General features: G+C 40.5%; 4 protein-coding genes and 1 long non-coding RNA gene across 8 annotated transcripts; 3 read left to right on the forward strand and 2 right to left on the reverse strand.

Moving 5' to 3' along the window:
- Nucleotides 1–22,822: 22,822 nt before the first annotated feature.
- Nucleotides 22,823–24,686, forward strand: LOC309711522. The gene is made up of 3 exons (XR_014277995.1): nucleotides 22,823–23,557; nucleotides 23,726–23,789; nucleotides 24,185–24,686. It is a non-coding gene; the product is annotated as an uncharacterized lncRNA (long non-coding RNA).
- A 6,689-nt stretch (nucleotides 24,687–31,375) lies between these two features.
- Nucleotides 31,376–34,617, reverse strand: rep15 (RAB15 effector protein; the record flags this gene model as incomplete). Its single annotated transcript, XM_082541131.1, has 3 exons — nucleotides 33,370–34,617; nucleotides 32,004–32,327; nucleotides 31,376–31,915 (listed from the first exon to the last, which is right to left on the reverse strand). The coding sequence occupies exons 2-3, from the start codon at nucleotides 32,277–32,279 to the stop codon at nucleotides 31,376–31,378; spliced, it is 816 nt and encodes a 271-aa protein (XP_082397257.1). The 5' UTR covers nucleotides 32,280–32,327; nucleotides 33,370–34,617.
- A 105-nt stretch (nucleotides 34,618–34,722) lies between these two features.
- On the reverse strand, nucleotides 34,723–126,803 carry ppfibp2b (PPFIA binding protein 2b). Its single transcript, XM_082541130.1, is given in 32 exon segments — nucleotides 34,723–35,287; nucleotides 35,290–35,340; nucleotides 36,234–36,299; nucleotides 38,123–38,323; nucleotides 39,761–39,949; nucleotides 40,035–40,160; nucleotides 40,668–40,790; nucleotides 40,929–41,017; nucleotides 41,103–41,214; nucleotides 43,456–43,606; nucleotides 43,697–43,816; nucleotides 43,913–44,048; nucleotides 45,174–45,206; nucleotides 46,331–46,363; nucleotides 46,824–46,980; nucleotides 49,591–49,638; nucleotides 49,860–49,920; nucleotides 50,002–50,067; nucleotides 50,148–50,215; nucleotides 50,314–50,427; nucleotides 50,430–50,483; nucleotides 50,485–50,571; nucleotides 50,666–50,727; nucleotides 51,996–52,107; nucleotides 57,293–57,385; nucleotides 58,291–58,518; nucleotides 65,206–65,355; nucleotides 75,481–75,594; nucleotides 77,559–77,645; nucleotides 94,210–94,418; nucleotides 98,951–99,055; nucleotides 126,615–126,803. Coding segments are annotated over 31 exon segments (3,255 nt in total). The 5' UTR covers nucleotides 99,033–99,055; nucleotides 126,615–126,803; the 3' UTR covers nucleotides 34,723–35,254.
- Nucleotides 126,804–131,576: 4,773 nt separating this feature from the next.
- mical2b (microtubule associated monooxygenase, calponin and LIM domain containing 2b) lies at nucleotides 131,577–193,164 on the forward strand. 4 transcript variants are annotated; one of them, XM_082540088.1, is made up of 37 exons: nucleotides 131,577–131,824; nucleotides 150,518–150,908; nucleotides 153,468–153,675; nucleotides 156,370–156,486; nucleotides 157,082–157,183; nucleotides 159,443–159,598; nucleotides 159,710–159,810; nucleotides 160,804–161,061; nucleotides 161,870–161,985; nucleotides 162,147–162,273; nucleotides 163,620–163,710; nucleotides 165,922–166,069; nucleotides 166,740–166,936; nucleotides 169,446–169,540; nucleotides 169,967–170,035; nucleotides 170,143–170,271; nucleotides 170,888–171,070; nucleotides 171,169–171,441; nucleotides 171,523–171,651; nucleotides 172,025–172,495; nucleotides 173,184–173,285; nucleotides 173,472–173,564; nucleotides 174,327–174,513; nucleotides 174,598–174,671; nucleotides 175,763–175,850; nucleotides 180,472–180,624; nucleotides 182,272–182,325; nucleotides 184,590–184,711; nucleotides 184,852–185,076; nucleotides 185,258–185,433; nucleotides 185,548–185,915; nucleotides 186,818–186,891; nucleotides 187,013–187,102; nucleotides 189,945–190,038; nucleotides 190,528–190,636; nucleotides 190,710–190,783; nucleotides 190,864–193,164. In XM_082540088.1, the coding sequence occupies exons 2-37, from the start codon at nucleotides 150,603–150,605 to the stop codon at nucleotides 191,082–191,084; spliced, it is 5,580 nt and encodes a 1,859-aa protein (XP_082396214.1). In that variant the 5' UTR covers nucleotides 131,577–131,824; nucleotides 150,518–150,602; the 3' UTR covers nucleotides 191,085–193,164. The 4 variants fall into 4 exon arrangements, with proteins under 4 accessions (XP_082396214.1, XP_082396215.1, XP_082396216.1 ...); XM_082540089.1 differs by lacking the exons at nucleotides 171,169–171,441; nucleotides 171,523–171,651; nucleotides 172,025–172,495; nucleotides 173,184–173,285; XM_082540090.1 differs by lacking the exons at nucleotides 170,888–171,070; nucleotides 171,169–171,441; nucleotides 171,523–171,651; ... (1 more) ...; nucleotides 173,184–173,285; nucleotides 173,472–173,564.
- A 1,131-nt stretch (nucleotides 193,165–194,295) lies between these two features.
- On the forward strand, nucleotides 194,296–220,786 carry parvaa (parvin, alpha a). Its single transcript, XM_082540092.1, has 13 exons — nucleotides 194,296–194,634; nucleotides 204,231–204,320; nucleotides 204,586–204,656; nucleotides 204,887–204,989; nucleotides 206,836–206,976; nucleotides 211,100–211,215; nucleotides 213,521–213,579; nucleotides 214,918–214,937; nucleotides 215,020–215,081; nucleotides 216,300–216,368; nucleotides 216,659–216,760; nucleotides 218,617–218,689; nucleotides 219,948–220,786. The coding sequence occupies exons 1-13, from the start codon at nucleotides 194,499–194,501 to the stop codon at nucleotides 220,022–220,024; spliced, it is 1,119 nt and encodes a 372-aa protein (XP_082396218.1). The 5' UTR covers nucleotides 194,296–194,498; the 3' UTR covers nucleotides 220,025–220,786.
- The last annotated feature ends 16,042 nt before the right edge of the window (nucleotides 220,787–236,828 follow it).

Genomic DNA, 236,828 nt, shown 5'->3' on the forward strand with positions numbered 1-236,828 from the left:
ATATTCTTCCGTAATAAATAAATATACACTATCATTGCAATCTACACTACAGCTCAAAAGTTTGAAGTCAATTTTCACCTGGTTTATAACCATGTGATCAGTCCACACAGCAGTGATTGTTACTAAGATTTGGCGCACGTATAAGTGTGTAGACATTTCCTAATGCATCATGGGTGATTCAACATAAATGATTCATTAAACACACATCTGTGAAAACATTTCTGATCATTTTCATGTAATATTATGTTAAAGTAAATGTAAATTATTAATTAAAAGACAACTGTTTGAAACTGACCACAAACTTTTGAGCAGTAGTGTGTGTTGTATGCATGTGTCTGTCTGTATCTGACCAGGATTTTGTCATCAGTGTCAACAAAACGCTCATTTTTTTAGCTGTGTCCATCATCAAAATTGAGGTGGAGTGTTTTAACTCTGATGGCAATCTCTCCCTAACAAGTCCACTTTATTGCGTGCTCATTTTCTCCTATTAGTGGCTCATACGTATATAATTAGGAAACATGCATTAAGTCAGCGGTCCTCAACCTTTTTTGCGCCACAGACCGGTTTATGCCCGACAATATTTTCAAGGACCGACCTTTAAGGTGTCGCAGATAAATACAACAAAATAAAACTAGTACCGGTACCGAAAAAAAGAAGATTTATTCATAACACACTTGAAAAGGCCCAGGGACACCGAGTTAACGATAAAAACGATAACAAAATAACGCTGAAAACCGATAAAAACCCTGAAAGCCATACATTTCACACCTGAGCCTCAACTCTCGCGGCCCGGTACCAAACGACTCACGGACCGGTACCGGACCGAGGCCCGGGGGTTGGGGACCGCTGCATTAAGTGCACTAATTTCTCACACTTATCAGTGGCTCATGGTTGCTTAAGGCCTATGTCTGTACTTGACCACAGAGGCAGAGCATCATTCAACCTGCCAGCTGCCTATCTTGGGAGCTTTTCAAGGATGACAGACTCCACTTTCTCTGCAGCAAGACAGCTCATAACTTTTTTACAGTGTCTCCCTGTCCTCATACTTCTATATATTCTTCTGTAATAAATAAATATACACTATTATTGCAATCTACACTACAGCTCAAAAGTTTGAGGTCAATTTTCACCTGGTTTATAACCATGTGATTGGTCCACACAGCAGTGATTGTTTCTAAGATTTGGCGCACGTATAAGTGTGTAGACATTTCCTAATGCATCATGGGTGATTCAACATAAATGATTCATTAAATACACATCTGTGAAAACATTTCTGATCATTTTCATGTAATATTATGTTAAAGTAAATGTAAATTATTAATTAAAAGACAACTGTTTGAAACTGACCACAAACTTTTGAGCAGTAGTGTGTGTTGTATGCATGTGTCTGTCTGTATCTGACCAGGATTTTGTCATCAGTGTCAACAAAACGCTCATTTTTTTAGCTGTGTCCATCATCAAAATTGAGGTGGAGTGTTTTAACTCTGATGGCAATCTCTCCCTAACAAGTCCACTTTATTGCGTGCTCATTTTCTCCTATTAGTGGCTCATACGTATATAATTAGGAAACATGCATTAAGTCAGCGGTCCTCAACCTTTTTTGCGCCACGGACCGGTTTATGCCCAACAATATTTTCAAGGACCGGCCTTTAAGGTGTCGCGGATAAATACAACAAAATAAAACTAGTACCGGTACCGAAAAAAGAAGATTTATTCATAACACACTTGAAAAGGCCCAGGGACACCGAGTTAACGATAAAAACGATAACAAAATAACGCTGAAAACCGATAAAAACCCTGAAAGCCATACATTTCACACCTGAGCCTCAACTCTCGCGGCCCGGTACCAAACGACTCACGGACCGGTACCGGACCGAGGCCCGGGGGTTGGGGACCGCTGCATTAAGTGCACTAATTTCTCACACTTATCAGTGGCTCATGGTTGCTTAAGGCCTATGTCTGTACTTGACCACAGAGGCAGAGCATCATTCAACCTGCCAGCTGCCTATCTTGGGAGCTTTTCAAGGATGACAGACTCCACTTTCTCTGCAGCAAGACAGCTCATAACTTTTTTACAGTGTCTCCCTGTCCTCATACTTCTATATATTCTTCTGTAATAAATAAATATACACTATCATTGCAATCTACACTACAGCTCAAAAGTTTGAGGTCAATTTTCACCTGGTTTATAACCATGTGATTGGTCCACACAGCAGTGATTGTTTCTAAGATTTGGCGCACGTATAAGTGTGTAGACATTTCCTAATGCATCATGGGTGATTCAACATAAATGATTCATTAAACACACATCTGTGAAAACATTTCTGATCATTTTCCATGTAATATTATGTTAAAGTAAATGTAAATTATTAATTAAAAGACAACTGTTTGAATCTGACCACAAACTTTTGAGCAGTAGTGTGTGTTGTATGCATGTGTCTGTCTGTATCTGATCAGGATTTTGTCATCAGCGTCAACAAAACGCTCATTTTTTTAGCTGTGTCCATCATCAAAATTGAGGTGGAGTGTTTTAACTCTGATGGCAATCTCTCCCTAACAAGTCCACTTTATTGCGTGCTCATTTTCTCCTATTAGTGGCTCATACGTATATAATTAGGAAACATGCAGCGGTCCTCAACCTTTTTTGCGCCATGGACCGGTTTATGCCCGACAATATTTTAAAGGACCGGCCTTTAAGGTTTCGCAGATAAATACAACAAAATAAAACTAGTACCGGTACCGAAAAAAGAAGATTTATTCATAACACACTTGAAAAGGCCCAGGGACACCGAGTTAACAATAAAAACGATAACAAAATAACGCTGAAAACCGATAAAAACCCTGAAAACCATACATTTCACACCTGAGCCTCAACTCTCGCGGCCCGGTACCAAACGACTCACGGACCGGTACCGGACCGAGGCCCGGGGGTTGGGGACCGCTGCATTAAGTGCACTAATTTCTCACACTTATCAGTGGCTCATGGTTGCTTAAGGCCTATGTCTGTACTTGACCACAGAGGCAGAGCATCATTCAACCTGCCAGCTGCCTATCTTGGGAGCTTTTCAAGGATGACAGACTCCACTTTCTCTGCAGCAAGACAGCTCATAACTTTTTTACAGTGTCTCCCTGTCCTCATACTTCTATATATTCTTCTGTAATAGATAACTATACACTATCATTGCAATCTACACTACAGCTCAAAAGTTTGAAGTCAATTTTCACCTGGTTTATAACCATGTGATCAGTCCATACAGCAGTGATTGTTTCTAAGATTTGGCGCACGTATACGTGTGTAGACATTTCCTAATGCATCATGGGTGATTCAACATAAATGATTCATTAAACACACATCTGTGAAAACATTTCTGATCATTTTCATGTAATATTATGTTAAAGTAAATGTAAATTATTAATTAAAAGACAACTGTTTGAAACTGACCAAAAACTTTTGAGCAGTAGTGTGTGTTGTATGCATGTGTCTGTCTGTATCTGACCAGGATTTTGTCATCAGTGTCAACAAAACGCTCATTCTTTTAGCTGTGTCTATCATCAAAATTGAGGTGGAGTGTTTTAACTCTGATGGCAATCTCTCCCTAACAAGTCCACTTTATTGCGTGCTCATTTTCTCCTATTAGTGGCTCATACGTATATAATTAGGAAACATGCATTAAGTCAGCGGTCCTCAACCTTATTTGCGCCACAGACCGGATTATGCCCGACAATATTTTCAAGGACCGGCCTTTAAGGTGTCGCGGATAAATACAACAAAATCAAACTAGTACCGGTACCGAAAAAAGAAGATTTATTCATAACACACTTGAAAAGGCCCAGGGACACCGAGTTAACGATAAAAACGATAACAAAATAACGCTGAAAACCGATAAAAACCCTGAAAACCATACATTTCACACCTGAGCCTCAACTCTCGCGGCCCGGTACCAAACGACTCACGGACCGGTACCGGTCCGAGGCCCGGGGGATGGGGACCGCTGCATTAAGTGCACTAATTTCTCACACTTATCAGTGGCTCATGGTTGCTTAAGGCCTATGTCTGTACTTGACCACAGAGGCAGAGCATCATTCAACCTGCCAGCTGCCTATCTTGGGAGCTTTTCAAGGATGACAGACTCCACTTTCTCTGCAGCAAGACAGCTCATAACTTTTTTACAGTGTCTCCCTGTCCTCATACTTCTATATATTCTTCTGTAATAGATAACTATACACTATCATTGCAATCTACACTACAGCTCAAAAGTTTGAAGTCAATTTTCACCTGGTTTATAACCATGTGATCGGTCCACACAGCAGTGATTGTTACTAAAAATGGGCCCATGTATAAATGTGTAGACATTTCCTAATGCATCATGGGTGATTCAACATAAATGATTCATTAAACACACATTTGTGAAAACATTTCTAATAATTTTCATGTAATATTATGTTAAAGTAAATGTAAATTATTAATTAAAAGACAACTGTTTGAAACTGACCACAAACTTTTGAGCAGTAGTGTGTGTTGTATGCATGTGTCTGTCTGTATCTGACCAGGATTTTGTCATCAGTGTCAACAAAACGCTCATTTTTTTAGCTGTGTCCATCATCAAAATTGAGGTGGAGTGTTTTAACTCTGATGGCAATCTCTCCCTAACAAGTCCACTTTATTGCGTGCTCATTTTCTCCTATTAGTGGCTCATACGTATATAATTAGGAAACATGCATTAAGTCAGCGGTCCTCAACCTTATTTGCGCCATGGACCGGATTATGCCCGACAATATTTTCAAGGACTGGCCTTTAAGGTGTCGCGGATAAATACAACAAAATCAAACTAGTACCGGTACCGAAAAAGAAGATTTATTCATAACACACTTGAAAAGACCCAGGGACACCGAGTTAACGATAAAAACGATAACAAAATAACGCTGAAAACCGATAAAAACCCTGAAAACCATACATTTCACAACTGAGCCTCAACTCTCGCGGCCCGGTACCAAACGACTCACGGACCGGTACCGGACCGAGGCCCGGGGGATGGGGACCGCTGCATTAAGTGCACTAATTTCTCACACTTATCAGTGGCTCATGGTTGCTTAAGGCCTATGTCTGTACTTGACCACAGAGGCAGAGCATCATTCAACCTGCCAGCTGCCTATCTTGGGAGCTTTTCAAGGATGACAGACTCCACTTTCTCTGCAGCAAGACAGCTCATAACTTTTTTACAGTGTCTCCCTGTCCTCATACTTCTATATATTCTTCTGTAATAAATAAATATACACTATTATTGCAATCTACACTACAGCTCAAAAGTTTGAGGTCAATTTTCACCTGGTTTATAACCATGTGATTGGTCCACACAGCAGTGATTGTTTCTAAGATTTGGCGCACGTATAAGTGTGTAGACATTTCCTAATGCATCATGGGTGATTCAACATAAATGATTCATTAAATACACATCTGTGAAAACATTTCTGATCATTTTCATGTAATATTATGTTAAAGTAAATGTAAATTATTAATTAAAAGACAACTGTTTGAAACTGACCACAAACTTTTGAGCAGTAGTGTGTGTTGTATGCATGTGTCTGTCTGTATCTGACCAGGATTTTGTCATCAGTGTCAACAAAACGCTCATTTTTTTAGCTGTGTCCATCATCAAAATTGAGGTGGAGTGTTTTAACTCTGATGGCAATCTCTCCCTAACAAGTCCACTTTATTGCGTGCTCATTTTCTCCTATTAGTGGCTCATACGTATATAATTAGGAAACATGCATTAAGTCAGCGGTCCTCAACCTTTTTTGCGCCACGGACCGGTTTATGCCCAACAATATTTTCAAGGACCGGCCTTTAAGGTGTCGCGGATAAATACAACAAAATAAAACTAGTACCGGTACCGAAAAAAGAAGATTTATTCATAACACACTTGAAAAGGCCCAGGGACACCGAGTTAACGATAAAAACGATAACAAAATAACGCTGAAAACCGATAAAAACCCTGAAAACCATACATTTCACACCTGAGCCTCAACTCTCGCGGCCCGGTACCAAACGACTCACGGACCGGTACCGGACCGAGGCCCGGGGGTTGGGGACCGCTGCATTAAGTGCACTAATTTCTCACACTTATCAGTGGCTCATGGTTGCTTAAGGCCTATGTCTGTACTTGACCACAGAGGCAGAGCATCATTCAACCTGCCAGCTGCCTATCTTGGGAGCTTTTCAAGGATGACAGACTCCACTTTCTCTGCAGCAAGACAGCTCATAACTTTTTTACAGTGTCTCCCTGTCCTCATACTTCTATATATTCTTCTGTAATAAATAAATATACACTATTATTGCAATCTACACTACAGCTCAAAAGTTTGAGGTCAATTTTCACCTGGTTTATAACCATGTGATTGGTCCACACAGCAGTGATTGTTTCTAAGATTTGGCGCACGTATAAGTGTGTAGACATTTCCTAATGCATCATGGGTGATTCAACATAAATGATTCATTAAATACACATCTGTGAAAACATTTCTGATCATTTTCATGTAATATTATGTTAAAGTAAATGTAAATTATTAATTAAAAGACAACTGTTTGAAACTGACCACAAACTTTTGAGCAGTAGTGTGTGTTGTATGCATGTGTCTGTCTGTATCTGACCAGGATTTTGTCATCAGTGTCAACAAAACGCTCATTTTTTTAGCTGTGTCCATCATCAAAATTGAGGTGGAGTGTTTTAACTCTGATGGCAATCTCTCCCTAACAAGTCCACTTTATTGCGTGCTCATTTTCTCCTATTAGTGGCTCATACGTATATAATTAGGAAACATGCATTAAGTCAGCGGTCCTCAACCTTTTTTGCGCCACGGACCGGTTTATGCCCAACAATATTTTCAAGGACCGGCCTTTAAGGTGTCGCGGATAAATACAACAAAATAAAACTAGTACCGGTACCGAAAAAAGAAGATTTATTCATAACACACTTGAAAAGGCCCAGGGACACCGAGTTAACGATAAAAACGATAACAAAATAACGCTGAAAACCGATAAAAACCCTGAAAGCCATACATTTCACACCTGAGCCTCAACTCTCGCGGCCCGGTACCAAACGACTCACGGACCGGTACCGGACCGAGGCCCGGGGGTTGGGGACCGCTGCATTAAGTGCACTAATTTCTCACACTTATCAGTGGCTCATGGTTGCTTAAGGCCTATGTCTGTACTTGACCACAGAGGCAGAGCATCATTCAACCTGCCAGCTGCCTATCTTGGGAGCTTTTCAAGGATGACAGACTCCACTTTCTCTGCAGCAAGACAGCTCATAACTTTTTTACAGTGTCTCCCTGTCCTCATACTTCTATATATTCTTCTGTAATAAATAAATATACACTATCATTGCAATCTACACTACAGCTCAAAAGTTTGAGGTCAATTTTCACCTGGTTTATAACCATGTGATTGGTCCACACAGCAGTGATTGTTTCTAAGATTTGGCGCACGTATAAGTGTGTAGACATTTCCTAATGCATCATGGGTGATTCAACATAAATGATTCATTAAACACACATCTGTGAAAACATTTCTGATCATTTTCCATGTAATATTATGTTAAAGTAAATGTAAATTATTAATTAAAAGACAACTGTTTGAATCTGACCACAAACTTTTGAGCAGTAGTGTGTGTTGTATGCATGTGTCTGTCTGTATCTGATCAGGATTTTGTCATCAGCGTCAACAAAACGCTCATTTTTTTAGCTGTGTCCATCATCAAAATTGAGGTGGAGTGTTTTAACTCTGATGGCAATCTCTCCCTAACAAGTCCACTTTATTGCGTGCTCATTTTCTCCTATTAGTGGCTCATACGTATATAATTAGGAAACATGCAGCGGTCCTCAACCTTTTTTGCGCCATGGACCGGTTTATGCCCGACAATATTTTAAAGGACCGGCCTTTAAGGTTTCGCAGATAAATACAACAAAATAAAACTAGTACCGGTACCGAAAAAAGAAGATTTATTCATAACACACTTGAAAAGGCCCAGGGACACCGAGTTAACGATAAAAACGATAACAAAATAACGCTGAAAACCGATAAAAACCCTGAAAACCATACATTTCACACCTGAGCCTCAACTCTCGCGGCCCAGTACCAAACGACTCACGGACCGGTACCGGTCCGAGGCCCAGGGGTTGGGGACCGCTGCATTAAGTGCACTAATTTCTCACACTTATCAGTGGCTCATGGTTGCTTAAGGCCTATGTCTGTACTTGACCACAGAGGCAGAGCATCATTCAACCTGCCAGCTGCCTATCTTGGGAGCTTTTCAAGGATGACAGACTCCACTTTCTCTGCAGCAAGACAGCTCATAACTTTTTTACAGTGTCTCCCTGTCCTCATACTTCTATATATTCTTCTGTAATAGATAACTATACACTATCATTGCAATCTACAGTACAGCTCAAAAGTTTGAGGTCAATTTTCACCTGGTTTATAACCATGTGATTGGTCCACACAGCAGTGATTGTTTCTAAGATTTGGCGCACGTATAAGTGTGTAGACATTTCCTAATGCATCATGGGTGATTCAACATAAATGATTCATTAAACACACATCTGTGAAAACATTTCTGATAATTTTCATGTAATATTATGTTAAAGTAAATGTAAATTATTAATTAAAAGACAACTGTTTGAAACTGACCACAAACTTTTGAGCAGTAGTGTGTGTTGTATGCATGTGTCTGTCTGTATCTGACCAGGATTTTGTCATCAGTGTCAACAAAACGCTCATTTTTTAGCTGTGTCCATCATCAAAATTGAGGTGGAGTGTTTTAACTCTGATGGCAATCACTCCCTAACAAGTCCACTTTATTGCGTGCTCATTTTCTCCTATTAGTGGCTCATACGTATATAATTAGGAAACATGCATTAAGTCAGCGGTCCTCAACCTTTTTTGCGCCACGGACCGGTTTATGCCCGACAATATTTTCAAGGACCGGCCTTTAAGGTGTCGCAGATAAATACAACAAAATAAAACTAGTACCGGTACCGAAAAAAGAAGATTTATTCATAACACACTTGAAAAGGCCCAGGGACACCGAGTTAACGATAAAAACGATAACAAAATAAACCTGAAAACCGATAAAAACCCTGAAAACCATACATTTCACACCTGAGCCTCAACTCTCGCGGCCCGGTACCAAACGACTCACGGACCGGTACCGGTCCGAGGCCCGGGGGATGGGGACCGCTGCATTAAGTGCACTAATTTCTCACACTTATCAGTGGCTCATGGTTGCTTAAGGCCTATGTCTGTACTTGACCACAGAGGCAGAGCATCATTCAACCTGCCAGCTGCCTATCTTGGGAGCTTTTCAAGGATGACAGACTCCACTTTCTCTGCAGCAAGACAGCTCATAACCTTTTTACAGTGTCTCCCTGTCCTCATACTTCTATATATTCTTCTGTAATAAATAAATATACACTATCATTGCAATCTACACTACAGCTCAAAAGTTTGAGGTCAATTTTCACCTGGTTTATAACCATGTGATCGGTCCACACAGCAGTGATTGTTTCTAAGATTTGGCGCACGTATAAGTGTGTAGACATTTCCTAATGCATCATGGGTGATTCAACATAAATGATTCATTAAACACACATCTGTGAAAACATTTCTGATCATTTTCATGTAATATTATGTTAAAGTAAATGTAAATTATTAATTAAAAGACAACTGTTTGAAACTGACCACAAACTTTTGAGCAGTAGTGTGTGTTGTATGCATGTGTCTGTCTGTATCTGACCAGGATTTTGTCATCAGTGTCAACAAAACGCTCATTTTTTTAGCTGTGTGCATCATCAAAATTGAGGTGGAGTGTTTTAACTCTGATGGCAATCTCTCCCTAACAAGTCCACTTTATTGCGTGCTCATTTTCTCCTATTAGTGGCTCATACGTATATAATTAGGAAACATGCATTAAGTCAGCGGTCCTCAACCTTTTTTGCGCCACGGACCGGTTTATGCCCGACAATATTTTCAAGGACCGACCTTTAAGGTGTCGCAGATAAATACAACAAAAAAAAACTAGTACCGGTACCGAAAAAGAAGATTTATTCATAACACACTTGAAAAGACCCAGGGACACCGAGTTAACGATAAAAACGATAACAAAATAACGCTGAAAACCGATAAAAACCCTGAAAACCATACATTTCACACCTGAGCCTCAACTCTCGCGGCCCGGTACCAAACGACTCACGGACCGGTACCGGTCCGAGGCCCGGGGGATGGGGACCGCTGCATTAAGTGCACTAATTTCTCACACTTATCAGTGGCTCATGGTTGCTTAAGGCCTATGTCTGTACTTGACCACAGAGGCAGAGCATCATTCAACCTGCCAGCTGCCTATCTTGGGAGCTTTTCAAGGATGACAGACTCCACTTTCTCTGCAGCAAGACAGCTCATAACTTTTTTACAGTGTCTCCCTGTCCTCATACTTCTATATATTCTTCTGTAATAAATAAATATACACTATCATTGCAATCTACACTACAGCTCAAAAGTTTGAGGTCAATTTTCACCTGGTTTATAACCATGTGATCGGTCCATACAGCAGTGATTGTTTCTAAGATTTGGCGCACGTATAAGTGTGTAGACATTTCCTAATGCATCATGGGTGATTCAACATAAATGATTCATTAAACACACATCTGTGAAAACATTTCTGATCATTTTCATGTAATATTATGTTAAAGTAAATGTAAATTATTAATTAAAAGACAACTGTTTGAATCTGACCACAAACTTTTGAGCAGTAGTGTGTGTTGTATGCATGTGTCTGTCTGTATCTGACCAGGATTTTGTCATCAGTGTCAACAAAACGCTCATTTTTTTAGCTGTGTCCATCATCAAAATTGAGGTGGAGTGTTTTAACTCTGATGGCAATCTCTCCCTAACAAGTCCACTTTATTGCGTGCTCATTTTCTCCTATTAGTGGCTCATACGTATATAATTAGGAAACATGCATTAAGTCAGCGGTCCTCAACCTTATTTGCGCCACAGACCGGTTTATGCCTGACAATATTTTGAAGGACCGGCCTTTAAGGTGTCGCGGATAAATACAACAAAATAAAACTAGTACCGGTACCGAAAAAAAGATTTATTCATAACACACTTGAAAAGGCCCAGGGACACCGAGTTAACGATAAAAACGATAACAAAATAACGCTGAAAACCGATAAAAACCCTGAAAACCATACATTTCACACCTGAGCCTCAACTCTCGCGGCCCGGTACCAAACGACTCAAGGACCGGTACCGGTCCGAGGCCCGGGGGATGGGGACCGCTGCATTAAGTGCACTAATTTCTCACACTTATCAGTGGCTCATGGTTGCTTAAGGCCTATGTCTGTACTTGACCACAGAGGCAGAGCATCATTCAACCTGCCAGCTGCCTATCTTGGGAGCTTTTCAAGGATGACAGACTCCACTTTCTCTGCAGCAAGACAGCTCATAACTTTTTTACAGTGTCTCCCTGTCCTCATACTTCTATATATTCTTCTGTAATAGATAACTATACACTATCATTGCAATCTACACTACAGCTCAAAAGTTTGAGGTCAATTTTCACCTGGTTTATAACCATGTGATTGGTCCATACAGCAGTGATTGTTTCTAAGATTTGGCGCACGTATAAGTGTGTAGACATTTCCTAATGCATCATGGGTGATTCAACATAAATGATTCATTAAACACACATCTGTGAAAACATTTCTGATAATTTTCATGTAATATTATGTTAAAGTAAATGTAAATTATTAATTAAAAGACAACTGTTTGAAACTGAATACAAACTTTTGAGCAGTAGTGTGTGTTGTATGCATGTGTCTGTCTGTATCTGACCAGGATTTTGTCATCAGTGTCAACAAAACGCTCATTTTTTTAGCTGTGTCCATCATCAAAATTGAGGTGGAGTGTTTTAACTCTGATGGCAATCTCTCCCTAACAAGTCCACTTTATTGCGTGCTCATTTTCTCCTATTAGTGGCTCATACGTATATAATTAGGAAACATGCATTAAGTCAGCGGTCCTCAACCTTATTTGCGCCACGGACCGGTTTATGCCCGACAATATTTTCAAGGACCGGCCTTTAAGGTGTCGCGGATAAATACAACAAAATAAAACTAGTACCGGTACCGAAAAAAGAAGATTTATTCATAACACACTTGAAAAGGCCCAGGGACACCGAGTTAACGATAAAAACGATAACAAAATAACCCTGAAAACCGATAAAAACCCTGAAAACCATACATTTCACACCTGAGCCTCAACTCTCGCGGCCCGGTACCAAACGACTCACGGACCGGTACCGGTCCGAGGCCCGGGGGATGGGGACCGCTGCATTAAGTGCACTAATTTCTCACACTTATCAGTGGCTCATGGTTGCTTAAGGCCTATGTCTGTACTTGACCACAGAGGCAGAGCATCATTCAACCTGCCAGCTGCCTATCTTGGGAGCTTTTCAAGGATGACAGACTCCACTTTCTCTGCAGCAAGACAGCTCATAACTTTTTTACAGTGTCTCCCTGTCCTCATACTTCTATATATTCTTCTGTAATAGATAACTATACACTATCATTGCAATCTACACTACAGCTCAAAAGTTTGAGGTCAATTTTCACCTGGTTTATAACCATGTGATTGGTCCACACAGCAGTGATTGTTACTAAAAATGGGCCCATGTATAAGTGTGTAGACATTTCCTAATGCATCATGGGTGATTCAACATAAATGATTCATTAAACACACATCTGTGAAAACATTTCTGATCATTTTCATGTAATATTATGTTAAAGTAAATGTAAATTATTAATTAAAAGACAACTGTTTGAAACTGAATACAAACTTTTGAGCAGTAGTGTGTGTTGTATGCATGTGTCTGTCTGTATCTGACCAGGATTTTGTCATCAGTGTCAACAAAACGCTCATTTTTTTAGCTGTGTCCATCATCAAAATTGAGGTGGAGTGTTTTAACTCTGATGGCAATCTCTCCCTAACAAGTCCACTTTATTGCGTGCTCATTTTCTCCTATTAGTGGCTCATAGGAGTCTAACTAATGAACTGTATACATGTTTCCTAATCTTTCACACTTATCAGTGGCTCATGGTTGCTTAAGGCCTATGTCTGTACTTGACCACAGAGGCAGAGCATCATTCAACCTGCCAGCTGCCTATCTTGGGAGCTTTTCAAGGATGACAGACTCCACTTTCTCTGCAGCAAGACAGCTCATAACTTTTTTACAGTGTCTCCCTGTCCTTATACTTCTATTTATTCTTCTGTAATAAATAAATATACACTATCATTGCAATCTACACTACAGCTCAAAAGTTTGAGGTCAATTTTCACCTGGTTTATAACCATGTGATTGGTCCACACAGCAGTTTTCTAAGATTTGGCGCACGTATAAGTGTGTAGACATTTCCTAATGCATCATGGGTGATTCAACATAAATGATTCATTAAACACACATCTGTGAAAACATTTCTGATCATTTTCATGTAATATTATGTTAAAGTAAATGTAAATTATTAATTAAAAGACAACTGTTTGAATCTGACCACAAAGTTTTGAGCAGTAGTGTGTGTTGTATGCATGTGTCTGTCTGTATCTGACCAGGATTTTGTCATCAGTGTCAACAAAACGCTCATTTTTTTAGCTGTGTCCATCATCAAAATTGAGGTGGAGTGTTTTAACTCTGATGGCAATCTCTCCCTAACAAGTCCACTTTATTGCGTGCTCATTTTCTCCTATTAGTGGCTCATACGTATATAATTAGGAAACATGCATTAAGTCAGCGGTCCTCAACCTTATTTGCGCCACAGACCGGTTTATGCCTGACAATATTTTCAAGGACCGGCCTTTAAGGTGTCGCGGAAAAATACAACAAAATAAAACTAGTACCGGTACCGAAAAAAGAAGATTTATTCATAACACACTTGAAAAGGCCCAGGGACACCGAGTTAACGATAAAAACGATAACAAAATAAACCTGAAAACCGATAAAAACCCTGAAAACCATACATTTCACACCTGAGCCTCAACTCTCGCGGCCCGGTACCAAACGACTCACGGACCGGTACCAGTCCGAGGCCCGGGGGATGGGGACCGCTGCATTAAGTGCACTAATTTCTCACACTTATCAGTGGCTCATGGTTGCTTAAGGCCTATGTCTGTACTTGACCACAGAGGCAGAGCATCATTCAACCTGCCAGCTGCCTATCTTGGGAGCTTTTCAAGGATGACAGACTCCACTTTCTCTGCAGCAAGACAGCTCATAACTTTTTTACAGTGTCTCCCTGTCCTCATACTTCTATATATTCTTCTGTAATAGATAACTATACACTATCATTGCAATCTACACTACAGCTCAAAAGTTTGAAGTCAATTTTCACCTGGTTTATAACCATGTGATTGGTCCACACAGCAGTGATTGTTTCTAAGATTTGGCGCACGTATAAGTGTGTAGACATTTCCTAATGCATCATGGGTGATTCAACATAAATGATTCATTAAACACACATCTGTGAAAACATTTCTGATCATTTTCATGTAATATTATGTTAAAGTAAATGTAAATTATTAATTAAAAGACAACTGTTTGAATCTGACCACAAAGTTTTGAGCAGTAGTGTGTGTTGTATGCATGTGTCTGTCTGTATCTGACCAGGATTTTGTCATCAGTGTCAACAAAACGCTCATTTTTTTAGCTGTGTCCATCATCAAAATTGAGGTGGAGTGTTTTAACTCTGATGGCAATCTCTCCCTAACAAGTCCACTTTATTGCGTGCTCATTTTCTCCTATTAGTGGCTCATACGTATATAATTAGGAAACATGCATTAAGTCAGCGGTCCTCAACCTTATTTGCGCCACGGACCGGTTTATGACCGACAATATTTTCAAGGACCGGCCTTTAAGGTGTCGCGGATAAATACAACAAAATAAAACTAGTACCGGTACCGAAAAAAGAAGATTTATTCATAACACACTTGAAAAGGCCCAGGGACACCGAGTTAACGATAAAAACGATAACAAAATAAACCTGAAAACCGATAAAAACCCTGAAAACCATACATTTCACACCTGAGCCTCAACTCTCGCGGCCCGGTACCAAACGACTCACGGACCGGTACCGGTCCGAGGCCCGGGGGTTGGGGACCGCTGCATTAAGTGCACTAATTTCTCACACTTATCAGTGGCTCATGGTTGCTTAAGGCCTATGTCTGTACTTGACCACAGAGGCAGAGCATCATTCAACCTGCCAGCTGCCTATCTTGGGAGCTTTTCAAGGATGACAGACTCCACTTTCTCTGCAGCAAGACAGCTCATAACTTTTTTACAGTGTCTCCCTGTCCTCATACTTCTATATATTCTTCTGTAATAAATAAATATACACTATCATTGCAATCTACACTACAGCTCAAAAGTTTGAGGTCAATTTTCACCTGGTTTATAACCATGTGATTGGTCCACACAGCAGTGATTGTTTCTAAGATTTGGCGCACGTATAAGTGTGTAGACATTTCCTAATGCATCATGGGTGATTTAACATAAATGATTCATTAAACACACATCTGTGAAAACATTTCTGATCATTTTCATGTAATATTATGTTAAAGTAAATGTAAATTATTAATTAAAAGACAACTGATTGAAACTGACCACAAACTTTTGAGCAGTAGTGTGTGTTGTATGCATGTGTCTGTCTGTATCTGACCAGGATTTTGTCATCAGTGTCAACAAAACGCTCATTTTTTAGCTGTGTCCATCATCAGAATTGAGGTGGAGTGTTTTAACTCTGATGGCAATCTCTCCCTAACAAGTCCACTTTATTGCGTGCTCATTTTCTCCTATTAGTGGCTCATACGTATATAATTCGGAAACATGCATTAAGTCAGCGGTCCTCAACCTTTTTTGCGCCACGGACCCGTTTATGCCCGACAATATTTTCAAGGACCGACCTTTAAGGTGTCGCGGATAAATACAACAAAATAAAACTAGTACCGGTACCGAAAAAAGAAGATTTATTCATATAACACTTGAAAAGGCCCAGGGACACCGAGTTAACGATAAAAACGATAACAAAATAAGGCTGAAAACCGATAAAAACCCTGAAAACCACACATTTCACAACTGAGCCTCAACTCTCGCGGCCCGGTACCAAACGACTCACGGACCGGTACCGGACCGAGGCCCGGGGGATGGGGACCGCTGCATTAAGTGCACTAATTTCTCACACTTATCAGTGGCTCATGGTTGCTTAAGGCCTATGTCTGTACTTGACCACAGAGGCAGAGCATCATTCAACCTGCCAGCTGCCTATCTTGGGAGCTTTTCAAGGATGACAGACTCCACTTTCTCTGCAGCAAGACAGCTCATAACTTTTTTACAGTGTCTCTCTGTCCTCATACTTCTATATATTCTTCTGTAATAGATAACTATACACTATCATTGCAATCTACACTACAGCTCAAAAGTTTGAAGTCAATTTTCACCTGGTTTATAACCATGTGATCGGTCCACACAGCAGTGATTGTTTCTAAGATTTGGCGCACGTATAAATGTGTAGACATTTCCTAATGCATCATGGGTGATTCAACATAAATGATTCATTAAACACACATCTGTGAAAACATTTCTGATCATTTTCATGTAATATTATGTTAAAGTAAATGTAAATTATTAATTAAAAGACAACTGTTTGAATCTGACCACAAACTTTTGAGCAGTAGTGAGTGTTGTATGCATGTGTCTGTCTGTATCTGACCAGGATTTTGTCATCAGTGTCAACAAAACGCTCATTCTTTTAGCTGTGTCCATCATCAAAATTGAGGTGGAGTGTTTTAACTCTGATGGCAATCTCTCCCTAACAAGTCCACTTTATTGCGTGCTCATTTTCTCCTATTAGTGGCTCATATGTATATAATTAGGAAACATGCATTAAGTCAGCGGTCCTCAACCTTATTTTCGCCATGGACCGGTTTATGCCCGACAATATTTTAAAGGACCGGCCTTTAAGGTGTCGCGGATAAATACAACAAAATAAAACTAGTACCGGTACCGAAAAAAGAAGATTTATTCATAACACACTTGAAAAGGCCCAGGGACACCGAGTTAACGATAAAAAAGATAACAAAATAACGCTGAAAACCGATAAAAACCCTGAAAACCATACATTTCACACCTGAGCCTCAACTCTCGCGGCCCGGTACCAAACGACTCACGGACCGGTACCGGTCCGAGGCCCGGGGGTTGGGGACCGCTGCATTAAGTGCACTAATTTCTCACACTTATCAGTGGCTCATGGTTGCTTAAGGCCTATGTCTGTACTTGACCACAGAGGCAGAGCATCATTCAACCTGCCAGCTGCCTATCTTGGGAGCTTTTCAAGGATGACAGACTCCACTTTCTCTGCAGCAAGACAGCTCATAACTTTTTTACAGTGTCTCCCTGTCCTCATCCTTCTATATATTCTTCTGTAATAGATAACTATACACTATCATTGCAATCTACACTACAGCTCAAAAGTTTGAAGTCAATTTTCACCTGGTTTATAACCATGTGATTGGTCCATACAGCAGTGATTGTTTCTAAGATTTGGCGCACGTATAAGTGTGTAGACATTTCCTAATGCATCATGGGTGATTCAACATAAATGATTCATTAAACACACATCTGTGAAAACATTTCTGATCATTTTCATGTAATATTATGTTAAAGTAAATGTAAATTATTAATTAAAAGACAACTGTTTGAATCTGACCACAAACTTTTGAGCAGTAGTGTGTGTTGTATGCATGTGTCTGTCTGTATCTGACCAGGATTTTGTCATTAGTGTCAACAAAACGCTCATTTTTTAGCTGTGTCCATCATCAAAATTGAGGTGGAGTGTTTTAACTCTGATGGCAATCTCTCCCTAACAAGTCCACTTTATTGCGTGCTCATTTTCTCCTATTAGTGGCTCATACGTATATAATTAGGAAACATGCATTAAGTCAGCGGTCCTCAACCTTTTTTGCGCCACGGACCGGTTTATGCCCGACAATATTTTAAAGGACCGGCCTTTAAGGTTTCGCAGATAAATACAACAAAATAAAACTAGTACCGGTACCGAAAAAAGAAGATTTATTCATAACACACTTGAAAAGGCCCAGGGACACCGAGTTAACGATCAAAACGATAACAAAATAAACCTGAAAACCGATAAAAACCCTGAAAACCATACATTTCACACCTGAGCCTCAACTCTCGCGGCCCGGTACCAAACGACTCACGGACCGGTACCGGTCTGAGGCCCGGGGGATGGGGACCGCTGCATTAAGTGCACTAATTTCTCACACTTATCAGTGGCTCATGGTTGCTTAAGGCCTATGTCTGTACTTGACCACAGAGGCAGAGCATCATTCAACCTGCCAGCTGCCTATCTTGGGAGCTTTTCAAGGATGACAGACTCCACTTTCTCTGCAGCAAGACAGCTCATAACTTTTTTACAGTGTCTCCCTGTCCTCATACTTCTATATATTCTTCTGTAATAAATAAATATACACTATCATTGCAATCTACACTACAGCTCAAAAGTTTGAAGTCAATTTTCACCTGGTTTATAACCATGTGATTGGTCCACACAGCAGTGATTGTTTCTAAGATTTGGCGCACGTATAAGTGTGTAGACATTTCCTAATGCATCATGGGTGATTTAACATAAATGATTCATTAAACACACATCTGTGAAAACATTTCTGATCATTTTCATGTAATATTATGTTAAAGTAAATGTAAATTATTAATTAAAAGACAACTGTTTGAAACTGACCACAAACTTTTGAGCAGTAGTGTGTGTTGTATGCATGTGTCTGTCTGTATCTGACCAGGATTTTGTCATCAGTGTCAACAAAACGCTCATTTTTTTAGCTGTGTCCATCATCAAAATTGAGGTGGAGTGTTTTAACTCTGATGGCAATCTCTCCCTAACAAGTCCACTTTATTGCGTGCTCATTTTCTCCTATTAGTGGCTCATACGTATATAATTAGGAAACATGCATTAAGTCAGCGGTCCTCAACCGTATTTGCGCCACAGACCGGTTTATGCCCGACAATATTTTCAAGGACCGGCCTTTAAGGTGTCGCGGATAAATACAACAAAATAAAACTAGTACCGGTACCGAAAAAAAGAAGATTTATTCATAACACACTTGAAAAGGCCCAGGGACACCGAGTTAACGATAAAAACGATAACAAAATAACGCTGAAAACCGATAAAAACCCTGAAAACCATACATTTCACACCTGAGCCTCAACTCTCGCGGCCCGGTACCAAACGACTCACGGACCGGTACCGGTCCGAGGCCCGGGGGTTGGGGACCGCTGCATTAAGTGCACTAATTTCTCACACTTATCAGTGGCTCATGGTTGCTTAAGGCCTATGTCTGTACTTGACCACAGAGGCAGAGCATCATTCAACCTGCCAGCTGCCTATCTTGGGAGCTTTTCAAGGATGACAGACTCCGCTTTCTCTGCAGCAAGACAGCTCATAACTTTTTTACAGTGTCTCCCTGTCCTCATACTTCTATATATTCTTCTGTAATAGATAACTATACACTATCATTGCAATCTACACTACAGCTCAAAAGTTTGAAGTCAATTTTCACCTGGTTTATAACCATGTGATTGGTCCACACAGCAGTGATTGTTTCTAAGATTTGGCGCACGTATAAGTGTGTAGACATTTCCTAATGCATCATGGGTGATTCAACATAAATGATTCATTAAACACACATCTGTGAAAACATTTCTGATAATTTTCATGTAATATTATGTTAAAGTAAATGTAAATTATTAATTAAAAGACAACTGTTTGAATCTGACCACAAACTTTTGAGCAGTAGTGTGTGTTGTATGCATGTGTCTGTCTGTATCTGACCAGGATTTTGTCATCAGTGTCAACAAAACGCTCATTTTTTTAGCTGTGTCCATCATCAAAATTGAGGTGGAGTGTTTTAACTCTGATGGCAATCTCTCCCTAACAAGTCCACTTTATTGCGTGCTCATTTTCTCCTATTAGTGGCTCATACGTATATAATTAGGAAACATGCATTAAGTCAGCGGTCCTCAACCTTATTTGCGCCATGGACCGGATTATGCCCGACAATATTTTAAAGGACCGGCCTTTAAGGTTTCGCAGATAAATACAACAAAATAAAACTAGTACCGGTACCGAAAAAGAAGATTTATTCATAACACACTTGAAAAGACCCAGGGACACCGAGTTAACGATAAAAACGATAACAAAATAACGCTGAAAACCGATAAAAACCCTGAAAACCATACATTTCACACCTGAGCCTCAACTCTCGCGGCCCGGTACCAAACGACTCACGGACCGGTACCGGTCCGAGGCCCGGGGGATGGGGACCGCTGCATTAAGTGCACTAATTTCTCACACTTATCAGTGGCTCATGGTTGCTTAAGGCCTATGTCTGTACTTGACCACAGAGGCAGAGCATCATTCAACCTGCCAGCTGCCGATCTTGGGAGCTTTTCAAGGATGACAGACTCCACTTTCTCTGCAGCAAGACAGCTCATAACTTTTTTACAGTGTCTCCCTGTCCTCATACTTCTATATATTCTTCTGTAATAGATAACTATACACTATCATTGCAATCTACACTACAGCTCAAAAGTTTGAAGTCAATTTTCACCTGGTTTATAACCATGTGATCGGTCCACACAGCAGTGATTGTTTCTAAGATTTGGCGCACGTATAAGTGTGTAGACATTTCCTAATGCATCATGGGTGATTCAACATAAATGATTCATTAAACACACATCTGTGAAAACATTTCTGATCATTTTCATGTAATATTATGTTAAAGTAAATGTAAATTATTAATTAAAAGACAACTGTTTGAAACTGACCACAAACTTTTGAGCAGTAGTGTGTGTTGTATGCATGTGTCTGTCTGTATCTGACCAGGATTTTGTCATCAGTGTCAACAAAACGCTCATTCTTTTAGCTGTTTTTGTCATCAAAATTGAGTTCATGGCAATCTCTCCCTAGCATGTTCACTTTATTGTGTGCTCCTCAATTTACTCTACAGCTGAAAAAAGTTTCAAGTCAGTTAGAAACGTCTTTTTAAAAAAAAAAAAAAAAAACAACCAAGATCCGCTTTTAGATTTTGCAAATTAATTGGGAATGCAAATAAATATTATTCCTTAAAACTTGCATAGATCACCAATTATGAATGATGATTGATTAAATATTACCTGGTGTATGGATTACAATAATAATAGCAAGTGTGTAGATTATATTACCTTTCCTCAGTTTATCACATTAAATCTCAGCTTACTAGTGACCCAGCATTTTTCTAAGTACAGAAGCACTAACCAACATCATTTTTTCAAGTAATATAAAAATCATCTTTATATATTACCTTTTTAAACATCCCATTTTCTTTCTAATGTCATTAAAACAAGTTTGCACATTTGAATAACAGTAGTCAGACCTCCAGATCTTTTAAGCTTTCAGTTTTTTTCTCAGTGTCACACATGGATTAGTTTTCGTCTCTTTCAATAAGAAAGTCAAATCTTCAAACCCTAAAGCAATCTTTGTTTCTTTCAATCATTCCAATATTTTTCATCTCCTGTTATATAATTGCAGTTAACCAGGGCTTAGCTACTCTGATCCACAGCAATTTTGGGGGTGTGGATACCTATTTTCTTTTTTTCTCAGGTACGGAGCCTTTTTTTAAAAAATAACGAATAAACTGCATTTTTTAAAAGTACCTTTAACATAAATGTAGACTGACAAGTAACTCAACCTTTAACACGGTGATCATAGTGAAGTTTCTAGTTCAGATCAAAATTATTGTTCTGATTAAGGAAACAGTAAATCTGGCCACATTATTGTCCCGATCCTCCAATCTTCCCTTTCCAATGTGACTAAATAAAATGCAACTTTTTTTTAATAAAAGCAGTTAATAAACCCAGATATTTCTTACAGTAAGAATCCTCCAACAACCTTTCAAAGGAATTTTTTTTGTCTTTCCTCAATTTTGAGACCAACTGAACCCACAAACCTGAAGCTGCAGACCCCAAACTAACCAAATTTAATGTTTCCTTAATCAGCACAGTAATTTTTAAGTCTTTATGTGTTATGTTTACTCACAGTTTTGATGCTTGCTTCTTCGACTTGATCCACGATTAGCTCTGCACCATCGCTCTGCTGTTTTCTCTCTCCTCATGCTTCTCCTTCATGCGTCCTGTCCTCAGATATAATCCAACCTGCCTCCTTGTTTCCTCCTTGACTTGTATTCGCAAAATTTCCAGTTAAATTAAGAGTAATCCAGAAAAGTTTCCCTGCTTCAAAAGCTCTTCCAGTTGCCTGTCTTCTTGTCCTCCTTCAAATGTGCAGTTTATATATTTGTATTTATTTGACTTCATATTGCCATGGCAACATAACACAGAGCATCATGGTAGATTAAAGCAGGTGGTTCTGTCCTCTACAGAAATGCTGATAAACTCAATTTATTTGAGTTGTCTTAATTTAGAAAAACTAAGTAAGACAGAAGTTTTTCTTCTCAGTGCGGAGGGATGAAAGATGTGTTTTGAAAATGCCACTCACTACCGTCCTCCTCCCTAGCACGGATCAGTCCGCATGTTCATGGTGCCAGCATTTTTTATGGAATATGTTGAGCAAACCTAGGAAAGCGTCAGCTCAAGAGATTATTGTTGTCATTGCTGTGGATCTTTACCTGATACACTGACTTGGTGAGTAAATGTTTACTCTTATTCAAACTGATTTTGTGGCTTCTCTTAGTTTAGCACCGTGCTAGCTAGTTAGTGTTAGCCTAGCGTTGCTGCTGCGGCTGGGCTCATGTTACTTAGAAATGAACACCACAGCCTTAAAAACCTTATATAAAAATGTGTCTGTGAAATTTTCTGTTGATTGTTTGAAATAAAAAAGTGAGATAAGAGCCCAGACAAAATTCTTCGGGGGGGGTGAAAACAATAAGCCAGGAGTTAGCTGTGCTCGCGGACTCTTACCAAGCCTTGACCTCCCGGTCAGCTATAACAGAGCTCTCGTCGGAGCCTGTGCGTACTTGTAAGCGCAGCAATGGTGGAGGAGCGCGGCTAAAAAACCTATTACTTTTTCTGGGTCACAAAATCAACTTTTAAGATATTTTCAGGCGAGAATGTAGCTGTCGAAAGTTCAAATATCTGCTCGATTTATCAAGACGTCACATATTTGCAAAAATGCCCCGACGTTTTCCAAGACGTCCATTTTTTTCATGCTTTGTGGCACCTTGAACATCTGTGGCATCTATTAATGTCAAATCTAGCCTTTATTTAACAACATAAGCAAACTCTATGTTACAATGATTGCACAGCCATTAAGGATCAAATCGGTTTCTGAAAAATGTTCTGTTTTTTCTCCCTCTGCTTGCTTCATACTGTCTTTGAGGCTCGGGACCAGCACTCCTGCTGTTGGACAGAAAGACATCAACTCAGTGGTAAGTATTTTGGTTTTCCAATATATTAGCAACTGTCAGTGACATTTATATTAATCAGGCTGAACTTTAATCATACTTTAGATCAGCCTGTTTTACTTATTGTTTTACTTCTTTTTTGGTTTGGGGAAGTTGTTTCTTTACTGATCTTTTCCTGTCTTCTGTTATTAGACTTGAGATATGACTGCACTAGGCTGTTGCTGGTGACTCCAGTTAATTCTACAAGACATGCTGTGTAAGTAAACAAACAACAACAGTTTGGTCTGCATTTCTTGAAAGATCACATCCCCCAAACTTAGTTTAGAGGGTCTACACTGACTATAGTGAAGTCTGCAAGTTTAACAGCAAAATTTGTTTTGTGCCCAAATCATTTTGCACATCATTAGAATGAAAGTTATTGGCCATCTTTGCATAGCCCTTTTTAAAATGATGCTTTCATGACATTATTGTGTGTCGGGTGGGGGTCACGGCTATCCAGACTGACAATTTGGACATTGAATGTCACCTCTCCAGTGGGGAGGGAGCCTGAGATTGTCCAAATTGGAGTCTGTTTTATACCAAATGCAGAAAAAAATGTTTTAAGAAAGCAATTAAGTTCATGTTCCAAAAAATATGATTGTTTGCTTGCAGGACAACAGGAGAGATGAGTCCTCCGTCACAGATGGTGTGGTCAGTGAAGATGGTCGCCTGCAGGTTCAAGCTCATTGCATCTCCAACCCACATCCACTGCCACTGTACTTAAGGGAAGTTAAAGACTTTCTTCTGCACCTATATTTGGATCACCTCGATCCGTGATAGTCATTCAGGCAGTAATGCCTGGACTGGAAACAAGCCATCCTTAAAATATTACAACATTCCAGCTCATGTGTTGGAATGAAAAACAAATGTGTTGTTTAAATTAGAGACTACACTTGTGACAGAACAACAAATATTTTATTTTGATTATATAAGTAATTTAAGTACAAAACAAACTTGTGGTAGGCCTAAACTTATTTTTAGAATAACTAAATCTGAGACTTTGTTTCATTGTAAGATTATAACCGTGATGGCAATATAATTGTTTGTTGTTCAGCAGAACAGTGTCCAGTATGTTGGCTGTTATACTTTGTTGTGTTTGAAAATAAAAGTTGGTCTGATTTTAACATCATTACAAAAAGTGTTGTTAATTATTTTTAATCATATTCAGGTTACCACAAATTGTTTTTCATTTAGTTGAACTTGAAATGTTTGTCAGTAAGTAAACAATTAGTACTGTACAGTCAGAAATATCAAGTTATTCTTAATACTGCAGACTTGCAATATTAGTCATCTTAAGTAAGCTTTACTTAGTTTTTTTGAGGCAACGAGTTCTGGGAACTAACAAGGCTGTACAGTGTACTCAAAATGAGTAAGTTGCCCTAACTTGGTCATCTCACTTGATCCAATTTTTTTGAGTTCTGGGAACAAATGAGCTTGTACAGAGTACTCAAAATAAACAAGTTGTCCTAATTTAGTCATTTTAAGTTAAGCTTTACTCAATTCTTTTGAGGCAATGAGTTTCCTCAATTTTTTTGAGTTCTGGGAACTAATTAAATTTTACAGTGTATGTTAATAATCTTTAAACAGACACTCCCTGATCCTGTAAGAGCAGGAATTTAACTACAAACCCTCATAGTTCCCATCAGTATCATTCATTCTGCTCTGCCTCAATGGTCACAGTGGCTTGTTTAAGTACGTTTGCCCCATAGAAATCCACTGATGTTCAGTGAGTCCCTTTGATACATGTTTAGACCTTCATAATTTTCACGGTGCATGAGTGTTATATCTCCATCTCATCCTAAACATTTTACCAACATGTAAAAGGCACACGTCCACAAGATTTTGATTTGTTTAATTTTAATTGAAACTTGTTTTTTTTTTCTGAATAAATGTGTGAGATGGCCCTCAGGCCTCTAAATCCACGTCCAGGTTTGGGTGACTACTTGGATTAGGGGAGAATTATTTAGAGCAATGTTTGTCACTTTGGTTAATTGCTAAACTCAGGCCGTTTTTGTTCAGTCTTTTTCTAACTGAACTTTCACATTTAACATGCTAACTGAAGCCTGTAGAGTCTGAGATGTAGCTCTTTTATTTTCTGTATTGTACAGTCTGACTTAGGGGTGGATTTGCTGGGATTGGTGACTGTGTTGCATGTTTTGAATAATCTTCTTCAGCGTAGACTTTTGGTGTAAGATGATAGTGAATGAAGAAAACTATAAAAAGCTGCTGTGGTTTTAATTTTCCAAGAGAGGTAATGCACATAATACAGAGACGAGCGCACGGGGGATATCCAAATTCTAGGAAGGCAGCCTGCTGCTGTACACAGGCGGATTCTTCTCAGTCATAGTTCTTAACAACTTGACTGTTTTCTCCAACCACACAAAGAGTGCTGTTTCCATTCTGGGAAGTCTACTCATTGGTGTAGGTAGTTCTTCAAATTACCTATATATGAGCAGCTGTATTAGCTTTAACTTATCATATGTTAAATATTATACTTTCCTGGTTTAAAATTTATGATGGCTCAAAATTCAAACCTTACAAATTAAAACCCTGAATCATCACCACCTGTGTGAACTACAAGAGTGCCATCATTTTTCTTTTCAATCCATTAAGTACCAAATGTTTATTTTGTTTTATTTTCACTTGCTGAACATGGGACGGATTTGACTGGGGGAAAGAAAACCGAGAAAGAAAGAGGAAAAGAAAAACAGCGGGGAAGATGAACGTGATAAAGGACAAAAAAGAAAAACAAACAGACAAAAAAATACATATATCAATCACCTGGATCACCTGTCAGGAAAAAAAGAGAAAACGAGCAAAAAAGAGAGCAATTTAATAAATAACATCATCGCGATGATCTATGTGAATATAACAGTAAACACTAACTATTGAATATTATTGTGCAGCACGTAAGATCGACAGCGCACAGTGTGCTTTGAGGTAGGAGCCAGAGTGACGGGGGGGGTCACTGCTCGAGATCTCACAGTACAGTATAAGAGTCCCGCCACAAGGAGACACTAAAGGCTTTCAAACCAACAGTTTCTGCTTCCAAAGTGGCGCCAGCCGTCACCACTGATCATCATACTTATGTAACATAGACTGTGGATGCATGTTTAAGTTGATACATCACTTAAAGCCACCACTGTTCAGGCATCACATCTGTCCATTAGGTTTCCCTTTCATACTCAACATTTTTATCCCTGGGTACTAACTTTTTTGTTTTTGCTGACTGTTTATTTATTTGTTTGTTTGTCTAATGCTCTTGTTGCACTGCTAAATAGGCTGTAGCCAACATGATTTATAAAATGATTATAAAATCTAAGAAATTACTGCATTATTTTACCTACTCTTATTAAACTCACTTTCCTAAAAACTGATTGCAACTTCTAACTTGTGACGTAAATGTTATGCCTCAAATTTATTTCACATCATTCATGGGAGACATGTTTGATAAATGATAAGTTAACAAGTCACTGCTACCAGCCTAATCTATTCATTGGGGCGACCTGCGTGTTGTGTTGCATTGTCTGATTTGGTGGTAGTGTGTAAACACCTCTAGAGGCCACTGTTGTATAGCTGCTGCAAACTGAACGTGCCCGTACCAGAGGTTATACTCAAAATGGCAGCTGCCAGGAAGTCTCTTTGGACATTTGTGTTCACCCTTTATGAAATAGATATGTTGTATTACAAGGTACTAATGCACCCTTGCATTGGTAAAATAAATTCTACTAGAATAGCTGATACTCCCTTACAGAAGATTTATTTTGACCTTTCTAAAGCCTTCTTTAAAAATTAGAAAATAAAATGAAAACAGGCATATCAAAACAAGCCTACTAGAAATACTACTCTGCATTACATCCTAACACTTGGCTAAATCCTAATATGTAATTCTGGTTTAATAGTTTATTACACTAAATGTGATTATGCACTAAAAAAAACATGTTGGGTTTACTTAATTCAATAGTGGACACTGGTTGCACACTGATGTTTTGCTTTGGCAGGAGCTTAAACAACTGAGGTGAAGTTATTCATATTCAATAAACCTGTGCAATTTGTGTTGATAAAGTTTGATTGAAACAAAATATCCAATTTGAGCTCCTGGATATTTTAATCCTTCACAATTTTCACACTTTATTCCAACACTATTCAGTGACTTTTACCCAAATACTATTTGGTCACTGGAATACTATATGTTATCTTCAAATGACATGTTGGTATTATATTCCAAATACACAATTTTCCAGTGAAGGCCTTATAACAGATTGTATTGTTCTCTTCCAAGATTGTTGCCAGCATCCACTAGTAACCTTTCAAAACAAAAACGCTAATATCACTGCAGTGACAGTAGGTAAACCAGGGGTCTCAAACTCACGGCTCGGGGCCAACTTGCGTGAGGCCCGTGTCAGCCCTACTTGCCACCCTTACTGTTGACGTGAAGAAAGGAAATACAATTTGGCCCTTGAAGTTCGTTTTTGTTACGAGGGGTTTTGTTGTTGAGTGCAATTTGAAAATAAGTTGTTTTAAAAGCAAAAATGTTTTAAAATGAGGGCAATATGAGCAGAGTAAAAACATGTTGAGGGATTGGCTGTATTAGTTCAGTGAGAGAGTTATATGTGAAGAAAACAATTTTCACTAGCAGTCAAAAACTAATGTGTTCACTTATGTCTGCATTTTTATTTTGTTAAATATGGACAAAACTATTGTAGAAATGCTTCCACGTGTCTGGCCAGAAAGAGAGTATCTTTCCTTTTTATTTGTTAGTTCAATAAAAAGGTTTCAGTTAGTGAGAAGTTTTTTGCATTCACATTTGCAGTTTTGTTATACAATATTTGAAACAAACAAACAAAACACTACATTTTCTGAAAGATTTGTGGGTGTTTTCTTGTTTGTTTGTTTTTGTACTACTTGAACACTAAAGTGGCCCTCCAATGACATGACAGTACCAGCAGTGGCCCACAGCTCATTTAAGATTGACAACCCTGCTTTAAGGTGTTATTATGTGGATATGTTGGTTTTATTTAGTTGCTGTCAACAAGTGGAAGGTAACCTAATGAAGCCTGTTATTTCTTTCTGTGGCTCAGAAGTTGGAAATTTCAATAACAGTGCGTTATCCAATTACTCAGATTGTCAGAGGAGTTCACATTTCCCTATATACTCGATTAAAATACCCCATCTTCGATCCATCCCATACAGGTCACCCTGACAACACTGAGCAGTCCCTTCAGTGACAGGCTGCTGCTGCTGTCAGACTGTACACTGCACAACAGCAGTGAATGTACACCACATATGAACACACTGGGGTCTTTACATATATCAGTGTGCAATACTAAATACCTGCTACTATTAACACCCAAACACTGCACTATGTTTCATTCTTCTTCTATTAGTAATCTGTATAATTGCATCATATATGTGTATATATGTATGTCTGTATATGTATGTGTGTGTATTTGTGTGTGTGTACGTCTGTGTGTATGTGTAGATAGATAGACAGAGTGATTTACATATATAAGTACATATCTATTCATTGTACCTGCATAGTCCATATTTCTTCTATTTTTGCAAAGCATTATTGCTGTTAGGTATGCTGCATGTGTTCATTTGTTCCTGCCTTGTGTACTCTGCTGCAGTAACAATTTGAATTTCCCAACTTATCTGAACTGTATCTAAACCCAGCTGATATCTGGCTAAATTTTCTGGTGAGCATCCAAATCACACTGGACTGAAGTTTACACTGTATAATGCCTGATTTCTTGTAAATATTTAACGAAATATATATTGATAAAATGCTTAACAGGCCACAGTGAACAATGGAAAATAAAATTTAAATAAATAATTAAAAAACACCCAAAAACACTCAAATATATATATTTTTTAGAGATGTCTTAACCTGGTTATGCTGTACCATCCAGATGAAGTCGTGAGCCAAAGATCCTTTAAGTTTCATCTAATGAACTTACCTTTTCCTACATATGAGAAATGATCTGGTGTGAAGTAAATTGGGTTTGTATATATGTAGCCTCAGATGAGCATGAAACTTCATTTTTGACCTGCTTAATAGCAGTCTCAAATATTAAAGTCTATTAAATCAATTAACCAATGCAGCAGCTGAAATATGACACCAAAGGCCACTCTTAATACAGACAGAAGTCAGGTAGTCAAAAATCTCTTATTCTGCTTTTTGTATTCTGAACTCTGAATCTTGAGTGGACAGCCAACAATCCTACAAATAGACTAGAGGATGTGCCTGAAATGTTTGTTAAAACAAATAACTGGACCTTAGTTGTTAATAAGAATCAGAATACTTTATTAATCCCGTGGGAAATTAGGGTTACAGCAGGCAGCACGCCAATGGCACATGCGCACTTACAAAGGAACCTTCTGACCAACTTTACACAAACATCACATTGGGGAGACATGTAAGAAAGGTAGGCTGATAGGAAAAAACAACGAAAATACACTACATGAGGTAAGAGGAGGAGGGAAAAAAACTCCACTCAGACTGAGCTCCTAGTGGGAGAACAGTTTGATAACAGAAAAAACACCTCAGCACAAAAGCACATGACTATCAATACACCATAGAAACACAAGGCAAGCAACAGGGGCAGGTAAAGGGTAAGAGAGAGCCGGTGTAGACAGCGCATCCAGTCCTGCAGCATATCTGCGCTGGTCCAGTTGACTGCCATCTTCCCCGGTAGGGCACAATCATCGAAGGCGTATGGAAAGGGAGGGGGGATCAGTGTGTGCATATCAGAATCAGAATACTTTATTGATCCCTGGGGGAAATTATTTTTTGTTACAGTGCTCCATTATAAACCAACATTAAGACAAGACAGACAATACGCTAACTAAGAATAGTACAATATATACATATATATACATACATACATAAGTCACTCATAAATAAATAGCTGGAAAAGAAACATGTGTAGTTGTAGCAGTAAACAGTGTGTTAAGTGGATGCGTTGTACAGGGAGATGGCCACAGGCAGGAAAGATTTCCTGTGTCGTTCAGTGGTGCTTTTCGGTAATCTCAGACTCTCACTGAACGTGCTCCTGTGACTGACCAGCATGTCATGGAGTGGGTGGGAGGTGTTATCCAACATTGTCTTTATCTTGGACAGCATCCGCCTCTCCGACACCCCCTTGAGGGAGTCCAGCTCCATCCCCACAACATTGCTGGCCTTACGGATTAGTTTATTGAGTCTGTTGGCATCTGCGACCCTCAGCCTGCTCCCCCAGCATGCAACAGCATAGAGGATCGCACTGGCCACAACAGACTCATAGAAAATCCTCAGCATTTTCTGGCAGATGTTGAAGGACCTCAGTCGCCTCAAAAAATAGAGACGACTCTGGCCCTTCCTGTAAAGTGCTGTGGTGTTTTTAGCCCAGTCCAGTTTATTGTCAATGTGTACTCCAAGGTATTTATACTCCTCCACAATGTCAACACTGACCCCCTGGATTGAAACAGGGGTCAAGTGTTTCCTGGTCTTCCTGAAGTCCACGATCAGTTCCTTGGTCTTTGCCACGTTGAGCTGCAGATGATTCTGCTCACACCACGTGACAAAGGAGTCGACCACAGCCCGGTACTCTGTCTCATCATCCCTGCTGATGCATCCAACCACCGCAGAGTCATCAGAAAACTTCTGAAGATGGCATGTCTCTGTGCAGTGGCTGAAGTCTGTGGTGTAGAGGGTGAAGAGGAAGGGGGAGAGGACAGACAGAGAGGACCAGATTTTGTGTGACCTTTGACCTCTTCGATACAACATAACTACGTAGCTCAGCGTGCTCGTCTTACTGTGATTCAGCTGAATTTAATCATGACAGTGATGGGTTCGCCTTTATTTTTGGTCATAATCGCCTGCATCATTCCTAAAGGCGTATGGAGATACCTCAAACCTTTAAAGAAGTTCTCGATCAGAGGTCTGTCAATCCTGCATTTTCCTTTGGCCGCCTCAAAATTATTGCTGAGGACGCCATAGATATTCACCTTGTCGGTTTTTTTCCCAAAAAACAAGAAGAGAGCGTAGCAGTCCTTGCCGATGGAGGTGCAGAAGTTCACCATTCTCTCGTACATGTTATTGTTGCTGGACTCCATCTGGGCCATCTGGATGGATTCACTGCAGGTGTCCATAGAGACCTTCTGCTCAGCTTCCTCCCTTTCAGACAGGTGCAGGACCTGCACGACAATCTGGAACTTGGGGTTCTTGGTCGGCCTCTCCAGCACTGCCCAAACCCAGTCAGCACCCAGGAGGACGCGCTGCTCAGGAGTCATGACTGTGCAGTTAAGGGTATCCTGCAGGTTGACCTCAACACTCCGAGTGATGTAGGTCATCAGGAAGACCTGTTAAAGCGTGAGATATTTCAGTAACTTCTCTAAAGCAAAATGTCTTGGATATTGATGACGTATTTTGTTCAATAAGTGTTGCTACCTGAGTGAGCACATCAGGACTCGGGCGTAACTTGTCCTCTGGATCCTTGAAGGTGAGGTACTCTTGGGTTCTGGCTGTAGCAGCAGAGATGCAGTTGCTGAAAAGATGTATGAACTCGTTGGGCCTGGGGACATTGCGCCTCTTTAGTGTAGCAAAGATGCTCGGTTGGGGGGATATATTATGATAAAAGGATGGTTGCCTGGATTGGCCACATTTGAAACAGGAAAACACGTTTCTCAGTGGGTTAGATGTAGGTTTGCTGAATTTTGCACCCATGGTCGACGGATGATGGGCAGCAGATCACAAGCTGGTCTCCCTGATACACTGGAAAGATAATGGTCAGATTTTGGTGTAAAATTTAAGCTGAAATGCACATACTGGTGCTAAAACATACTCAGATTTTCACATTAGTTCTAAATATAGATGAAAACAAACCCAGTTAAAAAAATTAGAAATATCAGAGTTGGTCGTTTGAGAAAAAAAATGAGCCAACATTACATGTGGAAAATTCCAAAAACTGCAGTTCCTCCAATCCTCCAATGACCATTTGAGGCTGACTCCTAAAGCAAATCATCCCTCAGAGACTCTTCTATGGATAGTTTCCCTCAGATTTTTTTTTTTTAAATAAAATAAATATTTCACATGAATACTTGAGTTAGTGGCATGGTCACTCTGACCATTCACTCTGGTCATTCATTAGAATCATTAAAAACGACCTCACGACTGTGTCTGTCAGTGCCTTCTAGTTCATAACAAAGACTGCTAGTGTTAGCCAATAACTTAGCACTCTTCTCTCTTCCAAATATGGTCCTCAAACCAGTGAATGACATCACAGCAGCTACGTCCATCCATTACCTTTAGGACAGCGTTGGTTTTGTGAAAAACCAGCCCTGGAGAAAGTGCAGGCTTCCTAAGTTTAAACTTAGATTTAGTTGCATATTTTTTTCTAAACAGAGGTCAAATGTTAACCTTTTACAGATGTGTAACAATGGATGGTTTTCTCAGTAAACAGACAACCCATATTTTGGATCCATTTGCTTAAATGGGTTTTCTTTATCTACTTTTATTAATTCTGAGGTCATATATACAGAGAAATGAAGAAAATTTAAAGGCTTCACAACCGTTTAAGCACTGCTGTGTGACTGCTATCGCTTTAAATTTAAATCAGTTGCATTTTTGAGGAGCAAAAGAACCCACTGTCTGTTCTGCTTTTGTCCCAGCACATGGAATTAGTGTCACTGTTCATTTATTTGAGAGCATAATTGACTCTGACACTACTTTCCACATTAAATATTGATCAGTTTCTGGTCCACCAGCGCGTTGCACATAAACAGAAAGAGCATTGTCAATCAGTACAGATACTCACCAGGACTGGTCTGGGAGCTTCCACAGTTCCAAATACACTACATTTCCTTTCTTCTTCTCCCTCGTCCTGCTGAGATACACAGAGTCTGTGTGAGTGTTTTATGGTTGTTTGTGTCCTGATGTGTAGAGAACTTCCAGCAGAATACTGAGAATTTTCTGCTGAAGCAGAGTTTTCGCTGACAGTGGCAGCAAGGGTGTGGTGTTTGCATCTTGTCAAATTTTAGGTAAGTCAACAAAAGACTCATCTTACCAGTTAGCTTGGTGCAGCAGCTTGAGGACTGGGGTGAGCCTGAAGGGGTTGGCGGGTAAACAAAATGTGTAACTGTCTGCTTTTAGAAAGAAGCAGCAATGAGGACAGGTAGGCTGGGACAGCAACTTATAGTGTGGAGGCTCTCAAGGTCAGTTTAGGAAATGATAAAAGTTTCACAGGTGGAGAAATCCCAGATTTGACCAGTAGAGGTTAATGTAGGACTACAGTGAACTGTAATCCTACAAAACCGTTTAGAGGACCCAGTCTTATCATTTTTCTTTGATTTTTGTCAACCGAATATCACAAACTACTGTCCTACTGTTCCAGACTTCTACCATATATTTGGATGTGCTTTAAAAAGTTACTTGTAAAAGTAAATTTAGTAAAGTGTTCACATCACAGCTGGAGAGGGTTAAATGAACCATAGTAAATCCTGGTGTTAGTTTTGTGATCATGTTAAAATAGCTGAATAGCCATAGAAATTAAAGTCACAGAAACATAAATTTATATGATGTTTCAGAGCAAAGTCCAGGTTTTGGCCACTTTTAGTATGCTGAAAACACTGTGGGATTAAATTCTTTTACAAGCAACCAGACTTCTCTTTCCTGTGCACAATCTTTGATCTCTACCTGTAAACTTATTCCCTTGAGTTAGGGAATGAAATTAAATTCATGATGGGTGTCCTCTTTAGCCAAACTGCAAAGCTGGATGTAGTATCCAAATGTTCAGGATTAATGGAGTCAAACAACAATAATTTAATATTTTGTCCATCTAATTTATATTGTAGTAAATTAAAAAAGTTATGTTTCATGATTGAAATAATGCAGCTTGTTCATTTTCATTAAATTTGAATTATATAGCTCCTGTTCACAAAAGTATGGGTCTTCAGGTATTTAGCTTAACCCCACGATCAGACAACACACAACTCACTTAGAGCAAGCTCTGAGTGAAGGTGGGGAAAAAGAACTTCCTTTTAACAGGAAGAGACCTCCAGCAGGACCAAGCTCAGGGAGGGGTAGTGCTCTATCATGGCCAGTACTACTTTGAGGCAAAAGAGGAGTTTCAACAATTTTTTGTTCCATACAGTCATTTAGGAAGCATTGGTAGTTCTTGTAACTTCTTTATTTCAACATGTGATATGTAGCATCTTTCTCTGCAGAACAATAGAATGACAATGTCGAGGAACCAGCTCCTTCTTCTTTGGCTGCTCTGCTCTTAAAAATGGCTTCAACACCATTTTTGATGGAATGTCCAGTTTGTCCATTCTAAACTGCATGTTCACTGCTTTGCACAGTCCTCCCCAATGAAATACCAGCACAGTATTTACAGTACACAGTGGTCAGTATGCTCATTAAAAGCTACATTGCATAGGGAATTAAGGAAAGCAGTAACAAAAAAAGTGTATAAATAACTGTTCAATTCAGCACTCTAGAAAATAAAAATAAGACCTTTGATTGTTGTCAAAATGTGTAGGTCCGTTTGTGTTTCCCAGTCCTCTGTGCAGGAGTTAACTTGAGGTATCAGGGGCTAGTAGAAGTAAATACAAGGAGCTCCACGCTGCAGTGTTAGCTTGAGGGCTGAGGTACAATTCAGCTGTGAGACAGGTCGCTACAGGTCTTTGTGGTTGATTGACAGCCTACAGCTTAGGGTCATCGTCCTTCAAACTAGCGCCGTCTGTGAACGCCTCATCTCCTTCCGCAGCTCATCTCGGCTGAGCAGATACTGGGGGCAGAGCATCATGGGAGTGGCAATGGGTTAGAGAGATTAGAAGTTAGTGTTTGCTTCTGAGCTGGGGTCAGTATACTTTACTGAAATGAGAACATCAGATCCGATGTGAGATTGTTTTATGACATGTCACAAAGGAGAAGCATAGGTGGAATTTATAAAATGAAGATGCCCAACATGAAGATGAATCTGTAGGAAATCCTCAGACATGGCTACCTTGAATGTGTGACACTAACTCACCTTAGCAAATATGAACATTATTAATGTTTGTAAAAAGACTGTGCTTTTCATTCTATGACATCTTAAAAGGTCTGCTGTGATAAAAAGTATGCCTTGGTTATCGTCTCTCTGCTCTCTAGTGCAATGGAAGCTTGTTGATTCTAATTACTGTGATTATTTCAAATAATAAATCTGAGGTTTAAATTCGCCCTTCCTTGTTCTGATGTAACTCCTGCAGATTCTTGGACTTAAAATTTAACTTCAAATAATAAAAAGATATAAATAATGCTCAAATTTCTTTTTTTACCAAGATCTTCACTGATGTACTGACGCTGCAAACGTGTTATCAAACATCTCAGACTTCAGTTACTGTCATGATTTTCTTGACTTGAACGAACAGAACAAATGCTAAAGAACCAAGCCTGGCATCTGGATGATAGCCGCAAGTAATAAAGAAGCAAGTACCAGCGAGCAGGTTTCACACTAGCAGCATTGCTTTAATTTGTACACAAACACAAGACGTGGTGTTTTAATGGCATTTCCATCTGAGTATCTGCAGTTTTCCATCTGAGTGACTCAAACTTCTCTTACAGCAGACTACAAGCAGATTCCCAGTGAGCGAATCAGCTGCACAAGTCATTAGGCAGCAGCTTGTGTGTGTTGGCGCTTACTGTGAGGTTGTTGATGCTTTCAGAAAGAGCTTCTATTTGCAAAATGGTACCCTCTGTGGTCTCCATCTGCAACACACACGCACACACACAGATTCCTTATAAACTCATTACAACTCACAATTACAGGCTTACTATCATCAAAACAATATGTTTCTTAAACCTTTTAAAATTACCGTAGAAAGATATGAAAACGTGCAACAGATCACTGATAATGAGGATTGTACCTGCAGCTGAGTCATAGTCAAACATGCACTTCCCATGTCACCTTTAACAGGGTTACCATGGTGATGATCATCAGCCATCTTGGCTCAGACCGCTCAGCCGAAGGGGGGAAACGTGGCGTCATAAACAGCAATGACAGCCACTGTGATGGTGAGAATGGAGATGATGATGATGATGGAAGCAGGTTAGTGCTTGATGTAGGTTATTAAGGCATGCTGCTGCTCGTGGCTCCGCCCAGCAGCGTAGTCTGTTACGTTATCTTACAGAAATACAGAATATGCTTCCTGAGGAATTCAGTGTTTTCCACATGAAGTCACCTAACTCTTAGTTTGTGAGTTCAACCACATTAACAGGCAGCATGCTTTGACATTGGCAGGGTTACCGGGTCACTGTTGTTGCTGTCTTGATGTCACTGAGCTATTCTCCAGTCAGTCTCTTGTTCCCGCGGTGAACAGATTCCAACTCTACCACCTCGGACTGCTGGTAAAGGTAATCCCTGTTCTAAACTGGAAAACTGCTGTCAACTGGAAGTTGAAGCAGAGGGACAGCTGGTTCTGGTTACTAACCTGAACTTACTGCGGTTATATGCAGCAAGCCAGAAATGCCAAATATCACTTTGTGAACTGATGATGTTACAGAGCAGAACAAGAGCTGGAGTCGCTACATGCGGTAAATTTTGAGTCCTTACATAGAATGAGAAATTGACTTTAATGGCAACAATTTATGGCTCTTATAAGTTAAGACAGCATGGATGTTCCTCCTTTTGCACGTGCAATCTACCTCTGTGGGAAACACTGAAAATGTCCAGTACAGGCCCCTATACCGATGTACAACTAAAAACTAAATAAATAAAGGACATTGAACATTTTACACATCTGCTTCTACTCTGATCATCAGAAAGAATGAATCAACTTTGCTCATGTCGGATTTTGTTTATTAAATGATTTGATAAACCACACGTTAGCTTCCTTTCTTTGCTATAAAAATACTATTACAGTCAAATATGAAAAATAACGGTACAAAAATCACCACCTCAAGTTTCAAACAAAACATGCTATTTTATGATTTTCTCTGCAATGATATAAATAAAATCCCTCCATTATTTTATGTAAATATTGCACAAGTTCATCTCGACCATGTAACAGAACTGCATTCAACCTGGTTAGAAAAATCAAAGGTCACACATAAAAAATAATCTACTGGTGGTGCACACATGTTGGCTTAATACTGTACAAGAAGACATGTCTGTATATGCTGTATGGATTACAGGAAGTGATGTCACAGGAATCCAGAGAGAGGCTGTGTTCTCTCGTGATGAGTTAGAGTCATGGCACAGGTTTGAGGCTGAGGTTGGGTTAGTTAGGCATCTGACCGGAGCTGAAATCAAAATACTTGAATTGTGCTCGTCTCAGGACTCCCTGCAGCGTGACAAGCAGCTGACTGAGAAACAATCTCTAAATGTAAGGCACAGGGTCGGGCTGATGGGCGGGGCTTAAAGAAGCACATCAGGGGATGGACTGAGGTATTATGGGCTGCAAGCAAAGGAAGCAGAGTAGTAGCAGAGATAGCTGAATGGCTAATAGACAGGATGACAACAGTCATCCGTGTTGTTGGCGTTACAGTTGTTGCCATGGAGATGGGTCGGCTCTGCTATCTTCTAGCCCCACCTGGTCCCTGGAGCGGTCAGGCTCTCGGTCTAGGATGGGGCTCAGGCCTCTGAAGCCAGTGTAGGGCCGCATCTGCACCCCGTTCACTGCAGACTGTCCCGACTGAGGCGAGGAGGACTCGATGGGGCAGACATAGTCTGTAGATTCATCCGGCCGTCTCCTCCTGAGGTGAGTCAAGTTAGAGAAGCCCAACTTCTTCGGCTGCAGTGAAACAGGAACAAAAGCATCGTCATGCTGTCACGCTTCAACAAAGCAACAGTGACTGCTGAGAAGACTTTTAATGTTACAACAATGTGACTAATGATAGGCTCTACAACAAGAAGCAACACGTTTAAAGCGTGCCAATCACTACTCCTACATCAACAATGTCAATAAGAATGATTACCCAACTCACTGATGTGATTTTCTTTACTGATTTGCCATCATTAACAGCTGCAGGCAACTAAATCTTTGATAAAACTGCACGTCGCGTGTCAAGCATCAAACCACAAACAGATGTTGTGACTAGCAGCTGAACTTTATGGAAGATGCAGCCGCCTGTTGAGGACTATATGGAGACCAAAACAGAGCTAAAAGGAGATTCCTTAGATGTTGTAGATTAAATGTTATTGTTACAAGTTATTCAGATGCAAACTGGAGATCTTAACACCAACACTACAAAGGGGTGGACTCCCAGTCCTATGCACAAAAACTACAGCAAGGACAAACAACTCTGAGAGCTTCCTTGATCAGATTTAAATCAGGTAATGGGGTTTTTGGTTCCCTGGTTCTTTTGATCACGCCTTGGAAACTTGAGATGCACTGAATATCTTGAATACTTGTAATTCAACTGATACACTGCACTGGTATTACTGCCAAGTGAAAAGACCAGAGCAGCATGAAAGGGAAGCTGGCATTGCAGTGGGCTGCAAAGGAGCTTGCAGCTAAAACGCTATTTCTGAAATGCAGGCTGACACTGAGATCAAAACAATGCTGTGCTCAGTTTTGTTCCATTTCCTGTAATCACATCTGTATGGATTTCCCTAATATCTGCTCTTTTTTGTGTTTAGTAGATGTGAATGAGGGACACCGGGCAGCGACACACAACAACATTCATCAAATGTGTCCTCTAACATCTGTGATATCGTCACAAAGCACTGCTGGATTTTACTTCATAGCTGGCTCATCTTGAGGGGAAAATCTAACTTAACAATAACAATTTCGTTTTGGGATTTTTTTCCCATCCACAGTATTATATACCTCCACAAAAACATCCACATACATACTTCCTGCATTAGATGTCTAAGTGTCCAAGATCATAAGTGGATCAAATGCAAGCGTGAATTCTCTTATGATGAATTATTCTTCTATTATTACTTAATTATTTTCTTCAAGAGGCACTTTGAGCTGACGCTGTGGCTGATGGCTGAGTCTTAAAGATGTGAGGAGCAGCAGAGCAGTTCTCACTGGCTTAAACTTTTGGAAGAGCTCGGAGATTAAACCGAGCTGACACACTGAGGTCTCACCGTGGATTAAGGCGCTTTTCTCACACTTGCAGGGAGAGGGAAGGTGTTAACTGGTCTCTTATGATGCCTTATTTTACCTACTGCCTGTGCTACTCTGAGCTTTATAATTGAGTCTTTTCTTATATTTTCTTACCTTGACTTTAGCGGTGATGCTGAGTGGGGAGTATCCTGTCGCCTCAGTGTACTCCCTCTTCTCCTGCTGAGCCTGTGCTCCTACTAGGTTGTTGAAGTTGGTGGTTAAGTGGCGCCTCAGCAGAGTTTTCTGAGGAGGGATGTTCAGCAGCATGGCCATGCTATCAGAGTTAAACCGAGGCTCCAGCATCTATTTGAGGAGAAATGATGTCAGATGCTTTTTAAATTCTTGTTTTCCATTTTGCTCCAGATGCCGGCTGCTTTTATGTACTCACTATCAGCCCTCCATGCACGCCGCTGCCCCTCAGGTTTGGGGCATACTCTGCAAGGTCCACAGATCTCAACCACTCCATGACTCGGTGGTTAGACCACTGGACAACCTCACTGGGAGTGAACTGGCTCTGTAACACACACAAATGAATGTATTTTTTGTTCTAGTTTGACTTTTTAACAGTTTCCCAGCCTTACAAAGTGATGTTTTCTGGCAAATTTTGTTTGCACGAACTGATTAAAAAAATACAAACCAACATAGTTATATAAACTGTACTCAGTCTGCATGTGCAAATGTGGCACAAGTGGATGTCCCATTCTGACCACCAACATGTGCATCTGTGAGCAGGAATCTATGAACTTAGCTAACTCTGATGTGACACCATGTGATGCCACACACACATACAGGTAGTCAGAACAAGGACTTCCACAAGTGATGACCTTGAACGGGTGATCAAGTTTTTGACTTTCATGGATGGAGTCTTTATGAAAAATGCGTGAGATACAAATACAATGTACAAAAAGAACTTACAAAGAAGAAGACAGTGGATCTGATTTGAAGTTTTAATTTAAGAGTTCACTCACTAATGGCTCTTTTGCCATCTTTGTACTTTGCCGTATAAATGAGTTAACAATACCTCATTGCCGGGCCTGCGTTTGAGGCAGTTGGGATTGAATTTGTTGACATGGAGAACATGAATGGCACACTTGATGCTGAGGTGGTGCAGCTGGCTGGTCACTTTAAGGAATAATAAGTCGTTCTAACATGGAGAGCAGAGACAGATACAAGAAGGGAAACATGTCATACATCCCTTTTATTTTTGGGCAACTGTAAGCTCATTCCCCCCATATGGTAACGCTGATTTAACTTTACATGAATTGATTAGTTACAAACTCACCACAGTGAGATACTGCAGCATCTGCCCATCCACTCTTCCTTCATTAAACTGGTCTTTGTACTGAGGAAGGCCAATATCATCAAGCCAACCTGGAACAAAGAACATAACTGTTTTCTCGGAGATTTTCCCATATGTGTGTCTGTGCGTATGTGAGAGAAAGAATCCTTTACATACGGGTAACCCAGAGGTAATCGAGCTCTGCAGATTTTTCAGGCTGTTTGCTACTGATCGCTTTGATGGACAACTGAAGCTTCTTCCTGTGGAGTGGATTCTTCATGGCCATCTCCTGTGGACAAAGAGAAACGATTGGCTTTTTCCTCCTGTTACAGTTTAGTCAAGTCAACCAGATATAAAAGCAACATTGGTCAAAGTGCTGTACTACCAAAAAAGAACTCTTTAGAATATCAAAATTAATAAAATCTTACAAATAAATAAAAGCAAATGTTGAGGCTTAGTTTAAAAGCCAGTGTTTTGAATGGATTTTAAAACATTTCCAGTGTTGATTAGGTTCTGATGTGAACAGGTAAACCACAGTTTAAAAGCGACAGCAAGGGTCCTGTCGTAAAGGTTCTTCATGATTTTATGTGGCTAGGCAGCGATGTTCTGGAGCAGCTGCAGATGTGAAATCAAAGACTTGCTTACACTCAACTATTGCAGTAGTCGCCAAGTAGTATGTCAAAATGCTACAACTCCCATGCCATTAAGAGTGGGGAGAAGGTCTGAACAACAGAACCTCTGCTATCTCTTCGTAAAGTCTAATGACATCCATTTTTAGCGTGTACGATCAGCAAAGGTTGTAGCATTACTGTAGCATCAGTGCATCGTCTGCATAGTGAAGTGCTGTAATGAACGGCGGACCTTTTTTTTTAAAAATTGACCCTCATAGTCGAATGTGGAATGATGCTGAAATAACTCCAATAACAGGCAAAACATGAAAGAGTTTTCCAAATTCTCCAAAGTCTCCTATCTGTGAAATTATTGTTTAAAAATATTTTAGTGCTTTATACATTCATCGAACAAGTGAAAAATCCCTGGTCAGATCATGGGAGGAGACGCAAATCCCTTTAGGTTCGCGTCAGGAAAAGCATCCAACATAAAACAAATCTGCCAAATATAACTTGCAGAGCTGCTGCAACAGCAGCAACCATCCATTCGCTCATCCTTTTCAGGGTGGTGGGGGGGTGCTGGAGCCTATCCCAGCTGTCATAGGGCGAGATATACCCTGGTTGCCAGTCTGTCTCGGGGCTAGCACACAGGGACACCATTTGCTCTCACATTTACTCCTGTGTTTTGGACTGTGGGAGGAAACCACGCATGGGGAGAACATGCAAACTCCACACAGAAAGATGGTGGAATTGAACTCAGGACCTTCTTGCTGTGAGGCAACAGTGCCAATGACGTGCCACCGTGCTGCCCGTGCTGCAGCAACCCTTTGTGAATAAAGCAACAGGTTGAAGTAGCCTCTTCTACTGCAAAAGTGGTTAAATTGGCAGATAATGTGGAGCACCCATAAATTAGTAAACCTGCAAAATATTAATTCAATCATTGATAAAATGACTGACAATCTGACCATCCATCCATCTCCTTCCGCTTATCCGTGGCCGGATCACGGGGGCAGGAGCCTAAGCAGAGAAGCCCAGACCTTCCTCTCCCCAGCCATCTCCTCTAGCTTGCCTGGGGGAACATCAAGGCATTCCCAGTACACCCAAAAGGTGCCCAGGAGACATACTTGTCAGATGCCTGAACCACCTCAACTGGCTCCTTTGGATGTGGAGGAGCAGCAGCTCTACTCTGAGCCCCTCCCGGATGGCTGAACTTCTCACCCTATCTTTCAATCTGACTATCTGATGGTAATTTCATTGAATTTAAATGATTAAACTAACCTTTTAGTAATAAAAGCCATTCAAGTTCTGGTTGCACCTAAATTTAAAGAAATACTGCAAGCTGCATACCATAAAGGACAAATCTGAAAAGTATATTCAAAGACCCACTTTCTATTAAAAAGATGAAGAATTTAATGAAGAACAACTTAAAGAAAAATAACAAAATGGTCAAAAACCAAGGTAAACACAGTACATAAATAAACAAACAGTTGTGTACTCCTAGCAGAAGGATATATAAGGTGAGGTATTTAAAAAGAAAAACAGAAACTCCTGATACGGCGATCCAAGGTTTGACAGTTTCCATGGATCACAGTATTAATATAGATTAACCCGAAGAAAGAAACAGAACTGATCAAAATGATCTGGATGAGATGCAGAGAAAGGTTGGAGGTGGAGATGAGGTGTATGATGTGACAGTGTTGAAGGCGAAACTAAAGAGCTGGTTGAAAGGCAGAGGCAGGCGTTACTAAAGACCAAACAAACAGACAGACGGCAACAATGATCAGACAGGTAGAAATGGAAAATATGTGACACGCTGTATGGAAAACCAACACAGTGTGATTGTGTGTGCCGGTTGTCTTAGAAGCATCACTTTAGGAACCACACTCTATAAAGCAGTGATGTGTGCGTTTGAGTGTGTATACCTTCTCTAGGTCTTGTGGCGTGGCTGATAGCAGAGTCTGACCGCTGGTGACCCACTGGCGAGCGAGGATGCTGTACTGACCTAGTCCAATGTCTTCAATCCAGTCACACACCTGCTCTGTGTTCCACTTAGAAAATGGCGTCTTCAGATCTCTGCATAGGAACAAAACACCAAAAAGTGAACCGTGCACCTAATCACTACTATTCACTTTATTAATATAGATATTTTATTAATTAATATACTGTGTTTTCCCTGGACGGGCCAATCGAGGTCCAGCTGTAGCTCTGAATCCTCCCCTCTTGAAGTCTCCTAGCTCTGGGTCATGAACTTGGACAGGACTACCCGACTGACTGCGACGGATTCTTGCAGACAGAAATGAGAACATGAGTATAAATATAAAAAGTTTAGGACACCAAACATGCTGTTAAGTGTGTGCTCTGTATATCCTTAAAACATACTTCCCCCAGAGTTTCCTAATTCCTCTGTGACCCTTCCTGTTCTCTGGTGAGACAGGAGACTGCTGTCCAGAGTCCACTCCAGAGGACAGCGGGGACTGGTCTGATGGAAAGCACTCCTCCAGCTTCTCTGAATGCTCTGCCACAGGGAAAAAAACAATGAGGAGGGGAATCACTGCAGGAACCTGAGGGGAGCTCTGGGATCCAGAGTATCTGTGTTTCCTGCTATGGACAAGAACAACATGAACATCTGCTGCTCCAAATTAAATCACACGTACGGGAGATTGTTCTGTTTGGAAAATTGACCGTCTCACATTGAGATTTTTCATACATGCAATAATAAACCACTTTTTGTACAGCACTACACCTTTTATGTGCACCAAACCAACAGTTTGAAATTCCCAGTAAGGTCCTCTATTTCTGATCACAATATTAAAGCTCCTACTCATACCTATAGTCACTGTTCTGGAATTACTTTCCTGGCTACTTCTAGGTCATAGGCTTTGTGTTTAAGCAAATATTCAATACTAAAACCTACTACAAATAGTCAAAGGACAACTCAAAAAGAGATTTAGGATTACTCTAAAGAAATCCCAAAACACAGCACAAACACTACACATCCAAAGACAACACAAAAGTAACCAAGTGACCACAAAGACACAAGAGAACAATTGCAAAAAGAAGGCTCTATACACAAAAACAGAATTTCACTACAAAAGAGACACGAATTTGTGTCTGAGAGAGAGACAGGACTACCTTAGAGAACACAAATAACCATAAAGATATGCAAAAGACAAAACAAAATAACAAAAGAAACAAAGCTCCAAAGATTTGCATCCCACAGTGACCACAGAGATGCTAAATTGCTGCAAGAAAGGCCTTAGACAAGGCTAGAAACAAATCTGAAACGTCTGCAAAAAACATAAAAAAATATACCAAGTGACTTGGTACAACCAACAACACAAAGAAACAGGAAGATGCACAGAGCAGCTGGAAAAAAGACACCAAAGGAAAACAGCTACTAAGTGGAACAAAGACATAATTGTTAGAAAAAGACTCAAAACTACAGTTTGTGTGTCTTTCTCCTATGTTGGAGTGCTTACTGTGTCAGAATTCAAATGTGGCTGTTAAACTGTCCAATATTTGACAGTGCTACATAAAATGATGCAGATAACCTATTTAGCCCCAGAAACAGACAAGCTGGCAAATTCTTCTCAACAGGTTTGTAAGACTCCTACACTTAGGGGTGAAATGATATACCCACCAACATCATAGAGGTCATGTTTTCCAGGAGATCCTGATGCAGAAGAGGTTAGTTAAGTGAGAAGGATGCAAGCAGAAAAAAAGCAGAAGGCATTATTAGTCAAAGCGTCTTTATCTCCGAAATAAATGCTGAATACATGTTTGATTGTAAAGCAGAGCTGTTGACGGTTAAGTCTTTAGAAGTACTCTAAATTACTGCTTCAAGCCCATTACTCTAAATATCTGTCTCAGTTAATATGCGCTGACCTCTGAATATGCATGCTAGTCCATGCTACATCTATCCATCCTATCTGCCACTCAGTGGTAGGATGAAGAATATCTGCCCAAATATTCTAGAACCAGAAAACGATTTTCTAAGATAAGTGCAAAATATACAGGGTTTCTTAAAAGTCCTTGAATAAGAACAGTAATGTATTTTAAATAGTGCTCTCATAGACTGTATAGAAAGGATGGACACAGCCAACACAGTACCACAGACTGGTTAGTGCAGCCTTGTTGTGAAGGATCAAAATGAATGTTCTCCCCACAACAGTCTTCAGATTGTGAAACCTATTTGAAGCAGCTACCTTTTGATTTTGAACACTTGCTCCTTCAACAGGGAGCATCAACTGTGGACTGTGAGCGAGTGCAACCCCAGTGAGGCCACGAGAGCGAGTGGGAGCGGATGTCAGATTGCATCCTTCTTTGTTTACTTTGGGGTGTTTTAGCTAGTTGAACTTCATACATACTTAAGCTTGCACTCCTCGCCCTCTCGCAGTCCTCTGATTACCCTCCTGCCTTCTTAAGCTCTGGCTCTGTGTACGCAGATATACGGGTGGCCGTGTGCTTTTATGCCTATTAGCTTTAAAGCGTATGTTTAATTCAGCAAATGCTGATGCGAGAGAGGCGGGCATTATCTTCGACAGCTCTCTGAGTCGTGAGGGAGTCCTAATAATCCTGGGCTTTAAAGCTGCTTCATCCTCAGCGAAAACGGCTGCTCACCCTGACTCTGCTCACCTCTCAGAAAATCTTGTTTTGCTCACAAGATAGGTGATGCTTTTGTTTGCTCAAAGAGGCTTTCTCTCAGTGACTTCACAGTCACAGAAACACTGCGTTTCAGTTCTTCTGAAAGTGTATTTTCAGTTTTGACATTTGCGTTTCTGTGAGGGCATACAGTACCTAAAACCGGAGCACTGGCACTCCTGCAGCGAACTGCAGTCAGAGCACAAACAGGAGACAAGAGCAATCCGACAGCAGAGCAGGCATGAGGAGGAGGAGAAAGAAAAGGCACAGAAAGGAAGCAGTGGGCGAAGAGTTAGTTGACAAAGACAAAAAATATTTTTGTTTTGTTTTGCTTTGCAGTGCCAAATGATCTGTTCACTAAAATCACTTGCTTTTTATTCCAAGGAAAAGTTACACAAGAGGGGAAATATGCATGTTGGCTTTCTTGCAAAGCTAAATAAGATGTGTACGGTCACTATGAAGCTACAGCCAGAAGGCTGCTTGATTAGCTCAGCTGAATAAATGTATTCCCCAAAATATACAAACATTTAAATTTTTCCCTTGAGTGCAAGGTCATGCAGATTTTTTAGGTTTAAATTACAAAGAGCGAGAGACCTGCATTTGAGATTTCACAGATTAAAACATGGTGCTTAACAGATACAACACTAACTCAGACTGTAGTCCTGGCTGTGGCTGTGGACAGGCGAGAGCTGGACGGGAGATAAATACTCTCCGTCTCCGTCGCCGTTCAGCTCGGCCCGCGGCTCGTTCTTTTTACTCAGTTTCCCCGGCAGAGTTTGGTACTTGTTCAGCTCCATGTGGGGATTCTGTACAATATAAAAAGCAAACAGTGTGTTACTCTTTCAGCCAAGTCTGGCATCACATTCCAGATATAATCTTAAAATGTATACAATTCAATAAATTCACTGCAGCTTTGAATCTAAAATGATTTTCAGACACCTCTGACTCTAACAAAGTGGACACCTTAATCTCTGTAGTGTTGCTATGTGGCTCCGATTCTCTTTTTTTTACATTCTTCTTTAACTACACTGAAAGTTAGTGGCTTTACCCGATGGCTTTCATAAGATCACAGCGGGGCCGTGAGGTGATTTGTGTTTTTCCTCTGTTGCATAACCGTCTGTCCTTTAGACAGTGAATGTCTGATGATGCTGGAATATAACCGCACATTAAAGTCATCGGGGTCTGAGAGAATAACTGGAGAAAGGCCAGCAGAAAGAAACAGCTGGGAGGCAGCTGTGATGTCAAGTACTAGCGACAGCCACTTCAGGTGGGTCTTGGCCCTTTTGTGTGTGTGTGTGTGCGCGCGTTTGTGTGTGTGTTTGTTAGTGTAGACGCAGTATGATTATACGATTATATATTGACTAAAATGCACTGTGAACTTGTCATGCTGAGAACAAGAGGTCAGAGGGCACCAGGACAGTTACATCACTGTTTGCTATAAAGCACAACATTACTACACATTCTAGCAGTTTATAAGTGGCCTCACAGAAAAGACGACAACGCTGTGAGCTTGTTTTTGTCTATTATATCCCTCGAACATATCACTAGGTCATCAGTCATTACTTGTTGATGTAAGTGCATCGGGTATATTTAAGAGATGCTTTGCCTTGTGTGGATCTTTTTATGCAGCCATATAACTACTCACACAGAAACTACTCCATTACTTTTTGCTTTTCTGTTACATCTCTCAGTACTCTGCCTCTTTCTGTATGACGAACACTCTGTGTACTTTCAATGTATGATAATTAGTATGTTCAAGTCTTAATTCATATGGCTTGATACTAATTAGTATGTCCCCTTGCCCTTGATTGGCTCCTCCACTTGCCTGTCCTGCTGCTGCCTCCTTCCCCTGCACCTGATTGGTTCCACAGTAGAACGTTCTTTACTGCTTATTAAAAGATCATTTCACCCTCCTGCTAGAGAGCTGGGGTCCAATCTCTACTTAACCTTTATTTATTAAAATTACTTTTTTTAAAGTTAAAACTTAGTATTAAAGTGTTTCCTGTTATTTGTGAAACACGTATAATGAGGATGGATGACTTGCTGGCACAAACCAAATAATGCGAACCTGTTAGAAATCACTGAATAGGATAGAAGAAGGAGCGCATCATTCTAGACGTTTTAGACTATTTGTTTACTTATAATAACTACAAAATAACAGAAAATTTAGGAACTCTTAGAGGAAAGTTGCCCATTACCTGGACAAAAACAGTCACAATCACATTTTATAGCCAACAAATATTTTACCCTTTCATAAATAAATAGATTTTCTGCTTGAAAAATGTAAGCTGGTGGCCAAAAAGAGGTCAAAAATCATCAGGTGAATGACGTGATAGGTGAAAATTATGTTTGGCATTAAAAAAAACAGCAAAAGCAAGAATGTGGTCATGATCCAAATTTTAGAGGGATATATGTGAATATATCTTTAGATACAGTTTCTTATCATTGGGGGGGGGAGTTGGTCATGAAGATTAGTTAAGGAAGGAGAGAAGGAAAGTGGCCCTAATATATCCCTGTGGCCGCTGTAATAAGAACTGTCTGAATTCTCTTAATACTGAAGAAAAGGTGCTTCAGTGCTTCATTTATTGCCTCATTTAACAGAGGAAACCCTAATCCACCCTTTCTGAAAGGAAAGGTGATCATCTTGACAATTCAAAGCATCGCACGTCAGACCATTCACAACAATAAACGATCAAAGTAACTGACGTTTGGTGCAGATTATCACATAAATAAATCCTGCTTTCTTATTACATAACATGCAAATATGTGGATATGTTTTAGCCCAAAGCTGGACTATGAACCACTCTGTTAAAATTCTTGCTTTAATCAAGGCAACGACTACAAAGGATCATCTCTTTAGTCGAAAGAGAAAATACGAGTGGACAGCAGGGTGAGATTTCCTGCGGGGAGTCTACACAGGAGAAGATTAGTGATGTAGTAGAGACGAGAGACCACAGAACGTATGAACCTGTAGTTTCGCCAAGTAAGATAGCCAATGTGATATGAGCAGGTGGTGGCGACTACATTAAAGGGTTACCTCAGTAAGATTCACCGTGTTGTTCATTTTTATACAGCCTGCATAAAACAACAAGGTAAAAACAGACAAGGCAAAGTATCCAATATGTGTTTGAAGCTCTTTTTGTGCCACGCCAACATTTTAATGAGCAGTCGGATTCTCTTTTCCTTATGAAATTACATCTTCCCCTGACTTCATGGTGTTTTCCATACAGGTCATGGAAAAACTGATTAGGAGTCATTTTTTTTGACTATTTGGCCACAGCCCAAGTCTTGTTTATATTTTGATTTATTTCATCTTCTTTACAAAAAATATATACTAATCCTGCAATCTAAAGATGTATAATGAATACATGGGATTTGTGTAGCTAAATGTGTGACATCATGTTGCAGATCAGTACCTCGGCCCCTACATCTGATTCACTTTCAAGTGGCTGGATCTCTACAGCCTACAGCCAACAGAGAGACGGGAGAGACCAGAGAACACACACACACAAACCCAGAATTAGAAGGTTAGCAATCACACAGTCAGATTAACAGGACGTTAAAGATTAGCTAGAAAGGACTGATTTAAAGTACTTTTTAGTAAGCAGATGTGATAGGCTGGATTAGATAGAGATTAGTATGTTTATATTAAACAAGCGAATCGTGGAGGCAAACACTAACAGACCTTTTGTAAAGATCCACTCTGCAACTCTTCAAGACTGCTGGACATCAACCGGCGTCGATGCCTGCAGAAAAAATATTGTATCACTGACATCTGGTTAAGCAGACGTACACTTTGAATGTGCTTGTACTGTAGCAGGGCTTACCAAGACCCATTAAACAAACTTGGGTCAGCAGCGGACACCAGCGATGTCTCCACAGAGTTCTGGAAACTGCAACAGACACCGCACAGAGTTAACTCAGAGTCTGGCGTTCATTCATCGCGTACAGTACGTGCACTGCACGTTCATACCTGAAATCCAAATCCCTCTGATACGGCGATGAGGACAACATAAGCGGTGACGATTCTCTTGATGATAGCTATGAAGGAAAAAACATTTTTTCAAAGCATTTGTGGAAGTGAGATTATTAACCCAATAATTCTTTGACTTTTATTTAAAATTTCTTGTGAATCCTACCTCTGATCTGAGGATGTCAGAGTGTGCTTTGTGAGTGATGGCTTTGAGCTTTAAACTGCCGCTCAGCTCCTCTTCACTGCTTCCTGGTAGATAGAAACCAAAACAATTGGCGGCATAGTGACGTTAGAGAGAAAAGACAGGTTTCCAAGCAGAAACTCACAATACAGAAAAAGGAAGCTCACCCTGCGTGAGTGCCATGACCTCCCTCATCTTTCTGTATTGGCTGAGCAGAATGGTAAGCTCCTCTATACGCCGATCCTGTTATCACCAAGGCAGAAATGGTCATTCTCTTTTTATTTAATCTTGTTGTAAATTATATATATTGTAGCAGTGGCAAAAATTATTTCATTACCTTCTCGTCATTTGAAGCCAACAAAGACTCCATCCCCACCTTTAACCTCTGGTATTCCTGGTCTAACAAAGAAGACAAAGAAGTTAAAAAGGATCCTATTGTACCCTCACGCTAGCTAGTTAGATCAGGGCAGCTGATGGGTGCACGAAGCGGTGCTGGTGACAGACACGAGAGCCGTGCAAATAGGACTAATCAAGCAAAACAAATACATGCTGACAGCACAACTGCCCATGCAGCATCACCTGGGACACACGTGGAAACTGAGCATTGTCAACAGCACCATTACCGAGAGAAGAACTAATGAGGCTTGCATCAGTATCAGCCACACAAACACGAGCCGGCACCAGATTTCATTTAACATCCTTTCAAATGCAGAAACTTATCTAAATGGGATTTTTTTTGTTTATTCAAACGACTCAGCTTTGAAATGATATGCATGTCATCGGTGGCTTTAGAGCAGCATTTATAAGGCAACAAGAAAGCAATGAACTGCAATATGACAATGCCAGGAGGAAAAACAAAGCACAAAATGTCAGGATACTGCAACGCTCTCTGGTGACTCCTCCTGCAGGAATCAATAAACTAGTTGCATAGTTTTATCTACTACTTGTCCCACTCTCTTCTGAGATTTTCTTTAGATGACATGTTTATATTATAGTCCTCTCAATGTGCTTGTTATGTTCTATTTACTCAGATTTGAATCTATTTTTTTACATGCCTCACTGTGTGCATTTATCAGCGTGTTTGTGTGGTACTTTTATACTGTACTTTATATTCTATGTGTTCTTCCCAAACCGGAAGGCACTTTGGGTGAACTCCTGTTAAATAAAGATGATTCGATGTGGTATAAGAAGTTTGCACAGGACAGTGGACGCTGCATAGCCTGACACTCTTCTGAGTCTTTTTGATTTGAAAGGATGTACAGGCTCACATCACAGACACACACTGAAGCTTAGCTGTGGTCCACATTCCCGATGAAGAGACTACTTAGCCTCGACATTTAAAGTGTTTCCCTGTTTGGTTTTAAGTTTCACATTTGAGTCATAAATGACCAAAACAGAAAAATCCAGCTGTCCAGGAGGTTGCTTAGAAATTAGCCCCATTAGCAACATAAATGCCTTACATTTGTTAATCAGATGCTTGATATACACCTCCTCTACAGCAGAGGGCAGCAAAGAGTGGAAAAAACACGAGCCAAGTGGAGAACAGAGAAGAGAGGAACTGTTGATTAGATGTTACAGTAATCAGAGTTGACAGACGTGCACATCGCTGCCTCTCACACATATCTGCACTGACAGATTTGATTGGTCAGACTGTCAGCTGAGTGTACCTCTCTCTGCGTTGTCATTGGCGCTGCCGCCTCTGGCCAGCAGCTGGGTCTGTAGGCACACGATCTCAGCATCTTTGGAGGCCAGGAGCTGCTGCAGCTCTGAGATTTCTGCCTGTGGAGGAAGTCAGAGTAGATGTCTGTGAACTGGGTCGATCTTCCAGGTCAGTGGATGTCTGTGAGCTGTAAGTGTGAAGCAACTAAGCAAATCATTTTTCTTAAAAAGGAATCATTTCTAAAAACCAACCAGCCAACTGATGAGCCATCAGAGTAACACATAAAATGAGTTGTGAATTCTGAGATTATTCTATATTATCATCATTATTATTATTATTATTTGGCACTGAGCACCTTCTTTCAAATAAAAACTACACAATGGAAATATAAAACAAGCACTGAAAGCCACATGTAGCCACAAGTTATTTTGGTTTTCTGCTTTAAATCAACCCCACTATTTCACTTTTTTACAATACTTTGTTAAAACAAACTCTACCACAGCTTTCTCCACACGATCTAAGGAACCTGCATCACCACTCAAGCATCTATCCAATGGAAGTATTTCTGGCAAAAAAACACAATTTCTGACACGTACTACAGTCTCCACCCTCAGCTGTTAACTGTAACATGACTGACATTACTGCATTGTAGGGATGGGTATCGAAAACCGGTTCTTGTTGAGAACCGGTTCCCACTGTTTCAATTCCTTGGAATTGTTTGCCATTTTTGCAAACGATTCCCTTATCGATTCCAGTCACCCCGAATGACGTCACCATGTTCCGGAGCATCATTTACCTGGCAGGAAACACGGCGGCTCAAACGCTCAAAAGTTTGGTTATACTTTACGAGAACAGATGACAACAGGGCAACTTGCAATACTTGCAAAGTAGATATTTCATTTAAGGGAGGAAACACTACGAATATGCAAAAGCATTTGCTCACAAAACACACGATAACCTTAAATGAATGTCATGTTTTTAATCCCGCTCGACTCGTGAATCTCAACCCAGCAGCAGCGGTAACGTTTGCACGTCCTCTCCCGTTAATGCGGCAGGTAAATAATCAACTAACAGTGCATATTATGTTAGCGCGATCTGCCTTATTACAAACCTGCCATTACTGTGCATTTAGGTGATCATGATGAGAGAGACAGACAGAGTCTGGCTCAGATGCTGGCAGTTGTCGCTGCAGCGGTGTGTGTGTCCGGTAGCGTCTCCTTTCAGGCCGGGATAGACGAATGTCACCGAGCAGTGTCTGAGTTTGTGGTCAAAGGCTTGCACCCATTTGCCACAGCAGATGCCCCGATTTTTGGTAAGTGAATGTGTTTAATTGTAGGCAGGGACATTACTGGATATTCTTGTGTAATTGCTACAGAATAATTTATGTTATACTTTGTTATTGTTACAGAAGAATATTTATTTTATTATTTTGTATTTACAATTTTTTTTTCCTGGGGACTCTGTGACCCCATTGAAGAGCCGTAGGCTGGATCTCGTAAGATCTCACTGTTGGGTTTGTAAGGCCATGTTACTCCTAAATTTCTATCTTGTTCAAAGAGAAGATATAAAACAAAGTTCTAAGCTAATCGACCTCTGTGTACTCCTTTTTTTTTTTAAAGAATCGATAAGAGAATCTATAAAGAATCAAATCGTTAAACAGAATCGAAAATTGAATCGGAATCGTGAAAATCTTATCAATACCCATCCCTACTGCATTGTGCCCAAACAGCTGAAAATGAGGCCAGGACGATGTGCCATAAACTGCACTTGGCTGTGGGAAGACTTATTAACAAATTTATAGCATAGTACAAAAAGGTTTTGACAGATTGTTTCCTCTGAATAATTGGTTCAGTTTTGTTGAATGACATTCTGATATTTATTTGATCTATCACTAAGCAAATATGTGTGTTTCTGTGCACTGCATTCATACAGTTTACGTAACTTTAGCTTACTAGCATTATCTGATAGCATAGCATGCCACCTTCTCATGCTAATATAGTTCTTTTTGGCTCCAAAAACAACATGGCAATGGTCAAACAAACAAAATTTGAGGTCCAGGAAACAATAGGTGGCATCACTTTCATAATGTCCATCTTTTATATACAGATGGTGTAAAAACTACATTGTTTTTGTAGATTTGGGGCAGAGGACATATTTAAAGCCCCACACAACACAGAACACCCCCACATATGTGCGTTTGTTTTATGTGCATTTGTCCAGGTGAACTTTTGTTCTCCGGCCAGTAGTGACAACTTTCAAGAATAACCATTTCAAGATTATCAATCGCGTCCATCTTTTATATACAGTCTACAGCCTAGTGACTAAGAGCTAAGAGCTCAGTCAGACCTCTCATCACTTTAATTGAAGCCAACACAAACGGACAAATTAGGGTACCGATGCTTCCGTGTAGGGAAAATTCAAATACAACAGCAAAAGGGAATGTTAGCATCAAAGGAAGAAACATCTTCTGCAGTATCATTTTTTAAAAGAAACAATAATACTGATATTTTATACATATGCAAGCGTTAAGCCTCGGTCTTATTTTTCAGTATTGACCCTCTAATATAATAAAAACTGCTGTACTTCAGTCTGCCTTCAGTCACATGCAATCCACGTTTTCTTTATCCATTACAACTTTCCTATTCTCAGACATCAGATTAAATGACTAAAGTGCCAAAATAAGAATTAAACAGGAAAACATTTATCTCCAAAAAATCATAAAGTGGACCCTGTTATTTAAGCTATTTGCTTGTGTCTGCTCTGAGGCCTTGACATGTTATGACAACCTAATCTGAGTTAAGATGAAAAGAATAGTAAAAAAAAGTAATCACACATTATGCTAACAAATACAGTGGAGGCAACAGCTGAAGACAACAGGTGTGTGCACAGACTGTATGGTGGCATGCTATAAGTGCAAACTTAACAATGCCTGCAGCTGCTCTGCAATAAAACCCAGAAGCAAAAACCTACAATAGGGTAAGAAGCAGGGGAAGCCAGAGAATAACTCAGAGATGTGCAGGGTTTTGTTACTACCATCAGATCTGTGTTTGTCTCGAAGGCTCCAAATATTACAGAGCATATAAAATAAAATGAAAGGCACCAGCCAGGAAATCTGCTGAAGTGAGACTATGTGGAAGCCATCATTACCGTGTTATATCCTTAGTGCACAATATGAACACAGTAGGGTCGCACAAACACACAAAACTGATAGAATCAAATAAATTCACAAAATCCATGCAAACGCACACTAAAAATCACAACGACGGGAAAGAAAAAGCCACAAGTAAAAGGATGGAATCTACTGGTTTCTGCTTTTAAAAAATACAAACCTTGTCCTTATCAAAACCAGTGTAGGTTTTGATTTATTTATTTATTGTGTAGGTTTCTCTGTCCGGTCCCTTCCTGCTCAAAGGGACAGGACAGAGCTTCACAGCTATCGCAAGACCAACAAAAACAAATGCAACTAAGGAAACTAAGGAAAGAAAAGAAATGAGAAAAAAACACGAGAAGGGGAGGAGCAAGACGAGAAAAGTAGAAAAGAAGAGGCCAAACATAACACTAATCATAGGAAAGAAATCAACACGGGGAGATGACAAGCGGCAAGAGCAGGAGAGGAGGAAGAGGAGGCACCTGTGCGCTGCGCCAGCGCTCCTCCCAATGCTGCTTCTCCAGCTGTGTGTGCTCGACAGTCAGCTTGAGGCTGGACAGCTGGGTCATGAGCGACTGGTAACACACATGGAGAGAGTAAGAGATAGAGAGCTAGAGAGGGAGAGAGGACAGGAAGAGAGTAATGACGGGGAGAGATTTAGGGATGTGAAGAGAAAGGAGGAGCGGAAAAAAGTGAAGAGAGCAAGCCGCAGAGAGGGGTTAGTAGAGAAGAGGAGAGGAGGCGGATAGTGAAGGAGGGAGAGAGGAGGAAGGAAGCACTGTAAGCACAGAGAAACCAATGGCAGTTTGACCTCCTTCAGACAATATCCAACAATATGTTAGAGAGAGACTCTGTCATAACAAAGGAAATGAAGCTGCACGTCTCTGCTGCTGAGAAACACAAATGAGTGAAGCTCTGATTATTTCATCCTGATGAATGAAGGTTAAAGAAATTCACCTGGTGACAGTCTGATCAAATTATCGAACGTTTACGTATAACATCACAGTAAGACCAGCTGTTAATTTTATCTTCTGTTACAGTATCCAGCATCCATTCTTGTCTACATCTGCTCTATTTCCTTTTTCATATGTGCAATTATCAGATTAGGAAGTCCGTCCTTTACACAGGTTTGCTGGAGTGACTTCACAGGCCAGTTTCCACATTTTGAAAAGTCTTCTTCCAGTGAGTTTGATGAGAAGTATACACCACACTCACATCTATGATATGAAGTTAGTCAGATTAGTTTAGAGCAATGTTTGGATTCGTTTAATGTAAGTCTGGAAGAAAAGGGGAACAAGCCGCCTGGCTTTGTCCAAAGGAAACCCACCCTAATGAAAACTTCAGAGCTCATTAAGTCCCATTTTTTTATTCATTTTTTATTTATTCTATTGTATTCTACACAAAATAACTCTCGAAAAAAAAGCAAGAGCTGCATTTTATTAAAAATAGTGGAAAAACACAACAAATCTCAAAACTATATATGCGCTCCTTACAATTTCACATCAATAATGCAATTTAACTTAAATTTAAGAAACGCCAAGAAAATACCAGATGGAAGATCTCAGAGACTAATGAGCTCAATTAGTGATGTTGTTGGATATTAAAAAAAACATCTTAAAGAGGCCGAGCTGTTCAGAAGAAAAACTCGGAAGGGACTAACTGCTCCGTGAAAAACTATGTGGGCAAAGAGTTCAACAATTTAAGGGTAAAAGCTTTATAAAATAACAAAAGATTAGAGAAGTTCAAAGTATTGGGGCATTGCATCATAACATTTAAAGATCCAGAGATTCTGGAGACACCTCTAGACCAAGTACCAAGGCTAAAAACCAATGAAACGCTGCAATTTTGGGGCCCTACGACAAGTGAAATGGACATCTGTGAAGACACCACTAATACTAAATGATGTTTACAGATTTTGGAGTAACATTGAAAGAACTTCTTTCGCACAGAAGACAATGCCAAACCACAATTTACATGTTTTCCAGCAGTAGTGAAACACATTTTTAAGTCTTCATATTCAAAAATATAATAAGATTTCTCAGTTTCAACATTTGATATGCTTTTTGTATATGTTACACAGCATCCCAGCTTCTACAAACAGATTTTAAGTGCATGTAAAATGCATTTTACACTGCTCTGTGTGCTTTAGCGAGTACCTTGGTGGCTCTTAATTTCCTCTCATACTGGCTCTTCTCTCCCTCCAACTCATCCACTTTGCTCTTCAGCTGCTTAACTTCTTGTTGCAAATCCTGCAGAAAAGCCAAACCATAGCATTCTTCAGTTAGCCAGACCACTTTACATACATGTGCACAATTACGAAACTTTTCTGATGTTTCAAGCAATTCTCAAAAAAAGTTATACATTTCATCTACATGTCACAATCGGCACGAGGTTCATCTACATGAGTGGGCACGCATGCCAGCATATAAATGGGAGGGTATTCAAACACCAGGTTCACATTCAGTGCAGTTATAAAGGTCCCCGGGGCCAGACAGTGGTTAATAAAGGGAACAAGATCCTCCTGAAACAGACACCACAACGTGCAGTTAACAACCAGGAAACCCAGAACACTACTGAAAGCCTTCCGGGTCGCACATCTGCCAGCTGCGCACTGCCACCATCTGGGGGAAACTTTGGACAGCAGGGTTATAGGGACCGTAACATGACCCATCCACCTGGTCAGTGTATTAGGAAGCTGACAGATGTAAACTTTGTTAGTGGAGGAATCACTGTCATGCAAGGAAACCACATCGAATCTAATACAAAACACAATTCTGGTCCTAAAGGCAAGCTTGAAAGGATTTATAGAGACAACATCCTGATCGGTGCTGAAATACATTCCAAATGTTTCAAATACTTGAGGAGTTCACTCTACGTCATACTGCTGGAAGACTTTTTAGGTAAATAACTCCTCAAATGTATGGAAGCATTTAGAAAACCCAATCGAAAGCCTCAATCACTGCAAGAACCAGAGCAGAGTGTGACCCCAACATCCTGCAGTACACATACAGACACTACAAGAGAGGTTGTTAGCTTGATTCTGTGGAATATTCCAAATACCGGGTGGTGTGTGGACTGGTTAAAAGGGAAGAAGAGAAGAGAAGAAATGATGGGGAAGGAGGGTAAGATGAGTTCATCCATCAAGTCTCCCTACGTGAACAGTCTTTCCTCCATTGTGCTGCCGGGCATCAGAGCCAGACAGGCTCAGGTCCAAGCCGACCAACCCAACTTGAGGGCTGTAGCCCTGGGCTTGGCCGTCTCTTGGCTCCCCCTGCTGGGCCTCCTTCTCCTCCAGGGCCCGTTTCTCCTGAATGCGAGTGCTGATCTCCTCCTGAAACCTGCACATCTGCTCCTGGAGCTCACTGATGAGATTTACCACACACTGGGAGGGTTGGAAGACAAATGAAGGGTGGCAGAAGAGGTGAAATGGTGAGATGAGGAGAAGAAAAGAGGAATAAATGAAAGTCAGTTGAGAGGAGGAGAGGAGAATAAAACATGAACTTATTTGTTAATCAGTCAGTACAGGGAAAATGGTTGATGCCACATCTGGATCACTGTTGGCCATTTGTAGTAGAAACTCAGAAAACACATAAAAATCTTGTGAAACACACAAAGCACAAAGATTTACACAAACACTTGAAGCGGAAGAAAGAAATGCTTAAATTCAACTGGAGAAAATGTTAGAATCCTAGAAAAGAAGGAGCATTACACCTCAGCACATTGACAAACAACTGAAAACACAAGAGTAACTTTTACTCCTTTAAAAACTTTTGCATTATGCAATGCCCTCCTCTTGTATTAGTGCTGTAACGGTGAGATTGTGGGAGACAGATGCAGGCAAGGCATCATGCCTCACCGTCTTACATTGTTGAAATAGTGTGAAAAACAGATCTGTGCTCATCTACAGCGCGAGTGTTTCTGCGCCACCTCCCTGCTGGCTCAATGTGACCACTGACAGGAAAGGAGCGACCACTTTATTCTTAAGGTTAGTCTGGGGTCAGAGGAAAAAGCAGGAAGTCTAGTGGAGTTTGGAGAGCAGCGGTGAGCAGACAAACACCTCCTGACAGCCAGAATTAGAGTGGGGTGGTTAAGAATGGGTTGTATTGTTTGGGCGAACTGTGCTCCAACTGAGTGGATGAATCATTGTGTCCAATTAAATCAAGACAGTGGTCACAAATCACTAATTTGTCTCAGAGGGTTTTCCCAGTCGAACCAGCTTTTGTACAGGAATTAAAGATCGAAAGGTCAAACACAACGCGCCCCGTTGTGATACGACCACGACACTTTAGGCGTTCCAAAAGCCCTCAACCAACAAGTCTGTCATGCTGATGCACTTAGTGATTTTGCATTGTACTGGCTGTTAAGCTAATGTCGAGCGTATCCACTGAGGACAGATCAGGGCTAACATCTGTCTTCTGCTGACATTAGAATAGTTTCCATGGCAACTTCTGATGTTGCACAATATAAGTATGATACCATATTGTAAATATAAAAAATGGCAATAGGAACAAGCTGCCAAGATTTCAGTCTCTGTCATTGTGCTTCGTGGCCTATTTTACATTTTACATGAAAAGCAGCTCAGCAGGCAGGGCTGTTTTAAACTACATAAAATCCACATTTCAGGCATCTAAAGCATAATTTTGTATAAGTAATAACCCCATCTGGCGCACCAGGGTTATTATATCATGCCTGAGCTCCAGCCAAGTCTAGTCGCATGGGAAACAGAGCCGTAACCCAGAATTTAGACCAATAAAACAAAACAAGACAGGATGTAAAGACAGGAAAAAAACAGAGCATACAATAAAGAAGAGACATGAAGGTGCACAGAGCAAAGTCTCTAACTGTTCTTTTTGTTCACACACATTAAATGTTGAGCAAACTGTTGGTCTAAGAAAATGTCACAGCTCAGGGGAATCTTGTTCCTGAAAAGTGGTTGCTTTAGTACTTAAAGGTGTTCGTGAGACGGCAGCGAGCCTGTGTGTGGTGTTGGTGTGGTTTCCTGAGGTGAAAGTGTTTGGCCCCGAGGAATGCTCAGAGTGGATGCTTGCCATTCCTCCTGACAGCCTACCGGAGCCTCGCAGCTGTTACTAACCACACACACAGACACACGCACAGACACACACATCCTGACTTTACTGACAAAAATGCAGCCCCATCATAACGTAAACAAAGCAAAGCACCTCAGCTGCACACCGGACATGTTGGATTCTGGTGAGTACGTATGTGCATCTCAATACTGAATCAATACTAAACCAAGACAGCACCAACTTATAAAAACGGCTCATTGACAGGACTGATGTTAGATTTATGTGGTGGAGCCTCAAGCTGAGAGAATAGGCCTCATGATCCCTGAAGCAGCCTGAAAAACAGACTAGATAAAGTGAATAAGTGCCGCCCAATTCCTGTTGAAGTTTGTGCTGCTTTTTTACATTTTTTGCAATATAACCTATTAAAAAAGGACTGCTTGATAATATCCTGCACTATTTTGTTTAATCTGCCTGTTAGATTTAATGACTCATTAACTGAAGGTGCCGAAATGCTGTTCCGGATTGTTCCAGCTCATTGGCTACATGAACTCATGCATGTAACCTAAATGGATTTTTTGGATACATTTCAGCACCAAAACTACTGTGTTAGGTACAGGCATGATGCCTTGGATTAACAGTAGCCACATGCTAGAAAGTGACAAGATTGCATGTAAAAGATGGGAACATGCTGCAAATATATTTCTAGGAGCACACAAACGGATTTACTAACATCTGCGATATGCAGGTTACTGCTAATTGCACCAGTATTTAATGCTGAAAACAGGTATTGCATTTTTTGTGCTGGATATTAAAATGAACTGACCACCCGTACTAAGCAAACAGTGCAACTTTTGTAAATCACTATTTTAAACCAACATTTTAAACATCAATTTAACAGTAGTGTGAGACAAAGTGGTGCAGCTAGCATGACGTGAGTAGAAAGTGCCAAGATGTTGGCACTTTCTACTCAAACCAAGGGTTTGCAGGCAGTTTTCTTATGAAATAAGGATCATGTCAGGTACACTAAACTCAGGTTCACTGTACCTGAAATGGTATCTGAAATACTGGACAGCTCCCAGGATTTATTGACAGAATGTGGCTTCCTGACTGAATAAAAAAGTTTTCTGCTAAGACAAATGTTCTTCTTGTTATTGAGTGAATGTGAGCTTTGCACAAGAAGCAAAGTCAGCTCACACTTGGTTTTCTCATAGAATCCGACATCACTGGCAGTCACGTCCTGCAGGATTTGCAGTGTGGCTATCATGCACGTTCAGTTAATGTGCACCTTACAGGTCAGAAAACAATATTTCAAACTACATCCTGTCACTTTTTGTACATCAGCCGTCTGTTCCTTCTTTTTTCTCTGTCCTCTCTCTTTTCATCTGTTCCCTTCACTATCTCCTCCCCTCTGTCTGCTTCCGCTGATGCTTATCACACTCCATCCATGTGCGGTTGCAGAGTATGGGCCCCTGCGTGTCAAAAATGCTGTATCGTGTTTATTCTATCAGAGCACGGCCCTGGATGGCTTGTGATAGCTTTACACACAGACACACACACAGCGAAACCACATGAGCAGCCTTAGTATCCGTTTGTGCCAGTGGGAAGCAGCTGGGTGTCACAATGAACAAAGTCCACACAAAGAAACTAGTGAAGACAAGCAAAGGCTGCTCAGCCGGACTTGGTTGGAATGCGTGTATGTGTGCATCGTTATTGTGCGTTCTGTCAGTGAGGGAAACAGCGTCCTAATGTAACTCTCACCTTCACCGAGGCCCAAACCTGTTGCTGAGCTGAGCAGTCGTTTTCACCTACAATCATTGGCCACTTCATTGGGTACACCTGTTCAAGTGCTTGCTAATCAAAATAGCTAATCAGTAAATCAAATGGCACCAACTCAATGGATTTAGGCATGCATGCATAGTCAAGATGACCTGCTGAAGTTAAAACTGAGGACCTACATGGTTGTTGGTGTATTTCAGTGGGTGCTGATCTACTGGGATTTTTCTGCATAACCATCTCTACGGTTTACAGAGAATGGTCCAAAACAGCGGTCCCCAACCTTTTTTTGCTCCACGGACCGGTTTATGCCCGACAATATTTTTACGGACCGGCCTTTAAGGTGTCGCGGATAAATACAACAAAATAAAAGAAGTTTTAAGAAAAGAAGATTTATTCATAACACGTGAAAAGACCCAGGAAAACAGAGTTAACGATAAAAACGATAACAAAATAACGCTGAAAACCGATAAAAACCCTGAAAACCATACATTTCACACCTGAGCCTCAACTCTCGCGGCCCGGTACCAAACGACTCACGGACCGGTACCGGTCCGAGGCCCGGGGGTTGGGGACCGCTGGTCCAAAAAACTGAAGATACCCAGTGAGTGACAGTTATCTGTGAGAAAAAAACCTTGTTGATGCAAGAGGTCAGACATGAGCAGCTGCTTTGAGATTATGAGAAGGCAACAGTAACTTGAATGACCATTCCTCACAACCAAGGTTTAAGATCACCTCTCAACATGTCAAAGCTTGAAGCAGAGGAACTACAGCAGCAGAGGACTACACCAGGTTTCACACCTGTCAGCTAGAAAAAGAAAACCGAGGCTACAGTTTAAATGGGCTCACCGAAATTGGAGAGGACTGGAAAAATGCTGCCTGGTCTGATGAGTTTTCTGCCGCAGCATTCCTGGTTAGATCAGAATGTGGTGTGAACGGCATTAAAGCTCCAGCCTGGCTTGCATCAACAGTTCAGGCTGTTGGTGGTGTAAAAGTGTTGGGGGATATTTTAATGACGCACTATGACACACTCACTTAAATGCCATCGCCTACCTGAGCACTGTTGGTGACCAAGTCCATCCCTATATAACCACAGTGTACTCATATTCTAATGGCTGCTTCCAGCGGGATAATGTGCCATGACACAGATTGTATTAAAATGGTTTCTTGAACATGACAATGAGCTCACAATACTTAAATGGAGGGTGTTCACTTTTCTGTAAAAGTCATGACGGCCATACTAGAATTATTGATTTCTTGACTTCACAAGGTGGAAGGGCTTTAGGTGCACCAGGTATTAGTGAGGCTCGTGAGTTTCAGGTGTTTTTTCACAGTTTCAGTTAATTATTTCTAAAGTCTCCGATCAAAAACAAAAACTGTTCCGCTGACTCTTTGCAGGATGTGAGCAGGGTGGTGCTTAAACTACTGTTTGATGTGTTCTGGCTTGTTTCAGAGCCTCACCAGTGAAGTTTGTACCCCATCCAGACACATTTCATCATTACCTTTGCCAGTCAAGTTGGCCAGAGGGTGGGCATGTTTTCACCATCTGCCTGGTTATTATCTGGGTGACAGATATTTCAGGATCGCAGGACAGATTCTTCATTTGGCCTCTACGATTTCCATTTAAATGTGGGACAAAAACTGTGGGAAAATCCTGCTCGTGTGACTTTTTCACTGGTTTAGTGGGTAAACCAAACCTGAAAAACAACAAAAGTAACAGCAGGCTGCTGCTGTGGAAACGAGAGTCAACATGAGAGTTTCTAGAGAAAGCTGTAACGGTTTTTCCTTTTTGTTACACATGGCTTAAAGACAAACCGCTATACAAGCGTAAAAAGTTTAACCGTTACCATGAAACTTCAGCAACTGAAAGGATTTTTTTTAGAAAGATAGCAAGAGGTCTGTAAGTAAATCTTTGAATAAGAAAATTATGAAATCTGTACTAATTTGCATAAATTTCCAACAGACAAGTGTACAAGGTTTCATGTACAGACTGTGCCTTGTGTGAAATAGCCGTTGCCTATACAATAATGTACTTACAACTGTGAGGCTGATAAGAGCCCTGTGAATAGACCCGGTTAGCATCAAACACACATTCCACCAATCACACTCCTCTTTAGCGGGATCGTCTGCCACCAGCCGACAGGTGAGGTCTCACAGACAGGAGACGGGAGGAATCAGCGCCTCATAGTTTAATCCACACATTAACATTTGTTTTCCTTCTTTATAAAAAGCTTGGATGAGAGAGTATAACTTGTGAGAACAAGCACAGACGCAGAAACCAAAGTTGCAGAAAGAGTTAAAAAGCAGACATGTAGTTACTGTTATATCTGTAAGGCAAAATATTGCAAATACATATTATACAATAACATAATAATCCCCCCTCCCCCCAATCTGTGCCTTTCTACTGTGACAGCAGTAGCCCCTGGTGAATGTGCATGTTCCCTCCTGGCTTTGAGACAAAAAACACAATAAAACCAGACAAACAGCTTCCATACATCCTTAGACAGCATGTCTGAACTCCCCAATCCTGTGGTACTGCTCGTACCACAGGATGCGTGTCCCTAAATAACCCCTCATGGAACATACGGAATAAAGATTATTAAGCTTTATTTGAAAAACAGTGGTAAAAACAATTGTGTTGTCTATTGATGTGCATTTTGAAGGTGATTTCATTCAAACCAAGCGGTGGCTGCAGACCTGATCATACCAGCGATGATGTTTTTGTTCCACTGGTTGCTCTTTGCAGCTGATAAATAGCCCAAACTAGCAGAAATGTAGTGAAGGATCACCCAGGCAAACACAGCTGAACAGTTAATGACAGTTGTGATTATTCAAGACGCTAATATCACATATTCTGATGTTGCATTACAGAGTTTTAGAGTTGGGCAAGATGAAAAGTATGAGACAGTCGGTATCTGGCCTTTCCACCTAATGAAGTACCTGAAAATCAATGTGTATAATCAAAGTACCAATAACTGTTTAATACCAACAAGTAAGTTAAAATAATACTCTTAATCTGTGCCCTAAAATTAGATAATGGTTTATTTCCCAACCATAAACAGGATTAACTGTGCAAAGTAAAATGTTCATCCTCCTGTTATTTAACTCTACAATACATCAATATGTACACAGAAGGGAAAACTTCCACTCAGGCAAGTGTGGCAGGGATCTTGGCTTATAGCCCATTAAACACAGACATCATACAAGTTTTCCATTTCTAGATCAAAGACTTGAATGTGTTTGAAAACATGTTTGTTGACTTTCCGTACCTCAGCTTTGTTCTGCTTTGTGTCTGTCGAATCCTGCGGGTGTGAGTTGGTTTGCGTCTCCTCCATGCTGACCAGCTTCAGTTTGAGAAAGGACACCTCATCCATCAGATCCAGCTTCTGAGTTTCTAGCGAGGTCCTGCTCATCAGCTCCTGGGAGAATCACATGTGCACCATCTAAGTCAGATGCATGGGAAGCAAACACGCAACTTACTCAAGCTAGAGCAACGCAGCTTTTGGAGATCGGTGTTGTGAGACTAAGCAGGCTACTCCACTCAGCGTATTATTGTTCCCACACTAACAGAGCAGAGCGGTTGGGGCCCAGACCCCACAAAGCTAAATATATACACACACACAAGCGTGCTAGAGACTCTATTAATATATGCCTTCTTTAGTATGAGAGAGAGTAAAAGAAAGAGCATCTAAAAAAGAGAGGGAACGAAAAAAAGCACTCTACTGGACATGAAGGAACGTTTTTCTGACTCATACAAAACTCTGTTGCTTTCAATTCCTCATCTAAACTCCTTTAAATTGCACTTCCTCCTTTCTAAACTCAAACTACAGTTGACCTGGATTGCTGATTAAGCCTTTAACGTCCATCTTCTTGCTCCATACTTGTTTAGTATGAAACATTTAGAAAGAAATGGGAAGAAAAAACACCCCCAAACAGACCAAATATGAACTTACCAGCTTTTTGTGCACCAATTTAAAAAGCTTAATAAGGAAAAACAAAATTGGGACACGTGTAAAAACTAGGACTGCCAACTCAAGTGTGACCCCCACTCATGATAATATAACAATAACTGTGGAAAAAAAATTACAACTTTATATGATTCCAGGAGGTTTGGTTCTGGGGCAATGGTGTCGAATGGCGGTGGCTAAAGCTGCCATATCCCTGTTACTTTTAACTTTGCTAAACAGGACAAATGTCGTTGATATATGCAGGACTCAGCTTGTCCAGTTAAAGCAGAGCACTCGATTAGACCAGCTACGCCCTGTAGTCACACATGTGCGAGTCAAAACGCACAGTTGGGTATTTAACCGAGCAGTTAGCGTTAGCTCAGAGCGCTGTGAAGGCAAAGAGGAGTGGGAGCTTTAGAAAGAGCACAAACAAATCTGAAAATGAACTAACTGAATGAAGGCTCGCAAAAGTTCACCTCTTTCTAGTCCAGTCCTTCAGTCAGAAAAGCAACAAAAGCCAAGTGAGTGAGTCAGTGTAACGTAACCGCTTTGTTATGGGAAGTGATTTTCCCGTAGAAGTTGCCGCTTTGACAGAAATGTTTTTGCTGTAAGAGGTAGTCATATTTTCTTTAGTCACAGTCAGCAGTAGGTACTGAAAGTCTTTTACTGAGAAAGCAGAGAGCTGTGATGAAGTGCAAACTGAGGCTGTAAACATACATTTTCTGCAGTTTAATAATTTTTAATGTATCACACTCTTGTTTTAAATCTCTCGTAGAGACATCGGTTAGGCAGACTTTCTCAATGCCTCCAAATCGAGCTACTTTTATGTTGTCACTTGTGTTTCATGAGCCTTTGATTATTTTTGTGTGCTTTTACTGTACTTGTTTGTAATTCTTCATTTTCTTTGTTCTGCTTTTAACTGTCTTGTGCTCTCCCTCCCAGTTTTCTGTAACCTTTAAATGTTTCTCAAACGTTTTATTACGATTTGTTTTACCGTGACTATCTTGTCTTGTGAAGCATCTTGTAGCCTTATAGTTGAGCTATATAAACGTATTATTAATGCAAAACTTTTTTGAGATGGTTTTGGAGCAGAACAACAGTCAGAATCATTTTTTGCTTCTCTATTTTTTCATTTGTGCGTGCACATTTTCAAAATGCCAAATGAATCAAATTCAATAAAAAAGATGCTGGGATTTTTTTAGAATTATAGCCACACACTTCTCACATGAGCCTATTTTAAATAACATATATTTAAGACAGAAATTCAATGACTTGTGAGCGGTCAAATAAAGTAGATTACTGTCCATTAAATGTCAGACAAGGAATTTCTTTCTAAACGGAAACATCACACAGTAAACAAACTGTGTCAACACCACAGCCACACAAATGAACAACTAAACCCCATAATCACTCCAGCTCAGCAGCCACACACACACACACACACACACACACACACACACACACACACACACACACACACACACACACACACACACACACACACACACACACACAGATATTTAGAAAATCTCTTTCGTTATGGCAGCTGACTGTCAGTTTGCAATCTAACACCAGTGTCACTTACAGAGGGATAAGCCGCAATATTTAGAGGTAATTCATCCACACGCTGTGGTCATGGCCCACGGCTCAGCTGCCTGACATTTGCTTTCCTTTAATAATGAGGCCGTGCCGTGCATGTGACTAATTATCATATGCACCACATGTCATGGTCCTGGGCCATGTTGGCCCAGTGTTCTTAGTTTTCTTGTATGTTTGTATTTTGTTCCTTGCTTAGGCCATGTTTTCTGAGTTGCCCTGTTGTGTTGTTCCCTAAGTGTTTTCCCTTCATGGCTTTTACCCCCTGTGTGCCCCTCTGTGTATCTGTGAGCCCTCGTCTCTCCTTATGTTTTATTCCATGTTTCCCCTGCCCATTATGTCTGTGTTTTCCCCGTGCTCTCTCTCCTCCTGTCTGAACCTCTGTGCACTTCCTGTTTACTTTGTGACTCTCACGCCCGTACATGTCATGTTCAGTTCACCCCGCCCTGTCTCGTTATGATTATCAGTGTCACCTGTGTTCCCCGTGTGTTCCCACTTTCCTCGTTAACCCTCTGTGTATTTCTGTCTGCGTCTCCCTCTGTTCAGCGTGACGTCGTCCCTCATGTTGTGTGGATCTTCCTGTGCCTTCCTGCGAATGTTAGTTTACTTTTTCCCAGTTAGTTCTGTATTTCCTGTATTCTGCCGTGCCAGCATTAAAGCTGTGTTCTTTAAGTTTATCCCCGTGTCTGTGAGTCTGCATCCTGGGTCCTTCTCCTGCCTGCCGCACAGCGATTCATGACACCACAGAATTTATAGATCCCTTTAAAGAGGCTGTGCTCATCTCCAGAGTTAAATATGGCACGACTAGACAGGAGAACTTGAAGTATATACTATCTAACGTCTTGATGCATTCTCAATCATCCAGGAAAGTAAATCTCCAAAAAGTTGATTCTGTTCATCTGGACGTAGCGTTTTGTGGGAGAAATGTTTCGTCACTCATCCAAGTGACTTCTTCAGTCTCAGCTGACTGCAGATTTCCCCAAATCTTATAAACAGGACATTTGCATAATGACTGAAACCAGCCCGCTGAAGGTAGAATGGGCTGGGAGGTCAGTTCCTTAATCTTAACCTCATACCACAGGCTATACCCAGGGGAGTCTACACCAAGCCTGTATGGTTTACCAAAAATACATAAACAGGGTGCACCTTTAAGACCGATTGTCTGCATGATCAACTCTGTCACCTATAACATCTCCAAGTTTCTGGCTTCGATCCTCAACCCGCTGGTGGGCAGCTCTGAACACCACATCCAGAACACCCTGGATTTTGTTGAGAAGGTGAGAGATGTCATTATGGAGGCAGATGAAACCATGGTCTCGTACGACATTACATCTCTCTTCACTTGCATCCCAGTCACGGAAGCGTTGGAGGTAGTCCGTAAGAGATTAGGATGACCCCAACCTCAGCAACAGGACCACTCTCAGCATCGACCAAGTGTGTTTGAACTGTGTCTTCATTCCACCTACTTCACATACAAGGGTCAGTTCTACAGGCAGAAACATGGGTGTGCCATGGGCTCCTCAGTTTCACCCATCGTGGCCAATTTGTACATGGAAAAAGAAGCAGAAGAACTGCACATCAAGAAGGCCTTGAGTAAATGTGGTTAACCCAGCTGGACTTTTGTCAAAGTGGGAAAGGCACCTAAAGAAAGCTCCAGCCGATCCAGGAGAGAAGGACAACCGCTGCCCAAGTGAAAACCTGTAGTGATCCCATATGTGTCAGGAGTATCGGAGCAGTTGAGACGCATTTTTTCTAAACACCGGGTCTCTGTGGCTTTTAAACCCCAAAACACGCTGCGCCAAAAACTGGTCCACCCCAAGGATCGGCTCCCCCGACACAAACAGAGTAACATAGTGTACGCTGTTAAGTGCCAAAACAACCTCTGGAGAAGCGGATGGCACAACACAGAAGAGCCACCTCGTCAGGCCAGGACTCTGCAGTCTGTTTACACCTACAGGCCAGTGGACACTCTTTCAAGGATGAGGATGTAACATCCTGGACAGGGAGGAACGCTGGTTTGAGGGCGGAGTCAAGGAGGCCATTTACGTGAAAAGGGAAAGACCATCTCTGAATCGAGGAGGGGGCCTAAGGATACATCTTTCGCCATCTTACATGCTGTGATTGCAGCCATTCCCCAACTCTCTGTGAATGGTACTCATGGCCATTGATCAGTGGGTTTTGGTCAGTGGTTGTTGATCAATGGTTATGAGAATTTGCATAATTAAGATTAAGGAACTGACCTCCCAGCCCATTGTTCCTTCAGTGGGCTGGTTTCAGTCATTATGCAAATGTCCTGTTTATAAGATTTGGGGAAACCTGCAGTCAGCTGAGACTGAAGAAGTCACTTGGATGAGTGACGAAACATTTCTCCCACAAAACGCTACGTCCAGATGAACAGAATCAACTTTTTGGAGATTTACTATCTATTTGTTTAAAAATTAAACACTCAATAAAATCGCAGAAGTAGAAGTTTGGTACTGTTTTTGCCTGTGAACTTACCTTTACATCGCTCACTATGTTCTGAAAACAAATCCCATGCTGTTCTATTCTCTCGGTGTAACTAGCATGCTGCCCTATTATATGTTACAGTAGGCTCTGGTGCATAGGTAATCTTCTTATATATTTACCCCGTCATTTTATGTCATGTCATAAGTAGTCATCTACTCTCAGCCCCTTTCAAATATGCACTGCTTCTGATTTTAACACGTCAGTTTTAGGTCTGTTTGAGCACCTTTGCTTGCTCCCCTGTAAAAAGTTACATCAGGCACTTTAAACCTAGCAACAGTTCATTTTTTATGTTTTTCCGCTATGTGTTGACATGCCAAAAGGTTATGGAGATATGAGTTCTTCACTTCAGGCAGGTGAGCTTTTTTGACTCAGACGTGACCATATTTGGACGAGAATGTTGAGATCTAAGTTATAAGCTAAGGCTTGCAAGCTCTGGTTTTCATGTTGCATCTATAAAATGTAGAGGTGCAAAATCAAGATACATAAAAATATCCTCATTTCACTCACCAAAAGGCAAAGCACAGATTCACTGGGCATTCTGTGTGACATGGTCCCAAATGACAGAAAAAGATTGCCAACACAGTGGAAAGGCTCAGTTCAGTGACTACAGTTAGCTGAAATGAGGCCTGACCAAAATCAGCTATGACTCTTCATGCTGGCATAGTTGTTAATCCAAGCAGTCGGCTGTTTAGGCTAACCTTAAATCTACCCAAATGTTAACACATTCATCTTTCACATGAAAGATCCCCGGCTCAACACCCAGAGGAGACACTAACTAAACCTCAAAGGGGGTGACAATCTAATGCACTCCTGGTCCCGATCCAAAGCCCAGATAAATGGGATGGTTGCGTCAAGAGGAGTGTCCTGTGTAAAATCTGCTCTGGTTTAAAAATCTGGACACAGCCACTACAGCAACCCCTTGGGAAATATGGAAGCAGCTAATGTCCTCAGACATGCAACTGGACGTTGACGCAGCCTGCACTGGCATAAATGCTGGCATGGCTTCAGCTTTGAGTAGGTTCAAGGCTCTGCTTAGATTCACCACAGAAAGAAAACTCAAGCGTGACCTTTAGAGCCAACCTCAAGTGCCAACAGCAATTTTGGCACTTTCAGGATCCTCAGCCTCAGTGGTTCTCATTTGATTCAAGCCATTCCCATAACTGTAGGTAGGATGTGGCAATCATCATCATTTGCAAGTTGCAACATTTTATTATTTTATTATTATATTATTGATATTTCTCAATCTCTGGTTGCCAAATCACGGACTGTTTTAGAGACCTCTGCCTTTTTGTTTTGGCCAAAAACGCAGAAAATAAAGAAACATCAGCCAGAGAGTGCATGGAAACCAAAAATACTGGGAAATTGCTGGGCTGTTGATATTTTTTGGATAATAATGAAGACAGTGAATGACGTCTGCTGTTGAGTCAATTACATTTTTAATGAACATGGCAAAATATTAAAACATAATGGCCCATGAATGTTTATGCGCGTTATACTTGTCTTGTATGTTGTTTAGGATACTGTGTAACTACAACAGTGTAAGCCGTGTAGACAGAAATGTCTCAGTACAGTAATTTTTATGTCTAAATAAAGGCACTGTAGGACATGTAGTCACAGTATGACTACATGTGTGGGTGGATATCCTCCAGCATGAGAACTCTGCACCCTGTGGTGTGTGTGTGTGCCCTGAGGGCTATTTCTTATTAGATTAGTTGTGGTTCCCACAGCAAACAGCAGCCCTGCAGCGCTGAAACATAATGCTGCATGGCTGGATAAACTCTTGTTCGCCTGTCGCTTGTCTCTCTCGCTCACACACAGACACACAACTTGTTTGTGTTTGCTCATGTGAATACTATCCTGTGAATACACTACACAGAATCAGACGTACAGCATCCATCTCCACGCCCAGCTGATGTCTGTTAACGGAGGCGCTCATGTTTGCAATGTGCTGCCGTGTGAAGTCCCTTAATTTCAGGCGTTTTCAGGTGTCCTTCTACCCCTGTACAACTTTTTGTTTTTCGGCTTCATGCTGACTGTCCACTTGAAGGTGCTGCACTTCACTTTTTCCCATTTTCTGGGAATAATCTAAGCTTCAAACATCTGTGGAGAGTTCTTAAGTCAGGGGTGTCCAACTCCAGGCCTCAAGGGCCAGTGTCCTACAGGTTTTAGGTATCATCCTGGGTCAACACACCTGAATCGAATGATTAGTTCATTACCAGTCACTTCAAGACATGTTGAGGAGGTCATTTAACCATTTAGATCAGCTGTACTGGATCAAGGACACATCTAAAACCTGCAGGACACCGGGCACGGAGTTGGACACCCCTGCCTTAGCCTCCTAAGACCTGAACTCTTCCACAGCATGCATTTTTAATTTCTCTTTGATATTTGGGCATATTGGGGCCCGATGAATGTAAAAACAAAGAATTACCAGATTTTTTTTACCTTACTTTTGTTTTTAAGAAAAATAAGAGCCACGTATTAGGATATTCGTTTAAAATTTTGAAAGAACAGTAGCAGTATAATGTCCTCGTAAGTGGATATCAGGCCCTTGTAGAGCAAAATTGAGTATTTTGGTCTAAATAACCCAAAATGTCCTAGGAGGTAAAGTCAACTAACTTAGCATCCAACAATCCGGAGCTTTGCTGATATTTTGTTTTTCAAAATCTTCATTTTGTTTTTTTCCCCACTTTTGCTAATGAAAGCATTAAAATATAAATGTGATTTTATGTGAAAACATAAACCCGCAGAAATCAGAAGATGAATTTATCGTGTGTCACAACCTCGATATGATCCAAACCAGTGTACTCATACTTGTGTATTAGACACTGCAGAAGCAGACGTGTTTGCCACCTTTTAAATCCTTCAAACATGCCCTGTAATTATGCACGGAGAAGATTTAAGAGGTACATAACTGATAATAAAATACAACAGACACAACAGACGAGATAGAAACTGAAAACACCGGTCCACAGTTATCTTTCTCCTCACTCAGCCCTCATCTCTGCAAACCAAACATCTCATATCAGATTAACTATTTGAGCAGCGGTCGTAAACTGTAAAAGGGAACCACTCGCAGCTACTAACAAACAACCACAAACCAGGACGACAGCTGCAGATCAGTGCAGCTAAAACCAGGAAACACCACAAACGTCAAGTCACAAACCAAAAAGAAGATCAGTAGCAGCAGAGATTTTTTTTTAAAAAAAGAGAGAGAGATGTTTTATTCCTCCTGTGTTTTTACCTAAAACTGGTTTAGATCACTTGAAAAAACATCAACAGCAATAACTAATAGATAACAAAGGGTGGCTGGATGAGGGAGAAAAACGTCACGGCCGCGGTGGGGTATTTATTTGGGGGCTGTGGCCTTTTTATCCTCTGTGCCGACAGCGAGGAGGACAAAGAGCCTGTTGACAAGTCTAAACAGAAGCCTGATTCTGTGATGCACAGAGCTGCAGGCTTGTTGTGTCCAGCTTGGCAGAGCTCACGAGCTTGCCTCACTGGTGACGGCAACCAAAACAACTGAAACGACTAGAAGACTCTGCTTCAGAATTATGACCTACTGTGGGCAGCAGTAGAGAAATCCAAAGACTGGCCGGCTGAATAAACTTTCCATTTACTGCACTTTGCTCTACAATTATTGTCCAGCAGTGCCTTAAAGTGCTAAGTGCTTAGGAGCGCATACTAATGGGATTTTCAGTAAGGACAGACGTTGATGCACATGAGATAGTATTTACTTGTTTCCTGATACTGAAGACAACAAAACTATAAAACAATACAGATTCAACTGTTGCCTCTGTTCGCCTTGCACACATTTTGCAACATGTGACTGAGATCTTCACGCAGGATTAATATAGTCTGTATTTGACATTAATTTTCATATTCAAAAAACCCCAAAGGCTTGATGCTTTGACAATTCTTTTCAGTTAAGGACAAAGTATGTACATATAGAGAGATAGATTATATAGAAGTTATATGAAAATTGCTTTGATGTTAAAAATAAATCTTTGATAACTCTTAGGCCACATTGTACCGACACAAAGGCTTTGATCAATTCAAAGTGTATTCTTCTTTTTATTCGCTTGCTCTTAGTCCAGTTTAAATAGACCTTCAATGCTCTGTCGGTTTCCAAATATATCCCTTTGTTATTAACCTATGTTATAAATGTACTCACAGTTTACCAGATGTTGTAATGAAATGAATATTTAATAATCAGACTGGCCCATTTTCTGTCAACATCTTTCAGTAATGCTTTTGAAACACACAGGATTTCACCGCTGCTCATGTTTTAAAAACCACGTTTATGGAAACCTTTTTTCGGTTTCGTGTATCTGCTGCTGAAATCTGGGCTTTATTTCTATGTTTTGACTGATTCTCATCCCTCCAGGACCGACAGCAGTTGCATTAATGTAAAGTCAATATTAGTGGATTACATCCGATGAATGGGACATAGCTGGTAGCAGAACATTTTACATCCTTTATCTAAAAAGGTCACCTTCAAACTCACTGTACTGTAAGAGTAAACTCTGTCTAATCTCATTACATCTCACTGAACACTGAGTAACTTCGAGCTTTGACCCTTTAAAATCTAGTTGTTTTGATGTCTCTGTTATACCCACCACACAGCTAAACAGGGACAGAGTCAAAGGAGGCCAGCGAGCATAAAATCAAACTGGAACCCTCAATAAAACACTGCGCCACTCCTTTATTTATTCATTTACAGTAACAACTCACTCCTGCACTTTAGTCACTCTGAACATCCTGTTGGATAACTCCCTGCTATCACCTGAAGTCAGCGACTTGGTATTTGCTCTAACGTAAAACAGAAAAAAGACACGCCAAGTGACAACAAGGTCAACTCAATAAGTATGACCTCTGTCATAGTTTCATTTTCAGTTACCATCTGTCTGGGCACCATTTGAGACCACATTTAGTGTTTTAAATATAATACACTCTCCTCTTTAGGCTGATGCAGTTTGCACTGAGAACAAACAGCTACGGCCCTCTGTAGAGACCCTGTGTTAATACTGTTATAGCAATATATTTTATATACGGGGGTTAAAACAGCTTTCTTAATTGATTGAAATTAAACTAGTACAGAGAACCAAACAAACTGCAGTTCATCTAAAATCAACTTGAGGCTAGTTCCACAAAGTGAGTCACCATTACCACTGGCTCCTTTGTTAAAAGTCCCAAAGTTAGTGGTGAAATCTAAATTTTACAGATGATTTCACTCTCTGCTAGCCTAGCTTGCTGCCTTTAGTTGAGCCACAGTGTTAGCCAAAATGCTAACAATGACATCCAGAAACCACAAAGGCCATGTCCACCTTTTATGCAGTCTATTACTACAAATGCCATTTTCTTGCCATATTGTCTGTACTGTAGCATCAGAATCCCTCCAGGGTGGATCAAGCAACATGCAAACAATAATATTTCATCTGTTCAACATTTTTCTGTGACAGGTTTATAAATGGTGTTTTACACGTGCTTTACCTGTTGGAGCATTTCTTCAGTGGAGGCCAGTTTCTGGCGGTGTTCCTCCAAAGAACTTTCTAGGTCTCTGATCTTCTCTCCCTGGGCCTCCACCTGGTCGGTCAGAACGCTCACCTGGTGGGTGACACAGTCATACTGTATTACACCGTCCTCAGAGAGCGCTGGCTGATCACATGCTTAAGATAAGGAAAAAATAGATAGAAATATGCAGGAGTTTTAGTTGGTAAACATTGTTTCTGCTACACTGGATACTGGATTTTAGTCACTGATACAAGTTTTTATGGGAGATAGAATTACTATTACTATAGTACTATATAATATGCTATATATACTGTATAATAGTACTAATACCTGTGATAGACAAATATTATCAGTTTGAGTCTACCCTACATATTCAAAAGTCCACAGCTTTTGGTTTATGTTTGTGTCTTTATGTCTTTTTCTTCTTTCAATCCACATAAAAGAACACATCATTACATACTTCAACTCCAAACCAACACACACACATTTACTCAGCAGTCTGTCACCTAGGAATGTATTGCACACTTACTATAATCTCTCTGACAACTCATTCACCTCCTGCCAAATGTGCACCCACACACACACTCAAAGATCCCTCCTGTTCACCTAAACGATGCCAAATCCATCTGACAGCAGCTGACTCTCTGTCACTTCAGTTTCTCTGATTTTTACCCCTGCAGCCATGTCCTGTCGCACATTGCTCTGGCACAAAAGAATATTTTGTCAAGTTTTTGGCTTGACACTTGTAACCGCTAACAGAACATGAACATGTGTTATTACAGAGGGACTGGTCTGCTAAACCTGCCCTCCCTGGCACTGATGAACCATGAACAAGTGAGTAAATGAATGAACAAGTATCTGAATGAGTCACGTCTAAGAGCCTTGTGTTAGGTTTCGCACCAAAAACATGGATACCACTAACGCTTGACAAACATGACGCAAAGATAAAGTAAGTAAAAATAAAGAAACAACACGGCGTGATCTTGATATGACTGTATAAACTCCAAATGCTAAAGACAAAAGTTAAAAATACCCCTTACCTCCTTCCTCTGAGCCACACACACACAAACAGAGGTGAATGCTCTCGACAAAGCTAGAAGGAAGTTAGTTACTAACCACAGAGTGTGTCTATACTAGCACACGCTGAAGCAAGACAAAGCTTCACATAAGCAGTCTTAAAGTAGAGGCAGGTGAAAAGGCAGGAAGGCACTACGGAGGGGCAAACTGTCCACAGCCAATTAAATCACCAGTCAGTAAAAACAAGCCCCGGTTCACTTGGATCTCAACCAATCACGGGCAGTGTCAGTTGAGGAATGTGTAAGAAGTAGGTGTGCGGGTGGTGGTGGTGGTGGTAACGAACGAGATGTGGACTTTGTGAAAACTTTGCAAACCGGGGTTGTCCAGACGGGTGGTGCACTTATCATCAAAAAAAAATCATCCGCTCGCGTGGGCTTCCCCAGAGCATAAAACAAACATACACAGAGACACGGAGAGCATAAAGGGGCAGTTCCAAAACGACAAATTAACTAGGAGGGATGTAAAGACAGACTGTGGAAATCACAGCTGCATGAACTGGCTATTAAAGAGTTTTGACAGCACAGAGCACCTCCTGACATCATATAGTTAGATGACATATAATCATCTTTACTGCAGCCGACTAGGCGCTGGCGGTTACTGCACAAGTCGTATGTAAACACCCTCACATGCTTTCGAAGGTGTCCGGACATGTTTTGTTATGAAATAACACGAAATATCTGAACTCACAGGATTACAGATTAAAGGACAAGATGTTTTTCCAGCGTGGAACAAATCCTGCCAGACAGTCTCCTGGCTCATTTATGGCAGGGATCAAAAAGTTAGATGTAGTTGTGCATGCCAAAATAATTACAACCACATCTGAACAAGCAAACTGGGACAGCAAAGAAAAAGTACACTCTGAAAATGTGATATGAAAGTACACAGGCAGCATAGGCACGTTGCGTACATACTGTATGTGTCTTTGTATTAAATGTTCAGTTGACACCGTCTATAACTTAGATAGATAAGAAATATCTGACCTGTAGCACCAGAGACTCCTTGTCTCCCTCTAGGCGAAGCAGTCGTTCTTGGTAAGTTTCATTGTTGGCTGGAGAACAGAGGTTCACCTGGACAAATGCACACAGAAGAAACACACAAAGTTCATGAAGAGGTTAAGGATGAAAGATAAGGGATGGCTTATTTTTATCTTCAAGCACTGAAGCAGAGAGGCACATCCTCTGTCCCTAAATCAGCAAAACTGCAGTCTTGTTTACACCAAAGACTGTATAGAAAAAATGAAGGTAGCCAAGGTGACCGTTTCCAAGCTTCTGTTAGCGGATTTTAGTCAGTGGCTTTTTTGGTGTGTATGTGAGAGGTGGAGATGACAACTTGTTAGCCTGCAACAAAAGCTTCCTAATGAGTGTTTATTTGTCTAAACCACAGATGAATAGATGCCTGCTCATCCTAAACATCTTAGTTTGGCACATGGAAGCTAAATTTGGCAGGTCTGATGCTGAATTACACCTTAACCACCCAACAAACGGGGGGGATGCGCTACAGGGGCAATTTCATCTAGCTACTCATAAGCCAGATACAACTAGGTTCTCTAAAGCAGAAAAGAGTATCTATTATTCACAAAACTGCATAAATACATTATAAAAAGTGCTGTTGAAGTCAGAAAATAACTTATTTACTTTGTCTGGGATGCTTTGAACAAAAGCAAAATGCATGATTCAGCAAACATACATATTGCCAATGTTGAATTTAAAATACAAAGACGTGTAAACTGTTAGATTACAGGTAGTCAGACTGAAATATCTATACAGTAAGATTATAAACAGCCAGTAATATGGCTTAGCTGCTAACGTTAAATGCATATAAATGTCAGAATATTGCTGATTTTTGCGCTGCTGATGCTTCAGAGTTTGACAAAGAACCAAGCTGTACACATAATCCTCTCGCTTAATGTCCAGAGCTGGTCTGGGCAAGACTGCTGACTCTTGCACAAGGAACTCACAGAGCCGATGCTGTATAAATACACATTTTTCACAAAGCACATGATACGAAGTTATGAAACATCATCTGACTCATCTGACTTCTGTTAATCTGGAAATAGCAGGATAGCGGAGCCAAATCATCGACATTGTGCTAAAGCTTGTGCTATAATTTCCACCTTTTTCATCTCTGACTACTGTAAGTCTAACAAAACATATCAGATATCAATGTATTTGCAGCAGCCTGTCAGGAGAAAAAGCCGTGTCAGGCTCTGTGTCGAAATAGAAATGCTTTCTAATGTGAACTTAAGAACATGCAAACAGTGAAAGAGACATTTCCCTTTGGTCAGAAGTTCTTTTGCCAGTTCCTTATTACCCTGCTATTAAGGTTATGGCAGAATTATGCACTCCACAACTCAGGAAGTGAAAATGAAAGTCAAGCCGAACAATTTTTAAATGGCTTTATTCCTGAATGATGATGTCTGTCCTGTTTCCATTTCTCTGCTCAGCTTTAAGAGTCAGAATGTGTTTGAATGCTGCTGGCTCCTCCGCTCCCCAACATGCTGCTGCAAACATTTGGAAAGAGAGGAAAACATTCTTATGATAAGATGATATTTTCTGCTTCTGTCAGCAAGATTAGAAATACCACCTGTTGTTAGAAACACTTTGGCTAAATCAGTTTGCACTTGCAGGCCTGTTAAACTGCAGCTGAGATTTAGCTTTGTGCTAACCCTACATAATGTTAAGAAACAGAGTGACGTGTACTGGCCAGTAACACTGTATCAATGCCAAACAAAGACTGTGTGGGAAACAGCAATATTACATTACAGCTCTTAAAACTGGAGCTTCAACACTATGTTTGCCCTTAACAGAAATCTTGCTATTTCTTTTAAACCAGATTCAAGAAGGTGCTGGAAACATTCCTCAGAGGTTTTGGTGTATACTGACATGACAGCTGTCAGTTAAACATCTATGATCCCAAAGGTGCTCTGCTGGATTGGTATCTGGTGACTCTGGAGGCCATTTGAGCACAGTGAACGCATCGTCATGTTCAAGACACCAGTTTGAAATGATTTGAGCTTTCAGACATGGCGTGCCATCCTGCTGGAAACAGCTGTCAGGAGATAAGGTACACTGTGGTCATTAAAGGGATGTATGTGATCAGCAATCAGGAAGGCACTTGGTGTGGTCTTCTCCTAGTTCTCATCTGCTTCATGTTTTGAAGTGCTGCGCATTCAGAAGTGCTCTTCAACAAATCTTGGTTGTAAGGAGTGAGTCTTTGAGTTACCGTTGACGTCTTACATCAGCTGGGCATTTTCACACAGGGAAATCACCGGATGTTTTCTTTTTTCAGACCATTTCAGGCTCTGCAAACTCTGTTTTATTTGGGAAAAGTAGATCAGCAGTTTCTTAAATGTTCCGACCACCTTGTTTGGCATCAACAACCGTGCCATTTCCAGAGTCACTTAAATCACCTCTCTTCTCCATTCTGGTGCTCGTCTCAACCATGTCTGTGTTTACTTGTGTTTAAGATAATTTCACTTGCACCTGCTTCTACATGTTTGATTGTGTTTTTCCCTCTCACCACCAAACATCCAGTGTGGATATATGCTATAAAAGTATGAACCTTGTATATGACTACTTGAAACACTAGTATTGACACCAGCCCAAAAGTCCATTATAGATCTGTTTCCACCTGAAATGACAGAAAGCAGTAGCAGCTGTAAAGGAACTGATGGTCATTCTGGTAATATATCAAGACTGTGTGTGAAATTTAGGCCTGAATTAAGTATGACAATTATTATTATCAATTATTACAATCAATCAAATGACTGTGGATAATGTTAAAATCACTTGTAGTAGTAAAACCACATTGTCATCGCTCAGCACTGCAGTTCACCTCAGCTGTTAGCACATTTTGGCTAAAACAATTAGTTTGTTTTAATATCTGAAGTACTGAACTTGGTTACCACTGATTTCCATCAGCAGCAGGTAGCTGTATTCATCAAACATCCCACTGGTGATACTAAAGCTTAAGTTAACAACCAATTTGCAAACATGAGATGGTCGCGTTTGTCCTGTAGGAGTTCAAATTGCATTTTAGATGAATGCTGAGGTTGCTCAGGACTACTACAGGATTACTACAAAGAACTAAACACTGAATGCGTCCATGTTCTGTAGGGCATGAGACAGTCCAGAGAGGACAGGAAAAATATATATTTCATTTGTTAAATATTTTTCTTCAAGAAAAGCTCATCGTGTTTTTGGTGGAATTAAATGATATTTCATTTTTAACCACAGACTATGCTGATTATGGCATCTGCAGTGTTTTCTTGTACAATGATGATCGTGTGTCGGTGGAACTTTCTGCATCTGTCCCTAAAGATTTGAGGGGGGCCCAGATTTGCCAACAATCCCCACAACCATTACTGTCATTTAAGCAATCAACATTTAAGCCTCTTACTGCCAAAAATCCACTCCACACCCATCTAAACTACGATTAGCTTAACTAGCTTCAAAGTCCAGAAAAAATAAATATATAAAACGCCTTTAGGCTAAAATATGCAGCAGTGTAAATGTAACTGTTTGCTACAAGAAGCCGACCTTTCCTACTATCATGACGATGACCCAGTTTTAAAGAAAACGTAAACATCGAGGGTTTTTTTTGTGCTTTTAGCTGAAACTCTTATCTGATGCCACAACAACTACTCTAAACTTTAGCTTCAAGGCACATTAGTGAGCTTCCAAAACCTTATCAGTCTCTTTCAGTCTCAGCACACAGATGAAAAACCCTAAAATCAGCCTGTAATCCTGGATGAACTGTCTGAAGCTGAGGTCACAGGATGTACACCAGCTAGGTCACCTGACGTGGACCATATGGATGCATTAAACCCATTATCAGACTTGAAATTAAACAGAGACGGGGGTAGAAAGGGGGTGGGGGACAAACTGTTTCTTTCAGAGTGTCTCTTAAGTTATAAAATGTAAGGCTGTAATAATGTTACATTTACAGTTTCTCATTCCAGTGGGAAATCTGCTGTAATCACAGATCTTCCCATCAGAAGACCGAAGAGAAGCAAGGCCATTTCAGGGTGGTGATGACACAGCGTTTGAATGGACCGATAAAAGAAACCAGGCCAGTCTGTTTTTATCTGTTATCGCCTGGTGGATTGAGTGAGAATGGACAGAGCAAGACGATTTGGGGCCACAGTGTAATGTCTTTGCACTATCATTATATATTACAGTTCTGCAGTTGTTTTTTCAGTTTCCTTGAGTTTTCCATTAGCACTTCTGACTAAATCTGGGAAATTTAGCTGAAAACTACTAGAATATTAGTAGCAGTAAAAATTTAATTAAACAGGTTCTCTCTGTGAACCTAGAAAATATTACGTTTTTAGAGGCGTTTCAGTTTGTATCATGAAGTAAAAGTGCTTCCAGTACAAGTAAAAACAGGGTGGAGCATCAGTTAAATAAATACTGACCCATTACCTTGAGTGGTTTTTGCTTACACAGCACATTTTTATTCAAATATATTAAATCAGGTATTTATGATAATAGTGAAATAGTGAAATAATTCCTCTAATCAGCTAGGAAAATATTTAAATCATTTAGAGCTAAATATGAAATTACCTTTTGAGTTTTTTCAGGATGTTCTCTCAAAAAACAGGACCATAAAATTCATATTTTATTCAACACTAATGAAATTCGAATCATAGTTCTAGTACAATTTATATAAAGTGAGTACACTTCACTGCAGCAGACCAAATATTTAACAAGGCTTTGCACAAGAGGAGAGGAAACACTATCCACTCAATATAAATGATTACACTGGAATGAATACAGACATGTTTTATTAGTCGTACTTTTCTCGGTGTATTCACAATAAATGTTGTGGCCAGTGGAATGGGTGGAACTGTAATGACATACAGTGGCGTGATCCCAGTGTCTAAGAATGCATGACAGCATGCAGCACACTACCCACCTACTTTAAGTGATTCACATAAAAGTGCTCCAAAGGTCAGCGCTCTGTAAGCAGGTAACATGTACGTCCACAGAATTCATGTAGAATTTTACTGCTCACTTTCAAAGTCAAAGCCTGACCTTCTATCCAAAACCAAATGCTTTTAGTTTTTGGTTTTCGTCCCTCGTTGGCCCTAATCTGAGTCGTGAGTGCTCATTCGATTTAGCGCTGCAGCAGCGTGTGCAGCACATTAGCTTAGGTATTCTCTCTAGTCACACCACAGTGTCTCTAAATGCAATTTAAAGTCCAATTCAATTTGCTGTCTGCTCAGCTTGACAGTAAACAGTCCCACTGAGTGTGGAAAGTGAATCTGAAGGTGAGTCAGTGGCATTTAGGATGAATTGTCATTTCTGTTTCTCCATATCCAAGTTTGATTAACCTTCATCTTGATCTTACCACTATAATCACGTTAGCCTCAGCAATTCGAAGATGAAAACAGCTGTTTACTGTTACGTTTGTTTAAAAAAAGACAAAGAAAAAGGAAACAGGACCAAGCTGGCAGTGTGGGAGAAGGGAATGATAGCTGGTTTAGTATACTACTAAAATAAATGGCCTTTTCTCTGTCTGGAAGTAACCATCACACACGCATTAAACAAAATGATCACCTAATTTGCTCTTTAAAACTCTTTGCTAATTTGGTCCTCATTATCTGAAGTAAATATGTACAGTGCTTATTTAACAATTGTATCAGACCAACTGTCATAAAAACACTGAATTAACTGAGTTCCGATTTTGATGCCCAAATTTGAGCTGGCGCACTGGACTTCTCTGAGAAATCAAAAGTTAATCAATTCAAACATTAAAACAAAATTTTCAAATGCAAGTAAATAACTGTGCTCTCTGGAGTTTTTTTTGTAAAGCACTACATTTGAAAATTCATAGATAGCAACGATAATTGTATTTTAGCTTTAAAAATAGAATTTTGATTAGTAAGTAAGGAAGTGAACTTTATTTATATGGTGCTTTTCAAAGACATAAAAGCCACAAAGTGCTGTATAACAATAAAACACAATTAATATCAATAGAGAAGTGAGTGAAACTGAATAAAAATAATTAACAGAAGAAAGTCAAAAGGCCTGAACTTCTGCACACTGGTGCATTGATCATTACAGAAACATAAAAAACCTTACACTGGTCTAATAAACTTGTTTATCACTGTAGTCGTATCTGGAACAATTTATAAATGGCAGCTTTGCTGTTGTGGGACCCTGTGATGTTCTCTGAGCATATGTGGAAAGCCCACACCCACCCACAGAACAAATCAGGAATAAATGATCATATGCAGGACACTGAGGTGGATCAGTTGTAGAGCAGAAGTGAGTCGCAAAGCAACTGTGAAGGCTGAAGCAGCGTGATGAGAGTTATAACTGCCAGAATGAGATGTGTAGCCTCAGGGGAGTATCAACTCACATGGGCTAGCATTGAGATCAAGCTAATCTGCTGAATGCTAACAAAGGCTTTATTCCATTTTTAACAAAACAGACTGAATGAGTAACTTAGCTATCTTACTAAAAAATAAGAAAAGAGATTGTATTGCATAAATAATGTTAATTTAATTTAAATACGTTTTAACATGCTAATGTTTATTTCACACATGCTGGCCAGGTCAACAGCAAGTAAAAGAACTCAGATGTACATCCTCACACACAGATGCATCTGTGCACCTTTGTAAGGGTTCATTTATTTAATGCTATTTCACTCCACCCCTAACTTCACTCTACCTCAGATACATTATAAGATGCAGACGTGGCAGTAAAACAAATCCTGTCAGTAATCTGTTGGACGATTTGAAACACTAAGAGGAAAATCACAACGATGCACTGACAGAGCAAAACAGAGTTCAGGACAGTTTCAGCTGGGTCGTTGTAGCCGTGCCTACTAGTTATTGGTTCAGTCTATGGTTAACTTTGTCATCCAAGTTCCTCTTTCCAACTGTAACTATAACATGAAGTAGCATCACATTTGTTCAGTGCACTGGAGGTAGACAACTGATTGTATCAGTGCTCCAGATTGAGCCATTAATAAACCTTAGTTTGGGGTAAGTTTAGCAAACCTCTTGACTGGTGACTTTATGAATGCAATGAGGGAAGTCTGTGCTTTTTTGCTTAGAGTGCTGAACCCTCCTACCGGACCTGGATAAGCAGTAAAAGATGAATGGATATTTTTTATCCCAGCAAACTTTGAAATGAAAGTTATTCATCTCACTCATTTAGCTAAAAGATAAAACTGACCTAATAACGTTCCTAGAAGTGTAACTCACCATCTGGTGGCCAAGTGGTAAGATGCTCTTATCTAACCTTATAACCAAGTCCTGACCCTCTCACAGCCTTTTGAATTAGTGTGATGAAGTGCAGACTGGCCAACATGTCTTCAGTCCAGGTCTACTTCAAGAAGTCAAACAAAGAGCCTGTTTTTACACATTCTCTGCCCTGGTGAAGAGTCATTTCTCAAAATATACGTCCACTGTGGCAAAATATAAAATAATAATCCATAAAAATGACACAAGGCTCATGGAAGTCTAGGGGGACTCACTGACAGGCTTAAACTTTCTATTATTCTGATGAGTCACTGTGTCAGAGAAGTCCGAGTAGAATAACGTTTTAGCGTTAAATGTTAGATATTAGAGAAACAGATAGGAAGTAATGCAGAATGATGTGAATGAGGCAAAATGCAGCAAAATCTTTTAAGCATGTGAAGAAGCCCCTTAAAAGAGACAGAGCGACAACTTCAGTGAAGAAAACTTTGCACAATTAATTTCTTATCATATATATTCACAGAATAAATCCCAGAGAGAGGCATCAATAAAAACAGCATAAGCTGATTTACTGTCACCTTGAGATCTTTGCCATTGACCTTAGCAGTTGCTGGAACTCTGTGAATGATCTGTGAATGTTAGTTTAAAGGTCACATCTTGAAGAAAGAAACTGCAATAATGTAAAACACTAGCATGCTTAAAAGCAGCATAGCTTCACGATTTTAAAGATAAATTAAATAAGCCTAAGTAAATCAGACAAATGTGGTATCTCATCAGTTAAAGACTTGCTCACAGGTCTTTACAACACAGATCCTGCAGCGCTAAGTCTCTCTCTGCTTAACCCCCAGAGCATTAGACACTGCTTTGACAACAACAATCAGCTGATAGTGAATATTTCCAATCTGATAACACAGTCCTCGTGGATGCGTGCCTTCATAACACAACAACAACAGGAGATGCAGTCCAGCTCTTGAGCTGAGGGAAATTACATCACAAAGTCTGTCGCCAGGAAATAAAACAATAACAGCAGGACAATGTCAGGCATCTAAAGTGGAACAACTGCTTTGCGACGGCAGCTTCTCCTTCAAACATCTCTCCCCTCTCTCTGTTTTCCAACTAAAAGTTTCCTCCGAGGCATCAACCTAATGAAAGGAATGTGCAACACGGACAGACACGAATATATTTAAAAAGGGGGGAAGAAGAAGACGCAGGAGAAGGAGCATATAAACAAACCCTAACTCACCTTTTTCAGCCAGGAGAAGTGTCTGTAGAAGTCAATGGGAGTCTCCATGCTCCCAGCCCATTGCTGCCCTGCCTATTTTCTTGTGTTCTTATGGGACTATCAGCCTCTGAGTGTGTCTTATGTGCAAGTTTCACAAACTAACAGTGGACTGAGCAAACTGCTGCAGCATGTGAGTACTGTCATGCAAGTGTGCGTGTGACTGCGATGTTCACAGCTGTGGAGGAGGGCTTTTTATGATCTCTGCCTCCTCAGAGGGAAAACTCCCCCCTGCTTGGTCCCCCTCCTCCTACTTCTCTCTTTCCTTCTTTAGTCCCACTGTGTTTTCCCTCTTTTTCTCTCCCTCTCCCTACTTACTCCCCTTCTTCACTTTCCAACTTATTTGTCCTTTTCCCTGGACGCTCTCTGCCTTCTCCACGCCCTCTTTTATTCCCGTTTGGTTGGAGTTGTCGGTCCCCCTCCTTTGCCCTCCTTCCTTTCCCCTTCTCCTTCTCTTTTCTTCCTTTCTTCACTTTTGAATCGTTCCCCCTCTTTTCTCTCTCTCGCTCTCTGCCGAGGTCCATCTGACAGCCAAATGGTCAAACCGAAAAAGAAGGAGGGGGGACGGTGGGAGGGTTTGCCATTTTTCTTCTTTCTCTGTCATCTGTTTGTGTCTCAGTGTTGGCCTATGTTTCCTCTCTCCCGCTCTCATATGTAGCCTCTAAAGCAGCAGCGTCTGATGTCAGATAAGTGGGCAAAGCAGCAACAGGCTGTACTGTCAGCACAAACACAAATCATGCCAGGAGGTCCGTCTCCCTCCTTTTTTTTCGTGTGCTCTTTTAATTAAGTCACAGTGCCGGGAGACGCTGGCTCACTTTCTTTGCCTCCTGTTCGTCTGTCTCTGTGTGTGATCCTCCACATGTTTAAGCCCTTTAGCTCAGGTTTCCATTTCCTGTGTATTTTACAGAGTCCACCACAACAATCTCAGCCATTTGGTCTGAACGGCAAGTTTATTTACAGCCACACAAACCCCAGTAACAAATAGCGCTTCTGTGCAGGTGATTACAAGTGATTCAAGTCCTAAAATGTAAAAAAAAGTTGGATGTAAACTGTAATTTCATGGAGTCATGTTTTGTATTACTGAAAAGAGCTGTAATATGTCAAAATACTGCAAATTTTGATATGGCCACACTTTCTTCCTCCAACTTTGTCTCTTAATACAATCTTTCTGCCTCTTTCACGCTCCTGTGCATGCTCAAGCAGAAGGTCTGTCTCATGCATCATTTTAACGAAGCTTATGCGCAAGTTCAATAAGGTAGATCTACAGTCTCACATCTGTCTGCTCCCAGGTGTTGCCGGCTAAATCTGAGCTTCAAATCTCTTCCACTTTTACAAGCTGTCAAGCTGTTTGTGACATCAGTGGTCTAGTCCAATCATCTTTCTCCCAGCCTTGTTCAGACCAATCAGCATTCACGCCGCGTACTTTAAATCTCACTGCGCATCTTTCTCCTTTGCAGTCGCCTTCATGCAATCTGCCTCCTCCCCATCGCTGCCTCTCATCTTTCAGGCTCCATTCAAGTCTCCAGCTTCATCTCCACCAGCAGCCTCCGGGAGGTCCTGCTCTAATCTCTAACACCAACACGGCCATCAGAGCCTAACTGCCAAATACCTTTATCTAAATTCTGTTCTGTCCTCAGTTAAGGGGAGGGGCATGAAGAATGGTGAAAAATATAAAAATGATGAAAGGGAAACACATAATAGGTTTTTCAAATGAAGCAGAAAACTGTTAAACCCCATGAGATAAGTGAATATAATCGTTTTACAGGGTGGCATATAGCTACAACATAGTATTGCAATATTTTGCATGGTGACAATACTGCCATTTGGATACCAAATGGCAGTATTTTATCAAATAAAGGAAAATACTTTGTGAATACTGTGAACAAGAGAGATAATCACCATCACGCAGCACCATCCTGAGATGACATTAGCCGAGCAAACTTGCATTAAATCGGCTCACACGAAAAACCATCGAACACTGGACACATTCAGTTTGACAAAGCCAGCTCCTAATTCATCACAACTTGTGGTGACTAATTGGTTCCCTACACCCTGAGGCTGTTGAACACTCATGACCACTTTGATCACAAGCTCAGGTCACCTGATAGGAGCAAACATTCCTGCACACAGTCACAGCCTGACGACTGCAGTCACTCTCAGAGATTGTCAAAGGTCTCCATGTTTAGGTCTGTCTTCCAGACATGAAGAGAATGTCTATAGACCAGTTAACCTTGTTTATATGCAGTGAATGGTTTTAACCTACTGTGCTTTGAGAACAAAAGGGGGACCAAAATCAGCTGAGGGTAAAACAGCACCCCGATATTTCTCTTTTCCTTTTTAATTCCTAATAGTTCTACCCACTCCTACCAACTGTCAGCCTGCAGGACGGGCAGAAAACCTGTAATAAATCGCACAACTATGTGTAACGTTAAATAGGGTCCTAAGCTACACAGAGTATTCTGGCATCTTCTGTCAACACATGGCTGTATTATAGACAAATCCATTTTTCAATGTAAAATACAAAAACAAAAAAAAGAAATATAACAAAATAATAAACTACTGAGTGAAAACATTAAATCGGGGACCCTGCTCTGTAAAAACAAAATCCTGACCTATTTTCTTTCATTCCATCTCATTTTTAATAAACTCTTGACAGTTTCTGCTGAAAGAACTTGTATAGTTGTATTTCTATGTATAAAAAAATCGAAGAGTTCAGGTTTTTTTGTATATTTTCTCTTCAGCAGGTTTGGGGAAACTGAAAATGTTCATCTGCGTCATGAACACAGGAGACAACCATCTCTGGGTCAGCAGTAATGAGCAGCCGTCACCGGCTATCACAACTTCCTGCCAGAAATACACTTATGATGCTTCCTGTGTTTACATGTGCTTCACCATGAAGTATGCTCTGGAGAGAAGGCCGTGGGGTGCAGACTAATTGCAGAGCACAACTGACTTTGATCCTGTTGCTCAGGCTATAGAGATTGAAAATGTGACGTCATTCAGGGGTAAAACCGCAAAGGATTCTGGGAACTCGTGGCAAGAGGTACTAGCGCACGCAGGCTTTCAATTGAAATCAGTTACACCGCGATAAAAAGAAACACAAAAAATGGCAAGAAGCTGTTGTATTATTAACTACAATAGCCGGTGGCATGACAGCCACGGGAAGCCGACGGGTAAAGACATCAGTTGTTATCGGATTACATCGTTGAAGAGAAATTGTTTGCGCCATGTTCCCGAAGTAACAAAGAGCCGACGGAAGGGGGGAGAAGGTGGACAGGATGAGCTTGAGAGGAAGCAGCCAGCCTTACATTCTAGCTGCCTTGATTATCTGCCAAGCTTTTGTTCATCTGCTATTGAAATTTTCAGGCAATGTTAGCAGCTTTCCACTACAGGAACAGTCCCTCTGGAAACTGTTGACTGTGGATTATCCAGACTGAGTGAGACACTGTTCCTGTAAAGAAATGCCACACTTAACTCCTTAATCCCTGATCTACTGACTCAAATAACTTACGAGAAACTTTTTTAATGGTTTTTGTTTTGTTTAGTTAGTAATAACCTTCTACAAATACACAACTCGAAAAAGTGCTAGATTAGGATATCGCAAGAACTGAACACTGTATTAATGCATGAACTTTCCAAGTTGAAGAAAAGCATGTTTGTGTTTATTTTTGCTTCTTCTCCTTTCCTCAAAGTCATTTTCCTGTCTCCTCTACAGCTTTCAGCGCTGACACAGTGCTTTTAACTTAAAGTCACCTTGTGTGTACTTCTTCATGAGCATCTGCAGTTTAACTTGTGAAACTGGGTGTAGTAACCACCAAAGGGACTCCAGTGGATGATGTGGATGAGGAGAAATACATTTCCACAGACCTTTTTTTTTTTAAAAGCAGTGGTCCGGAGACTCAAAGGGATGAAAACACTTGGAAGGGAGAACGGTGTAGTCTGGATCAAATACAGTTTTGGCTTTTGCTTAAAATTTTAAACTCACAAAGGGAGAGGAACAGAAAGAACAAGTAATTCTTCTACCTTGACCTCTTTGAGTATTCATTTTAAATAAAATGCTTAAAAAGAAGAAGCAGGGAACTGGAGTGATACTGCATTAATGCATTGGGAAAAAGCCTTTGGCACTGAAGATGATTAACAGCCTCCAGACAGTGTTAGATTTTAAATGGTGACCAAAAACAGCACCTTATTGTAAAACACCCACCTTGTGCTGCTGAGCCGCATGAATTAAAATAACATATTAATAAAGACAAAAGTGTCACGTACAACACTGTGCACATCACACTGAACTTGGACTGAAGAGTGGGACAGCACTGTGGAGGAAAGCAGCAGTGAATCAAAGAGAGGAAGAAACAAAGAAGGCAAGAGGGAGGAAGGGAGGGGTGGAGGGAGGCTTGGCCAGTGATTGAGTGCAACATGTGAGACATCTGCTGTTGAAACAAAGTAGGAGTTCAAAACGCTGCTTTCCAAGATCTACTTTCCATCTCAATAACTGTGGGTAAAACTTTGCACTGCTGCAGGACAAAACTCGGCAAGAGAAGAAGAAAAAAACCTCACATAAATGACAAAAGCAGGAAAGTCAAAAAACTACATTTTTCACAAAATACCAAAAGATCCGCCTGAGCTGCAAGGTTTCAAACATCAAACCGTACCACATTTGCTATAATGTATTGGAGCAGTTAGACCTACCTTACAGCAGCAGCCCTGAGCAATCCAATCCTCTCGACAGACATTTGAGTGCCTAAATAGAAACTACCTCATTTACAAACAAGCTTGCATTAAAAACTAAATGGAATGTGTCCATAAATGCAAAGTATCAGTGAGCAAGAACAGTAGCTTTACAGGGAAAAAGAATGGATGAAGGAAAAGTAAGAGGGAGAGGGGGTAAAATAGCAAAGAGTAAACAATAAACAGAGATATTGGACAGGCTGAGAGGCCACACAGGACAGAGACAGGGTGTGAGGGAGGGAAAGCTGCACAGGAAGTTGATAATAATGGAGATGTAATGATGTCTCTGAGGAGAACCTAATGGAACTTGTCCTAAATCTCTCCGCTTATTTCCTCCTTTTGATGAAATCCATGAAAGGGTTAATAAAGATGAAACATGCTGAGAGGTAACCCATGATGTGAAACGTATTTTAGTGTAAACAGTAAAAAAGAAAAGGAACGCTTTCATTAATATATGTGGAGCAAAACACACCCTGATAACATGTTTCACTGATATATAACCAAACTTCAGATGATGTATCAAAGCTATAGTCAGACATCGGGAGGGTAACTTTAGCTGTATCGTCCTGTCTTTGGCACACTGTATATGTCTAGCTGTCAATGCCAAATTAGCTCAAGTATGACTTTGTAGGAAAAGCACGACAACAAGCAGGAAACCAAAAAAGGAAAAGAAGCGAGCAAGAAAGAAAGCAGGAATAGATGAAACGTGGTGTCGGACTGGGACAGAGACCAAATGAGCCCTGAGCTCATCCTCACAGAGACATGCTGAGCTTGTGCAGCAGAGAATAACTATTCTGTAGCACAGCAGCCAAATTCCTCTCCTCTTCCTCCTCTCCTGACCTTTTGGCTGACCCCTCTGACCCCAAGGCAACTGTCCCCATGCTGTGAAAACACTAGATAATGCAATACTTGCATGTGAGTTCCCTCACTGTCAAATCACTGAATATGATCATACTCAACTTCAAAGCTGAACATCTTGTTTCCGTTAGTTCTGAGACGCAGGCAGCCTCGTCTTTACTAGCATATGCTACAGCACCCTCCGCACAATATGCAGATTAAAGAAACATGCGTTGGATTTGGATTGAATCTGAATGACTTTCAAAAAGCACTAATGAAAGCAGTCTGTTTGTGATCCTGAACCAGCACTCCTGCACTAATCACTGCTGACCGAACAGATGAATCCAGCTTTTCTTTACTTATGCATTCCGATCTACTTGCTACAAAAATAAATATTCACCCTGTAAGAGAGGCTTCAACAAAAAACAAAACATCTGGTTCTTTTTGTTAACATTTTGCATGTCTGATTTCATTTTTCAGATGCTATCCTCCTCTAAAAAAAACAAACAAAAAATCGGCTGCTATTACTTTTGCATCTCCAGCCAGTCTACCCTGCTCTGAGTGCAAGTAAACATAACTTGTCTCCACAGAGACATGTACACTCAGCATACAGTGCAAATTTCTAACCCATCTGTGTAATCTCTTAGGATGGCGAGAGTCTCACTGCAAATTTAAAATGAACAGCTCAATGAACTCCCGGTTTACTGAGAGAGACGAAACAGATCTCACAAAGCGTGTAATAGTGTGTTTTCAGCTTTGATAGCGCTCCAGCTCTACGGATGGCAGTCTGTCTGTTCATCGCTACATCCAGCCTGAAATATCACAACAGCTGTAGTACACACATTCAGGGTCCCCCTTTCAGAACGTGGGTGAATGTAACCAACAGCTCCTAATTTATTAATGAACAGCACCAGTTAGCTGTTGGATCTATGATGTTAAACAACCACCTGCCACTAACCAAAGCCGGTAGATGGTAGCACTCCAGGTGGAGAGTCATCTGTACAAACATGAGTGATTCCTCCCTGCTGTATGTAGTCTGTATCAAGTGTGCAACCGCATTCTGCACGAGTGAAAAAGTTAACCTGCAAGAAAAGAAGGCTTCTGGAGCTAGCACTGCGAGTCTGACAATGTGTGAATGCAATGAATTATGCAAAATTCCATGTAAGCAGCATTGCATGCAGTATTTGTACAGACATCTGTGAACCTTGTCCATTGACCTGCGTTTAATTTTGACTCTTTCCTGCGTTTTTGATGAGTTATTAGTCTGATTTTTTTTCCCCTGGTTCTCCTGAAGAGGAAATAAGTCACCAGGATTGTCAGGAAAGGTTAAAAAACTCACATCACTATATGCTTAAGAAAAATAGAATATAACATAATGAAAATGTTATATCAGAAACATTAAGACCACTGTTCAGCGCTTAACTGGAGTTTCTGTACACAAATAAAAATTAATTTAACAAATACCGTGTCCAATTTATGAACTAACGTCAGCTTTAAGACTGTGGCTCTGTCAGCCCTGGCTGTGGGATTTTAAGCGACAACAAGTCAGAAGTCATTTTGCCATCACATAGCCACAGCCTAATTTAATTTCATACAGAAAATAATATCAAATGCATTAAGCTCACAGGTATTTGACCCGGTCATACTTCAGACTGAACTGTAATCCAGTTGTCGAGCTGACTTTTCAACTAGCTGATAATAATTTGGGAGAAAATGTCCAGCACTTTAAATCATTGCAAGTAAATTAAATATCGAGTATGTGCTACACAATAATTGTTACCTCAGCACGAAAGCAAGGGAGTGTTTGCTTGCTTGTCATCTTGCTAAAATGACTTGAGTTTCTAAGTGTGAGATGTAATTCGAGTATGTCAGAAAACCTGAGATATTGAACATGTACACAAAGACGTACTAATAAGTTCATGCCTTTGTTAGGCTCAGGTTTCCCCTGCAAACATCAGAAGAAATCACCACAAACATGTGAGTCAACGCTGAAACCCCCACAGAATATGGTTTCTTTGCACATTAAATATTTAACAAGTATTTAATAAAGGCATGAACATTTTTATCAGTCTATTAAAAAAAACAGTCAGTTGTTGATTTTTCATGGAAGAATCTGTATACACATCCAAGACTGTTAAATAACCGCACTAATAAGTGGAAAGGCTGCATCGAGACTTGGTGCATGTAAAATGCCTTTCAGCCTCGTTCATGCACTAACAAACATAAAGGGCCTGAAAATTCAAGTAGAAGAAACAAATATATAAAAATGCTTTACAGGAACAAGAACACAGGAATTCTCACGCTTAGAAGGCGAGAATAACAAAATGAGCTGTGCAGACTCTCCAGTCTGGAATGATGCTCATTTTCAGCTGCAGAGACTAAACACGGGGCAAACAATGGCATAAAGAGTCAAAGCCGATCCATCACACTGAAATCCTCTGATACAAACTCAAATACAGACAAAGGAAAAGTCACATTTCCATTTGATGTCACAATTTTGTGCATAAACACTGCTTGTAGAAGACGATCAACACTGAAATGACGGATAACATCAAAATGAATCACACGGTGTACTCACAGCTCCACTCTGCAGCCAGTCTACAAGAGCCTGTGCGGTCTCTGCAGGCAGCTGTGCTCGGAGGCTGTTTCGCTCCTCCTGGCTGGGTCGAAGCTCCAAGGAAAGTTTGAGGTCCTCAGCTAACTGAAGGACCTGCAGCGGTCCAGCACTGACAGGGGAACCCAGGTCATACATGCTGTTAGAGAACTCCATCGCTGCTGCTTTTGAACCTGGTGTGTGAGTGATGGAGGAGGAGAGGATTAGAGGACATTAATATTACTAAGGAAGTCAAACTTTAATCAGAGCCATACATCTTTCTAATACATGGCCTCCAAACCGTCCATGTGTCACCTGGATCATTTCCCTGCACTGTATGGCCCAAGCTAACAAACATCTGGATGCACTTAAGCAATCGTGGCTCTAAAACAACAGCCACACATTGCAGAGGCTTCAGACAGCAAACAGAGCCCAAAATTAACAAAAGAGCACGCAACAGAAACAAGCTGCGTCCATTTATCATGAAGAAGCTGAGTTTAAGCTACACATCTGTGGGCTTACTTTATTTGAAATAAAATAAGCAGAGAGAAAATCTAGGATGCTCAAGCACCACTGAGCTGGTATCTATGTCAGAACTGCTTCTAATGTGCGATGTTTCTGAAAGATCATCGCTGACATTTCAGCTGAAATGCTGAGAATTCTTAAAGTGAATTATTTTATCTGCACTATAAGGAAAAAAACGAGAAAAACAAAAGCTTTATCAAACAAAAGTTGTTGTTTTTTTTTATTATTTGTCATGGTCTTTGGATTTTATAGAGAGTTTGAAAGGTTTAGCTTCCTGTGTTGAGTTAATCTGATATCCTTCATTGTGTCTGTTCCCTGTGCTTCCTGTGTTGCCCTGTCCACGGTCTCATGTCTCACTTGTAGCCGATTCCTGTTTTATTTTGGAGACAGTGTTTTTAATGTGTCTCCTGTTGCTTTTATTTTGTTAAAGTTGTGCTTCTGGGCTATAATTTGTTCTGTTTTGTCATTTATAACTATACCCTGGAGATATGGCTGTTATAATCAGTGTTGAGAAGGTTACTTACAAAATGTATCCCACTACAGATTACAGATTACATGCCCCAAAATGTATTTTGTAACGTATTCCGTTACGTTACTCAATGAGAGTAACGCATTCTGAATACTTTGGATTACTTAATATATTATCATGCTTTTGCTGTGTGATTTATTACTATTACTGAAGGATAGTCACCATACCAATACCAACTAGATGTTTAAATCTTAATATAAAATGAGTAACAGTAGGTGGACATTAGGTAAGGCTGCACTTTTTGCAGCGATCTCGTATATAAAACAGGTCCGCGGCTCCGAACCGTAGTAAAGGGACCTCTGGCTAATACGTCGGGTTCGTGTCGGGCTCGTCGCCCAAAACTAGCTTTACTTTGTCGCCTGGGTCGACTTTGCTAGCGAGGGACAGAGAGAGGCATTGAAAGGCTGCTCCAACAGAACTTGTTGTTTCGGAGGAAAACACGAACACAGCGTACAGTCGAGTCTTAATAGCTTACTTACAGCTGGGCTCGTCAGGCACTCTTCACTTCAGGCTGCAGTGGTTATTATTATGTTTACATGCTTACACTCTACCTATTGCCTTCATATTGAATAATTATTTTGAATAATAATTTTTAAAAATATTTCGTCACGTCATTATGCGGGCCGCGAAATTGAGACACAGGCATTAGAGCCTTTTCATGCGTGTTTTGTTTGGGTCTCTCTTCCACAGCATGTCTTCTATCCTGTCTTCCTTCTCTCACCCCAACCGGTCGCAGCAGATGGCCCCGCCCCTCCCTGAGCCTGGTTCTGTTGGAGGTTTCTTCCTGTTAAAAGGGAGTTTTTCCTTCCCACTGTCGCCAAAGTGCTTGCTCATAGGGGGTCATATGATTGTTGGGTTTTTCTCTGTATATATGAAGCGCCTTGAGGCGACTTTTGTTGTGATTTGGCGCTATATAAATAAAACTGAATTGAATTGAATTGAATGTCAGGTAAGCAAAGCATGCAAATTGTGATGCAATGGCAAGTTCAAGTTGCCCGCTACTTAGTACACTGTCAAGGCCTTGTATTAGTAAATGTGTATGTAACTGATTACAACTGTAAAGCATTTTAATTTCAGAGGTAGTCCTAATAATTTATTTCTGCACCATTAACAGCCTTTACTCTGTGACCCGTCTGCGTCTGATAACATCTACATCCCAGGACTGGCAGCATATAGACAACTTATTAAAAGGTAGCTGTGATAAAGGTTTGCAGCTGCTCCTCTGCCTGCAAACAGATCAAAAACAACACCAACACCAAAATCGTTAACCAGCAGAGTGCTTTCACAAGTATTACCGCAAGAAGCTTTTCGACCCCAAAAGCACAGAAAAAGCTGTCTTGATCATGGAATGCAATATGACCGACATATCTAAATTCCTGATAAGTGGCTCTAATTTCCTCGTTAGCGACTGGCTGATGCTATCGCTAATGGCATTTTTAATGTCTTTCTATTTGTGGTCAGTGAGAGCCGGAACAGCAAGCTCAAAGGCCTGGGTGAGATCAGCACATTGATGGCAAATAGTAACAACAATTACAACAATGATAGCAGTAAAGCCTCTTTTCTCCACTTGTCTGTGTGAAAATAAGTCGCAGGGCAACTGTGAGAATACAACTGCAATTTTATTTCATCTGCTGATTATTTTCTCAATTGATGAACTGCCTCGACTAACAAAACTGGGAATAACTGACAGTGTTATTTTTAAAAATTACTTGATTGATTGAAGTTTCCACAGATATCCAGCAAATGAGAAAATTACAAAAAATGATTAACTCACTATCAAAACAGTTTCATCAGTCACCACAAGAGATAGTAAAGTAACTACTAATAGTTTACCATTTACCAAAATTTTACTTTCATTAGTGACCAAAACATTTCTGATTCTGACGGATTCACAGGAAATCCTCCGCGTCGGTCCTTCTCTCCCTAACCTTGTGACTGAACTGATGTGTTTTCCCACATCATGCTGCTCGATCACATTAAACATTTACCCCACTGTCAGTCTAATCTTTTCTGTCCAAGGCTGAGCTGCCTGCAACAAACTTTGTTATACTGTACAAACACAGAAAACGAGGCAGTCTCACCATTGCAAGCCTGCCATTTATTAACCTGCTGTGTTCAGAAATTTTACACTGTTACATGGGGTTAATATCTCAAAATGTTATCTTATTAACTCAACCTTTTGAGAAAATAACTCAAAATTGAGAAATTAGCTTGAAATTTGGGGTTAGCAAGTCAAAAGTTTAAGATAATAGGCCAAAATTTTAACTTATGGATCACAAAAAAAAGGTATGAGCTGAACTCAAAGCAAACCCAAACACTGAACTATATCATTTTTAGCTCTAGTAAGTTATATTTTACGGATGAAGAATGGTAAACAATCTGCACTCATGTAGCCCTTTTGACCTTTGACCTTATAGGTTACATAATGTGCTTGACAATGTGTTTGCTTGTCATAAGTTGAAGCTTTATCAATATTGTACATAATCATTTCCTGCAGCTCTACTGTAAAAAAATAAATACAAATGCATTGTCACACATACACCTATGACTGGGGATGGATATTGACAAGATTTTATTGATACAGTTGCCACAAACGACTCAGCTCTCATGTCTGCTTCCTTACTGGGTTCTGATCAATTTTGGGTGCAGGGAAAACCCAGTACTGACAAATGAATCGACAAGCCTGAAGGTATATGAATCAGATGGATTAGACAAGGGCAGCGACTCTGGCTGCAAAAACACAGACTTCCAGCTGTATAGACGGATAAGGGGAAACCACCCTCAGGTTTCCTTGATATGTGACTTCAGTAACTACTCCAAAAATACTTTTCACTTTGTAAATTATGTTCCCCATCAATGTTCAGAACGAGGATAAAGCATTGCATGCTTCAGAGCAGGCCTATTTTCTGCCTGACAAGCCACTAATGCATGAGCATGCTGACTCCTGGTTTCAGATAGCAATGAACAAGAAGCTCAGGCCAAGGCTTTAAAATACAGGCCACGGACAGTGCTACCTGTCAGCCTCCTAGTAGACACGCCTATCGTATCAATTTAAAAAGTCTTTATCGCATTGTTCTTAAGTTATAGCATTTCTAAGATTTTCAGAGATTTTCAGAAAATTTGACCTCTGACCTTGTGGTCGAGGTCACTGAGACTCATCCAAGATGTTTAGCAGATACGCCTACGGTATCATTTTAAAACTCCTGCGTTGCTTCATTCCCGAGTTATCACTTTCACAAACTTGGGTGCCCACCTCACCCACCCAGCAATACCTCATCAGCCTTTTACGTCGGAATGGTAAAAATGAACCAGAGTGCGTGACATCATAGTGGTTCAGTCCATCTTTAACATACAGTCTATGAGTAGCAACAAATATACCACTTACGTTCTGGACGCTTCTGGTGCCGGCAAACACATTTTTTTTATTATGTTGCTGTGGCTGATGCACAAAGTTTCCACTTTAGTTCTCAGTAACAATCACTAATTGCCCAAATTACAACAGCAGTACGGAGCAGTGTTACAGCATTAATACAGACCAGATGATGCTTATTTGTAGCACACGGTGCTGGAGAAGCCAACCTGTGTGCAGATACTGGTTCATGACATGCTGAGACTTCCACTCACCTCTAAACACTAACTCAAAGTTTACACCTGTTGCTTTCTAGCCTTTACCTGCAATGATGTCGTCCATCTGCTCCAGTGCCGCCTCGAGCATGTGACTGGCCTCTGTTTCCATGGTGATGGCAGGTAGCATCAGATCTCAGGTGTTCTGATGTTCTACAGAAGAAATAAAAAAAATAAGTTAAGTAGCAACTTGCTGTACAACGTACTCAAGACTTTGACAGAAAAAAATATATATTTGTGGATTTCTGGAATAGCGAGTGGTTCCCCAAACCAAAACATAGAGACCAGTGCTGCACCACTCCTAGAGACAGGGAGGGTTTTACTTATCCAAAGGTTATGCATATTCATATGGAGATACAAAAGAAGACTAAATCTGATTCTTTTTGTGCTAAGAAAACAAATCTTTATTTTTTTTAAAAACTGGTCTGTTTGAAAGTAGTTATAGCTGTTCCCATGATTTTTCTTACATTCCACCAGTTGAAAATGGATGGATTTTAGTATTTGGCAACTAATATGAAAATAACAAAGTTTTACAGTTTAGAGTAAAAGATCTATCATATATATTTAATCTATATAATATTCTGGATATTTAAAATTGAGCTGTTGTATATATTAGAGCTATTCCTTATATTTTATAATGTTGTAATATATTGAATTCCTTAATTTAGTTCAGTCTGTAACTGTTCTTATTGTCTTGGAGCAACTGTAACCACATAATTTCCTTACGGATTAAGTATTCTGATAATCTCTCGGATGGCTTGGGAATGCCTTGGTGTTTCCCCGGATAAACTGGGCTTCTCTGCTTAGGCTGCTGCCCCCACAACCCCGCCCCGGATAAGCAGAAGAAGATTATTGATGGTGGATTCTGATTCTAATATTACTAATAATAACCATAAATTCTGCCAGTATCGGTCAACAGGGCCAATAACAACAACAACAATAGGCCGATATATTGGTGCACCGCTAGTAAAAGCTTAATTGCATCAATGGGTTTTTTGAGGTTAACAATTTTTGTCCCTAACAGTGACTCACAGGACAACAAAGAGTTACGTTGGACTAAAGTTATATACCTATGTGGTATGTGACTTTTGTTGCCATGATGCCAGGTCTCTCTTGGAAGTAAGATTTTTAATCTCAATGAGATTTTTTTTACCTGGATAAATAAAGCACTAATAAAAATAATAAGCTGCATTAACCATCAGTCACCACCAGGGTCCAAAAAAATGACGATAAATGTTTAAATGTTCTTTTAATTTGATTAAAAATCTCTCTCAGGCTTTTTGCTGAGTTTTGAGGTCTTTGCATTGACACAGCGTACGTCATTGTTTTGTGTTTTGTTTTATTTTACAGACACAGATATAACCCACAAACTCTCTTTAAAAAATCCTCACTACGTGCACAGAGGCAGCATACATGTAACTAGGAACAACCGTACAAGAACAGCCATGGCTTTCCATCCATCATCACCGCCTCCGGCTGCCCTCCGACTCCTGGCATCCTTGTTTCCTGCTTTTCAGCCCTCCCAGTCCTCCCTTCTTTGCCTGGCACTCATCCTTTTTCTGTCATCTCTCCTTCAAGGCTCTCACACTGCTGTCACGCTGTCATGCCAGCTTACAAACAAACAGACATCATCATGTTCAAATCGAAGAGGAAGGACGGTGATGTAATCTACTGACGCGTGGGAGAATAAACCCCCCTGCACAGCACACTAATGCTCATCTGCATTAGCACCAACTGGCACATCATCATGACAAGTGACAATGAAAATCAACATGAAACACACTGAATGGAATTACAGTAACATGCTGTCATTACTCTGTAAGACAGCATCAGAATTCCCCAAAGATTCCCCATGATGTAATGTGATGGGTGTGTGTGTGTGTGTCTGTGTGTGTGAGTTTGTCTGTCAGGACTGTCAAATAAAATATGAAATACACGAACAAAATCAGTCTTCGATTGTTAAAAAAGAAAGAAAGAAAGAAACAGCAAAGCTGGCCGCTGTCTGCCTCTGGAGCTTTGCAGTACGCTGCAGGCGGCTACTACTCCGGGGGTTAATGGAGCCTTTGAAAGCATTTAAAATATAACAATAATAATAACACAGCAGGGTAGAGTAGGTGCAGAGACAAAGACTAATGAATGACTTTACCTACTGTAATTAAGAGAACATAATAGGATGACTGAACATCCAAAGGTCCTTGTGTTTATTACTTATTACAGTCATATTAGTAAATATAACTGTGCTTGTAGTATTTTATATGGAAGGCCGTTTCTGCCACAAAAAAAAGTATCCATAACTTGAAATTTCAAGTTATCGTCCTTGAAATTTTGACTTATTTACTCAAAATTTTGAGAAAAGTAACTCGAAATTTCGGGTTAGCTCTGCCAATCGGTAATATACATGAATGACGTCATTTTCTTGTTATCCAGAAGGATACGGCGCAGAGGAATGCGCATTCAAAAATCGAGAGTACGTTTGCTGATAATAACGCCATGCGATTCAGCTAATAACACAAGGATTTCATAATTTGTGAAGCCACGCTGAAAATAGTCAGCAATTTGTGTATTCGTGACTGGCTGTAATACTGGTAGCTTAGCTGTAGCATTTGTAGCTGAGGGCTTCCGGGTAACACGGAAATGACGTAATTCCCGCAGATTGATACTGACTGGCAATGCTAACTTGAAATTTCGAGTTACTTTTCTCAAAATTTTGAGATAATAAGTCAAAATTTGAGAAAATAACTCAAAATTTCAAGTTATGGATACTTTTTTTTAGCGGCAGAAAAGGGCTTCCATAATTTTGCCATTCTGTGGGAACAAACTGACTTTTAAATGGTTTAAACCTGCGTGCTTTTTTACAAATGACTACCCCAACATTACTTTTTGGTAACTGGACAGAGCTACAGTGTGCATTTGTGTGCACAGATGAAGAAGCATGTGTTTAAATAATGCCCAGTGTTATGTTCATTATAAATGACTCCATATTAGCATGCGCAGGCCGAGGGTGACAGCACCATTCAGATACTGTGACACACTGTCTCTGTCCAGCTGCATTGTTGACCTCGACAGAACAACATCGCCTTTGTGTCCACTGTATGTGTGTGTGTGTGTGTGTGTGTGAGCTTGAAAGGGCCACAGTGTGTGAAACTAAGGTAATCACAGTTTTACAGTGAGACTGCATATAAAGGTGCTGATACACAGAGATTACTGATCTCCACAGAGCTGACTATACAAAGTGTAAAGAACAAGATCCACTGTGGAGAGAAGTTTCTATGTGAGAGGGTTGAGTGGTCAGGGTGTGTGTGTGTGTGTGTGTGTGTGTGTGTGTGTGTGTGTGTGTGTGTGTGTGTGTGTGTGTGTGTGTATGCGTGTGAGAGCCTCTGAGTTTGCGTGTGAGTGGATAGATTGCTCTTGCTAAAGAGATGTGTCACACTGAAACTGCTTCACACTAACTGAAAATTAATATATTTTCACTTTTATCATCTTTTCACTGCTTTCTTAAAGCACCTTAACTAAGATGACAATTTTCAAACTTACTTTGCAGAAAGAAGCTATTAAAAAAGAGAAAGTACATACTGGAGAGCTTATTTAAGGTGTTTGATATCCCATCAGTCGCCTGTTACAGTCAAACAATCAAAGAGCAATTAGGTAGTGTGTGTGAACATGACAGGCTTGCTCATTCATGGATGTGAGAAAACAGACACGCCTTTTCCCACGATCGCAGATGCACTCCAGAAAAACATGTTTGTCAAACGTGGAGATAAATGTGACCTGTTTCTTACAGCTACACCCTCCTCAGTGTTGACAGCTCTCTCACCTGAGTCAAAAGGAAAGCGGATACTCGGCCAAATTTAATCCGGTCTCTAACCTCATGTGCTGACGGGACATATCCGAAACTTCATGTCTACAGCTAAAAATACACATTTTTTTTAAAACTACTTTTACAGCTTAATTCAAGTACCAGTTTCATGAGTAAGATGAGCCCAACACATCTCATTACTCAGACCATTACAACCTGTCCTCTAAGCAAGTAGGGGCCTGTGCTATGATGCAGGATTTGGGACTTAGTGAGGGTTAACGCTGGGTTTTCAGCGACTCACATCCTACTGAGGTATCTCGTTATGTTAACTTATAGTGCAGAACTAACAGGCTCCACTTAAGTTATGCTCAAGATAAGAGATGAACATGTACAAAATCAAAGCCTAAACAGAAAGCAGAGCTGACATTCCTGGAAGCTGCTTTGGACCTTTGTGTGCAGACAGAGAGAAGGTTTATGGTTCTTACACATCCGGTCAGTGGTCATTTTCTTTTGGCATAAGAAAGCATGTCACTTTTATTCAGTTTACAAAACTTTATGGAAAGATGAACACTGTGTCGCTTTTAGTATGTATTACATGCTTAACTCCTTTGTATTTTTTGAATTTTATAGTCTATACTGCTGTAAGTAGACCTGTCCGTGCTCTCAGCTGGTCATGTGATGCCAATACTGCCTCTTTTGTGAATGTGCTCACAGTTAGATTTGGAAATCCTGGGTTATACTGAAGAGTTGATAACCACCTTCTTGTGACCGCCTAGCCTGATTTCTGATGTCAGGGAAAGATAAGGAAAAGTGGGTAAACTTGCTTTGTAGCCACTGCTCCAGTTTCACCAGGTTTCCATGTTGACAGAACAGCTTCCGAACAACAATGCACGACTGGTCAGCACCTCTCTGCATAGCCACCTCTTGCATTCACACCATTTAGAAATACCTACTGCCCTGCAGCCTGCTGCAAGTGGGGATAAACTGCTATCTAAATATCCTCAAATCCAGCACGCTGCAATCCAAGCACATTTGTCTCACAAAGCGACTCTATATGCTTGCTGCAGGTTTGAGAACCAAACACTTCCCATTTCAGACTGAAAAAAAAATCCAAAGTGCTTTGATTTAAAAACCCTTCAAAGAAATAAAACAGAATCTTCTGGCGCCGGACGAGATTCAGGTGTTGAAATTGTTGACTCGGCCAACGAGGGCTTCAAAACAAAGCATGCATTTGATCCACGAGTGTGTCATGTGATCAAACATCTGCCTGTGTGAACTCATATCAAGAGATCTGTTCCGTTCACTTCATTGAAAACCAGGGAGTTTGTCTACTGTTATATGCCATCGCACCCGCTCCCCCCTCGTCACCTTCATGCTCTGTGCAACTGAACAACACTGCCAAAGCTTGTATGAAAGAGACACTGCATATGAAAGTCAGGAGGTAAAGACTGTGAAGATAAACAGAAAGGGTAGCTAGATTAGTACGTCTATGTGTGTTCATGTGTTCAACCACATATCCAGAGTACAGCAAGCAAATAAATCAAGTGTTGCTTACAAGAATAAAGTAAAAGCAAACAGAGAAAGTGCACAGAGGAAAATGTCGAAACAAAGTAATTATGAGGAAAATAGGATGAAGTCCAGCATCAAACAAAGAAGCAAAAGAATAAAAACATCTAATGGTGTAACTCTGTGTTGGTTGGCCGAATGTTTCAGTCTTTGGCGAGAAATCAAAAAAAGCAAAGTCAGCAGAGAAAACTCAGACTAGCCGTTACTCAAACATGAGGTTAACAGAAAATGAAATCTTATCAGACCTGGTCCAAACTGTCATGGGAGTATTTTAGTTTTTAGTGCCTCTAAACTGGCACTGAAAACTTTACCTGACAATGGAAACGGCCATTTAAATGGCACGACCTTTCTTTTTCCCCACTACAGCAAATCTCAAAAGGCCTCAGTAACTATGTGTGTGCTGAAATGTTTGAGAACAGAAAAAATGCACAAGCAAAATTTAGATCATGCAGGTTTGTTCCCAACATGCGTGTCCCACCACAGTCTCTGACTCGCCTGAGGAAATGAAATATATGGAAATCACAGTTTTTTAGGCAGCAGACGTGTTAATTCCATATATAAAGTCAGGCATCGAAACAAAATCTATGGGGAATGACTCCCTTTTGGAGCCAGACTCAAGTGGCTATTAGAGGAACTGCAGTTTCTGACACTTAAAGCTGCAGTACTTGATTTTCTGCCACAAGGGGGCAGCAGAACCAGCTGTAACCAACAGTTACCTAATATAATAATAAGTGTTTGCAGCATTTTTTTGGTCTCAGCATCTGACTCAGTAGTTCCCTATATAGTCATTACATGCTAGACTACATGATCCAACCCTGGGCTCCTGTCATCCCCCATCACTCTGCCAACTGTCAAAGGCCAATACCACCACTGCTGGGAAAGAGGGGGCACAGTGTTCATGATGAAATCCACCCTCCATAATGCAGACTGTATGATTCAAACACAAAAACACAACAGGAGGAAGTTTATTTTCCACTTCCAGCATGATGAGAAAGAAAGTGCAGAGCCTACTTCACATACAGCCTACTGTAGTTAGTGAACAGCAATGCAATGGGTATTAGCTCACAGTAGGAATTCTTAACATCTGCTTGCTTCTTCTTTCATTCTACTTTAGGGCTCTAGTGCTGCTTACTCATTAAAATTTTATATCTCTAAAATATGTCTCTGTGTGGGGAGGACACAGTCAAGGCAGACTTAATGCATTCATTAGATAACAAACTTTAAAAAAAATGGTTTTGTTTATAAGCTAGCGCGACTCACTCTGACCATCATCGATCGACCCATCAGCAGCATGAATTAAAAACCTTCATTTCCAACTTACACAAATGATTGATACTTTCTCAATCCAATTGAAAACTCAAAGTGACTACCTTTTACTACCTGCCTCATTCAATTAATCACACACATTCATTCAAGTGCTTTTTTTTCTATTCGTAAGCAAATTTTACAAACATTCTTTGATTTAGAGTGAATATAAGTGACCATTCTCGCTTTATATTTACCTTACTTACTCATTTGATCCATTGTAAGCACAAAAAAGACAAATTAACATAAGTTTAAAGTCCACTGATAATATCTACTAAGACACAGACACACATACGTTTGTGGAAATTTACTGGTAAAATTACAAATGCAAATATCTGACACATTCAGGTCCTGGCGGGACATGGGGTAAAGCGCTAGCTTTGGAGCAAGACATGAACACTTCCACTAACTGTACTGATTTGCATCGTAGTCAAGATTCACATATACTTGATGTAGAGGAAAGTGCTCTTGGACAAAACTGAACTCCTACAGTGACACTGTGCCTTCTGAGATAGCTTTGCTCTCCAGCACCTCAGCCTCCATGGCCCTATGGTTGAGTTTCTGCTTTGTCAAAACAGCAAGAAGTCTAACTTTCTTTCTTTTTTTAAGGAAGATTATGTCTCTGTAAGTGGGCTATTGTCTCCTCAGGCTCACCACCAGCGTCACACACAGACACATACAGAGAGAAAAGCTATAAAAAGCATCTTCTCAAAGCTAAGTCTGTGGGCTTGAACACGGGTTAGATTATCTTTTCTAGTGTGTGACTGTGGGTGTGATCCGTGAACCGTGGCTGATGCGTTGCTGCTGGGTGGCCAAGAATATATAGTTTAATGTGACTCGCAGCGCCGCACTGCTCCGTGTTGAACTGCTCAGCTCTTTTTTGTCCTATTTAGTTCTGCTGAAGTGCTTTTGATTCAAGTTGGTTCTGCTTCGTTCAGGTCTCTCAGTGAAACGTGGCTCTGTTTTCAGCTCTCTGCGGATCATCTGATTCTTTTTTCCTGCAACTGTGTTATACTCCATCAGTCCAGTTGACTTCTGCTCTCATTTCTACTGTAATCTATTTGTCCTCAGAGTGAGGGTAATGAACCATAACACAAAACAACACATGACTTCCAGTCAATGATAATCATGAGGGCAGCAAACAGCAATGGGAATATCCAAACATCACTTCAAATCTATTTCCAGTCTGTTTTTCATAAGCTTCGTGTTATTTACATGAAGTGAGGACAATCTATGCAAGTCATAAAAGGTAAATAAAAGGGCAGGTAAACTGGAGCTGTAACAAATTAGTACTTATTTGTTAACTAGGCTTCTTTTACACTGTCACAACGCATTCATTGTGACCATCATGCTGTTATTACTGTGTACAGGCAGACTGACCTGGTGTCCTCTAATGAAATGTGTCCTTTTTCTCTTTAGAGGACATCGCCTAGATCCATGAGAGGATGTTTTATAACTGCAGAGCTGATTTTTCCCTTTAAGTAGGCACTACTACTCACAGTAGGATATACATGTGTATTTTCCATTTAGAAAAAACACATCAACAACATGGATTTTCCTACATTTCTTTTTTAAACGGGTCCAAATCTTTCCCAATCCGGTGCGTGAATAATAACTCCATGCCTGAGCTGCCACTGACAAGAGTCACAGGAAGAGTAAATGAGTCAGAGGAGTCATATCATATCAAATGTTTTCCAGAGATATGAATTCTATCCGTGGCACTGTTTTTGACACTACTTGAGTGCTTCTCCTTGTATTGCACACAGGCTTTCCTAAATTAATTGTTATGTTTCTCTGCTGCAAACATTAAATTTGCTAAGTGGTATTAGAGAGCAGTTAGCACCAATTGTCCTTGTTTCAATATGTAGTCTGTGTATAGTGCAAACAATCCAGCTTTCAAAATGCTGCTGGGTCTGGTTAGAGCGGCCCAGGTCCAAGTGGATCTTCCGAGCAGAGGATGAACTACCATTGCAGCTGCAGTTCAACATGGCAGAGTGAAAATGAAAAACTCACTGAGAACCAAGAGCTTTCGTTGTCCATCAACAAGCTTCTGGCATAATTCTGGCTGGCTGGATTTGATCACTCGTCTTGGCAGAATTAGTAGAGTTCATTTAAATGGGTTGGTTTCCTGGCACCAACCCAGCTTTTAATAATAGTCCACAAATTGTCAATAGGACTGAGAGCCGGTACAATGTTCTTTGGTTTGAAAGCCTCACCTTTACTCCACCAAACACACCTGTTGTCATTATGGCCAAACTGCCCAGTCTTTGTTTTCTTTCACTATAAAAATCTTCTTCCGCTTATCCAGACCCGGATTGCGGGTGCAGCAGCCTAAGCATGGACGCTCATGGCGATATAAAACTTGCTTCACTGTCGACAGTGACGCTGGTGTGCCAGCAGTTTCCAGGTCATGGCAGGCTTGATTCCTGTTGGTTCCTGGGTTGTTCCTCGACATCCTAACCAATTTTCTCTCATGTTGGGGGGCAGTTTGGGTTTTCTTTGAGACTTTGGAAAAGTAAGATGAATAGCAGATGAATAGAAATTCCTGGAAATCTCAGTTGAGACCTTCCTAGCTTTTGTAAATCTACAACTCTCCTACCTATCTTCACGGAGTTCCTTGGACTTTCCCCATTTTCTGAGTATTGGTCAATGCAATGAGTGCTTTTTGACAACACTCACTTTGGTGGCTTTTTATGTCAGCAAAGAGAAATTACCAGCTGTTGTCAACCATCATTCTTAAAGAGGAGCTTATAGGCGTTCATCTTGTCAAGTTCAAAGACACTGTAGAACAGTTAGCACAATTAAGTATATATAATATATATATTATACTTTTGAGCCTTAGAGAAAATCTAAAATAAATTCAAACTTGTTCACCCAACTCTAGTTTTTTAAAGTCATTAAAGATGTATTCATGTGTAACAGTTCAAAGAAATAATTTCAAGACCAAAACTACCATGACATTCATGCCTATGATGAGTGCATGTTGACTCCAAGTTCTGACAACTGTGTTATAATAAAACGGTCAGAGTATATAATGCAGTTAATGTTAATGCTGATAGATAACAGTAAACCTTTACAATAAAATCGTTTATTTAGATTGCTAATTTCAAAAAGCCTGATCAGTCATTTGACATTCTTGGAATACCATAAAAAATAATTTCTTCCAAGATGAATAAGCCTATCGACTTTGACTGTACATAGTTAAACTTGTAGCAGCAGCCTCAAGGAGAGGTTACAGGCCCCTCTTGTGTCAGTATACACATACCAGGAAGGTGTCGAGTACTTCCACATTCTTGTAATGTCAGCTGCAGAGCTGCCTGACTGTAGTAATTGTCAGTGTAACAACTTGCCCGAGGGGACCAACGGCTAAGATCAAAAGATTAAAGCTGTGAAAGAACTGTGTGCCTTTTTTGTGCTGACAGTTTAGAAGCACAGTGCAAAGAATGATCTTTGATTTAACCATCAGTGCACAGGTGGAAATTAGGACGAGATGCGGCATCTAAGGCATTCCTGGCTAAAAATCTAGTCATTTATTTTTCTCTATTGGTCGTTGTGTAATACATATTTAAAGCACTTCTGCAGCAGTGTTCAAAGCTAAAGAGCCTATCATGGCTTTTCTTGTACTGAGCAAGCCAAAGGCTCAGACTTCAGTCTATCCTAAATGCACAGTTTCAAACTTTGTCTTCTCTTCCCTTTGTATGATGTCAACCTATATAGAGGTGACATCACCGATTTTGTCATCCTGGGCATTCAGCTCCAGCTTTGACCACAAAAGCTTCATCCACCTGTTGAAGGGTTTTCTTGATGAGGGGCAGACAATCAGAACAAAGTTGTCTTGATGCATGCTTGATGCATGCTAGTGTCAGTCATTGTGCAAATGCCCTTCTTCAGCTGAGACTGAAATAGTCATTTGGATGAGTGACAAAATGTTTCTCCCACTGAAAGATCCAGATGAGCAGAATCAAGCTTTTGGGGCAGAACAAAGTTGGCTGAAATTGAGACGAGTTAAAATGCTTTGTTGTTTCAGGGAATAAACTGAGAGCTAAACTAAGATAAAGAAAGGCTATTTTTGAACTATGAGTTAGATAAAGTAAAAAATATGACTCCCAAGAAACATCCAAAACAAGATAAGATTCTGTCATCTGAGCCACTAACAAAGACAAGCTCCAAAAATGCTGCAGCTGAGCAAACAAATAATTCTCCGTTTTGACAGAATTCAGGAACTATGACTTCACGAACTGAAAACAATCAGAAGAAGCATCTAAAAAGCCCAAATGTTGAAGTTCATGCCTCTGACTGGCTCATAGCTAATGGATCTGGGCTCTTTTACCTGAAACTTATGCATTTCTGTCATAATTACATGAAGTATACCATTAAAAAAAAACATAAAATAATCTTCTCACTTAGCAAACCCTCAATTCCACCAACTGCCATTTAGCGCACAAACTTTCGGCTAGCTTTGATAACATGCAACTCGGATCATAACAATCAACACACCATGAAGTAACGAGGCCAGATTATCACTCGTACTATAATTTAACCAAATGCACATGAAGACAAGACAAAGTACAAAGAGACAGTAGAAGAGAGATTTTACCCACAAGGCAGAGCTTCCTCAACAAATGCAAACAGCAGAGCTGATAGGAGCTGACAATGAGCGGCACTTAGCCTCTGGACTGTCATCATAAGCACAGCTTATTACTAATCATCAGAAGAGGATGATAGAAGTACAGACACACACACACAAATGGGTTACATATAAGTGAAACACATTCATTGTCACAGTAATTTCTCAGCCCGCTAGTCATTCAATCATCTCCAGAGGAGCTCCGGAGAGTCTCTGCTAAAGAAATTGTTTTGACATGTAATTCAGTGCAGATTGCAGCCTTTGCTTTACAAATGATTCTCAGAGACAGAGCGGCACTGAAGGCAGAAGCAAAACAGCATATTAACGAAAACAATATGGGAGGATTTATACTTACTGGCTTTAATGCACTTCAAATGCTACATACTGTAAGTAGCAGCAGCAGATGATAAATACAGTCAGGAGGGCATTACCTTAGAGGAAGACTAACTTCTTTTTACACGTCCAGAGAATTCAACGGTCTGAAAACATAGACTGAAAAAGTATCGCAATGAAATACAGTGTATTTTCTTATTGTACTGCGGACTTTGATGTTATAATTTTATGTCTTTCTTGTCTGGATTGTTATTCATTGTCTGACAGTTTGTTAATTTTCTTATTTATTGTTTTTATATCTGGAACTACAAACAATATGGTCATTATTAGGCACTATCTGTTTTAAATAAATACATTTAAATTCCATCCATCTTCTTCCGCTTATCCGGGGCCGGGTCGCGGGGGCAGCAGCCTAAGCAGAGAAGCCCAGACCTCTCTCTCCCCAGCCACCTCCTCCAGCTTGTCCGGGGGAACACCAAGGCGCACCCAGGCCAACCGAAAAATATAATCTCTCCAACGTGTCCTTGGTCTGTCCCAGGGCCTCCTCCCAGTGGGACATGCCCAGAACACCCCACCCAGGAGGTGCCCAGGAGGTATCCTTGTCAGATGCCTGAACCACCTCAACTGGCTCCTTTCGATGTGGAGCAGCAGCTAAACAGATGACTGAACTTCTCACCGTATCTCTAAAGGAGAGGCCAGCCACCCTTCGGAGGAAGCTCATTTCTGCCGCTTGTATCCGTGATCTCGTTCCTTCAGTCACTACCCACAGCTCGTGACCATAGGTGAGTGTAAGGGACGTAGATCAACCGGTAAATTGAGAGCTTCACTTTTATACTCAGCTCTCTCTTCACTACGACGGATCGGTACAGCGTCCGCATCACTGCAGCAGAACTGCAGAACAAGACCCCGAGATATTTAAACTCCTCCACTTGGGGCAGGAACTCAGCCCTGACTCGAAGTGGGCACTCCATTTCATTTTCAAATTCAAATGTGAAAAAATGTAACTAAAACTAGAGTGTTTTCTTTTCTTACAGGATCTTAGCCTGTTATGTCGTTTTCATAAAATCAGTAAAATAAAGAGGAGTAATCTAAGCTTATTAAGCAAAAGTTTTAGCAGCCAGGCCCTTTGACATGCCTGCTGTTCACCCAAGATATGTTTTACTGCTCTGGAAAACTGCCACAGTGACAAGAATCTAATATTCCACTACAACAATTAAGAATTTAACAGTGGAAATATGATGTTCCTGTGCGGAACGTGACACAAAGAATTTGTGTTTTTGAATATTGCACCAAAGGTCTCAAAGGTGTAATATGCAGAACACTACAGTGGACTATGTGGTGTCACAGTGGCATGCAATCACTCTGGATACTAAGCTTTCTTAATTTGTAGGGCACATGGATATTGTAGTGACCGGCATAAACTGCTTCACCATCAAAGTCTTTCACACACTCTCTGCTGGAGAAACTACAAAACCTCTGCCTGCTGTGGGGCCCACATCCCTTCCGACCTCCTGTTTCCCACCAGGAGGTCGGAAGGGATGTGGGAGGAAGCTTGACCCTCGCTGTACAGCGCTCCCGTTAACCCTTTACTCCAGTGGTCGTTTTCCAACAGTTTCATCCATCACTGGGTTACTGCTTCATTTACTGACATTGACGATAAATGAGAAACTCATTTAGCACCATATTTTTACATTTGCAGTCCCTTGTCCCTTTGGGGGTTGCCACAGCCTAGCATCCTCTACACCAACACCAGCCCTCTGAAAGACCTCCTTCACAGCATCCAAGAATCTTCTCTGGGGTTTTCCTCTTTTCCTCCAGCCTGGCACCTCCATCTTCAACATCTTTCATCCAATATATCCACTATCCCTCCTCTGCACATGTCCAAACCATCTCAGTATTTGTTTTTATATCAGTACAAAGCTGGGTTCACCCATCACTACACTTTTGATTCTAATACAAAGGGATATTTTACAGAGGAGCGTGAAGAGCTGAGAAAAACGCTGCTTGGATAGTTTGCTTTCTAATTTGCCTTACAAGAACAGAAGGTCGGGAACATTATTCCAACATGTTCACATATGCACAGCCTCTGGGCGAGACATTTGGATGTGCATACATCACAAATGCAAATGATGAAATTTCCTTAAAAACATGTTTACAGTTACATAAGTGCGTCAGGTTATTCTACATTCACTGACCTAACGCTAGCCTTCTACTCAGAGATTAAAAACATTGGAGAAATGCACTTCTTCTCCAAACAAGAAGACAGCAGAGGTCCCAATCTCAGCTTCCTGTCAAACATTTTTTAGAAAGCCATCAAAGCTGCTGCAAAATGGGAACGACTAAGTCAGAAATTCCAGCGTCACCAAAACCTTCACAAGACACAATTACTGCGATGGGCTTGTGCAAACAGGAAAAGCCAGAATGCCTGTGAACCTGCACAGTTAAACATTAACACTTAGACAAAAGAGACACACACACACACGCAGAGGTGGTGGTGGGAGGGGGTTACCGTTCCTCCTCATTTGACTTAGCCTGTTTAGATTAGTGTCACCAGCTAGAGGCCAGACCTAACCCCCCCAGGCCCCTGCTGTCACAGAGGGTAAATACAACTGTGTGTGTGCGCGTGGAGCAGAGCCAACAAGAAACACCAGATTCTTTACCAATTAACATCAACGCGACAGCACCACTGACATTTAAGACCAGGACGCTCCCTGTTCTGTCCTTTAGTTCTCCCTTCTTTCTCTCTCTATGTCTCCGTGTCTTTCTTCCAACTCTGCTATTTGTATTCAAACATTAGCGTTTCTTTCTGCTGCAACGGTTACAGAAATTTTGCATGAAAATCCTAAGTATCAGCTTCTGGGACTGAAAGATTGAACAAATCCACAAGTGCAAAAAAGCTGCAGTTCCTCTACTGGCCACTGAAGGTTGTTTCCAAAAGCAAGTAAATCCCTGTAGACTCCCATGTTAAAATGCTCAGCTTTGCAGCAGAAAAGCAAAAGTCACAATTTAATTGTCAAAAGGTTTGATTGCCGAAGATTTTCTACAAAGCGGCCACAGTTTAAATAGAAAGAATATAGAAAATAACACCCCCACCCCCTCAAAAAATGGCAAGGCACTTCTCCAGAATCAGACTTTTTGTTTAGACTTTAAAAAGTATCACTTGATCATCACACTGATAAAGCTGTAAGGAAACAACAGCTAAATTCCAGGTGGGCCAGCTGATTGCTCAGTTACTTCATATAGTTCCTGTCTAGCCTGTTCCTCTAGTCGTGTAACTCGATGCAAAATTTCAGTCAGCATTACTTCCAATGGACAAAGCCTCTGTTTGGGAGTTTGCTTTTTATAATCTATGATTTTAATCTGCAACTCCAGCAGCTTTTGCTGAAGGAAAATGGGACAGATGTTGTTCTTTTGGTTCGTTGGCCCCAAACTCTTAAGGATGTCTCAACCTTTTCCTCTACATTAGAGCATATGAAAAGAAAATCATAAACGCAACATGTGAGGTTATCTTTACAGAAGAAAGCAGGACTTAGCAAAGACACCTAAATTGTTTTGGGCTTAAGAAACAAGCTATGCATTTATGTGTATGGACAAAATAATTTTATAATGAAGGCTTAATTTGTCTGGGGTTTTTTCCACTGCTCATTTATTCCACTGCTGGCGAGTAATTTTGCTGGATGACCTGGGAATCAGAGCCGACTGGTTTTATATTAATAAGTCACAAGACAAAGTGGCAAAGCAATATTCAAAGACTGCTTTTGGGACTTGGTTATACAATAACTAGTGTTGAGGCTGGCAAAGCACCATGGCCAGCAGCCTAACCACAAACTGGGTGTCATTGCTAGCCTAGGACTCTGAGTGATCAGTTCTCTAAGTTTGTTAGCTTATATAGTGTATTCAGCAGAAATGTTTTCTATCATGGAAACTCATCTGCATGCCTCCTTTTTCAGGTTGTTAACATGAGCAACAAACATAAGTTTGGGCAGCAGACCTGTGGGTGGTTGGAGATTGGGTCACGTGAGGTTATTTAAATTACCATGAAAATGATTTTTTTATCCAAAACGTTCAAAAATCCATGTGATATTAAATTTTGTTTTATTCTTCTTTTATTGGGTCAATTTATTGCTCAAAAGCATTTTCTTTGTCTTGATTGTTGGCGGAGAGTTAGTGGGTCGTTAGTGGTAGAGAAATGGAGCAGTGGTTATCAGGAATCGCGCTTGTTGAATTTCAGTATCTCGTGTGTTAATTACAGATGTAATTAAAGGTTTGGGTGAGCAGAAGATTCCAAAGCGAACCACGGCATTCTCAAGTTTGGGAATTCCTGACATACTGTATTTAAAACATACTGGTTTGGTGAAAGCTATCATAATAATTCAGGTGATAAGCGGACGAGCGGAAACAAACAATTAAACTGAAGTTTAATGGAAGACAGAAAGAATAATATTAATTACGATAATAATAAGCACATCCTCTTTAAGTTATATGTTAAAAATCATCTGGTACCTATCACTCTCAAAATTAGGCTCTGTGTTTCGTTCCTTTGCCTCCTCAGTCTGTCTTGTCTTCGTGTATGTTTCTCTCCGGTCCCTGTGTCAGGCCCATGCACCTTAGTCTCGGTGTCAGTGTTTGTACTTCTTGTTTTATTTTGATAGTCTTCTGTTTCATGTGTATTCCCGTCAGTCAGATTAGTGTAAGCTGTGTTCCCACCTGTGGCCTCTTCCCTCGTTATCCTCCTTGTGTATATATTGTCTGCATTTCTCTCTGTTTGCTGTTTTGTTTTCCCTCTAAGGCTATGTTCACACTGCAGGCGAAAGCGCATCAAATCCGATTTTTTGCGACCCATATCCGATCATGGTCTGACAGTGTGAACGGCACAAATCCGATATTTTCACATCCGATCTGGGTCACTTTCGTATGTGGTACTGAATCCGATACATATCAGATGTTTTAGAAAGCGACTGCTGTGTGAATGGTCATGTCACATTAAATCCGTCTTCTACGTCACTGACACAAGACAGACGCCAATTATCAGCGCCGGAGAAGACATCGCGAACGCTTCCTGGCCATCCAGTGTAGATGTCAGTGAAACTGTTGGGAAGACAACGTTGGAGAAACGTGAACATTTTATTTGTTCTGTATAATCTGTAGATTCTGACAGAAATCTGCAACTATCCTTTGAAGCACTGCTCCTCTAAAACAGCAATAAGGATAATTATTAGGTTATTTACATTATTATGTAAATAACAAAATAACTTAAAGCAAAAATTGGGAAACGTAAAGTCGGAAGTCTTTATATCAAGGGCCATCAGTCAAACAATACTGTTTGCTCTGGGTATAAACGGAGTTCGTTGTGTGTGACGTCTTCTTTTGCGCATGCGGGCCGCGTTGAGCGTTCATACAAGCGCCTCATACAAGCTCAGCATGGGGATGAAAGGGTGATGATTTGGAGTCACAGAACCTGGGCACTTTTCAGCCACTGAGCTGACCGTGAATTCGTCTGTATATCAAAGTCTTCTACAGTCAAATGTGAGAGTATCTTTCTGACAGATAAAATCTGTCCCCAAACTGGGTCATGCAGGACAATGATCCCAAGCCCAGCTGCACATCTCCAACAGAATGGCTGAAAAAGAACGGAATCAGGCTGTTGCAATGGCCCAGTCAAAGTCCAGACCTCAACCTGATTGGCTGTGCGCAAACAAATACCCGAAAACCTGAATGAACTAAGATATAGAATATAAAGAATAGCAAGCCAAAATTCCTCCACAACAATATGAAAGGCCAATAAATACAGAAAACTATTTTTTCATATTATTGCTGCAAAAACCAGCTCTCCAGGCTCCTAAATCATGGGCTGCACTTAGCTATTCAAACTCTGCTTCTTTATTATAGGTTTAGTTTTAATAAAATAAAACACGATGTGTAATATTTTACATATTTTAGTTCATCTGAGGTTTTTGTAATTAATTTTCTGACTTGATAAGTATTAGGTAATTCTATGTGGATGTTCTCCCTGTGTCTGTGTTCTCTCCAGGTACTCCAGCTTCCTCCTACAATCTAAAGACATGCAGTTAGTGGGGTTAGGTTAATTGGTGATTTTAAATTGGTTGGCGGTCTGTCTCTCTGTTTAGCCCTGCGACAGATTGGTGACGTGTCCTGGATGTAGCCCACCTTTCGCCCTATGCCAACTGGGAAAAGCTCCAGCCTCCCCACGGCCCCAAATTACGTAAGTGGAAGCTGAAGGAAGAATGGATGTTCATCCTGATATGTAAAACCTCAGAAATGACAGAGGGCGTTATTGCTGTTGTTTTTTTACAGTGACTGCATAAACTCTGGTTTGGTAAAACTGTGACACCCTTACTGCTCACACAACACTGCCTTTATATTTTTCTCAGCGTAGGCATGTAATCAGCTAAGTTAAGCTTTGTGCAACTTACAGTAGATTCACTGTTGTTATAATTTTCATTTAAGAGGCTATAAACCTGCCCGCACAAAGGAGAAAACATATGGTAGAAGTTTATGGGCTAACCTCATTCTTAGCATGAGGTTAAAGAAAAAAAAATAACACTCCTACTACTACCACCCTGTGCACTCCTCATTTCTGGCATTAATTTAAATACAATAAAAACATTGCAACATGGAAAGGAGTTGGTTTGCTTTGCTCTGTTCCAGAAACAGCATCCAAAACACACCACGAAAGAACACAACTTAGCAGCAATAAAGCAGATCATTATGCTCAAGACAAAGCATTTTAAGCTAATGTAGGTTTACTCATGCAAGAATTTCAAGTGATTTCCTTAACTCTTCTCCCATAGGCTGCCTATTAGACGTAACCTTTGTTTCCACTTTCTGAACTGAGCAGTTTCTGTCATATTTCATGTCTGCTTCCAGGACAAACCGACTGGGTGTGCATTAGAAATTAGTGAGGGTTATCTCTGCTTGTACAACTACGAGTACCCTTGCAAAAGCCCAGAAAGAGTTATTTAAACTCGCCTTTAACTGCACAGGGAGGTCCTCAAATGTCGTCTTTATGGGGGAAAGTGTTCAGACTATAGATGATGGATTCAGCATATTTATGTTGTTGTTTCGCCTGGTTACATCATTTAATTGCCTCAAGTAAAACTATATGAAACTAAAATAAAAATAAAGTCATCCTCATAATAGTAAACTTAAAAAAAATCTCTCATCCAGCTGTTAACCCAGTTAAAAAAAATTACAGGGTTATTTTGAAGCAACACCTGGACTGGGAAGTCCAGCTGGACGAAGTTTTGTCTTTCCAAAGCAAACTCGGATTTGATTTTCCGGCTCATTCTGAAGCCCTGATGTGGCCCCGGGTGCAGAAACCAGCAGGGAGCTCAAACACCAGTGTCAGCAAGCCAGTGCTGTAAAAACAACATGTCAACAGCAGTTAATACATACACGTTAAAGATGGCCACAACTTCATGTGACAGGCGTGACTAACCAATCAGCACTTAGGAGGGAATAAAAACGAGCCAATCAGAGTCCCTGTGAGGCCACAATAAGATCGTGCACTCATTCTGCCATGTGATGAAGCTGATGACATGACAGAGAAAACATGACAGGACGAACTGGCACACAGGCATCGTGCCCTGAAAATGGTGATTGTTTGTTATATGCGAGCTCTACTTACTCCAACAGTAACCTGCTTAAGGCAAAGCAAAGCAAAAATGTTATATTTTCAACGGGAGTAAGGAATCCTGCAGGTGTAATTAGCTACTTAACAAAATGTTTGGTAGGATACTGAAGCCAGACAATAATTCCCTGTTTAATAATACATCTGTTTCCAAATAACCACTTAAATCTGTCTGCGGTATATGAAAATAGTGCATCTTTGCCACTTCTCATATCTACTCCACCTACCATAAGAGTTACAAATCACAAGTAAGTTTACTTAAGTACACAAAAGTTGTGATATTTACTCAAAACACAAGAATGTGCTTCTCATGGCCCCCTGTGACCAAAGCTCTTTGTTTGTTTGGTATACTTTTCAATTTCGTGTAGTTATACAGAATTAGTCCAGATAAAGGATAAGCACTGATGGGAAAATAGGTTTATTTTGCAGAATAATAAAGTTACCATTGTTTAGCAAAGTATAAACCACTTTATTGAGCAATATAATGAACAAAGGTGCAGAAAAGCCAAAATGTAACGTCATCAAAGGAGGACACAGGGGCTCAGGGGGACCAGCACAGGCTCAGAGTGCAAGCTACCAGTTAGCCTTAAAAAGCTGAATGACTTAAAAACAATTCATTTATACAGTTTTTTAATGAAACAAATTCTGAAGATGCCAGTTTTCATTTTATCCTGAAGCCTATCCCAGCTCAGAGTAAAGAGAAGGTTCAGCCTGGACAGGCTTAGCAGCACACAGAGAAGCAACCACCAACTCTCCACACCTACAGCCAGTTTTGATTAAACAGTTAACCATAACAAGCACATCTTTAAACTTTGAGAGGAAACTAAAGCATACAGAGGCAGAATGTACAAAATGCACACTGAGAGGACCCAGTCAACCAGGAGGTTAGACCCGAGAACCCGAGGCGGCGGTGCTGAATACTGAACCACTGCGCTGTAAAGGTTTAGGGAACCAATCACAATTTGTTTACAAATCAATTGATCAGTCGACCTGGACACTACAGCAATAACATATTTGATGCCAATTTATTCTAAAGCTGTCACCCAAAAGGTATGTGTCTACATTTCAAGCTGGAGGATTACCAGTGTCAGTGAAGTGTATTTAAAGATCAGGACCAAATTCAATGGCGATCAATATAGTGATCGTTCAACAGACCCACAGCGCCAACCACAGAGACCTGCCACCGTCTGCAAGGCATAAAAAGGTGAAAAGAGAGATAATTTTGGATTAACAATCCAAAACACTGAATTAAAAACATTTCCCAGAACTCTTAGCATCATTTTGTGTGATCGTTAACTACCTGGTAAATGATCTGTCCAACCTTGTGATCCAGTTTCAATGATGTAACTGTGATCATCCTCCTCCTCCTTTAGCCGAGGACAACACTTTCTATTTTCAGAGTAACAAGCAGCATGTCATGACCAGTACGCTGACCTTCAAGTGCAAAATTGAAGGAGGTCAAAGAAGCAGAAACAGCATTTTTCTCATGATTCCTCTTCAAAATTCCCCATCTTCTTTTTCCAGTTACAGTTACAGTTTGGAGCTATATGTAACTTTAAAAATTTTTTAATATACATTGTATATAATATTACATACAGTATCACAACGTTGCTACAAAGTTAAGGCTAACTGGCTAACCACCTCTATGCTGTCCATTACTCTCATAGTTTCCCAGTTTTCCCACAGTTGAAGACCACCTCCTAGTTCCCTGTTTCACAGATAGTCCACAAATTTGCACGACCCTCAAACTATGACATGAAGAATTGATTATGCATCAATTCGGTTTTTTATGTGTGTCCCAGTAGAGCAAGCCAACTGGTGCTTTGCAGCTGATTCAGATGGAGCTCAAGGATTCTGGCCGCCAGCCTGGTCGAGTGCAGTCAACTGGCATCCTTATTACCCTCCATACAAATTCAGGCTGAAAAGAACGATTTTCCACTGAGTAAATAAAACACCAAACACAAGTTAGCAGGATAGTAAAAACTTCTAAGCTTCTAAAGTCGAGCACATCGAGCAGGAAGAAGCAGTGAAGTGCGAGAGGCCAGCACCTCGGCTGCAGCAGACTAGGGTTACACAGAGTCCGAGTCACAACCTCCTAACAAGCTATCTGGACATGATCAGAGACGGATCACGTTACCTGATAATGTTACAGCCGCATGAGAAGCTCTGTGTGGTTCAGGTAAATGTCATCCTGAAGGAGACACGCAGACAGTCTGACACACAAACTCATTTAATTTCAGCTTACTCAACCTTAATGTAAAGCTTTATGGACACTCAACATGACTGCTTCCTGGGCAGACACAGCGCAACACGTCCAGTTTTCCATTTTGATTTGAAGAGGAAAATTACAGGATTATCTTCCTTCACACTCAAGCTTCAGTTACATCAAAAGAGCAAGTAATTGGGCCAAATATTTGCAACCCATTCTTGTGTGTTTATAAATTTGTCTTTATTATTTTATTACTTGTTGAAGTCCCAAGTGAAACAAAAAAAGTGACGCTTAAACAACACTAGTGGTCAAATTCCTGGAATAAAACAACTGAGCACAGAGCTCAGCCGCTGCAGTGAACACAGCGGGCGTCTCCGATTCTTGCATCAGAGGATAGAGCAGAGGCAAATACTACACTGAAATGTAATCCAATACAAATATTGACATTGGCCAAGTATTCAGGAGTGAATATTGGTACTGGACTTAGTTAAACTAGGATGAGGATTATATCCTCACAGCACAGAAGCAGAAATGAAAACAAAAGCCAAATTCATAGAGTAACTGAAACACAGCATAGCAGCGCAGCTAAAAGGCTAAAATGTCATAATATGGTAAAATATTTGATATCATTGCTTTTATTATTAATAATTATTTAAAAATCGGGATAAAGAGGGCAACATTTTTATTTATAGACATTTTAACATTTTACTGTCCTTACAGAGTCACTGCTGGCAGACATTGGGCTGGGTAATAAGGGCACAAACATTGTCTCGACATTATAAGGCTGATACACAACACATATCTCTGCATTTTCTACACATCACACACTTATTTTTTATAGACCAAATTCTGAAGGATCAGAAGAAAATACATAAAAATAACTGTCTATGTGGTACAAGTACAAGGATCCCACATTATTGTCATTACACATGTATAAATACAGGCTAATGAAATACAGTTTGCATCTAATTAGAAGTGCAAAGAGCAATAAGTGCAATAAGAGCAGATTATATACAGAAAGGGGTAGTATAAAAGGTGGGAATAGTTATGTACAGATTATGTACAAATAAGTGAAGTATATAGATGTTTATATTGCTATACAAAGAGCAAATATACAGATGTACTACGGAGAGATGTACTGATGTATACATATGTACACAGATGAACTGTATAGCAGTCCATCTGTGTACATAGCGGAGGACATAAAGCCACATACTGCTGTGGACACTCCCAGCAAATGTCAGTCACTCAAAGGAATCACTGTAGGTTTAGGTATACGCTGTATTCTGACCATTTTCACTGTTCATGAGGAGATGAAGCAATAACGTGCTGCAAGATTCAAAGACCAAACAGTTTTTGCATTTTTTAAATGTTTTATCCAAAACATTAAAAAAAAGAACAATAAACCAAGTTCTAGATAAATTAGTTTGAATCACAGCATTATTGCTATTAAATTATTATTTCTATTAAAATCTTGAGCCACTATAAGTTTCTTAGAGAGGTCTGTGAAAATCTGATATCAACACAGCTCTACTTTCTTCTACTCAAAGATGTAAACAGAAAAGAAAAGAAGACTTATTTAATATAAAATATAAAAATATCCATGCACCAATAGTGCAAATGTTGCTCTGAATACCTTTTCTTTATACTAATATATATTAATAATCAAGACTATAGGACTCTATGCAGTGAACACACCACTAGTGCTTCATTGGAATTTAGTAGGTAAATAGCAGTCAGGTGCTGCCAATCAAGCATCTGATTAACTGATTATCTATAAAAGCAGGATTTCTGGCAGCTCGCTGGTCTGCAGCATTAAAGTGCGCGTGAACACTATGTCACAATCTACCTAGGAGTTGGCATCTCATTAAATGAATCACTTTATTACGTAACTCCTGCTGTCAAAGTGTCCTTAAACTCACCACTCTTTACCTTAAATGTGCACCTCCCCTCTCCTTACTTCCCGATTTATTGCCCTGTAAAGCTCTTCTTCACCTCCTCTCTGCTCTCTTCATCAGCTGCTTTGTTTGATATCATTTCTGACAAGTCTAACTGTGAGATTTGATCACTGACTCGCTCACATGCCCAGACCCATGCATGTGCATGAGTGTTTCAATGCCATAAAAAACCGAGCAGCTTCAGTACAAAACACATGAACGTATTACCCCTTAAAAAACAAATGTTTACTCCCATTAATCCAGAAAAGTGGACAAAATTGCTCAAGTGCAGTGCCATCTAACAGTCTCAGAACAACTCAACAAGATTTACCTACCAAAATCAAATCATATAAGCTTTTATCTTCAATGGCTTTTCTTGATATCCACTTAAATAACACTGTAAATCAATACGTATGAATATAAGTTTACTGTAATGTTCATTTAACAAACAGCTTTTATTTTTCTACATTTGCACTTGCCTATTAGCCTTCTGTCTTTTCTTTCCCTGCCTCTAGGAAGGCAGGTGAGACAGCACAAAGAGCCACCAGAGCGGGTATGGTTTGCCCCCTCATATGGGGCTATTATTTTTAAACATGTTTGACTTTTTTACTTGCTTTTAAATCTTATTGTGCCCCGTTTATCATCTACCCTTCTTCAAAGGGTAGATGATAAACCCTCGATGCAAACGTTAGCTGCTTTAACCCCCTCAAACAACCCCCCACCTTTTTTTCTTAATCAGATCAAGTTGCATAATGAGCATAAAAATGATATTTCAGGCTGTCATACAAAAGCTAATGGGGGAGTTTTACAGTAACAAAGCAGGACTCAAATAACCACTCTTGTCTTGAAAACAAAGTTATGCAGAAGAGCATCTCTCAATGCACAAAAGCTTGAACCTTGAAGCAGATGGGCAAAGAAGGAGCAGAAGACCACACCAGGTGCCCCTCCTATCAGCTAGGATCAAAAACCTGAGACTGCAGTTCCCACAGGATCATGAAAACAACAGAAGACTGGAAATATGTTGCCTGGTCCAATGAGTTTGTGCCGCAACATTCAGATGGAAGGGTCAGAATTTGGCATGAACAACATGAAAGCTTCGATACATCCTGCTGTCAGCCGAGCATTGTTTAAACACCCAGCCTATTTCATTATTCTCAGTGGCCATGACCACAGTGTCTCCATTTTTTGTAACGGCGTGATGCTATCATGCCAGTATGGACCCAAATCTTGCACCTTGATCAATTAAGCCAGTTCTCAAGGAAAAAGAGGGGTGAGGGTTGTTATTAGCAAGGTGTGCCTAATAAAGTGTCAAGTGTGAGTGTAAGTCACAATGACTGGAAGGCTCAGGCACAATTCGTGGACATATAGTAAACTGTGGCTGGTTGGTGGACGCAGACATTGGAATTATAGTCATAAGCATCACCTGGTATCACACCTGAGAGGCGGAGGTTCTTTTTGGCAGGTCCTCAAAAAACATAGCCATGCTTGGTTTTTGAAACAATGTCAAACACCCTCAGTGAGTCATTAGTTTTACCTCCTTTCTAGAGCAGCCTCCAGTATCCACACACCGCAGGCTGCACACTTATTGCACTCGAGTAGGGGGATTAAAGATGTGCTGAAGTTCCATAACACTTTGACATGATACATTTGCATATTTTTACACATTACCGAGCACTTCCACCAACACAGTACTCCCTTTTATCAAATGTTAAACCTTTAACTCATCCCTTGCACACTGCGTTGCTGCAGCGAGGATTTGAGAAGGAGCAAAATAACGGCTGAAAAACCAAAGAAAAACCTAATCCTTTCGTTTACCTTCTTTCTGCTCTGCTTATTCCTCCTGGAATCCGCAAATTTCTTACTACTTTATTTTCTCTTAAATGGGACAACACAGCATGAGCAGCATCTAGCCTCTGCTGTTCTCTAACACCTCTTCACATTCCTCGACAAAGAAAGCCAAAGATCGCCTCGGACAAGCCAGAGTTTCTCCTCTTTCTCTCTCTGACACTTTTCTTTCACTCCTTCACTTCAGCAAGATTAACAGCCTGACTTTGTCTTTTCAGGTTTCTACGCTTTTCCTCTTTTTGCTATTTCGCTTTCATTCCTCTCACCCATATCTCTCCTCTTCTCCTTTGTCTCTCCCTCTAAGCAGCAGTGGAACTACACCATAGCCGTGGACGGCAGCGGCTGTAAAGATGACAGAGCAATCATCTGAACATGGCCACTCTGGGACTTAGACGAGCAGCTTTGATCACAGAAATGAGTGCCATCATCTGCTTGACCCAGTGTGTGTGCACCCTGCGTAAACCTATCACGACAAGCCGATGAGCGCTATTGTCAAAAATAAACTGTTGCAACAATAAATGTTACCAATTTAGGGCTTTTATCAACTGCCACTTCAGCCGAGCTCCTGTGTGCATTTCTTCTGTTTCCGTGTGCTAATGCCACCCAAGTGCCAACCTCAGCAGCGTTAATCAGTTCACTGTCGTCAGCGGCAATGATGCCTTTCAACTCCGTCTCTTTTTAAAATGAGATTTGCAACAGAAAGGAGGCACCGGCCTGATGTATTCACTGGCAGGAGGCTCCTTCAGCTCTCTCATGTCTCTGATGTTTATGCGTGCATGTGTGTGTGTGTGTGTGTGTGTGTACTCTGTCTCCAGCCTTAGATGGAACAGATGCTTCAGCGAAGGGGGGCCACACATCAACCTTGATATTCTGCTGTTAGCATATCAGCGTCCCCCCTCTTTCACCCGCCCCCTTTCCATTTTACTCACGCTGTCAGAAATTGATGATCTGCAATTACACAGCATGTGTCGGTGCAACTAAACATCATTTAATAGCTCCGAGCTGACAGTACATGACTGAGCAAGCAAGCGGAGAAACACCCGTGTCACAGTGAAACTACCATGTTGTCTCCAACAGACCATGTTGCATTTTGTTGTTATGTAGAAAAATATATATAATGGGATATACAATGTAGGCAAAATTAAGGGTGACGGGGACGATTTTGGAATTTCTGGCTTGTGTAAACTTTCTTGTTGTAAATTCTAAGAAAAGCTTCAGCCCACTATGTGATATTCTGTAAAGATGAAGAGGTTTAGCATCTATTTGAGCTGGAATTAAGAGCAGATCATACTCCAAGAAAGCACACCAAACCCTTTTTGTGTAAAAAGACCCAAAGCGCTATTTTCGTAACATCTCCCTGTTGGGACCGAACATTTGACTACTTATTTCAGCTTTGCTAGAAACTTACAGCATGTTGCACAGTTTGTGTCATACTTGTCCTTTACTTTGACATAATTTTGCTTTTTTTTCTATCATATTTCTGTCCACAGTCATTACGGTATAAAACTGCCTCACTTTCACAGGAAATCACTTACTAGTGGAAATAGCTGGGTACTGTCATGGTACTGTTACGGCCCTCAGTGGGCGAGGTGAGGGTTTTTAAAGTACCCACGTCTGTTAGGTGTGTCATGCATTTGTGCCATGTAGTGACTCAGAATACAGACTTCATCACTACATTCTGTAGAAGATCTGAGTGACTGGGTGTCGGAGGTCACTGATCTGCAAAATGCAAAGTTCGTCTCTACTGCGAAGTTAGTAAGGTGAAAGGACCAATCAAAAATACCTATGTAATACCTTTTTACGGCAGCAGCAACAGCAGCATATTACCTTTATGCGTATGCTAAGTTCCTCAGCCTATGCTTTTCTGTTTGAAGCTAGCCCCGCCCACCCGTGTATGCCACAACAGCTTGCACATTTATTTTTCATTATTTGGTTTCAGAGCTCCGCCTTAACAAAAGAAGTTGTCATTTTGCATGTACAAGGAAGAAAACAAACCATGTATACTTATACTGTCCCATTCAACCTTATGTCCCAATTACTCTTAATAGAAAGGCTGATATGCTCGCAGCACAACCCCAGCAGGATTATCACTGAAGCATTTTTAAGACTTAATACAATATTTGAAATACAGGCTGTGCTGAAGTCTCTCCTGACATAACTGAGTGCCACCATAAGCACTATCTGCGAACCTCGGACCACAAATTCACTTTTAAGTAAAAGAAGACAAAAACATTAGCCGCACTTTAACTCGCACATATTGAACGCTAATTACTCAGGAATTAGACAACTTGTCAAATATTTGGTGCTTTTTTTGTTGCAGCAAAACAACAACTTGTAAAATGTAATTACCGAAATGAAAAAGCTATTTTCACACAAAAATAAGTTGGAGTTTAAATGTATTAGAGATGCGGGGAAACTACTACATTAAAGTCATGTTACTCACGTTGTGCGACCCTCTGACGCGCAGTCCAAACAAATCCTTTAACTGCGTTTCTGGGAGACGCTTGAAGATAAAGTGAGAGGGCACAAACGCGCCATTACGCGTACATACAGCAGTCGTGCGCGCAAGGTGCCCTGACCTGTGTTAACTGTCTGTCTGTGTGTACTCTGCGCTGCACTGTAGCGCCAGCTCCCTCAGCTCTATCACCTGCCATGTGATACGCACGATGCCTTTACGAGCTCCTCGGAACTCCTGAAACTATTTCTCTCTCTTTTAGATCTACATTGAACATTATGATATGTTTCGCAGTGCGCTCATAGTTGAGAATGAAAAGGAACCATCTAATTGTAGTACTTGTATCTTTTCTTCTTGGATCCAACAAATACCAATGATGATTGTAATACTGTGCAGTACTAGTCAAAGTTGCTGTTGTGTTTTATTCAAATGATAAGCCAAAGATTTTAGCCTCATTATCCTACAAGTGATGTCTCCGATATTCATGAACGCAGCGAGGCATCGATCTGTGGTAATCCGGATAACGATTTGGTTTTAAGACTCCAAACTCAAACGTTTGTCCAAAAGGTTCTTCACATTGCCTGAACCTGAAATATGTGCTCTGCATTTAAGGGAAAAGAGGGGGAGTGATACCACTACTACTAATAATAGTAATAATAATGAGAATAATAGTAATAATAGTAATAGTAATAATACGAGATTTCAAGATTCATAGAGTCATACAAGTACAACACACAGGGAAATGCTTCCTGAACTGCTCCTTGACTGTGCAAAATATTATAAACAATAAGTAAATTTAAATTAAAAATCGGAAATTTGAAATAAAATAATAATATTATTGAATAATAATAATAATAATAATAATAATAATAATAATAATAATAATAATAATAATAACAATTAATTTATCTTTAAGAGGTTGAGACAGTAACATCCGAAATTGCAAACAGCTAAAAACAACCAAACAACGTGGGGGGAAAATGTCCATTTTATGTTTAGCTTCGCTTTATTATTATTTTTTCTATAATCAAACACTGCCATCTAGTGATGTAAAGTCATAATTATACTTGAGTGTACATTATCAGTGCAAGAAAATCACTGATTGCATTCTTTATTAATATTTACTTTTTTAAATATATATCGCCATTGATGTGATAAATTCTACAAAAACAACGTGTTACAGCTGTTGTTGTTTTCTTTGTAGCAAACACAAATCAGAAACCAGTAGTACACACAGCACTGCATCTACACGAGAGCCTGTTATTGTGATTTACACACACACACACACACACACACACACACACACGCACGCACGCACGCACACACACACACACACACACACAGTAACAGCATAGATATTCTACATGCTTTCAATATCTGGAATCCAGAATCCAGGCGTTTATAAAGTTCACAATGAGCTCACCCGAAACCTTGGCTCATGTGATTAGGTAGAGGATCATCAGGGGTCCTTTGTCCCTCTTTGAGGGGGAAACTCCCACTGGGTTTAAATCTGGGACTCTCCACCATTTGACCCTTAGAACTGAAGAAGCTTCTCGAATGAGAGGTGAAACGTCTTCAAGCAACTTAAAGAAGTCCAGACGCTTTTATTTGCAAGCTCCTTAGACTACGATGACCTGGATGACTGAGAACCTTCACAGACAGCTGAAGTTAAACCACCTAAAATCAGCCATGTCTTCTTTCTCCAAAACAAAGAGGACTGTGCATGGGATTTCCAAAGCAACAGCAGAAATGATCGTGCAGCAATGGATTTTTAATCTCAGTAGAGAAACAGTTCCTCATGCTTTCACTATTGATGGCTCAGGTAGTGAGTATATCAAGAGATTATTTCAAAATTCCTGGTGTCTACAATTAATTAATGACAAGTTGCTGTAATAAGCCACTGCAGGTATGTTGAGCTCCCCCTTATTATCCATTACTGTTTTATTGCTCTGTGAATACAACTGGTCATAATCTATCAGTTACCAAAGTGATATTTTATAACTTGTTTAAGAAAGATGACATGTTTAAGAAGCTATTAGACGTATCAAAAGCTATAGCACTAAATCATAACAACAGTTGCTTCAAGGTGCTTTATATTGTAAGGCAAAGACACTATAATAATATAAGGAAAACTGAGAAAACCAATCATATGTTTATTTCACAGTCAGTGTTGGAGACACTGAAGAAGGAAAATGAGATCCTGCAGTATAACTGTTGGAAAAACAAAGCAATCACAGACTATTTAAAAGAAGCCAATAAAGAGGTAAACTCTGTAACTTTAACTTTAGCAAAAGTCTTTAGTCCATAAAATATCCAATCCACTGGTACAGCAGACACAAACTCATACCCACTGTCAGGACGATGATCAAATCACAGCACCGCCTCCACTGGAAGATGAACTAACGTCAGACTCTGTGGAGCCTGAAGTGGTTAATGGGCCTCCTGCAAATTGTGCACAGGCTGCTGACACATCTGATTGGAAACGTGGGCAGGATGGAGGAGAAAAGGAAGAAATATCCAATATGTTTATGAGCACACGTGTACAAAGTGTAGTTTTGTTTGGCTATAACATCATTAAAGAAGAGCAGCCCTTGTAAAAACACCATTAGCCTGATCAGGTGGTTAGTTAAGAAAATCTGGCTTAAAGTTGAGGAGTGAGATTTCAATAAGGTTTAAAAACCTCCACACTGGCATCATCACTGACATTTGTAAAAACTCAAGGTGCTGAGCTGATGAGGCGGTCAGTTTAATGGATTTTGGAGATCCAGCAACTGACAATATGATTGTGTTCTTTCAAAGAACACGTGTTGACATTGTGAGGATAATCTAATGGCATCAAAAGGTTCCTCTCACCTGTTTGCATAACTGGATACAAAGTCTCTGAGGAGATACCTGTTATGGAATTGTGATAGTGAATCGACTATTTTATTAATACACATCCACCCAAACTTCACAGTGGTCATTTTGTGTAATCCAGAAGTCCCTGTCGCTTGATTTAATATTTGCTCTGTTAGGATAACACACACACTGCGCTCTATCAGGATGATATAGCAGTTTTCCACCACCTGATGGCAGAGCAGGACCAAGCATCGCAGGGAGAGAGTCTGACCGCTGAAAGCTGGAAATATAAAGGTGACAATGTCAAGAGGAATGTGTTCGGTAGCTTCTAGTGTGTGAGTTGTCATCTCGGTAAGATGACACAACCTGTAAGATATCTTCAATGCTAAAATATGTGATATATGTATTGCATGACACAATATGAACAAGTGTAGGAGAGCTTTATTTGGTAAGTTCAGTTTCCCTTCCACAGGAAAGTAGGTTAGCCAAGAAAGACCATTGTTGTTTTTGCTATTATTAATATTATTATTATTACATTTTCCTTCTGCTATTTAAAATCAATAGCTGATTACATTATTTTAGTATTGCGCTATAAGTATAGCGAGTACTACAGAAGTCTTTGTTGTACTTGCGTTACTTTTGGTTTCCTCTGTGATTTAAATGCAAGGTGAGAAAAATACATTTGAATTTAACACTCAGTTCCCCATTAGATATGATTGGAGACGCTGGAAGACCCGCCTTTTTCTGTGTCAAGGTAGCCGAGATACAGGAAACTGTACAAAGCAAATTCAATTTCAAAATAAAAGTCTGAACCTGTAGATTTAATGCCATGTGCCCAATTTACATTTAAGTGTTAACATTGCTGGCATATAATATTTACATTATCTAGGAAAGCTTTATGGAAAAACTTTTTGGTGTAAATAAACTCTGTAAGGACAGCAATGTCTTTAAATTACCTTGGATAAAGTGTTCTTGCCCAAACTTCTGACATTGGTGATTATTTTTACTTGTCAAAAATGGGGCTTCCATGTAAGAACTCTAAAACTGCAGCAAGTAGAGCTGTGTCTTTTTAATTAATGAAAAATATTAACTATGTAGCTGAGTTTATAGACTTGTATAATAGATATTTGATTGGCTAAATATTTAAGGTTGTGATTTGTTAACATTAACAAAATATGCATTGTTTTTGCAGAAAAAAAACAGAAATTACTATTTTAAATTATAGTCAGCCTATTCCTCTAAGATATCAGTCAAGATGGAAAAAATATATATTTTTAATATTTTTAAATTGAGATTGTTTTGAGTTTTTCAGAACATTTGCAGACATAGTCATACGATTCAATGCAATAAATCATTTCGGTGGAGCATTTCCAATCTCTCCCATAACCCAGCCTTTATTTGACCCAGCTGTTGGTAAGGTGGTAAAGCGGATCATCCATCAATAACAAGGACAGCTGATTGATCTCAGCCTTTCCAGTTCATGTATCAAAGATACTCAACTCAGAGTGTATCCATCAGAGTGTGAGGAAATGTTAGATAAAAGCCCTGTATGAATGTGTGTATTATTGGGTAAATGAGACTTGAATTTGTATTTGATTTGGTCAAACTGAGTAGAAACGTGCCAATAGCAGCCCATTCAACCATTTATTTCCATATGTGATGCAAATTGAAACAAGAATGTAATTTCATATATGTTTTTAAACCCAGCTCAGACAGACTGTGGCAGAAGATATTGCACACAAAAGAAAAAAGTCTCCAAAAGTTTATTTCTGTTCATCCGGACGTAGCATTTTCAGTGGGAGAAACTTTTTATCACTCATCCAAGTGACTTCTTCAGTCTCAGCTGACTGCAGGTTTCCCCAATCTTATAAACAGTACATTTGCATAAAAAGACAAAAGTATTTTCTTCATTAGGAGGACCCTGCAGTATTTTCATATTATGTTATAATAAAGTGGAGCTCACATCGTCACAAGTTGTTGAAGGTATTGAATGTTTATTTTTAAACCTTTTAAATTCGGAGTGTAACAGTGAACTTCACACTTCTGTGTAATGAATCTCTTTCCAAGTTGCCTAGTTGAGGTTTTTGTGTGCCTCGGGGCGGGGGGGGGCAGTAACCGGAAGTGCTAACCTCGCTCTGTAGTCTCGCTCTTAACTAGACGCTCGTCGCGGGGATCGGTGCTGATACGGTGACTGTGCTGTGAGGAGCAGGTTGCAGACACGGACGCGCTGCACTGTTAACCGCCCACGGAGTACATAAAGCCGCGTCTCCACGGCCGAAAGCTGAGCGTTGTTAGCCGTGGAGGACTGCGGCGGGACCTCTGACATTTCACCGGCCGCTGGGCTTCATGGAGTCTCCGGTGTGAGTATCTGACAGCGAACGCACCACTGAGCGCTAATCACGAATGCTGGTTTTAAACGCCTCGTATGTTTAACTTTCACCGCAACAGTCTTCCTTACTCTGTTTAATACATTAAAGGTGCTGGTAAGAAACTGCAGGTAATTTATTTATTTAGCAACAGTCCCACACTATTACCACACACCCACAGACACACATACGGGGATGGCAGGTTAACACGGGTTTATATTTTGGTGACTTTGCTGACAAGTCGGATCTTGAGCCCCCTCATTTATGAGGCTTTGCTGTTGCTGCTGTTGGTAAATTATTTAGCATTTGCTGCAACTTAACACGTCGCAAGCGCGCAACAGGTGGCATGACAAGAACAAGCTCAAATCACCGAGAATCTGAAAAAAGGAAGAAGTTAAACTTTTATTTTGAAATCTGTCGAGAAAATAAATAATGTGCGTGGCCTGTTATAGAATTGCTCTTTAACATTTGAATGCATTTATATGAATCAACACAATTTCCATACATCAATTAAATGCCATATTTATGTCGTTTATTATCTTTATCTTTTTTCTCTCTGTTCTTGCAATTATTTATAGCCAGAAAGACATTAAATTTGAGGTTTTACAACTGAGTTTGAGCAAGAGCCTTTGCAAGGCTTTATATTGTTGAAAGCAGAGAAGTTTCTATAGTGGAGACTAACATATGGACCCTTCTCCCATCAGACATACAGGAAAGAGGTTTACTAATTTGCTGAAGTTTCCAACAAGTGTAGGTGCATTAAAACTTTTGTAGTGAGGTGTTTTTCCTTCTGTCCTCTGAGATGTGAAATTCAATCAGGCACCGATGACTAGTTTCATTTGAGAACCGCCCAGTTGTTGTGGATTAATGTTTCAGTAGTTGGACAGAATTACACTCAGTTTATTCTTCTTCTAAAAAAAACAACAAAAAACTGGATTAGTATCATTACAATAAAGATTTACGCGCTCCATTTTTACATAACCACGCCATGGTGTGAAGAGACTGTTCTCGGTTGTTGGACTTGAGGAGAAAAACAAAGCTGGGAGCCAACTTTTCGTACGCTGTTAGTAGCACCTATTGCAAGTAGCTTACAGCTTTTAATGTGAGTGTTGGTCAGAAGCAGCTTGGTCACCATGGAGGCCTAAAAAGTCAGAGATGCAGGAATTAGATAAGTCCTAAATGACTGTTCTGAACACGAGTAATTGCAGGGAGGAAAATATTTGTTGTTGGCTGTGCTCCTGTGCAGAACTTCAGAAAAGAGTTGATTTCAGGTGAAATGAAACAAACTCCACAGCAGGAGTTGAGATTGTCACATCAGTAGGAACCACGGACCCGTCTGCAGCCACACAAAGTTGTAGAGACATCCCAGTGGCAACACTAAGTGGAAAATGCACTGATAAATTAGCTGATGGTGAGGTAGACTGGTACTTAATATAGTGTCTTTGTACTCGGTTGAACACTCGAAGTGCTTTCATGTTGTTGGCTTTGCTGACTGATATTGGCTTGGCGGCAGATAAGATAGCATTTACCAATATCGTTGGCTGGGTCTGTCACAAGTGGTGGGTAAACGTTAAAAAAACAAAACAAACAAACCTGTGTATAGACGAGGCAAATTATTATTTGGTATTTGTTCTGAATCTCACATTTTGCTTTGTTCTCAATCTTCCAGATTTTATTTGTTGTTGGTGTTTTTGTCTGCTGAACAAGGAAACCAAATTTTAAATTCAGCATTTCCACACTCTGTACTACCCACAGCAGCTGACTCAAATCTGTTACCAACAAACTAAATGAACGTTTAATGTTACTCATGCATTCTCTGTGTATCCTTTTGCTCCAACGAGCACGCTCCACGTTTCCAGGTTTAACATTTTATCCTTTTTAAATTATTAGTGGACAATCCACTTGCTTCTTTTCCCCACCCTTTCCCTCTCGTGTTGCCCCTCTGGTTGGTTTGCTGGACAGGTTGCTGTTATGGTTGTCAGCTGTCTCTTGTCTTACACTGGGAGTCCAATTCCACTGTATTAGGCTTCATAGTGTGAAGCACTATTATACATGAATGCTGGTTTTGCCCTTGGCCTACTGGGAGATTTAAAAAAATAAAACCTTTAACCTTTTGTCCTTTAATTGGTGGCACTGAAATTTGTCATTTGTTGTTTAGATTCCCTTTTTATGGCCTTGGCAGAGATTCCTTTTCTTTCAGTAAATCCTAACTGACCTAAATGTGACAGTAACAGTCTGTGGAAGTTTTTTTTCCATAGACTTTCATCTTCACATCCTGATGCCAACCCTTCAGATGTTAATCTCAGCCCTTTTTAAACTGGTGTTTCCTTTTTCCCCTGATGCCAGTGGGGAAAGGAAAAAAGCTGTTGCACAAGCGTTCACTTCCTGGAATGAACATTTGACTTATAAGGGGGTGCCACTGCACATATCAGCTACGGGGGGCAGCGAGACAAAAATACACCAGGGAGCCAGGCGTCACTGTCACTGGCTGACCAGAGGTGCTGCTATCAAATGAGAGAGGCCAAGTTTAGTTTGAGTGTGTCAGAGGGTTTTTCTAAGGTTATGCTGAGAACTTAAATTGGTTAAGCGCATGATATTTAAGATTACTAAAGAATATAGCCTGCAGCTTGTAGGTTTGGACTGATATTGGTGGTAACTGCTTCACTTTTTTCACCTTCATGCCTTTATTTATTTATTTTTTGTAGCTCCAAAGCATCTTATCTTATTTCCAGTCAAAGTTCAGAGCTGTGTGGTTCTTGAGGTTTGAGTTGCCTTATAACACAGAGCTAAGTTTGGCAGGGCTACTGTACAGCAGCAGTCCACAGGTCTAATTCTTAGCCTGCAAAATCCTATACCTCTGCAGGACATATGGGTCTAAATCCTTCCATAAGTTGTGGTCTTAAATTTACTCTCTACATATTTTAAATGGGTCTAAATTAGTATTTACTGCAGCGTTATCATGTCTACAGATGCTTTGATGTTGGACCCTTGCAAATAATTTACTGAAAGCTTGTCATTCACTTCCTTTTAAGTGTGGACATACTGTCTGGCATTTAATGTCACAACTGCCTGCAAGTTGTGGACATAATCAAGCCTTAAACCTCAACAGTGTGCAGTGTTAATCCCGTGAGGATTAAGGGTTTGATTTCAGGGCTCACACGAACCAATTAAAGCTTTGCTCAGTACAAACAAACATATGGCATTGAAGCCAATTTGCAGTAGCCTTTGGGACTGAATCAGGCTCGACTCACCACTAAGATGCGACTCATCTGTGATGCTCTACTTGTGAGCTAATTGTGCAATAATAGTTGGAAGGATAAGGGGCATGGATAGGCAACATTTCAGTTTATGACATTTGTCATTCATTTGTGATGTACAGCACTCTTTTAATATTACCACCTCCTTAAAGTTGCGTGGGTCCCCTTCGTGCAATAACAGCTTTCAGCAAACTCTCTGATGGTCTCCTGTGGTATCAGGCACCGAGACATTAGCAGTAGATCCTTTAAGTCCTCTAAAGCTGGGCGCACATTTAACGACTGTCGGGCCGATTGCGAATGCGATTTGGATGTGACGACTGATCAAGCCCAGTCTGTGTTAACAGTTGGGAAATAAAGTCATGCACTGTGTGTAGCGCTTCCAGTCTTAATTCTTAAGAACAATCAAAGCAAGTCATCTCTTCTTAAGACTTCTGAAAAACATCTTTACAACTGAGAGTCAGTGCAGTTGGTGTTGCCCAGGAGAAGATGAACAAACACAGGAAGAGACATTTTGCTAAATGTTTGTAAGAAGTAAACTGAACAGAATCTCTGTGTTTGCACATTTTGATCAGGCTAAACATGTACACTACCAGTCCGAAGTTTGGGCACACCTTCTCATTTGATGGTTTATTTATTTATTTTCACAACTATTTACACTGTAGATTCTCACTGAAGGCATCAAAACTATGAATGAACGCACATGGAATTATGCAGTAAACAAAAAAGTGTGAAATAACTCAAAACATGCTTTATATTCTTGAAAATTGCCACCCTTTGCTTTGATTACTGCTTTGCACCCTCTTGGCATTCTCTTGATGAGCTTCATGAGGTCCTAAAAAACCTGAAATGGTTTTCCAACAGTCTTGAAGGAGTTTCCAGAGATGCTGAGCACTTGTTGGCCCATTCGCCTTCACTCTGTGGTCCATCTCATCCCAAATAATCTGGGTTTGGGTCAGGTGACTGTGAAGGCCAGGCTATCTGGTTCAGCACCTCATCAGTCTCCTTCTTGGTCAAATAGCCCGCACACAGCCTGGAGGTGTGTTTCGGGTCATTGTCCTCCTCAAAGTTAAATGATGGTCCAACTAAACGCAAACCAGATGGGGTGGTTTGCATGTCACTGCAGGATGCTGTGGTGGTAGCCTTCAAATTTGAATAAATCCCCAACAGCGTCACCAGCAAAGCACCTCTACGCCATCACACCTCCTCCATGCTTCACGATGGGAACGATGGGAACGATGCATGTAGAGACCATCCGGTCACCTTTTCTGTGTCACACAAAGACACAGCAGGTGGAACAAAAGATCTCAAATTTGGACTCATCAGACCAAAGCACAGATTTCCATTGGTCTAATGTCGATTCCTTGTGTTTCTTGGCCCAAACAAATCTCCTCTGCTTGGTGCTTTTCCTTAGTCTTGGTTTCTTAGCAGCTATTTGACCATAAAGTCTCCTCTGAACAGCTGATGTAGAGATGTGTCTGCTACTGGAGCTCTGTGTGGCATTTATCTGGGCTCTAATCTGAGGTGCTGTTAGCTTGTGATTTCTGAGGCTGGTGACTCTGAATTTATCCTCAGCAGCAGAGGGTACTCTGGGTCTTCCTTTCCTGGATCGGTCCTCATGTGAGCCAGTTTCGTCCTAGTGCTTGATGGTTTTTGCAACTGCACTTGGGGACAAGGTTTGAGTAATTTTCTGACTGACTGACCTTCAGTTCTTAAAGTAATGATGGACTGTTGTTTCTCTTTACTTAGCTGATTGGTTCTCGCCATAATATGAATTCTAACAGTTGTCAAATAGGGCTGTTGGCTGTGTACCAACCCGACTTCTCCACAACACAACTGATGGTTCCAACCCAATAAGAAGGCACGAAATTCCACAAATGTACTATTATTTGGTGTACAAATAACAAAAGTAATATTATGGTAAATGTATAAATGTGTTCTTTGGTTCCCAACTTTTGACACTAAAACGTTTGACTTACTTGTGTGTACTAATTTACTTGAAAGCGCTTCTGTTTATTTTTTAGCAGCTGAAGTTTTACTTGAAGCAGGCTTGTGTTGGGAAATGGATTTTTAATTCTCCATGTGCGATTACTTTATGTAATTCTTTACTTGATGCTCCCCCGACCAATGCAAAGAAACTCATTATTTTGAAACCTTTTCACAACATGGTAAATTCATGTTGTGACATTACGTATTTGCTTTTTATTTGTGGGATTGTCCACCGGCAGAATTTCCAGTGTTATGTTGTCTTGTGTTGTGTTGTGATGGACATGACCAACTTGAAGCCACCCACTTGATTTAAGCTGTTGGTTTTTGGTGTTTTGAACAAGACGGCACAAGCCTGAGGCGGTTCCTGAGAAACAAAGTACAGCCCACATTGGCTAATATGTCTGACACATTGTTAGCTGGTTAATCTTCCTTTCTGTGTCCACAATTTACAAAATGGCACGCATTCATGATTCTTTAATTACTTAAAACCGTTGATTTAGCCCTCAAACTTATCAGGAAAGTATTAACTAAGTGAGCCAGAGAAACGGCCGTTTCTCAGACTTCTTCTGAAGTCTTTTTTGGAGTCGCCCCCTGCTGGCCACTAAAAAGACTGCAGGTTTGGAGGCACTTCCATGTAAGCTTCACACTTCAGGCCTTCTGTGCTTCTGTAGTGGTCTATATCAGTCGTTAGTGCTCTTGTGACTATCAAAGAGCACAATCTGCTGCAGTCGGTGAAAACATTCATTAGATGTGTCGTGTCTTCTTCAGATAGCAGTTGAGTGTTGAGCGCAGCTTCAGTTGCGAGGTGGGACTTGCATAGAGTTGTTTTTCCAGCACATCTCACAGTGTTGATCAGATTGAGATCTTTTTGGTTTTCACGCAGTTCTTGAGCAAGTTTTGCTGTTGTGATGCACGCTGAATTACACTGCCACCTGGTCTGACACAAAGCTTGTGCAATCATCAACATCCACGTGAATGCAGGTTTACCAGCTGAACTCACTTAGCTCATCACATCACAGGGTTTCCCCTTTTGAGACAAGTGCTGTATAAATACTACAGTTTACACACTGTAAACTCCCTGCTATTGTTGGCGCTTCTGCTGCTGGGCATATTTCTGACATGTTCCATCATGTAAATTGATCAAGTATCTGTAAGATTCCACACCGAGGAATAATTGCTGCTGATCTCATTTACAGTCATTCTTTTAGAAGATAGGAGGAGGAGGAAGAAGAAGGTAAATAAAAGTCAGATTAGCTGAAGCTGAATTGTTTGCATGGTGAAAAAGGCTTTCAGTCGTCCCATAAGACTGGAAAACACTCCATAACAAAGGGCCGTTTCCTGCTACTACCTTCGGCCACCTTTGTGGTGTTCCTTGTCAATAAAGCACCTGATGTCACAGAACATGTTGCGATGCTTCTGGTCTCAGCAATACCAATTTAGGCAATTTATGTCGCTAAGACTTTCCTTTTACAGTCAGATTAGTTTTATTGCTGTTTACTGAGTGTTCGAACACTCCCCTGTTGTTCGGTGCAACCTTTGTACCAAAGAGGACTAACAACACGATGCCTTTATTAGTAGATTGTATGTACAGAAACAAACCCATTGTGGTATAGTAAATCCCTAAAAGGAAATTTCAGCTCTTCAAATTAAACTCTGAAAATTGACTGGCTGTTGAATACAGACTTTATCTTGGTCTTGATATATATCCCTGTTAATTCTGAAGAGCAGAACTCATTCAGAGTTCTCGGACCATGTGTCATTCTTCACTTCATGGTATGTACAAAATGTAACATGTTAACACTGAATAACAGCTTTTGAGTTTTAATCAGCTCTAAAGAATCGGCTCTTTTGTACTGAAACACTGAAGTAAAAGTAAACAAGTAAATCATGTGGATTATGTAGTAGTTGGTTACTGCTGCTGGGTATTATCTTAGTGCTTCATTCACATGCAGACCCAGTCTACCTTTGTAAGATTTTAGGTGGCTTGAAAAAAATTTCCTATAAAATATCTCTGTGCATCTTTTTAAAGAGATTAGAAAATAGTTATTTGCGTTTTTCAGAGATTTTTCGCTCGTGACTTAAAGTCTAAATCTTTACAGTTTTTTGCAAAAACATTTTCTGTGTTTTGTTCTGTTAGTAGTTTGCAAAGTGCGACGATGGCACTAACCCATCGGCCTGAGTTTGAGAGCAGGTGTTATCTGATTTTGGTTTGTGACTTTGCTTTTTCTGTACATATGAATCTGGAGGGATTTGCATGCATTTGAATTGTGGATATTTGGAGCTTTCAGCTGCCTTATTTACATGTGATGAGCCAGACTGGATGCAAATCTTACTTCCTTTTTCTTCCTTACGTAGTTCCTTTTTTCATCTGTAAGGAGAAGAAGGAACAATGATGGGTCCGATTGTATTCATGTTTTTTTCCTGAATGCTTTTGGTCAGTATATCTGGGGTTTTTTGTTTTCTTTTAAAATTCACTGAGACTTCCTGAAAAATCAATCAATATGGTGACACAATCCTCTGAGCCTAACAGTCTGCTGGACTCCTATATGATTCTTTACTTTTTTCGTGGCACTTTGTTATCCTGCTTTCAGTTTGTAACTCTGTATTTGTTTCAGTCGGCAGCAGTTTGAAATGCTATATGACTGAACTTTACCATCATGGAAGTTATGCTGTAAAGGTTCAGCTGTATCCTTGGAGCTGGAAGGGCAACAAAATTTGTCAAATGGGCCAAAAATGCATGAATAAATGTGTAGAGATGCAATTATTATTGAGCAGAACTGAGTTCAGCTTCTTTGTATGGCGCTCCACAGTAGTCCCAGTTCCTCATGTGGCCCCTCTGCTTTATGCTCACTATTGGTTTCATTGTGGTAACTTATAGAAGTGAAATTCTTAAGCTGTGATAAGCGTGTGTATGATATCTCAAGAAACACAGTTCTTGGTATCTCTGACTCGTGTGGCCTGGACAGTATTAAAATACAATACTTAAGGAGGACACTGGGGAATGTAAGAAGTTCTGAGATGCAACAGGAAGCAGTAGTTTCAGATGTGCCGTTATAAACCTGAAAATGTAACACACTTTTCTTACAGGTGAGTCTCTTTTAGTAAATCTGGTAAAACTATTCTGTGTTGGAACAAGCTCAATAATTGTTTTGATATATTCTTTTAGAATACATTCTTGTTAATTTACTCATTGTCAATCAAACTCGCTGCAACACAGGATTGTGTAATCATGTATCCCCTGACGTCTGTGGGCTTCATGTAGGTGAGGAATACAAACATGGCAGTGAGGGGTCAGGTGTTGTCCTGTACAGTTATAGGTCTGACTGACAGAACGCACATGCTCAAGATCACAATTGGAACCTGAGAGCTGTCGACTGTGTGCTAGGATACGTGTCAACCTCATTGTTCTTCCTGTGGTTGTCCTTGGAAGGTTGTGAAATTGCAGATAGAAATCACAGACTGTACATAAAAGATGGATTCGTTTTTCTGCCAGAAACTCAAACAGTGGGAAATGATTCAGTACAACTTAATGTTGCACAGGGTAAATGGACTGCTACTAATTTTTAAGTGTGTGTTGATAGCTCTGCATACAGTAGGACAGCGCTTGTTGAGAGCACAGATTTAAATTGAACCCTTTTAACCCTTTAATTAGTGTGCACGAATATCAGTAAATTTGTTACATCATCATAACATTTGCTTGGTTCTTTATTCCTTTGTTTAATTGCTTTTGCACTGTCCACTTCCTGCTGTGACAAAACAAATTTCCCACGTGTGGGACTAATAAAGGTTATCTTATCTTATCTTTAGTTTTCCCCCCATTTTCTATGATAAAATGGTTAACAGGAAGAGTTGTCTAATAAAGTACATACGCTAGCATAATAGTTGTAGTGTTAGGCTTTTGTCTAATTAAAAAAGTGAAGAAGAATCATAGCTTTTGCTTTATTTTTCAGATTTGGAGGTGGGCACTTGAAAAGCCTCAAGTGGCCATTCTAGGATCGAATGTTTTTGGCACTTCTGGCTTAATTTTATAGGCCTCAGAGTTGTTGCTTGGTGTACATTTAAAATGACATGTGTGACTTACCCAATGGCAGATCACATGATCCAAGTTGCAGCAGAATCTCCAGTATCTCCATGTGTCTTTGTTAAGGAGCTTAACAATATAAACCTTTTGCTTAATTTAACTCATTTTACACTTGCAGGTCTACTTGCACAAATGCACAAATACCTTTTTGCCTGTATCCTGTACTTTTACATAATGACCCACTTCACTGTGTCTGCCACCCAGGGGATACCAAATATGTAGCTGACGAAGAGTTTGGCCCCCCTTTGAGCTCCTTATCTGTAGGTTAAGTATGGGTGTGTCGTTTTCAGATGTGGGCTTAACTGATGTGCCTATAAGATATTGTCCCTGTGAAAGGCATTTAGCAGCGTGAGCAGCAATGACTTTGTATGTTTCTTTAGTTCTTCAGAAAGCGTCTGCTGAGTGAGAGTAAAGAATAAAATGAAAATCTAAAACAACTTCTTACTATGGGACAAGTCTGAACTGCACACACACATTATTGTGTCTCCTTGTTAGCTGTCTCATGTCTCTTGTGCAAATTTGTCTGTTTTTGTCCTAATGGCAATAATGTGAGGGGGGGAAAAAGCAGGACCAAGGCTGCTTTCTGGGTCTCTTTTCCTCTTATACTAACAAACTAGGCTTATGTGAAATAGGAGGCCACATAATAAAAAGAACTCAACAAAAGATGGTAACCCTTTGATCTTAGCGTCCTCTTTGCTATAGTAGCTCACCTTCTACTAGCTGGTGCACTGCTCTGTGTTGCAGCTACACAATTTATGGATGCATCTTGCTAGCGTTAGCTGATAACTAAATATGGACCCTTCTGGCTCCAAAATGGTGAAAATGCTGATGTTGAGACGTCTAACTGCAGATTCCAAACACAATGAGTGATTTTTGCAGTGGCTATGTCCAGCTTTTATTTACAGTCTTTTCATGACGCACCAGGTAGTTAGGAAGTAGGTGTTGGGGACTGGGTGCTACGCAGATGAATGTGTAAATTATACTCACTGTCATTTTGTTTTCCTTATTATATTATGCAAGATGATGATGATGATAATGGATTGCATTTATATAGCGCTTTTCGAGACCCTCAAAGCGCTTTTACAATACACTATTCATTCACTCTCGCATTCACACACTGGTGGAGGCAGCTACAGTTGTAGCTACAGCTGCCCTGGAACAGACTTACGGAGGCGAGGCTGCCATATCGCGCCATCGGCCCCTCTGGCCAACACCAGTAGGCAGTAGGTGAAGTGTCTTGCCCAAGGACACAATGACCAAGACTGTCCGAGCCGTGGCTCGAACCGGCAACCTTCCGATTACAAGACGAACTGCCAACTCGGATGGATTCAATCTGTTGATCTTACAGCAGCGATTTAGGCTAACAATGGACTAGAAATACAGAAGGCTGTGAGTGGTTTATGGGAGGAAGAAGGGAAATTGTTTTCCTTGTGAAATTGTCCTTCAAGTCTTACGTAGTCAGAAGGTTGAGCTCAGTTCACTGGCTCAGTTCTTACTAAATGAATGGCTAGAAATGATACTAATACTAAATGATACTAATGTAAGCCTAATGCAGTTGGATCCAGGAACCCTGCAATAAATCAAATCTTCATCTGGAGGTTTTATTGACACTGTTTAGTGTGGTCATTTTAATGGCTTTAGCTTGTGTGTGTCTCTCGAACTGTAAGATTTTTAAGAGGTGTTTGTCCTTTCATTATTTAATTTTCACTCATTTGTGATCATTTTGTGCTAGTGTAGGGTCTGATGCAGTCACTTTTTGTGTGATGCGTCTCTGAAGACAGCAGCTCCACACGTTCCAGCTGTTCATATTTCCTGTTTTTCATAACCAATCCCTGCTGCTGTCTCCTGGCCAAGTCCTGCACTCCAATCAGATTCAAATTCCTTAAATTTCAGTTCTCTGAACTCTACACCCCCAGTTTGTATTTTTCCCTGTCATTTCTCGCTCTGTTTTGGCATCCAGTCTGTCTGGGTAGAAACGTGTTGACTCGGCTTTGATCCCTCTCTCAGAGCACTCTTGGACAGGCCATTAACTTCACACAACTACAGTTCTGTTACGTGGCAAGTAATTAATTTTTTTCAAACAAAGTCTTGTGACCTACAACTGAAAAGCTTTTACACTGTTTGTGGCAGATTATTAAAATAGGCTCGAACACCTCATCTGTCATTGAGGGTTGGAGACTGGGTTCAATATACATCTTTGTCATTCTGTCAGTGAGTTTCCAATTAGTCTTTTGTTGTCATTCAGAGGTCAGTTTCAAAAAGCATAAAATGTAAGTGTCTAATTTTGGTTTCTGTGAATATCCTATTCCACAAAAACACAAACTCTTTGTTCCCAAGGGTGGGAGGGAATAAAGCTTCCTGGAAATATTTTATTTGCAAATTACTTTGTGATGAATAAATGGCGCGATATATTTAGCTGCCTCTCCAGTGAAACGAGAACGAACCCCGACTGCAGCCGGCCACAGCGGTCATGTTCTGCTCCATAGTTTTGATAAGGTGCAGGGATCGGTTCTCCCCCTGATGCAGGTTCTGGGTTCTAGTTCAAGTCTTAACATAAGACAAGATCTGCTCTTGAATTATACTTAGGACTGCTAGACAATAAAACTTTCAAAATAAAAGCAAAAGCGCTGTCTCTTTGTAAACTGACCACAAATAGTTTCATTCTCTGACAGATTTTTTTAAAGAGTACAACAACAAAACCACACAATCGATTAGCTGCCAAATATGCCACTTGGGTTGCCTGCCCAGGTAAAATCTGTTGCATACACCAGCATTACTACTACACCACTAAACTGTAATGGGTAACGCCAGAAGTACAGATGTTAATTAGTCCTTTAGTCTGTGTCCGACAAAATTTCAGTAGATGATCCTTTCAGATTGAGCGTGCAGCACAAAACTTATAATGTAAAACAAATGAAAGCAGACAGTCGTTACATTCAGAATACCTGACCACAGTCGGTGAGTTTTCATGGTAGATGACTTTATTCATCTATCAGATGTGTTGGCTAATCTGCTCTAAACACAGGTACGGGTAGCTTTACTTTCTCTGGATCTTATATTTGCATCTAGATGCTTTTTAATTTAGTAACTATACTCGCAGGACTAGTTTGAGCTGCTGCAGTTGCTGAGCTAACTCACTGACTCACCAAGTGACCGTTTTTGACTCAAACGTTTCTTTCCACAGTTTTCCACCTTTGCTCGACATTTGTCTTGTTCCAGTAATTTGATATTAACTAGAAAAATCATGCTCTCTGAATTTAGAGACTGGAGGATGATTATAAGGCGCATGACTAGCAGCTGAGGTCAGTATCCTAAAACTTGGCTATTTAGGCTGCAAAAGCTCAGTCCCTTTTATAATACAGTTATTGACTGTGCCCATGCCAGCTGCTTGACTGAGCAAGTCCTCAAACTCTAACATTATTTCAGATTTATAAAAAATGTGACAGTGTCCACAAATCCTTCAAACTGAAAGTTGACCATTGATTGATCAATCAAAAAATAAAAAAAATCATTTCTATAAGTTAAAAGCTTTAATCTACTGTCAGTGCTCCTTATAGTTATTCCTCCACATGAATGTAGGATTCTGTGTAATGAAACATAAAGTAGTATACAGCTTTGCATTACATTTACAAATGACCACCAGTGTTGTAACGTTTGGGAGCGTTTCATCTTATAAATCCAGAAACTAGCCAGTTCTTCGAAGTATGTGACGTATGGAAGATGCTCATTTGTACCAGAGATCGTGGTATCAGTCACATGGGAAAGAGCAATGTGTACTCTGTATTGTTTTAAATGAACTGAGAAGTGTTACAGATCACACGTTTTCCAAAGGATACAAAGGAAAACTGAGAGTCAGCAAGTGCAGTTATAATGGGTAATGATGTGTTGTCATTGTGACTGAAGTGTTGCTTTGTTTGAAGTCCAGGGACACATTTCTCCTGCTCTGCTTGTCACCTGTACGCTCCAGTTCTTTGTAACTAAGGGACTTGTTATCTTGTGCAGTTTGCAATCAGGTAAACAGACGTAGCTCTAAACTTGCTCTGATTTCTGACCTCCTTTGACTTCCTGGAGATGTGAAGGATTTGGGAATCCCAAACCCTGGGTGTTGTCTGGGTGTGTCACTTTGAAAGCAGCTGATATAGCTTGCTGTCAAGATTTATAATGCTGCAACAGCTTTTCTTGAAAGACAAGATTCAGATAAGTACTAAGTGAAGGGAAGCCCTTGATTTTTAACCACACAGATTCCCTCAGGCCTTCTCTGTGCTCACTTTAAATGTCGTTACAGAGCCATCTCAGCCCATTTAATGTAATGGACAACCTCTGGATATATATTTATTTTATGCCTGAAATAGTCTCCACAGGTATTGACTTTGTGCATTCATTAACATACAGAACAATCAGTGCAAAGAGCCACGATGAAGTGTTTATAGGATGCATTTAGTGTTTTTCCATTACTTTAAGAAACAATGGTTATAGTAAAAGCATATAGTTTTTTATCTGAAGTATATAGTAAAGCCTGGAACAAGGTAATCATGCAAAATAGTCTTTTTATTTGTGAATGAAACAAATTGTTGTTTAGCTTTGATTGTGCTTTGCCATTCACATGAACAGAATCAACGCTTTGGGGTTTCCTTACCTGGATGATTGAGCATGCATCAAGACATTTAACCCACTTTGACAAGTGCAGCTCAAATTATTTAGGTTCTGTCCACATGGTGTGGAAAAAAATAAACTGTGACGTCTCTCCGATATCAACTGCTAACTAAGCAGAGGCTCAAAGAGGGATAGTATTACATTAAACAGATTCCCCCAACACACACGTTCACACGCTGAGTCAACCCTGACCTACAAAACCAGTTTGAAAAGTAGAAAATGGCTTTTAAATTCATTTTAGATTTGTATTTTCTTTCTATGTATGCTTAGTTTGTACTAAATTAACTTAAAAATAATCTTTCTCTTACTTTGGTCATTGGTGCAGTCTCTCAGTTCACCCTGAGTCTGAAACGAGCTGTTTTAAGCTCCCTTTAAGCCACCTGTCTTCTAACTGGCTGCTGCCTGTAAACAGAGCCTGCTGGGTGGGGTACTATGCACAGCCAGTGCTGTGTTCCTTAGATAGTTATGATAGGAATACCACTGTCATTGACATCATCTAGAGATAAGGATAAAAAAAACAAAATCTGACATGGAGCCTTTAGATGCAGCTGGTTCTTTTGTCTCAAAGAAACTCTTTAAACGCACATTTCCTTTCTGTAGTTTGCACAAGTGCACATACACATGCCTTTAACATGTATCAGGATGGTATCACAAACACACAATGTATGCATACGGTGCATAAATAACTATCCATAAGTGATCTAGCCTTGTGTTACTTCTGAAGTGTTCTTGTATTTCATATCACATCATCACTGTGGACACCCGACACAACTAAAATGACTAACCTAATTAAAAGGTCACTCATTCAAGTACTCGGGAATAGAAATATACAGTGTATGAATGCTTGGTGTCAATAGACTTGGACGTGTGTGTGGAGGGGCTGTCAGGTGTAGGTTCCACTTACAGGGCGGTGAGACTTGGAGGCCCAAATTGTATTCATTTGTAAACTTTAAGTGCATACTGCATAAAATAGGAACACGATACTTCAGTATGACCTTGCACCGTAAACTTTATTCCTCTTGCTGTAGGAGGAAAAGGCATTAAAAAAGCTGCAGACATTCATCTGTTGCGTTAGTTTGTGACTGAAACAGGCCTTGAAATGCAGGCTGATATGGATATACTGTGAGACAGAAGTGAGCTTGGAAGGCAATACAAAGTAAACCACTTCCTCTATCATGCTTCCCAGAATGCACCCTGCCAGATGTGGTTATATACAGTAGTAGTACAGCTTCCAAGGTTAGGACTTTTCCCATAACCCTCCAGCTCTGTGAATCTCAACACACACATTACTATATTTTTCTCCTGACCCAGCTGGTCAGTGGGAGCTGCAAGTAGAACAGTTGGCTTCCGTGCTGTTTTCAGGACGCAGTTTCCAAACACATTCCTCGATATTTTTTATTTTTTTAATTTTATTTGCTCTGAGCCGTGTCTCAAGTTTCCTTTAGAATTGATATGGAAGGGAGCTTAAATGTGAAACTAGTATGGGTGTTTTGCTAGGCAAACTGCTAAATGCATTAATGTATTATTTCAATTAGATGGGAAAACCGGCAACAAAGCTTTAGAAAACTTTCTCCATTAAAATGGCACGAAGGGTCTAAAATAAGCATGTGTGAGTGTTTCGGGGGAGGAATAGTAATTGAGACGCTACTGTCTGCTGCCAAACTGTTCGGTAGCAGAGACCTGAGCCCCCCTTTGGGCCACTCGAGGATTTAAAGGGAAGGTCTGTCTTTCTTGCGGAGTGTGGGGAATGTGACTGGCACAAAGTGAAGGCCCCACCAGGTGTTCTGCTGCATGCACATCCCTTGCCGTGACGCACACTCTCCTGTACAAACACAGATTTTCATGCGATTCTGTTTCAGGTCTTTTGGATGCCGTGTGCTGCGTGCGTAAGCGCGCACGTCGGCTCCCGTCTGTAGATGAAAGAAATGCGATCCCTCTCGCAGCTCCTCCAGGAAAGCAGATTCCATGACTGTAACAGTGATGCTGAGAGGCTTCCAGCGATTGGGATGTGATACTTTGACAGAGATGTTATCCAGGAAATGGTTTGGCTTTGGCTTCAAATAACACGCAAGCCTGTTTTTGGGGATAGTTTGAGACGTATAGAATAAAAAATACTTTTTAATATTAAGGAAGTTACTGAGTCGAAGCATATACAAGGAGGTATTAAGCAAAGTAAAATTCTGAAACGTTTAAACTTTTATTTAAAGAGTAGAGATTGAAGCTAGAGATAATTGCGTATTACAGTTTGTTGTGGAGGAAGTAGTGCAAAAAAAGATGTTTGGGGTAATTTAAGATGGTCTATTCAGCCGAGCAGCTCCAAAGCACGTTCCAACAAACATAACAGAGTCGGGGGTGTCATGGCGTGGCCAATGGAGGACTAACAGAAAAGCGATGGGGCCCACAGGAAGTCTGAAAAGCTGATTTCAACCCTGTGCCCTCATACAGATGGAATTACACAGCAAGTAATACAAGAGTTAAACACTGAATAGTTGTTAAATGAGTATTTAGAATCTTTACTTAACAGTTAAATAAAGAAAATAAAGAGTTACCAGGCATCTAAATAGTACGAAGCACAACATTTGCATGGCAAAATATGATTCAGTAGACGTAGAAATACAAGTACATTAAAACATTACCTGTAAGTACTTGAGTGCATGTACTGTTGGATCCTGTGAGTCGGTCCTGCTCATGCTTTCATCCACTGCTGCTGGCCACTTGCCTAATAGTAGGGATGTAGTTGTGGAGATGAGGGAAGCTTAATTTAGGGTCAATGACATATCTTAAGCAAGTGACTAGTACTGTTTTGAGGATTTATACTCATGCTGATGTTCCCGTGGTGCTTTGCTGAATGCACTAGTCAGCAGTAGGGATTCTCAGCCAGATGTCTTGTCATTTGAAATGTCAAACAGTTGAAGTGAATGTGGTGTGCATGCTTGGAAGTGTTATGTATGCAGAGAAATCAGCTGAAGCGTAGAATTTAACTGTCAAATGTTGTGACATTTGACGACTTTTGGCCCTCAAAGCACTGGAATCGCCAAAAGTGAAGGCAAGTACATGTTAACTAAAGGCAGTATGAGCCTATGTCTCACTGAACATTAGACTTATTAATCATTTATTTTTAAAAAAAAAGAAAAGTGTGACATCAAAAACAAAGGTCCAGTATTAATGACTGAGATATTAAAGTGAAAATATCATTAATCTTATTTTCAAGCTTCGTATTTTGATTCTTGAACTCCTGAAATTAAAAAAACGAAACTACTGGGAAACTGTCAGAGCGCTCTGTTTAAAACCTGAGCCTTTGGATCACAGGAACTAGTTTTGCATTCGCTGACCTAGTAATCTGAAACTCTCCATGTTTAACATGAACATCCACCAGCTGAACAGTACATGTACATGACAAATTTAGAGGCTGCTTTCTTTCAGCGTTGCATTTACATCGACAGTGACAAGGTGGGTGTTTACTTTCCTGAATAGGAACATTTTGTGGTGATTAATTGGTCAGGTTGTGAGAAATGAGTTGAGAAGCATTTCCCAGAAAGCCGTTTATAAGCTTTTACAGGGTGGATGAATGTTCTTCAAACTTTGGGATTAAGTTGTTAATATTCACATAATCCATCCTTAAAGAATTGAATAGTGCAGCTATCAATGCTTTTATGATGCGACTGTTGACTTCAACAATAGAGACTCATGGATTTGGGACAGGATGTCCAGACTTGACATGTGCAGACTATACTTATAACATCTCTTATGGAACGAACTGTCTCAGGATAAATACTCAGCAGAGAAGTGCTGCTATCTTGATATTTGGTCGTCATCTTCATGAGCTCTTAGTTATGAACATAAATCAGTTTGCACGGTTTAGAAGAAGTGATGTATTCTTCCTTAGCTTTTGCTTTTTCCACATTTTGAGCCTCCCTGAGTTGCTGCTGGCACATAATTATAACTGTGAAAGTGTTTTCTCTGTATTTCTGCAGCTACAGGGTTTGAGCTGCTCCCATGACTGCTCAGCTGAACCCTCCAAATGCACATGGGGTCATAATCCTATCAGGTAGTCGGGGCAAATATCTTTGTTGCACAGTGGACAAAAACTATGTTCAGCTTATTAAGACTGTTTGAACTCCACAGGCTTGTCGTTGGCTGGAGGTGGATGTGTAGGCCTGTACAGGGATGTATTGGTAAAGCAGTGCTAGTCCCTGGATACCTCACACAGAATGCAGGACATGACACTCTGGCTATATGAGACAACATGCTGACCTCTGCAATTTACGTTTGAAACGTGACCTTGCAGGAACTACAAGGGTGTTTCCAGACAGCGATGCAAAATGAATACTTGAAAGATGTCACTGCAGTCGCAAACATGACCAGAACGGAGCAGGGCATAAGCACCTCATCTTTTTGTAATTATTATAACAAAGTAATCTCGTCACCTTTGACAAATATTGAAGTCTTTCCTGGCGGTTATTTGTGCATTTATTTTAAAATTGTATCTAAATTGACTTTAATTTCAGAAATCACCAGGACATTAAAACTCTCTATATAGAATATCCAGCTAAACCTGGGGAACAAAACAAAACTTTAGTTTGCTGACTTTGCACCAAATGATAATCTCACCTTTCCCTCGCTGACAGATTTACTTCTGTGAACTCTGTAACAAGTTCTTGGTCTTCTTCCCCTGTGTCTGTTTCTAAAAATCTGTTTTCTTTTATTCAGCTGAACACTGCACAAATGCTGGGAGTCCCGTGCTGACTGTGTGGAAGGAGAGGATAAAAAAGCGGGAGAGCAAAGGTGGAAGAAAATGATTAAAGGAGAGTGGACACACCGGTCATCAACTGGGCAGATGGGTGAGAAAGAGGATGAGCGTACGGCTCAGGCCAGCCAGCTATTTGAGAACTTTGTCCAGGCATCTACCTGTAAAGGGACTCTGCAGGCTTTCAGCATCCTCTGCAGGCAGTTGGAGCTGGATCCACTGGACCACAGCAACTTCTATAACTCACTGAAGGCGGCAGTCAGCACCTGGAAAGTCAAAGCCCTTTGGACCAAACTGGACAAGAGAGCTCAGCAAAAGGTCTACAGCCAGAATAAGGCCTGCCAAGGCACGAGGGTAAGAAAGACCAAGCACGACTGACCTCTGAAGGTTCTGAAGTGGTTGTGTGATGTTGTTCTGATAGTGTTGAAGGCTGTTGAACAGCAGTAAACACATGATCCAAACTCTGAGGAGTAGAATTAATATAAATCGATGACTGAGATGCATGCAGAAACATTTACTTAGTGTAACCTGTGTTTTTAACACATGCATCCCCAGGCTTTTACCTTTCTACCTATAAAACCCGGAGAGCAGCCAAATGGCTGGTAGGCTTTTAGCTAAGCTTTAGCTTCAGCCAAGTGGAAGCTAAATTGGCTAGTCATTCATATGTATATTAGGTTGTTACCTGGGAATTCTGGAAGGAGGGGAGTGGGGGTGTGTGATTGAGGGGGTGGGGGAGCTGCTAAAAGCTGTGCACTTCCTTTTGTGTTTCATCTTGATGCATTCTCAATCATCCAGGGAAATAAATCTCCAAAAGTCACCAACTTGGAGTGTTTCAGTTTGCCATCTTAGGGAGAAATCAACACACATGGGTGTATGTCCTTTGTTGCTGAGATTTATTGATAAAAACAGTACAAAAAACCAACCATTTTTACACATATTTACAAATAATAATAAAAAGTGAGTGAGTACATTTCAACATTTTCAGCAATCACTCACAATCCTGGCACTGCCATGGTATCTGTAGTCTGCATTTACCACATGTGTGTCTGTAGCAGTGAACACATCGCACAGTGGCATGATTGTTCTTGCATTTGCACATGGCTCTTTTTCCAGGGCTAGGTGTGGAGGGTTGTGTCCAAAGCAACTGTTCTTTTCTTGCCTTCTTCGCAGCTACATGAGTGAGCCAACTCTCTTGCAAGCTCCACCAGGAAGTCCACCCGTCTTTCCTTCGTCCCGGTGCATGCTTGATACAGCACATGAGCATTCAGTGCTGCCATGTCAATCATGTTCGCTGCAATTTCCAGTGTGTGGGGATCATTTGTCACCAACTGCATCACGTGCTACAACCCTGGTCTACATATCACCGTTGATGAACAGCTTTTCCCATCAAAGACTCGGTGCTGTTTCCTGCAGTATATTGCAAGTAAACCTGACAAGTTTGGGATCAAGTTTTGGGTGGCTTGCGACCTAAAATCCAAGTACATTTGCAATGTCTTCCCATATCTTGGCAAGGACCCCAATCGTCCCACTGGGGAGAGACTTTCTGAAAATGTAGTAATGAGGCTGATGGAACCATTCCTAGACAAGGGCAGAAATGTTACCACGGACAATTTTTTCACATCGCTTTCACTCGCGCAAAAACTTCTTAGACGGTGTGTTGATTTCTCCCTAAGATGGCAAACTGAAACACTCCAAGTTGGTGACCTTTGGAGATTTATTTCCCTGGATGATTGAGAATGCATCAAGATGAAACACAAAAGTGCACAGCTTTTAGCAGCTCCCCCACCCCCTCAATCACACACCCCCACTCCCCTCCCTCCAGAATTCCCAGGTAACAACCTAATATACATATGAATGACTAGCCAATTTAGCTTCCACTTGGCTGAAGCTAAAGCTTAGCTAAAAGCCTACCAGCCATTTGGCTGCTCTCCGGGTTTTATAGGTAGAAAAGCCAAATGGCTGCTCTCTGGGAGTTTAGTATTATTTGCTCAAAAACATTATGAAAGTTCACATATGCATTTCATGTGATACAATAAGGATCTCCTCTTTGGTATTTTCTGTCACGTGAGTTTTGTCTCGCCATAAACGAATGGATATTCTGAGCACTGTGTTTAACGCAGCACTGGAAAGCTCATTTCTGAAGGAGAAGATAAGAAGTCTGGAGGGAAATGAGGCCAGAGACTCACAGAGGGGAGATTGACACAAAAGGGCTGGGTTGGGAGTTGGCCAAAAATAACAGAAACTATTATTTCAGGCTTTTTTTTTTTCCAGGAGAAAAATGGTGGGCCTAAGGCTGGGTGGGCGATCTCTCTTTTAAAACTGTATCTATTCTCAAAATGAGGGCAGAGGATTTAGCAGTTTGGGACTTTGTAGAGTTCTGTGAATCTATCGGTTTTTCGTTGTTCTTTTTAATAAGGTAGCCGTTAGAAATGTACCCTAACAAAAATTATCCAAATTGCTGTGCTAACTGTTTGGCTACGTAATTTCCTGTGTAGCTGTAAAATAGCTGCGTGCCAATCTGGAAATGAGGCGCTGACTGTGATTAAAAAGAGGGGCGCTAGCTGCTGCAAGACATTTGAATGATGCTTTCCCACTCCAGCTGCATGCATGGCATATTTGCATTAGGGGTTGAAATTCAGTAATCTGTAAAGTATATGTTTAAGCTTACATGCTGATATTTTAGGTATGTTGAGTGATTCACAACCTGATTGGGTTGAATAACATGCAAGAGAACATTTCAGTTACTGTCTGTTGCCGTTTGCCTTCAGACCTCTCTGTGAGCTCCCTTGTTTTATAAGCTAGTGTTAAACAAGCTAGTACAATGACAGTGAGAGTCAGACAGGCAGACGACATGCTGGAGTTGTTCCTGTGTTGCAGTACAGATTCTTAAAACTGAAATCTTCTCCCATTCAGTGTTTGATCATTGGCGGCGGTCCATGTGGCCTTCGGACGGCCATCGAGCTGACTCTGCTGGGCTGCAAGGTGGTGGTGATTGAAAAAAGAGACACCTTCTCCAGGAACAATGTGCTCCACCTCTGGCCCTACACCATTCACGACCTCAGGGGACTCGGGGCCAAGAAGTTCTACGGAAAATTCTGTGCTGGCTCCATCGACCACATCAGTGAGCGTGCACACATCATTTGTCTCCTTTTTTTAAGCTTTGATGATAATCTTCCAAACAAACAGCGCAGCAGACTTGTTGAAGTTGACTGAAAGTTAAAGTGTGACACACATTCTTTGATTTTTAGCTCTAGGAAGGAAGACTCATCCTAATTCTTTTCAAATGGCTCCAATTTATGATTGAATAATTCATCTGCTTTTAAAGTTATTTACTGACCAGGTTCTAAATGGTTGTAATAGGAAACAAAACACGAGTCCCATGGTATCTTGATAATATAGTCATGAAACAATCTCATTTGAGACATAAGAAAAATGAATTAAAATTCAGTTGCTCTGCCTGTCTGAAATTTTATTAAGCTATAATAATATTTTGGGAAATTTTCCATCTTTTATCTCTTAATGTGGTTTTTGTGAGTGTATTTCTGGAGATCTGAGGAAGTGCAGTACCAGCTTTGATGTCGGGCTTGTACTTTGGCTGAAAGTTGGTACCATCCTTTAGCCCAGAGGAAGTTGCTACTTTCTCCACTCTGTGTGTAAGGGGTGGGGCACAGACATTAGTGGATGCCCAGGGTTCTTACCCCTTAGTCTTAACTAAACGTGAATTTCCTATGCCAGCTGAAGAGGTGTCAGATTATAAAACAAGTCTGGCAAAAGTTCTACGTTATAGAACATTTAATCGCTCTGAAAATTTTCTAATATTGGTTTGATTTTTTATTTTTTTTTTAATGTATTCATTCTAATCAGATTTTTCAAATTCTAATCTAATTTCATTTCTAATGTTATTTTTGTTTGGAGCGGTATCTTTATGATTTCTTGCATGTGATGCGTTTGAAGCACATTTGTAAAAATAAAATGGGCTGTAAAGTCCTCAGAGTGGCACCGCAGTAGTGCTTTAACAGAGAAAACATGCAAAGTACTGTGAAGCCATAACATGTAAATGGTTCCTGCCTCTGAGTAAGTGCACTGTGTGTGTGAGAAATCACTACTGTGCAGTAAATGCGATGTTGTCTGGCCACAAAACCAAAGCCAACGTCACAGAAGTGGATGTGTGACTCTGTGTCATGTGAGAGGAGGATTGTTTTTCCTGCAGCCTGACTTGCTGCAGCTTGCAAGTAGCGGGGCGATCGTGGCTCAAGAGTTGGCAGTTCGTCTTGTAATCGGAAGGCTGCCGGTTCGAGCCCCGGCTCCCACAGTCTCAGTCGTTGTGTCCTTGGGCAAGACACTTCACCCGTTGCCTACTGGTGGTGGTCAACCTCGCCTCTGTCAGTGCGCCCCAGGGTGGCTGTGGCTATAATGTAGCTTGCCATCACCAGTGTGTGAATGGGTGAATGACTGTATGTAGTGTAAAGCGCTTTGGGGTCCATAGGGACTAAGTAAAGTGCTATTCAAATACAGACCATTTACCATTCACATTTCCATTCGCACTTGTTGCTCTCCAGCTTTAGTAACTGTCATGTATCTCATTTCAAAGATGAGGTCTGCTGACTCTCTTCACTTCTCGTCACATCTGTACTGTACGGGCATTCTTTGCTAATGCATGTGAGTACAGTGTAAATGCTTCGGCATATCAGATTCTTACAGTAGTGTAGGGGGAATCTTCTTCCAGCTGCTACAGCAGATCATCTGCCTCCATCTCATCCCATCCCTAGCATCCTCCTCCGCCACACCCACCCACTGCATGTCCTTCTCCTAACTTTAATTCATTCTGGAGCACAAGTGGAAACATGTACAAACAACTCGCATTATATTATTCTAAAAACTAAAAAAATCATGCTTATGTTGATTTTAAATTTTGACTCATTGAGAGTCTGTTGCCATGTCTCTGCAAGTATCTACTCTTGTCAGTCTGTTTTATGGTCTGTTTGGTTGCAGTACTCTGTTGTACCAGATTTGTATGTGACAGATCCACACAAGTACGGTGTCCTTGTCTTTGTTGCTTTGGATTCATTCAGTCGCAGCAGCAGCAAAGCTCTATTTTTATAATCCTTGTGATTACCTTTTTGTGTCAGCGGTTCTTCGAGTTATGTGACATGGCCTACTTAAGAAGCATAAAAAGGTTCAAACCCCCAAACTATTTATTTCATGAATAAATAACATTAAAAACTCATCTGAGTCCAATTTCAGCAAAATAAACATCAGCACGAAAGCATCAGTAAACCACATTCCATACCAAAGGTTGTATATATTAAACTTAGTTATATTTGTTCCCCTGCTCATCAACACCCAGAATTTGGGGGTTTTAAACCATTTTTGGTCATTAGTTAATTAGTGCTAAATGACAACAAACGAAAAGCCACCTGTTTTTAAGCCTTCCTAAAGTTTAAGGGTTAGTTGTTGAAAATCCACCCACCATAGCGTTGTTATGGAGGCTTTAGAGCACAGCTTACAGCCTGTAAAGTTCATTCTAACTTTAAAATCCACCCTGGAATGGGCTCGGGTCATTTTTGGCACTTCTCTGTTGGCATAATTTCTTTTTATCCCTGTAAGTTGCTGCTTGGGTAGAAGAATGCCTTTTTTATAATCATGGATCTTGGAGGATGTTGGCTTTTTTTAAATTTCCCAGTTTTATTCTGGAGATTTAATTGATGTGTGTCAATAACTACTAAGTATGAAGAATTGCTGTTTTTTGCCAGTAGAGATGGTTCTTTTCTTGGTTTGCTCTGTGAACATACTTGTCTCTTTGCCCCTGCTCCAGGTATCCGCCAGCTTCAACTGATGCTGGTAAAAGTGAGCTTGATCCTTGGTGTCGAGATTCACGTCAATGTTGAGTTCATCAAACTGCTGGAGCCACCAGAGGAGCAGACAGATGTCGGTGAGTATGTCCTCATGAACAAATTCATTACACCAGTGTGTGAGTCAGTGCATTGCTCTACTATGAAGCCATTTTCAGTTCCAAAGTCAGTAAGTATCCTCACAAATACAGAAAGACAAGTGTGTCTGTGGGTGTGTATTTGTGGTATTATCTGTATGTTAAAGTGTCACGAGTGGCAGTGACATGCTGGGACCCGCCTGCATATCTTGGCTATATAAGGAAAGTTCCCTACACACAGTGCATGTTAAAATGATCGCACATTTGAAGTGTATATAGAGTATTTCTAATAAACTGTGTGGAGAATAAAGATAAACTGAGTGTGCTGTTAAATTTTAGTTGAACTCTGTGCTGTGTTTTCTGAATGTCTTAAAATAGCATGTCCCACACAGCATGTCCAGAAACTTTCTCACTCTAACACTCCAAGGAACATGACACAACTATGTGACACTGAGAGGGTAGTTGAGATCCAACCTCATCTGCTCTGTTTCGTGTTTTTCTTTAAAATCAGCACTTGAGCGTGCCTTCCTGCCTTCCTGCTTGTGTTTTCTTGCACTGTCCTTGAATATCATATATGGTTCCTTGTGTTCTTCCTCAGGTCATGGTTGGCGGGCAGAGATCCGACCCTCTGGCCATCCTGTCTCGGACTTTGAATTTGACGTGGTGATTGGAGCTGACGGACGCAGAAGCACATTAGATGGTGAGAAAAGATTATAGGTTACAGATGCGAGTGGTACTGTGGGTCATACTTTGTTATGGACCTACATTTCAGGAGTCAAAGCTCCGTTTGTTTGTTTTTTGTGGAAATGAGGTGAGGTGGCGCAAAGCTGCTTTCGGCCACTTGGTAAAGCATTTCCTGCTGACATAGTTTCAGCTGGAGGCTTAATGGTGCGTATGGGGTCAGAGGGGTGTTCTGGTTCATGAACTGTTGGAGAGCTTTGTTGGCTTTGTCAAAGCGTACAAGTTGCAGTGTTTATTTTCTGCTCGTGTGTGAGTGTGTGTGGCATATGTGTGTTATGAACATGTTTACTTTCCCATAAGGACGACTGATGGGAAGCATCATCCTCCTGAAGGTTTGGTGTCTCCATGACTGCAGAGAAACTCTTTCAACTGCATGTTGCTCCGGGACTTTCCTCCAAGGAATATTCTAAATAGGATTATAATGGTCGACTAGTAGAAGGGGGGTGTTTGTGCAAATTATTTGTTAGGGAAAGAACAACATTATGACTAACTCCTGACTGTCATCTACACTAGATAACTTGAGAATTGCAGCATCTGTATTAAAAATACTAAATTCCCCAATGGTTAGGCCCTGCAGGGATTTTCTTCAGACTTGGAGTAATTCCACACATCCATGATGAGGATGGCAAAGAGTCTAAGAAGCTTGGAAAGAAAAGCGTCTGGACTTCTTTAAGTTGCTTGAAGACGTTTCATCTCTCATCCAAGAAGTTTCTGCAGTTCTAGGGTCAAATGGTGGGGAGTCCCAGATTTAAGCCCTGTGGGAGTGAGAGGGACACTGGACCCCCTAATGATCCTCTACCTAATCACACGAGCCAAGGTGTGAAAACGGGTGTAGGTCACCATCAGCCAAGGTTTCGGGTGAGCTCATTGTGAAACCTAGCCCCACCCTATCATGTGATTTCCTGAGGTCAAAAGGCCCAGGATGTGATGTTAAGGCATCTGGGAAGGGATCTCAACACTGGATGGCAGAGAGTTGGTGTCGTAAACCACCGCCTCTGTTCAAAGATGGCCGTTCACAGTGGACATAGATGGCTTCTTTCACTCCTCTTTCAAACCGTCGGTCTTCTCTGTCCAAAATGGGTACATTGGCATCTTCGAAAGAGTGACCTCTGTCCTTGCAGATGGACCGCTGAGTCTTGTCCCGGGATAAAGGATGTGATGTACACTTGGAGCCTGTTTGATAAGTACTTTTGGATTTTGGAGAGTACATTAGCGGTATTGAGGGAATAATATCTACATGCTCCCTCTCATTCAGAGTATTATAACATTTATTGTCAAAAGTATGCAGATGACACACAACTCTACACATCAGTGTCACCACATGATTGCAGTTCCCCTACACTTAAACAAAAAGTGCATTAAGCAAATCGGTGGTTGTTTTCACCCCCAAAGAAAACAGCCTATCTAGAAAACATGATGCACAAATTCAGCCTTACATCAGAGGTGCTGGAGCCTATCCCAGCTGTCATAGGCCAAGACGCAGGGTATACCCTGGACAGATCTTCAGTCTATCACAGGGCTGGCACAGAGACGCACTCACAGAAACACCTATAACCACTTGAGACACCAGTTATTTTAACCCCATGCATGTATTTGGGGAGGAAGCCAGAGTACCTGGAGACTCCACAAAAGGCATCTCTTGTAAATCCAGCCTGGATTCAAACCCAGGACCTTATTTCTGTGAGGCAACAGTGCATTTCCCTACCGTGCTAGTACCATAGGAAAAATATTGGAAAAATTAAAGGATTTCAGTCTGAAGCAGATGCAGAAAATCTTGCTTGCACAGTATTCAAATGATCACATCTTCAGCGGATTATTGTAACTGTGTCTTTACAGGTCATAGTAAAACTACAGCTCATTCATAATTCTGCAGAAATCTAACAAACATCAAAAAGGTGGAGCGCATTACTCAGTAAAAAAGAAATCACTGCATTCCCTTTGAATAACTTTTAAAATCATTCTCATGTGTAAAGCACTAAATGGACTCTTACTGAGTTACATTTTTAATTCAGCCTTTGCCTTACAAAACATCCAGATCGCTGAGGTCATCAGGAGCAAGCTTACTGTTTTCCCACTATTGGAACAAACAAAGTGAAGCTTTGTGGATTGTATTTTCAATACTTTTGTATTGATTTACCAACTTCAGGAAATAATAAATGATTTGAAATGTTTGAACCCTTTTTTTGTTTTTTTGTTTTTCCTCCCCCCACCTCTGCAGGTTTCAGGCGCAAGGAGTTTCGTGGGAAGCTGGCCATCGCTATAACGGCTAACTTTGTCAATAGGAACACAACAGCAGAGGCCAAAGTAGAAGAAATAAGTGGCGTGGCCTTCATCTTTAACCAAAAGTTCTTTCTGGAACTCAAAGAGGACACGGGTGAGTCAGGAAAGAATGTTGCAGTGGGAAAATGACAGCTTCTCCCGCTCTAAATGCTGCTCCTTCCTGCGCTAAACGTCCTCTGTTAAGTAAATATGTTCATGTTTGCAGGAATCGACTTGGAGAACATAGTTTACTACAAAGACAACACCCACTACTTTGTCATGACTGCAAAAAAGCAGAGCCTGCTGGACAAAGGGGTCATCATTAATGTAAGTTTACTCAGCTGACTTTGATTTAATCAGACACACAAACATAGATTCGACTCTTCCAGACTCCAATGGGTCACAGTTCACACCCTCCCTCTGTGGTTAACCCTGGTTCCAGGATTCAAAGGCCGTTCCCAAACAGGAATGCGTGCGTGCTCGCCAGACCAGTGAGTGACGGGTCGGCATAGAGGAGGTTGATGAATGGGGTTCTAATTAAACGCTCATGCGCTGCGCTACACACACACACACACACACACACACACCTACACACACACACACACCATTAAAGAGATTAGACATTATAAATGCGGTTATTACAGTTGCATTAGGACATCAACTGGATCATATTGGAAAGGCTCCATGTGACCCTCAGTCTAACCACCCAGTAATGTCTGCCAAACCAATTATCTGAAAATACACACACACACACACACACACACACACACACACACACACACACACACACACACACACACACACACACACACACGAGAGTATTAGAGTATTGGGGATGGATTGGCATACGTATGAGGGCTATTTATTAATTTTCTTTCTCTCCCCTCTCACATACATTTATTACCAGTTCAAGACCATTACATGGATTTCTCTTAAGATCCTGGAAACTCTCCCTAAACCTGTTACAACTGTTTCTTTTAAAAAATGTAATTATTTCTTTTAAGATAATTTGTGACGATGAGGTCCCCACAGTGTAAAAGAAGGCAGATGTTTTCCCCCACAGTGGGAGTAATATAGGTAAAGACGCATGTGTTCAGTGAAAGACAGTGTTGAGCCTTTTAATAAATTAATTTTTTTTACATCAAGTTTTAGCAGAAATATAAAACTCATTTCTGAATTATCCCGGTTAATATTTCTTCGTTGACCATCAGCCTTGCTGCTTTGATTAAAAATGATGGGATAACACTAACTTTTTAAATATGGTGGAAAAGCAACTGTCAATACAATGTGCCTAAAACTGTCTCCTTCTTCTTAATGCAGGATTACATGGAAACTGAACGGCTTCTGAGTCCTGACAACGTCAATCAGGAAGCGTTGCTCTCATATGCTCGTGAAGCGGCTGATTTTGGCACAAACTACCAGCTGCCATCCCTGGACTACGCCATCAACCACTACGGACAGCCAGATGTAGCCATGTTTGACTTCACCTGCATGTACGCCTCAGAAAACGCCGCCTTGATCAGGGAGAAACATGGACACCAGCTGCTGGTTGCACTGGTGGGAGATAGTTTGCTTGAGGTATGAGAAGTTGTAGCGTTCCCTTTTCATTGACAGTCGCTCGGTTTCTCCCTCCGCTCAGGTTCAGAGTCTGCGTGTCATCCTTGACGGCGCACTGTCCTTCCACCCTCACATCGTACTTTGATCTTCGTAACATTAATCGCTTCCATCCGTCTCACCCAACAGTACTGCCGTGCCCGCGTGTTCAAGTTCAATCATAAATTTTAGCTGTTCCTGAGCTCTGCTGCTCGCACCATCACCAGCTCGTCCATTAACCACATCATGCTTGTCCTTCAGCAGCTTCACTGGCTTCTGGTTCAATATTGTATTGAGTTCAAAATTCTGCTCCCAGCTTTCAAGGCAGTCACTAACCTTAAGTGCCTCCCTGAACTTCTGGGTGCGTTTCTCCATTTCATTGTGGCATCCACCCGTTTGACTGCTATGGGCTCGACAGGCTTCACCTTGTCCGTCCATCACCTGTGGAACTCCCTCCCACCAGACATCCATAACACCGACTCTCTGCTTTCAGATCCCATCTCCAAACACCATCGTTAAACTCCACACACAGTCTGATCGTTTCCCACCTGCTACTCTGGTCATAATGACTTTATGTATTGTAAACTTGTTTTATTAACTGTTTTATTGTATCTTTTATTGACTTAATGAGATGTATATTTTTAAGTCTTCTAATGTGATCTTGAGTGTTTTTGACAGGTGCCTAGAATAAAATGTACTTATGTATGTATTTATCAGTGTCGTGAAAGTTGTCCGACACTGCTCTTATTGTGTGCCAGGCTCAGCTTGTGTGTGTCATGCTTTCTGTTTACAGCCGTTCTGGCCGATGGGTACGGGTTGCGCTCGGGGTTTTTTGGCTGCCTTTGACACTGCATGGATGGTGAAGGGCTGGGCAAAAGGAAAGAGCCCACTGGAGATCCTGGCTGAGAGGTGTGTGAGCATGTTCATGGATTCAAACGGATTATGTCTTCTAATAATGCCTGAGCTGGTTTGTTTCCACATGAATGCACTTTTAAGTCATAGAACTCTGGGTTCCTTTTAAAAGCTGTTCTTTCTTAAGTCTGATAGTTAAATCTTTCTTTCTACTCCAGGGAGAGCATTTACCGTCTTCTACCCCAGACCACCCCAGAGAACATCAGTAAAAACTTTGAACAGTACTCCATTGACCCTGCTACCCGCTACCCCAACCTCAACGCCAGCTGTGTGCGCCCACATCAGGTGAGTCCTGTGCTCAACAGGGTACCTGTGAAGGAAGAAGGCAAGAAGTTGCCTTCTACACTTAACAGAAATACTGGATTGAAATCTCTACTTGTCTACCTCATTATAAACTAGAATGTTAGGGGATCATTTCCACATTAATATGGTAGATGTCACATAAATAAACCCGCGTTTGAAGAGATTTAGATGTTTCAGTTATTCTCCATAAGGCATCGACAACGAGCTCAAACTTTTTCTGAGCAAATTCTCTACAAATTCTGCAGTGTGAGATCAAATCTCTACTGCTGCTGGTGTTTTGGCACCAACCAACTACACCCTCAGTGAGAGCTGCGTTTCTAGATTTACATCGATAATATTCAGCTCTGCAAATAAGGGCAGTAGGGAAACTCAGTATGCTCACTTGAACTATGCAAATATATCACATTTGCCATCACAAATTCTGATGATTCAGCACTATGGTGCAGCTGAGAGGGGTCATCAAGGAGTAATTGCTATGATTCTGAATATGAAAATATGGGGACTGTCTGGTGAAATCAAGAAGGGTGGAATCTGACATCCCTACATTGATATAAACAAACTTATGTGGCTGTTTCATTACATTAACAAAAAAATAAGTAGTCATCAACACCAAACATCTTCAAACCCGTGGTCACACAAATATTCCTGGATTTGGTAAATGGACTGGTTCTTATACAGCGCTTTTCTACTCTTCTGAGCACTCAAAGCACTTTATACAACTTGTGCATTCACCCATTCACACAAGCACATTTTTCTAAGTGCTTTCTAACATTCACACACATTCATACTCCGATGGATGCATCGGAGAGCAATTTGTGGTTAGTATCTTGCCCAAGGATATTTGGCATGCAGACTGGGGGAAGCGAATCGAACCACCAACCTTCCGATCGGTAGATGACCTCCTCCTACCGCCTGAGCTACAGCCACCCCCAAATTTTGTCTTTTGTTTTTCGTCTTCATAGCCATTGGACAATAACAGCCAATCAGTTTCAAAAGATCAAAACAGGAAATGAGAAAACATCTCTCAAAGTATTGGTTCTCGTGACACTGGAAGCCTGCAGACTCTGAAAACTCAAATGTTTTTTTTGTGCAGTCAACACAATCATGTAATCTTTCCACTGAATGTGGAAATGAAAGAGTGCCAAGTACATTTTCTTCCAACAGAAACCTTTGTGGTCAGTATCATATATATTGCAGTTCAAATGCCATGTACCAATGTAACATTTAAAGAAAAAAAATATACAAATTTTAGTCGACAGCCTACAGTTTCTATCTGCACATCCCTAGAACCTATATGTCATTAGGCCTCCTGATTTTTGTACTTCCAGGTGCGTCACCTGTTCATTGATGGTCATCAGGGACCAGGTCAGATAGAAAGAGGAGGACCAGCACGTCGATCAGTCAACCTGTCCAGGAAAGGTAGATGTTCCTCCAAGCTACAAAGTGCACTCCAACCATCAAACATGAATAATGGATTTAATTATAATCGTGTCAAGTTGTAACCAATGGTAAGATCAAAGAACCTCAACGTTATAGTGCATTACAGAAAAAGACAGTTGATGATAATCGAGCTCTCCTCGTCGTGTTCTTGGACCTTTGCACTTTGAGAGCATTTGATGCATCTGGACAGACCCAGCATGTCGAACAGCTTCATTTTCTGCTGTGTGAGTCTTTAATAGTCACAAATTGGAGATTACAGTCCCAGCCAATCTACTTTGTTCACGGAGCTATAACAAAGAGCAGATTGTAGATGTGCCTAATATGTAGCGGCATAAAGGATTGCTGCCAACTGCTCAGGTGGGACTTAATTAGTCTGTAAAAGCTCCCAGTCTTCTTTTAATAGTAATCTGATCATTCTGACTCATCAGTAAGACCTGGATGCATCTGCAGCCTCATTAACACTGCATGAAAGCTTTCTTTGAAACATCAAATTGAGAAGCTCATACGAGGTTTCCAAAAACATCTTAGCACCGGTTGGCAATGTCATCTAATACCCCAAAAAAAGAGTCTGAATAAATTCCTCAGATTGGTTCACAGAAGGAAGGCCGCTGACATCATACTGAATGCTTGCTCAGCCCTCCTGAGGGGAAACTTTAGCTCCATCTCAGTCACAGGCTCGACACGCCTCATTGCAGACAATACAGGTGGATAACATTACACCTGCACGAGGGTCCAACATGAGGCCTCTTTCATGCATGAGCTGACCTGATATGATCTGGAAGAGCAGATGCACACAGTGTAGGGCTTTGCATTTAAATTTGCTCAATTTAGTAATATTAGTACTTTTGGTTATGTTGCATGAAGTCGTACTTTTCAGAGGCACTATGGAAGTATCTGTTCTAAAACCTGGGATGCAGGGGTAATCAAACATTGCATTTGTAAATAAAAAAAAAAAAAAAAAAAGGTAAATATTAACAATTTTAACAGTGTTCATGTCTCCTGCCCCCATAAACGATGCGCCCTGAGACGGCCTCCCTGTAATAATATGATGGCAGTATTGGAGCACAGGATTAACTGGAGAGCTAAAAAAAAAAGGAGTTGGTAAAGAGCTGCGATTATCCTGGGAATATTATACTAATTAGGACTAGGGTTTTGCAATAGAGCCTCAAAATTATATTGTATTATTTCAAAGGAAATTTGTAATACTTTTGAGAATGTAGGAAAAAATGGATCGAATCTGTAATAAATAAAAGCTGTGCTGCAGGCCGCACCAAAATGAAGAGCAGTGAGCTTCTGTAAATCTGTGGCCACAGAGTACCAGCAACATATTATATAGCAATAGTAGTGACGCAGCATAAGTCAAGCCCAAACGTAGCCAAGGTAGCGTTTTTCCCAGAAAAAGTGCTTAAAACTTTAGTTTAACAACAGCTAAGTCAAGTTCAGCTCTTCAGGAGCTGCACAATAAAGGTTTCCCACAGGTTGCTCTTCCTGTTGTGTGGAGTTTAACTAACTAGTGCATCAAGAATGGAGAACTGGCTGTTGTTAGCTTAACATCATATGAAGGATTCGTGATCTGATTGTACTCGGTGTTTGTTGAATCCGGTCCGTTTTCTTGCATTTTTGTTTTCTTTTAAGTTGTTGTCCGAGGCTGACAAGCAGCTGTCGCTGCATGGGCCTGTCTTGTTATTTGTGCTAGGAAGGAAGATGCATGACGTATGACATGACATATTAGTATCACATGCTTTTTATCATGTAAAATCATTAATAATTCTCACTAAGCCTGTGCTATTTCATAAGTTTGTTTAAAATCATGCACTGAAGAGGATACTGGTGTTTTCTCAGAAGCAGGGGATTGCATTGATACCCCACTGCTCCCAGTCCCGCTACCTATAGTGTTTTTGCAGAAAGAGTACTGGGACCCATTGGACACTCTAATTCCTTCTCTTGTTTGTGTTGCTTGAGTTTACGGTCATGATTTAAAGCATGTCCTTGCATGTGCTCTGCTGCCAGTGTTGCTTCAGGCCTGGGAGGTCGTTCAGGTTTTGCAAGTTCAAACCAACCCGTACTTTATTAACGTGCCATAGTGTCAGCACTGTCTGAGGAACATTTCCAGCCTTGAGGAAATAATGGTGACGATGAAGATGCCCTTTCCTGTGATGCTGCATGCTGACAGACTGTTTCTCTCTGTAGAGTCTGAGGTCCATCCTGGCCGCCTGCTGAACTGGTGTCAGAGGCAGACTCATGGGTACCAGGGAGTCGATGTCACCAACCTCGCATCTTCCTGGAGGAATGGCCTGGCCCTCTGTGCTCTCATCCATCGGCAGAAGCCTGAGCTCATGTAAGGAGAGCCAAAGCTTGCTAACAGGAAACACTTGCACTAATGCTCGTGATAATTCAGGCGACGATTTTTGCTTCTCATACTCATGCTCCGTCAACAGCTTCAAGAGCAATGTTTGGTTTAGAATAGCTTAGTAATTGAGTCATATGATTGTGCAAATTAAAAACAAACAAAAGAAACCTTTCAGAGCCATGTCTCTTTGGCTCTCTCCTCACAGTTTAATTGACTTTTCTTGTGCAATGCTCAATTTTTAAATTGCTTGCTTGATAATTGCTTGATTTCCTGCTGTAGTGGAGCCGTCAGCAGTAACTGGAATACCCTCAAATAGTCAGCAAGCATAGACTGCTTTATGTATGCTGTCATGAAGCCTCAAGCTGTCACCATCTTGGCTTATTGAAATTGTTCTGAACACAGTGCAGATCTGTATTTTGGTTAATGACTTATATTTTTGTCATATTTTCCTTTAGTTGTTTTTATTCAGCTTTGCTCTAATGTGTGAAGCATTTACGGGACATCTGTAAAATCTAGAAGCTAAATAAATGGCTTGAGTTATCCTCCACAAACGGCTCTATCTCTAGATTGTTTTCAGTATATGGAATATATATGAAGAAACCTCCTGAGCGTATACACACATCTCCTAACCTCACCTTCATCTCCTTTTCCATTTCAGTGATTATGACTCTCTGAACGAGGAGGACGTGGCGGGGAACAATCAGCTGGCGTTTGATGTGGCTGAGCGAGAGTTTGGCATCCAACCGGTGACGACAGGAAAGGAGATGGCTGCAGATTCTCAACCTGATAAGCTGCTGATGGTCCTGTACCTTTCCAAGTTCTACGAGGCCTTCAGGAACTCGCCAGCAAACAAAGGTCAGCTTCTTCCTCACAGAACCACAAAGATTCTTACATGAATTTTTTTTTTAATTCAATCATGAACAACCCAATGTTGTTGGGTTTTTTGTTTTTTTGTTTTTTAAAGTTAGTCTTCATCGTGTCTTTAAATGTAAATTTCTTGGACTGGAAACGGTAGCCCTAAAACCTGACCTCCTGACCCCAGTTTAGGAACAGGAAATGATCATTTAACATTTAACCGTGTGTATTGATCTAACCCTGAACACACAGACGGGGAAGCGGTCGAGGCAGTTATCCATTTGCCAAAAAATGTGAAATGCTGTATGTAACCCAAAAAAGCTGTGAAAACAAGGCTCTCCATCCACTTTATTTCTCTTAAAGGGCAAAACGATACTTGAGAAAATATCCTCACGTGGATCGCATCAAGATCCTTCTAGTGTTTTGGTTGGTAGACAATGATGCTGCTTACTGCTGCTGTGGACACATTTTCATTGTCTTTTTAAATTGTGGAGAAGTCCCTCTGCTAAATTATAGTCCCAGCTGAGTCTTCTACATGAGCTAAAGTTACATGTTACACAACTGTGGTTGAGTTGGTCCCTGCCAGAGACCTGAGTGGTATGCGAGCTATGTCTGTGGAAGACATATCCAGTCGCTTGGCGTAACTCTGGACGCCTTCAGGTCCAGCACCACTGCGAGCTGCAGCCTCAGCCACGTTTTACCTAACGCACTTTAATGTTGGTGTTTGCAGACTTCTGCTGTCTGCTGAACTCAAAGGATGGAAAAATGACTGACTTTCAGTTTATTTGGTGGGAATTTAGGATCTTTAAGTGCATGGCTTGAGTTATATTTAGTCTTTACACTGGGCCCCTTTGTGCTGCTGAATAGCCTCGGGTTATTTTGGAAAGATGCATTAGTGGTTTTTACTCCAGTTCCTTTTTTTATTTGGAGTCTAAGGATGAACCCTGGTCTAATTAAGTCCACTGCTCAGACTTGGCCTTATCTAAGTTTAGACTTATCTAAGTTTAAACAGGACTTGTTTCCAGTCCCATGTTTTTATTCTTGGACTCAAATAAAATAGCTTATATCAAAATAATTCACATTTTTCTGAAATTAGGCCATGCTGCTGCCCCTTAGCTTTTAAAAAAAAAAAAAAAAAAAAAAAAGTTGTTCCCATTTTTTGACTTTTAAGTGGGCTCTGCAAACGGCAGATTTGAGCAGTAGGTGGGCAGGATTTCTGTATTCATAGCCAACACAGCAAGCCTGAGATGGCCTTATAAAGAATATTGCACTTAGTGACATCAAACAGAACCAAAAGTAGAAAAAAATAGTGAGGGAGATAAACATGTAGAGCAGTGTTAGACTCTAAATGTGAAGCAAGCGCTTTGGGCATCAGCTTTGTGGAAAAGGCCTTCAGGGAGTTGATAAGTTGCTGAATACGGATCTCCGCCCACCTCCCCTATGCTAATGTTACACGGCACTCAAACAATTCCACAATAGCAAAGATGGTGCTTAAAGTGTGACTTCCTGGGGTTTTAATGGTTTTTATGCTTTTTTTTTTTCTTTTTTTTTTTTTTTCAAGCTGACTGGATCATGCAGGAGGGCAGAGTTCTGTGCACAGTTCTGTGTTCAGTGCCGTCCTGGCATACACAGGAGTCTGTGGTTGAAGATGTTCAGGTCCCGTGTCTTTAAAACGAGCTTAAATCATCATCCCTCCACCGCCGTGCTTGACAGTTAGAGTGAGGTGTTTTTGCTGACATGCTGTTTGGTTTTGCCAGACGTGGCTCTGTGCATTAATAGCCAAACATCTCCACTTTGGTCTCGTCTGACCAAAGGACACTGTTCCAGAAGCCTTGTGGTTTGTTCAGATGCGACTGTGCACACTTGGCTGCGCTGCCATGTTAAGAAATAAACTTGCTCCTGGCAACCTGTCCAAACAAGTCATGCTTCTTTAATGAAACTCTATTTTCATGAACTTGACCTGTAGTTTCTGAGATTTAGTTTTTTGGAATTTGCGATTTGGGCATTGGTAGTTTTGAGTCCTCTGTGTTGCTATTTTCCTAAACCATTTTTGACAGTGTTGTCCAGTGCGTTGTCTAATTATGGGAGGACCGCTGTTGCTGGGGACTGCTGTTTCAGCAGGGTAGTGTCTGCATCAATTTAATTTTCCTCTAGGTTGTCAGGACCCAGAAAGTCCCATTAAAGCTGCTCTGAAAACAAGTGATCAGCGATTTTTACTCCACCTGTCAGTGGTGGTTGTTCATGTAAAGGGAGCTTTTGTGTCCTTCTCTCCCACTGCCTTGTATGTGACGCATACAGGGTTTTTTTTGTTTTTTTCCATTACTCAAATCAACAAGTGTCGCACTTGCAAACAAATCCACCTCTAAAATAGGAATTTTACTGTTTCCAGCAAGCCTTGTAATGACATTTGATCTTAATAGTAATTTTACATTTTCTTGAACTGTTTTAGCAGAATTTCCTGAAAAGATTGGATAACTTGTATGTAAACTGTATTGTGCTTATTTTCCAGTTTCCAGAGAAGGAGATGAAAATGGTGAAGATTATCAATCTAAAACCAACCACAAGGCGCTAAACTTGCCTCAGCCCAGAAAGAGGATTCCCAGGGTAAGGAGAAATGCTGATTCTTGCATTTTGCTGCTTTTTGTGTGATATTGATTTGATCTGAACATTTCTGCTGCTCAACAGTAGTCATATAAATTAGATTAGAGATCAGGTAGCATTAAAGGTCAAAGTAGTGTTTGTAATGCGTGTGTTATCTAACCATGAATCTTAGCTGTTAGTGTGCATAGGATTTATGAGTGCCGGAGGAAAAAGGCGTATTAGTGTAGAGCATCTGTTGTGATAAATAGGTTTGCTTTGTGGTTAATACTCCTGCAGGTTTGCAAGTTTTGGCTTATTGAGAGTACAACAGCCTTTTATTTTGAAATTTCCCACAGGTTTGCCTCTTTTAAAGTCTTTTTTTTATTTTATTTTTTTAACGGATGAAAGTGAGATGCACTTTGTATATGTTTGTGTTGTCTGATGCTGCAGGATGACAAGAAACTGGAGGAAGATTCTGATAACAAGAAACGGCGAAAGGGCAACCACTACCTCACAGAGGTAGGTTCTTCTTTGAAATAGCTTCATTCTTCCAAGCAATGTGGGTAATGCCACTTTTTGCTTTTCAAATTGATCTCACTTTCTCTTTCTCCTTTGTGTGATGCCAGTTGTCCTGTCACAGTGCTCCCCCTGCTGGTGAGGATGGGGAACAACGGGAGAACAAAGTCCGCTCCATGGCAACTCAGCTGCTGGCCAAATTTGAGGAGAACTCCGCAACAGTAAAGGCTCGAACAAAGGTGAGTTTGGTATTTATTTCCTCATCCTCCCTCTGCTGTCTGAGCAGTCTGTGTCGCCTGTGGGGTTTCTGCCTTCTGACTATGTAAAGGGTCTTAAAGGTTGTTAATTTACTTGGGATTTGCCTGCCTGCATCGGATGTGTTGCAGAACAGTTGGCTGTCATTGTATCCGTCTGTAATCTTTTAGCTTTGACGGAGAACATGATGCAGTTTTAAGCTGGTTAAAGAATGCTGTTTGCAGGTTTATTTGATGGTACACCAGAAGGAAAAAGTGTCTGACTCAATACTTCATCTTTGAAGTATTTTCTGTGAGTGTATTTCACTTAAATTCAATAATACTATCTTATGGTAAACGTGGTATGTTGATATTATGAGACTTCCTTTCTCATGATGGAGCATTTACATCCAAATCTTGGTCAGTCTGACAAAAATCTATTTTTTGCTTTTACTTTGGAGAATTGATTTAATGCCTGTATCTTCCTCATGCATGCATTTGTTTTTGCTTGCTGTCCTCATATCACAGACTGGCTTCTTTGCGAAGTAACCCTTTCATGCTCTGCACACCCTTTTCTCACCCTTTACTTTTTATTTTCCTATCCACGCCTCCGTCGGATCAGGACCCATCAGATCCATCCTACTCTCCTGCTCAGTCTCCTCCAACTTCCCCACTTCCTTCATCAGATGAGGAGGATGAGGAAGATGGGGAAGTGGAGAGAGAAAATCCCCGTTTTGCAAAGCCCAAAGATGACACTCCTCCTCCTCCTCCTCCTAGTCTGCTTCCCACTCGCCCCAAGTGGCAGGTATGCTTGCCTCTGAGCGCCTCTGAACTTCTTCCATTATGTCATGTAGCATCTGTGCGCATCTGTGCATAATCCATTTCCTCTTGCCTTTGACCCAGCCTTCCATCTACCTTCAGTTGCTTGAGAATCCCGCTACTTTCCTCTCCTCCCCCAAATTCTCTCACACTCGGAGCGCCTGCAGTCGGTCTCCATCGCCCCCACGCTCAAAGAGCCCGTTGAGTCCTCCTCGCTCACTGAGCCCTGACACTCCTGAACATTACTACCCAGAACGCACCTCTCCAGACCTCTCACCTATTCGTCTTTCTCCCTCTCCTCAGTCTGCTCTGGGTGTTGGGCAGTCCTCTGAGAGATCAGGGGGGGTTATGCGGCAGGTGAATGTCATAGCAGTTCTTTACAGTATTTATTTATTTTGAATCCGTTCCAACTTTGACCGCCACCTGCTGTTCCTTTAGAGTAAAGACCAGAGACTGTCTGCTAGGGACTTTTCCAGGAGGAGTATAAAAGAGAGAGCTAGCCTCCTCTCCTCCATGTTTCCAGGCTCAAGCAGATCACCCTCAGCAGCTCCTCTTTGTCTACCACAGGTTGTGTATTATACACACTATTGGCATGAAAATGTTCATCCTTTAATCATTTTACTGCTGCATGTTCATGATGGCTAAATTGGGACTAATGCTCGTTTGAGATGTACAGCTGGCTGCTTTTCTGCTCTTTAATTGGTTGTCTGACAAAATGACATCATCTGGGAGGTTTAGACAGTTTGCAGTTTTTGTTTTTGACACTTAGAAGTCCTGCAAAACAACAACTTTCAGTTTAATTCCCAGCAGTGATTCTAAGATGGTAAATGTTACACCGCTCCTCTTCACTTTAGAGTTTGATAACCTTTTAATGATCTTGTTTCTGCGCTTTCATCATTTTATTCTACTCAGCCTAATGTTTCTGACTCCTCTTCTTTAGGTGGAATCATCCATTTCCTCTCCTCTTTCCTTGTCAACACCTCCTCTTGTTCTGTCTATACCTAAGAGCTCCACCGTCTACCCTGTGGTCCACCCTGTCCCTGACCCCACAGCCCAGGCTGGTTTCTCCTCTGTCCCACTTTGCACTCCTGGACACAAGGACAAGACACACACTCCCTCTTCCACTGACTCTGAAAAAACACAGGAAATCTGTTCACTTCATCCTGATTCCTCTGCACCCAACAGCGAAACATTTGCTGCTCTTTCCTTGCCTTGCTTTGGGACCCAAAAGAGCTCCTCTCCGCTCTCGGACGCTGGCTGTGAACATGAACAGAGCGGCTCGTCAGGCCTCGAGCAGAATTATGAGAATATGTGTGAGAGTTCACAGAACGATGTGGAAAATGAGCAGGAGAAGGTTCACAAAACTGTGACAGTTGATGATAGTAACGCATCTGAAAATAATCACACGAAGGTAACAGAGTCATTGTGCACGTCGATGGCCTGCATGAAGACCGCTTGGTAGTCGGTACTGCTTATCTAACAAAATATAAATGTAACGCTGCCTGAGCTGCATGAGCTTTAAACCTTCTGCAAAGTAACCCATTTCTGTGCCTGCATGAGTTTCCATTGTTGTGTTAACTTGTGAATGTCACGGAAGAAAACTAACAGCTGTAACATACTTCAACATTCAGTATACAGCAAGAAATCGCATTATGTTAATGAAAATTCAAATTCACAGTATTCTTTTGCAAAAATTCTTTTTTTTTTTCTGGTTTATTGTGAACCTACAAATATTATTTTTGGAAGTCTAATTCATAACAAACTAATTTACTAGCTATCTCCCCAATGGATAAAATGGAAACATTTCACGAGAATGTAAAAAAATTCTGTTAAAATTAAAGTGTTAAGGCTATTAACCTTAAACCTGCTTATTAAGTAAAAATGTTGCCTTCCAATTAATTTATTTAAAAAAAGCTTGTTTTATAAACTGACTTCATGACCAGGAACTATAAACCCCATGGGGGCATTAGATTTATAGTTTATAGCATGGGGGTCCTGCTCGTTGTTTTTCCTCTTGTATTCACATTCGCATGTGTTCAATAACACATTTATTCTTTATGAAATGAATCAAGCTGTTGCTCATTCTGCTGCTCATTTAGCACTCGGAGAGGTCTGGTCCTGAGGACCTCAGGAGAATCGTTCCAAAGTCACTCGCTCGCTCCATAAGTTGTCCGACTGGGGCTCCTCGTTACAGCAAAGAGGTACCAAGCAGTGCCTCAGTCTGAATACAGTGTGATACCGTTTAATACAAATCATCCATTTTCAGCCTTTTCCTTCTGCCCTCTTGATAATTCCTGTCTGATTCCCAAACTTTCACCCTTTTTCCTTCTTTTTTCCCCTTCTCGTCTTTTTGTCCTCCCGTCCTCTTCACTTGTCATTAATGTTAGCGTACAGTTGGAAAGGTATCATCAGCCATAGATGCTAAAGCTCAGATACTGGCCATCCTCTATGAGACAGACCACAGGCCCAGTGCTCCACCGGTAAGATGCATGTGGCTTTAGCCCAGAGTCTTTTTTTTGTCTGTGTTGCCGGGGTTCATTTAAAACTGCAGCTTGTATTCAATTTAACAGTATTTCATCAAAGCAAACACAACTCCAGATACTAATATTCATGAACTGATGGGAAATGTGTACGCCATAATCACGGGTGTAAGATGCATTTTGGGTGATGTAGGCAGGATGTCTTCTCTGGTTCTGGTACAGGACTTAGAACCTTTATGACAACTAAACAAATAATAAAATGTTAAATTGGTGAAGTTCTCTTTAACAGCATCTTTCATAACTAACAAAAAATGACTGTACTTGCTTCCCTGCTTTGACACATACACAGGCCTGGAGCAGGTCTAAACGTCCATGAATCTTCTGCTCTTTTTACAGTCCTGTAATATCGCCTGAGAATAAGTATCCAGACTGTTCCTGTGAACTGGAAGTGGTTGTTTTATTTTTTATTCTTGTTATTGACTCTTGCACAAAATTATACTGTGTGTCCCTAAAAACTTTCATATACTGCTTCAGCAACTTTACAGCTATCAAGAGCAACACTTTCTGTGATTGTGACCAGCTTTGCAGCTTTGACAGTTTCTTTATGCTGCAATCTGGCTGTTTGCTCCTGATATGTGTGTTTTTGTTTGGGGGTTCTTTTTCTTCCCCTCCTCAGGTGTCTCTTGGAAGAAAACTGTCCTAAAAGCTTGCTTGAAAGAATCTTTCAAAAATCTAACCCTATGCTGGCCTTCTTCCTCTCAGTGTGTGGTGCGTAAGGACTTCCCTCCCGGGTTGGGCGGCAGCGACATCTGCCACTTCTGCTCCAAGCGGGTGTACGTGATGGAGAGACTCAGCGCCGAGGGCTACTTCTTCCACCGAGAGTGTTTCCGCTGCGACGCTTGCAACTGCACTCTCCGCCTGGGAGGACACACATTTGACTCACAGGAGGGTACGTTGCATTTGCTGGACTTGCCTTTAAAACCTGTAGGAGACGTCACTTCAAAATATATATTTTTTTCTGCTTTCTGTACAGCTAAATTCTACTGCAAGCTGCATTATGCACAGCGCCTGTACAGCAATAACCCAGGAAGAGTTAGGAGGAGAATGGTAAGGAACCCAACACCCAACATTTACTTATTACAAAAGTAAATGTTTATTACACAATGTAATATCCATATGTAATATCACTGTTCAGTTCTATTAGCTAGCTTTTAGAAAAGATCTTCTTTTATAGCACAAAGGAAATGTTTCATGTTAACCTCTTTTATAAGGAGCTTGGAAAGAAAAGCGTCTGGACTTCCAAGTTTCCTTGAAGAAGTTTCACCTCTCATCCGAGAAGTTCTAAGAGCAATGGAGAGTCCCACATTTTAAACTCTACGGGAGTGTCCCCAAGAGGGACATGGACCCCCTATTGATCCTCTACCTAATCACACGAGCCAAGGTGTGAAAACATGTGTGGGTCACAATCGGCCAAGGTTTCAGGTGAACCCATTGTGAAGCCTAGCCCCGCCCTATGATGTGATTTCCTGTGGTCAAATGGCCCAGGATGTGAGTTGGCGTTAAGGTGTCTGGGAAGGATCTCAAACCTGGATTATAGATGACAGACACTTGGTGTCGTAAGCCACCGCCTCTGTTCAAAGATGGTCATTCACGGTGGACATAGATGGCTTCTTTCACACTTTCCTCTAAAGAGGATGCTAATGTTCACATTTTGGACATTTGGATATTTTAGGTAGAGGATCAATAGGGGGTTCATGACCCTCCTGGGGACACTCCCATAGGGCTTGAGACTCTCCACCAATTACTCTTAGAACTGAAGAAGCTTCTTCAAGGAAACAAGGAAAAAGTCCAGACGCTTTTTAGAGTACGATGACCTGGATGACTGAGAACCTTCAGACGGTTTTCTTCACTGTTATTCATATGAACGAGTACCTATTATTATGGGATGGCATTCCACCCTGCTTAAAGGATACAATCAAACCTTCAGTGTGGGTATCTGTCCTCATACTCTAATTCTGGATTACCCTATATTCAGCATGAAAAGAATAGCAGTGTTAGAGCATCGGTGTGAAACGGTAGTTTTAGTGGAGTAAACTTGTGTGGTTGTCTAAATCTTCTTGTTGAAAAGTTCCCTGTTGTTGTTTTAGAAGAGTGTGTTGCGTTTCTGAGTTCTTTCTCTGTGTGTTGTTTTTGTACAGGAACCCCAAAGTCGTGTCGCACCCTCGTCCATGGACGGCGGGAGCTACACCACCGCCACCACGGGCAGCACCCAGCTGCAACCCCCAGGTACCCTGGTTTCCTTGCTTAGGCGAGGCTTGAGCCTGCCGAGGCGTGCTAGCCGGGCTGTGTGTGTGTTGCCTCAACAGCTGTTGGGAAGTGTGTGTGAGTCTTTCTCAGCTGTGGGGTCGCACGTAAGGAGCTACTCGCATGACTATGTGTTGCTGTTTGAGCTGCTGAGCCTGGGCTGTCCTCTGCTCTACATGATGCATGAGGTGTTGGGACAGATCTACCAGGAGCCCCAGATGGCCCAGCAGCATCTCGTCGGCCACCAGCTCACTTAGGAGGGAGACTAACGGGGGGGTCATGGAGCCAGGTGGCCAGATAGGAGCCCAGATGGATTTTTTTCTTTTGCATTTCCCAAAAAAGCGTCAAATGTGCAATGCTTTCCATCATTTCATTTCATTTTAGTCTTGTGTTTTTGAAGCCATCAGTAATTTATGAAGCAGGACGCCATGTTGAGCGCTCTACCCGGGTTCTTTTGGTACATGCTTGTTGACCATCAGGCTCTCCTGGTGTTGTAACCTTCTCTGACTCACATGGGTTTGTTCCAGGCAGATTTTTACCCACTGGGCTGTCACAGAAATGTCCAACCCAGACCGCAAGACACTCTAAACAAGAATCTGATTAGTTAATATATCGTCAGTATTATAGTAATTGCACTAGAGTGACCTGGAACACGCTCTCTGCTTCAATCTTTTTAAGCCATCGGGACTGAGTGTTGGTTTTTCTCAGTGGACTAAACCAGTAATTGTGGTGTCTGCACTCTGCCTGCTGCCCCGTAACGCTGCAACACCAGAGTGTGCAATAGTAATACCAAACTTTTCTTCTTTCTTTTTTTTTTTTTTTTTTTAATCTCAAAGTATTTCACTTTGTGTATTTTCTTAAAGGTAATTCACCGATGTCCCTTTATTTATTCAGGATTCATTATTTATTGTATTGTTTTCTGTTAAAAATCATTTTAAAAATATGGATGGAATTCAAATTATTTAAAAAACTTCTACTACTTCTGTTTTCTAATTGTCACGAGAGCACCCACTCTGTGTTGGGGTTTTTTGCAGTATTTTCTTGCATTGGGTTATAAAATTAACTCAAAAGCACATTATTGCTTTTTCTTAAAAAATAAAACAAGAACAAAAAAAGACTCTTTATATAATGATCATTTCAGACTGTTTTTTTTTTTTGTTTTTTTTGTTTGTTTTTTTCTTTCGGCCTCCCTGTTGGCCAAAGTCATTGAATCCAAACCTACTGAAGTTCTTGACTCAGTGAAAATGTTCACTTTGTTTTTAGCTTTGCAACAATGTAGCGCTTTTATTTTGTGAAATGTGAGCCTTATTTGTTATATTCTGTTTTGTTAATGATACCTAAGGTGTATTCAGTGCTTAATATCGTAACGTGAGAATTTCAGTGCTGATTGTACCATTTCCTGTAATTCTCACTATATTGTGCATTTTTTCCATCTTTCCATTCATTCTCCTTTATCTTATCTGTCTCCTTTTTTCTCCCCCTCCCAAATTCATTTCCTCTGTCTCATTCACTTCATTTTGTTCAGTCCGTTCAAGTTTCCAATGCTGCACCCTCTGATTGGCTGAGTCCTGTGAAGGTGACGATTGGCTGGCTTTGGCCATAAGAGCTTGTCTGCTTTCGTAGCTCTGTACTGTCTCTGTGTAACCCAGAGTAACCAGCATGAACCACACGTATCGCATGCTATAGTTGATAAAGGTGTTACGTGCAGCTTTGTGGTATGTTAAATACTATATTAAATATTATGCAATGAACAGTATCATGCAAACAACTCGCCAAGAATACTTACATGAAAGGATGAAGCTGCCATTATCTTCAGTTCTTTGGTATCTAAACTGTGCATCAAACTGAAATTAGCTTTTCTTTTTAGCCATGCTAGCGGTTTGGCCCGTGCATAGACTGTATATAAAAGATGGAGCTTGCAAAGTGAAACAAATGTGAAATGGTAATAAACCAGTATTAATTCGAATGACCAGCAGGGGGTCAATCTTCTAGTTGCAAAAACATGTCCAGCTGTATAGAAATATGGAAAATAGTCCTCCGTTGATCGATCCCTTCGTAAATACTTTCCTGATACATTTCTTTTTTTTGGTCATTGTCACCAGTTTCAAGTCTCACTAAAGACGTTTGATCATCTTGCATATTTTAGTGTCCAGAACTAGCAGGCTGTGCAGTGCCACCCTCTGCTTGTGAACTCTGGTTTTAAAAAGGTGCTAAAAATGTTCAGTTTGAGGCTTTACAAAATGCTTTCATCATTTATATACAGTCTATGGATCTAGGGATGGCGCTATTGGTTTGACGTCAGCTGACCAACAACATTTGTAGGGATTCTCTTCACAGAGCCTACAGATGAAATAAGCTAACTTAATGTAGCCTTCTATTGACCAATATAAATATAAGAGTTAAACCAGTGGTGGATTTTTGTGTCCGATGTTTGGTCCCCATTAAATGTGCTGGGCCATTGTTCAACTTTCTACCACTGTACTTCACAAATGAGGCAGAAATTGAACTGAAACATGGCAATTGACTCTCTGCTCAGCCGTGGTGCTACATGTGCTGCACAAAGTGTTGAGAGAAATTTCAAACGGTGCAGAGAGAGCAGATCACTGTGTGATGATACCAAAGCTCATATGATAATGCAACACAACAGACACCAGTACTGGTGGAGCTTCAGGATTAATGGCTGATATTGGCCGACTGTATCAGTTTGACACAGGCTCCTACCTGCTCTTTGAAGTATTTAAACTTTGGATACATAGAAATATCTAATTTAACCTTTTTATTTTTTAGTGGTTTAATTGGATTTGTTCATATAAAGGGACATATAAAGGTTAATGTTGCAGGTCCACTATTTTTAAAAACCTTGGATTAAACTTCATAATCTTATGGTTAACGGATGCATATGTAGCACCTTTTTTTAGCCAGTTTGCACAGGCTAACCCTCGTAATGCTCATGTTGTGCTCTGCTTGTCCCTCACTCCTCTAACACCAAGCACCGACGTGAATGCCCCTGGATTGATTTGTTCTCTAACACAGCAGCAGCCTCCCTTCTTCTTCTTAGGCCCGTTCGACGGTAACACGTGTCCACATGTCTGTGGTCTGTCTGTGGTTCCCTCTGTTTCAGAAGGAAGCCTCCCCCCCTCAGAGCCCCTCTCCAGGTCCCTCTCATGTACCTCCTAGTCTTTGCTCAGGAGTGAAGCAGCCCAGTAGCAGCTTTTTGGTTTTTTTGCACACTGCCACAGACCTTCTTGTGGCTACTGTCTGTGTTACGCAGTTATGTTATCTCAACGCAGCCTTCCAGCCTTATTTTTTCCACATTGAGAATTCCTGTAAAAATGCTAATTTATGATATTTATAAGCTGTAAATATATTTCAAAATAAATCAGTTTGATTGCATAAATTACTCGCGTCATCATTTGTTGTTACAGTTGAACAGGGGTTGTCTCATAATTGAGCAGTTAAATTAAAAACAAACAACTTCTTTTATAGGAAACCTTTTTTTCTTTTATGCTAACATCACCCACACAAATCATGTTCACGATCACAGCTTTTGTTAACCATTAACTTGAGCTTTTTGAGAAGGTGACAAAAAATGCTGGCTATTAATAACAATAATAACTGTAAAGGCAAACAAGGAAGAACAAGGTTCATGCAAAAGCTTGCATATAATTGGAAAAAGCTCAAGACCTAAACAGAATTGAAGTGAATCTTCTGTTAGCTTTCTCATGGGTTCTGCTAGCGGGTCTTCTCTGTCCTTTCCTTCAAATTTGACATCTCTGAATCCTAGCTTTAAAGGTTTTTTTTTGTTTTTTGTTTTTTAAATTATTATTATTATTGTTTCACTTTCACTTGATCCCAAACCTTTCAAGTAAATTTTTTGAGCCAAACCAAAAATGGATAACTGGTGCCATCAGTGTTAAAAATAAGAAAAATACCTAGGGGCCCATTTATACCTGTGGTTATACCGACATCTTTTCATTTCTTTGCTGTTACCAAGTGGAATCCCCTTCTGTACAATGTTGACTTCGTTACTCTGTGAGTACTCATGAATATGTGACTGTGTATTTTATCTATGCCTGTATGGAAATGAAGATTTTCTGTGAAGTTGCAGTTCAGTCAGACCACTCACCTTTACCTTTTACTTCTTACAGCAGCACTGTGTAGTTAGTCGTTCAAGCTTCGAGCTCAACAGTCCATGTAGATATTTTGCATGTAGAAATTGGGGAGAGATGGGAAAATGCAGCTTAAACAAACCAGTCGTGTGCGCGTGAAGCAGCACATTTCTGGTTGTCTGACTGAACTCGTCTCACTCTGTGTGTTTAAACAGCTTCTGTGTCCCTAAGAAGCCAAAATATGCTTCAGATTAAATTCTTGAATTTAAGAATAGTTCTGTTTAATTTTGCAATGCTTAATTAGCGCCTAGCATCTTTACTTTGAGATGCAGGACTAGTAGTTCAGTTCTTGTAACTGTCAACTTTTTTGTGCTGAAGTTCTTAAGTCTGTTCTTAAGATCACAGGCATGAAACGCGCTGTTTAATAACATTGCACCGCTGATTAGTTTAACACGAACTTGAATGTAATGGCTGCATACTGTTGTTACTTGCAGACGAGGCCTCCAGTTCACTCTCTGAACCGCTTGATAAAAAAGTTCCCGACGATGTGGATGTGGCAGTGGAAGCTCACGATGCTTCCTGTTTAGTAAAATCCAAAACGCAAGATACCGCCGCAGCAAAAGGTCAAAGCCAGGACTCTTCCAAAGGTCAGTGCGATTTTCTTTTTTTTGAAGAAATGAGGATGGTAGGCTGGAGGAAAAACAACGATTTCCAGTTGCTCGGATGGCTTTTTAAATCCCCAAAGTTTATGTTTGTTGTTTCATTCATAGCATGATATTCCCTGAGGGAGAATCTCAAACTGGCTGAACTCTAACTCGTGACTTTACTTTGTTTGTGTTGGAGACCCTCCTCCGGTTATGTGTGGGAGACAGGGGTGTGACTGATTTTATAGTTTTTGTCCCACACCACTGTAACAGTCTGTCCACATCAGGGGTGGAAAAGTACAGACATACTGTGAGTAGAAGTGTGTTGAAAAATACTCCAGTAAAAGTTAAAGCACTGGTTCAACTTTGTTGCTCAAGTAAAAGTGAAAAAGGACACAGGAACTGGACTTTCTGCTTTTTTAATATAATACAATATAATATTATTACGTGAGTGCAGACACTCTTTGTGGATTTACACAACTGAATTCAACCAGATGTAAGCAGATGTTTCAGTTCTGTTCCATTTTATTGTCTTTACACCAGACGTTAAGTTGTTATAACGACTGAGTTCAGTGAATGAATCCAAGCATCATCAACTTAAATGTAAATGAATCTGTGCTACACTTGATGTAACCCAACACTCTGACCTTACCAGTCCAACACAGGGCTTTACTGCGAACTCACCACAGTCCTGCAAACTAAGCTGTTTACCTGCACAAAACTTCCCAGAACTTTCATGCGACGTTTGAATAACATAACGTTGGTGTGCTTAGTTTGTTTCGCAGGACATTTCACAATATGAAAAAACATAATTTATCTATACAGATCCAACACGTGATTAAAAAGGATGACATTGTGTGCAATCTTTAAATGTGCAGCTCATCAAGTGTCACTGAGCAATCTGTACCTTTTGAAATATAACCTCTCTTCTCTGGTCTACATAGATTTCTCCACATGAACATTGCAAACTCTTAAAGCTGAGGTTCTTAGTATTCGCAGAGTATCTCCTCTTATCCAGTAAGAGATTCTAAAGCAGAATACAGAACATCTCAATTTTGCTATTCTTCCCTATTTAAATAGGACAAGTAACACCTGCAACATGAGATGTGCTTGAGATATCACTCAAATCCATTTATTACCACTTCTAATGGATATTTTTCCACCTGTTTAAGAAGCTCTTTGTTAAAATAAAGAAAGGAAGCAAAATGTGTTTCCTTTACAGCAAACCAAAGGCTTGCAGGAATGCATGAAAAAGCTCTTCCCAGCTTTTTAGAAGCACGTTGCTAGCTTCAAATTTAAAATATCACATATTTTACAAATGGTATGTCATATATTACCTTTGTGCTATTTTCTGTGAAATACGCCTTTAAATTAGTTTCACATTATTGCATTCTGTTTGGATTTACATTTCACACCATATTCCAACTTTTTCAAAAATGTCGCACATTATTATTAAAATGTTCTTTTTCTTACCTGGTGAGATGAGCTTTTTCATGTGACCCACACCTGATCTGTTCCACACCAAATTCTTACCTGACAGCATTCCCCACATTCACTTAATCAGCCTTCATTTCATTTTTTCTGTGTTTAATTCATTTCTGCTTAATGTTAACCTTTGCAACTTATAGAAATTCTTCCCTTGTTTTGCAGATCACTGTAACCCCAAACACAAACACAACAGATGGAAGCGGAAGATTCGAGCAAGTGAGTAGCTCAGATTTTCACTCCGGTCTTGCCTCTGCCATCATCATCAATCTTCCTGTTGTTGTCGTCATCGTTTCAATGAGAACCGAAAACTTGTTTCTTGTCTGACAGCTATTAATAGTTTGGTTGTGAGACTTTACTTAGTTGTTTTTACAGTGCAGGCTGTTACTGATAAAACATTTCACTCTACAATATCTGTGCACAAATAATGTGATGTGACAAACCAGATGTCAGTGGGGAAAGTGCCCAATTACAGTTACTGTAGGCTTGTGGTTTTTATGTAGTTGATAAACTGTCATCCAATGTATTCAACACTAGAGGTCACTGTTTCCCAACTTTGTAGTGTTCTGGGCTGTTTGTTGTTTTCTGCAGAGTGATTTGATTCCTGTGACGTGATGGACAGACAGTATTCCTCCTCCTAACTGCAGCCATGACTGACAAATCCTCAGAAAACAAAAAGTTTTCCTTCTTTATGTGTCAGGTTGATAATTTTGTTTTGTGGTTATGGCTGCTTACAGTTCATACATATATTTTTAGCATTATTCAATCTGCCACCTGTTTCAAGGTGGTTTGGCTCACACTGCTTTTGAAGACTACACACCTACACTTGTACTCATTAATCTGTCGTTAGTTAGCGAACCCTAAGATACAGGTTTCTAAAAATAACTTGCAGCAGGTATTTTCATTTGTCACATTTACGAAAAGGTCTTAACAGAAACAAGGGGCTTACTTTGTGTTAAATCTCTTAAATCAATCTTTCAATTGAATTGTGATATCTTAGCATACTTTTGTCAGACACTGGACTTTTAAAATTTAAAACTAACTCGTTTGAAATGATTTACTGACTGGCTGTGAGTTGGACAAAGCTAAATATTACTCTATTCCATTCAATTCAATTTTAATAATATATAGCACCAAATCACAACAGCAGTCATCTAAGGTGCTTTATATTGTAAGGTAAAGACCACAACAATCAGATGACCCCCTATGAGCAAGCCCTTGGCGACAGTGGGGGAAAAAAAACCTCTTTTAACAGGAAGAAACCTCTGGCAGAACCAGGCTCAGGGAGGGACGGCCATCTGGCACAACCGGTTGTGGCTGAGCGAGGGAGGCAAGATAAAAGACACTGTGGAAGAGAGCCAGAGATTAATAATAACTAATGATTAAATGTAGAGTGGCATGTAAACACATAGGGAGTGAAGAAGAAACACTCAGTGCATCATGGAAGTCCCCCAGCAGCCCATAACTAAGGGAGGATTCAGAGTCACCTGGTCCAGCTCTAACTATATGCTTTATCAAAAAAGAAAGATTAAAGGCTAATCTTACAAGTAGAGAGGGTGTTTGTCTCCCCAATCCAAACTGGGAGCTGGTTTCACAGAAGAGGGGCCTGAAAGCTGAAGGTTCTGCCTCCCATTCTACTTTTAAAAATTTAGGAACCGCAAGTAAGCCAACAGTCTTATCACCCCAATAGAGCAGTCTGAGAGCAAAGTGCTCTATTGGGGTGATATGAGGTCTTTAAGATAAGTTGGGGTCTGATTATTCAAGATCTTTTCCAAGGATTGTCATTAGAAAAGATACTGAACCCCAAACTGCCCCTCGTGTGCCCTTCAGTGTGTGAGCGACTAGGATTAAAGCGTTGTGTAAATGCAGGTCAATTTATCATATTGTACTGACTGCACAGATTGAAAGAAAATTGCGCTTTGAACCAAGTTTTTGCTGCATGACTGAAGTGGTACCAGCCACTCTTTAAGAGGTGTGCTGTATTAAGTGCACAGTGGAAATCTTTGCAGTGGAATCCCATAGGATGCACATACGTTTGCATACATTTCAGATAAGAAAGCCAAAACATCAGCCATTTTGGATTAGCACACTACCTCGGATCTGCTTATTGTGGATGCTAACAGTGGCTTTATTTCAGAGCTGCCACCTGGTGCACTTCTTCCCTTTAATTCTGGATATTGTAAAGTTGGTGTTAAAATTCATACAACTTGCATTAAGCTGTAAGAACCCTGTTGAATTGTGTCAGTCACTTCAGTGGCATCATTCACATTTTAAAGATGTAAGAAGTAATGTGAAGCTGAAGTTTTGATGTCTGATGTGTTTCACATTTTCCATTTGCATGCTGAACCTAAAAGAAAAAAGACAGTGTTTCGTGCCTGTATTATATTCAGGTAAATTAATAGTTGCTGGGTAACAGAAAAATGGTTGCAGTATTTGCATATTTTTTTGTTGTAAAATGTTCCCTGTTGTGTCTCTTTATGTAGCCTTCCCTCTGCTTTTCATCAAGCGCTATCCCAAAAGCTCACAGCTGGACAAAGACGGACCTGATACCGTCCCTGAAGCCGACTCTGACTATGAGGAGATCACTTCAGCAGAAAAACAACCTGTATGTTATGACTAATTTACATTCACTGGATACAGAACGGTCTTGTTTTTAAGGAATATAACTAAGAGCAAGGGTGTCTGTGTAATTCATTGACGTTGCACAGTGTGAACAAAAAAGACTATTTTCTGCTCTTCTTTCAGCACTCGGACAGCAGTTCCAAAACCTCAGTGGATACCCTGAATCCTCCAGAGGTAAATGAGACGAGTGAGGAGCGCTCGGCCGTCTGCAGAACATCTACGCCAAGGAAACGCTTGGCCTTGTCCTTTTCTGCCAAAGAGAAGCTTCTGAACTGGGACGTGGAGGTCAACCCAGAGGGAACTCCCGTTAGCACAACCACCGAAAACGCACCACAACATAAGGACCAGGTGGAGATTTGATCTGTTTATTAACCTGAGAGAAGATGAGCCTGGATATGAAAGATAGTTTTCTCATCTTTTCCTTCTATGCTATGTAGAATGGCTCACGGACAGTGATGTGAGAGATATAAGAGGAATTAATCCTACATTATATTGAATACATTTATCCTCTCCTCTCATGTTTTATCAGGTACAGGCAGAGGCACAACTAGATGAGCCTCGGAGAAACTCGATCCAGAGCGGGGAGGCTTCCCCGAGCCAAACTTCAGCTTCATCCCCCTCAGCCTTCCAGGCTATAGCCAACGCCTTCAGGAGGACATTTAGCGGGACCAATCAACTCAGCAGCTCCAACACTGCAGTCATAATGTATAAAATACTTGGCTCATAGTTTGCTGTTATATAAACCAAGCTGTCTTCTCTACTGCTCTCTATGGGCTTCAAATCAGATTAAATTCTGATACTTTTCCTCTGCTTTAACAGGAGACCTAAACACGACGGTCCCCGCAAACGGCGACCCATGTCCGAGGGAGCCTTTAGCTTTAGCTCACGCTTCAGTGCCATAGCGCCAGAGTCATCCCGAGAGGACCAGGCCAGCATGCGTGAAGCTCATTGGGCAGATCCATGGGGGGCGGGGCAGGACCTGCCTTCCCTGTTGCAGCAGGTGTCCTTAAAGGGCCGTAAAGACTCTGGAGAGGTGTTCGCTGATGACATTGGCCCATTTGCACGCAAAAGGGTCAACTTGTTCTCTTCCTTGAGGCTGAGGAAGAGGGAATTGTCTGGGAGTGAAGGGAAAGACCAGGAGGTTCAAAAGGAAATCACAAACATCCTCTCTAACCTCAGAAACAAAGGTTAGTGTAGGGACTCCGAAGCTTGTTTGTAACAGTGCTTTAAATCCTCTGGATTTTTTTGCCTTTAGCTTGATCCAATTTACAAGTTCCGCACTTTAACTCAGGTCAGTGGGCAGCTGCAACTGCAATAATGTCTGATGATCAGAGAAGTGAACTAAACAAAACCCTCCAGACAGAATCAAAGGACCTTGTTTTACTAAACGTGTGTTTTTGAGGTTTAAAGGGGATCTATTCTCCTCATTTTTAGGTCTCTGATTTCTCTACTGGGTGTAATAAAAGTAGTTTTGCATGATTTGCACACCCTAGCCCTTAGTGTAGCCCATCTGGTCATCCACTGTGTGAAACAAGCCTTTAGCACCTTTTCCTTTAATACCACCCTCCATTTAGGCTAGCTTTCTTGTAATTGGCTGCCCCTCATAGACAGAAGGCTCAAACAGCGGGCGGGTGGGGTTTACTGCCCACACTCAGAGCTGTGTGCCTGAGATGACCACGTTAAGCTCCTCTGCTCTGTGTTGTACAGCTCCAGCAATAGAGAAAGCCATCTGAAATTGAGGGTTTAGAGCAATCTCAAGCCTCCTTATTTAAAAGTCTTGCCATGTTTAATTTCAGTATCCACTGCTGAAAAGAAGGAAGAGGTTTTTGGCCCCCTTTATTGCTTATTTGCTTCATGCTTGTGTGGTTTCCATACTTTTTGGAGCCAATTTTTTGTGTTTTGGAGTGCAGGCTTCTGAACACCTAGAAGAATTTTTCATCCATGGGATTATCATAGTAAAATTTCATGCTGACTTTTAAAGTTTATCTGTATAATCCAAAAAGGCTCTTTTTTTTTCCTCTTGCAAATCTAAAATGCTAAGAGTTTCTAATTATCCTCACTTTTTAACTTTTCACTCTTACATATCCAGCATCCAGTCAGCAGAATTTGGAGGAGCCCTCCTCAAGTGATGATGAAAATGAAAACCTGGTATCCAGTCAGAAGGTTTGTACATTCCTGTTGAGTGAGACACGGCACATTCCAGTTATTCCCGCGTGTACTGGGTTTGTTTTTTGGTTTTTTCCATGTGTACATTTTGTGAAATGTTCCACGCTTCCTGTCCCAGCTGCATTCAGAGAAACTGAGGAGGAAGCAGGAAAAGACAGTGGCCCAACAGGCTAAACGAGAACAGCTAAAGAGGCTTCACAGAGCTCAGGTATCGTAATTTCCTTTTAAATTCAGTCTGTGGTTAATAGAGAGATTTGTGCTGGAAAGCTGTGCATTGGTCTGACCTGACAAAAATGTAAAAACCCCTGACTGAAGAGCTTTTTGCTACCAGTCATAGTTATACATTTTACATTTACCTGATGCTTTTACAGTACAAAGGTTTGCTGCTCGCTCAAAAAGATCCACGATGTTTTTATCTGAGAGTATGCCCACACTGATGACACTGAATATCTAGCAGTTATGACTTTAACAGAGAGGTGTTATTATGTTTCAACTTTCTGCTGTAGTCAAAAGTTAATTTATGTCTATGAGCACATTTATATCTTTAGTGCTGTGCAAAAATGTTGAGCCACCCCTCGTTTCTTATTAATTTTATAATAAGTAGGTGCATTGATTTTATTTAAACATGTGAAAACATACAAAGAAATATAAAGTCTAAAACGGATTCTGTGCAGTTCTTTTGAGCTTGATAATCAATATTTGGTATGACTGCCTGTATCATCAACACAGTCTTAAATCTCTTTGGCAGCTTTTTCTATAGTCTTCATTGTATAGTCCCAGTCCCAATTTCTGTCCAGAGGATTCAGACCTCACCGTTAGAACTGCTTGAATAGTTCAGTTCATTTTTATTTCAAACGTGTACATTCACCATCATTTTGTGATATCATTCCATTCTTTTGTTTGAAAAGGAGTAAACAGAAGTATACACTTATTAGTCCCTACCCCCACAAATTTTTCATCTCATTCATTTAGTTTTCTTTTAGTCTTAAATCAAACAAACAATGAAACAAAAGAAAAACAAAACACAAATCATCACAATATAGTTTCTTTCATATAATAAAAGACAGAATATGTAAATTAGCAGATTCACAATAAACCAAAACATCACTTCAGTTACTGTCCTGGGTCAACCCCGTTTTCTTCATTCTTATATTTGTTTAAAATGAGGTTTTTTTTATATTTTATTTTAAACTGGTTTATGTTGTTACTTTCTTCACTATTGAGATAGACATACTTTTTAAAGTTGTTCTAGCACTTTGTATTTTTAAATTCCATTTCCTCCCCCCTCGTCTTTCTATAAACAATTTACGCATTTCTTTTGGAAGCATTTTGTTTCTTGCTTTATATATTATTTGTGCTGTTTTAAACTTCACCAAGTCCTGAAATTCTATGGCTTGCATTTTGATAAAGAGTGCATTTGTATGGTCCCTGTACCCTGCATTATTTATTAATCTAATGACTCTTTTCTGCGTTATGGTTATTGGTTGTGTATTACTTTTGTATGTGTTTTCCCCAGACCTCTACACAATAGCTCATATATGGTAGTAGTAAAGCACAGTATAATATGTGCAGTGCTTTCTGATCCAAGATTTGCTTTGTTTTCCCCAGGACGGCAATACCCCGTGCCAGTTTCCCCCTAACATAAGTAATATGTTAGGTTCTGATAGTGTTGAGATCCGGGCTGTGGGGAGGCCCATCCATGACTCGTGGTGTTCTGTTGTATGTTCTTCTGTCCCAACATGCTTTGACTGCTTTGCCAGTGTGTTTGGGACCATTGTCATGCTGAAACCCAAAGCTGTTGCTAATCAGATGTTTTCAGATGGCATTGCACGGTGGATCAAAATTTGATGGCACTTTTCTGCATTCACAATCCAATCAGTTGTGACAAAATCCCCATCAATCCAACCATGAGAAGAAATAATTAGAGCTCGCATTCAACCAGTTTTCAGGTGGTTGGGTGTGGTATTTATTAGGATTTTCTCATTTCACATATGACACCAGCTGGTTCTTGGCCATAAAGAATGAAAAGGAATAAAACAGGGCAGGCTATGGAAAAATGCTTTGACTAGTAACAAATGGAGCCGCTCTAAAGGAATTTAATAATGATGCTATTTGAGTATTTATATATATGCATCTGATTATATAAAAGGACTCAGGCATGAACAAATTGGGGGGAAAAAAATCAATATAACATATGTTAATAAGGTAGTGGGCCACCATGTGACACCAAACGTCAATGTTTGCTGGCAGTGATTCTTCACGTCTCCTGAGCTCTACCACACGGATGCGCTTTTCTAGAAAAGCGCTACATAAATGCAATCCATTATTATTATTATTATTATTATTATTATTATTATTATTATTATTATTATAGTGGGGAAGACTGCTGTCTAACACGTCCCCCCAAACATCATTTCCATTCTCCATCAAACCTTTCAGGGAGTCTGTTTGCCCTATGGATGAGGGCATCATCACCCGGGAAAAGGCTACTCCCACCGTGACGGAAATGTTTCATCAAAGGATAAAAATGACCAGCTTAATGTTTATTTGCAGTGACCTTTCACAAACAGAACCACTCTTCACTGTAAGAGTCGGTGCTTCAGGTTTTTCCTTCAGTTTGTTATCCTTGTTTATTTCCCAAAGAATGTCACAATATTCCTTTCCCTGCAGACGGTCCCTGCTGATATCAGTCTCTGAGATTTCTTCGAAAACCCCATTACAAGGATGGCAAATGGAACATTGTTTGTAGTGCTCACAGAATTGAAAAATTGCATTAAAAAAAAAAAAAAAAAAAAAAAGAACGGCAGTGTTTTCTATAAAAGAAATGGGGCCTTTAAACTTGTTCATTACAAGTTCTCAGAATTACCCAGAATAACAAGGACACTTCAGAGAAAGAAGGGCTCATTTTATTTGTGAACACCACAAATCAATTTAGATCCTTTGTATGGAGGAGAAAGCAGAAATTTCAAAGAACGATTTCTCCGTTGATTAATCTCCTTTGATCACATCTAACTACATGTGTCATACGGCGACGTTGTTGCGTTGCACAGGTGATCCAGAGACAGTTGGAGGAAGTCGGAGAAAAGCAGAGGGACCTGGAGGAGAGAGGAGTGGCCATAGAAAAGATCATAAGAGGAGAAACAGGTACATTCAGACCAGTGCCTTACAAACCTGTGAGTCTCAGCATTGCGTAGCTGCTTTTATTTGACAGAAGTCTGTACCATAACACCTTGATTCACTCTACTCTACAGCTCAATGGAATTCCACAGTGAAAGCTTCATTCTTTTTTTTCCTTCTCGTTCTGTTTAATTGCACTGCCCATACTTCTCAGACCATTTAGAGAAAAGCACTGCCTTGTAATCCTGGTCTGGTTAAAAGCCTCTACATACGGTTAATGGCTGTGCTCACAATAGACACTAGGGACTTTATTGTTGCTTCATCTTTCTACAATACAAGCTTCTGTTTGTGTTCCTGTGAATAGTATATGACCCTGTGACATGATGTGTATGTCATTGAAGTTCTTGCAGTGGTTTTTAAATAATTGATATAAATTCTGAAATGTCTTTCTTCTTTTTTGATCCCTATCAAACCTCTTTTTTCCTCCCTACATCGTTCCCTCTTTCCCTTTTACAGAATCTCCTCAGACGGACGACAGTGACGAGGCCCAGCTCTATCAGTCCTGGTTTAAGCTCGTCCTAGAGAAGAACAGATTGGCACGCTATGAGTCTGAACTCATGATCTTGTAAGCGAATGCATTATGAAAGCAATTCCCTTTTCTCACATGTAGAGGTCTCACTATTTTCTCCTGTGTTCAGCGCTCAGGAGCTGGAGCTGGAGGACACACAGAGTCGGCTGCAGCAGGATCTGCGACGCAAAATGGCAGTAGAGGGTACGGCCTTGAGCACACAGCGCTGCAGTCTGATATAATATAGCTTGCTCTTATTTCTGTCTTCCTCCTACTCTTTTTAGATACAAAGAAGAGTGCCTCAGAGCTGCAGGAGGAACAGGTGATCCTCGCAGAGATCATGAGAACAGTGGAGAAACGAGACATGTTGGTCTCTATTCTGGAGGAGCAGAGGCTCAAGGAGAGGGCTGAGGACAGGGACCTCGAGAGCCTTGTGCTCTCCAAGGGCTATGAGTTCCACTGGGCCCGCATGGATGATAGCTGGGGCCAAGAGAAGCAGGAGTGATGGCTGAAAATCGAGGATCTCACTCTGAAGAGGACAGATTAGAAGGAAAACAGGTTCCCACAATAGTTTGCTTTTGGCTTGTTTTTTTGCAAAGCTACAAGTCTGAAAAATGTTGAAGGAATCTTGAAACACTGACGAAGATTGTAAGACTTGATCGTGTTAGAAAGAAATTGACCCTTAGATAATGGCTTCCCGTATAGCCACGAGGGTTAATAACTTTTCTGCCAACTTTTCTCAACACTCAGAAGTGTAACTGCAATGTCCCATGCTGATACTGACCTGAAACTTGATGTATGATATGCTTAACCACCTCTGATAATGTGAGCCACTGCCTTGAATGCCTGCACTCATCACAAACCAAACTGCCTTATTTGTGGCTGCTAGCCATAAGAGTGGACTTGTTGTGACAGACTGGTTATTACTGTAACACTGTATCTTCACTGGATAGCACGTGGAAGGAGTCAAAGGTTTTTCTGGAGACTCTTGCACAGCGTGAGTTGTTATAAAACCAGAAAAATGCTTTAAGTATTTCACTATGAGTCACTTTATGTGCAGCCTTGTTTGTGACTGTAAACTCTTGTGCATATTTTAAATTTATTCACTTTTCTTTGGATCAAATAAAATATATTTATGTATGCTCAGGCACTAATTAACACCAGAGAAATGGAATCTGCCATGGAGCTGCTGCACAGACTGAAACCACAGATATCTAGGGGAGCCGTTCCATTCCTATTTGTCTCATTGTACAGTTGGCTGGAGCTCAGCTAAAAAAGCAGCAAACAGCAGTAGCAAGACAGTCCACAGTGAATGGTAAAAGCATAGACTGTATATAAAAATGGATGGGCCGCTTACTCCTCGTGTTGAATTCTCAAAATCAGCATTTTGGTACCACTGTGTAAATTTTTGGAACCAAAATGATCGTGATCTTGTTTGGAGTGGGAATTCATTAGCCTAATATTGTCAGACTTGAAGCTAATTAGTGCTAAGTAACAGACAAATACAACGGTTGAATTTCACTCACCAAAACTAAAGCACCAACTTCTTGGACAGACTACACCACCCTGTAAGCAAGGCACCGACAGCACAAACACTGTGGAGGTCCAGTTCCGAGACTTAAACTAAAGAAGGTAAAGCCCAGCAAACACAGATGGGCGGCAGCTTCCTGTGTTGGGACACCTGGCAATGCAAGCAGCTGCAACCTTCTCTAGTATTAAATTAAAGAAACTTCTATGAAGACCAAAACAGGAGGCTGTAACCGGATATTTTTGTTTAGTTTTTTTATTGCTGTAAAAATGTACATTTTAACATGGGATTCACTTTCTGTGTGTTTAAGAATCAAATGGTTATCGTGGTTGAGGAAGACGACTGGTATCAGAAAACTGCTGCTAGAAACTGCTGCTGTTGCTCGCTTCATCTGTGAAATTCAAATGTCAGTGCTGGAATGTTGTTTGTTGTCCCCAAGTGTTACACAGAGGTAATTTATTACAATTTGAAAGCAGGACTATTCTAAAAATTTACTCACTTCTTGATCCCCTTTATCACAAGCATAAAGAAAATGTCAAGAGGAAAAATCTTCACTCCACAAAATTTAATTTTTGGTCTAAAGTTTCACTCATTCTGGACTATCTTTGAACCGCCGTGTAGGAAAACTGGAAGTCCACAGAGTGGGAGTTCTCATGTACTTTTGTTGAAACTTGCAGATATCTCTGGCCTTGCTCCAGTAAGGCATACCACTAGCTGTGACATCCTGAAAGCAGCGTGCCCAAAGTGGATTCATCATTTTGTTAACTACTGTGAATCTGTCTGCAATTCACTGTAAAGGGCTGTGAGTCAAAATGCCATCAAATTGTCATCTCATGAAAAGATGAATGTGTTTACATGAGTTTTAATGCTGATGCAAACTGCCATACTATTCTCTCGGTCCTCGGGCGTTAAATGTTATTTTGTTTATAATACAAATGAATGCAAATTAAATATCTGTAAGTTTGGTTTTCTTTAGCAAAAAACTTTCATGTTTTATTTTAATGCTGCTTTGAGTGTTTTTAAATGAAATTATCTTAAATAAAAATGAATTTTTGGATTTTTGGTACTGTTTTATTCTGTCTTCCTCTGTTGATTATAAAAGCAACCTATTTCTTACTGCTTAACAACATAAAGACATATAAACAGTCTTAAAAAGCTGTTGGGCCTCAGTTTTCTTTGGCATTGATGCTACAACTTTCTGGAATGCTGTTGTGGTTTTACAGACACATGACCACTAACCACATGATGTTAACTTGTCTGCCATTTTGAACATGTGACGATGTAGGATCAAGTGATTAAGGCCCCAGCCACACAGGCTTAGAGACTGGTCCCCAACCGGTCATGAGGGAAAAATTAGTATTCCCCTACCTGTTGTGAGTGGTTGCTGGAGCTTGATGGCAGTTGCTGGGAAAATAATTGCTAAAGCCCCAGTCACAGAGGCTTACAGACCCTCTGGCAGCCACTTGATATTATTAACAAAACATACTTGTGATTGGTGTGGGTGCTAGCATATTGCTGTGGTTGTGCTTTAAATGGAAATGTTCTACAAACACTGGCCGGCTACTCTCCAAGCTGTAGTGAAACTATAAAAAAGTGCAACACAAACAGTCTTGGAACACACTGGTTGCACTGCTGAGACCCAACTTTTATTTTCAAGGTCAACCACGTCCCCTCAATTGAAGTTTTCTTGTTAGCATTTAGTAAAAACTATGAGCAACGGTGGTTTTTGGTGCAGCAACCTCCAGGAACCACTGGTTGTACCCCATCCAGTATAGCGGACAACTCTTAAAGAAAGTGGACTTGACATCGCTAAGAAACTTTAATTGGAGGCTTGAACAAAAGAATAAAGTGAGTGGAATAAAAAGATTTAAAAAAAATAATTAATCAGACAAAAAGTTTAGAAAAAGGTCCTTATGGGGGGTGGGGGAGGGGGTCATATTTCAGGAGGGGCTGGTAACACCCCATGTCCACCCCTCTAGGTATGGCCCTGTTTGTTTATTATTGGGTAACTTTGAGAAGCTAGAAAAAACCCAAGTAAAAATTAAAGGGCTTTAATTATAACGAGGTCACTTTTAGGGTCCTTTGCATCTATTTCTGTTGCCTCCTATTTTCACCTCCTGCTGCTCCCAGGACAGCTCTAGACCGAGTTGGACCCTGTTCCCGCGGTCAGAAGCCTCCCGCCTGCTCCCAGCCCTCCTCCGCAGAGGAGGGGCCACGCACTCCAGCCAACCTCGGGAGAAAATGTCTGGAATTCCGTTTCCGCTTTAGGGAGTGGACAGCGATTTTCCCTTAGTTTTTTTTTTTTACTTTGACTTTCTAACAAACTTTGATTTCCACGTCAACTCGGACAGTTTTGAGTTAACTGTCCCGGATTTAGTTGTCGTTTCGGCCATGGCTTCTTCGCCTCAGAAGTCCCCTTCGTCTCCTAAGTCTCCGACGCCCAAATCTCCGTCTTCCAGAAAGAAAGATGACTCTTTCCTTGGGAAACTTGGTGGAACTTTGGTAAGAAGGAAAAAAGCCAAAGAAGGTAAACAGCTAACAAAGTTAACAGTCTAGCAACTCTTCTGCTCCTCTGAATGCACTGTTTTCTGAACTAAACCCTCTTACAGACACATTTTATAGTATGTGCACACAGCGTTGTACTCTATGAACAGCCTCCAAAAAAGTAAAAGTCACTACTACTACGCACTGAAGTTTCAGAGAGCCGACATATTTAGCACTTGGTTATGTTTAAGCTTAGAAGAAGTTCTTTAACTACAACGTGTGGTGTCCTGTGTGTGCTTTCATGGCCGCAGGCTGTGTGGTCTGTACCCATGTAAGGTATTGAATCCGCTACTACTGTAATAAGTGAGGAATGAGGCAAGAGGGAACACAGGCCCGCTAACCACTGTAGAGGCAGCACCCATCGTGCTTTCACAACAGCTTTTATTTTTTTAGTTTGACTTAGTTGGAAGGCAATAAGGAGACACATTGGGCGTTAAACTAGTTGTTAAAGGAGGTATACATGTACAGAGACAATTTATATGTGGATTAGTCTCTTTTTTTCCCCTTCCAGAGTGCTCCCACCGGGTCAACTAATTTAATTTAGGTAATAAAGAGTTCATGTGAGGTTGGTTTTATGGATCATGCTTTTAGCAGCTTAACATTTTGTGTTGCAGCTAAGAAACATTTCACTTTAACAACAGAGAAATTTACTTTGGATCAGACATACAGGCTGCAGTTATTTCAGCATAATTACAAGCTACATACAGATGCAGATCGGTAACAAATTGGGGCCACTTGTTCAAACTCATTGTAGTTTGTGGGTGACATACACTAAATTTGATCTCAGGTGGGCAAGAACAGTAAAAACAGTTAAATAGTAACAAAAAATTTTTTTTCCAAACTATTGGATTATTGTTATATGTAATCAAACGTCCACTTACAAAACTTTTGATTTGAACTATTGAGATGTGTTAACCTCTTAACATCCAGCAGGTCATTGGCCACCTGTCTGGTGTAAATTGGAATTTACAGCCTCACGTCTGTGTCCGCCTGGTCTTTGGGTATGCAGAGGAAAGGATGATTGTTATGTAACAAACACAGATGTGTTGGCATGCATTACTCATAAAGAAAACAGACACATAGCCCGTGGAAAGGACGCGGCAGCTGAGTTCGTCACAAAGAGGTAGAATCCTGAAAACACTTAAAAAAATAATATATCCCTTTCTTTTACTGAAGGGAAATATTAATATGTCCCAAAAACGTTCACATTTGATGAATCATTTGTTTACTAAATAGACGATAAACAGGCTGAGATGTGTTAATATAAAATACGGTCAGTTTCAACACTTCAGCTTAGTTTTTCCACATTCAGTTAGTCGACTGTCATTACAAAGAAACAGACCAGCAGAGCTGCTTGGCATAACCAGCTTACTTTGGAAACATCTGTAGTTCAGACCTCTGGCTTGGATGAAATTATTAACTGTTGTGTTACCACTCTCATGGGCTCATTATCAATGACTTGCAGCTTAAAGCTTCCTGGTGCTGAAAGTCCAAAAATGTCAGTTTTGTCCTCCGTTTTAAAAATTATATTCTGCATGTCCAGTGGACCCTTTGGCAACCTAGTTCATTCATTCATTCATTCATTCATTCTGGTCTGATATATTAGGCCAAGCTCTCCACTCTCCTTTCAGTATATTTCCAAAAACATGGAGAATTATTTCCAGGGAGGACTGAGTAATGCCTTACTACCATACAATATTAGCTTTATTTGTAAACCACTTTAAAAACGACCCACAAGGAACCAAAGTGCTGTACAGAAGACTAGATAAGAGACATAAGGACATAGTAGCTCAGAGAAGGAGGGTGAGGCAAGACCACTGAGGGCTTTATTAGCAAATAAATTCATTCTAAAAGGAATGGGCAGCCAATGGAGGGAGACGTGCTCATATTCACATGTGCCAATTAAAAGACCGGCAGTAGCATTTTGTACCATCTGGAGACGAGCGATGGAGGAACCACTAACGCCCATATAAAGTGCATTACATTACTCCAGCCGAGTGGTGACAACGGTGTGGATTACTGTGTCAAAGTGTTGCCTAGAAAGAATTGGCTTTTATTTTAGCCAGCTGCCCTGACGTCAAGCTAGAGGTCAGCGTCCACTTTGACCCCTAGCTTTGTGATAGTTGGCTTGATATACTGGGCCAAGGAATCCAGATCTATAGGGGTGGTGCGAGTGGTGCTGCCAAAAACCGCTTCTTCTAAAAACTGGAGAGCCATGCAAGCCCTTATGATGTCAGGACACTTTGCAAAAGTCTAACAGAGTGTGCGTCATTTGCTTGTTTTAATTTGCCTCAGTCTGTATTTATTTAAAGTGAACCTTTTTGTCATATATGCACTATTTCAGCTGTGGATGATCATATTAAACATGGGCAAAGTTCCAAATATTGAGTATGTACAAGGAATTCAAGCTTATTTATATGGTAAGGTCCAGGAACTCAGCTCTTGTTATTACACAGAAGCACCACCCTCCTGCTGGCCAAAGTTTTGTTTGTGAGGGGCTACAGATGAAAGTTGGCTTGAAGGAAGGAGAGGTAAAACAGCTTGTTTCGAACTGTGAATCCTTTAAAGATGCTCTAGTAGAATCCTACAATGGTTTAATAGATAGCAGAGCACGTCTGGTTTCAAAACACTAAGATCAGTCAGCTTGTGAGCGATGAATGATGTCTCGGTACCATCAGCATATCTCTGGAAACATTTGTCATAAAAGCTGGTGAAGACACTGATTATTTGGTTGACCAGCAGTTATCTGTAATGCACTCGGTCTTACTCGCTTTGCTCCACATGGTCAGAGGTCAGGATCAGGTACAGAATAGCAGCTGTGGAGCTCATAGCGATTCACTCGACTTCTCATGGACACCTCTGCCCGCTTCATCTTCCTCTGTAATAGTTCTTTAACCCCGCTCTATTTTAACTACCAGGAACGTGCTTTAAATAAATGTCTTCCAAAAGGCTTCTTTTAAATGCTCAATTCAGTTTATTACCATGCCGGCTTGCACTGGAAATACAACAGGCTCCACAGATGACATTCATTGTTGAAGGCCAGGTTTTATCATGGAATGAGAAAGGTCCCCTTCAGTCGGATGATTACTTTCTGTCAGTCAGGATACTGTTGCACAGCTGAGCCCCATTTTATGTTTGCTTTGCCCATAGGACATGCATGCAATCTCATTATATCAATACGGGCTCATGTCCCCTACACACACACAGACACACACACAGAGTATATATGCACAGAGCAGTGTGTAGGACGTCTGCAGTGTGTTCTATGATTTGATGGAAAACGTGGGCTGATCGCTCTCGTACTGATCAGTGAATAAATTTAGGTCCATGTGACATTTATGGCTGTCTCTGCATGTGCCGGGGAGAGAGAGGGGCCGCCGACTGGAACGGGAGTAATGACTGGATGAGAGGAAGAAAGGGAACAGGTTGGAGGGGATGTGAAGGAAGGGAAGGAGAGCTATGTGATGTGGACGAGGTGGTATGAAAAGAGAGGAGAAGGTCAGGAGGTTTCAGAGCATTAGCGAGGGCTCTGCAGAACTGTGTACACTGAGTATGGAGCAAATACAATACATGAATCAGGGGAGGTAATTTTATATCCTCTGTGAAAAATCAAACAATTTTAATATTTATCTTGGGGTCAGTCGGTGTATTAAAGCTATTAGAGAGCTCAGCCTGTGGAGAATGAGACGCAGGGGACAGAGCTGGTCCTGCTAGCCAGGAGAGGATGCTTGTGACTGGGGGACGGAGACAGACAGACATGGGCTGTGGAGCGTTATGCCCTCCAGGTAGGACATCAGCATGCAATCTTTCCCCCATATGTAGCACTGGACAGGAGGCATGCAGCTATTTATTGTGTTACCCTTATTTAACCAAGCGGATGGATACGCATCCTCATTTTATGACAGTGGACTGAGGAGGGGGTGGAGTGGAGTGATGACTCGGGATGCCTTTTAATCCCTTTCAGTGCGCTCGTAATGTCACTAAATGAAATCTGTTGTGCAAAAAGGGGTGAGCAAAATCTTGCTCGATGCAGAATCCCAGCAGGGGAGTGAATTAATGCCATATTCAGATGAATCTACCCGCCATACTTCCTCAGCACCTAGCCAGGGTTAAACAAAGTCGCTCTACCTTAAATAGCACAAGTGGTGGTTAACAGTAATATCACATTGTGCTAATTAGTATGGTGTCATTGTACCGCAGCTGTACCCCCACATGAGACACTGAAGTTTCAGCCGCTGAGGGTGGCTTTCACAGGTCTTCAGGTTATTTGTAAGTTACAAAATGTAGAGTAGACCACAGAAAGCAAAAATTATTCCCTTTTTCCATATGTGTCTTTGTTGAACTGTGATTGAAATAGAAGAATAGAGGAACTAGCCCCATTAGGGATGTTCCTGGCGACTAGTTTCTCAGTCGACTAAATAAGGAAAATAAAACTAGACTAACCGACTAATCTAAAACTAAGAATCACTCAGGTGTTAAGTTAAATTTAAGAACTGTTTAATAGGAAATGTCAAAAACAAGTAATAAAGATAATTGAAACCATTAATCACATTCTTCAATAATGAATCATGCCACTTAAATGTGCAGCGCCTCGTATCCTGCGTTATCCACGTTACACGTTATACTCCAAACAGGCAACAAAGAAGAAAAACACTTAAAACAACCTGATGTTAAATATTATATGAAGACCTGTTACTACAAAAGATGTTCACGTATTACTAAAATATTACAAAAAGAAATAATAACATATGAAAAACGAATAAACTGGGCCTACTCCTGGTAGGAGGTCGTTGGAACGCCTTATTCAGAAGGCAGACCGAACTCCTCACACTATTGCTAAGCGAGAGCCCATCTGCCTTTTGGAGAAAGCTAATTTCTGTTGCTTGTATCCGCGATCTCATTCTAATAGTGTTAGCAAAAAGACGAGGCCTAGATTAACAGATTTTTAATGTTTCTCAACAACAATGCGCCACCTGGTGGCAGAAGGCTGCGTAATGTTTAGGACACAATCATTTACTGGCATTGAGCGTTAGTTAAAATGTTAAATGATTAGATTAAACGACTAGTAAATTTGGTACCAACCAGTGATGACAGCGATGATTAGTAGCCTAGTGGCACATGTTACTAACCCAGTATACACTTTTGTTTTGCAAAAAAAATAATAATAATAATGTGAGAGAAACCTGGTTTGAAGGTGGGTTTGATAACCTGATTCAAAACGTGGTCATCTCTTCTAATTATCTAATTATCTAATTCTAATAAATATGTAGAACCCAAAGGCATGAGACAAGTTTTTTGGTACTGGTATCTGTTGGTATTCTTAGCAATACTGACCAATAGCGTTTGAGCAGGCTTTCAATGTATAAAGGTAAGGAGCCCATGTAAAGAGCAAAAGAGATCTTGCATTTGTGAGTCCCAAAGGCATTGCTTGTCGTAGGACTGGGCAGTAGGGCTGCACGATATTAGGAAAACCTGCGATGTGCGAAAACTGTGATCAATACTGCGATAACGATATGACTTGCGATAAAATAAATAGCAAAACAACCCCCAAAAATGAATACATAATTTCCGTTTTACTGCAACAGTTTTATTTAATGAAAGCTGCTGTATTAGCAGTGTAACAACAAAGTGCACTTTAACATTGAAACATTGCCCCCATAAAAAGATTTCTGAGGCTTGAATTCTGAAAGACATCCTTCCCGGTCTCTAGAATTAGTTTTAAATAAACATAATTATACTGCAAATTATCTCAATGCAGTTGTTCATCATTTTACCACTCACCAAGTACTTATGATGCAAGTCAAAACTGGAGAGGAAACTTTACTGTAGTGCTTGCGTAGTTTTCAGCTTGGCTCAGTTCAAACGTGACGGTCTTGCGGCATGTTTCGTACATTTGTGGAATGGCGACATGGGAAAAGTAGTTTCATGAGGGGATCTCCGGTCCACTTTATGTATCAGACTGGTGAAGCCCTCTCTGCTAACTGTATTTATAGGCATCATGTCTTTGTCAAAAAATGTGTAATGGCCTCTGTTATTTCTTTGTAGCGCTTCGACGTTTTCTCATAAGTTGTTCCACTTGAAAAACTCTGATACAGAGACAGCTGTTGGACTGCTGTGCTCTTTGTCTTAACATTAGCAACCTTTGTTTGGCTAGCCCTATCTTTCTGAAACTCTTCAAACAGTTCTCTGTGGTTGTATTGAAGATGATGGTGGAGATTAGTCGTGTTTCCTCTGGTGGTTGCCACGAGTGTTCGGCAAGTTTTGCAGAGTACCTGTGTTTGGAGAACGTCGTCTTTATCAAATCCAAAGTACCTCCAAACAAGCGAGGTACTATTTATTTATTTATTTATTTATTTATTTTTAGGCACGAGTTCATAGTCAGTAGCGTTCTCGTCATGCGTCTCGCTCTCAGGCTTTACAACTGTGACTCGTTGCTGCAGCGTTGTTCGCTCCCCACCTGCGTAGGAAGCGGGCCTCTAATCCATTTGATTGGTTAATGCCGTGAAGGGCTCTATTCGACTGGTCAAATGTGTAAAGGGGTTTCTTTGATTGGTAAATTCTTTAAAGCACGTGTGTAAACATTTTAAGGTACCCAATTATCGCAGTTTACGTCGTCTTTTGCGATGGGCCCATCGCGCAGGCTGATATCGTGATGACAATAAATTTTCGATTTATTGTGCAGACCTACTGGGCAGTATGACCAAAAATTGTAATATCGCACTTTTATGATAACTTAAAATAAATTTGAATGAGTGTCTCTTTGTATAGGTTTACAGTGAAACATTGTTCTTCCTGGAGGATTGAAAATATAAATAAGAATAACTGCCATCATAAAAAAGAAATAAAAATCACGCAAACAAAACACTAAACAATCAACTTACTCAGGCCAATAATGGGTGGGTGCTTTAGCTGTTCCCTGGTGTAGCTGTACATCTGGGAATGACGTTCCTCTTTGTTAGCTTTTTTAAAATTAAGGCCATATTTGTAAACAATGATTAGGACATGGTACAGGAAGTACTTGCCCGGATATCCGCCGGCTATACCAAGAGCCCGGAAATATTGGCCTTTCTCCACAGAGACTTAGCGAGCAGAGTAGCTGATGGGTTTTCCAGATTACAATCAGACCTAATTGGCCTGATGACCATTCGACTTTCTGCGTCTTTGTCAGCAGATCTGCAGTGGGCAGAAAAATACAAGAAAGCACGCATACCTTGTGAGTGTACTCTTGCTGTGTACTTCAGGTTACAAAGGTTTAAATGATTTTAAATGATTCTGGCTGAGATAAAGGGCTAAAAAGCCTCTCTCATAGTCTTACCACTGCATACATACGGGGTTGTCTGATAGATCTTGTGTATACATGCAACAGCATGCCCCCCTCAGCAATGCAGCTATTTGTTATCTATTAAAACAGGCCGGTGTATGCCTGCTATAACTTCATGTTAAATCATTGTAGATGAGCAAACTGAGAACATTTTTCAGTTTGGGGGTATTTTCTTTTGTGTTACCTTGTAAATCAAGCAGCAGATATTAGCTGGACTGCATTCAAATTAAGTAACTTCAAGCTTACTTATAGGTTATCCCATCCCGAGTCTCTAGGACTGGAAAAAAGTTCACCAGCCTTGGTGACTAGCTCGTTGTCACCTGTTTTCCAACCACTTTTATCTACAAAATACAGTTGCAAAGGTTGCAAAAAGAGTCTGTGGGTAACATTGATGTGTTTATGGGATCAGTCGTTTGTTTGGGGTCATACTGAAAAGAAAATTGGGGTCATTTTGACTTCTGGTCATTATAAGATTCAAGATATGCTCGCTGGCAAACGACTTGTCAATCTTGAATACTTTCTTGAGGGGAATTAGGTGGAGGGTATTACCACTTGCATCACTGACTGTACCTTCTCATTGAAGCTTGACGTTTTTCCACAACACGTTGTCCCAGGGGAAACAAAAGTGGGTAAATTGGTGGTAATTTACGGATTGAAAAGGGTGAGGTGTGTGTTGCTCTGTAGGAATATTCTCATACACCTCTGTGTGATGTGATGTCTGCTCATGGAGACACAGTGTACATCCAGGCACTTGTGGATGGTGTTGATTAAGAGGATGTTTTTCCAGTGAAGGCAGAGTAATGCACGGGATGTTCACTCCACTGCGTGCACACACACACACACATACAGATCAGCAGCGATCAAACCTCCTCAGGTATCTGACATGCTGTGAAGGAGGGCATGCTGGGCTGCTTTAAAGCCCACTGAGAAGCAGGAAGCAGCACTGCTCTGTGTTTGGTTGACGTCAAGTGGCTCCCAACACTTATTCGTGGAATCGGGGGGACGTCCGAACTACTGCTGAACACCTCAAATGATTATAATTCTGGTCTTTGTCTTAGCTGGTGTGCCTTGCATGTAGAGTTATCAGATTGATTGGCATTTCAAAGATGTGTCACACAGCTTTTTACTGTTTATTTTTTGAAGTAAAGCTGGTTTCATTTCTTCTCCTGGTGCTTTTGATAACACTGGCCAACAAGCCAGTGCTGCTGGGATTCTTTCACCTCTAATAAATTTCACTTGGTGACTATTTTCGTCTAGCACGTCCTGGTTTTTTTAGTTATGGTGTTCCAAGTATTGGACAGCTAGTGTGACTGGACAGAAAAGAGGTCACGTTAAGCATTTAAGAAAAAAGTGGAGCTAAAATTAAGGAAGGCGTTGATGCTTGACGATGGGTTCAAAGGAAAACTGAAGCCAACTACATCAGCAGCATTCGTGCAGGTTGTCAACAGTTTTGTTTTGGGGGTTTTTTGGGTTGGGATAACTTTCTGAAAGTGTATCAGAGTGTTACTGAAGATGCAGTTTTTGTATCCTCATGTATTGTATTCCCACTAAATCTGGATGACAGCAATGAGCATAGGGCAAGATTTCATCAAGGTATAAAAGTGAAAAACTGATATCAAAGAAAATTGAATCCGAGCACGATGAGTAAATGTTTTTGGTTCAGAACAAGCACAAAATCAGGTGCCTCAAAGATTTTTGAGCACACTGGGCTTGCTTTATTTTGAGCTAAATTGACAGACCTACACATCTTTTGCATGTCTCTGATATTGCGTTCTGGCCTGTTTTTAGAATGACATTAAAACACTTTTGGTGGGCAAGAGTTGAAATTCCAGACATTTTGTTGATACATTGATATTCAAAAGTGTCAAAATGTCAGTGATTAGAAACAAAAACTTTTTTTTTTGTAGACCAGTGTGTATGTGTCTGCCTATCTGTGTCCGTGTATGTCTGTTCATGGCAGAAATGGTTAATGAAAATGATTTTTCTATTACTAAATAATTATTTGTTAAAATGAGAGTGCTCAGCTGCTTGTGAAAGTCTGAAGCACTTCTGAATTATTGGTTATTCTTCTACAATTGGCTAACATTTAAAAACCCACAAAATTTCACTCTTCTCATAGTTTAGATGTTTATTGACACATGAGATGTAAATACATGTTTTTTAAAGAACAGGCTAACAAAAATTCAGCATGTCTTATATCTTGATTGTTTATGTGATTGTTTTACTCTGATGGTGTGATTGTAACTTATTTGTTCTAGTGTCTGAGCTTCAGGAGGAGGGGATAAATGCCATCAACCTTCCTCTCAGCCCTTCACACTATGAGCTGGACCCTGAGGACACCATGCTCGGTAATCAGCTTAAATCACTCAATGTGCTGAATGTCACTTGTATTTGTTTCTTTAATCGTGTTATATTTGTTGTAATTTCTGCTGCCCTCTCGGCTGGGCCTCCTGGAAAAGAGATTTTTCCAACTCGTACCTGGATAAATGAAGGATATAATCGTATTTTTAGCTAACCCAAAGCATTTTGGGATCTACAGTTTGAGATACTTTAATGCTCCATTGCTTTGTACTGTTGTTTGGTTTATTTTGCCAACTTTTTCTCATCCAACAGAGGAGAACGAGGTGCGCACCATGGTGGACCCAAACTCCAAGAATGACCGCAAACTGCAGGAGCTCATGAAGGTTTTTCTTTTTGACCTGCCATTTAAGAATTTCTATATTGCTACATCTCCTAACAACTTAGACTAAGGGCCCGAGTAAAGCTTTGAAAATAATTTCTACGTTTTATTTGTTTTTTGTGTTTCTTTAAAGGATATATTGAGGTATATTTAAAGGTAGCTGAGCTGTATCATAAAAAAATATAACATTGTAAGCCCCCAATGAAGCACCTGTTTCTTCTTCTGCCTGCGTAGGTGTTGATCGACTGGATAAATGACGTTCTGGTGGGCGAGAGGATCATTGTTAAAGATCTGGCTGAGGATCTGTATGATGGTCAAGTTCTGCAGAAGCTGTTTGGTAACTTAACCTTCGCACATTGTTGTGGTTTGACAAAGAGTTTGCAGATGGGAGTTTGCAGATGAGAGCAGGAAGCAGGTGGGAAAAGAACCTTGAGAGGTGGAGGTATGAACTAGAGAGCTGAAGAATGAAAGTCATTAGAAACAAGAAAGAATACATGTGTGTGAATAACAGGGAGACAGGTGAAAGGTGAACATGCAGGGAGTAAAGGTAGTGTAGGTCACTCAACCATTCAAAACAGAGGACGGTGCTCAAGAGAGGTGAAGAAGAGAGTGCAGGGAGGGTGGAGCTGGTGGAGATTTGTGACAGAAGGATGGTGACGAGATTGAAGGGGAAGGTTTACATGATGGTTGTGACTAGGGCAGGGCAATATGGTCAAAAATATTTATCACGATATACATTTGAAAATTTGCGATAACGATATAACTGACACGAGACAAAATACTGTACAACTCCACAGCTTTATTAGTGCAAAAATCCTCCACCAAATATCCACTTACGAGGACATTATTCTGCCACTGTTTGAAACAAATGTCCTCTTATGTGGATCTCATTTTTCTCAAAAACAAAAATTAGATAGAAAAAAAATCTGGTTTTTACATTCTTTAGGTCCCAATCAACCCAAATAACAAAGAAAAATTAAAAATGCATGTCACGAAAGAGTTCGGGTCTTAGGAGGTTAAACAAGCAGCTGTTTTTTTTTATGTGCATTAAAGTTATATAGAAATATAAAAGTGCAAATGCAAATTCCTTGCTGGCAGTTTAACCAAAAGGCATTTCCAGTGGAAACTGGCCGACATATCCTCAGCATAACCATGTATAATATCCACAAAACTTAAAAAGAGGTTATACACACAATACGGTAATATTATGTTGAAGCACAGCACGTATCACTCCGCCAGGCTCCTGCCTACGATAGCCGTAATGCTCCTCCGATAATCCATCAAGCGGTGCGGCTTCGTAGCTTACGAAAGTCGCACTGAAACATTTGACAGATTTTCGAGCGCCGTGTACATAAAATCGTTTCGAGGTCAGTAAACACAACCAGAATTCATACATAAGGCACACGGGAATAAGGGGCACTGTCGATTTTCAGAAAATCAAAGGCTGATTTTAAGTGTGCCGTATTTTCTGAAAAACACGGTAATAACGACGGCCCACTAGCATGCTCTACCGCTAGCATGTGCTTTGGTGTGTATCTGATGGACAAAAGCTAAACCAGTTCCACACCACTCAAGTTGCAGCATTTTTACAAACCAATCCTGGTTCATCTGTTTCATTCAACGATCCGTTTTCGCCCTACTCATTCTCCGTCGCCGCCATGTTTTTTCAGCCATGTGCGTATGAAAACAAAGGCACTGCGGATGCCATATTCTATTGCGATATTTCATTATCATTGCCTGACATTATACCGGTGTTACTGTGAACGGTATGATATGGCCCAGCCCTAGTTGTGACTCCTCCTGTGATGTGTGGTTTGGAGATGGTGCCTCTAAGAAAAGGACAGGAGGCCAAACTGGAGGTGGCAGAGATGAAGATCCTTAGATTTCCACTGGGAATGACCAGAATGGACAAGATTAGTACATCAGAGGGGCAGCTCAGGTTGAGCGGTTTGAAGACAGCAGTCAAGGGTGACATGCGCAGAGGAGGGGATGGGATATACTGGACAAAGGATGTTGTAGACGATGCTGCCAGTCAGGAGAAAAGAAAAGATTCTTGGATATAATGAAGATAACATGCTAGGGATAGAGTAAGATGGTGGCAGATGGTCGATCTGATAAGTAGTAGATTAGTAGTTGATAGCTGAAATTCTGAGTTTAAAATTTACTGTAAATTCTTCTTTTAGAAAAGCTTGAAGGCGAGAAACTGAACGTGGCAGAGGTGACCCAATCAGAGATCGCCCAGAAACAGAAGCTGCAGACGGTTTTAGAGCGGATCAACGAGTCTCTCAAACTCTCCACCAGAAACATCCGCTGGAATGTTGACTGTAAGAAAGTTTCATTATTTCTTTATTAATTCCTACAGTAATGTCGTCTCGCCAAAGGCAGCTTTTGGTTTTGGTCTTGTTGTCGTGCACTTTCAGTTATTTAGCCTTGAGAATGCAGCGCAAACACTACAGTGAGATGCGCTGCATTTTGTATTTGTGCTGTGTGAAGTCCTTGCACCGCTATCTCCATGTATTAGTTTAATTTGATGAAATTGAAATTTCTTTTAAGACGGTGAGCCATCTGTCCTCCAGTCATTTGAACGACTGTTGTGAAACACAATATGCTGTTATGTAACACTTGCGATGATATGACAGGACCTAATGAATCCCTGTGGGGAAAATGATGTTTGCATCTACAAGAGGAAAACAGTCGAAGGATAGATGGCAAAAAATAAATAAAATTAAAAAAACTAAATATTTTCACACACAGCAGATACAGCATAGTAGAAATCTTTCACTCATATTCATCATCTAGTGACCCAACACTAACAAAAATAGATTGTGGCTCTTTTCTGCTTTTTCTTATCTTCTGTCATGTATATACCATTATAATAGTGAATGCTCATATCAAACAAAGTTTTAATGAGGTGAAGTGGACACCGGAGTTTGTGAATGTGATAACTTGAGAATGAGGCGACTCGACAGTTTTAAATTGATAGCATAGCTGCAATTGCTAGGAGGCTGAGGGGTAGCACTGGTCGCTGCCAGTACTTTTTTGTTTTCGATTGCAGCAACATGTCTAAAAAAACAACTAAACTAAACAGACTAAACAGGAAATCGACTGCCGTGCTTGGTATCAGCGCTAATTTAGTTCCGCATCAGTGTCCCGAGGCCGTCTTTTTCAGGAAAAGTGTTGCAAGTTTCAGCAGACAATGATAAACGGCATACTGCGTCTATTCCAATAGCATGAGTTTGCTGTAGAAGAGTCTGGCTGCAAAACATATGAAACGTAAAATATGACGAAAGATTCCCAGGATTGTCGAGTGATAGAATTTTATATCAGACAACAATGGGACAGCATTTCTCTCCCAAAAGTCCCAGGACTTGTGTCCTCCTCAGTTCATGGACATTTACAGACTGTTGTTAAAAGAAGAGGAAAAGACGTGTTACTGCCAACAAATCCAAAATGACGTGTTTCTTCAGAAGAAAGTCGAATTAAAGGGAGGTCGGCTAAAGCAGCTTGTTTCAGTTAGAGGCTGAATTGACGGGCTGCAACACGACCCAATATCAGATAAATAAGGCTTATATTGAACTGTGACATACAAAGTTACTCTACTAGAATCTAATATTACGCAATTTATTTATTTATTTTTTTAAAGAACAACCACACTGGTTTACACAGATTTTTTTACTATGCTATACTGCACTGTAATGTACTATATACTGTGTTATTTCACAGTATATTGTTATTTTCTGCATCACCAAACAAATGCATGCACAATACAGTTACAGTGCATCGACAGTTTGCACTCGATCCAGGGGTTTTATTTGCAGTTTAGAACAAGCTGCAAATAAAAGAACCAGCGAAAACACGCCGCTTCCATCTTCTAGCTTTGAACTGAAACTGTAACATAACCGGCTATCAACCAGGTCATGTGTTCAGGATAAGTTTGGGCTTTAACATCGACACAAATTGTTAATCTGGCTTTGTAGTACACCCCTCTGGTTGTTGTGTTTGTGACTTTCCAAACACGAGTTGCAGAGTCCTCTGTGTTGGATAAACTATGTCAAATCAGCACGTATAGCAGGAGAAAGGTGTTTCTCCTGTCTCTTCTTTACTTTTAAATTTTCATCATCAAGTATAAATGCTGGGGTTGATAGATAAGCAGATAACTAATACTGACCCATCGATCAGCCACTACCACGCATTGTCTCCACTGACAAGGTGGAGTGGTGGTTTTGTTATTCTGTGAATTATTATTTATTTATACAGAAAAACTGTATAAATCTGGCGCTTGTCATGACCCTCATTGTTTCCTTCCTGTGTGGAAAACGGTATTTGAAGGATTTGTGTCTGAATGTACTCATCTGTCCATTGGATTAATATGCTTCCTGCTGAGATGTAACCGTGTAGCCGCGCATGTTAAGAGAGCTCTCCATCTGTCCTTTGATGGCACTCTTTGATCTGACAGAGTGAGTAACAATAATTACTGTTGAGCTCCCTGCACACTGCCTTTTTACTTTCGTCATTAGCTGCAGCATATAGTACTGGAAGTTGGACGTTGACAATGAAGTGTGAATGAGCCCAGAAATAATGCCATCAACAGTCTGTTCATCAGCTAACTTCACACACGAGTGCAACAAAGAATACTTACAGATTTTTAAGGTACTTGGCAGATTGTGTTTTCCCCAAGCAGCAAGGAGAACTTGCACGGTGAGGCTCCCTAGTACTGAGATCAGACTTGGTGTTTTGAAACTAGATGTGGATCTGACTGTGAAGCTGAGGACACCGCAGGCTCATTGGCTAACAGCTAGTTGTTCGAACATGAGCATACCCTGAGTAAAACTTCTTTCTGATCCTAATAATGACAATAATTTACTGAATGAGGTTCATTTCGTATGTTCTGAAACGAGAGATTGAGCCCATAAAATGATCAGGAATAGGATTACTGAGAGCTGTGTCTTTTGCAACCAATGGAGTCGCCAATGGAGTACTTTCTAGTCTTTAGATGAACTGTGTACATTGATTGGTCCACCACAGGACGCACAGAGTCCAGGCTTTCCAGTATGCTACAAAGGAACTATAACAAATTGTAACAAGACTAAAAGAAAAATGTGAGACTGCAGCAGTAAAAATGTTTCAGGCTCTTGGGTTACCCAGTGAGTACTTAAGTACCCAGAAACCTCCGAAAGCAGTTATGTGGTATAAAATACAAAAGAAAGATTAAAAAAATGATGTAATAACACACAGAGAAAATCTTTAGGATAACGAACACAACTGATTTTGTTATGTTCTTTTAAAACTGAAAAATCAGGCTTTCCTAAATGCGCCTCTTGTAGAAACTGTGTCCTTGAAAAGATATTAAGTACGAGATGTCTTCAAATATGCTAAAGAGCACAGTTAATAGCACAGAATGTAATTGATTTGGCTGTCCTTTTATTTGAGGAGCTTTCTTTTAATCAATTTTGTTTGTGCCTGCTTTCATCTCACATCCAGAGGCCGTAGAAAACCCTTCCTGATGCTGCCTATTTAGGTCCTCATGCAGCAGGGATCTAAGGTTTTATGAATGCTTTTAGCTTCCTCTCTTATTTGCCAATACCATTTGGAACAACCAAAGGCTTGCTTTAGACAGTTAATTGATCCTGATTGATTGATGTATCCAAAGGTAAATCTTTGTTTGGATGGCTAACTGCACATCTCTTGAGTGTTTCTGACTGATCACTGCAGCCATTCTCACTCTGTTTTTCTGTGCTTTCTCCCTCCTCACTGAAGCTCGTATTTTGTAGCTTTTATAATATCGCTTCAAGGCAACTTTTGGCATCTTGTGTTTGTATGTACACGACCTTGCCACGTAAAACTTTTCATTCTAAATTCCTTGAACGATATTAAAAAAAAAAACCATTGAAAATATGTGCCTTGTTATTTGGCATCCCAATGCTTTGAGTGAGGTATTCACATTTAAAAAATACAAAGGCTAAAGATTGGGGAAAGAAATGGTGTAGAAAGAGCTGTGTGTCGGTGACATTAGTTGAAGAATGACGACATTATGTGACATTTGAAATTGTTGACTAAATCGGTAGCGCACAACACAAATACAAAACTCTTTTGTACTGTAAATACTAATACTTAACTCTATCAAATGCCACAAAAATAGAAGATATGACAGAGAAAGTTTGTAATAGAAATATAAAGGTGCTAATTCTGGTTCACATTTTTTTACGTGAGTGCTTGCTTCCAGGGCCACCACAGTATGATCTGTGGGATGATTTTTGATATATTTAACATTTAAATAATAATAATGTACCTATAATGATGTAAATAAAACACTAATTGTTCTCATTTTATGCTACAGCTTACAGACTTACCTCACCGTTATCAGAAACCCCCGTGTGAAGCAAAATCCTGATCTCACAGATCTGCTAGTTATTGTTTCTGACTATTATTTCTGTTTTCTTACATTAGCGGTTCATGCTAAGAGCATAGTTGCCATCTTGCACCTGCTGGTGGCGCTGTCACAACACTTCAGAGCACCGATCAGATTGCCGGATCACGTCTCGATTCAAGTAGTCGTCGTCCAGGTTGGTGAACGTTCTTTTTTTTTTAATCTGCTGCTTATAAAAAAATCAGGCATGTTCTCCTTAATTCGGCACGAGCACCAGGTTTTACTGAGCAGTATTTGTGTATTATTTTAAACACTGGATAAGTCTGAATGCATGCAGCATACGGCCACATTAACAAGACACAGCGTATTGTGTCTCTCCTGCATGTTTACGAGCGAGTTAGCACTTTAAAATACGTGATTGTGTTTTCTGGGCTTTGTTCTGCACACACATCAACGAGGTTCAGACCTCGATGATGTTCAGACGAGGTCTGAACATCAATTTTTTTTTCTCCACCATTAATTGTCAGGGACACACAAAAGTCTCAGCACCGTTAATGTTTACTGAGTTTAGCTGTAAAATTTGACATCTAGTAAAGATTGAAATGTCTGTAGAAGACAATTTTTCAATAAAGGCTTTACCACAATGAAGATGGAGTCAGTGACAGGATAGATTGATGTAGAAATTAGGTTGTTGATGTTACGCTCCCTAAATCTATGGCTCAAAGGAACCCAACATGTGAGATGCTGCTGCCATTCATCAAGCTTTTAATAACAGGAACATAGTTACTCACAAAAGGACAGAAAGAAACAAAAGAACACGGGCGCTAGAACAAACAAAAGAGGAAGAAGACCATGAACCAGCCACATAATGGGCCGTCACATTCCAGCTTCTCCCTCAACCTAGTCCAGAAAAACTAAAATAAAAATAAGCAACACTGCCAGTAACTCCCACTCAGCCTGTACTTAATATACAAAGCTATAGCAGCAATAAATGAATAAAGCTGGTGCTTATGGAGATCAGGTAGGAGGAGAGAAGGACGAAGACCCGATCACATGCCCCGCCTCCTTTGGGTTTATATTCCTGGACTAATCCTTTCCACAACCAATCAACACTTGGAATAAATCATTAGAAAGAAGGAGAGATGGCATCTTATAGGGCTGTGCGATATGACCAAAATCTCATATCCTGATATAAAACATATATCGTCCCGATAACGATATAAATCACATTTAACATTTCCTGTAAATTCTGTGACTCTTGGGTAGCTGAAGTGTTTCCAGCTGCGTGTCGTGTATCTGGAGTCGAGTGTTTTAACTGATGCATGAAACTATACATTTTTAGACATAGGTTGTAACGGCCGCCGTTTTCTTTGTGAGTATTTATTACACAGCGCGCTGCGGGGAAAAGCCTGTTCTGTTTGAGTCTAAGGTTTGTTTGTTTTTTTTAGCACCTGGCGGCTCTTTTTTGCTTCTCATTTGTAAATACTCTGCACACTTTTTCACGTGATTCAGTTTATTTTGAAAAGTCTCAACAGGATCTTGAGCTTTATTGTGAAAGGTTTATGTGGAAAATAAACAAGCGGGCACGCGATGGTTTTACTGTCGTTGTTGCTAACGACAACACATAAACACAGGCGCTTGTCTGTCCGTAGTGTGGTTATATTAAATATAAGAGAACTTTAAGAAATTAATATAGCCACTATGGTGACCATCAAAACAATGAAAAAATATCGCCGTAAATAGTTTATTTTGCGACACCACGAAACAAACGGTAGCGTAAAATGAAACGATAGACGTTTTTATATCGTCATCCGATATATATCGTTATATCGAACTATATAAACTCCACAAACATTGACTGACTTCCTGAGGTAACAGTTGCTGTCAGCATTTTCTCGTATATTAAAAACCTGCTGCATCAGACAGCCTGCACGATGGAGACATTTACATACGTGACTCTACAGTGGTTTTTATAGATTATTTAGTTTAAATTATCCCCAGCATTGAGGTAGCATTAGTTAGCATAATATCTGTCAATCAGTCAGTCAGTGAAACTAGCTTGCATAGCGCCTTTCATGTACACAGATGACTGACAAGCAGATTATAAGACGGAGCACAAAGTAATAAAAGAAAAAGTAACAAATAACCAATTTCGAATCAATTAAAAAGACAAAACAAAGGAAAGTAATTAAAATAAAATTAACCCTGAGGCACATCCACTGAAATTTGAGAACAATTAAAAATAAAAATAGATTAATTGGATTAAGAAACAATAAAAAAAGGTACATCATAAGATGTATATTGTAATCCTTGTGGTTTTTACATTAGGCTGACAAGTGAATGATTCCTGGTTCGATCCCAGCAGGAGACGCATATCAGTCAAACATGTAGGGCTACCTGCTGTGGTGTCACTTTGTGAACGGCTCAAAATAGGTTCTACTTGTATCAAGCTAAACAATGTATTGCACGTGAACTTACTATCCTCCCTTTATCTTTTCCAGAAAAGAGAGGGCATCCTTCAATCAAGGCAAATTCAAGAGGAAATCACAGGCAACACAGAGTAAGTACGCTCCACTGTGTGACTCAGTTTTTACACCTCACAACACATGTGCTGCACTCAGCCTGACACATGTTAGTGCTGGTGATAAAAAGGAACCAGCTCGATATGATTCTTTGCATTAAAACATTATCCACATTAATAAAAAGGAGCACACTGCCCGACTAAAGACCTCGACAGAAATCCTTTCCCGTGTCTATTTTTGGTCGATTGTCATAGTCTAGCCAGGTTAGTAACCATGGATATACTGGATGTCCGAATATAATTACAAAGAAGTAAACAAGACTGCGAATGGATGAATTTGTGTATCTTTGTCACACCGGTCCCAATGATAACAGCACTGTAGACCCAAAAACCAGAATCTGAGTAGCCTCCTGTGTTTTATGAGGGCTTTCAGAAGAAATATTGTGCACTGGTGAGCAGGCAACCATTGTATCTGAACAAGAGATGTGATGGCACCCTTAGCCGAAGAATTAGACTATTTAAATCGCACACATACACTCTGTCACACACACACTGTTTGTCTCCCTGCGAGGCTGTCCTGCAGCCTGACAGCAGCAACGAGGGTGATAACGGCAGGCCAACACACACATTTTGTCATGGTAGATGGAGGCTGCTAATAAAACACACGCACTCACACATGCACTGAGGCTTACACACACTCACATGGTCACAGTGGATATACAGTTATTACCACACCACCAGGACCATTGCCCAGACCTGCTTGCCTTTGCCATCACAGATTACACCATAAACGTGTGTGGGAGTGCTTCTGTGTGTGTGTGTGTGTGTGTGTGTGTGTGTGTGTGTGTGTGTGTGTGTGTGTGTGCCATTTCTTGCTGGTCTGCCCGCTGCGATATCTCTTCCTCCGGGACACTCGTGCTGCACTTGCTCCCTACCCTCCAAAACCACCTGACCCTTTCCAACAACAGCAACGTCCTCCAAAGTGCTAACATTGTAATAACAGACAAGAGGCCCTCCATTCCCATAGAAAACCTGAACATCTTCATTCGTTGTATTAATTCCCTGCATTGTTGTCCTATTGAGATTACTGTATTGTGCTGCAGTATGTGCTCAGTGTGACCATGCCACTGATGATACCCAGGTTATTTGAATACCCAAAGTATACATGTGCCTATTGTTAATCAAATTATGAGACCGCAGCTACATTATTGTGTTGTTATGTCTGTGACATAATCCTTTTGCATTCCTCTGCGATTGAACTGGAAGCGTTTGTGTTTTGTTTTGTTTTTTCCCTCTTGTGTGGTGTAAATATTGCAAAATTGATGATGTAAAAATCAGTTTACCTGACACATTTTGTTTCCCTTTTTTCTTTCTCAGGGCCTTCTCTGGCAGACATGGTAGGTTTTCTTGAAAGAAGTGACTTATGTAACACTTTTTTCCCCAGATTTATTCACGGTGATCTATTTTTATTCTCCACAGAGCGTGATGCTTTCGACACCCTGTTTGACCACGCTCCTGATAAGCTGAGTGTTGTGAAGAAGGTACTGAGACTCTGCAGTAGCATTGTACTATGTGGGACTATGGAAGACTGAATTTTTACAAAAAAATCTAAATACAGTACTGTGCAAGTCTCGAGCCACCCCTTTACTTTTTCTGTTTTCCTGGCAAAATGGTGAAAAGGGCAGTCATTTATTTAAACATGCAAAACATAGATAGAAACACGGTAGATGAGGCAAAAACTGAGTCTGGGGAGATACGAGCTTGAAAGTGACTGCCTTTATTCTTCAACACAGTCTTAACTCTCTCAGGAAGCTTTCTAGAAATTTCTTGAGGTAGTCTTCATAGTTCTCAAGGCTTCATGAAGGACATTCGAAGCTCCTCTTTGGATGTCGGTGTCCTTTTGTTACATTCTATGTTAAGGTGATCCCACACTGCCTCTGGGCAGGCCAATCCATGATTATGTGCTTTTCTATCCAGGTAGTTTTGTTTGTTTTAACTGCATTGACAGTGTGTTTCTGACCATTGTCATGCTGAACGATGAAGATGTTGCCAATCAGATGCTTTCCAGATGGTATTGCATGGTGGTTAAGAATCTGACTGTACTTTTCTGTGTTCAAATCTGATCAGATGTGAACACCGCTGGTTGAAATGCAGCTGCAAACCGTGACACAACCATCCAGGTCATCGTGGTCAAAGGAGCTTGGAAAGAAAGGCGTCTGGACTTCTTTAAGTTGCTAGAAGACGTTTCACCTCTCATCCGAGAAGCTTCTTCAGCTCTAAGGTCAAATGGCGGAGAGTCCCAGATTTAAACCCAGTGGGAGTATCCCCCCAAAGAGGGACAAAAGGACCCCCTGATAGTCCTCTAATCACATGAGCCAAGGTGTGAAAACGGGTGTGGGTCCCAATCAGCCAGGGTTTCGGGTGAGCTCATTGTGAAATGGACTCTCCGACATTTGACCTTAGAACTGAAGAAGCTTCTCGGATGAGAGGTGAAACGTCTTCTAGCAACTTCAAGAAGTCCAGACGCTTTTGCTCCTTTGACAACAAATTCTATAGTAATATCTAAAGCTATCTTTTGCTCAGACGCTGTAAAATTAGGAAGCTTGAGGATATTTTAGTGTCAGTTGTGAAAACCTTGCGTATTGTTGCCGGTCCGTCTGGAACACCCTGCAGGGTCTTGTTGTTTCTTTGGACTATTTCCTCTTCATCTTTGAAGCACTTTTTTTGTGTGTCTGACACCTTCCTTTGTCTCTTCTCAGACACTGATCACATTTGTGAACAAACACCTGAACAAGCTCAACCTGGAGGTGTCTGAACTGGACACGCAGGTACGTCACACACCTAAATACACACAGAAACGATGTGATCGGTTTTCAGGTTGACAGATGATATTTTCAACGACAACTGTTACCCCGTTTGGATGATTAAAAGCTGTCACGCTGACACACACGCAGGCTCACTGTTTAATGATATTTGTAGGTTTTAATAGCCATTTGATGATGTCACATCTCTTTTGTTAAGTCTGTAAACACCGTGCTCAATGTCACATGTCTATAAACCAGTTCGACTCGTTTGAACAATTCTCTTACACGCCCCCGCTATTGTGCTGCTGTTTCAGTTTGCAGATGGTGTTTATCTGGTGCTGCTGATGGGGCTGCTGGAAGGATACTTTGTGCCGCTCTACAACTTTTTTCTCACACCAGAGAATTTTGACCAAAAGGTAAACAGAGGTTAAAGAAATGTCTCACCAAAAACACGGTACCTCAATATGATCACTATTTTCCAAGGACTTTACCTTTGTAGCTATAAGGCAGAGAGGTACGGGGCTTAAGCGTCAGACTAGAAGAGGTATGCATGGTTGATGCCCCCTGTAGTGCAGTGTCTAGAGATGTGCGTGCATATCTGTATGGGGTCAGTTCACACTTATTTTGTATTTGTTGCTGAATAAAAAGGCTGTCGTGACATTTGATGAGTCGTTCACCCGTAAAACAGCACAGACGTCACAGAATACACAAATGCAGCACTGTTAGCTTGTTTTTGAAGCAGGATAGTAAACTTGTTGTTGTGAGCTCCGCCGTCTAATATTTTTCTTTCAGAGATCTGTGAGAAACATGGCCGACACCAATCTTTAGTCCTGACCTATAGTTTAGGGAACACGCCTAAATCGATACTCCATTTCTGAGGAGCCTCACATACTTGGAGCCAAGACTCTCTCCTCTCAATAGCTTGATAAATGCCATCCGTTTTCCCCGGAGCCCATTCACTGCAGAGCCATCTCTCCTCTCCATTGGCCTCTGTAGTACTACGGTATTCTGAGCAGGCAATCTGCGGAGACACCACAGTAGCCTTTTGTTTGGGTTTTGGCCAGCTGCCCTTGCCAAGCTGCGAAGCAAAATGGGCATCGGGTGCTTCAATGTACACAACTGCTCATTCGCGCACACACACACACACAGACATTCCTGGCCCGGAAGAACAGGCACCAGCCCCACAGCATCTGTAATCTCCTATTGCACAGGGAAACACTGGAGTGGCTTAGGGGCTCAGCTCTTACTCGGGGTGTGTGTGTGTGTGTGTGTGTGTGTGTGTGTGTGTGTGTGTGTGTGTGTGTGTGTGTGTGTGTAGGCCCCAGAGGCCTGTGGGCGATACACCAGGGGTGGGCTGTGCAAAGTAGCACGAGGCATCAAGAAAGCACTCCTGCTTCTGCTCAGTGGATCTCTACTCCAGGCTCTTCCTTTCTTTTTTCTATTAGATGGGCTAAGGTCACGCTTTTCACACAATAAGCCCTTGTTGGGCAAAGCTTTTAGTACTTCACAGCAGGGAGAGCATACACCGACAGACACAATGTGCGGGGAATGGAAAACCTCTTTCAACCTCTTCCCTGTGATTGGATTCCCATTTTTTGAGTCAGACTGGCTGAGAAGTCTTTCCTCAACAGGAGAGCACATCTGCTCGTCTAAATGCACTATATGTGAAAAATCTTAACCGCCTTTAAGCAGTTTACCTGGACACAAGTCCGGTCCTACCCACATTAATATCAGCTCAGCTTCCCGGCGTCATAATTATCAGTTTTCTGGAGAAATCCCATGTCTCCACTTTGCACTGGCATACATTGCTCGGTAAATGTACAAAGGCAGCGTAAAGATGAGCTGAAGGACTTTAAAGCCGCCATTAAAGATTCTTTTGTTTCCTTTGGGGCACCTAGAAGAGTTAATAAGAACAAAATCATAGTAAACAAACAGGAAAGAAATCCAAGCAGCTATTTGAAATATATCGTTATACTTTGTTACTCATTCACCTTTGATAGCATGAAGAATGTGACTGTATCGCTTTCCCAGCATTAGGAGGGTTTTTTTGAGTGACACTGGTGTAATGTATCCACTGATAAATGAGGGAGCAGATTGTTTGTGCAGCTGCTGAAGGCTCATGATCTTACAGAACAGAGCCGTGCTGTGTTTGCCGCGTCGGCCCACAGAGGATGTTCCCTTATCAACGAGGACCTGTGTGCAGTTTGTACGATTTGTGTTTCTGCGTGTATGCGACGTGTTTCCTTCAGCAGCCTCCTCACTCTGTCTGCAGGTTCACAATGTGTCCTTCTCCTTTGAGCTGATGCAGGATGGAGGTTTGGAGAGACCAAAGCCCCGACCTGAGGGTAGGATGTTCATTCAACATATTTGTGCTTTTGAACCTTTGCTTCTTTATACACTGCTGTATGTGGTGACACACCAGGGTCCACTAGTTTTTGTTCACTTTTTAGCTGCAGTAATCAATCATCTTTTATTAGCCAAGGATCAGATTGCTTATAATGACATACAAGCAGATAAAGATCCCTCCAGCTTAGAGTTGGGGTTACAAACCTTTGCCATGTTCCTTTGGCTTTGACCAAAATAAATAAATAAATATGAACAAGTCTTATTTTAATTTTAATTATTTAAATTGTATTTATTATGTCTTTATAATTCTTTACATTACTGAGTGTACAATGTGTAAACAAGTACATCATATCCTAAACCCGCTGCTAAATTTTTAAAATATTTTCTACAATATTTTATCATTTGTAAAGCTACTAAACTGCTATTTTTAAATTTATTTTTCAAGTAGGCCACTTTTCATTCGTTTGCACAAACCCATGACTCAAAATATCATTTACAGCTCTAAGTAGCTCCAAACATGCTAATCGATATTTTTTCCTCCACTTGACATTTGTTATGCTTTTTTATTTTGGATGACAACGGTTTATAAAAAAAGTATAAACAGTTGTCATTCATTTTTAGGTCCTATCATTTGTTTAGTACAACAAAAACACAGAATTATCATAATGAGAATACAAAGTAAAGTACCCAAAAAAATCATAAAAGCAGAAAAAGATGGTGATGGCAAGAAGGTAATAATGTTGAGACTTTTTTGAGATTAAATGTCTCGAGCTTAACTTGATCTTTTTGTCACTGAGCTTAAACCCAACGTGCACGTATGATACTTGTTTGAGATGTGGTTGTTTGGCAGGGGAGTCGCTAAAACACAGCCAAGTTAGTTCGAGCATCCCTCATAAAGGATTGTATGTGCCTCGTCTATAATCGCATATGAATCACAATAACTGAACCATACTTTCAGACCAGAATGATGAAAATCATCATCATGTCATCCAGGTATCTGTTGCTGCCCATGTGCAAAGTAGTGACTTATAAGTTTGTGGTGCCACAACATCTCCAACTGTGCCAGTGGCTTAAGCTCACTTAAACCATCATCCGTAGTGCTGCTTTTCCTTCTAATTACGCTGCTGCTGTGCAGAAAAAGGGACAGTCATACACCTCGACTGAAATCCAGCCACACTACTGCTGACTGCTTTTAAAAGGTTGAACCCTTGTTGAATATATGTACCCATGTGTAACTCTCCTTCCTTTGTCCTTCAGATATTGTGAACTGTGACCTCAAATCAACACTGCGCGTCCTCTATAACCTCTTCTCCAGGTACAGAAACGTAGACTGAGCGTGACGTGCATCAGCAGGGAACACTATATAACATGGACCACGTTCTGAAGCTTAATACCTTTTTCCTTGTATTGCTATGAAAAACTATTTTTAACTCAGTGCATGCTTCACATTTTGCTTGTTGGATAGTAAATCAAACACAAGTCTGTCTTGTTTATTTTTGAAATTTCTGACTCTACAATATGAATTGAACATTGAACTAAATAACAGCCGTTGTTGGTGTTTGACTACGACACAGAGGTAATCCTGTGAGGCGGATTTGTACGTTTTTAATTCAGAAAATAAAATGTTTAATTGTATTTATTGTACATTTTGATACACTACTTGGTTTTCCAGTTTTTTCTTTTGTTATTTCATTCATATTGCTTTTTATGAAATGTGGAAAGTGCCTTTATTTAAACATGCGAACACTGTCAGCTCTTAATACGTTGATACTGTGCTAACCAGCTACGCAGTGGTCTTAATGCTCCAGATTTCCTTTCAAAACATTTTGACCAAAGCTCTGTTTTGCTCAGCAGCTGCTCGCTTTACTGTATTTTATATTGTTAAATTTATCTTAGTATAAATTGCATATGCATTAATCACACTTTTTATAAGTTTTCACATCTTTCTATAAGACCAGTTAAATTTGACTGAATATATTAAATGTATGTTGTATTCTACTTTCAAGCCAATGTCACATCTGTGCAGACACGCTCTCTATAATGCATCTGTTTATGTTTTTAGTGCATTAAATTCAATAAATACTTCAATCCCTAAATGCAATGGCGTTTTTTTATGTCCCTCAAAGGAAGCAAAAGGAAAGCTTTTCCAACAAAACAAAAATTGGGGTCAGATTGGTTCCAATTTTGTCCGCACAGAAAGACAAGTGAACCTCCACAACAATTTTCTTTCCTCTAAATTGAGATGGACTGTTAGAAAAGCTGTGTAAAAGCTTTCTGAATTGCGGCTGACCCCAACATAGACTGAAACAGATAGGACAGTTACTGAATGGATGAAAAGGTTCATTTTCCCTCACACATTCCACAATAGCCTTTAAAAAGAAAGGCAGGGGGTGGGGATGGGTGTGTGTATGCCGCGTATGTGTTGACGTTATTATTGATAATACTGAGGCACTGCAGTATTCATCCTGTAGATGCAGACGTGTTGCTGGCGATCTCGGTTCACTATTCTGTGTTTATGTTGTGATCAGAAGTCCAAATACACTCATTTTGGTCACAAACGTCACAGTATTTTGGGGCTTTTACTGATTTCTTTGAACTGTTCCTTTTACAGGGTGGAATTATTTACAGCTTACATATTTAATGACTTTAGAAAAGAGGAATTGTGTGCACAAGTTTGGATTTGTCTAATCCACACAGGATCAAAAGTATACATACGCACAGCCCTACTAATACTGCTTGATAGCCGTCAGCAAGTTTCTGGGTGAATATTTAACCGCTGTTCTTGGCAGGATTGCTAGAGCAAATTTAAACTGGTTGGTTTCTGGGCACAGACGCTGCAGCATAGACGAGGTTGGGTCTGTGGGCAGTTCATTCGTTAATGCTTAAAGTTAGCCTGTTTTATCCATTCCAACACCCTCTAATGTACTTGGGATCACTGGGAACACCCAATTGTAATTAATCTAACCCTTTTTTACTATTACATTAACTTTGTGCAGCATATCAGTACCACTGGTAGCAAAACAGCCCTATAGCAATGATGCTACCACTACCATGCTTGAAACTTGGTACAGAGTTCTTAGGTTTTAAAGCCTCACCTTTATTGCACCAAACATAGCTCGTGTCTTTGTGGCGAAAAAGCTCAATCCTTTTCTCGTCTGACCATAAAACTTTTCAGCTGCAAATTTCAGCCGAATTTAAAGGTGTCAGTGCTGGAACACTGGTTGCGACTCATGGTGATGTTGCTTCAATTTCGACAGTGACATTTCCAGTTCATGGCAAGCTTGAGCCTTGGTGTTTCGTTTATTGTTCCCGAACATCCTGACCAATTTCCTCTCCTCCGAGGGGGGAAAGTTTTTTACCAAGGTCTTCTTCCAGACTTTAGCAAAGTGTTGACACACCTGAATAATGTGTACTCACGCACAACTGCTTGAACTGATGATCTTGGGATCTGCAGTTGTTTAGAAATGGCTCCAGGAGCCAATTCTACACAACTGCTACTTCTATATACAACTTCTATAATTCTTTTTAGACCTTCGCTGAGTTCCCTGGACTATCCCATTGTAAGTATTGGTCTGTCCAGTGTGTACTGTATAACAAATCCTTTTTATGGTGGCAACAGTTATAGTCAGTCATGATCACTAACGGGAAGTTAATAGGCCTTGGCCTTGTCAAGTTAAAAGACAGCGTAGAACCTTCAGCATACTTATTAAAAGATTTAAGAGGTGTATTTATATATTTGAGCTTGTGTGTATGAGTGGGTTAGAGAAAGTTCAAACTCTACATCCCAATCTTGTTCTTAAAGAAATCATTAGAAGCCCAAAATTACCATGACATTCGTGTCTATTATGAATACTGTATGTAGACTTTGGACCACAAACTGTATTTTGTGAGCTCCTGTGTGATTGTGTGTAGTCCCTAAAACATTGCGCAAGTAATCCTTTTGCACACTGTTAGAGGGAGCCCTGTGCTGGCTCTAATTTAATCCTCAGCTGAGAGTTTGTAAGAAAAGGCTTCTGACACAGAGCCTGAGCAGCATGTTGTTGTTTTTTGTATGTGTGTGTTGTTTTTGTTGTTTTATATGGAGCATAGTATTTCACCTTCAAAAAGCTTTTAAAACCTCTGCATTTTGGTAATTGACGTGAAAAATAAGCTACAGACTCATATAAAGTAATTGTGCGTCGAGCATGACGTGACGTTCGGTACAAGTAACATTATCCGGTGATGCTTTCCCTCTCAGATGCTCTCATGTTGTCTGCAACAGATCCTGAGGGATCTGAAAGCATGTTAGAATCATTTCCTCCCCGCTGCCTCGCCCAGGGAACAATTCAGCTGCTCTAGTTATTACCTAGTTACATTATTGTTATTGTATTATCGTTACATTGTCGCTCTGTGCGGGGGTCACATGGGGACAACGGACGCATTCCTTTGATTGAAGGCACCGCAGTAATGGAGAAATAGGGGAGTCCTTGAAATGAGAATGTTGGTTTAAAAAGTTTAATTTGTTACGAGAGTTGGAGCATGAATGTAATTAAACTGTGTTATTACACAGTTTGATCAGGAGGCTGCTCGCTAGCAAGCTTATTTAATATCAGGCTATGGCTACACCGACTTGTGTTTTATTCTTTTTCTTTGTGTGTGTGTAGTTTTCACTTTGCTTTTTGAGGTTGGATGAATTTACCCTGAATTATTTTCGATTTTTAATATCCAAAGAGACAAGTGAAGGAAAAAAAGGCACATGCTCATTTTTAGTTTAACTTTGTATAACTTGTTAATTCATTTATTTTATTTTATTTCTAAACTATTCTGCTCTGTGATCCTGAATTAATTTTTTGACCTGTTTTTTTTTTTTTTTGCTGTCACACAGTAAGATCTGGAGCAAGGTGAGCGACTGTCCTGCAGCTTTTAGATGCATCCTTGTACTGACACACCTGAATCTCTCAGTTTTATGTCCTGTTGTTTCTTCTCTTGGATTTCTTGATTTTTCCAGAGCTTCATCAAGCTTTCCTTGGAGCTCCTGGTTCTTTTTGTCCATGCCTTGGAGATTCCTTTGTTTCTCCTCAATAATACCTTCCTTTTCTTGAACCTGGTCAGACAATTTTTTTTAAATTCAGCGCTCTTTCTCTCATTTTCTTGCATCAAGAACATAATCTTCTCTCTGCTCTCATTCTGCATTTCTTTCAAGCGTTTCTCCTCTAGTTCTACTTGTCCATCCCAAGGAAGAGACCTGAGGAAAGGGTCTTGTGGTTCATCCCAGGGAAGCGAGCTGAGGTCAATTTCTTGCCTTTTTTGATCTTCTCTCTGAGACATGTTGGAGTCTGGATACAGTGACCATGAAAAGGATCCAAATGTTTTAAAATGTTTCTCTGACAAACGTTTGAATGCTGCAAACATGAATTGCTGTAGTTCTGTAGTTCTTTTGTACTTTGTCAGTCACCCCACACCTTTCAGTCACAATTTATTCGTTTTTCAGGTGTTAAGTTGTCATATTTTAGTAATACGTGAACATCTGTCATAGTTACGTTTTCATATCATCAGTTAAGTGTTTTTCTTCTGCATTGGCTGGAGTATAACATGTAATGTTGATAATGCACAATGCAAGGTGCTGCACAGCGGCATGATTCATATTGAAGCTTGTCATAAATCTTTTAAAACAGTTTTCTTATCAGTTTTTGACATTTTCCATGACATATTTTTGTCATCAAGTGAGGCACCACAATCCTCTGCAGCTGCCATTGACGTCTGACCTTTTTATGAACTGGGTCAAGACATGAGCCTATTTTGCTAGCGAGGATCAATAAAGTATCACATTATTATATTATGTGACATTAGATGAAAGGGTCAGCCATATAGTCCAATGATGTTTTGCTGGCACTAAACATTACCGCTTAGGTAATGTTACAAAGCAGAGCAGGATTGCCTCATCAGTAATAAATGTATTGATGTTATATGTTCATGCCCTGACTTGGCTTCCCTTCTTATTTCTTCGAGGCTCACGTCCAGTCCTCTGGACGAATGTCGGCTGCAGCTGTCTGACAATATCACAGTGAAGAGGCAGAGAAACAGGAGATGATCAGAGATTATCAGATGACACTCCTATAGTACAGTATATCCCATTATGTGTTTGTGTGTATATGCAGTCCCTGGTACTAGTGTGAAGTACTCTCGCAGAAAGAGCTCTTGGATATCATGATAAAGGCCAGCAGACAAAGGCTGCTTATTATACATGGGGAACTAACATGTAATGCAAGTAGGTCACTCTAAATTATCTATATTTCCAAAGAGTTATAAAACACAGAGTACCTATGAAGCACTGCAGCACTGGAGAGGTGGGATTGTACAACTAGGTCCATAAGTATTTGAATAATTATACTTTTTTGGGGGGTAATTTTGCCTCTGTAAATTTTTAAATCTGGATTTTAAATCATGCAATCAAGATGTGATTAAAGTGCAGACTTGCAGCTTTTATTTAGGGACTTTAACAAAATAACTGCATTAACTATTTATGCATTAAAGCCATTTTTATACACAATCTCTCCTTTTCAGAGGGTCAAAAGTAACTGGACAGTAACCTGACTAGGCATTCCCTCATTATTTCATATCAAACGAAGCCACTTAAAGATTTGTACTTGATTTAAAACCTGTTCAGTGAAAATCTCATAATGAGCTCCAAGGAGATGTTAAGCAAGTAAATCAACACCCAACATCAGCTTATTATAAAGATAACAACAAATTAAGAAATGGCCAAATCAAGAATCTGATACATTTTTAAAAAGAAGACAAGTAAACTGAATAAAGTGGATTATTATGATCCACATTATGAGTGGATGATCGAAGAGTTATTTCCTTGAAAAACAACACAATAGACAAGAACACTCTTGGCGAGGTCGGCTTTTTATTGTCGAGGTCTAAAAGGACCTCGACAATAAAAATGACCAAACCAGTAATTACAATTAAAAGCAGGAAGTTCCAATTTAGACTTTGTCAGAAAACATCTAAAAAAGAAAACCAGAAGAGAATTAATGGCTGCCAAGAGAACCAGGTCATTAATCTTATACACTCGAGTTGATAGCAACTGAACTTTTTTTTAGGTTCTTCAGAGCGTCTCACCTCCCATCAAAAAAGCTTCTTTAGTTTTTGGTGTGTGTGGACTGTGTGGACTGGTATAGTTGATGTTAAGGAGAATCAAACAATGCCCCAGTCAATGATCTATGGCTTTTAGAAAATCACCATTAGGTCAGGGCAATTTTGTCACGTTCAGCATTTGGTTGTATTGGAAAGTGTTGTTTGCTAACTAGAATTATCATCCTATTTAATATCACTGATAACTTCCCCTCTCAAGCTTTTTACTCAAATACATTCACATCCAGCACCAAACAAAACAGATCAAACAACCAAACTGTCAAACTCATGTCTTCAGAAGAGGTCCTCAAACCAATGGATGACATCATAAAGTGTATAATATCTGTATTATGGCCTTCTTGATACACGTTACTGCAAGCTTCTCTTGGCTTGACTGGTCAGCATAGTTGATTTTTCCTGAAGAAGCCCCTCGACTGACTGCTGCTTTCTGGACCCACTGTTGAGACTTCATATTGAAAACTAGCACTAGCTGGATTCATCCTCTCAGGACCAGGAATGTCTCTATAAAATTTAAAGGCAACGCTTCCAGTAGTTGTTGAGCTATTTCAGTTTGCTCTGAAACAGTGGGCCGAGAGGCTAGTGTTGCCATGGAGCCGCACTAATAGCAAATTAAAAAAAGCCTAGATACGTTATTAACATGCCACAGTACCCATGTTTCTAACAAAGTACTCCTACTAGCATATTTCGCTCCCTCAGTGCAAAGATAAGGTTGTCCAGGTTTCAGCAACAATGCAATATTGTGATGTTTAAACAAGCTATATATACACTGTATGACTGGGATAGCAATAACCATGATATGAGCGTGCTGGACAGTCTGTTATCTTAAAAGATTAAATCCTAAGTAAGATATGCTGTATCATAGTTAACCTTCTAGTATCTCGTGAATAATCAGTTGTTCATCCCTGGAACATCTCTCCTGCAGCTGTAACCCACCAGGACAGGAAAGTACAGGCTGGTTTCTATTTGAAATGTTGTCCCTGACCACTTATCATGCACATAATGACACAAAAGGTAAACTGATTAGATCAGCAGAAGAGCAAAGGCGCTTGGGACCTCCTCTGACTCGTTCATTCATCCTCTGTCCCTCTCCGAGCAGCCTGATCAATGCCGATCATGGAAATTGAGCCCCATAAACCTCGATCCTGTAACTGCTATCTTTCATGTCTGCATGGCTCTCGCTATCCACGCATCAAATAAATGTCAAAAATTCAAAAGGAGGCTGCTCTGCACCCCCTTTGTATAAAAAGGAGCGTTTAAAAACACAAAAGGAGAGGAGGCTCGGTCTACCTGAATCCCAATGTTCCACTGGCACAATCCATCTGCCATTTTCTCTTTTTTACTGCAGGACACTCTGTTGAGGGTTCATTGTGAATTTATTGTGTTCAAGTAAAAAAAAAAGTGGAGCCTGGCCAGCTTCCCATAAGGAAGAGTCACCTTGGCCCTCAGAAAGTAGATCCGATTAAAACCGAGCCCTGCGGAGAAAACAGAAAGCTTCACCTCATGTCATACAGACTTCCTGTACAAAGGACATTGTTCTAGAAGTCTTTTGTTTTGTTCAGATGGAACCTAAGCTGTGCTTTTTGCATTTTGCAGCAGGACTTAATGAGTAAACCCGTTTATTCTCCTTTGTGAAGCTAATGTGGACCATAATTTATTAAATGACCATCATGTTGAAATCAATAATCAAATCAGTAATCAATCAATAATCACTAAACTAGTGATTTAGCCCATAAAATCATTAGAAAAGTGTTTATTGAGGTCACAGAACAAAGTAAGATGTAGGGTCGTTTTGTACAGTTCAACTTTTATTGTTAAACCACAAGAGTCTCCGTCTGCAGACTAAAAGAAGCATTTAGATTGAGATTCAATTCAATTTTATTTATACAGCGCCAAATCCCAACAACAGTCGCCTCAAGGTGCTTTATATTGTAAGGTAGACCCTACAATAATACATACAGAGAAAAACCCAACAATCATATGACCCCCTATGAGCAACCACTGTGGCGACAGTGGGAAGGAAAAACTCCCTTTTAACAGGAAGACACCTCCAGCAGAACCAGGCTCAGGGAGGGGCGGATGAAGGAAATGAAAGGAAAATGAAGGATATCAGCATGTTGTGGGTGGCATGCAGTGCATGTCATTACAGTTTTTCTGTGAGTCATTTGGACTGATTAGTTGTGCTAAAAACACAAAAATGTGCTTTATTTGCGTTGGTTTAAGATGTTTAAGAAGTTTAATATTTCTGAAGTTTCATAAATGACAGAACAACGTGAGCACCTGTTTTCATATTATACATTGTTATACAGCTATTAATATAAAATGATTGAAAGGTGCAGTTTACAATTTTAATGTAAACCAAATGAAAAATGTGTGATCAACACAACACACTCACTACACGGACTAGTAGCGACTTTTATACATATTAAACAAAAACTTTTTAAAAATTCAAAGTGTAGACAGCAGGCTTATAGGATTGCATTATCTATATGCTTCAGATCTATACGTGGACTGAGAACAGCTCTGATAGCCAATGGGCAGGACCAGCTAATCATTTTCCAAGGCCGTCATTTGATCATTACCGCTGGCTTGATTAGGCTGATTTTCCTTGTTGAGTAAAATAGTGTCACTAAGGTAAAACAGGTTTGCGCTCATTGTGTCCCAGCTCCCTTGATATTGTCATTTTTATTCTATTCGACACGATTACCAAGTTTCAAAACATAAATCTGGAAATGGCAGGAAACCCAGCAGCTAAATTTGACAACATTAACACTATCTACACTCTTACTTAGTGTTTAGGACAGCGTGGCCTGTGCGGTGAGGCAGCTTTAAAACGCTATTATTTATTGGCGATAACTTTGTGGTCTTAGCTTGTCAGACTGCTTCAAGGCTGTTACTGATGAAATAACTCGTTTTAAAAAGCAATACATACATAAAAAACAAAAAGAAAAGCTTAAATGAACTGCTTTTCAGACATTTGTGGAATTTTTATGCTGCCAGAAGAAATGTAAAAAGTAGTGACATTCCATATAGAAATTCTCATCCTATAAAGCCTTGGAGCCTGTGGATGTATTCACCGTGGTCTTTGTCTGAGAAGGCTTGTAAAGTGCACGCACACACACTTTAGTGAAGGTTGAATCCAAACCTACACCCCTCCCCTTGGATCATAGCTGCTAATGTGCAGGTGAGTGACAGTCTGAAGGCTCAAGGCTGCAGTTCAGTGCAGGAAAAAGTCGCTGTATAGTAATGAATGCTACTGCACTTTATGCTTCTTTTTATGTTTGAGGCTCATCTAGTGCAATAGAATAAATTCCATCAGTTGAACATTTGATTAATTTTTGCACTCAAGCGTTACTTTTATTTCTTCTCCATTCAGATTGGCATGCTTCAGTAATGGGAACATGTCAAGGCCAAAGTTAGGGCTTTAATCACATTTAAGTTCCAAAAATATTTGCAACCTAATTCATATGGAAACACAAACAGCAGAAAACTCCTTGATTAAGTCCTCTTCTAATAAGTGCAATGTCAGGCAAGCACAGCTTTTGATGTGAAAACACGGCTATAGGGTTTAGTATTCAATAAGCCAACAACTCGTGGACCAGGATTGGTGAACATGTTTTTATGGTTCGGTTCCAGATCTGCACAAAACATGCAAAGAGGATTATCAACTTCCTTCTCCCTTTGATCATATACATGCTTGTGCTCTTATACCTGCACAGATACATGCATATTCTGCTTTGCATCTGAGGCTCTCTATAGAAAAAATTGCACTGTGATTCTGGATATTCTAACACATCTGCAAAAACATCATAATAAAATGTAACACTGACCGTAGACACTGACCAGTGGTGTGCCACACTTTTCTTCTTTACATAAGAACATCTTATTTGTTTATATGTAAAAACACTGTGTATACAGTGGGGCAAAAAAGTATTTAGTCAGCCACCGATTGTGCAAGTTCCCCCACTTAAAATGATGACAGAGGTCAGTAATTTGCACCAGAGGTACACTTCAACTGTGAGAGACAGAATGTGAAAAAAAAATCCATGAATCCACATGGTAGGATTTGTAAAGAATTTATTCGTAAATCAGGGTGGAAAATAAGTATTTGGTCAATAACAAAAATACAACTCAATACTTTGTAACATAACCTTTGTTGGCAATAACAGAGGTCAAACGTTTACTATAGGTCTTTACCAGGTTTGCACACACAGTAGCTGGTATTTTGGCCCATTCCTCCATGCAGATCTTCTCGAGAGCAGTGATGTTTTGGGGCTGTCGCCGAGCAACACGGACTTTCAACTCCCGCCACAGATTTTCTATGGGGTTGAGGTCTGGAGACTGGCTAGGCCACTCCAGGACTTTCAAATGCTTCTTACGGAGCCACTCCTTTGTTGCCCGGGCGGTGTGTTTTGGATCATTGTCATGTTGGAAGACCCAGCCTCATTTCATCTTCAAAGTTCTCACTGATGGAAGGAGGTTTTGGCTCAAAATCTCACGATACATGGCCCCATTCATTCTGTCCTTAACACGGATCAGTCGTCCTGTCCCCTTGGCAGAAAAACAGCCCCATAGCATGATGTTTCCACCCCCATGCTTCACAGTAGGTATGGTGTTCTTGGGATGCAACTCAGTATTCTTCTTCCTCCAAACACGACGAGTTGAGTTTATACCAAAAAGTTCTACTTTGGTTTCATCTGACCACATGACATTCTCCCAATCCTCTGCTGTATCATCCATGTGCTCTCTGGCAAACTTCAGACGGGCCTGGACATGCACTGGCTTCAGCAGCGGAACACGTCTGGCACTGCGGGATTTGATTCCCTGCCGTTGTAGTGTGTTACTGATGGTGACCTTTGTTACTTTGGTCCCAGCTCTCTGCAGGTCATTCACCAGGTCCCCCCGTGTGATTCTGGGATCTTTGCTCACCGTTCTCATGATCATTTTGACCCCACGGGATGAGATCTTGCGTGGAGCCCCAGATCGAGGGAGATTATCAGTGGTCTTGTATGTCTTCCATTTTCTGATGATTGCTCCCACAGTTGATTTTTTCACACCAAGCTGCTTGCCTATTGTAGATTCACTCTTCCCAGTCTGGTGCAGGTCTACAATACTTTTCCTGGTGTCCTTCGACAGCTCTTTGGTCTTGGCCATGGCGGAGTTTGGAGTCTGACTGTTTGAGGCTGTGGACAGGTGTCTTTTATACAGATGATGAGTTCAAACAGGTGCCATTCATACAGGTAACGAGTGGGGGACAGAAAAGCTTCTTACAGAAGACGTTACAGGTCTGTGAGAGCCAGAGATTTTCCTTGTTTGAGGTGACCAAATACTTATTTTCCACCCTGATTTACGGATAAATTCTTTACAAATCCTACCATGTGAATTCATGGATTTTTTTTCACATTCTGTCTCTCACAGTTGAAGTGTACCTCTGGTGCAAATTACTGACCTCTGTCATCATTTTAAGTGGGGGAACTTGCACAATCGGTGGCTGACTAAATACTTTTTTGCCCCACTGTGTGTGTGTGTGTGTGTATATATATATATAGAATAGAATTAGAATAGAATAGAATTCAACTTTATTGTCATTGCACATGCACAGGTACAGGGCAACGAAATGCAGTTTGCATCCATCCAGATGTGCTTTAGTGATATAGATATATTACAATATATATTAGCAATAATATAGATATGTGAGTATATTACAGAAATGGGTCTATTATGGTATGTTATAATGTACACGGTATGAAGTATGTTGTGAATATTCTATAACTATAAGTATGTACAGGCTGTAGTGAGTACAAGCTTTGTACAGGATATGAACAGGATATAAATATGAAAAACTATACAGAATATGAAATAAATAACTTTACAGAATCTGGGATATACAGCTATACAGAAATGGGAACTATGCAAGTTGTAAACAGTTGTAGGATTAAAGATTATCGAATGTACAGAATGATTATTTACACAGAGCTATACAGTAGTGCAGTTAAGATAAGTGAGGGTGTAGGTAGTTTCTACAGAGGCTATATAAAGTGCTAGTGGTTGTGAGTGGTGGTTCAGTCCATGTTATTATTGTGTGTTTGAGGGTACAGTTGTCCATTGTGGGTGTGTGTATGTTCAGTCCATGAGTTTAACGTGGGTCAGATGTCAGGAGGCAGAGTTCAGGAGTCTGACAGCTGTGGGGAAGAAGCTGTTCCGGTACCTGGTGGTCTTAGTCCGGAGGCTCCTGTGGCGCCTCCCAGAGGGCAGGAGGGTGAAGAGTCCATGTGATGGGTGACTGGGGTCTTTGATGATTTTCCCAGCCCTTTTCAGACACCGCTTCCTGTAGATGTCTTTTATGGCAGGAAGTGGTGCTCCGGCGATGCGCTGGGCAGTTTTCACGACCCTCTGCAACGCCTTCCGGTCCAAGGCAGAGCAGTTCCCATACCAGACTGTTATACAGTTGGTCAGGATGCTCTCGATGGTGCAGCGATAGAAGTTCACCAGGATGTCTGAGGACAGGTGGTTCTTCCTCAGAGTCCTCAAGAAGAATATATATATATATATATATATATATATAGCATTTTTCAACAGATAAAGTCCAAAGGTCTTAGCTGTGACCAATGACCGTAAAAATCACACAGTTTTATGCGGCTGTTAGTGCTGACCAGTGGAAATGTAAATTTGCTTCAGACAGTAGCCCAATTTCCTTCTAAAAGAGTCATATATGAATTTCCATAAAAACAAGGAAAGAAAATAAGATTTAATCTTTTGCTGGTTAAACCGCTGGTGGTGCTGATTTTGTATTTCGGTGTTTGGTGTTATGTCCTGGTGACCATTGAAATCAGTTAATTTAGGTACTCCACGAAAACAGCTGCACAAATAAGTGTCCAAAGGTGTTTCAAAGCAGCGAGTGATTTGAAGGCTTTTACAGAATGATGGAATTATGTTGGGCTCCATTGAATTTACAGATGGATGTTTTTATCTTTACTCTTTAGATTTTCTATATTTTTGTGCAGATTTAAGGATTTGAGTGAAAAATAGAACCATTAATAATAATAAAAATAATAATAATAATGGATTGGATTTATATAGCGCTTTTCAAGGCACCCAAAGCGCTTTACAATGCCACTATTCATTCACTCTGGCATTCACACACTGGTGGATACAATGCATCGGTTTAAAGATTAATAAAAGTTCAATCTGCCTTTTTTAAAAAGATTCGATTTGTTCTGTTAAATAACTTATTTTGTGATCAAAGCATACAAAGCTTATCGTATCTCTTTTAGGACAAGTTTTGGTTTTTTCAATCTACTGTACTTTTGGGTATAATATGAACAAATTGTAAGGATTGTTTTCTTTTTCCCAGAGCAGAAAATGTATTGTTATGTTTCTCAGATGAAAGAGACTTTGGCTTTTCTGTTCCAATAGGAAGGTTAACTTGAACCCAGAGCCGGTTACCGTGATAACAGACTCTGAACCTAACTTGCTATCCTGGCAGGTCTTCAAGCTTCTTCAATAAACTCTGACTCCTCCCCTCTTGAACACCTGAACCAGCTGTCTGATACTCTGTTTCATTTCCTCATTCATATAGTTAATAGCGTAGTAAATATCGAGGCGCATGCATTTGCAAAAGTTTACGTCTTTTAAAACAATGAAATACCATTTACATGTCAGTTCATTAGTTTTTATACTCATAGAGAGACAGGAATCACTGGACAGCGCGACTCTGTAGACATGAAGGCACCTGCCAGGTTGTCTGCCAGCTCGCCTGCATTGAAACAATTACCCTGTTTTAACCTCAGCATCTGTCACACTGCAAATCCCCCAAATAAGTCTCACTAGGCCTAAAATCGCCCAGGTAAACAGTCGCTTATCTGTCTGATCCACATTTTTATCATCGCATAAGTTTTGTCCCTGCCAGCTTAAGATTTGATTTAAATACAAAACACTAAATTTTGTGCAAGCCTATACCTTTTGATAAGCTTTTTCTTCTCTTTTCTCTTTTAAATGTGAACTGGATTCCAGTCAACTTGATTAAAAAGGAATTGCCAACCTCAGAGTTTAAGGTTACACCCTGAATTTCTTTAACCTGCTTTCTGGAACAAGCTGCTGCGTTAGGAAACAGCAGAGGAGACTCAGGAACAAGGCGTAGAAACAACTAACAAAGACTGAGAGAGAAGATTAAATACACACCAAATAGATAATAAACTCAATCGACACAATAATTGTAAAGGGAAAAAACAGGAAGCCACACGTGGATCTAACCTTCAAAATAAGGTCAAGAATAAACTGTGAGGCAGAGACAGGGGTCATGAAAGCCGTTAAAAATGGATTAGTGGAAGTTTCATGGATGTAGATGAGGTGGAACCCACCTTACATATACCTGAGACTCCACACCTTTATTGTTTACGCTGCTACCCACAGACCACAAATGGGGCTCTTGCATCTTTTAGAGCTGTGGCTGCAATCAGTCTTTATTTTCTTGCTGTCATTTCGAGTGCAGAGAAAACCAAAAATAGAGACAGGTTTATTCACATGGATGCTCAGTTCAGGATTAACAGACACCTCGAGATGCTTTAAAGTGTGAGGTAAAAACCCTGCAGTATTCAGGGGGAAAAAACTACAATCAAGTAACTCCCTATAAGCAATCACTTTGCAATTGTGGGAAGAAAAAACTCTTTTAACAGGAAGAAACCTCTGGCAGGACCAGGCTCAGGGAGGCGCAGCCATCTGCTGCGACTGGTTGGAGAGGTTAAGAAGTAAAAACACAGAGCATATGAAGGCAGACTAAGGGAGAGAGAAGACAAGAATGTAATGACATGTTGCTGTGGTGAATAAACCTGCGTGGACTGAAAAAAGCCGAGTGGAGAAGTGTTTAGTACACAACGTGAAGCCTGGCAGCAGTCTGAGCCTATAGCTGCGTAACTAAGGGATGGTTCAGGGTCATCACCTGTAAGCCTGCAGTCTGAGAGTCTGGTGCTCTGTTAGCATAACATGGTACTGATGAGGTCTCTAAAATATGATGGGACTTATTCAAGAATTTTTATGTGAGACGAAGGATTTGAGTTTCAATTCTGGATTCAACAGTGAGCCAGTGAAGAGAATCTAACATGGAGAAAGAAAGACACGCTCTGTCTTTCTTGTCACTGTTAGCGCTCTCACAGCAGGATTCTGGATTAACTCGAGGCTTTTGAGGGAGCTTTTAGAACAAGCTGATAAAAAATGAATTACAGTAGTCAAGATTACAAGCAATTAATACATGAACTAGTTTTTAGCATCACTCTGAGACACAATGTTTCCAGATTTATTGATACTGTGAGAATGTAAAAAAAAAGCAGTCCGACATGTTAGTTTCATGTGTGCGTTGGAGGACATATTTTAAAATGACTCCCAGGTTCTTCACAGTGTTGCTGGAAGCTACAGTAAAGCCATCCAGAGCACATATCTGGTTAGACACAATGTTTCTAAGATTTTTAGGCCCAAGTATAACAATGTCGTGAATTTAGAAGCAAATTGTGGGCTATCCAGGCCTTTATGTCTTTCAGACGTGCCATTCTGTCATTTGGCTTTATAGATATATATAACTGGGTATTATTTTCTAATAATACTGCCTAAGGGAAGCTGGTATAATGTATATCGTGTTGGTCCAAGCACAGAACCCTGTGGAACTCTGTGTCTAACTTTTCTGTGTACAGATTCAAACCATTACAGAGCATTTACTTTAATAAAAAAAGGTAAATGTTATGATGAAGAGTATCCAGTGTTGCACCGAAGCCTAAAGGACAAGCACAGAGAGAGCTCCAGTTCGATCTGTGCTGCTCAAAGTACAGCGAGCGGGACCAATTTGCCTCTCCACAAAATTATTTTTAGCACCTCAAAGCAAGTTTCTAGGGAGTGGCACCATGATCTATTCGGATTTTCTGGTTGACAAGATCTGAGCTGTGATTTTAATCTTTTGATGAGAGAAGAAGCAGCTCCGTGCATATTATTATGTGTTCTTTAAATAACAAATGTGCAGCAGACCGTCACTTCTGTACGCAGGCGTGAAGAAGATGCAGGACTCCGGGCACACAGAGCGTTAATAAAACATCAGGAAACCAGGTGAGGTCAGATCAGAGGTCAGACGGTTGACCTTTAGGTCACCGAGCTGAATGGTTTTACTAGCTGCTCCTGTGTTTGCATTGTTCTGAGTCTGGGAACGAGCCACGCACGCCTCCTCTAAGATGTCTCAGAAACACACTGTGTACGGTCCACATGTGAATCAGCTGTGTGGCTGGGTGTGTATGGGAGAATTTGTTCCTGTGCACACAAACACAGACATGCTGCCATGTGGAATGCTTGTCTGCTGGCTTGCCTGGCTTGGCCGTGGTGTCGGGTTGCAGTAGGTGTTCCGGAGGCTGCGACCCTGGCATATCTGTGTTTGTTTTATGTCACAGCCCCTCCCTCTAGGGAGATGACAGTCCAGCAGAGCCCGAGGGGATGAAACCTGAGATAGGCAGAGCTTAGTAGTAAACAACAACTCCTTTATGAGGCAGAGGCGGCTGTCTGCCGCATTCGAAGATCTCATAGAGACACAAAGATTTTTTTTTTCTGGTTAGGGCAGTGGCTCCTAAAAGTAAGGTCAGGATAAGCCCTCTGGGGCTTTGTGCATAATAGAAAGCCAAAGAAGTTTAATCCCAATACTTGTTCTTTTAAAGTTATGAAGATTTAGAGTGACTAGCCTTCATAAATCCTGCTCCATTCGGTCTGTAACGTTAAACCAACACAAAGCAGCATTAACTTCAAGCCTCTGATAATGTTAAATTAGCCTAAATGTCAAGCCTGTGCTTGCTTGTCTTTTTAGTGGTTTGCCCCAGCTGTTGCTGTTCCTGCATGGAGTCCATCAATCTGTCAAGCATTTCCCCTTCAGTTCGCTAGCATTAATGGCACAGACGTAGCATTACTAAAAATGTGTAACAGGTTGTTCTTTCGGGGTTTTTAAAAAACACAACCCGTGCAACTACATATTATGTT

The sequence above is a fragment of the Aulonocara stuartgranti genome (genome assembly GCF_965226115.1).
Source record: "Aulonocara stuartgranti genome assembly, chromosome: 7".
NCBI lineage: Eukaryota > Metazoa > Chordata > Actinopteri > Cichliformes > Cichlidae > Aulonocara > Aulonocara stuartgranti.

Excerpts from the sequence above, each read along its gene's own strand:
- mical2b (XM_082540088.1), top strand. The coding sequence starts at position 150,603 with ATGATTAAAGGAGAGTGGACACACCGGTCATCAACTGGGCAGATGGGT. Across the intron at positions 157,184-159,442 it reads ACGCAGAAGCACATTAGATG|GTTTCAGGCGCAAGGAGTTT; the intron begins GTGAGAAAAGAT and ends CCACCTCTGCAG. Across the intron at positions 187,103-189,944 it reads AGAGGCTTCACAGAGCTCAG|GTGATCCAGAGACAGTTGGA; the intron begins GTATCGTAATTT and ends TGCGTTGCACAG.
- parvaa (XM_082540092.1), top strand. The coding sequence starts at position 194,499 with ATGGCTTCTTCGCCTCAGAAGTCCCCTTCGTCTCCTAAGTCTCCGACG. Across the intron at positions 204,990-206,835 it reads AGTTCTGCAGAAGCTGTTTG|AAAAGCTTGAAGGCGAGAAA; the intron begins GTAACTTAACCT and ends TTCTTCTTTTAG. Across the intron at positions 216,369-216,658 it reads TGTCTGAACTGGACACGCAG|TTTGCAGATGGTGTTTATCT; the intron begins GTACGTCACACA and ends CTGCTGTTTCAG.